The following is a 243793-nucleotide window of genomic DNA, read 5'->3' as shown; positions in this document are numbered from 1 at the left end:
GAATGGAGGCAACACCCGCCGCATGAGAGTAAAACAAATACAGAAGGCCTGCAGTTAAGGCTGCACGAATGTGTGTGTCGAGGTGTTGTCACACACCTCGTGCCGCTGCAGAGGAGTGCAGAAAAACGAGAGGAGGCTTCGTAATGAGAAAACCGATCTGGGATTTGGTTAAAGAGTGCGTACAACATTTTAACGGGCCCACCCTTGTGTGAGCAGCGCTGATGTCAGAGTGATGGGGGCTGCATCCAGTACCTGCCTGTCTTTCCTGATACATCTCCCAGTTTCCCCCATTCTCAGGCACAATGTGCTGCGCTGTCAAACAGCCCGCTCCCTGCTTGCTCAGCATCTTCCGCCTCATCCCTATTGCATACTCCCCAAGCACACATATATGCATATTCCTTGTTTGTGTTAGCAGATTTAATAAGCTCCCCATCACCCAGCACAACACTGAGCCTGCTGTGAGCCATGGCTGGACAAAAAAACAAAACAGAGAGGGGGAATCATGTGTTTGTGGATTGTAATTGCCTCCATGACAACTCTCATTTTCCCATAGTCCTCCCTCTGTTCACGACAGTGGCGCCCTTTAACATCCCCTGCCCCGATGACCCCACGTTCACCCTTCAAGAAGTGCAGAGACAGCTGAAGATGAGAAGCAGAAGCACCAGCAGAGCTCGTGTAATCGCTCCAAGGCAGCCACTTTTAGCAGATAGGTGCATGTAAACAGATCATGTATGTTTACTGATATTTGTGTGTTTTGAAGTGAGTGTACGGGCAGTAAAGATAGGACCGCTGACAGCGTGCACAGAGGTAAGAGCTGCTCGCATCCTAAACGGCGAGGCCCGTGTCTCTGCCCCGGTGTGTTTGCACCGAGTCGTCACACTGACAGCTCCAGCACGCACACACACACAGAGTATGTGAGTACAGAAAGGTCTTCGGTGACGAGCGTTTAACCCCCCCCCCATCACACACACCTCTTCAGTATGCAAATACACACAAACAGGCGCTCTCTCCTCCTCCCAGCAGTCTTGGGGGGAAAAAAACAGACTGCTTGCCATCAAATTTCTGTTCATCTCGAGAGAATGACACAAAAAAGTCTCATCAAAGTTGAGAAAAAAATGAGACAAAATGTTCCGTGAGAGGGAATCATCAGCATTATTTAAATGTGATACATGTGAATTTACTGAATATCTTTTATTTCCAGGATGTCTCAGTCCAGGTGAGGCTGATGGGTACAATTACACAGCATCAGACGTTTCTATCACGACGAGAGCTGTCAGCATCAAATGTGTCCGAGTAAACAGCAAGAACACATAACCGTTCATCCAATTTGCAAAGTACTGAAGTGCAGTCACCCGAGGCCGTGTTTTGTCTCTCTCATGATGAATTCCATCACAGCCTCGGCGTCATACTTTCAACTTTTCCTTCTTTAAAAGCTATAAAACACAAGCCCCCACCTCCCCTGTGGCTGTGCACATTAAAATTCATGCTGGAACTTAAAAGAACAGAAAGCTAAAACCTGAAGAGCTTTGCTTATACCTGTATGCTGCAAGTACAGGCACTGCTGATGTGGCCTTGAGCAAATCTCCTCACCAACATCCAGCTCCGGTGCTGCTCTAACTGCACGCACACTTCCCCGTGGCGCAGTGGGACAGCTGTATGACCTTGCTCTTTTGCGGCGAGCCCAAGTTCCTGGGTGAGGGGAACTTTGGACGCCTCCCAGTCTAGGAGTGTCTGCTGGCCCTGATAACGGGAAGCCGGGCGGGCAGTGGCTTCTTGAAAGCAGAGGAAAAGTTATGCACACTCCCACAGAGCTGAGTAATTACTGTGGCTGCAGACTGTGAGCCGAGATAGGGGATTCCTCTCCTGCATAACTAGGTGGATGGGAGATAGATGGCTCTGTCTCTTGCTCTGACTCCATCTCTGGTGCTCATGAATTTGTGCGAGTGGTCACACCAGCAGAGACGCTCTGTCTCTCTACATCTGGCACAGGCTGCACAGTGAGTGAATATGATATCTGGGTATCTGGCCATGGCAGATAAAGGCTCATTTTTAGTCTGGAGGCTTTAGGAGGCCTAATCAATAGCTTTAATCAATTAAGAATGCAGCAACTGAGAAGCTGCAGAAATCAGCCAAGTCTCACACTAAAAAGACCTCATTCCATTTATCACAACACGTCTGTATTGATCCCAAAACGGTATGGAATGAGTTCATTTCAAGGACCTGGCACAATGAAGGTCCTGTATGGATCAGTGGTTTCCTTCGCCCGTATCCTTACACCAAGGTTACTGTTGTTTCAAAGGAGGGGGATTTATGTGGAGATATTTTGCCACGGTGCTGTTGAGATGGTGAAGAACAGAAGGTAAGAGAGGTGAGCACTGCAGATTTTGAGCCGTCACACTCAAAGAATCCGGTCTGCACTGAGCACAGTAAGGCCGGCGCACTGACAAGTGCTGCAGCACCACACTGACCCCAAATGGCCAGACGGAGTAATGGCACTGCTATAATACTAAGGCAGCAGGAGCACCATAGCGGTTGTGAAAATGGACCTCCAGTGTATCGCGTAATTGCTGAGAAATCCTCTTTATAGAACAAATTAGGGCTTGAAGTTTAGCCATTATTAGGCTAGGAAATGTTTATGATTCTCCCACAAAACAGTAAAAAGCCTTTTACAAGCCAAAAGCTAGCACTGTGTCTAATTAACTTCCTCACAGCAGGGAACTTCTGTGTATCTGACCTGCAGTCAAAACCACACATTAGCCCTTCCGCCACGGTACAAACTGGAAATGTACCATTATTCCATGCCATTACAGTTTTGGTGCCCATGCTGGGCTAAAAGGTAAAGGTCAGGCCCAGCATTTATATGCAGTATGAAGTGTGCATGGGTTGGCACAGTAAACGGCATTGGACTCAGATCGGAGGCAGGTGGGACGGTGTGCAGAGAAAGGAAAGCTCACACAGGCTAGTATCCTAAATCATACCCGGGACCTATTTGAAAGCTGCAGTTCCTAAATAAATCCCACTACAGTTGTGGCATGCCCTTTACCCAGCCATAGACATATAACTGAAGCTGCTGGACCTCCGTCCAGCGAATATTTATTTTTATTGTTGTGAATGGAAGACCTAGCCAACTGTTGTGTACATGTGTGTCTGTGTGAGTACAGATAGTCATTGATTGAAAGTTCCAGGCTGTCAAATCTTTCTTTCGGGAGGTCAGCAGGAAGATGGACCTGGCTGACTGCCCGGGCCTTTGGGAGGCAGGTGGGAGCTAGAACTTTATGGACTGAGTCATAGACACACAACTGGATATTCTTACCAGAAATCAGGTCTCTACATGCTCAGCACTGCATGAAATCTATTTTGTTGACTATTGTTTGGACTAAGAGACAAAGCTTAAGTGGAGGTAGAGACATTAAGCAGCACACTGCACTGCTCTTGTCCACCATTTCTCTATAACAATGAAAAGTGCTGAGATGGTGCCAGGAGACACGATGATGGAGGCGATTGTTTTAATGAATCCTCCAGCTCGTGTTTTTTCGGACACCAGTGAGGCCATAAATGAGCGCACAGAGGAGCTGGGTGCTAGTGCGTGCTGAGTAAGCACATCGACCAGATGCAGCAGCCAGCTCTCCAGCAGGGTGGGGGTATTTTAGCCAGCTTTCTTTATTCGTTTCCTTTTGTTGTGTGGATTTTTTAAATTATAAAAAATATAAAGGGCAGCAGGTCTCGTGTGGCGTCTGCATGGATGTCTGTGTTGCAGTGTGGAATTCACCTTTGTCCAGTCTGTCGGGTCTCAAAATGCTATTTTGGTATTTTGGTTCTCTAAACTGATTTTTGTGATAACAGCTGTGAAGAACTCAATTTATATGATTTACTCGGTTTAAACGACTAACACGCATGAAACTATTCGTCTTTGCTTCATGCACGTGTTGGATCCATCACGGGTTGTGGTCATGTGACCAAACCCAGGTGAGTTCCTACTGTTACTGTTTGATGAAGAGCGGGTGGGTGGTGCTTGAAATGTTACAGACTATTGAGATGCAATCCAATCCCGTGAATCGGACTTCTATTAATCCCAAAATAATGATTCTGGTCAGCCTGAATGGGAATTCATGACAGTAAGGAGTGAAAGTCTGATGCACCTTGAACTTTTATTCAACATCACAACTCCTGTAGTAGACATTTGGTCTGAGAGAACAGCAGACTATGGATATCTAGAGGTATGTCTCAACAGAAAACCACTACAGGTATGAAATGAACAAGAGAAGACAGGAAGGTTAAAACATGGCTACAGGCCTGCATGCACAGAACGATGGAGGATATATTGTTCTCTAGGTAGGCGCTGCACAAACGGCGCAGCCACCGTTCAAACTGTAGGTCAGTCAATTCTGTGCAGGGAGCGTTCTTTTCAGTGAGCTGTCTAAAGCAGAGTTGCACACACAGTCTGATGTACATCGCACAGTAGTGTTGGATAGCATCGTGAACGACAAATCCAGTCAAAAAGGCACAATCCCATCCTCAACAGTCACCCAGCAAAAAGCTTAGGGAAACATACAGGCTGAAGTCCTCAGACTAAAAAAACTACAAGTCCCACGGTTGCATCCAACAAAGTGCTCTGTGGATGGATGGTATAGCAGCAACTTGAGTTACAAGAACATCAAATCGACCGAAGTGACAGCACACAGTGTGTGTGTGTGTGTGCGCGCACGAGTCTGTAAAGCATTTTCCACTGGTCCTGGGTCAGAAAACAGTCCTAAAGCAAGTGTTTTAAACAGACAAAGCATGTTTATTTCAAACTAAAACAATATGCAGCCGACATCAGAACATCCCTCTGCTCCTTTTTCTTTTTCTTCCCCCGGGCATGTAATGTTCTGTTTGTGTTCACTGGATAATTAGAAACAAATTACAGACATTTATTTTGGGGATACAACATTTTCATGTTTTCTATTTAAAATGCTCATTTTTTTCCCAATTATAAGCAGCTGTTCTGGTTTTAATGTATGGAGGCCATTTGTTCTGCTCAGGAGAAAAAAAAAAGAAGAAGAAAAAAAAAAAAGCATTGCAAGACACCACAAAAGCATTCATTGAAAACTTTGCAGTAGCATTTTAAAAGAAGAGGAGACAGAAATTGGGCCAACAGCTGCCATTTTCAAGTATATCGAACAGCCAGGATTTCTTACTCTCTTCCATAGGAAGGTCAAAGCTAAATTTCCCCATATACAATTGAAACATTTTGGCAGGCAATTTGATAAAATTCACCAAGCTCATAATTAAAATGGGTGGTGTGGCATTACAACTTAAAAAAAGGAAAAAACGAAATAAAATACAAACAAAAGTCTCTATCCATAAATCAGCTAATGAGCCTTCTATTTAAGTACACTGGTTTCTGTGAGGATAAAATCATTTGTTATCAGACAGTGTGAGTCAGTATTCGTCATGTCCCGTGTGGTGGTGGTGGTGGTAGTTTGCTGACATGAGTACAGAGAAGAAGAGACAACTTTACAAAATGATCTTTTACCTACTGAGTGATGATTATGTCCCCTCAGTGTCTGTGACAGTGTCTACCACTGGCAGACTTGCAGCATCCTCCACGGGCTCACTCTGATCATTGTCCAGCTCAGGTCCACTGACCCCCTGCGGTTGGGGAGAGGAGGGTCTCTCTTGTGACTCCTCCTCATCCTTCTGTCCACTTTTCTGCTCCTCCGCAGAGTGAGTCGTATCTTCGGGGGGGCTGGCAGCTTGTGTGAAGGCCATGGATGAGTCCTGGGACGATGCCTCAGCAGGTGGTGAGGCATGGCTAGGGGTTTCACTGTCAGAAGAACCAGTGGTCTGAGAGGCGGACTGGGCTATAGGCTGGGATGGTGAATCTGTGCGTGGAGAAGTCTCTGGTTGTGGCGGCGACTCTGACTTTGGAGGCGCCTCAGTCAATGTGCTCTGACCTTCGCCGTCAGATGACGGGTCGTGCGAAAGCGTCGAGGGTGTCGGCTGTGCCTGGGGGGCCTCGGATGGAGTTGGGATTTCTGACTCAGGCTCGGGCACGGCTGCTTGGTTCTGTGATGGAGGAGGAGACCTGATCTGAAGTTGAGGCGCTGCCTGATTGAGACCCAGCAGAGGGAGCTTGCCCTGAGCTTGAGGCAAAAGCGGGGGCTGGAATCGTGGCTGAATCTGAGGGTTCAGTTTAAGCGGAGCAAGCACTTTGCCTTGGTTCAGTGTCAGGTTGGGATTAAGAGGTGGAGTTGGTAGAAGAGGTGTGGGCAGAGGGAGAAGGGGTGCTGAGCCTCCACGTTCGCGGTCCCTCTCTTTGTCGTGGTCTCGCTCACGTTCGTGTTCTCTGGTGCGGTCGCGGCCCCTGTCTCTCTCGCGCTCCCTCTCGCGGCTGCGGCGGTTACCATTCATCTCCCTCCTGAAGTCAAAATCTCTTTCATCTCTATCTCTTTGCCTGTCCCATGGGCGTCTTCTTTCATCTAGGTCTTGATGGAGCTCGCTCTCAAAGGGAGCTGCGGCATTACCACTACGGTTCCAAGCCTGTGGCCCCCCAACAGCTCCAGCATTTACAGAAACACCGGCTGCTGTCCCGGGACGGTTATCAAAGCGGTTGGGGAAGTTCTGCCCAGGTGTGGGACCAGCCTCCGGGAAGCCCTTTGGACCACCTGGGGCCTGGGGGCCTCCTCGCATGCCATCACGTTCATCAAAGTCCCCTCTGGCTTGGTTCCAGCGGTTATCGGGTGTAAACCCTGCAAGAGCCTGCAGACGGCCTACGAGGCTAGATCTGGCTGGCTGAGTACCTGGGGTCTGGAGCAAAGGTGGTCTCACGCCTGCTCCTGATCCTGCAAGGGGCTCCCTATGCTCTGGGGGAGGGGTCCGCAGCAGACCCGTGCTCTGCTTTTCCATCGGAGGAAAGCGGTAGTCCTGGTCTTTGCCCTCGTCAGCTCCAGAGGACGACTCATCTTCTGTTTTGGATACATTTTCACTGGCTATGCTGGGGGGCCGGTGGAAGGGGTCCAGCTGAGGGAAGGGAGCCCTGGGGCGGGATTGAGCTTGGATTGGACTGTCTAGGAGGCCAGGGGTTTGCTGGGCATGGGCCTGCTGCATGAGCAGCGGGAAGCGAGCAGCGGCTCCAGGTTGGAGCAGGTTGGGGCGCACATCCAAAGGCAGCAGGCCGGGCATCCTCTGCCCACTCAGTCCAGACTGATGCAGGGGATGGGTGAGGGAAGCTGTAGGGTGCATGCCCAGCAGACCCATTCCACTGCGGACAGCATTCTGCATGCCTGGAGATGAACACAAGTGCAGACAGAATTGTTAAAAAAAGGAGACATAAAAATGAATACTAGAAATAAAACTATTCAAACACATTAACGATGTGTCACCTTGCAGTGTGAGCTCTGCAGTAGCATCCATACCCTCTGCAGACTGTGTTTTCTCATTAGCGGCCTGCTGAGTTTGCACTCCCACTGGGTTGAACACGCCAGCTCCTGGGATAGCCGAGGGCATGAAGCTACCCGGGATGGTGCTTGTTGGAGGAATCATAGCACCGAATGGTGAATCCTTGACAGCATCTTGGCTGGAACCCACTGAAGGCTGAACCAGAGCTACAGGTAAAAAAAACAAAACAAAAACATATTTAAACCTGACGGTCTAATAGGGAGCTCCACTTTCAAACTCACATCCAGGTACTGGTCATAGGTGAAGCATACAGATACTCACAGGCAGATGCTGAGGCCATTCCTGCTGTCTGAGCAGCCTGCATGAAACCTGGACAAGAGAGAATCATTTGAGTAAGCTGGTCAATTTTTCTTGGCCTCATCTTTTTACAACATGTGCATCATTTACCTGGCGGAGGTTGTGAGGCATTGAAGCTGGCCCTTATGAAGGGTGGCGGCGGCCCATAACCTGGCGGAGGTATGCCCATGGTGACAGGGAAGGCAGGAGGCACCAAACCGACCGCACTGGGAACTGCCTGTGCAACCGGAAGCTGAATATGAGGGATATAAGACTGTGTAAACAAAACGCTGTTAAAAGAAAAATAGTGTAACCTCCAAGTTTTATGATACACAAATCCCTTAACACATTTCAGCGACTCAAAGTTTCTTAATGTATGTATGTGTACCGTAACTAATCAGAATAAAATCACGGTGGTGTACTCCTTTTACAGTTTACAGGCAGACTGTACCTGCACTGGCATCATGGTAACCTGCTGGTTGAAGGTCTCGGTTTGGGTATTAGATGCTGCTGTAGTCTCAGTGCTTACTGGCTGACTTGCAGCTTCCTTGGCTTGTTCAGTATTCTTGGCAGCTTCCCACTCTGCAGACACAGACCAAAAAAAATAAAATGTTAACAAATACTGTTCAATTATTTGTTTGGATTAAGGAGTTCAGTTCTTTCTTTCCAACTCAATCTTATTCCTCACCGAGTTTTCCAGTGGATAATAAATAAAGGGAATGGGGCAGAGAGTAAATTCACTTAGATGATGAAATGCCAAGATTTGTCTGCCTGGATAACTGTTTTGTTTTCATCATTTGTGCACAAACTCGCCTGTTTGTCCTGCTTTTATTTCAACAAACACCGCCACAGAATTAACAGAGCCTGAGTCTGTGCCAAAGAAAGGCTCCTTTCCTCTTACCGTCATTGACAGTCTCCTGGTCGATGATTCCTCCTTCGGCAAAGCCATCCAGGTCATCCAGCTTTACCTTCTCCCAAGGTATGTACGTGACACCCAGGTCCACATCCCAAAACTGCTTGTACTCCTGCTTTACACCTTTGTTCAGAGCCCACGCAATCTGGATCAAAGGCGCACAAAAGGTCACGATAACAGATTATTATTATTGTTTTTTAATAGTAGCTTCTTGTAATATACAACCATGTGCACCTAAATCTAAAGCTTCACCGTGTAGAACAAACAAAGAACGCAATGGAATAAACTGTATAGGTAATGTGGACCTTGATGATTTTGGAGCCAATCTTAAACGTGCCAGTGCTGAGCTTCTGACGGGCACGGTATGCATCCTGCCTGTGGACCATACAGATGTAGGCACAACCTCTGGGAGGGATCATCTGCAGAGCGACATGAGGACAGGGGGAGGTTAAAGAGAGCAAACGAGCGTAGCGGAGAATACTGGCAGATTTGTGTGTCTGGTGAAAGAAAGATAGTAAGACAGTCATTTAAAAAACACACAGGACAGATCATTAGGAACAGCTGCAGTAATGACAGGCTGGGGCACCGTCATTACGTTTCTTTTTAAGAGATCAAAACTACACACTGCAACCAAATTAGAGGGTAAAGGAGGGAGAGGTCTGCTTACATTGATGGACTCAATCTGGCCAAACTCTTCAAACAGATTGGTGAGGTCTTGCTGAGTGGCCTTTTTATCCACCTGGCCCACCCACAGAGTTGTGCTGCACACTAGGTAACGAGATGGGGAAAAAAATAATGGGACTTTTACTCATCAGGGGAAAAAAAGGTTTGCAGGTGGTATACTTAAAATATTTAACAGAACAGAACAATGACTTCCTCTTACCACTGAGAGTCTTGGACCGTATGGGAGGAAGTCCTTTCTTTTGCCGCTCCTTCTCTCGTTCTCGGGCGCGTCTCTCACTAGAATAAGACCGCGAGGACTTCCTCTTGCGATCTCTAGAGCGTGACCGCGACCGTTTTCGATGCTTGCGTTTCCGTGAGCCGGAGCGCGACCTAGACCTTCTCCTCTTTGGAGACCTGAGGAGAGACAACGCCAAACCTTTTGGGAATTCTCTCCAGACTGACTTTTTGTCATGCTAATATTAAACCCTGAGCCTGTTCCTTTTAAACATCAAACCCAGGTATCAAAAGTCAAACCAACCTGGAGCGTGACCTTGACCTTGTTCTAGACCGTGTATTCAAGGTCTTCTTCTCTTCAGCCTCAAAGATCTCCTCTTCCATCCCATCCGGGCCTTCATCTAGATCCATGTCCTAGAAAACCCATGGGTAATTTCAGGTAAAGCCCATCTCTAGAGCTAACTAATCATTTAATGTAGTCCTGCTTTTAGACATGCATTTCTTTCCAAATATTAAGTGTATACACCAACCTCTAAGTTAGTGTAAAGTTGCAGTAATGGCCCGCAGGCATACCTGCTGCTGGTTGTCTATGGAGTCGTCGATCTTATTCTCTGGCTCTGGAAGCTGAGGCTGGCTGCTGCTCTGAGCATTCGAAACTGAGTTCTCTTGCCCAAAGATCGAGTCCTGCCCTTCTATGCTCATTGCCTGTAAAAAAATGCAGAATGCAAGTTGTAGCAAATCATAAATCTAGAACAAACATAATGTTGAACAAAAAGGCCGCTCTCTGTGTGCGTGCTCTACCTTCTGCTGATGCTCCAGCAGCTGCTTCTGAAACTGCTCCAGGTTTTGCTGTTGAAGTTGCTCAGCCAACTGATGGAAGAGGGAGCTGTTAATGGGCTCCGACACCATGGGCCTGGAAGCAGTCAGCAGCGTGATTAGACACAAACTCTCAGGTGGAAGCAGCAGAATCACTATTAATGAAGGACTAAAACAAACGTCAAACACACTGAACTCACAGTTGAGATGTTGAGCTGTCCTTTTTAGATTCTTCATTACGCTCTGAATCGTTCCCAAAGTCAAAAGGACCCAAAAGTTTCTGCAACAGAAACAAAATGTGAGTAGAAATAAAGAGAATTCAAATGAAGCAAGGATGCATGCCTTCAACAAAATCCATGCACACAAGACCTTTGACTGTTTACATACAAAATTTCACTAACTTTGTGTTTTAACTCTTTTATAGATTTCTGTTTAATTTCTTCCTCACTGGCCAATGAATTCGAGTTCTTACAAAAAAAAAAGTGTTTTTTGTTTCAATGAATGCAAATGTTTTTGCAAATACGAAAGAACAAAACTCCAATAAAACCGGTGCTGCTTTTAGATGTGCATATATACATGGACCCAACTCAAAAACATAACGCCTCCAGCTCAGGCTGCCACAGAAGCATAAAAATAAACTCACAGCTGCTGACTGCAGCGTTACCTTATTAAAAGAGGAGACCCTCTGCTCCAGGGGGTTGAGGCTGTTGGCAGTAGCTGCCGCAGTGAGCTGAGCTGTCAGAGCTTGCAACTGCACCACTAGGCCAGCATCCAAGGCCTGCAGTAGGGATGGTTGGGGCTTCTGCTGCTGCATCTGCAGACTCTGCACCAGCTGCTGGAGCTGTAACAGGCGACAACAAAGTAAGATAAACACCTTCTTACTCCGACAGCTACACAAACTGCACATGCTGCTCTGATGTAAACACTTTTTGGGAGGATGTGTTCATTTACCTGTTGCCCCTGGGGACTCTGCAAGATCTGGGCCACAGCAGCCACAGTGTCGGTGTTGGTAATCTGCGAAGCCCAGTCAGGCAGACCCTGCACTATGTTGGCTGGAGTGGCCGGTGTAGCCGGGGTACCTGGATACACAGAGAGAACCACGAGGTTGCCGTGTTCAGATATGTTAAATACCACAGTAGCAGTGATTAAAGTTCAGATTTGCTCTTCTAATGTGCTTCTACTGACCGGGTGTAGTGTTATTGACCGGGGCAGCACTGCTGGGCATGACAGGTGTGACACTGGGAGGAGGAATCCCCGCTGCCATATCCAACAGAGGCTGAATGATGTCACTCTTGAAAACCGCATTCTTTTGCCACAGATTCAGGACTCTCACAATCTTACTCTGGAATTTGGATGACACAAAAACAATAAGACAAATTATTTACTCAAAAACCTTCTCTCAGACGCATGATCTTTAAATATTTCTGTGACAAATCACACACGAGACATGCATACTTCGAACGCCCCGTATGTCACAATAATGTCCTGGGAAACCGAGAAATGAGAAGCCACAGAGAGGAACAGAAAACCTATTAAAAACGGTCTAACCTTATCATCTGAAGGGCAGCGATAGAGGTGCTGGAACGTCGAGATGATATTCTTGCTGAAGCGCGGGGCAAATACGTCCTTCTCTGTGCCAAACTGGTGTCGGGACTGTCTGACAATCGAGTCGATGACATACAGCCCTGGGACTTTGTATTCTGGCTTGCACTGTCGAAGAAAGACAGCTGGTGTTGAGATATATGAACAGCAGAGCAACATACGAATATCTCTGCACCTGACTGGATGTGGCTCATGGTTCTAATTAAAGCATTAACTCACCTTCTGTATGAACTTCTCTACACTCTGGACAACATGCTTGTAGAACTGAAAGTAAAGCAAAGAGAAAAAAATATTTTGAGTGACTTGAGCAACAACATCGCAGAGCACAGTAACAAAAGGGGAACAGCACTGAGGGTTAAAAAAATAAAAGAGACTGGATGGAGGCTCTTAAGTAAATCGTCTTATTTCCCCGTTCCTCAGATTTACAAATTAATGACATGCACAAAAAAGAAAAAAAAATTGCTTTTTTAAAGCTTAGTTCTGTTAAAGGAGGATACAACAGACATGACAGATGGAGACAGCATCATCACTTTCTTGTGGATTTAAACAAGAATTCAAAAACTAAAAGGGCCAAATAATAAAAAAAACAATTATTTTACTATCTGCAACAGTGTGGCTGTTATTATTCATGTCTGTGAACAAACATCGCAATTACTGCACGATATAAAGTCATGAAATTTAACAGCTTTGCAGACAAGATCAAAATTACGGCTGAGGACGGGAGTGAGTCAACTCATGAATACAGATTAAACACTGTAATGATCACACCAGCCTGCAGGACACTCTGGAGTTAGACAACTAGTAGCACTACTAGTATAACCCCGGTAGAGTAGATATTCTTCTATAATTAAAATACAGCCAAAGTGACAAATTAAAGGAAAATCCTAAAGACTAAAAGAGCAGAGAAACAACAAATGTAGATGCTTTCACACAGTCCACCGTATGGAACAATTAGGCACTAACACACTGAGCAGGAAGACTGATTTTTTGTCACGATTTCAGAGGTTCATCTTCTTCCAGCACAGACATAAACAGGTCCACGTTCTATGACCTTGATGACTGTGCATTAGTGTGATATGCAAGAAAAAGCAGAAGAGCAACGCTTCCTCAGGGGAGAGTGTCAGTGCAGGACAAAATAAGACTGTGTCAGCAAAAACACTCCATCAACACCCACACAGAGGAATATCGCTCGTTTCCCACAGATTTCAATTCTATTTCTGGCGGTGCCGGTGTTGGGGCAGGGACACACTGGTAGGGAAACGCAGGATGGGAAGAGCCGGTTGTAGCTGGTTAAAAACAGCCAAACCTTTCAAATAAGACTCAGGGGGCTATCCACTAGCAATCGATCACAACTGCTGCTGTTGTCTTCGTCTCAAACACATGAAAAAAAATAAAAACACTTGGACTGACTGCCCAAGCAGATCCTGTGTGGGAAACACCGATTTATAGCAGAGCTATATATAGACTGTGTAGACAGGTGTGTTAAAAAGTTTAAGTGTAGCTATAAATTTATACAAATGTGTTCTTAGTGAGTCCCCTCCTCATCATACGTTGGAACATTTAAATCCTGAGTTGAAGGGTCTCTTCTTAGATGATGATGGGTCACGCTTTCATCAGTGGAAAAACAACATGAACTGAAGAATGATGTCCTACTTTGGAAAATATGTGTCATTATACACTGAAGAGTTTCTGATGGCTTAGTGAGATTTTTCTTTCGATTTATCTCCCATCTTTATTTTAACTCTATAGTAGTTTACACTGCCACCCATGGATGGCATAGTGGATTATCTATGCTCGGACAAAAGTCCCACATACATTTCTGTAAATTAACATAAATCAAGAGCTAGAAGTAACTTAGATTACTTAAACTAATCCAAACACCAGAATGTCAAATACTTGTACTACTCTGAAACTGAAAGGTTCTTCCTTATTAACAACTTACACCACTTAGCAACTCTTAGATATTTTGGCCTGCACAGCTGACATCTATAAAGATGTGCCAGTGTCAGGTCATTCCTGTTATATATGCAGGCCAGAGTGGGGTTTTTACTGCACATAAACAAATATTTGTCAAACAAAAAAAGATTTCTGGGTTTACTCTTAAGAAAAAAAGTAACAATGACCAAAAAAGTAACATTTTTTTAAAGTGCTATTTAGTTTATCCAGGTCAGAAATATCAGCAAAATCCAGAGTTTTCTGTTGAATAAGGTAAAGCACACTCCTTGCATTAAATGTATGCAGACCAGTCCTGCAGGTATACAGCACAGGTATAACAACAAGAACAGCAACAGTCCTGACTTGTATGGCCAGTACTGCTTTTGTATGACATGTCCCAGGTTTGTGCCCCTGTGAGCCAAACTGTTTAAAATCCATTAATGTTTATGTACTTGCATACAATTCCCCCAAAACTCAGACCAAAAGAGCAACAACTCAAGCTACAGGACCTTATCTGAGTAAGCAGTAAACCACCCTGGTAACTACTCGGGATGAGGACAAGCCTGTCCTGGCTTCAGTAAAAGGATTCAGATCATGTTTTTTAAAGGACAGTTTGCCAGTCTTGTTTATAGTCTAAATACAGGCTAACAGTCTGTTTTGGTCTGTTGATGGAATGTCTTCCTGCCTTACCAGCACTAAATTCTTTGCCTCCCCCCAAATTAACCTGGACATTGTGAGTGTTAAGCCCCTTTTCCCTGAAGTACCTACTCCGATTAACTCGCCACGACTCGACTTGGATCGACTGCTTTTCCATTACAATAGAGTACAGCTTAAATGTGAGTGGTCGCCGTCATAGCAACGCTGCTGAGCGTCCTGTGACGTATTTAGTATGCGATACGAACGCTACAACAAAGGTGGACGTCGATCGCTGCTCGGTCTGTGGCTTTTCGTCAGACTCGGGGACCACAGCGTTGTTTCAAAAATGGCGGTTTTGATTTTCGGGAACGAGAGACTCATGACTCATCAAGTGACACCACTGACCAGCCAATCGGTGGCATGCAGTCTGATGACGTCACATTTTAGTATCGGATCACCTGGTACATCGTCCGAGCAGTACTATTTTAGTACCTGGTACTAGGTACTATGACCTAATGGAAAACCCCGAAAACTGTGGCGAGTTAAGCAGAGTAGGTACTAATGGAAAAGGTGCTTTCATCTCACAGAGGAAAAAAACTCATGGCATGCACAGAAAAACAATTTCATAAATAAATCAGAAATGTCAGAAATATGCTTAATATTGAGAGAAGAGAGATGGGTATTACAGTGTTAGCTTTAGTTCGTTTAAATCATTATGATTGTGATTAAATCATTGTACTTGCTTTAAAGGACATTTTTTGGCTGAGCACTTTACACTTGAAAGTAACAGCCTCACAGGCTTTTCTCATTTAAACAGGCAGCATTTCAGCGCTTTGACAGTAAGAATATTTGCCAGTTAGGCACCTTCAGATGTACTTTTGAAACTCTGTGCAGCACTAAAAATGACTTCGTTTCATACAGAACTTTCTGGTAGACATTACTTTTGTGTACCCATTTGCAGCAAAATCTCTTCATATCATTGACATCTAGTTTAACTAGACAGCTGCTAATGCTAATATTTTACTCATGAAAGTGCATTGACGAAGATTAAACTTGAAGATTTTTTTGAAGCTTTCTTGTGAAGTTTAGATACACAAGTGCCATGTTAAAAAACAAAATCCCATCAGGAAGCTCTTTGCTGGGGCTCAAAGATTTACTACTGAGTCAGTCTTTTGTATATTTGTACAACTGCACAACAGCAACGCAGTTGTGGTTAAGCAAATGAAAGGGAGCCCTTCACCACAAATATTTACACAGCCTGCTAAGAAAAGTCAGAATTTCTAGTTAATGATGCAATTCTGCAAACAGCCAGCAGATGGAGTCAAAGTACAGCAGAGGAGCTGGTCTGATGATGTTTCTTTATCACAGAGATGACTGTGGAGGAGTGATTTCAATTACATAAGTTCAGCTGCAGTCAAAGTTAAACTTATCTAAGGTAACACACCATGCAGAGCTTTTTCTAAAACTGCCAGCAATTTTTTTAAAAAAGTCATTAGATGTGATACAAGTAAAGCTAAACAAACAAGCTGGTAGTTTTGAAATTTTGCCAACACACAAAGCTGCAAACTACAATATTCAATATATACACATTATACATATGCAAGGGAAAGTGAAGCTGAAATAAGTCCACTAGAAATTTTCAAGACAAGAAATTTACAGCAGAAACTGTAAAGTATGAAGACTTAACATGGTGTGACTGTGAGAACTGCAGTACGCCATTTGCAGACTCAAACTTGCAAACAAACTTTAGTAAAAAGCAATCGCCAGACTATTAAATAATTAAAGTAACTGCACCCTGGAAACAAAAGCATGTCACCTTTGTTGTTTATCTTAGATTAATAAATGTGCACACTGAGTGACAACTTTGACTTACGGCAAGTACACGTAAAACTACGAGTACTGTAACTCAACTACTATTGCCATTCTAACACTGGGCATACAGGATCAGCTTTCGGGGGATAACAGAGGGCTTCAAGCCCTGTTTGAAATGATGCCATTGTTAGATCAGCCCTGCAGAAAGACCAACTATTTCCTCCTTAAGAGTTCTGTCTCTTGCGATTATCTACTACAAGAATTAAAACCTACATAAAATAAGCTCCTCCAATGATCCAGCAACCTGCTAGCGATGGTTCTTCCCTGTGATCACTAGGATCATAAGCTGTGATGCTGTGTTCAGCTCTGTCTGTCAGGAATTGTTGGCTCTTGAGCGGACCATTTAAACTGTTTAGAGGTGACTTGTTTGGTGATGCGACGCCGTAGGGAGACTGAATGGAAAATTACACATAACGAACTGAAACAACACTGAATCCTGGCACCAGGACACATAAACAGTCCTTTAAAAGATTCCATTAGAAAGGAAAACTTGGCTTGGTGAATACATTAACGGGGTGTTTCATCTTTATTCCATTAGTCTGCTGACGATGTATCTATATTTTCTTTTGATGTACTTGTATTCTCCCCGTGCTGTGATTTAGCTTTAACAACAACAGCGTAAGCAACTTAACTAAAGAGTTAAGTTGGGTCTGGGTATTTGGGTATGAAAAACAAAGACAACTGTTGTGAACATTTAGCAGAGTCAAAACAGTCTTCTTCACAGAGATTCTCCAACCTTTCCAGAAACCCTACTGAGCGCATACTTTCACACCAAAGAATAAAAAAAACAACAACAACACATGCTCGTACATAACCTGCTGCAGTGTGGACCAGTCTCCAGGCAACTGATCACACACTGCACAGGCTGCGTGTGTGTGTGAAAGATATGCACAACTATACCTGCAACTGTTACCGAACTGCACTCACCCTTGTACTTCTACACAGAAGACATGAGCAGCACAGTAGCATCACTATGATTATGGTGGTTTGTGTCCGTCTATAGACATTTAGATAGTACTGAGTAAGTAAAACACACGTGCATGTTTCTGATCAACAGATTATGAATCTAGGCAAGTATGCAAACACTGTAGATAATTATGTACTATTGTCATAATACTGTGACACCCCCCCGCCATTTTGAAAATGCTCGATGGAATAGATAGAACCTGAAACGAGCAAATTACAGACCAGCGTGCAATCAGACTACACCCATCTTAACAATTATTACAGCAACTACTTTAACAGCTTTTCTTTGACAGCACATGATGATGTGAGAGTGAGAAGGACTGATGAGACAAAGCCAGAGACTTAAAGTCCCACTGTGCAGCTCATCCCTGCCATTCATGTTCAACCTTGTCCACATATCACATAACCTAGTCTACCAGCATCCATAATTAGTGGACATAAGTGGATAGATATTAGCTGAACAGGTTGTGAAATAAGTTAAAGCCTGCCTCGTTCTTTCTTCACTTTTTTAAACCTCTAGTTCTTCCTGAGCCGTTTTATGTTTGTAAAGCTTGATAAATAATTGTGAAGCACTTTGTAACTCTGCTAGAATAAAGGTATTATCATTTATTAGTAACTTTGGTAACCTGCGGATGTCATAATGATGACAAAGTGTTTTTGCCCAATGTAAATGATTAGGTTATATTTAATCTGGCAAATTTCTTCATGAGACAAAGTGATAAGGTGGTGCGACAGAGGGATCATTTAAACAAAGCTGCACTCTTCACCACTTTTAACAGAGATGCCGTTCTTCACTCGAGGCACCAAACAAGCATCGGCCACATGCTACCACGGGTGGCATTTCACTGCAGATATAGAAACCAGGACATAACCAATTCATACTTCCTGAATGAAACGTCTCTCTCAAACCGACGACTCAGCAGAGAGCTTTGTGATTTTCCATGTCAGTCAGGATTTACAGCACTGAAATGTAGCAGCGGAAAAAAACAAACTGAATTTGTTTATTTTGTTAATGTGTAATTATATTACACCAGCAGCCACTACATGCAGTGCTCACAGAAACACCACCTTAACTTCTGCAGACTTTTCTGCCACTGCAGGGTCTCAAATATTATCTGTGATGCAAAGTGTCGCACTTGTCAGCAAGATTTAAAACATAATTCATTTAACATGGAATGTGATGAATGCTTTCATGTAGCTCTTAAAATAAACACTAAATATTTGCTTGGCCAATTTTTTGCTTCATTCGTGTAACATGTGTTCAGATTTAAAGCGTTTCTGTCAGACTACTTAACCAGTCTAATTATTTTCTCTCATTGAAACAACCTTCAAATATTTGCCAGCAACATAATCCAAATTCTACTTCTTTTTTTTTTTTTACTTCTTCCAACATATAAAGAGTAACTTCATCTCTTTGTATTTAGCAGTCACAGACTCAAACAGACTTTAAATAAAGAAACAAGATAAAACCCATTTAAAAATAAGTTACATATCTGGTATTTTCTAACTGGACTCTGGACTTTTCAGATTAATATCTTTAAATTTCCACACTAACCCGAGATGATACGTAAGGGACATTAAAATCCACTGTTAGAAACGACCATCATTGCCACATTTATAAGTATAAGGTAAGGAATTTTCCTCTGCTCCTTTACCGTCTAACAGAATTATTTTTAAAAGCCATAACTGATCCTAGATCAGTGGATCTATTACACATTTATTCAATGAGGCTCTCTGCTGTGTAGAAAACATCTGGTTCGAGCCTATTAGGAGACACAAATCCCTTTGAGGTTCGTGTCAGGGAGGGCATCCGGTGCAAAAATCTGCCAAATCAGACGTGCACAACTACCTGCTGTGGTGGCCCCTGAATAAGGGAAGAGTTTCTATAACTGGTCCTCTATTAGCTCTCATAAAAGTATCCATGCTGGGTACAGCTCACTGAGCCGTACAGCTTAAGGGTTTGAATCTGTCCCTGTTTGTTTACTGGGTCTCTCCCAGCTTTCCTGTCCACTCTCAAACTGTCCTGGCATTTTACAAATATTCTAAAAATAAAAAATATTCTAAGAAAGTATCCAAGTCACTGTGTGTGACTCTAGCAGCTAATGGCATCAGCTTCATGAAGTAGATGTTAAATTTCTTGTTTGATATTGCAGCAAATGCAAAAAACCTAAACGAAGCAGCACGTTTAAGTTTAAAACATCCATTAAAAAAAGGAGAAAATAAAAACAGCATCGAAAGAGTTGCCAATTATTCCCAATACAAGTTTTAAATACAAATTCACGTTTAATAATTAATCTTACAGCTTTCATAGCTATATACATCTGAAGTATCCTGTAGAGTAAATCTGTTACACACCGAACGCGATGTGGGGAAAAAACGGCACGAAATTCAGAAATTTCCAAATCCAAACTTGTCGTGTAACATATATACACCGAACGGTCGGATTTTTGCTAAAATTGGTCAAAAAATAAACAAAAAACAAATAAATAAATAAAGGAGTAGACATGAAGCAATCATAAGCTGGTCTTGATGTTTCCAAAAGGAAAAGGAGGAAACAGATTCTGTCTGCAGCCAGTTCTCAGGAGCAGGCAGCAGCAGGGAGAATTTCAACATTTTAAATCAGGGGCCTCGAGGGCCGGTGTCCTGCAGGTTTTAGATGTGTCCTTGATCCAACACAGCTGGTTTAAATGGCTAAACTACCTCCTCAACATGTCTTGAAGTTCTCCAGAGGCCTGGTAATGAACTAATCATCTGAGTTGGGACCATATCTGAAAATGGAGAGGAATCATTTAAGAGAGAGCCGACTGACCTGGAGCAGCATCTAACCGTGCGTCTGAGGTTAAATAGGACTATTTTACCATTTCCAGCTCATTGTGTATTCAGTAACAGTGCGCGATTTGAGTTACGAGCACACCTGTTGCGAAATGCAGTGATCCAATTGGTCAGATCTGTTTTTTTGGAACCGAAAAATCTAAAAGATGAAGCCTGATTCGAAAATAAATGCAGCAAATTCCTCCAGTGAAATTGCAAGGCTGGAAGTCAGTGGCGGCAAAATGACTTAAGATTGGGTCATTTTAGGTCAGTCTAAAAATATTTTAAACTCACGAAATATTTGCATGGATTTTATCGGTTGTATCCTGTAGTAACTAATCAACTACCCTATAGCAACACTTGTGTGTGTTGTTTCGTCAGACTACAGAGGTTCCTAATTACTCCTGATCATTCATTACCTGACACACACTGTTATAGGTGCTGTCAGGTTAGGTTACTTTTAATATTTATTTTCTTTTTGGTTCAAATAATGGTAGTTTGGTGACAACTGTAATTTTTGCACCAACTTATAGTTTAAACCAGCCTAAAGGTTGCTGTTACAGTTCTTGTATTGCTACCTTGCTGCATTTTAGTACAAACTGAACTGTGAATGAAAGAAATATAGTTTATGTTGCAAAAGAAAGCCACCACTTGCCTGTGGGCCACACAGACGCTTGGAATTAAAATAATCCACTGAGACCAATTCATTTCACAATAATCTTCACAGGTAATTTTAGGTCTTAACGGATTCTGTGCAGACGGGGATCAGCATCACTTATTGCATGGTTTAAAGGGGAATGTTTCAGAGATTTTTTGTGTTGAAAGCTGTCCTTTTCCTGGTGGAAGTACAGACAGACTGATACACACAAACAACACAAAGAAAAGAGCGAGGCATCTACAGCTGCTGGTGGGCAATGCCAAGTGGGTCAACACGGGTAAAATATAGGCAACCTACAAGCGTACACAGACTGTCTGTGTAAGTGGAACCCGGCTGGTTCAAAACCATGTATTTCTCTCCAACTTGTTGCTAGTCACAGGCGAAATGCAGAATGTGGCAAAAACGCAGCATTCGCTGGTTTGCAGCAAGTCGCCGGTAGCTGTGCACCTTACAGGCGTTAACGGTTTTACATTAATGCTACGCTTTCATCAATTTTTAAAAAACTTGGCTGTGAAAACAATTGTCTGAACATGTGTGAGTCTGTCAGGCTGGTTCAAGAGAACATTTTCGAGCACAGCTGACGATCACGAGTTAAGGTAACTTTTCCTCCCTTTTCCTTTTTTAAAGTGCAGGACTGTCTCTTCTTATCAAAATTCAAGATACGCTGAAAGACAAACTAAAATCCTGTCTTTAAGCATTCATCCAATTTCAATATATGGAGAATAGTAACAATCCAGTAAGGTTAAGTGCTCTTCAGATGCAACCTTACTCTGATTAACAGCTCAGGCTGTACTGCCCATTAAACCAAATTAAAGATTCGGTGCTGTGTCCACAGGAACAGTTTTCTGTGCTGGAAGTTTCTATTTTACGGTGAAGTCCTTTGTGCAAAAACACTTAAAGTGCACTGGGTTGGAAGATGCTAAGTGTCTGTAGCACTGCTGTTCTAGTTAGTGTCATTCCTCTTATAGATATCTACACTAAATAATAGCAGAGGGGAACGTAACTCTGGCAGTGACTAAAAAGACCATTTCTAATCTGGCTATGAATGAAGATTACTTTTAGAATCTTCATTCATTTTGAATGGCAGCATAAAAACTGCTGCCTGTGGACATCAGTCTCTTAGAAATTTGTGCTGAATGGGTAACATGATAACAAAGCATCTGAGATGTAATATCAGATGCTTTGTTGCACCATCCCAGCTGGTCACATATGCATCGTTTTCCATTTATTATTTTTGTTTATCACATACAAACGGGTGTTGGCCGATTTGAAATGACCAAGTAAAGCAACAGTACAGCGAAACTTCTAATATCATGTGCCGTCCTATCCTACGGATCAGCTCCAGCACTGAAGTACCATCATCAATCTAGTTCAAGCTCTCTAAGCTCTCCTCCATCTGAACATGACTCAACAAGAAGCAACAGCCCCAACCTTTCATTCAAATCACCATCTGAAATATGTAGATTCAACTGAATTTCTCAGTTAATTAACACGGTATCATGAAAAAGGCAAACTTCCTGTGAGTACAAAAGACATAAATTACGACTGCTTTGCCAATACATGGATTTACAGTTTTTAAACTGTGAACCAGACAAACCTCAAGCTTCAATGAAATAAATATAAGTTTCTAATATAAACTTAGTCTTGACATGCAAATCTGAGTATTGCTGGAGATAAAAGCACTGAACGTCTATATTTAATGTTAAAGGACTCATGCAGTTTAACTGTCCATGAAGCTAAAGATCAACATTTAATAAGTCACTGATGGCATCTTAAACCCAAAGCTAACGAATTTCTGCTCCAGCTCCATCCAACATGAAGCAACACAGAAGACTGACTTTAATTAACTGCACCAAACACAAATATCTTCAAATAACTCATGAAGAAAATCAACAAGACCGCAACTTCAATTTGAAAAACAAGAGTTCAAAGCCAACATCGACCAACGCAAGACAACCAGAACAGCAAAAGCTGTGCATCTCTGGGTGTGTGGGAACAAATTCAGTTTAAATTATTTTAGTCTTCTTCCATCTTCCTTGTGAAACAACCCATACTCCTACCTAAGCTGGTTAGGGATTCTCTTATCTCTTTGTAACTCTCTCCACCCCATCCTCCTGCTTCACTTTCAGTGCTTTGGGGGAGCTGGGAGAGCTGCTGAGGGAAGGGGAAACGGGTGTTATTCACAGGTGACACAAGGCATAGAAACACCACAAGAAGAGCAGTTCCTTTAGAGTGCAAACAGGACAAAGAAATATATCATGAGAGGACTTTTGTTAAAGGCTGGTGTCCTGAACTCAAAGTGGCAGGCCCCAAATTCAATTGACTAAAAAATAACTGTCATTTTGTAAAGAAGGAAACTATGTTTTGGTCCTTGAGTATTTCATAATAAGATCAACTTTAAGCAATGAAGTCTAAAGAGAATTTGTTAGTGACTAATGATCATCGATGCAAAAGACCCCCCGAATTATAGGCACAGTGTGCAGGATACCAGCCAAGCATGCAAATTATAATTATATATTATATCCGGGAAAACACTTTTTGCCCACTTTGAAAAGTAAAAATGACCTTCACCTCTTATAAATCATCTATATATAAAATTAAGTAATAAAAATTAAAAAAAAAAAAAAAAACAGCAGCATTTCTTTGGGTTTCAACTGATTTTTTTTTTACTACTAAGATTTCTCCAGATGTAGAGTCTCATTTTCTGCTTGGGTTTTTAAGACAAACAGATTTTGTTGTGTATTGGCTACACGCCATGTGTTAAGGCCCATTTATCTCCATGAATCATCATGTGTTTATGAAGCACTGACAGACCTGTAAACAGGAACCAACATGCCAAACTACTAAAATATAACAGTCCACCTGCAACATGAGGACGGACAGTTACTGTTGAGTAAGCAGAGTGAGACTTTTATTGCTATTTGTTCATTTTGTGACGTTAGAACTAGTTACAAATTCAGCTAAACTAATAACAGTCAAGTGTAATACAAGTACAAGAGTTTAAAGCATTTAACAGCACGCAAGAACAGAAATGACGCCAACTACTTTCAACACTATAACAGCTAACAACTATACAGCTACGTATGTGTCTGCACTTTATTTTCAAAATCAGAAAAAAACTACAAAACAAAAGCGGAGGTTGGAACTCACAGTCCACTGTAAGATTTTATTTTTCCTCCATCAAAGTCATTCTAGGAAGTTGTCCATAGATTCAAAATCAGATAGCAGTAAGATATATTTAAAAAGCTAATTTGGTTGCATCCCGCAGTGTAACTTACTATTTCCATGACAACATTACACTCTGTTTCCCACACATGAAAAAGTATTCAAGCTCAGTCTCAGTGGGCAGAAAAGCCACCCAAAACAAATTCACTGCCATGTATCCTTTAATTTAGCCAGATTAATAACCAGCTCTATCTTTATCAAATTTAATTTCAGCCTAATTAAAACACTCGGCTCTTGTTATTATGAGATGTGAATATTGCAAACAAAAATAAAAAAACAAGTACTGCAGCTTTTACACGTGTACCAATGAACATAATTAGGTCGGAATAACAATTGGTTGTGTATCACTTTTAATCAGAGGATTTGCAGTTATGGTGTTACATCATAGGAAAATAATGATCAAAACCAAACTAATTAGGCAGATGATGTGAAGCTGTATTCTTTTTTAAATCTTCCACACCTTATTTGATGCTCACGCAACACAAACTGCTGACTGAAGATTGTTCTGTTTGTTTTAATTGTGTAAAATACACAAAAGACTCCAATAGGACTGGCTTATACTGGGATCGGTCTACATCAAGTTTTTATCTGTCACAGTGGTCAGATTAGGCATTTGTAGAGCCTTGACCGAGTGATGCATTAGACCACAGATCAATCAAAGCCAGCAGAAGGGACGAATTTGCCCCAGAATATTTAGCACAGTCAGTAAAATCTGGAGATTATACGACACAACCAGGGTATACTAAACTTGTGATTGGCAAGTTGTTAGCCAATGAGAATGTTCACAGGTTCACAGTCAGGTCCTGCTCTCCTCATTCGTCATATCTGGTTTTAAACCCCTAAGATAACAAAGGCTAAAACGCTCATTTTAAATGATGTAACAGTGGCAAGCTGCTGTAGTCTGAATGTGGTTTAATACACTGTTGGCACCTAATACATTTACCTTAATGTTTTATGTCTAATATGTGTTTTATTTAGAATTATAACCGATTTACTCAAGGCATCCCATCTATATTTTCCAGACCACAAGAAGTGCTAAAGCCGCTGTGCACTGCTGTTGGCTGCTGATGTGTTAATATACGTAAAAACTGATCAATTGCAGCCTTTTAAAAACTTTGTATTCACAGTAACGTATGTAGAATTTCCAATATATAAAAGAAATCTGTTATCAGTTTGTGAATTCAGCCATGATTTCAAATAACAGCAATAAAACAGTTATCGCATATGTTAAAATAACTTCGATGAGTTACAAAGCACACTTATATAAATAAAAATAATGACTGCTGGATTTAACTTTAATTTCTGGCACTGTGCACGCTGGCTCACTGCTTACTGCACAGGAATGAAGCTACTGTTATACTTGTTACTAACATCTTTGCCTTTTACACAATAAAAAAGTCAGTTTTATTCAAAAACCTCTATAACTAAAACTAAGAGACTTATAAATATAGATGGTGAAAAATGTCTCTTCAAGCTTAAAAATGTTATTTACTAACAGCCTAGCACATAAATGAACTTTGTGCAGTAACAGACAAAGTTAATATGCAGACATTAACTGAAGCAGGCAAAAAAACCTTACATGACCTGTTTTTGAAAACAGAATAACTCAACATCACTGGGTTCAGTTACCTTTCATACACTCAAAATGTTAACTGGTACTTTACTATATTCAACACATAACAAACAAATGTCTGATTAGAAACATATTATAAGAAAACTACATAAATTGATAAAAACCTATAGATTTGATTGGTGTTCGACTTTGCTGAAACTCCCTGTTAAACTGGGATGTTTGGCTAGCGAGGTACTTCAGTCTCACTGCACCCCTCTAATCGTCATATTTCCCACACATATAAATCAATAAAGTCATTTCTATTGCATGAAAAAAAAATCAATTAAAAAATCGCTTACTGCCTGAAGGCTGATGAGAAACCATAAAAGGTAGCAGAAGAGCAACACCTCATATATTTTTTAATTCTTAGGTAATTCAGCTTTCCTAGGCTTTTATTAAACTGTTCTATTATTAAAAGTTATGCAAACACCACGCAGTTTTACAGCAGAGCAGATGAGTTGTACACACTGTTGATGAGTTTATATAACCCTACATTTCTTTGTAGTTTATCCAGTAAACAGCATAAGATTTTTTTTTAAAAAGCAGCTTCTTTTGGCTGCTCCCTTATTCACACGTGGTTGTTACAGCATATTTGATTTGGCATATTTTTACTCTACATGCTGTTCCTACGCAAAAATGTATGTTTCCCTTTGTCTAGAATTGGAGGTCTTACGTGTGTTAAGCCAAAGGGCATACAACCACCTGCACTGCTATTGTAGTAACGGTCAACATTTATATTTTCATCTTTATTCCTTTAAATACCAATCACCACATACTGTTTTGGATGCTTCAATTTGCATTAAGACACAGTTTTGCATCATTTAAAGACCAAACCCGAATGTGACTGAAGATGAGCTGAGAGTAAAAATTTAATTTTGGTCCCACATTTTCTTTACCATCTTCATACTGGATAACATTAACATACCACAACTTTAGTGGGCTGTGCCCTAAATTGAGATAGATTTAAAAATTACTTGAGGTCTATTCTACTGTAGGAGCAATTCAACAAAACTAGAATAATGTTGGTTGCTAGACCATGCATATGTTTATATTTATTGGGAGCCAAGGAACAGTTCTCTTTAATAATCATGTCTTTATTCCTCTATTACCTGCCTCATCCTATAACACTGCATACTTACTTTTATAGCCTTTATTCCAGACTTGGTGATCTGAGTCATCTTGGCCTTGGAGATGGGGGGCTTGTACTCATTCAATGAGTACAGCTGAAATATGAAAAGAAGAAGACAGAGAACAGCTTGTTTAAATACTGAAGTGATCCTATAAGAACCGTAAACTGCCACTCAACAGCTTTCTAAATGAGTACCCCCCTTCATCAACTAGAAACTTCTACTAACAATTTGAAGAACCTTAGCTTTCGCTATCATGAGGCTCAGAGACACCAAGTTCACAATAAAGCAATGTCGGGGGCTTGCCTCTGACTCAGGTATTTGCGTTAGTATCGTCATTAAAACAAAAACTCGCAATTCGATTGCGGTGGACAGCGGAATTGATTTTTTACTAGGATTAAATGCAGGTGTTATTTACAATGATCATCATGCTAAAGCAAAGACTTCGTGTTATGTAGACAAATGACGGCTGCGGTCTCCGCTTGTAGGCTTCAGATAGCTAAGGCTAAACTTAACAGTGTGGATATGCGCTGCTACTTTACATTGTTTATGTTGCATACACGGGGAAGCTAACTGTAATTTGGAAAGAACTGATTCACAATCATTTGTTGTTTCTTTCCAAGGTGAATGAGCGCTACTCTGTCCATGTTCACATCAGATGGTTGGCTCACAGTTATAACGCAGCTCAAGCGGTTTTGCTAATTTGGAGCTAGCTAGCTAGCTAGCTATTTAGCGCTACCAGCAGCCGCTGGGTAATATTTGTTCACAGAATTTAACCCTGATTAGGGCTGTACTAACAAATTCACTCTCTTCTTGCATGATGTGTGGCCAGTTTATACGAAGTACACACTCACTGACTTTACGTTACCGCTGCACTGCTGTGCAGAAACAGCGGCCTTGCCAAACACTACCCTCTTCTTTACTAAGATGCTAACGTTAGCCGACTAGCTACCGCGACTGTGAATTAGACACCATATCCTCAATAAACTCAGATCTTTTAGCGAGAATCTCTTACAAACCTCATTGTTAAAGGCTTTGACCGCCTCCATAGTGTTGTATTTCGACTGGCAGACCACAGTAAATATTTACAAATGTCTCCTCGATAACCGGTTAGAGGCGTGCATGCCCGACGCTTGCTGAGATGGAGGAGACTGCCAATATGGCGCATAACCTCAGCGGGGAATGTGGAGAGAAACCGGCGACTCCTAGCGTCAACGAGTCGTATCAGACGGAATGTTGGTGTATAATGAGACCTGATATGATGTGTGGTAACGGTGGCACTGATAGAAAGACAGGAGGCTGAGCTGGAGGTGGCAGAGCTGAAGGTTTTAAGATTTTCATTGTGACTGACCACAGTGGAGAAGAGGAGAGAAAGTGGTCAAGTTGGACAAAGGATGCCGAGGATGGAGCTGTCAGGCAGGAGGAGAAGAGGAAGACCACAGAGAAAATATATGGATGAAGCAGGACATGTTTAGTATGACAGATTACATTATAAAACCTCTGGAACCCATGGGTATCGGTGGTGACACTCACTACAGGAATCATACAAAGAGGCTGGGAATGTTCACTTTTCTGACTTTATTTCCCTGTATACAAACAAACACTTTCATTCCAGAATTAAGAACAAACATCACACATCCCTTCACAATTATTTACATTTTTTTACTTATACAACAGATGAAACATAAGGGGGAAATACCTCTGTATTCTGGTAGGTCCTGTCATATATTAAAATCCTGTTCGACCTGAGGTGTCCAAACCTACTGTGCAGTCACATAATGTCTGAATTTATTTAAAACCATCCAATTATCTAACTTGTACCAGGTCTTTCAGACTTGTTTGTATGATTCCAGGAGAGTTTTCCTGAGAGTTATCCTTAATACTGTCTGATCCCCACTTTACTTCAATATACTGTATGTACAGAAGTTATCAGTTATAAAGTCTGTCACATTTTAGACAAGATTTTGTCTCATAATGTCAATGTTCATGGGCAGAAATGACAAAAAATAATCAGTGTAGCTGAAACAATTTAAAAAGTTTGTTTTGTTTTAGAAGATTAAAAAAAATCTTCCACAAAAAATGAGGCGATCGCTACATTTCAGCAGTAAATTACATTACAGTCACATGAATTTGACACTTTTGAGTATTAAAGAAGAAGAAATTCTGATTTGAGACCAACATTTATTCTGTTAGTGCAGGCCCTAGTGTTCAGTCAGCAAAGTCTTCCTAATAAGCATGAATATAGTATTTCTAGGGCAACGACATACACACATTATTGAAAAAGCTTCTGTAACACATGTGTAACAGGCACTGAAGGTGCATGGCACCAATAACTGACTGCGAATAGTTTAAAAACAATAAAATTCACTACAGATAAATTCAAAGTGTTTCCATGCAGAGAACAACAGAGACATTATTTCCATGCACTCCGTTCCAAATATACAGTTTATGCATAGGTTCATAAAATCATAAAAACAAACAGCTGTAAAAATTGCTAAACCTACAAATTAAACAATAAAAATAATACTACGACACATTTCACATTTTAATGTGTGCTGCTTATCATACACCGTCTCCACATGGAACTAAAAACAACAGTTCATTCATCCAGCTACTAGTTGAAAAGAACTTGAATATAAACAGAGTTCTCAAGTGAATAACCAACACCAGTGTGTGTGTGTGTGTGTGTGTGTGTGTGTGTGTGTGTATGTGTGTGTGTGTGTGTGAGAGTGTGTGTGTATTTGAAGTATGTGACTGTGAGGTCCTCAGAGTCCGAACACCATAAAAAGTCATGAAGAGTCTTTATAAACTGGTCTCTACCACAGGAGCGGCTATGACCGACGCTTCAGCCTTTGCGGCCTCTGACGCCACCTGCTGGATGTGTGTGACACAGATCTCCTGCACCAAAGGTCCGTTGGCCTCCTTCCACTCTCTGAACTTGTCTGAGGTAAGCTCCGGGTTCGACAGGATCTGTTCTATTGCCTGCAAGTCCGCCTCTTTTGCCTGGGCAAAAAAGTGAAAAATTGAATAAGCATAAATTATTTAACTGTATTTTTTTGCTATTCGCAAACTAAAAAACCTTCAATTTTTTATAACATGTACTGTGATGGAATAAAGAGTCAGATCCTTTTTAAAGGAGGGAGGTGAGAAATGTACCTTTAATGTGCTGTTGAGTGTCCTGATAAGGTGCAGCTTGTCATTGACAGCCTGGTTTTTGCAGCGTCTTACAAAGGAGGTCCTAAATTCCTTTTTCGTGGATGGTTTACGTTCTCCTATCGGCGACAGACTGGCCTCCTTCAGATGAATATACAGCTTCTCCATCTCATCGGAGCTGTTCTCATGATTGCCTGCAACAAGACAACACACTTCATCATCATCATCATCCTACATGCAGTGGTTGCATTGAGTAAATGCCTGCTAAATTAATTCAAATGGCATGCAGGCGAGTTAATTAGATTAGTCACAGATAGAAAGCTCAGAAAAGGAATAAGAATATTAATAGTCGTACATTCTGTTGATCACTGATGCTAATCAAAGTTCTGAGAAACAGGAAATGTGCTCTGCTTCTTAGAGCTGGAAGTGGGCCACCAGAAAAAACTGCCTACATGAAATATTCACCTTTATTTTGCGTCCTTAAAACTTCCCTCTGATCTTCCCCCTCAGCTGAAGGCGTTTCCTCATTAGATTCAGTGTCCGAGGAGTCCCGGGTGGCCAAGTTCTCTAGCCTTGTTTCCTCTGCCGTCTCCTTTTGTGGAGGCTGATGCGAGTGGACCTGGGCTGAGCACACCACTGCTGTTTCCACAGCAGCAGGAGATGCCTGCGAGACGAGGTCCAACCAGGACTGTCTTTGCTTGGTGAGCGAAGAGGCGGAGCTCTGAGACGTCATCGTACTGACAGGTGAGGAGAGCGAACCGTTAGCTTCGCTGGGGACTGCAGAGGAGTAAGGGGGAGGAAGGGTACCCTGAAATACAAATACATTAAAGTTAAGAGTTTTTTCTATTAATTAATCCCATTTGGTTCCACTTGGTTTTATTTACTTGTAATAAAACATGTAGTGTCCCTTAAAGACACAGCTGCCTTTGCAAAAGTTGTGACCGTGTGTTTAATCTAAACAGAATGTAAATCTTTGCTGAATATAAACAATTAAACTACAGTTATATGCTCATTTTGAATTTGATGGCAGCAACATGTTCCAAAAATGTGCATGTTTACCACTTTGTTGGATCACCATTTTTCACTCTCTGAGCTCATGTTAAATCAAAGGTTTTAGTACTGAAAGCAAATTACTTTGCTGTTCTTGCTTAGCAGCAAAGGTGTGCCTAAATCCTGGACTGCATTCAGGCTGTTTAGTAATAGAAATAAGAAATAAGAAAGCATCCAGCAACATGCTTGATGGTAGCATATGTTTCTCCAGAACCTGTACAGGTTTGCCGATGCTGTCACAGATGTGCATCAAATTCAAAATGAGCTTATATTAAATGAAAAGATAAATGTTGGCTCTTATGGATGGATGTGTGTCCAGCTAGAACCGTTACTGACCTGATGTGTGCTACCAGGTGGACCGGAGGCATTCGAGGAGTCCCGCAGGGTCTGTTCAGAGTACGGTGGAGGGGGTATCTCTGTGGTTTCAGCTTCTTCGTGATCACTGGCTTCACTATAACACTCTGAACATGAAACATGGAGACACACAAGAAACAAAAACTTGAAACATGTAACCAGCAAATGTAACCCAGGAAAAATGCCTGTGGGGCCCCACAGTGGGTAGTTGTTGGTGAACTGTGGGGCTGTAAACCCACACTTACCCCAAGGGGGCGTGCCCACATAGATTCTACAGCAGTTTTGCCCTTTGGGGACCTTACATGGGTTTTCTGTGGGTAAGCCCATGTAGGGCTTACAGGAGTTTTGCTCTTTTTGGGCCCCCGAGAGGGAACTTTGTGGGCAACCAACAGTTGTCTTATAGGGGCCCCGAACGGCAAAACTGCAGCAGGATCTAGGTGGGATTAGTTTGGGCTTGCCTTGCCCACACAGCTCCACATTTAGACACTGTGGGCCCACACGGGCATGTTTGCTGACACGTTATTTATGATAAGGAAGCATCAAAAAAGGAAATATGACTATTGTGGAGAAGATACAACCATAGAACATGTTTTATTACACTGTCAGAAATATGAGGCTGAGAGAAAGTGGCTGGTTCAAAACCTCAGTACAACGGAAGTTAAACTGGGGTTACACTGCAAAAGAAGTCAATGAGTGAAAGCTATAACAGGCCATATTTGCTTCTATAAGACAGACTAACATGTTTGATAGGATTTTAGTGTTTTGTTTTTCTCCTCTGAGAGCAAGTGGATCCACAGTGTAGTACAGTTTATATGATCTAAGGATCAAGTGGAAGATTCCTGGTTTGAGAGTGAGAGATACAGATCCCCTGAGGGTTGTGCCAGGACGAGCATCTGCTGTAAAAATCTGCCAAATTAACTACGTGGTGATCTCTCGTGAACTGGAACTGAGCATTTGTTTTTTAAATGAACATTCTTGTCCACACTCCTTACCAATTGGTGGTGGTAATGTACCATGGAGCAGATGTGGGCAGCCCACTGTGGGCTCTGGTACTGGCATGAAATGTGAGGCATGTCTGGGTACTGCAGTATGGGGCCTGGGTGGGGTCTCAGAGGGCAACTAACATTCAGAATGAGGGCGTACTGTGGGTACACTGCGGAGCCCACAACTAGCCCCACTGTGGGGCCCAGGTGTGCCATACATTTCATATTGGTCTGCCCATAGTAACCCCACACGGGGCTGAAGTGGGCGTGTTTGCTTGGAAAGTACTGAAGAGCTATATGACAATTAAAAACGAAAGATTCTGTCACTGATTAAAAACTTAAATAGTAAATTTCTTAAACTAAAACCCAAACAAAGTGAGATGTTGGAAAGCTTCAGTGAACGACAGAGGCGGGGAACTGAAACAGGTGCTCACCAGCTGAAGCGTTTACTTCTGTTTGTTCATACTGAATGGAGGCTAGCCCAAGCTTATTCACCCACCTAAAACAAAGAAATGATCCAACTTAATTGCAATTCTGATAAAATATTATAATGCACATAAAATGTATACATTTCCAAACACTGTTTTAGTTTACATCACTCACAAGTTCATGTCCTCGTAGCTCTCGGCAGCAAAATAAAACATCATAACTTGCGGGTGACAAGCTTTGAATGCACTAATAGGGAAAGAGACGAACAGCAGTTTAGTGTTTCGAGGGTAAAAAAAAAAAGACAGTTTTACTGTTATAATAACTGTGATTTCATAGATCACACCCAGCACTGTTTGTGAGGACTCACTATTTCTTCTTGCACTCGATGGCTCTGTCGATGATGAAGTTTGTGAGGTCGATGTAGCCTTCAGCTTTTTCTGCCTGCAACGCACATATTGAACAACAGTGAGTATTAGAACACAACTTTCAAACCACTTCCCCACACGGACGAGTGCGTCTGAATTGCAACAGGCAACTTCTTTAATTTCCTCGTACTGAGTGGTGGTGACGTACAGCAGGTCTGACTGAAGTTATCGTGCCAGTAAGTCAAACAGATGTAGATTACACATATATGTAGCAGCGGGCTATTAGTGACACGGTCACATTCAGGAAGCGCAGTGACACCAGCGCTCACTGGTTCCTGCAGTGACAGACTGGCGAGGAGACAGCTGTGGAGGAAACCAGTATGACTAACCTGCAGCCCTGACTGCCTAGTGCACATCTGTGACTCACCCAGTGTTAATTTTGCGGTCTGTTACTTAAGCTGTAATAAAATTTAGTCATGTTTCATCTTTTGCTATTGTTAGCATGAGACAAAAAAAGCATAAAAGCAAATAAAAACACATGAAGCCACATCAATCACCGGATTACATGTTCAGTCTTTGTGATACACGATAAAAACTACAGTACACATTGTGTATGTGCCACCATCCTGCTGCTGTAAATAGTGATTACAGCACTTAATCCTCAGCTGATAACAGTTCTCAAGAACTACGCCGATTATTTTTAACTATTTTTTGATGATTAAAAAAAAAAAAAAGAGCGTCAGACAGTTTTAAGATTCTTTTAAGGCGTTTTTTTGATGACTTGATAGGCCTGGGTGTAACACCCTTGTACTTTGTAACTTTTCCTGAAATTAACAAAAATAAAGAAGATACGCAAGATACTCTTTAAAAAGGGCAACACAGATAGGATGACACACAAAATACTCCAAAGAGTCGTGGAAAACCAAAAGAAAGAGGTATAACTTTAATAGCTTCCTTATTTTTTCCTCTCTCTTTTGATATAATTCTCATCATTACATTATATCTTATAATCTTGCAAGATAAATTGAAGAAGTTGAAAAGCATGCAACTGATATAGAGAAGCAGACTTATCTGTGTTAAATATTTTTGTTATCGGGGATTGTGCAATTGTACACTCTCTGTGTGCAATCTCTGAATAGCAACCAGCTAGGAAATGCTCAAGTCTAAAACCCACATTAGTCTTCTAGTCAGAGGGTGTTTTACTCACCAGCTGGTTGGTATACCAGTAAAGAGCAGTCTTCTTCAGCACAAACCAGTACTTCTTCCATTTCATACCCAGAAAGCCTTTGCTTTCTTTCTTCCTGTACAGCCAGCCCTGGTGGTCTGGCTGGCCGAGCTCTTTGACCGAGATCCGTCTTCTGCTCATCGTACCATTGCCTTAACCAGACAACAGCGCATTTAGTCACAGCATCAGAGGAAGCAGAACGTTACAGATTTAAACATCCAAACACAAACAACCAAAACGTTTCCATTTCAGTCTAAAGAGCTCCCGGAGTTTGGTCGATAACCAAATGGACCTCTAAAAATAAGAAGCGCGTGAAGCATCCTGGAAGAGTCAAATCAAAAGTGCTATTCTACCTTCATCCTACCCTACCCTACCTGTTGCTGATATGAGTCAGTCAGCAAGAACAGTATATATACACAAATTAGTTAGCGTCTCAGAAGAACCCGAAGGCACGGCTAAACAGAGCCAAGAAATAAAAGAAGTGAAGTGAAAGTAACTGAACTCGTCTAAAATCCCTCTGCACACACCAAGTGCACCGCTGCTTCGCATCCACCCACTACACTTTCAAATTGCAGCTGTAGGCTGAGATAAGTGACAAGGTGATAAGGCAGGACTCACCTCCTCGGCTCTTCTTCTTGGATTTGTGTCGGAGGGAGACCTTTGAGAGGAGTGCAGAGGAGGGGTTGGGGGAAGTCAAAAAGAAAAAGAGGCAAGGGGGTGAGCAGCAGTTTCAGACCACACAACTGAGAAGAAGAGGCTGTCTGAAACATCCTGTTTTCACACTGAGTGTCACATGCATTTTCTCTATCTTTCTACATGCAGTTTAACACCTCCATTTGCATCTGTGACTTGTTTCTTATTGGTCTCCTTTTATTTGTAACTCTCTTTGCTCCCCAGTGAATCAAACAAAAACTCCACCTGGTGGTGTATAAACTCTGGGTGTATACTGCTTACATTCAAATTAGTTACTGGTAAATAGGGAAGCAGAAGTTTCTAATCCATTAAAGAGAGAGTGACTAAATGTTAGAAAAAGACAAAAAAGAGCTACTTACAGGGTTGTAGTCATCGGCAGCCATTGAAGGAGTCACGGATATGGGGAAGGCAGCCTGTTGAAAGAAACCCGAAGAACACCTTATTCAAAGATGTGTAGGTTGAAAAAAAACCCAGAGAAATGAGCAGAAAGGAGAAAAAAATGTCTTCAGTGTGACAAAAGGATGTGGCGTCACGGGTACAGCAAAGACAATGTTTCCCAATCAGCTTTTTTTCTCTCTTTCTTATTGTTGTTTTGTTTTTCAGAGGATGGAAAAAACTAAATCGAACATGCTCAGAAACAGCAGAAGTTCTGTGGAAGCAGAAGGGCTCAGAGAAAGGTTAAAAACCTAAAAAGTTAATGCTCATGATCAGCACTGAGTCACAGCACAAGTGTCACAATGATCAGTGTCAGCAGATTTGTTTAATATGTGACACGCACAGCAAGTTGTCTCACAGCAAAATTAAAAGGACTCTTCTGCAAAACGACATCGTGCAAAAATGTATTTTTTCCCAAACAAAGAATCTGAAAGGTTTTTTCACTTTGCAGTTCAAGCTCATAAATGGACAGTAACATTGTGAAATCTAAGTTGCCTTTGTTGACCAACTTCCTCTAGGTTAAGTTCCTTTTTTTTGAAATGCCAGAACTGTTAGAGAGAAAGAACATCAGGGACAAAACTAAGCACCATGCTGCCCCACTGGGTGTGAAGTTAGAGAAAATGAGAATCTACACTGTGGGTTACACGTTTCAAAGTACTTTGAAACGTGTAACCCACAGGCATTTTTAGACTCGGTGGCAAAACCAGGTGGCGAGTTGTTCACAGGGTCCTGAGCCCTGCTGCAGCTGTCCAAGTTTAGCCACTTACCACAGCTCGCCAAAGTCCCCAGCTAGAACAATGAAGAGAGAAAGACTCATACCTGGTTCTTTAAAAGGTTCGTCCAAACAGCTAAGTATCCTCTGTGCCTCTGACAGTGACAATAAACCATCACTAGAAGCTCTCATCAATACTTCTGTACATTTGTGCCTTGCACAACACAAATGTATCATCACTTTGCTTTCCGGGTGTCAGAGCTGAGAGGCTGAGTGTAGGAGGTAGATGCCTATCACCACACAAACCACTGCCCAAACCTGACTGAGAGTGACTGCCTGTGTTTAGTAACTAACTTCCTCTTGGAGTTTTCTCTTTTGCACATGTTAAGAACCATGTGTAATTTTGGTGGCAAGATCCAGACTGAACAAACCTATCTGCAGATTTACGCAAGTATTCTTTGAGGTTAGATGCAACAAGAGATGAAAAATGAAATATTCTCTCTGTATGTAAGATGCCCTTTTATATCACCATTAAAGGAGAAAGTTTACACTTCACCTGAAAATAAGATTTTGCTTCTTAAAGTAAGCTTTCGGGAGAAAAAGAATGACGCAATTTCTCGATCACTACCAGAAATAAACACTTAAAATGGTTTCAAAAGAGTGAAAAAAATCTGCTTCTTACGATGAAATGACATTCACAGAGAATAGAGGGGAAAGTGACGTGTTTACAACCAAATACATTTTATACTATCGGGACTTACGCTCCCAAAGTATAGGCAAGAAAGACAAATTTGGTTAAATGTTAAATAACGATTTTCTGACTGTAACTACTTAGTGTTAGTTCAGCAGCAGTCAGGACAATAGTAGCCTGACTGCTTGTTGTCCAGTAGCTTAGATGGCGAAATAAGTCAAAGAAGCCTGCGGACAAATGAATTAGTCCGAGCTGCCAGTAAAACAAACACTGTACCTTCCACCATAACCTCAGAGAAAGTAGTCTGTCTCGAAACCTTTGCTCAAAGGTTGACCAAACTTTGGCAAACATGTCAGGAACATACGCAGAAAGCCAAAGAGCACATTCAAAGAGACGTCGGCTGGTTTCAGGTGAGTTCAGGTCCTGTCTGGGCGTTACCCTCCAAAGAGGGCACCACCCAAACTGAAACTGACAAAGTGACAAATATTTTTGACTCCCCCCCCCCCCCCCCGATATAATTCAGATATAACTACGGGGCTAATTTTTCTCATTTCATGTTTTTCCCCACTTTCCCCACGCATCTTTCATTCATTAAATTCAGTAAAATCCATACGTTTTCGCAGTTACCCCACCTGACCGCAGGGTGTCGCTAAAACCCATCTGTGTAACAGCCTTGGGAACCTCAGTGAGAGCGTCATAAAAACATAATTTTTACCCAACACACACATTTGTCTTTACAGCTGTTGTTGTACTTGACGCGTAAAATGTAAACTGGACTGTTCCACAGACTTGCCTGCGTAATTCAAAACACATCATTGTATCATTGTTTCAAACAGCTGTGCCATTCACAGTAACTCACACTGAGAATGAAAAGCAGCATTTCACATGTGGCGAATGCAGAGGAAGTCCACACTGATGCTTACAAAGCACTTTTTAAAAAAAATTTTTTTTATTACTTTAAGAGAAGTTGATAAAAATCACCAACAACCGCCTGCAAGAAAAATGAGAAATATAAACGGTTCATGTTACATCCATCCACTCGTTGCTTAGTGAAGCTGTTTCATGGCTATCAACACCCTTCGCTGCCTCAGTGGGGAGCGAGTTTTTAGCCATAACATCACTGCCTGAGCTGTATCTGTGCAGAAGCTCGGATGTTCTGGGCCACGTTTGGCGGTAAACCAGCAGGCACATTCCTGAGTCCTGCGTTATTATAGTCTCCATTTTTACTAAGCCTAAATAGACAGGGGCCTCGTATTTCTTTCCACTTGCCATTGTACAGTAGAAAGTGGTGTGAAGTGACGAGGAGGCCTTCTTTCTTTATCTCGCTCACATTCGCGCAGGCTGTGGCTTCCTCTTTGCTTCGCTGTCACCCTATCTTTCTCATCTGTATCAAGTGACTTCCTCGATTTGCCCCCAAACCTCGCAGAAGCCTTTAATATTTCAATTAAACGTGCTGAACTAAACGAAATAGCTCATGATAATTCACGCCCTTCTCATTTCTGTGCATTTTACTGGAGCTATGTGTTGGTGGAAGTGAGATAATCTGGCCTGCGACTCATGTCAAAGGATTCAAGGGAGTGCTGATTGGTCACACCATTCTAGCACTCAATCTCCCATCATGATCCGTGCAGAGAATTGTCATGGCACTTACTTACCCCCACCCAGAAACTGTGTGTGTGAGACAGAAAGGGGGGGGGGGGGGGGGTGTCAAACAGAGTGGCTATTATTTACCAGGGGACTCGCACACAGTGTAAAGGGGGAAGGGTGCAGTGGATGGAGATGATATCAGATTCTCACTCGCTCAGTTTGATGGCGCTGCATGCCCCTCGCCGGCTGTTGGTGACTGTGCAGTTGCCGCTGATCATGTCCTGAATTTTGATTTTGGTGCACAAAGCTCTGAATTCAAGACTGAAAGAACTTAAATCAGAAGTTGGTCTGCAACAGATAAACCTATATAGACACAAATAGTCTAAAAGGAAGGCGGTGATGGCATCCCATATACCACGCCTGCATCAGCGCTGACAGCAAGGCTGAGGTTGTGCAGCAACAACTTGTAGTCAGAACATAAACGTGCACAAATGTGATTCGTCCACTTGCCACTACTCCCTGTGTCCAGCCATCTTACCCCTGTGGAGGATTGACAGTGACCCGTGGTACTGGGGTGTGTGGTTTCACTGTGTGCGTCCTCAGTTAACCCCTGCAGTCATCTCATTTCCACATATGCTAAAGCTAGAAGGTGCACGATCAACTTTCTACTAACAGCACATTCAACAGAGAACGAAGAGATGCAGTCTTCTGCAAAGTGATACTGCTAACACATAAAGATGATCTCTACCACGTTAGTTTAGAGATTTAGCACAAATTTTAATTTAGGATTTTGTAGTTTAATAAAAAAAATTAACCTGTTAAGGATACGATTTATCCCCAATATAAATGTCTTCACCAAGTTTTACGTAAAAGACACTTTTTGAATTTCATTTCATATCCCAAATGTCAAATTTAAGATGCAGGAAAAATCGGGGCGGGACACTTAGAAAGATTCATCCATATTCATAAAAAAACAAAGAGTTTCGCAGTGCAGACTAAGCTTTGTGTGCAGTGTAATGGGTCAATCATTGAAGCTCTCGATTTTCACCGCCTCTTTGTCCAGGCCATTCCTCACATTGCACAGTAGACGAAGCAAACACACATCATTCAGGTGCATGCACTTCATTTTTTCAGTGAGAGGAGCTGATTGTTATTTACTTACTGCTTGAGAAAAGGACCACGATCGTAAATGTGGATGATTATACCTGTAAGAACAAGCGAGAGACACGAAAGCCAACACATTAATAACTGAAAACACACCACATGCACTGATGTCGAGCAGTGCTTTCCAGCAGACTTATATCATACACCAAAGAGATTCATCTCACATTACCGCAGTGTATTTTGAACATTTCCAACACATACTTATTGCTTCCCAGCTAACTGCTCATTATCTTTATCTGTGTTCCAATCTGACTCTCTCTGATTTGGCAAAGCAAAGGCAGACACTTACGGGTTGGGATTTATTTGTGAGTGCTTCTGATAATACATTTGGAGACCAGTCACAGGAGCATGCTAGACAAGAAGGTCGCTCCCAATGTTCTGACTGTTCTGAATATTGAATTCCCCTCTGCTGGGCCTAAGCCAGCGTGTTTTGTAGGCTGTGAAATGGATTAAGGCTTGCTGTCCTTCCCCTTTAATTGCATTTTGTTTTCCTCCCTCTCAGATTATTAAAAAAAGATGATGATTAAGATTGTTTTTAAAAAAATGGTTTTAATAGATGACAAAGAGAAATCTGATGCACCGTTACATTCCTCGCTTCACCGTGAGAAAAACCCCCTCGTTTTTACAGATTGACCAGCCTAAAATTAATATGACACACGATTAAATCCGCTGTCAATCAAATTCCTTTCCCTGCATCAGTGGCACATGTTCATAACCGCCACCAGCGATGAGTCAACTACTTATCTATGAGATTTACAATAGCATCTGTCTATATATCCTAATTGTGAGTAATGTTTTTGATCAAGCGTGCAATAGACCGGATGCAGTGTGCTTGTGTGCGGCTCTTAGAATAGAACCACCGGGCTGGGGGTGGGGTGCAAGGCGTTTAGTCATCTATTGGGGTGTTAATGTGGGGAGTCACACTTCCCCAGGCCCTGCGTCCAAGACAAGAAGAGATCTATGGGCAACGCATGAGGAGAGGGAACAGCAGTCCTCATATGTCATCATATTTCGTAGTGGGATGGAGTTATTTATAGTTGGAAGCGGATTTAGGATTCGTCATAACAGTGACATTTCTAAAGATCTCTGGGGGATCTTGGGGGTGGATGGACACATTGCTGTGTAGGACATGTTGGATGCTGAGGTGCTGAGACAGAACTATGTTAAAACAAAATAGGCCACAAATACTCTTTCAGTTTAATTATAAGCTCTAAATTAATTAAGGAACTTCAATAATGGATAAAGTCACGTTGTATCAATAAAAATGACTAATGCTCTGCAGAGGATGTTTATCAATCTCTGTAATTAACATTCTATTTTACCAACTACCCATCAGCCACTTCCACCTAATGATAATTGAATCCGGCCACCCACAGTAGTAACCTTCACTTTGGAGGTAGTTCTCTACCGGGGAGCCAGTTTGCACAATCGTTCTCCAGGTTGTATATATAGACACCTTCAGTCTGGCTTTACGTTGCCTCCTGTGCAGAAGTGGCATTTCTCTGATACCTCACCCTCCCTGTGCAGGGTTCTCGTGACTACAGTTCCCGACTTGGTTAAGTCTGTGAGGCTTGTTCTGCACTCTGTGGTTCTTGATAATACTTTACACTCCAGTTGTCCACACTTGGAAAATCTGTGATATCTTTGTATATCCATCTCCTGCTTTGTGAGCATCTAAACTAAACGGATTTCGCTGGTTTTTGGCACGATGCTTTCTCATGACAAAGATCAAATCCTTACTGAAGTTTTATACTGTGTGTAAATTAGAAAATAATTATAATCAGTGCTCAGCAGTGGTTGGTTTGTTTGTGATGCCCAATTAAAAAGTCAGTTTTACAGGATGCTAAGAGGCTACCTATGCTTTCTAAAGTAAACTAGTATGTTTAGAAATGCTGTGTTGAAAATCCCTTACTGTGTTGGACAAAAACTTTAGATTTCATTGGAAGGCTATTAATTTGGCCCTTATTTGTAAATGACAATAATTTCCGGGGTATATTCATATAGACATAGTATGAAGAGGTCCCTTTTTCAGTAACCATCTCTCCTCCAAATAACTAATTTGGCTAGTTGAAAATCTGGAGCATTAGCTGTTGTGTGCTTGCTTTTTGTCTTAAAATAGCCAGATGATTCAAGGTTTGAGAAACTAAGGCTATTCTATGGGGTGCAACAGTGTTACACAAAAGTGCACGTAAAACAGAAGTGAGAGTGCCCAGTGAACAACTGAGCAACAGAAATAGTGTGTCAAAGTTTCAGATTTGGGAAACTGTCTGCTCACAGGGCAACAGTGAAGAAACAACTTCCAGGAAGATTTGCAAAGAAAAGAATTTTCAGAGACGGACAAAAAAGGAAAATATTAAGATGGGCAAAAGACCCCAAAAGTGAGGGTTTGGGGGTATTTGGAGAGTCGTTTAGTAGTGACAATATAGGAAATTTGTTCACTGTCCTACCACATGTTATAAATATTTAGAGAGCAGTCAGCTGGTATACTGCCTGCAGACAACACAGCCTCTGGATCTGAGTCCTGCTGTTGTTGTGGTGGGAAAAATGTTGTATGTAAGAAGTGCCCATCAAACCATTCCCCATTGTGGGCTGCACTTTATAAAGCACGGGCTAACATTTATCCAAGACTGCTTTAAGAAAGTGACAGTAACAATGTAAGAAGTAAGGTCTGTAAAACTGTGATGGCTATGATTGGAAGAGTCTCTGCAGCCGTTTATTTCTAAATCACTTTTTCAATTCAGAGCTGGACAGTAGCTGAAGCCTGCCACGGCTGACACTGGGGGAGAGAAAGGGACACGCTGGACAGGTGTGACTGCTACATGATTGTTAGGTAGCTCAGGGGAGCAGGTCATCTACTAATCAGAAGGTTGGTAAAAAAGTATCCTCGGCAGGATACGCAGCTCCAAGTTGCTCTCCGATGTATCATCAATGTGAAAGGCGGAGATAAAAGTGCTTCTATGATAATGTGTGAATGACATATGGTGTATGAAATGCAAAGCCGGTTCTATTACAGCTGTAGCAGCACATACGCTGCATCATCGTGCAGGACAACATGTCCACCACAAGGGAGCCGCACAAAACGATCATTTCAACTAAAACGGAAGTATTTTACTCTCACTTTGCAACTAATTTATTTAAGATGTCACAGACCTTTGACCAGCAGCGTGGGCGTGCGTGCGTGCGTGCGTGCGTGTGTGTAGGAGGAAGAGGGAAGGGAACTCACCGGTTGAGGAAGTCACTGCTAGAGTGCCAGCTGGATCCCTGTGATAAATAAAGATTTTTAAGTTAACGCGCATGTTCTCAAAGCCTCAGTCTGAATGTTGAGACGCTCTATGTTGATTAATATTCCTTTAATGATTTTCTTTAAAGTTATTGTGAAGATTTGTGTGCTGCTTTCTTGCAGGGCACTAAATTATGCATGGATTAAGGAAAATGTGATACCTCTACAATATTTGCTTGGTAAGCTTTGCAGTAAAATAAATGATTCTGGCAAGAATAGGAAAAACAAACGGAGAACAAAAAACAAGTCACTGTGATTTTAGAGTTAATAAAAAGAATGCAATTATATAACAAAGGCAGAATTTTTATTTTTGTTTTGTGACATGCACAAACTAGAAATACTTCAGCACATCGTTCCCTTGTAACCATTTGTGATGTGTAGGCATAAAATGTTAGTGGTTAGCAAACTTATGCAGTGGGATAAACAGAGCGCAGGTAGTACTTAGGCAGACCACAGCGTCTCAGAAAGTGCAAATTAGTGAGGACCGCAGGCGACTACAGCTCAGCAAGCTTGGGCAGAGCAAGATTTTAGGAGGAAGAAGTGAAAGAGAGATAAGAAGACAGGCTCCTCTCAATCAGTAAATGCATGCATGGTGAAAACATGGGCAAAGAAGAGAGAGGTCAGAGAGGCGGGCGTTCTTCGTGGCTGTCAGAGCTTCACCTTCACGACGAAAGCTGATGATCAGTCCCAGGAAAACGCTTTAAAATCAATGAAAGTGGCAAAGCCATCAAGTAAGGTAATCCTAACCTGCCGTTTTAATGTTTAAAAGGCAACATATGTGCCAGAAAAGAGATGCCCTGGTGGAAAAACCTGCTTTGACCATATGGCCTCCCAGCTGGAATCAAAAGTTCAAAGAGGGAAGTGGTTACATAACCATCGCCATCTGACACCAACAAAAGGTAACTTCACGTTAGCTATCCTGTTGCACTGAGGCCAGGTTCACCTCAAAGGTCAAAGCAGGTTAGAAAGACAGCTGGCCCTACAGTTTGGTCCTGGCGTGGAAATTAATATATATATATATTTTTTTACAACCAAACAATCCATTTAAAGTGTATAAACTGAGGCTGAACAGAGCTTAGCAGGGTTGCAGGGGAAGATGCATTTTACAGTAAGACGTTTAGCAGCCACTCCACACGCACCAGTAAAATAAAGACAATACAAAAATTGACTGAAATGAACTGCAGTTTTTAATAAATCGCTATTCAAATCTTACAAAAGGCAGATAAAGCAACAACAGACACTCATTCCCTGTAGCTTCTTAAATAATGCCGTCATTCTGTCTTTTGTGATCTGTGGTTTTTCTAATTAAAGGCCATTTGACCTGTGTGTCCCAAAGTCTTGGTTCAAAAACACTGGCATAAAAGACCAGTTTACTGTCAACCAGCTGTATGTATAGGCCCTTTAGATGGGTGCTTGCAGAGCGAGCTGAAACACAGGTTATAAAGGTTTACTGAGTTGAGTGCATAGCCTTAAATCATGCACAAATGTTTGCTAGTGACAAGATAAACACCTTTAACAACCAATGCAGCATTTTTCCACTAAAGTGACAGTAAAAATCGTATGCATAGCTTTACAAGAGGCAACCATTGGCAGAAGTTAATGTAAGCAATCACAAAAATGAATTTGTTTTAAAAAAGAAAAAAAGCAACATGAAAAGAAAAACAGCCTCGCTAACAGACATGTGCTGCTTGTCTAACTTATTCTTTTTTAATAACTTATTTATGCAAATGAAAAGCAAATAAACAGAGAACCGAGCTGGTCGAGAGCTTCAGTGTATTAAATAAGCGACGTGAAGAACATCTTAGCCGAAACATTACATGATATGTACAGAGATGTCCATGTACAGCAAACGAGGCCAAAAAAAGCCTAAATCTGAACACAACTGTGTCCTCTTGATGCTGAGGCTTGTGTCAGAGATGAGGGTTGTGTTAAAGGAGCGATGACTTAATGTAGTGAGTACTACAAAAGCAGGTTTGGTTGAGGAGTAGCAGTTGTAGTTGGTAGTAGTAGTAACACCAGGGAGGTATGGGAGAGAGGAGTGTGAGAAAGCCCGAGGACGTTAAATGTCAAAGGCACTGAGGAAGACAAGACAGGAACAGGAAGCCCCGGACAGGAAGCGCATCATCAGTGAGTCAATAGCTTAAGCCGCGTGATCCAACTGACCAGTAGTGAGCGTTCTGCCGTCGTGCGCTTGGAGACGGGAGCTACCGGAGCCTTTTTCATGTCTTCCTGGTAGGGGATGGTGGCACTGTTGTGGAGGTCTGAGTTGGAGTAGTAGCGGCTGCCCCGGATGTGGTCCACTCGGATGAGATGCCGTTCCCCTGCAGGCCTGTAGGGTGGAGACACCGAGGGGACCTCCTCAGCAATGGTGGGGATCCTCTCGTTACTCAGGTATCTGTACAGGTCCTCACCTAAAGCAAAGACACAATGACAGGTTATTCTAAAGTCTCTAAAAATGCTTTGCAAATCGTTTTTAAATATTTGACTTGTTTTCTTATTGAAATTAACTAAGCAGCAACTTAATGGGCTGAAAAAAATGATGTGCGATAAAGTGTAGTTCCACTAGTGGCCACTTGAGGCTGTCTCCAAATGTGAGTCAACAAATTTAAATGATAAGTTGTACACACCTTTCCGTCCCTGCGCCCAGGGCTTTGCGTAAGGATCAACCACTGACAGACAGGTGTCTGCAGGCATGGACAGCGGCCGGGGCTTACCTTGAGACAAAAGTTTCATGCTTGTTAATTGTTCTGAAAACACATTTCCTGGAATATTTATAAACCACTGCGATGAGAAAGTACTGACCACGCGAGGGCTTATGCTCCCTCATTCTGGGCTGGACCACCTTGGCTTCGATGGGACAGCCAGCGCTTTGCTTGTCAAAATCGGTGCAGTGTCCTCTGCTCCCCTTGTCCAGGAAGGAGTTAGGTGACTCAGAGCCCTTCGGTCTTTTACTGATGCTGGAGAAGGAGTCTGTTCTCGCCTCTCTGGACGGAGGAACAAATGTTCATTAATTTATCTCCACAGCAGGACACTGCAAAGCAGCACGATTTCACCATGAGGTGTTTTGCAAGCAAACAGTGTTATATTACTGCCTTCAGCGTTTTAGTGAAGTTTCTCGACTCTTTAATCTTCCCGGAGGTGGAGGATAAAACAGTCGTAGTATACGGACGGGTGGGAGCTGAGTGGGCTGAAGACCAGCAGAAGAGAAAGTGCAGCAGGAGGGGGTACGGGTAAAGCGATCACGAGCCGGGACCACACTCATTATTCATCAGCTTTAAAGCTCTGAGTTAGGCTGTAGCAAAGGTTGACTGGGGGTGTCTGAATCCCTCACAGCGGGGGGAGCAGGTGGCCTCCAGCCTTCTTGTTTTAGTACTTTACTACTTTTAGAGCTGAAGTTGCCAGTAAATTAATAATCGGTGCACATGAAACAGGATGGCTTACCGTGGCGTGTACGGCATTAGAGGAGGAGGCGGGATGTACAAGTCCAGGATAGCCGGCTTCTCCTTTTTGGTTGATCCATTAGCTGAACTGGAAGGAGACTGGGTTCTAATGAGGGACGAATTATTCTGAAAGAATACAGCACAAGTATGAGTGCCTGATCTAATCTGGAGAATAAAGTCTTCTCATTCCACCTTATCTGACTGCATGTACAGATCAGTTTGTGTCTAAAAACAAATGAAGTCATTACTGTTTCTGCTCATAGTTTTTTTCTCAGCCTTAAATTAAGACTTAATCTGACTTGCTGGCTAATGGGAGGAGTTCCCCAGATGTGGTGAGACATTTAAGTTCCTGTATGTCGGGCCTTCTTGTTTGAGGTATGGAAAGATTCTGAGTGTAGTCCAAAATAGCCTGAGACATTTACCACAGTTATGTTTCCCCAACATCGTCCTTGAGTGTTACTCTGCTATTCTCATCAGGGCAAAATTACACATCTGCTGATACAGCATTGTAAATGTGATATATGGCAAACTAAACATCCGACCGGGGATCTCGTGAAACATTGCTCTCTGCGCTTCTCCAAATAGCTCAAATAGTACAAATTATATACTATTACAAAACCAGTGTCATTCATTCTCGAGTCACACCGTATGATTTGTCTCTGTTTTGCTCTTCGGAGCCCTGCTATCACAAATAAACTGAGATGCCTGGCTCTGATAGGCCTGACCGTGTTAAAAGAAGATGCTGGTGGATGTGTAGACATTGGTCACCTTTGTGCACAGAGCCTCTTTTGTTGATTTGAGAAACCCACTCCTAACTGATATAATCTCATCCTGTCTTCGCCGGCTATAAAAGAGGCTGCGCACACGATGACGCGGTGCCAGAGCTTCAGTCTTGGTAGTCTACGTTTATGACAGGCTTGCAGCCTCCCCCTCTGTCAGTGGGGACTAGCCTAATTTAGTGTAATGTGTTCATTTGATTATGAATCAGCTCACACATTCCCCTCACAGGCTCGATATTTATCCCATTTCCCTTTAAGCTTTCTTTAACACAAACAAATGATTGTGTGTCTGTTGTTTGCTTTAAACCGTGACGTTGGGCCATCTAATAAACTCCTTCCACACTAACCATTCTGAAACACTAAAGCTCGGAAGCTTTATCTCATAGACTGAATAACATCCTGGGACTTTGTTTGCCTCTTTTGTTGTGCAAGAAAAGCTGAATGCTATATTCAATTGAGCCAGCAGCACTCTTTCAGGGTGGCCCTGTCTGGACTTGCCACTTTGGAACCAACTCCCTAAAAAGCTGGTAATTGTTTGACAATGATTAGACGAGACAATGATGAAAGGAAGCGTGCATGCATGTGTGCGTGTACCTGAGGTACTGGGGGCTTCCAGCGCATGTTCTTCAGTGGGGCGGGGGTGAAACCTGTTGTGCCCGTGGGCCTCTTCTTCAGGAGTAGAACCACACCTTTAGGGTCCTCCCTCAGTTTAAAAACCAGGTTTTTCAGCTGCCAGCCCACCTGGTTAACAGGAAGCGAACGCACATGACGCTCGTGCATTTGATTAAAGATTTACAGTATGTATTTAACTTCCCACACAATCTGGGATTCTTACCACAGTCTGATGGTTAACCTGGATCACCTCGTCCCCAGCGTGGATCTTCCTCGTCAGGTCTGCGGGCGACTAAACATAATACATAAACAGCCAAGGTCAAAACCAGATAGATCGCTTTTATTGAACAGAGCACGCAATTTACTATTCTCAAAATGCTGTGGAAAGTGGGCGGCGCTCTGGTACCACTCGTGCCTGATTTCTGCACCAGATGAACACTCAAAGATCAGAATCGTGAGAAAAAGCCTCTCAGTGTGTATGAATATCGGCAGAATTGTTTTTCACGTCACAAAGATGCCAAACGAGATAAACTGGTCATTATAAGTGATGATTCAGGTCGTGATTCAGGAGTGGGGACTGGAGGCGTGAGGATCCAACGGTGGCTGTGATGCACGTGTGTTAGTCACTGACTGAGTGTCTAAGTGTGGTGAAAAGGTAAAACTTGTTTGTGTGGAGTGCAGAAAGAAACTATCCCCTTTGCACATGAGCAGCTCTGAACTCCCTCACATGATGTTACTCAGAGAGGAGGATGGAGAGGAGGAGGAGGAGGAGGATGAAACTTACAAAAGCTTGTTTTTTAAGAGTACTGGCAGCAAATGAATGAATTTCAGCACTGAAACTGTCTAAAATTGGCTCCTGTCCTACTTACATGTTCTGTGGTTCCAGTGATGACATGCAACCCATCATAAGTAGACTTGATGTACATTCCCTGGGTTTAAAAAGAAAAGAAAAATGGTGGATAACAGCACATTCCCAGTTCACACATCGAATACATTCCCAGACAGACAACCCAAGAAGCCGACCACAAGTTCAAGGTTCAAAAAAAAGAGGAAAACAAAAAAATGTTCAAGAATCATTCCTCACCAGACCCTCGCCTGGATTGATATTGGTCAACTGGACTTCTTCCAAACAAGCCGACTGGCTCATCAGGGGGTCAGAGGTGGTTCTCACGGTCTGATCACAGATGGTGTTCAAAATCTTTGACTGCAGAAGAGAACGCCAAACAAAATGCCTCAGTGGTCAAAATAATAAGCACAAGACTTTAATAAACTTCTCGCTGTGATCACAAGTGCTGCACTTAATCATCCAAAGATCAAGTTATTGTGTGTTTTACAGGTTAGAACTGGCGGTTAGGTTACATTCCTCCTATTCATACTATATGCAAAGACCAGTGTGCCTGACATGAACTTTATCGTATTTACTGCGAGGTTTAATGGTCTGCGAGGGGCCATTAGTGTGCTTTTAAGTGGAGCGACCTCAACGCATAGGACTGAAATCAGTCCTTTAAACACACCTCTTCTATGTTCCTTTCTTGCTTAATGGCAAATACTATAATTTCTCATCATTAGAGGGTTTTTATCGTATATGCTTTATGTAAGGTTGATCTTGAGGAGTATAAAGGCAAGACATAAAAATAAATCGGACACGTGCAAAATAAAGAATAGAAAAAAAGGGAGGTGACAAAGAGGAGGAATGAAAGAAAAGTGAAGAAAAAAGCTTTTAAACAAAGAAACCCACACAGACGTCTGTAATATGAATTTCAAAGAAAGATAGAAAATGGTAGAGGAAGCCCAGTGTTAGCCCACAGAGTCTGGAGAGTGTCAACAACAGGAAACACTGATTGATGGCAGGGCCATAATAGACCCACCTCCTCCTCCTCTGGTCTTCTTGTATACCCGCCTGCTCTATTCACTCAAAAATCTGACCTTGCTGCTGAAAGCAAGTCTCACACAATGCCCAATTAAAAAGACTTAAAGGCCCATTCCCCACAATACAGGAACTTCCAGGTCAGTTCTTTGTTTGCATTAGAGGAGACAAAGAGATGCAGAGTACTTACAACTTCCAGGATCCTTTCTTCCATCTCATAAACACTGCAGTCCTGTTGCAGAGAACAGAAACAGGGAAGAGGAAGAAGTTATTCGATGGCTCGAGAGCGAAAAAGCAAAAGCATGAAGCAGGGTTTGGGTAAATGGGATATAATCAGAATCCTACATATAGAACTGAGAAAAATGAAAAAAGCCACAAATAAACAGCTTTTAGCTTTAAATGACCGCTTTGCTTAAATTATGTGGATGCTTTAATTACACAACACCCTTTGTGGTTCAGTTTACTTATACTGGAATGTAAATACCATAAGAACAGTCATACAGTAACTATGTGCAGATGACATGGTGAGAAACAGTCGGGAAAACATGTCATCGTGCTCAGAAAGCCCTCTTCCAAATCGTCTGCTGGCAGAGAGCAAATATTTGGACGCACGGCCGCTTTCTTCGTTGCGACTGGGTGGGCTAGTGGAGGAGGGGAGGTGCTCTGAAAGTCACACAAGACAAAGCTGCGATCTTTGCAGATTTTATCAGCAGCTCCTTCACCCAGTCAGCCCAGTCAGCTGGGAAACTGTCCACTGGCCCTCTCCAAGTGTCAGCTAGACAGGACACAGCTGTGGCAACAGCCCCACTGACAACTGTGTCGCTGGCGGTGACAGAGGGGGGGTCAGTCTAGAGAATGCCCCGAGGGATAACATCCAACAAATCACAGGTGACATGCTTCTGTCAAAACCACAGAGCACAAAGGTATCAGGCTCGTTCCCCCAGAACGCTCACAAGCTACAAACCTGTGGATGGAAAATAAAGGAAAACTGTTGTGATGTGCACAAAGCCAGCTCTGTTGCTCTTTGTAAATGCATTGTACAGACAGCAACTAGGGGGTCAGCCATGTTTTTCCATATTTCCATAGCTTGCACATTCCACTGGGATAAAGTGGAGCGTTTGTTTTCAAAACCGTTGGCTCGTTTGCACTAACGAGATTTGCGCGACCGTCTGTGGCCGTGAGCGATGGCTTCGCATCAAAGCAGAATGCATGCAGTGCTCCCTAAATATTCCCTTCGATCTGCGTTTTACCGTCTGTTTGAAGGACGAAACTCATTCGGTGAAGGTTTATACATGCGACTGCCATGTTTCCCTTACTTTGGGGAGGAAAATGAAAAACCAGTATAAACACGAGGTAGGAATAAATGTAATTATAATACATTTCCTGTGACATATATTGGTCCCCAAAAAATCATGTTTCCAAACAATCTAATTCCAGCCAGGAATATATGGCGGTTTCAGCAAGAATTTAGCTGCTCTTCCATAAACAAACAGCTGCATATTTCTTTTACAGACATGTTTGGATTGCTGCTCTCTTAACTGAGCCAAGAAGGATGAACTAAAAATACATATTTCAACGTTTAGAGGTCGTGAAACAAAACAGCATGTCATTATGAGCTGGCACGCCTCCCATCAAGCTTTAACATTTACAGAACTTCTGCTACTTCCATAGTATCAGATCATGAGAAAACAATATCATAGACTTAGGCTCCTGGCTTTATTTCTCATTTCTGAGAACTGTTTGTGCTTCCAAAGTAATCCCACATCTTTGTCAGGACCAAAGTAGTCACAGTAGACGAGGGCGAGATGAGAAAGAAAGCACTGCGGCTGAGGACAATTCCCTGGGTGTACTGATCCCTGACATTACGGACTTGATCTCACAACCAGTGTGGATCAGATGACTCTCTGGGTGCAGCTCTCTGGGCCTTTGATCAGCCACCAGAGAAGATTTGCATGGACGGGCAATGAAGTGGCTGAGAGTGGAGCGCTGGCACAGTGCCGAACCTGGACTGACTTCACACCTGCAGGAAATCAAGGCCACGGACTGCAGCATGTCACACCTGGTCTTCTCACGTGATGACAACGATGGACTTTATCGTTTGCACAGAGTTGAACTTCCTTCTTCATCCAGCGGGAGCGTGAACTAAAGACACGCGGGATTGATGAAAAATGCATACTTTGACAGAGAGTGACCTCCACGCTGACGGGTCTGCCAAGAAGGGCGATGCATCCAGTGTTTTATGGCCTTGTCCCATTGTGTGTGCACACACAGGCTTCATTCAGGCAGAACACATAAAGTGTGATCTCAAAAGCCCCGATTCCTGGGCAAACCTCACGCCGTCCTCCCCCATCATAAAACTAATCACTGTGGCAGACTCCTGTGCAACTCATTTTATTAACCAGCGCTTTCTATGCTAGCCCACTTGCTCTAAAGGAACAAGGAATCCAAACGATTCAGACAAATCAGAAATGAAACGAGGATTTTTCTGAGCCTGTGTGCTTTTTTAGAAACTCGAATCACGGGATTAGTTGGAAATCGCCCATCCTCATCAGCTGCTGCGAGCTGGCTTAAAACTAGCAAGTCAAACGGCATGTCTCTCCAGCTGTGAGAGGAAGCTAATCTCGCAAGCCTTACAAGAACCTTTCAGCAACTATCAGAAGTTTATTCTCCACCATAACCTCTCCACTTCACATGGCAGTGTGAGAAATGGATACCCCCACTCCTCCTGGATGACCATGACCGATACACCCACAGTAAATCACCAGAGGCGCTGAAATCCCAGACTCTGGCGAGGAAATAGGCACTCTGGGAAAGGAATTTATTTTGATGCAATAACCCTCTGAAAAAATGACACCTGCACTCTCAGGAGCCACTTTTGCTGGCAGCGTAAAATGAGTTTCTTATCGGGATAACCCTTGAGGGATAAAAGACCGTACATACAAGTGGATGAATTGATAGGAAAGAAAACCCAGTCAAATAAAGTGTTCCCCATATGCATGAGCAATCACTACTGGTTTCATGTAACTGGCAGAAGCAGGAATAACTATACTATGATGCAATTCAAGAGCAACCCTCTGCAGAAATATAAAAGGGTGGTTGCCGATGCTCTGCCTTATCTGTTAGCCATCTTTCCGGCAGTTTGAAGGACCACCTCCTCAATCCTTCCACTAAACCTACACACAGGAAATGCTTTCACGGTTTGGTCTCCCACTGTGAGCATCTCGGAGAAGCAAAAACAGGAACCACATGGCCGAAGGAGTACAGCAGCCCGGGGAATGTTGGCAGCCACCTCTAAAAGAGCGCTAGTGGGTTTTATGAAACTGGAAGCACAAAAGCAACGTTTACCATTAAACGTCCCCACACCGAGGGGGTCTCCTCATTAGCCAGCGCGTGGAGGAAAAGATCCCAAGAAAAACAGCAGCATTTGCAATAATGTGCTCAGACTGCTGGCTTCAGGCTCATGTCATGGCTGCCAGACCACATTTCCCATAACACTCTTCTCCTACACATTATCCTGCACGTCTGTGCCCCTGAGCTGGTATGTGCTCAGTGGAAAAAAGCTATTGTGTGTGTGTGTGTGTGTTTCTGCAGGGAATGATCCACATGTTCTGCTGAACTAACTAGCATGCAGACCTGCTGAACTGTGGTGGTGAGCTCCAGGCACAGCTGAATGATCTTGTTCTTGGTGGCTGTGAAGTCACTGATCCCTGTAAGAGGCGTCCTGCGAGCAGACAAAGGAGGAAAGAGAGAACATTGGAAACAAGTGATGGACTGCAGAGATGAGCTCAAGTTTATTGTACTCGCTCAGATTGCTGTGTTTGGCCACCGACAGGCTTGTTACTTGTTTCTAGCTTATACTTTTCTGTCTTTTTTTCACCTCACTCTATCTGAAACATATGCTTATAACTCCAAAAACCAGTTTGTAGTCCTTGGAATATGTCTGACTATATTACAAATCTTGAAACAAATAGCACTCACTGGCCAGTAGCACAAAAAAATAAGGATTACTTTATTTGTGTGCCAGAAACTTGATGCAAAATCATTAAACTGCAGTCTGACCAGAAACAGATCTAATACCAAATGTGCAAAGACTTGTTTGCTGAGCTAATGTGCTGTACAAATACATTATTATTAGATCGTAAGAAACCAAGTCAGAGAAGCCTAATGACCTACAAACCTGAACCATAAATTTTCTTTGGCTCTGCCTGCACTTCAGCATCACAACAACCATTTAAACAATGACATCAATGCACCACTTTAGCCAAGCCTGTCATAAAAAAGGAGAAGCTTAATTTGAGCCAGCTAACACTTAATCCTGGCAACCTGCTTAATATGCTCGGCTTTTATGGCGTAATGTGTTTTGGAGCAGGTCAACAGGAGCGCACAGGACACTCTGCCAGCTGGATATAACGTTAAGCTGACATGCAAAAGGTCTTTATAATGCTGAAAATGAACTCTTATGTCTGATTACAAACAGCCTCGTTTTCTGTTTTTAGGATTTAAAAAGCGATTTTTTGAATATCAAATTGCATCTTTATTTCAAACTAGTGTGATCGAACGTGACACTTCCACCTCTCATTAGGCCATGACAAAGTGTTACCTGTCGAGCCACGCCAGGAGGCTCTTTGCAGCACCGATCAGCTCCACCACGGAGGTAAGAAAATCGTTAGGTGGCTTCCGCGAGGCGCTTCCATCGTAGGCAGGGCTTTTCCTGCGGTCGGCCGTGGCCATGTGCAGACTGTTGGTGGCAGCTCTCATCCTCACTACCAGATTCTTCAAGTTGTCTGACTCCACTCCGTAGTTCTGAAACAGCAAATTAAACATAACAGAACGGTTTAAGAGCACACTCGTGCCAATCAAACTCAACATAAAAGCATCAATCCTACACAGTCTACCTGCGAGGCTTATGGTCCCACCCTGTCAAAACAAGTTGTTTCCCGTCCACTGAAAGGCTGTAATCATTGATTTGACAGATATGATTTAAGTTCACTTGTCTGTGAACATCGTGAACAAGACATTACCCCACCCAGCTCTAGATTTGTTCTGGGGTGTGAGAGAGGGTGTACTTGTGCCATCACCTGATTCTTATCAAGCGGTGTGAAGTTTTCATTCTTAAGTCTAAGCTGTTTCCTGCATACATTCCTCTTATTTAGAAGAGGAATGTATGCCGGTCTCAAAGATCAGGGAGTACACTATAAAGCAGCTGTGAAGTGAGCTGCTGCAGGAAACTGGGCAGCAACAAAATTCACCTTTTATCAGAGTCGACAGTGTTTAAACTTTTGCATTCTTGCAGCTGAAAAATTGGAATAATGTGTTTTTTCCATATGTACGCAGTGGAAGGGCAGCCTGGCTCTTGTCCTGGTAAATATCAGCTTACAGGATGTCACATCGCTGCCAGCAAACGCTGCACTCTGAGTGACATGCCAATAGCTAAATATGCTTTGCAAGGAGTAACACGGCACGTGTTTGGCAACCAACAAACGAGATCTGCAAGTGGTTAGCGTCTCCTTTTATTCCACCGCCCCTCGCCAACATGGGCTCAAAAACATACATTTGACCAGTTTTAGTCTCCGGGGACACATTGGAATAATCAGACTAGTCAAACAGTAGCTGTAGGCAGCATTATTCACGCCACACTTGGCATGAAATGGTTTGTTGAAACATCATTAAGGAAATGCAAACATGATCAAGGAATATGTGAAAAAAGAGAGAAAAGTCACTTGACGGTTTTATTTCTCATTCGGTGTAACTTTAGCACAGAGGCCGCGTGAGCTCCTTCCAGATCAAACACCTCTCCTGGCTTTTTCATTAGCAGGCTAATCACACCGTTGCAGCGGCTCTGACTGGCCCACAGATGTCCGCTGAGCTTTTGTCCCACGCTGCCAGCTGAGCTAAAAACCACGTCTGAGAAAAATCTGCATTTTCACTCAACCCATTTTTCATCCTCACAACATTTCAAGTCAAATTTACATTCTTGCAGTGTCCTTTTTAGACACACCAAGCTAATCAAAAACCAAGATGGCAGATTTTATTTTTAAAGTAAGGCCTTGGGGCTCTTTGAAGAGGTTATTCGCTGACTTTAGGCTCCTCAGGAGAAATCAAGAACGGTTATCACAACACGGTGCTTCCTCCCCTCAGACTTGACTATAAAGGACATATCTTTAAGCAATAGTACAAACATTTGCAGCAGCGCTGTGGCCCATGATGAAGCCGTGTTCAATGGCTGCAGCTAATGCTTGTGTGATGAAAGAAGTGTTGAGTTTCAGCACCGACTCTGCAGAAAGCATCAAGGCTCGTGAGAAGACCAGTAAAATGAATTGATGTGTTCTTTCTTTGTCTCTAGACAGCAGTTTGGTCTTGATCTCCTTTGCACGGATGGAGGAGGACGAGTACGATGCTTCCTAAAGGTTTGCAGCGCTGTATGTTAGCTCATCTTTCATCATGATTTAGGTTTGTGACTATTAACGAGACAAAGATGTGCACACATGCATAAACATTTAAAAAACGAGAGCAAAGCCTTGCAGCAAAGGGCCTCTACGTCAACAGGAAGTGTCTGACCTCCCAGTAAATTTTTAAAAAAGAGGGAGAAAGTGGGTGAAAGTGTGAGAGCGTGTGGGGGTTTCGGGTGCTGCTGGGCTGCGTTCCTGTGAGTAGCAGTGACCTTGAGTAAAAGCTAATTGAATCGGGGGCCTCACTTCCTCCCATGAGCCCAGTGGAAGGTTGAGGCCGCTTCTTAATAGGGAAACCCCAAACAGACAAAAAACATTATGCTGCAAGGCTTCAATCAGGGGTGAAAGGTTAAGGACAGTGCACCAACTACCAAAGCACAAACTGGCAGCATGTTTTACCGTAAATCTTAGAGCAAAAGCACTTGAGATTCCACTTTGTCAATGCAAAAGATTCCAGGGATGAATCCAAATCTGGGCCTGGTTACTGGGATAGTCCAACACATGGTGCAAATTTTATGATAAATAAATCCAATAAAAAAAACCCCAATGAATACGTGCTGAATGCTTCCATCTGTTCAGTGCGGTGACTACAGGTCGAGCACTGATAGGAGGCAGGAGCTTATCGTGCATTGATGGAAAAACTGTCAAAAACTGTGTCAAAGGGAAGAGATTAACATATTTTGCATATCACTCTCAATTAAACTGATATATAGACAGGTAGGACTTTTGTCATGAGATTAGATACTTCAGTGTCCTTCCTGTAGATTGTGTATATAAATAGCTCAGTTCATGTGACTCTATTCCAATGCAAAGAAGCCAAGGAACGATAATAAGATCCAAGCTAAGCGCACGTACACTTGCTTTATTAAGAATGCACGAGAACTCAAATGTGGCTTTTGTGCGCTAAGAAAAAAAAAAGTAAAAGTAGCTCCAAATCTATTCTACCCACAATTTTCCATTCTGCCTCATGCAGGAGAAGAAAGATTTAACATTTAAATAGCTTTGAGCAAAAATAACCATGCCACAAATGATTAATGTAAAGTGTTTTAAGAGAGCACAGAAATGCTGACACTGATCAAAACGCGGGGACCACAAGCTTGGACTTTTATGGCACAGGAAGTGATAAAACTCCAAATCGATCCCATCTGCTGGAGAACCTGTTTCTCTTTCAGTTGGAGCGCGGAGGGTTTCATCACTCTTTACTCGCCTGCAGGTCTCAGGCAGACACATTTTAGCTGGAAGCTGTTCTGGGATCTGTGGTGATGGACAGCAGATCAGCGTGACTCAAAGTGAGCAAGAGGAGCCAAACATGGGATTTTGATACTGAACCGGGAGAGGTTCAGCCTGGAATTAGGAGTGAAGATGATTGCAGGAGTAAGCACGAAACCAACTTTTCATTTCCTTTGAGACTGATGAACAAACAGCTTAAGTATGTATGTATTTGGTGCACATATAGCGAGAAAGGAGGAGGAGCTTCTTATCTTATCTGTCAAACACATCTAACTGCCACTGCTAGCTACATGTTACCCATTAGGATCAGCTTCTGTTATCTCCCACATCTACAAACTGCCACACAGCTGTGGCACCTGTGACCTGCTCTGAGTGATACTGCTCTTCTCCAGTGTCCTCAGGCTGCTTCATGTGTCGCGATGCCTCCACACCCTGCTGAGATGTGTGGGAAATGATGAGCTCTTCTGCATCGCTAGTTCCTTTAGCTGCCAGACCAGAAACTACCAGTTGAGGTTTTAGTGAATGAGAGCGAGGGGGGAGGGTCGGGACCAACAGAGCCTTCCTGAGGTACAGCCTATAAAATCCTCACATAGATTCAACCAGAAACAGATCTACTGACCAGAGCACATAGCAGGTCGACAGCCTCCAGCACCAGCTCCTGGTGGCCAATCCTGGCAACGCCGAGCTCTTCCAGGTCCTGATGTGTGATCTTCAGCAGCTGCTCGCCACTGATCTTCTCCCGCTCAAAGTTGCTAACGTACTGCTGCAAGCTGTCATCCAAACCTACAAGACACACAAGAAGGAAAAGGGAAAAAAAACAGCGAATGAGGGTAATCTAACCAAAGTATGTTGATGTCATTCACCAACCTGTTTGTCACCATGCAAAACAAAACTACAAAAATCAGGTGATGTCAGGTTTTTTAGCACGTTCCAAGTGTGCGTGTGCACCGTCCAGATAAGGAGCAGGTGGGATGGCTATCTTTGCTAGATAAACAAACCATAAACAGAGTAACGGTTGAGAGCTCTCAGTCTGTTAGACTGGTTAAACAATGGGTGGCTGTATTTGTGTGTATGCATGTTAGGTCTATGTGGGTGTGGGTGTTTGCAATAAGTGCGTCAGTATCATGGGTGTCCCCTTGCTTCTATTCCGAGCTCCACTAACAAATGACTTGGACTGTCACACCAACTGCTACAGTCACTGAACTTACAAGGATGCAGCTCACACATGAACTGCAGAGACCTGAAACAGCCTCATCTCACACTGCATATGATTTCAAATCTGTGCATTATAATAAACAAATGCACAAAACATGCCCTCCCTATGCATGCAATGCACCCCTCAGGGGACCAGAAAGTAAAGTTCAAACAACAGAGGAGAAAATGAGCCTTTGTATATTTTGTGAGTGTGTGTAGCTGTGGGTGTGGAAGTAAACGCCATCGCCTCTCGCCATCAAAGAGCGTACACAGAGGCGGCAGCTGCAGCTACATGGCCCTGCGCCCCGTTTCCCTCTGAAAGACCCGTCAGCTGCAAGACTCTCCCACTCTTTCAGACCTCAGCACATGCACGAAGCACAACTGACATTGCTTAGTGCGGCGCATGATTAGGCGATATATTTTAAGTGGGGCATCCAAGTTCAAAAGCGACTTGACAATTTTAGCCTGGCCACGTGCGACATCTCCAGATGGGTCCTTATCAAACGTAGAGGTATGAGTGAAGCCCTGTGAGTTTATTCTGTGGTTGCTTTTGTCTTTAAATGGGACCTCATCTGTTTATGTCCCTGTGGGGCTCAGTTTGTGCACCTGTTGCAGAGATTTTGCATAAAGCAAAGACAAAGGTGTGCATGTGACAGTCACTCCTGACCAAACAATACTGAATTGCATGCAAATACTTGTAGCATTAAAACGCATTAAAGCATGAATACAAGCACAACAGTTTAAAAAAGCCATAAAACATATTTTCTGAGTTATGGACTCGGACTGAAATTAAACCATTTTGGTGTTGTGGGCAGGGCTCAGTTTAAAAAGTTCCATCCACCAATCAGAATACAAATCAGACGACTGTCGCCAGGTGACTCAGCGAGCTCTGCAGCCACAGAGTTCCCATGAGGTAAATACTCTGAGTCTTTGAGCGTCAAGAGACCTCAGGACATTTTTACCATCACTTCTCATGATTTTTTTAAAGTTATGTCAAACTCTTTAACACCTGTTGCATGTTTTATGGTAGCAATCGACTTTAGAGCGAATCTTTCTGTTCACATGGCTGTAGTGCCTATAAAAGAGCACCTTTCAGACACATTAAAACCTCATTATGGTATCAAAGTTCACTCTGACAGCAATTTTAATCCTTCAGAAAATATAAATATATGTGAGAGCTCAGGTCATCTCCACTGAATCACAGAGAAAATCCATCACGACTCGTTAACCATTAGCCTCCATACAAGTCAGGTCCAGTTAGGCTCATTACATTTTTCTCATTCCTCGGCATGCTAATCTTAGGCAAGACTTCAGAGAATTTTTAGGCTTAACCCTCGACTGGCCGGTGTTCTGCGAAGGAATCCACTTCGCATTGTAGGAAAGGGGCTGAGCACTGGCCTGAGCCCACACTGACATGAACACAAGCCAAGCACAAACACAGGGCCAGTCACTTAATGCGATTAGATGAAAACAAAGACGTGGCTCTGGACGGGGCAAAGTCTCCCTTTCCTGCTGTGTTAAAAAGGCATTTCCTGTGGAATGGTGCCACCGTCCTTCCACCAACAAGGGAAAGTTGTGGTTTAGGCTACAAAAAGAGTTGAAGGTGCTCCAATTGCAGGATCTTAACTGTTAGAAAAACACAGATATCAGAAAACACTGTGGAATTAATTGATTGGAGGACTAACTGATGAGGGGCTATCCTCTCCTTTAGCTTGTTTTCACTTTCATTCTTTGGCAAGAATTTTCCTAGAAGTCAGAGCCGTAGGCATCAGGAAAATCACTCCGTGATGTTCTGGCTTAGGTTTAAAATGTTTTTATTTGTGCCAAATACAGAAAGGGGACATTTACTCCCTCTGACACTTAAAAAAAGCCTCCTAACAGTGAGGCTTATAAAACATTTATTGTGCCTCAATCAATGGCTGTTAGGGCGTGTGTATGTGTGTGCGAGACTATCAATTTTCATTAAAGGGCAGAGAAACCAGTAAAAGAGATAGAGTGTCACGTTATTGTGAATTGAGTAAAGGGGGAAGCAGAGGGGAGGAGTGTGTGAATGCTTTTGAAAAGCCTGCACAGGATGAAATGCTTTGGAGGTTTATGGCCTCTGAGAACCGCTTGGCAAATGTCCTCAAACCAGAGCGAGTGCATGCAAAGCACCAAAACACCAGACAATCACTTACCTCCTTCTATTTTCATCATCAAAAAGTCTAAATTACTGTGTGCATTTTGACAGCTGGTTCGTGCTTCATCATTCTTTAGCTCAAAGTTGTCCAGTGTGAGATGTGACAATCTGCTGTTTTCCACTTCATATCAGTGTAAATGCATTTTGCAGGCTAACTTAGCATTCTGAAGACTTTACGTTAAGCTGTGAAATAATAAATCTCACTTTTCTAAAAATAAAGTTCTCACATTTCAAAATCTGAACCAAAATCTTGCAGCACAAAGAACTCCTTCATCCTGAGTCTGCAAATAAGTACTTCATTCCCAGCCCACAGAGGCTCGATCATCCAGGTAAGGAAATCCCAAAAAGTTGATTCTGTTCATCCGGGAACAATCAGAGAGAAGGTGTGAGAGTACCAGTGTCACAAAGAGTTTAAAAAGGAAGAATGGAGAAGACAGACTGTAATCACTGACAGTGCAGAAGATGACTGACAAATGCCAGGGTTAGAGGTTAAAGGTTAGGGGATCTGGCTGTGTCTAATGTGGCACCTGCTGTTCAATGTGGGGTCTCACCACCACACACTGTTTCAGTAAACAGTGATTATGTGCAAACCAGGTTAGCAGCAAAAGTTTAGCAGTACAATGGATAAACTTTCAGGACAGCAGCACAAGAGCTGGACAATCTGGACAACATAAATGGAACTAGACCCGCCTAGTGGCCTTTAAGCTCTGCAGCCTACTTAAAGCCTGTGTAAGCACACAGTTTAGGCAATATAAACAGAGCACATCCTTTTGCAAAAGGTTAGTTTATTCTTATCCTAATCTCAACAGTTGGCTGTTTTTTTGTCTAAAGCACGTAAGAGCCCAGGACTCTGTATTTGTGATGAACAACATTAAACAACAGCAAACAGGATTGAACAGGATTTCTGAAACAAGTTCACATCTTTGTCCCAAGGGAAAAAAACTGATCGGTTCAGATCCATAATGCTCTTCAGTGCAGCTTTTGGTTGCCAACTTTTCGTTCTCAGGGGTTTGATTACATTAGTAAAAGAGCACGCAGTCTTTCTCCCCCAACAGAAAGAAACAAACAATCTCCCTCCCCCATCTTTCAACCCCTCCCTGTGCTCCCAGTGGGAGCACTTGCCACCATGTAACAGACACACACACACACACACACACACACACACACACACACACACACACACACACACACACACACACACACACATAAACCAGTATCCCCACAGGGGTGGCCACTGGGAAAGCTACTGGGTGTAGAATAGCTAAGCCACTGTAACTCCGCTGTCTTTATTTGTCAGCCCGGCCTCTGAACCTGTGGGGAACGGTCAGGAATTTGATTCATTGTTCTCTGCTGAGCAGCTCCATTGTGGGAACTCGCAGCGCTTTGGCACAATGGTCTCTGGCTGGACCAGGCTGTGCAGTAATTAAAAAGAAAGAAAAAGCTCCTCTCGACTATACTGCTAAGCTATCCTGTAATGCATGACTTCACAGGACAACAACAAAGCCTGTACACACACTGGGAGCTGGGGATAGAAGTTACACAATGATGATCTCCGTCTCTATTGCGCCTGTTGTCTCTTCTTCTGCAGACAGTACAAAATGTTAATATTAATATAAATAATAATATTAATCAGAATATATATTAGATGCACATTTTCCTTCAGTGCTAAAACCTCACAGGCTAATTCATTCCTGGCATTTCCTATCTGCTGAGCCGGCTACGAGCCGGTATAATCCATGCTTTAATCTTATCATCACTTCCTCCAGCTAACAGAGTGTTTCACTTTATGTACCCTAATCTTAAAGACAGACAACTACAAACTGGCAGCTACACGTCCCAAGTGTGCTTCCTAAGGGAGAAAAGCAGCTGAGGCTGGCCCCTCCACAGAAGACAAAAGCAGCCCTGTCTCTTACCGGGTGATGGACGATGACTGATGAGAGCTGAAGGGTCAGAGTTCAGGGGGCTGTTGTGGCTGAAGCACATTCAGCAAGTACGAGTGGCAGCCCCCTTAGGTTCAGTTAATCCTCACCTCTAGCACAGCAGACCAAGTCATGTGACTGCTACCTTTTTAGATTTCTAAGTTTGAATGAGCTGGAAGGGATGGAGGACGTTGGACAGCTCAGTTAATATCGACTAAGGGGAGAGGTCAGGTCTGGAGGTGATGGAGGTCTGGGCGGAGGAGAAGAGGAGGTTAGGAGAGGTATTTTTGGTCGGGCTGTTATGTGATGACTTCTGGTCACAATGACATCAGAAGACAGAAGAGAACAATAAACAGGGCAAAGAGATAAGCACACTGCTGCGGGCGCATGAGTACGAGTGTCTTTGTAAACCTGCAGCAACAAAAACACTTGTTGCCTAATTTCGAGGCGTGGGATAAGACTCTGAAACTGGTTGACTGGGTCACCGAGTTCAAACCTAAAAATTCCTTCCTTGTATACAGTTACTCAACACCACACGTGGAACCTCTAACAGCTCCATACAGTAGGCCTATATGCAGATAATATTAGGGATTCTTGGGCAGTTTGAGTGAGCTACACCTGCACCTGTGTTGAATATCATTTTGGGGTTTGGATTAGACATCTTAGATCTGAAGCTTTGAGAGGTGACAGGGACTATCCAGTTAATCCTGATTATTCCGATTAAGCTCAGGCAATTGGATGAATAGACTGGCTATCTGTGAATGGCCAGGTTCACTATCTGTTGGTGATTTACTTTGCAATATTTAAGTGATTAAGAAAGGACAGTAAGCAGTTACTGGATGGTGGATTTTTCCCATCAGTCATTATTATGTACACGTAAGACAGGCAGCAACATGGAAGTCTCCATTCTTGTGTTCAACAACTTTCTGAGTCAATAATTTACCCTGTATTATTGCAGAGTGTGAGCATTTTCAGCTGTATTACACTGTTTTAATTTTCAGTGCATGCAAGACATCTTTAATCGTGCTCGTGTCAAAAATGTTAGTTAATCAAATGTTTGCCAGATGCACTTTTGCAGTGCAACACATGAGACAGAATTTAGTAGATGATAAATCAGGAAAGAGTTTTCTATAATTTTAATAAGGCTCAGGTCTGTGTGCATGAAAAGGACGTTGTGTGGCTGTGCCACAGACGCATGCGTTTTTAATTTTTTTGTCGTTGCAATAATCTCATAAATATTTTCTTGCTTTGTAAGAGACGATCCGACTGTAACTCCACCGTACATGGAAAACGTGTTCATATCCGTCAGCCTATCCTCATGCTGGGATCAGTTTTTGCCCAGCCTGCTGTTTGTTTGCTGGGTTTGCAACAAAAACCATTTGGAGCAATAAAATCTGCGTCTTGTTCCCGTGAGTAATCAGCTACATGTGTTTCTGTCCTGGGTGATTTCTTTTGGAGCTATGCTAATGAACAAAGGTGCAAAATGAATAAATAAATAAATATGGGTGCATGGCAGAGGGTTCACCAGGCTTATAAAAGCAGATATAAACTGCTTGTCTCTTGAGAAAAAGATACGAGGCACCACGAGGTAATAGTTTACGCAGGTAAGCGAAGGAGTTGGAGCAATAACCTCTCAGGCCAACATAAATACCCATCGCTCTCCAGTCGGCCGCCTGGCCACGCTGCAGCTTGTTACCACAGGATAAACACGTTCTAAAGAAAGCAACAAAGACCTCAGAAATGTCTCAAGCCGCCCCCACCTCTCTCCTGTTCCTGCCTCTCCACCCACCACAATATTTTGTCTTCCTGGCCCCACCAAGGCTCATATTGTTGTGCTTAACCTGTTGACAAACATCAAAACATAGTCACAAAGCTTTAAAGCGCACAACACAATTGCTGATTTTATCATTTAAGAGCGGAGTGTTATAGTTTTGATCGCAGTAGGTGATCAATCAGACAGAAACGAGGACGCTCACTCCGTGAAGCGCTGTTTTCGTGTCAGCACGACTTCAAAAGCACTCACTTTGTTACAACCTAAGCATCACTGTCCCAAGAAAAAAACTATAATTAAAGACTGTTGTGTTCTGCAAAGAGACAGTGATGGAGAGAAAGAGGCAAAAGTGAGGGAACAAATGTCAGAGACAGAAGCTGAAAATGAACACTTTTAAAACACTGCATCCAGAGCAGGCCTGAAACACGGGTTCAAAGCCAAATCCACTAAGACACACACAGGCAAAAAACAGGGAACTCGGTTTAGTATTTTCCCATTACATGTACGGTGTATGACCAGGGTGGCCCTCCATGCTGATTACAGACCAATTTACCAGCACCATAATAGCTGCCTATGGAAACCACAATAAAGATGAGCCATGTTTGGGGGGAGGAAATGAGTCCCACTGATTTAGTTTGCCATGGGAATACTGTGCTAGACGTCCTCCTAACGCTGCATGTGGGCATATTTTCTAGTAGACAAATTTAACTTTGCATCCATTGTGCTGTTCTGTTGCATGACAATGCTTTCTGAAACAGACAGACAGACAGAAAGAGGCCTTTAATTAAACTAAAGATGTCTTCATATTGCTCCAGTGGCTCATGTGGTTGAATGTAGTGCAATCCTAATTTGGATCGACGAAAGCATCTTTGGATAAGAACCTGCTAATTGACATAAATCTACCACAGGGCAAATCTTGTTACAGAGCGTGGCTGGAAAAGCAGTAAAAAGATCGACTTTGCTGCAAAGCCGAGCCGAGCTGAGCGTTTACTCGATCTAAGCCGACAGGAGGTTCATCTCTGGCCCCGACACACTGGAGGTCCACAACCCTCCACAGCACAGCGTTTTACTGCGGCAGTGCAAAGTGCTGCTGGTGGTCAGCCCCCTCAGCCACAACGGCCGTCAACCAGACTGGCCGAGGCTGTAAATAAAGTTAAGGTTACTATAGTGACGGGAAGTGGGAAGAGGTCGGCGACAGTGGAGGGTGGGAGATTTGGGGGTTTTTGAGGGAGGGAGAAACCTGGCTTGTGGCCAGGTCAGGGGAAGAGGACACGAAAAGACTGAGAGCATCATTTGCCTGTCAAACAGAAGTCTGACGTTACAGCCAGGCACACGTTTTAAATAGAAACAGAAACATAAGCATGACTAGAAGCGATCGGCTTTCCCATAAATCAATTAAGAATAAAGGATTAATCGTGACTAATATTCTCTTTATGACAGAAAGGAGAACTTCAACAAATTATGCAACGCAAGACATCACTAGGCAGCCTACAGGCAGTGGGCAGCTGATCCTGTTCTCCCTGCTGCAAGGGGTGAGGGAGAGGGAGGGTGAGTCATCTTCAATGAAAAGATAGCACTAAATGACAGTGTGTCACCCACAGGCCAGGACAGGGCACCCGTGACGCACGAACACACAGCATGTGATCTGTGCTGTCCTGGCTTTGGTGTCCTTACATTCTGTTTTCTTGCTGTATGAAATAAATGATAGCTTCTTCATAAACACACACACACACACACACACTGACCATTTACCGGTGAGCTTTGTTTCTAGTCTTGCCAGCACCTGCCGTGTGTCTTCCTCACAGAAAGAGTTGTTCTTACAAATAATAAATGTGCTGTTGACTGGAAACAGCTGGAATAGGTTGTCATTTACAAACAGAGAGGAAGGTCACGTGACAGAGTTTTCCCAGGTAGGCTGCACCACTGGAAACAAAAGGGAGGATCAACAGAATCTCCCCTGATTGTTTCTTCGGGTCCACAAATCTCTCAAAGAGGAGCCGCCACTCCCTGTCCAAACAGTCGAAGCCAACATTTGCTCTAAAATCTTTTGTACAACGCGCCGAGTTTGTGTCTCAGACAAAAAACAATGGTTAGTTCAGTATGTGGATTGGACACAAGAGGATGAGTTAGAAGTATGATATATAGGTTAAAAGCGATGACTGTTGGGTGACAAAAATAGTTGTTTTTTCTTCATTCTGGGATGGGGAAGCCCGGGGAAAATGTGCAGCGTCAAGTGAAACTAAAGTCCTCGTCAGCTGGTGCAACATGTATGACTTCACTGGCATATGTTTGTGGAATTTTTTGAAGACTCCTGAGGTGACTTTCAGCCATGATAAAATGAAAACAGAGGTTTGACACCTGATTATGAGCTTTTATTAATAGAACAATAGAAATCTGACCTGGAAAACTACGTATAAACAAACACAAAGACTTTAGGTGTTTTCGAGGAACCTTTTATTCATCCACCCATTCAGAGCTCATGAAGCCACGCAGATAGTGGGGCTCATTAATGCTTTAAAAACACAGACTGGCCCATTAATGCTGCCTCATCTATCGCCGCTCTCTTGCGTAACCAGTGAATGAGAGCTGACAAATTCAAAAAACCATCACAGGCGAGTGAAAACACAAACACGAGCACGGAGACCTAAAAAATGTGCGTGGTGATACTAGCACCTCTGTTGTGCATATATAAACAACAGTGGATTAGAAAAAAGATAGTAAGCAAATTAAAGCTTAGTCACAAGAATGTATTTCCCACAGGAATGACAATTTTATCCTGTGGGAACAGCTAGACAGGAATTCAGTCAGCCTCCACGGAGGACTAGTCTGAACATGCACTGATCTGGCGCTCGCCCAAGTGCCCGGCTAAACCCCAAAGTAGGCGACAGTTCATAAAACTACAGATCACTTTATAATCATAATGACATTACACTCCATTAGAGTGTAAGCAGGTGGCAGGATGAAAGAGCTTTGTGTGTATTTGGTCAGCGAGGGGGACCGACCTGACAGGCTGCGGCATTTTTAAATCCGTTAAAAGCAACTGGTGGCCCCAAATGCAACAAAGGACATGTGTGACCTGTTTGGACTGCTCATTCACAGAGCTGCTGGTTTGGTTTAGCAGGAGGGAGAGAAAAAAATCACAGCACTTACATTCCTCTCATGTTCAGTGTTTATTTGAGCATAAACGCATTAGCGGTGCTTTGATAACAATATCAACCCAGGCACACACTTCCTTTTCCCTTCTGTACCAGCGCACACAGGTCCGGTAGCATTTACAGACATCACCGGGAACAATCGTGACACATACCAGCGAGTGCACGGGAGCATTTGACATCCCTGCACGAGAGGTAGGTCAACATGTGACTCGTAAATACACACTCGCCTGCTGCGTCACCTCAGGTTGTTGCTTTCAGTCCCGTGACTTAAGCATGGCACTTCACAGGCCAATGCTCTTAGGGCAGACTGAGGCCAAACGGCTTGCAGGTCCGACTAAGCTGAGCTCATCAGGGAGATTTGCAATGCACATTTTAGATTTGAATGAAAAGCAAACTGGTGTAGCTTCGGGTTAGCTTGTACGTGGGGTTAAACTCGGGCTCCTCTCTGCTGACATTGTGAGAATTAGTTATAATGTGCTCTACATGCAAATGCAAACTGATATCAGTGCGCTGATAACAATCATTTGACCTATAAAGCGCCATACGCAAGAAAGTATACTGTGTAAACACAATGTGCCGGCTGCTGGTGAAGCTGCGGAGGAAAGTCATTTTTAACCTATCAAGGTTTTATTTATGCAGCTGCCTTTTATTCCAAATCAGAGTGTGAAAACCCCAATGTTGACTGTGTTTGTCACGTAACAATTAAGTCCCCCCATGTTGGAGCTCCTGATGCTGTCAGGCTGGGATGCATGTGACAAAAAGGCCACAGAGGCCGTGACAGCAACAAAACCACAGCAGTGCCTTTGAGTAACCTCTCCCCAGGGGGAATCCTCTTACAGCACTTCCCCTAAACTCTTTTCTAAAGAAACATTGTTATGCGCGCATCACTGGAACTCAACAGGTTAAACTTAAAGATACAGAAAGTGTTAAAAAACAAAGGCTGGACTTTACGGGAATTAAACAGTTTCACTTGAATACATCATCCCATCCTGTTACTTCCTTTCCTGAGTGAGGTCGTTAGAAGGAGCAGACAGATTTCTGCAGCTTACAGAATATGTTTGGATTAATCTGACACTTGTTCTCCTGATGCATATACACACAGTTGCTCCAGCGTAAGGCTTGCTAAAAATGGATTAATGATGCTTGTGGTGGCTATCCAAACATAGACTCTACTTTCCTGATAGAGCCGGCACTAAAACAGGGGTAAAGGATGCCTTAATAAGGGTGAGGTGTCTGGACAATGTCTGTTCTTGCTCCCATTTAGGAACTCTGTTTCAGCCAGATAAGGATCACGAGCCATCATTGCCCTCACCTTCCTATCCTCTCCAGAGATAAGGTTGCTGAAGGCACCCGTCAGTGAAGTTACTCAACAATCCTTTTATTTTTCCCAGGTTCGAATTTGGTGAAAGACAAAAGCACATTGAGCACGTTTGTCACCTTTCTGACAAGATAACCGCCATCTCAGCCCTTTGGTGGGAGACAGAACCGTGCTTGCACATGCTTGTCATTAAGGACGTGTTGATCTGATATTTGGATAAGATATCCAAGTATTAGGTTGGTGGTGTTTCACTGCAGCTACACCCACTGTGGTCAAAGTGAGCGGACACACCTGAAAAGCTCCCACAGCGACGATGCTTTCACTGTCATGGTCTCGCTTTGTTTGTGTTCGGTTCACCACTTCTTTGGAAGCTTTTGCTGGACTTGATTTCACTTCAGCTGTCTCCTGTCTGCTCCAATCCACACTCGATGAGTGTGTGAGGAACAGGTAAAGGATGCGCACTCAGACTGAGAGGATGTAAAGGACAAACCAGCGTGAACGCAGTTAACAGCAACCTAATGACGCTCACGCTGAGCTGAAATGAGACTAATGAAATTTAGGTGAATGAAGTTAAGGAAGTGATGTTTAAGCTGAGCTCAGGCATAAAAGAATTGGTCTCGGTCTGTTCCACACAGTGAGGATTTACATTTTACTAATTTAACCAGATTATCAGATTTTAGGGTTCTGGATCGGATTGGAAGTGGAAAAAAATTGGATCAACACACACTTGCTGCTACTCTTCTACCCACTATTGAGTAGATGAGCAAAGCTAATTATGGTACCTTGGTAAAAAAAAGCCCATCACTGAAGTTTACATGTCCAACCTGCTTTACAGACACAGAGCTTTGAAATTTGATAAGCCAGGATACATTTATGGAAAATGCTGCAGGACATTTAGGCTGTATTGCAAAAGCAAAAAAGCAAAAAGCCACACAGTCAGACTGTATTTACAGATACACTGTTTCCTCCCAGCAGCTGCAAGATGGAAAAGTCAGGCGTAAGAAAAATCTGAATTACATCCTATTCAGGTGTTTGTATTTATTGAATGCCACCTTCACTCAAACACTACTGTTGTGTGTTCAAGACTATATTTGGAAAATGACTAGCAGCATGTCTAAGCCGTATTTCATTTCAAAAGCATCACAATGAGCTAAAAATGCATTTACTGAAAACGTGGTGTGTTCTCAGGAAAGTGCGGTCAGTTCCCCCGGGGGACGTAATCCCACACATGACATATGGCATACCAGTCACAGAGCACTGCAGGTCCAGCTGGAAGATCTTGTGGTGAAGCAAATGTGCTTCAGGACATTTCCAGTCCCCACATAAAGAAAACAACAACAACAATGTTTGAATTGAAAGGGATCAACAGTGACAATAAACATCCACCAGCGACCACTTGATCCGCTGCAACAATGGAGGTGTTTAACAACAGCTTCAATAGACAAGAGCAGTCCCCGTCCAGCTCGGGGAAACAGCCCGAGGCAAACGGGAGAAAAGGTCTGCACAGAGTGCTTCCTGAGACTTTCATTTGGCTTCTGTCACACGCACAGCAACTCTGCAAACAGCCGTGTTCGGTGTTGGTGCGAATGGTCAACAAGCGGCCGTGACCCTGCTCCGGGCGTGCGCTTTCCTTCAGTTTGACCCCGTTTGGCTTTGGTATGAAAAGATTACACAAGGTTTCCTTCAGTCAAACAACACAAGTGGTTACATGCTGTGTTATGGCTGTGGACTGTGCAGCGGTCACTGAGGACAGAACGAGGCCTTTTCTTCTCTGTGAAAACTGGTGGTAGCTTTTGGCCCTCCTTTAAAAAGGCTCTTTGCTTTTCTTTAACAAAGAAAATGTTGGCGCATGAGCACAGCCAACCCAGGAAGAGGTTTAAATGACCAAAGGAAGAAGTGCAACATCGCAGCGCTTCATTTTTTTGCAGCTCTGACTGCTTAAATGCAGATGCACCTGCTTGCAAAGTTATTGTCGTCTACACCGATGACAGCATTTAGCAAAGCCAGACCGGTGACCCTGGAAGCCTCTCAAGTATGAAAACAAAACTTCATCAACTGTTTTTCATGCACCAGCTTCAGCAGGGAGCACTTCCCTGAGTGTGTCAGTGCATTTCAGTCAGTTCTTCCCTTCTGATGTGTTTGCAGGAGTCTGCAAATCCAGTAGTTGGGACCTACAGAGACAACTGCTGAGTCAGATTTTCAGGTCACTGACAGTAGTGGGGCCCATATAGACGACTAATCCTCCATCCACAAATGCCCAGTCAGGCTCTTTTCACAGCACACATGGAATCTAACCCCTGACAATCCCCTTTAACCCCCAACTATAGATGCGCACTGGCAGGCACGCCTCATTCAGCAGTTAATACACCACCGCCTACTAACTGTTACACTTCCATAAAAATACAGAAGTTAGCTTAAACCCGGAGTTACAAATCAGTATATGAAAAACGTTTCCAAATGTCCTTCAGGACAAAGACAAACGCTTTGATCCCATCACGAAGAGCCTGCGCTTCTTTTTCCTGGCTGATGAACACAAACTTCAGTTTCTGAGTTTGGAACGGCATCTCTGCAACTACTCCATCCACTACGTAGCTTCTTGCGCCGCACGCCATGCATACCTATGCTGTGACTAAAGTCCGGTTCAGAGAATATTTATGCCACTAGCATACCTCTCATTCCTCTCGGAAAATTAGAAATAGAATTTATTTTTTTAATGGAGAAAAAAAGATCAGTGCAAATTTACAGACAAATTATTCGGACTTTCTTTAGAGATTTTAAAGCTCTGAAAGTCCAGAGTACAGTGACTGTTACACATCAATATCACTTTCTTTAAATAAATTAAAAAAAGCAGCAGCAAATATAATGAGAGACACTTGGATCCTGTTTGTTTCTGACTTCGGGATTTGTGACACTAAACTTAGGTCAGTCAGTGTATTTAAGAGCCAATCAAATACATTTCCTTTGTTAGCACAGTGACAAAATAAATCTCATTATCAGGTGTTATCAGTAGTACGAGCGGCATGTCAGGGGACTGCTTACACAGCCAAGTGTCATTTCTTTGTCCTTCTTGTGTAAGTGAGAGTCAAAGAAATGTAGTCCCATTGTTATGCGCCTCAGTGAAGGTATGCTGTCACGCAGTTTCTACGAAACTAAGAGGAGATAACCGAGGAGCGACTCTGCGCTGGGGCACAGAAGCCTCTCAACAGCTTCTCTTTTAATGAAGTCAATTAGATTTTTTTTTCAGACTAAAATCTAATTTTTTCAAAGTGCCTCACTTACCTTTCATCCAGTCGACAACTTGCTTTGGCGTCCACTTGGTGATCGGCTCCATGGTGTCTTCAGAATAAAATCAGAGAGAGAGAAATGAGCCGAAATGTGGCGGCGCTGATGAAGAACTCAGAGAACTGTTTTCTGTCACATTCTTCGCTCCAGCTTCGCTCTCAGCGTCTGTTTGTGTTCACCAAATGAACAACTGTGCGCACACTCGACCGGGAGGCTGGACTGAAATCCCCCTCAGGTCCTCACCGCTCGGGTTGGGATTAATGCTGCATTCACGTACTGCCGGGAATACTCGGAAAAATCACAATTATTTCTTAAATGCCCATTAATAAAACACTGATACACTTAACAAATATCACAGTTTATTTTCACATAGTGCAGATGCCTTCATAATAGTGCTTACGTATCAAAAACTAATACCGAGATATGAATCTCGTTACCATTACATCATGTTTTTCTTTCTTTCTTTCTTTCTTTCTTTCTTTCTTTCTTTATTGTAATAAACCAATTTTACAATGTTCTAACCAAAAACCACCAGAACGCCTGAGAGGTGATATGAATTTACGGAGAGTACCTGAACGCACCGTATGATGTAGGTAGTTTCCGTGTGTTCGCCGCCCTCATTTGAAAGTGGAGGCGTGTATATGAAACAGTGCTGACCGGTTTGTGTTGTGTTGCTTCAGGAGAAAAAGGGAAATACAGAACAATGTGAATAATCATAATTAAAATAGAACATTTTCGTCCGTTTGTGTTGAGCACTTGAAAGGCCTCATAGATATGATTAAGCTATTGACCTAATGTGACACTAGCTGAATTTGTTCCCTTATATTTGAATGAGCAGTCATCAAAATACAACATCGTGAGACAAACAGGAGCAGCAGAGCTTTGCTTGTGCTTTCCTGGAACCTGAACATGACTCGGCACTGCTCTCTGCTGGTGTCTTGCTTCTTTGCAGCTTACACTCTGCACACATCTCTTTATGCACATGCAATAATATAAATAACATTCCACATTAGCTCATTTAGAATGGACACACTTGTGCAGTGCAGAGAAAATGAAGTGCAGGCTACGTTGGGTCTGATTAGGGAATCAGTTACTTGCGATATTGTTCTTTTTCTCTCAAAACTTAGTTTAAGAGCAGAAAATGACTTTTCAAAAGGAGAATTTCAATGCAGAAAAATATTATCAGGACTATGCTGAAGGTCTTCCTTTAAAAATCTTTATTTGTGATTTTTTTTTCTTGCATGACAGAACTGGGACATATAATATGTAACATGATGCAGACTGGGATTGGACAAAGAAGCTGGTTCAGTGGGTTTACAGTGCTGCAACAGGTGGACACTGCACAACAGCACAGAAAGCGTAAAGGTCACGTTATGGGGAATGTGTATATTTAAAAGTATGAGCCAGGGGATATATAAAATTTGACCTTTCCTGGGAAAAAAGGTGCAGCATCGTGGTGGCTGCAGTACAGTGTTGCTTCTTTGTTGTGAAGTTGTGTAACCCTTTTGAGAATTTTTTTTTTTTTTTAGAAATTTATAAAACCTCTCAGTCAAACTCCAGCGAGCGACCTTACAAAGAAAACAGCGCTGCTCGCTTCTTTGTTTTCTAACAGTTTCAAACACACCTAGAAAGAGTTCGGGCCCTACCCATCAATCCACTATTGTGCAGCTGCACACTCTGCTCTCTAATCAGCTCAGATTAAAGCTCTGCTGTTATTAAACTGGGGCATTCATCAATTTGCTGTCACACATACACTGGATGCCACAATACACTGTTATACAACTGCCTGGCCTTCTGTTCTTTGTTCAGATGTGCTGCTTTCCAAAATATAGTTTGAATCCAACCCCTCTCTTTGGTTCACATATAACTAAACCTCTTCATCATCTCTGCATCATAAATATTTCTGCCTCCAGCAAACAAAAACCTCCTCCATTAACATGCAAGTGGATTGGACTGAGGAGGATTTAGATGGTGTGGAATTTGGGGGAGGGCCTCTCCATAGGATTAGGGGAAAGACTGGTGAAGCCGAGGAATCAAAAAAGAGGGTTTGGTCTCAGTGACTTGGAAAGATGTTGGACTGGAAGGAGAGTCAACTTTTCTTTGTTGCAGGTCAGAAATGCAGAGAAAGTTCACACATCCTTTTGTAAGAGTCTCCCGTAGATCATCCTCACAAGGGCCAGGCTTTAGAGCAGGAGCTGCAGTACGTACAGTAGTCTGGATCTCCTTAAACACGTCAACAAAGTTGTGAAATGATTTTAAAAAAACCAACTCTCTCCTTTGTTTTCTGAATCAACATTTATTTCAGTCTCCAAATACAGGAAGTCCAGTTTTGGCAGAGTATATTATTCTGGCATTTACATTAAAACCAAGCTAATAACGTCATATAAACAAAGACAGGCACATGAAACATCAGCACAGGAAGTCATCCACTTCACCTAAGATGAGAGGATATAAAAGGCTAAAGATGTTGTTTTAGTACAAATTAACCACACTTCCTGCTACTGACAGGTTTGTTCTCTAAACACCGAACAGGTTTAATATAGCAGGGGAAACTTCACACAGTGTGGCATGTGTGTTGCCATATACTCAATATGTTTGGTAGCAGCTGTGTGGGTGGTCTAACTATATTTCTCACACAGCGTGCCCGACTGGGGATTCTGCATGTCATCAAATGACTATAAGCAAGTGTTTGAGGGCATTCCAAAAGCAATCCATAATGAAATTATCTCCAATTTAGATCTTAGCGGCTTCATTTACTTCATTGTTACTGAGAAAGTGTGTAAAATAAAAACTGTTTTTAACACGGCGCTGCTCTTATTTCGACTTTTTGAGGCGTGGTAAAGATCCTCGATGTTAGTGTTGGCGCTGAGATGAATCCTCGCGGTATAAGGAAGGCCTTTGACTGATACAAAGAGAGCAGTGTTGCAGAAACACACTGATGGTCCTTTGTGCTCGGATTGTTGCTGGAGGCTTGAAATGAAGAAGCTATGAAGCCTTAGTCTCTCTGATGAGCCTCATCTTTCATTTTACACGCATACAACTTTCAGACTTTCAAAATAAAAATGCAGGTTAGATCCATATTCCTAAAGATCATCTATGGAAAATGTTCTCTACAACAAGCACTCGTCTGATGCACATAGTTTAACCCTTTTATCTCAGTCATTAAGTTAAGCAGTACATATGCGTCTCAGTATATAAATAGGGGTTAATGCAGTGTATGCTCTGTGTCTTTAAAGTGGCAGCTGAGGCTCTTTACTACAGTGAGACATGAAAGGATGAAGAGTTTACAGGGAGCTTTAGGGGGCATTCTGTGGATTTGAAGGAACGGTGGGTCTGGCACTGAGGTACTCCAAAACAAAAACCTGCAGGATCTTATTGAGGTTCTCAATAGTGGAACGGTCCAGGTTTTGCTCGTTGTCATCAAACGTGTGCCACACAGAGGGAAAGGGGGAGGGGATAAGGTGAAGGACCCGAACGCCTGGCAGAGAGGCACATTATGAGGATCACCAAAGAGAACAACACAGTAAGGGCAACTGCTGATTTAGTTGTTGTGTTTCTTGAGGGTCATACCTCTGTTTAGGAAAGGTATATGGTCATCCAGCACATGGCCCACATGGTGATTTGGCCAGAAATACTGCACGCTGTTAGGATGGTCCACCAGCTGGCTCATGGAGTGAAGACGCTTTTCTAAGTTTAGAAAAGGCAGAGCAGAAAATAAAGAGTTCAAAGGTTAATGAAAACACCTCACATGTTAATTATTAATAGTTAAAAAAAACCACAACAACAATTTGCTGTATTTTCTTCTTTCAGCTACTCATCTGCCTCCGTTTCATCCTCTATCACACCAACCCTCTGCATCTCCTCCTTCGATACCTCCTCTCAGGTCTTCCTCTTTTCCTCCTGCATCATATTTAGCATCCTTTGTCCTTTATCTCTCCTCTGCACATGCCCAAACCATCTCAGTCTTGTCTCTCTAATTTTGTCTCTCCCTGCACCAATCAACATGGCTGTATCTGTCAAGGTACGGCTGTGTGGTGGCAGGATGTAGGACCCAAACACAGGATTTACAACATGGGAAGTTAACTGAAAACGGCGGCTTTATTGCTGGAAATAATTCTACACATTTACAGAAACCAACCCAAAAACAAGGAACTAGAGATAAGAAACTCAAACCAAAAAACTAAGGAACTGGAAACCAGAGAAGTAGGAATTTACTAGGAGCACAGAGGTAACACGCAGAAAAAAGGATGTATGACACGACAAAGACAGAAGAAAACACAGGGCTTAAATACACACGGGAGTAATGAGGGAATGGGAAACAGGAGGGAAACACAGCTGGGACTAATCAGACACAACAAACGGGGAGGGAGCAAAACTGAATACACAGGACAAGGAACTATCAAAATAAAACAGGAAACATGAGACCTTCACTGTGACAAGGAGACATGACTGACAAGGGGAATCAGACATGAAACATGGAGACAAGAGTAACTAAACGTGGAACACAGGACAGGCATAGTGACGGAAAACTAGAGACTAGAAACTGAGCATATAACACACAGAGACACAGACTTAAGGAGACACGGCTGACAGGGAAGACAGATGACTAAACATGGAGACAGAAGAAAACCTAAACTGTAGACGTGACACACAAAACATGGAAGGCAAAGGAACAAAACCTAAGAACTTGGAATCACAAAGAACTTTGGAAGCTAGAAACACAAAAGACTAAACCCCGGAAAGCTCTAAATCTAAACACTGGGTCACCAGGCCCAGGACCGTAACAGGATCCATGCAGGTTAACTAGTTTCCATTAACAACCCAAGGCCCTTTAAGCCACAAACCCATGACTGTTATCACATTCATTTATCCATAATCTCATTGAAATGTTGCAATTAAAGGATAATGTGTTACAAAGGTGAATAGCTTCTATATGGTGATGACTAATAAGACTCATGTAGCTGCTAATGATTGGCGATCACTCAAACTCGCTACACCAAAGACAGTGTATTATACATAAAGCATTAGTGAATGATTATTCACCGATGTGCTGAAGTCTGGAGAGCCAGGCTGTTGTGCTTGGAAACTGGTTGCCAAAGCGAGGACTGGGAGCGCCGATCAGATCCAACAACACAAACAGATCCTGGAGGAGCAGAGACAGGACGGGATGAATGATGCCCATCTCTCATGAGAAACTCTGTCTACACACCCCGGCGGTAATTCCCCGTTAAGCAGCTCATTCCCATAATAATCACACCTCAGCGGTGCTGCTTTGAGGTGATTACATCACGTGCTCCATGGTGCTGCATAAAACACACCTATCTGTCCTTCTGTCTGTCTACACGCATGCACACACACGCTCACACACCAGCAATGTTGGGAAACTTTATCTCCCCAGTTTTTGGATAACAGTTATCTCTTTATAGCGTGGATACGGACATCTATACCGGGTACAGTGACATCATACTTTTATAGAGCGTGTAATAACTTCTGCTCCGTATAAAGCCCTTCGAGCCTCCCTGGTGAGGAAATAAGTGGCTGCGTAATTCTTTCAAATACAAAACTATTTAAGAAATGCACTTCAGTTGTTCGAGTGTGTAAGAGGAGATCAGAGCTAAGCAGATTGTACTGAAATTGATGTTGGCTAACAAAAGGATGATCTTGAGTGTGATTAAGTGATTATCCTAATCCTCCGTGATTTGGACAGAGAAGAATTAGGAGAAGTGATGTTTACAATGCCGTGCAGTTGGTTGGTGTCTGCGGCTCCTGGAGGATGCGCGGTGGCCTCCATCTTCTGGGCAAGGTGGCGAGAGCCATACAGGGAGTCTGTGGCGGTCCACTGAAAAAGAGCCTCCTCCCCATCAAAGAAGAGTAACTGCAGGGTCAGGTTGGAATTTAAGCTCTAAACAGAGTAAAAACAAAAACCAGTAGAATTACTTTTTATCCAAGAGTTTTGCTGCCATCTAGTGTTGTTTCATAATACTTGACAGAAAACTAACAAAAATGTTTTTCAAGGGAAATATTCATTTTATTCTTTTGCTTCATTGCTCTTTTCTAGAACATATTTTAAAAACACATGATTTATCAGCTCTCATATTGATTATGTGTCCTCTCATCCACAGAATGCATTTGAATTCAGTGTGCTTCCTATTTCCACCGTGACCTCTGTGACAGACAGTTGAGTGTGGAAAACACGTCCCCTGGCTGATCTCTCTGTCACAGACAATGTCACTGTCCACCCAGCAGACAGGAGGCTGAGCTCAGCTGTGGAACAGGAAAAGGGCAGAGGAGCTAGCTGCATGAATGCTAATGTTTTTTTTCTTTTCCAATGCATTAATACTGAGCAGAACAATTAAAACGTGTATGTACTAATTAATTTAAAACATCCAGAATGTAACTTGAAATGTTGCTCTTATCCCGATCTCGAGTTGTAGTGTAGATGCCTGCAGGTTCACAAATGAATATAAAAAATATTTAGTGTTTGAAATGTGTAGGCTACATTTGAGCAACATTTAAATGCCTTTTTACATCAGGCATAGGAAGCCAGCAGTGCTGGAGCAGTACCAGTAGCTCTGGACTCGGCTAAATGGATTACAGCCTTCATCAATGCTCGTTAACTCAATGTGAAGTTTTTCTGCTTTGACGTGTCGTATCTCTGCTGTGAAAAGGCTCTGCATCCTCTTATTCCCTGACTCTGTGAAAGCTCTTAGCAGATGGCACTGGGCAAATTCTTATATTTTCATCATGTAAGGATCAATACGAGCAGTGAATTGATCTTAATAAGTGTAAAACATAGAGCTAAAGTCTCATATTTTCCTTTTTGCAAGAGATCCTAACTGGTGTTTAAAATGCACTGGTGTACTGGTGGGAGCTGTATTACCACACAATGATGGGCAGCTACGTGAAGTCCTGTGAAACACTGAGTATTTGACAGGTTGTAGCACCACCTGTGGCAGCAATAACATGAAGTAATCACTTTCTGTACTGTCATTGAGGTCTGTGGACATTTATTTATGCACAACTCACCGATGGTCCCACCGGAGCATTTCAGTCAGGCTGGGGTCTGGACTTTGACTCGGCCATTGCACAACCTTGATTGTTTTCAGCTGTTCTGTTATAGATTTGCTGCTGTTCTTGGGATCATTGTCCTGATGTATGCCCTAGTTTTGGCTGAACTTTAACATTTTACATGCTAACTGAGGCCTGTAGAGTCTGAGATAAAGCTCTGAGGTCTCTCTGAGCATTACACAGTCTGACCCCGGTTTGGATTTGGTGGGATGCTCCCTACTGGGAGGACCGGCAGCTGTTTTGAATGTTTTCCGCTTGTCACTAATGTTTTTCTCTGGAGAATGATGGACTTCCAATTGTTTGGAAATGACCTTGTAACCCTTCCCAGATTGATGAGCAGCAACAGTTGCTTCTCAAAGCTCATCGCTGATGCCGTTCATTCCTGGCATTGTGTTAATGCACACCTGAGTCGCTCACCCTGATGATGATCAGTCAATCAAGTGTGACTGATTAGCAGCGCCTGAGCACTTGTCTCTTAATTCCTATACGAGGACGTAGTTCAAATTGTCTTTTCTTCCTAATAACTACAGAGCCCAGGTGTTTAAGATAAAAATACATTATATCAAAGTGCTGCGGGTAGGAAAATTGAATGCTCTTGGTGTTTTGTTACCTCTGGCCAGGTTTTCTTTCAGCTTTCATTTGTGTTGTAGTTGTGTGATGTTGTGTTGTTCATCGTGATTCATGACCACAGTCAAGTCAGTGCTGATTACAACCTCTAAAACACCAAACACATTACAGGCCAGCACCAAAAGGCTTGGGTTTCAATGACACGCCTGTTACTAATAATGTATAATGTACCATTTTAGCTTACTGTGCCCTGCAGCTGTAAATCATGACTTAGAATTATACCTTGTGAGCTTTCAGATCCAGATCCAGGGCTCTTGCCAGCTCCAACATCATGGCACAGGGAACGGCAGAATCAGTGGCTCCTTGGAACTCTCTTCCGTGCCATTGTGGTGGGTAGTACTTGGAGTCGTAGTGACAGGCTAGGACCAGGCGGCGTTTGGCTGATGGGTTCAGGGTGGCAATTAGGTTGGTGAAGGGCAGAGGTCCATATGGTGTTTGTGACACAAACTTGTCCTCTGTAACGTCCCACTGTGCTCCGAGCGAACCGAGGGTTGTTTTGATGTGCTGCGGACACACACGCAAAGGTTTTTATGTAATTTAGCCTCTCCTTCATCTTATCATCTCCTTACTACTTAGCTTAACCACTGAATATACTGACCTGATTCCTGTTTTGCAGAATTAAACAGCATTTTATTATTACCTGTTGAATTGTATTTACTACAAATGTGGAAAGTGTCCTCCCAGGTGTAAAACATAGTGGTTTTTTTGAGGAAATATAACATTATTTTTACATTTTTCCTGCCATCCTTTTTCCAGACGTGTGCATGATAACACATGATGATAGTAAAGATGACTGTTCCTCTAATTAAAGACACAGATCTGGTATCAGATCAACTTACGTCCTGCACAGCCTGGCTGCCAGCAGACCCTGGATACCTGGTAACGAGCAGTGGTCTCAGGTCCCTCTGCCACATTTGCTCTACATCAGTGTGCGACAGGGCAGCGCGGATCTCATCCTGTGTTAGCGTGACAGCTGTGTGGTACAACTGGACAGGACCAAAGAGGCAAGAGACAAAATTAAGGGATTCAACTGATACTTAAAATAAGTGGTTGTCAGAAAAAACAACAAAAAAGTATTGCTCAGCAGTCCTACGGCTTGTTTTTGTTCATCACTGCAGAGCATAGAACATAACAAGCAATTCATAAACATCTGTTTTCACACAGCGCGTGCAATGGTCCACTTTTTTCATCAGCAGCTGTTTAATAGTAGCAGAGAAGGGTGTGATGGATTCAAGTTAAGTAACTTTGTGGGTGACACATAGACTGCTGTTGTGTCATAATGATACGTTCATCCTGTCATGTTACAGGAAACAGCGCTACGATTACAAACATGGGGAATTTGGATGTTTCATATATGCAGGAACTTTGGGGGAGGAAAGAATAAATGTCACTTTTTTAACAGAAAAAATAAAGAAAATATGAGCTATGAGTAACTTGATCATATGGTAAAGCTGTTAAATAAAAGACAGCGTCCTTAATAAGCTGTGAAAAAAGCCTGTCGGGACACAAGAGCTAATTAGAGCTTTGAGAAGAGACACAAGTTTACAGAGTGGCTCCTTTAAAAAAGCAAACATCTAATGAATAGACAGGAGGCAAAGACAAGCATAGTTGTTAACATGGAATTACTCTTCTTTAGTAAAATGCCAGTTTGCTGTTTTGTGCAAACTATAAGAGTCAGTTCAATGACTGCTGATTCACAGTCGTGGCCTAAAAAACGCATTGATCTTCCAATCAGTCCTGTTTCATTTGGTCACAAAGTTCACCTGCTGAGAAACACTGTCGTCCTGGTAACAAACAGGGAATCGGAGGGAAACAGCTGAGAGTAAATATCAGAGACCAATCAAAGCCCGCGTCTGTGTGCGGCTCCATTTTTTCTATTAGGCCCTCAGCTAGTACTTAATTGGGAATGTGGTGGAAACGAGCAGCACTCCAAGGTTATAAAATCTTAATATAGATTCAGAGTTTAAAGGAATATTATTAAGGTTATTGTCAGTTGATGTGGTCATTACTCACTTAATCAATTAGTCATTTATATTTATGTTATGTTTGTTGGAGTTGGAATAAATGGCCGAAGCAACAAACTGACAGATTAACTGACTCTTTGCTTCCGCACTGCTACATCTGCAGAATGAACAACAACATTTGCTCTTCCTTGCAGACAACAACGGAAGATACGTTCCCCAGGTCTGTTTATTTCAGCGGAGGCACAAATATTCACTTACAAAACCTGCTCCCAGTACGTCTTAAGCCCATAGTGGCTGACTCATACATCAGGCCTGTGTTTGCAGAGGGAAAACTATAATTATGTGGTCACACAGACTGAATACAGCCCTTCAAAGAGCTGGGGCTCACTGAGCTCATAGAGGGTTATAAGGGGGTCCACTTAAGGTCTATAAATACCAAGACCCACAATTGGAGGATCAATGATGATGGCTGTGCTGCCATAGCAACCAAGCACAGGGGAGAGGAGAAGAAGAATATAGATGGAGAAGATTTATGTCCAGGGATACCCTGGTGTACCTCAGGAGAATTACACAACAGTGTTAAAAGCACAGGGGATTGTTCTAACGTCATGAACACATATTTCACTTAATTATAAAAATGTATCCGATTACTTGAGACCCTCTCTTTTTCTCTTATGGATTAATGTAACAGCAGTAACGGTGCAGGTAACCACAAGCAATATAATCACAATATAAAGACATTAACAAGCTAAAATTACCATTATTAATAGTATGTAATTACTATTACATGGTTAATTATTAGTCCCAAAACGATCAAATCATTCAGCACAGATGCTTTTAAAGGATAAAAGCATCACAAAGACAGGAAATAATGACAGTAAGCAGTCATGCTCGTGTCGAAAGCAGGTTACTGATGGTCAGAGTAAACACAGCACGTGGTAAGTTCTTATTTTAATGGTTTCATATTTGGAGCAGATTTCTCTCAGCGTTTAAACACATGACTGTGAGGCAGTACCACGGTGCATTCAGGCCCAGAACGTGAGCAGATCCTTTGAATATATTTACCTTTTCTTCCGTCCATGGGACTCCGCTGGTGTAGTGGATGAGGGTCACGCAGACAGCCACAGTGTGAAATAAAGACATTGTGGAGGCAGCGTGGCTTCGATCAGCCACTGATGTAGTCGCTCCTTTGCACATTCCTGTCTCTCCTCTGTGAAAGCTTTCAGATCATGTGAAGAGCAGGAGGGAGGACTCTAAACCGCAGCGCGTCACCGTCTCTCTCTCTCTCTCTGTGTGTATGTGTGTTTTTCCACTCCCAGGAACCGCATGGGTGCCTGACACAGTGACCCCAGAGTCATTTGATAGGTGCTCATTTTGAGCAGCAAACCGCACATTCTGTATGTTCATAAGCTGCAGGTCACAGCGCAAAGCCCAGCCACGTGAACATGAGCGTTACTCTGGTGCCCCCCTCCTTATTGTTTTATGCACACAATTGATCTTAAACACATAAAAATGAAGTATGTTTATGATGCTTAATGATGTTTTAGTTTTCATATTTTTTAATGCATTATTTTGTTGCTCTCTTTTTTTGATGGGATTATGAAAGCGTTGCCATTTAGAGATGCAGCTGCATTGTTCCAGTGCAACTCCTGCTCTGTGTTTATGGAGTCACGAGCTCTGTGTGCATTAAAATCGTTAAACTCACGTGCTTGTGTTTGGGTTTTCTCTCTTATAGATAGGATTTTCTGGTTTCCTACGAGCCCCTCTATAAACCCCCCAATAGCACCCCAGTGAAAACCAACTCCGTGTCCCGGTATGTTCAGGGACATATAGGAAATGACTTATCAGCCACTTGTCACCGCACACTGGTACAGGGGTGTGTAGGATTAGCGTTGTGAGCTCTCATAGCAACTTTACATTTTATTTTTCGAGCTGACCTTCGCTTTCGAGAGGACACGTGAACCCAAACCATGACGGTAAATTGTCACGCACTGCATTAACAGATCCTTAGGATCCCCCCCCCCCCCCCCCCCCAATAGGTTTCTATTTACTTTAATTAAATAAATGCATAATTTTTCACCTATAATGTTTTTAAGAATAAGCCCTGGCAAAAATAAATAAACACAAAAATATTTGACGAATTTTCCCGTTTAAATTATATTAGTATTATTATTTCTTAATCTAATTAAATTTTTCTATTATTTAGCTACTTTTTGATATTTGTTTTTTCCTGACCGGCGCTCCAGACGTCATCTACCACGTGGTGTCTTCACCACGTGACCAACCCGGAAGCCTGCACCGTGTGTTTGGCATGTCAACATGTCTGAGAGGAGTCTCCTGCTTTAGTGCTTCATTTTTCTAACCGTGGGGTTTTTTCTTTGCACCATGGCGCAGGAGGTGTGCGGCCTGAAGGCGCAGCTGCGGGAGAAAGAGGAGGAGATCGCAGCTCTGAAGAACAAACTGGCGCAACTGGAAAAGGTGCGAAAGTGAATTCACGTCTGTGTATCGGTGTGTTTCATGTGCCTGATTTCTTGTGAGGCATTAACGGTGCAGTTATAACGTGAGCATAATCGGAGCTTAGTTTAGTGACGATATCGGGGAAGGACGTTACGTTACTCCAACACCTCAGAGTAACGTTACGTTACTCCAACACCTCAGAGTTTATCCGGCTATCACAAGGTGTCGGCACAGCAACCAGCTGCATAATTAATATTAAATGCATAATTGATACAAGAGTTCATATTCACCTAATCCTTACAATCTCAGAGTTTAAGATGAAAAGTTTGCATTAATTCTTATAAAATAAGATTCCCCATTGTAAGCGTCTAATTATTATATTATTACCTGACGTTTTTAAACCTTATTTTAAATAAAAAAAAAAATCCCTAATATATTCATATATGTGAGCCTACAATTAGTTTTCTCCATCTAACCATGTTTATTGATCGTTTATCTTATCTTCTAAATATGTCACCCATTTGTGCTTTACTTTAGCCTGCTGGTTATTAATTATTATCTCTTTCTAACATGTAATCTTTGACCTTTGCTGGGTGATCAAACCTTTTTCTTTCCTTCTGTTTTCACATATTTTGAGTTAATACAATTCAATCCAAAATCATCCATTTTTAAAGAACATTTTCTGTTCGCCCAGATGATCCAAAGTTTGGACATGATTTCTTTGACATTCCAGCTTCATAAATCAAATACTTTCCTGGATTTTTTAAAGACTCATCCAACTCACTTTCTGACCTTTTTTCATAGACTGAAATCTCTTTGAACATGAATAGCTTGAAAGCTGTCATGAAGAAGCGTGAAATGTTCAAACGAACCAGGATCTGTAATTTAGTATAAATGCATAAAACATGTCTGAGTACTGGCTATTTAACATAAGGGAAAATCAAAGTAAAAATTCAATGAGAGTGGTCACATGGTGCAGCTCTAATCTGAGTGCAGCGATACATTCGTACTTCAGACTTTTATGGCAACAAATTGAGTTTATCGAAAAACACAAAATACTTCAAATATCAAAACCTTAAAAAACACATCTGGATTGATTTTAGAGGGAAACTGTTGAAGACTTTGGTGACACATGAATAAAAACTATGCAAATGTATTTGGTGTGACATCAGAGCCGAGCTGCATCAGTGGAGCTACATCAGAGAGTGACGCCCCTAACTCCGCTCACAGGCAAAGCGGCTCTCAGCAACGAGGACATCATGCGGTACAGTCGACAGCTCCTCCTGCCCGAGCTTGGTGTGCAAGGTACGGATGGCTGCAGATTACACTCGTCTGATGTTCAGAGCATTGTACCAAGTGAGGACTGATTATCTGCAGGTCAGCTGAATCTGTCCAAGACATCCGTGCTGATTGTGGGCTGTGGAGGACTGGGCTGCCCCCTGGCGCAGTATCTTGCAGCAGCAGGTGTTGGTAGGTACGCTTGTTGATTAGAGGACATCACGACCAAAGTAATCAGCTCATTAAAAGTGGCATTTACTTAAAATAATGTTGAGCCATAAAAAGTTAATTTTTGGTGAATAAAATGATTAAAGCTGAAGAGACAAGAAAACGTACGGTATAACATTTAAGATTTAACATGTAGTGAATTTAAATAAGAGTGAGAGTTATACTACCTGTTTCCTCAGGTGGGGTGTCAGGCAAACTTTGGATGCATAATTTAAAAGTTTGTACCTTATGAGTATACTCATTGGTATCAGTGTTTGATGAGTTTTAAAGCCTTTCTGATTGCCTCCCCAGGTCGCCTCGGCCTGCTAGACTACGATGAAGTGGAGCTGAGTAACCTGCACAGACAGGTGCTTCATGGGGAGGAGAACCAGGGCCAGGCCAAGGCGCTCTCTGCTGCCAGTGCAGTTCAGAGGTACAGAGTTGGTACTGTTTTATTGCTACAATCAAGTGTCTGCATGTGAACAACTGCCAATATCTATGCAAGAAACCAGAGACTGGGTATTTCTTTGTTTAGTCCTGGTCACTTTAAGGAAGCCTTGGCTGCATGCAGGTAAGCATGAAGGACTAAAACATAGTGCAGTGGCCAAAATGCAATCACAAAACCACCGTCCTTCATCCCAGCACAGTTTAAACTCTTATTTTCTATTTAGTTTCTACATTCAACAACAGTAACGACATCTTACTTTGACATTTGCTGTCCGCCCTGCAGGCTCAGTCTGACACGATAGGCGACGGGTTCCCAGATTGCTCTCTGTGTACGCTGCGTATGCAAATGTTTAGAGAATACCAAAATCATCTAGAACTTCAAATATGAAAGATTTTTTGAGTATACTGTTACTAATCTGTCTAAAAATGCCCTCTCCCCCGAATAAGAAACAGAGACCTTTCTATTTGGATATTATTATTAGATGTTCAGTAACTGTGATAATTAGTGTATTTTATGCTTTGTGCAAACATTGGGCTGCGTTATAATGCACACCGGCGCTTTCCAGTCTCACCACAGGTTATATTTGGTTTTGTATTTCACCCCAGTCTACAAATATTTTGTAAACATGTTATTTTAGAGACAGCTGTTTTTTGTGCCTTTTTGCCACACAGTAGGCCTTCTGTGGTTTCGCGCACACGTCTTTAACCTACGGCCACACGAGGGCGTCAGTTCGCTGACTAGCAAAGAACTGAAACATCAGTTTAATGCTGTGCAGCACTTGTTCCCCAGTTTTATTAAGCCTTGTTGTTAATAATTGCTCTTTAATGATCGTTTCTTGCATGCACGATGCAAATGACGTGTGACTGTAATCTTTGTCAGAGTGTTTTTCCTCTGCGTTGGAAGTCGAGATGGCAAAGATTAGGAGGGAGAAGGAAGGAAGCACGAGCAGGTTCCGACAGGTCTGCTGCCACAGTCGGGACTCACATGTTGCTTTTTTGTTGCTTTCTTGGCTCTCGTGCTGCTGCAGGACAGTTAAGGTGTTTGTATTAAATGTGCTGTTTATGCAGGACACAGACTTTTTAGGAAATTACTTGCTGAATGTGCATCTATCTCTGCAGGTTAAATTCCACTGTGGAGTGCATTCCCTACCATCTGCAGCTCTCGCCGGAAAACGCCTTACAGCTTATTCAACAGTATCCTCTATTGCACAGACCTCTGCTTGTAAAATCATGAATATGTCACATAACTGCTATCTGCCAAGTCTCATTCTGTGATTACTTATCAGCGCACATGAAGAGAAATTCAGAAGAAGCTGTAAGTAATGTGTGTCTGATAAACCGCGAGGACGCCTTGACTTCACTGACCTCATATATGACATTGTGGCTGATTGCTCAGACAACGTCCCCACTCGTTATCTGGTGAACGACGCCTGCGTGCTCAGCGGCAAACCTCTCGTGTCAGCGAGCGCCTTACGGATGGAAGGGCAGGTAAGGTAGAAGGCAGACCCCCGTTTTCCTCATCGGTGCAGTGGGTACAGTTTGCGGTATCTTTTGTGTGTCTGCAGTTGACGGTGTATAACTACCGTGGAGGCCCCTGCTACAGATGTCTGTATCCAGTGCCTCCACCTCCAGAGACGGTGACCAACTGCTCTGATGGAGGAGTGTTAGGAGTGGGTGAGTCTTGTTCCCTCGCCTTCACAGAGGCCACAGTCGGTGTAAATGATCGTTCTTTATAATATTTCCCGCTTGTATTGAAGTTCCAGGGATAATGGGCTGCTTCCAAGCTTTGGAAGTCCTCAAGATTGCCTCTGGACAGGGCTGTATCCTTTTTTTCTTCACCTTCTTGTTATATATAGTTTAGTTATTATGCTTCTTTGCATCTGAGCTTTTTTGCTTAGTCACCAGATTGATTAACAATGAGCTGCTGAATGATAAGGAGGGGAAGGGAGATTTTTGTCTGCGTTCTCTGAGTTGAATATTTATTTGCCATTGTCGTGTTCTCCTGCTGGTACTGAGAGTCACGGGAGAGAATAGACGTGCCCCGTCCTGCCTTCTGTATTGCATTGTTGTACTGATGCTAACGCCTCCCGTGATGTGTCAGCCGGGAAAATGTTGCACCATATTCCCAGCAAAATCCCCGAATGTTGCTATGGCTTTTAATGTACCAGTGGGAGACGTGCCAGACTCTGAACCTCTGAATCGAGCGACACGGTGCTTCTCAGAAGTAAGTAGCCTTTCCCTTGACCGGGCGTGCCAGCTTCCTGCGGCCAGCAGCTGGTGATGTTTGACGCCCAAGATGCCAGGTTCAGGTCGATCAGGCTGCGGCCGAAGCAGGCCGGCTGTGCAGTATGTGGAGAAAACCCCAGCGTGACCCGGCTGGTGGACTATGAGGCTTTCTGTGGATCTGCTGCCACAGACAAGGTTGGTCATAAGAGAAACTCACGGGGTTCCTCATTTTCTGCGGTCACGCCCATTTACAGAGGAATGTTGGCTTTTGAAGGTTTCAAACGTGTTTCTTAAATCAACTTGATTTACATTAAAATGACATTTTTAAAAGTGCAAATAATTATCCCTAATTCTCGGAAAATTCTCTTTTCAGTGCCGCAAACTAAACCTGCTGTCCAAAGAGCAGAGGATCACAGTGCAGGTGGGGATTATATAGTGCAGAGCGCTCGGTCATTGCGTGACTCCCTGTATTTAGTGCTGTTTATTATATGATTACTCACAATTTTCTCAGTTTTCATGCGCATTCATAAACTGATTACATCTCGGTGCTGACCCAGCCCCAAATGGGAAATGACTTAAAATGTGCCTGTAAATTTTCTATGGGAAAGAATAACACGTTCTCTTTGGCACCGAGCGCAGGAGTGTGGATTGCATCTGTTTATGTTTCTGCAGAACTGGTGCTTTGAAACCCACTGAGTCATTTAGCACAGAGATGGGGATCATGATTGATTGGGGTGCAGCTGAGATTGTGCAAGGGGCTGCGGTTAGAAACAGTTTTGCTTCCTGTGAATTAAGGAAAAACAGTTAAAACGTTCATATTACTCTACAATTACGAGTCCAGGCACGTGAGTAATTTTGGTTTCCCTGCTTACGTAGAAATCCACGCCTTTCCCCAAAAAGTGAAGCCACACCTCTGTAATTGTAGCAGCTGGTAGTTTAAGTGTATTAAGGGCTGTTTTATGTGATTCCAGGATTATAAATCGATAATGGACAGTGAAGAGCCCCATCTCCTGTTGGATGTACGCCCTCTGGTGGAGGTGGATATATGCCACTTACCCTCCTCTCTCAGTATCCTTTAAGACACAAATCGTTCTGGCTGCACCATAATCGTGTATTTTCTCTTCGTGCGAGCCTCGTGTCTGTGTGGCTGTTCGCCTTACATTGCTGCCAGATATTCCACTCTCAAGTCTGGAGGAGAGGAAGAGGGAACATCTCCAGTTACTCCGGGAGGGAATCAGCCAGCTGAAGCACCAGATGGCAGGTGACTGCCAGCCGCCAGGTAACACAGCAAAAACACCATTTAGGGTGTGTTGTTTGAAATGAACGGGCACGTACAGTCACTTGTGCATATTCAGAGGCCACTGTGTAGTCTCACACTGCTGGGCCAGAGGCTTATTTTGGACAGCTAGAAACAGGTTGTAATGGGGTTGCTATGTGAGGCCTTTTCCAAAACAAGTACGGTCAGCCTGTGCAGCTGGCCCGCTTTACAGAAATTAACATTCAAAACATTATTTTGGTGACGTTCTTTAATCAGTGAGATAAATTTAGCCTGGACTTTACTCTGTCTGGATTTTAAATATTCACCTGTTTGTACCTGATGTGTTTCAACCAATCAAACGTAATGAGTTCACCAGTCTCTCTTGACTTCTCTCCCCAGTTTACGTGATCTGCAAGCAGGGTAACGATTCTCAGAAGGCTGTGCAGATTCTGGAGAAGATGAGTGGATCAGAAGTGGACCGTGTCACCGTAAAAGACATCTGTGGGGGCCTCACGGCTTGGGCAAGGGGAATAGACCGGACGTTTCCGCAGTATTAATGCATTTATTATGTTTTTACTGTTAATAAAGGCTGCTTTCTGTTTGTTTCTCTGCTGTTCTTGGCTTTCTTTAAACTGAGCATCCTGATTAGAGAGAGGCTGTTTGTAATGTTCTCAAATGAAAAATCTCACAACGCAGTGGAATTGTTGGACAATTTCCTGAAAGTTGTTCTGTAATATTCCGAGTATTAGTTAGATAACATATTAGCCTCATTGTAAAATTAGGCCTGTCTTCCAAAACAAGCCCTTCAAAGTTAATCTATTCATAGACAACGTCCCCTTTATCTTAAGACGAGCACACTTGAGCTAATAAACCTCGACTTGTATGAACTCCTTCAGTGTCCCCTTGCGACTCTTGCTTCCTACTTGGGAGAGCCATTTATTACAATTCGATCCGGGTCATGTGGAGTAAAGTTTTTTTTCTTTTTTTTCTTTTGGCATGACCAAGTTGAAATAACGGAAAAGAAAAGGCACATGCGCACTGGTTCGAGCTCGAGCGGAGGCGCCATTGCTTCACATGGTGTGTAGTTCAAGTTTTCCTCCCCACACATGGAAAGTCAGTTATGCGGACATAATAAAAAGACTCCAAGCCCCAGCGACGGTCGCTGCTCTTTTTCTCGTCGAGCAGGGGGAGTAGTCACAGCTGGAAGGATAATAAGATGCGCATGAATTTACAATCTGGAATAAAAGATAAGAGAAAATTAATGCACGGAGCGGCTCGTCTCAGCGAGACTCACTGCAAAACTAAAGTTAGTATGTGTGAGCTGTGGGCTGTGTCGGAGTGCTTTCTGTGTGACTTGTAACAAAGTGCAGAAGAATAAAGTTCCGACTGCGCGTTCCTCACTTGATGGAGTTGAAAAGTTTCTTCAGCCCTCTCACAATGGATCGAAAAGCGCCCTGCGCCCAGAGCGAAGGTAAAGTATCCTGTAAGAAACGTTTAACTCGACGTTTGGCTTTAACCCGACTGTACCGGGAGAGAGCGTTCAGCGGCCAGGCTCAGAAAGCGCAGATTCGGGGCTTGTATAACTTGTTTTGCTGGCATTCTCGGCTCGGGTTGTGTTCTGCCAGCGAGCCAATCGAAAGTGGGAGGGGAGCAGATGTTCAGAAGCCTCGGTTCCAGATGTTTATGGGGTTTGAATCCGTACAAACACACAAGTGATACCCTTTATCGACGTTTGCGCGTCTTGTGGCCTGCAGTTTTGGCGTTTTACGCGCTCGCGTACAATCGCCTACTTGCAACTTTCTCACAGTTAGCACAAGTCGAGAAATGTAGCGAGAAAATTTAAAATAATTGAATTTATAGACAAGCCCCAAACTTTGGGGGCGTGCTTTGCTCCGAACCTTGCAGATAATAATAAATGATTTTATATTTGATTTTGATTTGTGACAAACGTAAAATGAAACGTCCTCTTAGTGAATCCAGCTCAGCGTCTTTACACTGTAAGAACAGCAGCTGATTCATTCATACACCCTGAATGCTTTTCACAACTGTTTTCAGATATGAGAATGCTTCTCGTTAAAAAGTAGTGTGTGTGTGTGTGTCTGCGTGTGTGTGGTGACAGGCTTCCTGTGGTCAGAATGGATTACTGACTTCACTAAGGAGAAGGAACAAAACTCCAGGATATGAAGTGTGTTGCTGTGATTTCACTGCAGAGGCCTGCGTATTGTTCAGACACTTTTCCTCCATCACCTGTCAGTTTGGTGACAGTGCTCGGGCCGTTTGCGCTCCAGCGGGTGGATAGGCTGTTAGTTTGAAAAGGACAGTATCATTTTGATAATAAACTGACTGTTACTGATGAAGACCAAAGATTCCCCCTATCAGGAGTTCATCCACAGAAACCCAGCTGTGCTTTTTTCTGCCAGCCCTCACTGATTCCTCCACTGTTCAGACGTTTACGTTGCAACTGGAAGAAACCCAATGTCTGCCTCCTCTCCCCCATCCTTACCTCGAGCCTTCCTCCACTCTGTCCATCTGCACCACCCGTCCTTGCCATCCACCCCGTTGTCCAGCCCGTCTGGACCCATCTACACACGGCTGTCCAACGGCAGTCACAGCGCCCCCAGCCCCACCAACTCCCGCAGCTCTTTCCATGGGGTGTCCTTCCTGCTGCAGATCGGACTGACCAGAGAGACGGTGAACCTGGAGGCCAGTGACCTGTCGCTGTCTGCTGTGAAGGACCTGGTGTGCTCCATAGTGGATCAGAAGGTAGGGATGTCTTCATACTTCCCCTTTATTATAGTTAACAGTCTATTTTCTGTCATAAAGGATGTGCTTCGCCATCATTGTTTTCTTTAATCTCTTCTGAAATGAAGTGTATTACTCAAAAACAAGCTCGCTATCTGCAGTGAGCTTGTTTTTCACAGTGCAGCCGTAATATCAGAGGCTCAAGAGGACCAACGTGATGAAGCACCAGCATGTGTTTTCCCATCTCCTACCATATTCATCTGTTTTGTTTTTGTTTTCCAAAGCAGACATCTGCGCCATGTGGCTCCCAATGAGTCAAACACCGCAGAAGCATGCACACAACAGCATCGATGCTCCTCCAGTTACGGTCTACTAGCGCCTGTTATTTATGCTGCTGTGTAATGTCACTGGACACGATGCAAGTGCAAGAACAAACACATATGCACGCACATATATGAAGTGGTTTTGTGCCTGCTGTGTATCTCGAAGCATTTTTTTCAGATGGTATTGGTGAAGGAGTTCAGCCTCAGCAGAAGAACCAACTTTAAGCACAAGTATAGGTTGCATCTTTCAACAAGCCATCGCTGTGGCGTATTTACCTCGCCTTACTTTCTGTGTTCTTGTTGTTTTTTGTGGTGAAACTGGTCAGAAATTTATAGTCATACTGCATGTGCGTGTGTGGGCTCTTTTTATAATGTGTGAAGTAAGAATGAGGGTTAAACATTTTAATTTCCTTCATCTGAAACAACCTCATATTATAAGCACAGCAAAGCCGCAGTACCCCAGATGTTATGGCCGTCATATGAAGTGGTTTTCTTGTCCATAATCATATAATAATTACAAAAAGGACAAAAATAGTATTTGGTATAAATTGGAAAGTTAAACACTGTATTTGCACAGTGAAAAAAATCGTAGTTCCTATCTATCTGCTAAATATGTGGTGTTTCTAACCATTTATAGGTGCTCTTATAGGTGCTGTACTTCACAGTTGTGAGGGATTAATAGTATGCAAAGCCTATTGGAATAATGAAATGGCTTCTGTGTGCATGCACATGTTTAACCTCTTGCAAATAATGATGATTACTGCATTTGTGTGTGTAATTATCATTGAGTGCATAAAAAGAGAGGGTGATTAAACAAAGCACTTTCATCAGCCACTAGAATCTGAACATTTATGTAGGTCAGAGCTGCGCTGGTCTTTGAAGTCATGATAATTACAATTAAAAAGGAAAAAAAAAGGAATTAGGAGCAAATTTGTGTTGAACAAATGGGAGACGGTGCGGGAGCTGTGTGTGCCGAGCCCGCGTCCTTTGCTTCGTGTTGTCCAAGTTGACATTCCAGAGGAGCAGGGTAATGTTGTTGTTCTTTACGAGGTCTGCTGATTCTCACTAGCTAGCTGGTTATGAACAGTTCTGGTTCACAGAGCAGAAAATCTCATCGCTGCACAAATTTGCATGGATCTCGTAACATATTGGGGTAGAATGTGCAACAGGAAAAGGTGAGGAAACACGATGCTTTAGAAACACCCCTTAAAGAAAATCAGTGCAGCGCCTGCATTTTGAGTTGAGATCCAACCGAGATAAGGTCCGGCTTTGTCTCTGTATCACATGCGTTCATTCAAAGATGGCGGGCAGTCTGATAAGATGTGCCAGGTGATTATAAAACTTATGGCCAGCAGTCATGCGAGTCTACAATAGCCTATAAACATCTGACCACGCTGTATATCTTTTCATCATAATATACTGTACATCACCACCACAGAACACATCCAGCCTGTTCATCCACATTAGTGTGCAGTGCTTCTATTAAACACTGCCAGAAGCAGTGCACTGCTTCAACTATTTCATGAAATCCAGCCATATGGCTTTGATATCAGTGGAAAATATGACTGTAGGCCTTGTGTGCTTTCAGTCCATCCCTGCCTTCTTTTCTAGAATATGCATGACAGCGGTGAGCGTTACAGAGTCCGCTCATCCCGGCCAACTTTCCCAGCTGAGGATCTCTGACCTTAGCCGGTCTAGCCGTTGACAGCAGTCCCAGGATGTCTCCAGTCAGCAGAACTTCAGGTGTCTGTCAGCGCGGCCGAGGCAGGAAAAAGCGTTCGACTTTATGTTGTAATATCTGCGCGGAGATGGAGTTTGGATGGAAGCGTATTCCCCCTCTGTGGTGCCGTTTCCTCCGCTGAGAGCTGGCCTGCTTCACCAAGTGACTCACCGCTCAGCCATGCAACAAACAGGGATGCTTATCCCAACTCAGATCTGTGCAGTTCAGTGTCAGCCTTTCTGCTGTGTCAGCTGTTGTGAGCTTTCAGTGTAGAATCTGCTTGCTTACAAACCACAGCGGATATCGCACTGACGTCTTGTTAGTCGATACATTTGTATTCGAACGGCTGCACAGTCTGTCCACCTTTGTGCTGATCACCCAGGTCTGGCCGCTGTGCCAGCAGGGCGGGACGGCAGCTTGGATCCACTTTTCTTTCTCAGCGGTGTCCTTGAGCTCTTTTGTTTAGATAGCATAAAGAAGTCGATGCCCTCCCTACTGTCTGCTGTCTGAGCCAGGGTTTTTTTTCCCTTTAGACAGCCAGCTCCTATCTCCCACTGACCGGCTTGATTAGTAAACCAGGACTTAATGAGTCCCACTAACAGAATATCTTTTGAATTATTGCTGTTATTTCAGGTTGTTGTGAAGGTTTTATGTGATCTGCCTCTTTAGACACACATATTGTCTCTAATCGGTACGTTATGTGCTTTAATATTTGAGATAGAAAAATGTTTGCAGCGCATCACTCTGCACAAACACTCTTCTGCTGCAGTTGCTCTAGGAGGGTATCGTGAAATCTGCAGTCACATTCCTTTGGTATCTTCTTAAAGCTTGTGATCATAGCTTAAGGATGAAAAGCTTGTTTTCTGATCAGCAGAGTGCTTTACTTTGCTATAGTTTTCCTTTTGAGCTCACTCTTATCTTGAATATACTGTATTTCTAGTCCAGCTGTGGTTGAACGGTTGTCAGATTTCCAGCTGTTTGCATGCGCTGAATCATGCCTCAAAGGTTAATATTTAGTAAACTATCCCTATAGTATTGAATGAGTCTCTCTGTTTCACATGGGGTCGTGCAACCTTTTATAATAGCTGTGCATTGTATAGTTTTTCTACGGCTCATTCTTCTTCCTGCTAAACACCCGACCAACCACATGACTTGGCTTCATCTACAGAATAGATTTTCTTTCTGTTCTCTGTGTTGATGTGAAGTTGATTTTGATAGTAGCGGTTTGGCTCGTAATTACCAACTTATAGTGGTTAGGTCAACCTTATTCTGGCGCACCCTGACGCTGATAAGTTCAGTCTCTTAGAGCAGCTTTTGTGGTCACTGCTCTTGCAATCTGCTGAATGCTTAAAAGTGTAACTTTTTTATTGTCACCACTTGGCACAAGAGCATCAACCCTAAGCCAGGCTCCTTGAAGACTGTGAGAAAGGAGGAGGGGAGCCAGCCGTAGGGTGGAGGCGACCAACCCCTGTCAGGGTACGAAGAAACCCAGATCTAACCCCGCAATGGCTCCCTGATCACAGCCTTGTTTCACCAGCCGGGTCCCGACTCCTCTGGTTTTGGGGGTTTGATGAATGGCGTGAGATAAACATCCAAAGCGTCCACTTGTTGAATGCTTCCTGTTTGGTGTCGCCCAAGTCCTCTCTAGCAGCCAGCAAAGGGAGCAGCGGCGGGACAAAAGTTCACGACTCCCAGTTAGCCAGCTGGTCAGCCTGGTGAGCCAGTCAGCTACAGAGCATTCTTCTTTGCCCAGGCATTTTTGGAGGATGATGTGATGTTCCTGGGTATGGGTGGGATTCGAATGTTATGAAACTCAGACGCGTGAGGCTAAATTCTTGCTGTGGTCGGAGGGAATATTTGACAAGTTGTAAGGAGCGCTGTAATGCCGATTTCACGGTTAACACAGATTAGTTTTCATTCCTGTTCAACTGTATTTACTGCAACAATAGAATTTTCTGATGAATGTTGGCAGCAACACGTTTGATATGTTTGAATTTACTTGGCATCAGTTAAAAGTTTCTCTATCAAAGGCGACGATAAAGTTTAGCAGGAGGAAGGAAATTTGATTTTATTTGGCACTGGAGATGGAAAGAGAGCATGTTAGCTTTATGAATACTTTAATTTAGCCCTTAGGATGTTGATGCATTTTCACTACAGCTGAAAATGCAATGAAAGGCAGTGGCCTCAGCCGCAGGTTCCCCCATTGGTTTTGTCAGCACTGTAACTCCCAGTCTCTGGTTCAGAGCTCTGCAGCTGCCTCTGTAATTAGCCAGACAAAGACCTTTTTGAGTCAGAAATGGGCTGTGTTGGACAACACACAGGAAAAAAGCAAAGTATTATAAAAACAGAAGGGTTTGGATCGCTCTAAACCTTTGAGTAATATCACTTACATGATGCAAGGTAACAGCTGGCAGAGAAAACAAGATCAGCTCAGAATTCTCCTCCAAGATTAATTAGACTGAGTTGCAACAGTGCAGAAGATTTTTGTTGGTCTGCATTCGTACGTGTACGGGATAGCGAGGCCTGGGAATGGACCCATTTTAATACCCGTGGGCTCCGCGAGATATAGAATCTGTCCTGTGCTGAGCGCACAGGAGGGCCCTGTAGGAAGCACGGGCACGCTATAAAAATGCTGTGCAGCAAAAGCTTTTGAATAATGACTAAAACTGCTGTCAGCAAACTGAGCTGGAGCTTTACAAACAATAAACTGAGCTGTTGAACGTAACATGAAGTACTCTTGACAGTGACAAAACACTGAACAGGTTCAAGCCTTGCACTTCCTGTCAGCACTGCCCAGATCTACAAACAGCTGTCTATGTAGCTCCCCCTGTTAATACTGAACTTGTTCTTTGACTGCCATTAATAATTAAGACATTTTTTAAATAAATCATGCTTTGATAATTGTTTTTTTGGTCATTTTTGTTTTAAAAACACCTTTTCCAAAGGAGCTGTTTTTTTTCTTGACCAAAAAATATATATTTGTGCCTTACGGTGAAAGTGAAACAGATGATTACGTGTAAATTGGTGTGTCACCTTTTGCAGTTCAAACCTTTTAGCACCTGTGACAGTCGACTGAGTATGTTATTTAGAACTTTTTTGAACATGCCATGCTTTTAGAGCCCAGCTGATGCAGCATTTTTGATTTGTTGATTTCAAAATCCGATATACCGACCAGTAGTTTTTTTCTTTCAGACAGATGGAACATAAACATGTTTTTCACTTAACTCATTTACACTCGAATCAGCTGCTTTGGAGTGTTTCAAACACGTGTGTTGCTAACAGAGAAGTTATGGTGTGCCTCTGAGTGACTCGAGTCACACTGATCGATCACCAAATAGCTAACGTTGGCTGATGACACTGAAACAGAATCACCATAAAGCGCTACCAGTGTTTGTGCATATGACTTTTACTGAAGCGTACCCAGCTAACAGATCAATGAAAAAGACTATAAGGCACATGTGAAAACATTTTAAATTAAGCTCGGCATTTTTTTATTTAAAAAAAACACAACGTTGGTTATTTCTATATTCACATTCACATAACTGGTGGAAAAAGATGCTGAAAATGGGTAAAGAGCTGCATGTGGCTGACCCCTGTGACCCCGGCCTAGCTGCAGTACAAACCATGCCCAGTGAACTTTACTGCAGGTCTGGTGACAACAGCAGCAGGTCAGCGGTCCCCAACCCCGGGCCACGGTCCGGTACCACTCCGTGAGTCGTTTGGTACCGGGCCACGAGAGTTGAGGCACGGGTGTGAAATTTATGGTTTTCCAGCGTTTTTATCAGTTTTTAACGTTAACTCTGATTCCCTGGGTCTTTTCCCATGTTATGAATAAATCTTTTTTTTGGTACTGGTTTTATTTTGTTGAATTTTTCCGCGACACCTTAAATGCCGGTCCGTGAAAATATCTTGGACATAAACCGGTCCGTTGTGCAAAAAAGGTTGGGGACTGCTGGTTTAGACAGAAGCTACAAAACGATCGTATTAATCTGCAGTTTTTACTTCCTTGTTTGTTACATATTTAAAAACTTTCAAATTAAAAGAAAAAAACACTTTCTTTCTGTATCTTTCTGTCTTCGATACATTTAGGATTACAGCTACAGTAATAAAGTACAAATGTAAGACCTATTTATTTTATTTGCTTGTATCACTAACTCATAAATACCCCTTCTGGAAGAAAAGTATTGATAGAAAGGCACAGGAGACATAAACAGGTTATAAGGGGAAGGAAATAAGAGGTGAAAACAGCATCAAAGAAGTGCACAGATGGAAAATGGAGGCTGCAGTTCACATCGACCAGCGCTAACCGAAACACATGGGAAATAAATCACCACCGTCTCCCTCGCTGCTTTTCTTCGACGCTATACGGCCACATGTAAATGTTCCTATGAAGCTAGCTGACATGTTTCACCCCAGAGGACGTCTCGACATCACACGTGTGATCTGCATGGGGCCAGACGTTCCCTGGAAAGCAAATTGAGCTTCTTCTCAAGGAAAAACGAGTCTCTCCAGTGTAAAGCAAACTTTTGGCTTTTAGCCTTTCCCCCAACATTTTGGTGTTCGTTTGAAGGCACGCTAACGTATTCCAAAGCCATAGAGCCAGCTAAATGGATATCAGGATGGGATTGCCGAAGAAAAAAAGTCTTCCATGTACAAATCAAAAGCCAACGTGCACAAGGAATCTATCAATTTCCCCAGTCTTGGAGTAATTTGTGGAAAAGGGAGAGAGAGAAGAAAAAGGAAAAAAAATATCTCTGAAGTTAAGTGAGCTAAGTAATTTCTACCATCTGCAGTGCACATTTCTACCGCCTTGCTCTCCTTTAAATGTAAAGTGGCAAGGCAGAGCACGGGGCCTGGCCGCAAAAGTCAGTGAATGACAGAGTGGAGAAGCGTGGTCCTCTCTGGGGAGAGGGGGCAGGGGAGGCTGGGACAGCCCTTGGCAGTCCCTGCATGGGGTGCAGAGGGGGTTGTGGGCACTGCGTGGCTGATGTCCTGTGCCAAAACCATCAGTAGAAGCCACTTCTGCCACCAATCATAGCTTCACCTTGGGTTGTCTGTGCTTCTTGGTTGCTCAAATGTCCTTCATCGTACTTTAGCCAGTGGTGGGAGATAACGTGGCATCGCTCCAAGCCCCGCTAATACGGACTCAAAGAGCTCCATCGCAATTATATTAATGTGGCATGCAGGAACACCGCAGAGCTATTTAATGCTCGCACATGCTGGTGACTTTGTCTTTGCAAAGCCAACCACATTAAGTGATTTAGGAGCACTTCCCGAGAGATTCCTCGAGTTTCCATTCATAAATTTGTTACCGTGGCATAACGGATGTCTTACTTCACCTATTCATGTATTCATTAACAGGCCTTCCTCTGTTGACCAGCTTCTAACTTGACTGCACTTGCTGACAATGTCAGCATACTTAAAGGACTTCAAGCATGACAAATGCTGAAGAGAAACAGTTAAAGCCGGTGTAGTGACAAGGACTCTGCGCTACACCACATTTGTCTGCTTGACGTAGTTAACCACTAATGTCACTTCTCTGACTCGAGGAGCTCGTAAACTGAAAATGCACAAAGTTGCTTGTTTGTGACCTTAGCAGTTAACATGCAGAACCGTGTGCATGTCACTGACTGACACGCATGGTGTGGTCTGACAGTGGCCGTACAGTCGTATCACTTTGGCATTATTATCGATCCCTGCAGCACGAGCACGTCAGAGAGTGTCTCGTTCTCTGCTGTTTTCTCAGCGCTCTTTGCCTTTCCTGTCTCAGTGCAGAGAGTGATCTGTCAAACTGATAGGAAGGTGGCAGAGGAAGTGAAATTACAAGTTGATACAACAAGAATACAACAACAAGCTCTCCGACTTACAAATGGAAAACGTCTCAAGAAATGCACATCTATGAAAAAGCAGCACCCCAGGCAAAAGGGAAAGAAAAGTTTGGTTTGTTTGAACATTTCTGAATGCAAGGGGAGCAGTCAGCCACTTAATTTGGGCTCCTTTTGTCACTCTGTCTCGTTCTTCAGCCGTGCTTGCTGGTTAGTTCCCCTCAGAGCCGCTCCCTGTTTCCATATTCTCTCTGCTCCTGCTCTCCAATCTGCTGTGGTCGGCAGAGCAGCACAGCCCGTTCACTTTGTGTGCCTGCGTTCAAATGGCTTTTCTCTACCCTGCACTTGCTATTATTCTTGTCTGCGTGTTTAAACATTTAGAGAAATTGCCTCTCGGTGGCTGTTTTGAAGGAGGTGACAGCTAGAGTGTTGGAATTCGGCCGGACTGCTTATTTAGCTTTTGTTTTTTCTTTTCAGAGGTACATCTACGTGAAACTGTGTGAAACAAAGGCATGTCTGTAAAAGCAATTCCTCACTATTAGTCGGGAATAAAGTAAAGCTCATGCAGCTAGTCCTGAGCTACTTTCTGCTGCAGAGCCCACAGCAGTTATTAATGCTTTTGTTGAGCAACAGCAGCCTGTTTCTACATCCTGCCATTATTGCACACCTTCTGACCTTTTGCTCTAGCGGAACAAGAGAAAGTGCAGTTGCCATCAATCTCACAAAACTTCCCCCCAGGTTCACCTGTTTATTTGCCCCGTGTGGAGGTGAATCTGGCGGCCCTCTCTCGCTACTCCAGGCCAGAGAGAGGAGATGGAGTATGTGCTGCAGTATATCTTTGGGGTGGAGGTGCTGGCTGAGGATCGCAACGGAGCAATAACTCATCAGTGGTGTGCGGGGGCCTGGCCAAGCATGTCTTAGATCACACTGCTGTCTTCCTGCGAGGCCTTAGATCCTGTGACTCAGCCTTCCTCTCCTATGCCTGGCCTCTGGACGCTGTTGCATATAAAACTTGCACACAGAGATGCTTGCTGGCGCACACCCACACGTGTTGGAGATGCGTCACTGAAGAGGGATGAGGCAGGTTCTGTCATGCATGTATAAAAAACTTGGTGTTGTTCGGCTGGAAGCCACATGGCTCTCGTCGAGGATACAGTGGCTAATAACCAAGCAGTGACCTCACCACCATTATCTCGACTTCATTTCAGCGCTTTTGTTCTTAAGGCCAAATTACGACAGAAGGGCATTGTTCCTCCACATCCAGAAAATCAAGAGCCTGCTGAAATTACTGTAGGATTTTCTTTGGAGTGCTTCACGGCTACGTTTTATAAAAGCAGGAGGACGTTCTGCTTTTGTGGTTGATGTAAATTGGGTAAGGGGTATAGCTTTCCCAGAGTCTCTTGGTGATTGAAAGAGGTCTAAGAATTACAGGTGTAGAGTCTTCTACTGTGCTGTGGTCTGGACCTAAACTCAGTGGTTAGAGTTGCAATTCCTCCTTGTCCGGACCAGAAATGTAGATGCACACATGTTCACATAGATACACAGATATACGCACACAGCCCTCCACCTACAAAAACAAGAAAAGCAGCAGTGAATTAATTGCATCTGTACGTTTGGCACCAATTCAGACCCGTGCATTCATCATCTTGCAGAGCATGTCAGCTACACCTAAACCAGGCACAGATTTATGTGAAACGTACACGGGGTGAAAAGCTGTTTAGTGTCCAGAGACGCTGGTCAAACTGCGTCCGCACAAAGAAGCAGCGTGAGTCTGTCTTCTGTGCAAAGTGGGGGCCGCGAAAGCTTTGAAGGAGCTTTGTTTCTGTGTCATGCATGCTGAAATTTGTCAGATATATTTAAACAAAATCAGGCATGTTTCTATTAATATGAAGAACTTGCTGCTGTGTTCCGTGATGACACAGCCTCATGCAGTAAAAGCTATGAATGAACCATGAGCCGTATACGACCACATGGAAGAAAACGCGTTAGTCAGCCTCTAGAGTGAGAAAGTCACAGCTTCTCTCGCTGCTAATTCACCACGTGAGTTTCCTTTCCGTTGCATGCGGCTGCTTCAGTCGATTACCCCCAGTGAAGTCTTCCTTTTGCAGTGGAAAAGGAGCAGACGTCGCCAACACATCGTGAACATGTTATGGAGAGTGGTGGGATCCATTTGCTTAATCTGAAAAAATGTGCAAAGATTCCTTCTTGAGTGTAAACCATTTGAGGGGAGTGCTTCTTCAGTCAGCTGCACGTACCTTTCAAATCCCTTCCAACCCACTTTTACTTCTGCCTCCAGCTGCAGCCTGTTGTTCTTGGCCTGTGCATGCAAACGGAGGAGCAAACACTTTTGCTATAGAAATCAAGCATGCACTTGGACTGTTTCATGCACCGGCTGCAGAGCAGAAACGAAGCACTTTCTGTGCATTCGCCTGATTCATCGTGGACCGTTTATTCAAGCTCCGTCGAATCATGCTGGTTCTGTACAGATGACAGAGTCTCTGAAACATGTAGAAATAATTTTATATGAAGGTGAAAATGTTTTGCCTTATTAAATCGGTTGACTTTATACTCGGTAGTCTCCAGCTTTATTTTGAAGTTGCCTGAAAATCAGTGACGTTACAGCTTTAAGAGATGAAGCTCAGCTGGACAGATCCAGGCTAGTTTTTTCCACCTGATTCCGGTATTGAAAGCGCCGTCTTGTATCGGGATGGGATGTCGATCTGTTCCTTTAATACCGTGATATCAAAAGCGTCACGCCTCCTTTCTTCCAGCCATGTGGTTTGGATTCCACTGCACTTGCTCCTTGTGTGTGACATCACTCAGAGGTGCAATGCAACATGTGTCGTTCAGCATGTGAATTTCATTCATGTGTTTGTTTGTTTATGTATTGGTGGTTATGGTAACGCTTGAATTGACTCGTAAGATCTTTTCTTACTTCTTGCATTTAGTGGGATAGACTTTCTCTACTGCATAAACCTGGTAAGAAGCACGTTACTTAATTAGCTTGATACTGTGAGGACATCTCCACCATCAAAGTGAATCCATTCAGCTAAAGTGAATGGAAACTGTTACTGGAGGAGCCAAAACACATAATGTTATAGAAGACAGTGGAAAACCAGAGTGTTTCCAACATGCCCTCTTCTGACGCATCCGTCCAAGTGACAAATTCATTATTTGGCTGCCGTTGTTGCCCACATCTAGTGCTCTTGTAATTTGCAGTGCATGAGTGACTTGCGCCATGCTGTGTGGAAAAAATTTGCCTGGTATTACATTAATAATGTGCAATGAAAACAAATACAATTCCACTGTTGACTTTAATAAATTAACAAAGTTTCCACATGGCGTTTGATGTGACTCGAAGAAAGTAATTACACAGCTTTCCTCCAAGATTCGTGTGAGCACATAATTGGATTTTCCAATGCAGCCGTTGGACTAGTTGAAGTATTGAAGTGTATTTTCCTCTGTTGTGGGAGTTAAAAAGCACGTCAAAGTCAAACAATGGTTTGCCCATTGTTTTGACATGAAAACACTGTTGTCCTATTTGTGAAATCCTCACTACGGCTCAGCGGAGCTAATGGTTTCACAACAGACTGCGGAGCTCGTCGGCACAGCGCACGCTGCCTTTTAAATCTGCAACGCATCAGAATTAATCAAGTCACGATTGTAGCTGTTAACCCAGTTTGAGCAGATGCCGTCTTTTCTTATTGGCCTCTTTTTAAGATCTTCCCGATGCTCGCTCAGATACAGAGCAACCGAACTGAAAACATCGTCTTGTGTCTTCTGGTTCGGTGTCTCTGGGGCACAGCGATCTGTGCCTTAGCACTATTAAATAATTACAAGGTTATCGGTCAATAGATTTATTTATCTGCTGAATAAAAGCACCTTGTATCATGCCGATCTTGTGACAGTGTTTATCTTGCCACCTCGAGCAAAATAAACAAGAGTCTTTTACCTCCTGACTCTGGTTAAATGTTTCACAAGGATCCCGATGAAAAGTTTTAGGTTGTGTTGGAGGTTAGATAATCTTTTACCCTTTGCTTTTGTAATGTTTTTACATACCTCTGGTTCAGTATAAGAAAATCCATTAGTTTACACATTTACACCTGAGAACACTGCCCTGGCCTTTAAGTACATATCTGCTCAAGGACATTGCAGAGGAAACATCTACAGTTTCCAAGCTGGATGTAAAGTTTTCCATGCGCTCTAGCATTTTGTTTCTCTTAAGGGGACCGTTTGATTGAAATGCTAAATAATAGTAACCGACTTCAGTCTCATATCTTATGTAGGGAGGTGAAGTTTGACTTTTAGAAAAGCAGAAAGAATCTGGACACCTGGAAGTCCTGGGCTCCGTTTGCTTTTTCTAAACGATCCTGCTTCTGGCCATATCTGATTTAGTTATTTGCAGTGTTATAAGGAAAAATGGCACAATCTTTTGAGTCAGAGTATCCGGAAATATGCACATGACCATGGGATGCCAGATGTAACAGGACCTTTTTTTAAATTTTGGCATTTTATAATCCTTTTGCCAGGAAGAGTGTTTCTGAAAGCTTCTGGTGTCGGTGCCCTGAAACGCTGGAATCTGGAATGAGAATGAATGAAATTGGCTATAATAATTATAATGTCAGCTATTCAGTATTTTACAGTTCTACAGTTTTCCTGAGTATCCGTACATTTTGCAGCGTCGATGAGACAAATATGCTGTTTAACGTCAGCGTTATCAAACTTTAGCCACACTTTTCTTACTTTTCATAAACCGAAGCATCAAAGGATTAATCAAGAAAATGACAGCTAGATGAAAATAACTGTGGTTCGCAGTTCTGCATTCTTGTGCAGGGCTGCGTGTTTCACACGAGCAGCATTGTTTCCATCGTCCAACTTTTATCTCCGGCGCTGCGATGATGAGCTGGACGTTTAACTGTCGCTGTCCTCCACATCTGTCTGGCCCGCTGCCACGCCAATAAAGGTGTTAGACAGCCCGAGGTCAAGCTGCATGCTTTTCCTTACTGCGAGCACACGGCCATCTGTCAGAGCCTGCGCGCTGCTCTTAGCGCCGCTTCACCCTCACCTCTGCCACACATCGCACATGCAGCGAAACACAAATGTTTAACCACATAATCAGGTGCACGCCATCCTGTTTCACAACAAACTCTCATTGTCCTCTGTGACTGAGGCCCTCGTGCAGGAATTGTACAGCAGCCGCACAGAATACATGAGCTATGACTTGTGATTAATTTCACTCATTTATCATTTTGTGTCTGAGAGTAATAAGCATCAATATTCCTCAAAGCTACATACTTTTTTTTTCCAGCCAGATCATTTTTTCTTGGCCGTCTTGAGATAATTTGTTTTTGGCTTCCAATAAAATAGGACCATATTTCAAATCTGTCCCGCTTTTTCCTTCATCTCCTGCCTCTTACTCTCTTTCCTTACAGCAGGATTTAGCATATCAATGGCGGATTAGTTCGTTTAACAAAAGCTTACTACTGCAAAGCCCCTTTCCACTTGTCTTTCCAGCCTGACTTGTGGACCTCACACACAGCTTCTCTTCGCCGGGGTCTTTGGTGTACGTGTGTGGTCGCGGCTGCTCAGCTGAATGGACTCTCGTTCGAAGATGACAAAAGACGCGCTTAGTCACTACGGGCTTCGGAAATGTATGCAGCAGCATGTGTGGGTGATGGTGTGTAAGGATGTATATGTGCACAGGCGCACGCTGGAGGTGAATGGTTTATTTTTGCATGCGGGAAGGAGAAAATGTATAAATGCAGTGCTTTATACGTCCATCCACCCGCAGGTCGGCCTTCGGCTATCCCTCTACGCCTGCGATCAGAACAACAAACTGTTAAAACGTTGTCCTAAACCTGCCAGTCTATTGTTCTTGTACCATAGGCTTCCTCTTACTTTAGTAGGGCATGGAAAAAAGTAATGTCCTCTGCCCTCGGAGCTGCTATGTTCTTGCCTGCAGATGCAGATGCTCTGGAATGGGACTCATTCTGTACAGTGGAAAGTGCTGCACGAGGAGCCAAGAGGAGGTGACTCAAGCTGGCTAGATATGGGCATCAACTTCAGCTTTTGTGTGTGCGTGTGTTTGTGTGTCCAAGTGCAGGCGTGTCAGGCGGGTGGAGGAAAACCCTACCGTGACACTGCAGCCGCCTCAGGAAGGATGCCCCCCTTCTCCCGCCTTTGGTGCTGATGGTTTGAGCCATACAGCATTAATCACCTGAAAGCGTGACAGGATTAGGATGTAGATATGTCAGCTGAGGCATCGAGCTGGAAAGGTTTCGTTCTACAGTCGCGTGCCTTGTTTTTACACTCTGAGCAAAATCAGCTTCTCATGCAGTTTGGATATAACTGAAATAGTCTTCATATATGGATTATGTTGCCATGCAGTTGTTGTTGTGAGATCAGTGCACAGGTTTACATCATGACTGAGCAGGAGTAGGGATACAAATAGAAATACATTTGTCATTCATGGAGTCGTGGGGAAAATTACCCCAGCGTGCTATAAGGAGGGAGGCGTCTGTCCTGACAGGTAATCAGCCTATGAGAGTGTTAACGTGTGAGCAACAAGCATTTTGTGCAAAAGTGGAACATCTGGAGAACAGGAAGAGAACATCCAGGCTGTCGCTGCACATGCCACAACTTCTTTTGTTCTGATGATTCCCAGTTTGATCAGACAGGTTCCAGATGGTGCTGCATGCTGGATCAAAATCTAATGGTGCTTTTCTACGCTGATAAGCCCACCTCCAACACCACGGGATGAAATGCAGCCAGAAACCATGACAGTGCCTCCACCGTGTTTTACAGAAACTGACTGTTGTAGCTCTCTCCTAACCTCCCCTTCCACTGAGACGTTTCCGATGAAAGTCTCATCTCTCAGGTCCCGTGTCTGGTCTATACTGGGCTTTATTTTTATTTATTCATAAGCACATGACCTTCAGATACTGTTGACCTGCTGTAGGTAGGTTTTTAAGCCTGCTGTTTCATCTTTTGTCCTCCACTTGTTGTTTCCTTTCATGTTTTTAAGGACACATTTCACACCATCCTGAGATACTCCAGGTTTTCAGCAATTAGCTCTTTGGGAATCCCCCTGTTGGTGCAAAAACTATTTGTTTGACTTAAGTTGTGTTATCTTTATCATTTTCCATAGATTCAGATGAAGACATGAGAACAAATGATGCGTACCTAAAAATACAAATGAAAACTGGTTCTTTACTAAGTCCATTTCTTGATTTAGGCGCTCTTTTTATGCTCGAATGATTGTGTGGTGGTTTAACAAGGAAACCATAACGTTCCTGTGAAGATGGACTAAAAATGGGTGAAAAAGCAGCCAATGTCATAAGAAAGTGAAAGGGAATGAGGGGTGGCTCAAGACTTTTGCACACTACCATATTTTAGTATTTTTTGTTATTAGAAGACATTTAATTTATTCTTGGAATGAGCCTGTTGAAAGTGCATGAATGCTTTTGTAAGCACCCCACAACTGTTGAGCCTTTCAGTGGAAAAAACCATTGCCGTGTGATTTTCCCCGTTGCCGTATAATTTTCCCCTGGGGGAGACTGTTCCCCTCCACAGTGGGAGTTCCGAGTGCAGGTTGGGGGCAGGGGTCCAGCTCCTTTATTACAATGCATCTGTATTCCACTGCTGACTGAAGCACCACTACAAGCCTGTGCAGTTATCGGTTGCTTTGCAGAATTTAAATTTTTACCTTTAGGCATTTCATCCTTCTGGCTTAGTTGACACAAGTCATGTGATACACTCGTGTTTTCCCCCGGCCATCAATCTGTCTCGCTTTCTCTCTCTCTCTGTGTTTCTTGGCAGTTATAAGCCACCAGGTGTCTTATGTGTCCTGTGCCTAGACACTGTACCAACCCCTGGTACTCCCAGGACACAGTGGCATTGTTCTGTGTGGCCCATTGAATGTGACCCTGGTTCAGGGGGAAACAGCTGGTGGATTCTTCAGTACCAACCTACTTGGCATCAAGGCTAGGCTCTTGCCTTGGCGTTAAACTACAGCGTCACAGTTCCCAATCTGTGTCGGGACAGCTTTGAAAATTCATTGAGGGTCGCTGGACTTTTTCCGCAGTGTCAGGTGTGCAGATGTGTTGTTATGCTGCGCAGGTTCCTGGTATTCAAAGCGCATTTCTCCTTTGAGCTTTGAAAAGTCTGAGCAAAGAGGAGAGATCCTTGCCAAGTAGATGTTCAGTAAGTTTCACTTTGATTTGACCTTTTGATGGCGTTTCCTCCTTTTAAACATGACAGACGTGCTGCGGAGCCACAGCGCAACAACACTGGGCAAACTCTGCCGTTTCGCCGCATGGACAGTGGATATAGTACACGCACATAATTTCATTATAGGCCTATCCCTGTGACAAGAACATGGCTTTCTAAGAGGTTATGGGCTGCCCTCACCACAGGAAGTGACTCAGTATTGACTGGCGCTGCACTTCCTGTATGCTGATTCTTCTGAACTCCTCTCAGGATGTTTACCTCCTCCTTCTCCCCGTCTACCTCTCCCACCCTCTTCCCCGCCCCTTTCCTTGGTCATGTGACTTTATGTCGCACACTCAGCTGCCGTTCACGACCAGCTTGTCAAGGTTTGTTTTGGTCAACACGCTGTGAGCGGTGATAGCTGCTGTTGGGCGTTTTAGACACGCTTGAATAAAGGTGATTCATCTTTTTGTAGAAAGCTGCTCAAATCCAGCGGAAACACTTCAACAACTAAAGCACACACATCATCGAATCGTCTTAATAGATGACTCAGAAAACTCAAAGTGCACAATGCAGAACACACGGGTTTAAATGCAAGCCACTCGTTTTGATCACAGTGGGGAAAACGTGAATTAGTCTGTGCTGAATTTATTCCAAGTATATAGTGTCGATTCCTGCGAGGGAGGAAAGGGGCTCTCTTCCTGAGCCATTGGGTTCACAATACTGCACACAAGCGGTGATGTAAGCTGCTGGAAATGACATAATGTGAGTGTGCGTGTGCGTGCTTGAAAAAGAATCAAGACAACTGGCTGGATCCATATCTTTTTAAATGCTCTGTATTAGATCCACTGCAGTGCATAACCATAAATGTCCACGTATTGGGCATCGCGTCTCGGGACATTTAACTTTATCAGTATTCGTTATGCCTAAAATTAAACTTGCTTATTTATTTTTGTTGTATCTCCCTTTCTCTCCAGTTCCCGGAGTGCGGCTTCTTTGGCATGTACGACAAGATCCTGCTATTCCGCCACGACTTAAACGATGAGAACATCCTGCAGAGGCTGACTGCAGCTGAAGACATCCATGAAGGAGACCTCATTGAGGTGGTGCTTTCTGGTATGTAAAGCAGTCTGATGTCATTTCTCACCTTACCGTAAATGTGTTTGTACAGCGTATGCACATTTTCCATCCTCTAATTTAAGAGGTCAAAATAGCATTAACTGAAATGTTAGTTGGCATATTTATAAAAAGGAAAAAAGACATTCTTGAGCTGCGCTGTTGAAGAGTAGAAAATAAAACTTCCCAGTTCAGATTAGTTATCCAGATAGTTTAGCTTACGGCCACATTCAGGTGAGGACTGATTTTAACTAAATGCAGCTGCAGACACAAAGACTGTTACATTTTGAGCCACTGATGATGAGAGACTTTATGCAAACGCAGTTTTTTCCTGCAAAAGCACAGATCAGTTATTCGATGATTGGACTGTCTTCTTTCCACAACATGTCTTCTGCCTTCAAACATAATTATTTTACTGCACTTCTTCTGTTAGGTGTCTATGCAGAATTAATGTATAATTATTGAGCTTGTGCCTGATTTGCATATTTAGTGATCGTATTTAGCCTTAATGTGATGATGCTATCTGTTACTTACATTTTTTTTAACCTTAAATACTGCTTTTTAGAAAAAATGTGTGTAATTTTACAGCTCATAACTCTAAATACCGAGGCTCATTATCCAAGGCAGATATCTCCACATGAGCAGCACCGCATCCATCCAAGCTCCGCAGCGTTATTTCTGTTTATATTCTCGGGATTTTGACCGAAGGGTTTGTAGACCTTTTATTCAGAGACTGATTCATAGAACATTCTGTTCCTAAAAACATGGTGGAAACTATTTTTCCTGGCTTTTGATATTATTTTTTATTTAGGAGTGTCAAAATGAGATTTTAAAAATCTTATTTCAACAAAGGAAACAAAAAATTTTGAGCTTGGCTTCATCCAGTGTTCATATTTCTGTTCTGGGAAAATATCTAAACGTGACAGTTTGTTTGCAGTTTAGACATCAGCGTATAGAGTGGTTTTAATAGAAAGGATGATTGTCTTAGCATACGTGATAAACTGCTTTACTTGTGGTATATGTTGGAAGTTGTGACCCATTTACCTGCAGTGACTCCCCTAATATAAACCCAGCAGCAGACTTGTTCATGTATTTAGAGGATTATACTATAAACCAAATTCTTCTAAATCTGGCAGCGCACTTCCTCCAATTTGCCCAGTTTTTGTTCAGTCTTTTCTTATATACAAACTGTGATACAGTGCAGTGTGTTTGCTGGCACAGCGTTGCTGCTGTTTTAGACTTCTAGACTTCCAAAACAGGAGAAAAATGAATATAAAACTCCTCCAAGCAGTATAAACCACGTGTTTGCAAAGTCTAAACAGTGGTCTGAAAGTAATACGCTTCAAGTATTCGAGTCAGCTTATTTTTTTAAATTTTGGGCCCAGTCGTCGTTGCCACACCTTCATAAACACGGTCTTTTGTGTCTTGTTCGGGGGTCCCGTTGGGGCTGAGATGCTTGTTGTGAGCGTCCTCTGTGCTCTCCCAAAATAAATATTAGTCTTGAGCAATTTTCTGTCATTAGTGAACGAATACAAGCAGACAGTCCTCTCAAACACTTGCTTCTTGTGTGACGTTTGAGTTTTTTCTTTCCATAATTTTCCACCTTTGTAAAACTACACAGGTGCTCGGTTTTTCTTTGTTATTTCCTGCGATGAATGAGCCGGCTTCCTCTGCGGTGCTGAGACCAACAAATGGCTTAGGATATCTGTTCTGCTCCAATCTGTGCTGCTGCTCCATCTGCCTCCACTGGGAAGCACCTGACACCACCTGTGCTGAGTTCCCCCCTCTCTCCTGGGCTGACAGTATTGTTTGCAGGGATTTAGTCAGGGGATGATTGTATAGTTTCAGGATCTGAGGATACTTCAGGCTGAGGAATGTAGACTAAAGACTGGAGAACTTCCTTCTTTTTGTTTCTGTCTGTGTTTGTCTTGTGCTCTCTTTTGTGTCAGTCTCTGCGGCTCGCGATTCCCTCCCCGCTTTCTCTCGTTCTAATCCCCCCCCTACCTGAACAAATCCGTCTGCAGGTGTTAGCGCCAACAGTGGAGCCAGGCGATTTATAACCTGAGATATACCTGCTGAAAACGGCTGTAGAAGATCTCAGATTTGCTACACATGGACACATGCTTCATCTCACAATCTGTGAACGCGACCTTCTTTTTGAGAGGGGCTTTGCATGTCGGACGCTTGATCTTTGTGTGTGAAACACGAGCTGAGAGACGAACCTTTTTCCACCGTGCAGTTTCTCTCTCGTCCTCGTCTCCATTCAGTTTTTCCTCAGCGAGCTTGTTTTTGGATTGTGCGGCTGTGGGAGAAGGACAGTCTGAATATCTCCCTCTCTGCAAGAAGCAGGCAGAAGTGGCTTTTTCTTGGCTGCGAGCTCAAAGAAAAAGGCTTGTTTTTCCTGCAGTAAGTGATTGTAGTAGACCCGCGGAGTGTAAACACGCTCTGATGTGCGGGGCGGCCCTAGACGCAGCGGACGCTGCGCAGGCCATCTCGGCCCATGAGGTTTGAGGTTTGGCCTGACCGAGTGTCCCTTTGTTCTGTTTCTCACTCCTCCTAAATTCCCACCCACTTTCACAAGCCCCTTATTCACCGCCACGGGCAGCGTGAAATTGATATTTTACAACACCTTCTGCTTGTCATAAATATAACTAACTTGTTTTTGTGAGATGGAAACTTTTGACTCCGAATGGAAACTCGGTGCCTCCGAGCGAACAGATAGCACATTCATGCGAGCCCCGCCGCTCGTGAGAAGCGCTCCGAAAAACAACGTGTCGAGTTTATGTTTGGAGTTGTTTGATACTTATTAGCACGATAACCATTACGTAACACTGTTGCTGCTAAGAAGTGGCCAGTTGTTTTGCAGACGTGTGTGCAGAAAGCTCATGAATGCTGCCTTTCATGTGTCTGTGCGAGAAAGCTGTGCGCGCCTCTCGACATGTGACCTCGCTGAGCTCTTTCTCCTCTTCTTCCCAAACTGCCAACATCACCCCACCAGCCACTGTAGTTCTCAACAGCGGCCCCGAATTGTCTCAGATCTTTAATATTCCTGCAAATGTCTGTAAATATTTTCCATTCCAGGGATTATGAGCAGTGACATCAAAATGTTTGCTTTCCCATTTGACCTGTCCTGCATTCTTTGCTCAAATTAAGAGATCGGATTCATTTAACCAACTGCCTTTTTGTTTCCTCCCATCTTTACTCATATCAGATGCTGCTTTTAAGCAAAGGACGTTTCACATTTGTTTTTTAAGCTGAAAATGCCTTCATCGTCAAACACAATGAAATGGCGTTAGCACATTTGCTGCTTAACCCAAGAGTAAATATTAACTGTCCCCTCGTTGGTCACTGCTGCCACAGAAGTGACTGCATAGGAACAGAGAAGGCACAGTCACACACTCAGGGATATTTGGCAGCATGAGCCTTATCTTACTCATCTTCACATCTTTGATGATTCACAGCCGTGATTGCCAAGTCTTGTTGCCAACGACAAACTCACTGTGTCTCATTTGACACAGAAATGTGGAAAAGATGAAGACAAATAAGAGAGAAACAGGAAGAGAGACATATTCATGGCTCTGCTCATTTGATATTCGGTTCTTAATAACAAACAGGAATAAAATGCATGTCTCTGGTGTCTTATGGGCGTGCCCTATCACTCGACTGAAACAAACGATCACGCTCATGTGGTGCAGATGTGATGCCCTCTACTGCAGCAGTGAGACATAGCATCCGTGTTTATGTGCAGTAAGTGGAGCGTGTAGAGTAGATCTTCCCTGTGCAAGCTCACGTGCACCTACTTACTGCAGTATTTGTGTGACATTAAAAACTGTATTCAAAAATATTTATTCTTCATCTGTAATGATTTTCTTTAGATTAGAAGTTTCTTTGTGAACTTTTCTATTTTCTATCTTTAGTCAAACAACCTCTTTTTCTATATGTGTTTGGCTTTTTGTTTCTAGCTCAAGCCACAGTTGAAGATTTCCAGATCCGACCCCATGCCCTTTACGTCCACTCCTACAAGGCCCCCACCTTCTGCGACTACTGTGGCGAGATGCTATGGGGTCTCGTTCGGCAGGGGCTTAAATGTGAAGGTTAGACGCTCGCGCACACAGTGGCACTCACATTGGGATGAATTCTACCAAATTCCCAAGAACTTGTCCTTTATCTGCACCTTCCTTTTTACCGTATCCGCACTCAAACACAGATCCAAAAACACACCACATATCTGACCTTGGAAATGTATCAGGGAGATATAGAGGCAAACAAGAACAATGTGGCGCAGGCACAGTAGCCGTTGAAATGCTTGACATTCAGATCCCAGTGGACTTATGTCACGCTCGCTTTCCTTCCATTTTTTCACATTGTTGAATCACACTTGAAATATGCTCTTGTGTTTTCGTGTCATTAGGCGGGATTTGAAGTTCTCCGCTGACAGCAAATAAAGTTTAAAGAGAGAAGATTTATTCACCAGTGAAACATTCCTAGCCATAAATTCTCGTACTAAGCCTGTTTATCAGCAGGACCATCTTGTGGCTGATTTGCAAAATGAGACGTTTCTTCACCGCATTTCTTATGATGATGTCATCTTTCCATGATTTCGGTAACTAATGTGATCTGTTTTTTTGCTTTGTTAAGGATGTGGGCTAAACTACCACAAGCGCTGTGCCTTCAAGATCCCAAATAACTGTAGTGGTGTGAGGAAGAGGCGACTGTCCAATGTTTCACTGCCTGGACCATCTCTCTCTGTCCCCCGACCTTTACCTGCTGAAAATGCAGTGGTTGTCCTGGATGAGGTAAGCTCGGATTGCTGTGAGTGTGACTGGATGAAGGTGCTCGGATAGAAAAAGAGCAGCGTAGAGGAATTTTAGTAGCTGCGTATTCTCTGAACAGAAGGGAAAATGTGAGGATTACTGTTTTATCCATATGTAAAATGAACTCGCTGAAGCTTTGTCTTAAATGGAAAAAATGAAGAAAAATGAGAGAGAAGCAGGAAGCATATTCGGAGCAGGCGACTGGCCAAGTATGTGCAGCAGGCAATCCACATGCAGCTCACAGGCTCTGTCTCCACTGTTAAATGTTTCTAAACTTATCAAATGTGGCTCTTTTCCACGAGTGAACCTCCTGGGCCCTGTTGTAGAATACCACTGATGCAGAAAATTGAATTGTGCTGCACAGAGCTCTGTGGAGAGATCCTCAGCGAGGTCTTACGAAACCATTTTTGCATAAGCCCACACTGAGATATTCCCCTCTTGTCTTTGTCTCTCCAAAAGGTCACCAGGAAATGTAATTATGCTAATGACATTAAAAGTCCATAGAAGTCCAAGTTTATGTATCTGCTCACTTGTTGGCAAAAAGTGAAGAAAGCTCCATTCCTGACAGATTCCAGACTGCTCCATTTATCCACCAAAAAATCACAACTAAACTCTAATGTGTGGCAAGAGTGACAAATCTGATCGTCTTGTTTGGACCAATAGAAGCGCAGACACTACTCACTTTTTTCTTTGATTTCTTTTACTCACATGTCATTACTCACTCTCTTTGTCTGTCACTCACATACTCCCTCTGAGGCTCTTCTACCTCTGTTTTTTATCTTATTTATTTATCTTTCCTCTTTCGCTTCCTTCCTGCATATGGTTTTTAATTCTTCCAAATACCCCCCGTCTTCCCCTTTTCCCATCTAACCCCAGCAGCAGAGGTCCCATCAGGAGGCAGGGAAGCGCATCCCGTCCTGGAGCGGCCGGCCTATTTGGATGGATAAGATGGAAAAGACACGGGTTAAGGTGCCACACACGTTCGCCATTCACACCTACACTCGTCCTACTATCTGCCAGTACTGCAAGCGTCTGCTCAAAGGTCTCTTCCGCCAGGGCATGCAGTGTAAAGGTAGGCTGACCAATGAAGACTCTGTTACAGAGGATGTGGAATAGCAGCGCTTTACCATAACTCACATGTATTCGAGTCATTTGCACATTTTGTTTCCTAGACTGCAGATTCAACTGCCATAAGCGCTGTGCTTCAAAGGTACCAAGAGACTGTTTAGGTGAGGTGGACTTCAATGGAGGTAAGTTCTACATCATCTTTCAAACTGACAGTTGTTTATTTCTCATATTTGTAATTCTAATAAAAGTTCTTGTGCAGAGCCAGCGAGCCCTGGGCCGGACTCAGACACTACCATGGATACAATGGAGGTAGACAGTAATTATATGGATTGTGGCAGAGGGATGGATGATCCAGATGAACCATCCACTCCGGATGAGAGGATGTTTGAAATGGACTCACCGTTGCTGGACAGGGAGAAGGATGAAGAGCCCATCAAGACTATTAGGTATGAACATACTGGTTAATCCAGGCCAGCTGTAGCCCAAACTGCAGTCATTTACATTTGATGTTCCATGGAGACTAAGAGGCACCAGTGACACCAGGGACAAGGACGACTGCTTAACTCTTTCCTTCATAAAGACCACATCTGGCGACCTCAGCTGTACGCTGACCATTTTGCCACCTGAGTTCATATCAGTAAAGTTGTTGTTTGGGGACCGTTAGGATAGTTTGTGGGTTTTTTCAAGGGTAGCTGCAGGGATAGATCAGCCTCACTAACTTCTTTGTTCTCTAGGCAGTCCTTAAATATAACAGACACCACTCAGTTCAGAAAAGAGCTTCAAGGATTATTCCTAGAAGACAAGTCAGACACGGGATTAAAAAGAAGAGCTAGGGTGAATTGGCCAATCAGGTGGCTAATCTATCAGCTGATGTGGGATGAATGTCAGAGGTCATGCAAACAACCCAGTCCTGGTTTCTGATGTTATTTTTGTATTTTTGTTCTACTCTACTGTAATCGAACAGTTGAGTAAAAAAGGGATCAGAAACAAGAAGAGGAGGGGAAGACATTCAAGGTTGCTGCTCTGATTCAAACTGGGGAATTTGCGGTTATTTTTTAACTACTAGTTCTAACGCTCCAACTCCTCTGTTTATTCTCCAGCTGCAGCAGCAGAGTCTGATGTTTCCAACAGTGTTACGTAAAACATAAAAAAAGCGCTTCACTTCGTATGAGGGATGTCTCAGGAAGTACCTGCTGTGCTCTGAATGGTGTTTCGTTAATGAAATCGTAACTCTAAGACAGTTCCGATTATTGTGATAATCATCACTAAATAAAAAAACTCCTTTTATGTTTGCAGCCCCTCCACTAGCACCAACATCCCTCTGATGCGGGTGGTCCAGTCCATCAAACACACCAAGAGGCGGAGCTCCACGGTGGTGAAGGAGGGCTGGATGGTTCATTACACGAGCAGGGACAACCTGGTAAGACTGATAACCCCAAAGCCCAACAGAGGAGCTTAGCCTGAAACGGCTCTGCCCTAAATGTATGCTGGGGAAACTGTTCACATGTGCTGAAATCAGCACACGAGGTATTTTCCTTGTGAAATAAAATTTTGAACTTCCATAATATCGGTAGGTGGTCCATGTTTTGCCACTAGGACTAACTCGGGGTTTCCATTTAACAGCGGAAGAGGCATTACTGGAGGCTGGACAGCAAAAGCCTGAGTCTCTTCCAGAACGACACCGGAGCCAAGTTCTACAAAGTAAGATTAAAACTATTATTTGTGCCGTGTTCTTGGAAAACCACGGCTTCAGCTTGATGCGTCGCATTATTATTCATAAGAATATCAGAAAAGCAGATGCAGCGTCCAGTCTGTGCAGAGTTATGTCATGAAAATCCCCACAGTGCTTTGTCAGAATTTACCACCGCTCTACTGTCTTATGATTCAAACGTGTCATTTAGGAAAGATCTGTTTTCATATTCAGGTATAAAGGCTGTCTGTCATGCTTATGAGTGATATGTAAATAAAATCTACCCAGTGGCAGCCGCGTGACTCAGCTGAAGGCTGCCGCTTCACAACTGTAAACTACCCTGTGGTCACTTCGTCCCACTGAAATTCCCCCTGTGGTTTTTCACAATGCTGCCTGGTCTCTTCACTGCGTGAAGTGAAAGGGTCGCAGTCTCGCAGTCTCGGAGTTTCTACGTTTCATCTTCCTCAGTATCACTAACAGCAGAGATGGGACATTTAAATGGGGTTTTGAAGAAAATGTCAGCATTCAGACTGCGTCTGTCACACAAAAGAGTTTTGATTAGCTCTTATTTTAGGGAAGGGAAAACATTTCTAAAAAGTCACACTGTGAGCTGTTAAATGCTGGCTTTGATTCTTTTTCTAATCCTCAGTGTTTGCTTTGAGTGAAATGTGAAGATTTAAACGTGTAAATGGAGTTGAGGAGAATATGTGTGACACTTCCCTCTCGGTGGCAGCGCCGTAGTCAGTCATTACGCCGCCACAGGGGCTTAATAGCACAGTAATTACACAGTGAGGCCTGGGGGAGGGAAGTACAGGCTGCAAGGTAAAGACTTCCACATGTGTGTCGTGTGTGCTGTGTAGGATGGAACGTGTAATTATCTTATTGTTCTTCTCGCTTTGTGCGTTTTGAGACTTTAACACCTCTTCGAATTGTGGTCAGAGGTATGTTGCAACAGGGCGCTGAGTAGGATGCGGCAGAGTTTCCACTTCGGTTGAGCGAGTCTCAAACAGGTGGTCTCGCTCACAGCTCTGCTTATTGTCCTGCCTGCCTTCTTTTTGTTTTTTCTCCGTCCACATTTGTTGTGAAGCAAGTTTTGGAAAAACTGTATTCCTTCCCCTTTCTCTCCCAATTATTCGTCACACCCTGCGTCCCCTGCCACTAAATCCTCGGAGAGGAAACCTCAGTGGGGACCGGCTCCTCGGGGTGTGTTTACAGGGCAGCTTTATGTGGTTCTTTATTATCAACTTGGCACTCAGCTATGTTTAAAAGCTTCAGGAGGCTAATTGAAGGCTTGCTGTAAATCTCCTTTTTATGCTCCAAAGTTTGGTCTTTGCCTCCTGCTTCAGAGCAGAGGATTTTTATCTGGGACAGATAACATGAAATTATTTCCTGTAGTATTTTGGGGGGAGGGGGTCTTCTACCGAAACCACTGCTTCTCCATAAGCTCCGCTGGTATCCGGAAAGCCGTCTGCCTCGAGCTCTTTCCTTTCATTCCTCCCCAGTTTCTAGCCTGCTGCTCATCAGTGTGTGGCCGCTGTCCTCCCCACTCCCCTTTTCTTTATACCTCCAATCTGATTAGTGGTGGTCGCGTGGTGGCTCGCTTGCCAGGCATGGCAGCCATTTTCACCATTTGGAAGCCATAACAGCTACTCGTTTGAAGATGAGACCCCTGTACTTGTGGCTTTCTCTGAAGAAGCTTTCATGGGGTGAGGGGGCTTCTCCCTGTCACAGTATCACACACGCCCACTCACAAACGACCCCATGGAGGAACGGTAGTTGCTTGGTCTTTTGTCTTGGTGGCTAGTGGTAGCGCCAGCGCCTCGTGCTCAGATGGGGCCTCTTGCTGGCCCTGCCTTGTAATCAGGGAACCGCTCGAGCCGCCGCAGAGCGCGCTCACGTGACCAGGCCCTGCTAACCACAAGCACTTCATCTGATACTGTGTGGTGAGCCACGCAGAGCAGACGGCGTGCGCCTCTTTGAGCCCCCATTGGTTGAAAATTGTCTGTATTTTTAATTTCGGCCCTCCCTCCCACCTTTGATTTGACAGTGAGTTAGACAGGCAAGGGGGGGACTTTTAAAGTGTAGTGCGGCTCCGCTTTCTGTTTGTGCTCACAAGTCAAGCGAAGAGGAAGGCAGAAAGTTAGAGCGGGGACGACTGAGTGCGGCGTGTGTGTGAGTGTTACTTCCTCTGTCATTACCTTTTGTGTATCATTGCTTAATTGTGGATTTGCTCATTTAGTAGCATGGTATGTTTTTGATCTAAGAAAGCATTTTTTCATATTCTTCTAGTTTATAGCCAGCATCGGCTATAGGAGATTTTAATTTCTCCACCATTCCATTTCAGCACTTTATATGTGCATGCACTGTGTGGAGGGGAAGTGTATCTGTTTGTTTTGGTTCCTTCAAAAGTTGCATTCATGTGCTTTTGGACTTGCATAAATTGTTTATTGGCTGAAACATTAAGAAAGACAGAAAAGAAGACTCTGATTCTTTCATTGAGAAATGCAGAATGTGATCTTTTATGTTTCATCTGCTTTTCTTATCAGTTCTCCCTCACTGCTTCCACAGGAAATCCCTCTGTCTGAGATCCTCCAGGTAGAGCAGTGCAGAGACTACAGCAATCTGGCTCAGGGCAGCAACCCTCACTGCTTTGAGATCATCACAGCCACCATGGTCTACTATGTAGGGGAGAACAACGGCAGTCACTACCACAGCCCTGCTCTGGCCGCCTCTGGAGTCGGCATGGAGGTGGCTCAAGGCTGGGAGAAGGCCATCAGACAGGCCCTGATGCCCGTCACTCCTCAGCCCAGTGTAGCCAGTGCTGCCGGCCAAGGCAAAGATCACAGTAAGTAGAATTTATCAGAACTTTCTTGTGCTAAAAATGCTGCTGATATGTCTCCGGATGAAAAACTCGTTTGTTTTTTATCTTGTGTTTGTAGGAATGAAATCAGCTTGCATGTGTCTTTGGTTAGCGAATGAAGCAGGCTTGTTACCTGTCGCGGCCGTGACAAACGAGAACTGTTTGCTCATATAGAAAGAAAAAGGCTCTCTGTGCCCTGTCGTAGGCGATTTTTAAACTGCTTTGATGACCTTAAAGTTGATGTCCTCGGTTAACTTTTGCTAGCCTGGGAAAGCCCTGACTCAGGGTCTGTAGGCCAAAGGAAGTGGGGCTGTGAAGTCACTGTTTGGGGATGACAGTAGTGTAAGTAGTGAAGTGACATGACTGTATGGAAACTGAGCTTTTGATGGTCAGGGCAGCGATAATATCTCCCAGTCTTCGAAAAAAGAGAGAGAAATGAGAAATGTGCACAGTCTGAGGTTAACTGATAACGAGCGTGACATGAGAAAACCTGAGAAAAGACGCTAGAAGCCAACCTGATAAAATAAGTCAAACTCACTACATTGATCTGAATTCATTTACTAATGAACTAAGCCGTACTTTACTATCAGTAGATGAAACGTTTAATCTGCAGATGACAGCGTGATGAATGTGTTTGTCTCTGTTAATTGAAAAATCAAAGCATTGTCTAAGAGTGAAATTCCATCTTTGTGTCGAGCATTACCTCACAGAAAGTTTTCTGCTGGCTTTTATCTCCGGCTTTCTGTCCAATGCCTAGTATGCAGAATTAGTTTCTGCGGCTGTCTGAATCCCCAGTTTTGAAATGCATTGCATACTTTCAGCATTCAGTCACAGATAGCTTTCCAGATCAATTTTATAGCCAATTTATTGTGTAATAAAATGCTTCATTATGTGGGGCTGTGAGTTATTGCGTGCAGCTGTGATAAGATTGCAGGTTGTGGAAAAGTAGAAATACTGGTATCTGAGCAAGCTCTGATTACAGTTGCTTAAGAATTTAGTGTCTGCTTTGTGCATTGGCAGAGTGATGTTGTGTTACTTGTTGAATGTGGAAATATCATGTGTTTCCCTCTGCAGAAGAGCTGTCTATTAGCATATCTGTGTCCAACTGCCAGGTCCAGGAGAATGTGGTAAGTGGAGCTTCTTTTTTCTCTTAGATGCTGTTGCACAATTTCCCAGCACAGCTTGCAAATTTATGCATTCATATGCTATTAAAATAGTTGCTGTGGTTAGATCAGAAACGGTATCCTAGTGTGCCCGTCGCCGAAACATCCAGTGGAAGCTTTTACGCTGCAGAAATGGGGAAGCTGCAGACTCATTTTTTGGTCACGGAGTTTTCGTCTCAGTTCCACTTCTGCATTTAGTGAAAGTTGCATATTTGGCAATACCTGAAAAACATTTTGGAATGGCAGCAGTTTTGCCAAAACCAAAGATGATGTAACTGTTTCAGCATGGAAAGTTAACTTGAATGTTTCCACAAGCAGAGGAAAATTAACGGTATAAATTACGCCCGTGTAGGATATTGCCTCGGTGTACCAAATATTCTCCGATGAAGTGCTGGGATCGGGCCAGTTTGGCATTGTGTATGGAGGTATGTTTGTGCTTTAATTAAAAGGAACATTTTGTATTCAGTGTCTGTGCTGTGAATTGATGTTTTTTTCTGTTTGTCAAACACAGGCAAACACAGAAAGAGCGGCAGAGATGTGGCCATCAAGGTTATTGACAAGATGAGATTCCCTACCAAGCAGGAGAGTCAGCTGCGGAATGAGGTCGCCATATTACAGGTAATCACTGATAACAGTTAAGAGTAAAATCCACTCATTACATTTGTCACTGGTTTACATTTACTCTTAGCGTATTCCTCGTTTGAAGCCTTTGATCTGTTTTTCTGTAGAATCTGCATCACCCGGGTATCGTTAACTTGGAGTGCATGTTTGAGACGCCTGAGCGGGTGTTTGTCGTCATGGAGAAGCTGCACGGCGACATGCTGGAGATGATCCTTTCGAGCGAGAAGAGCAAACTGCCTGAACGAATCACCAAGTTCCTCGTGACGCAGGTCTGCATCACTGAAACACGGCTCTCTGCCCTTTCACGCGGCCTTCTTCACCCCTCAGTTCTCAGATCAAGATTCTATCCTAACACTGAAATAGTCAGATAACGACAGTCACTGAGAATCGAGCAGCTTTGCTGCTTGTTTCATCGGGTTTCTACATTTCATATGAGTCCTCTTAGTGCTGTGTCTTCCTTCCCTTCTCTCTCTGTGCCCTATTTTGGGGGTGTAATGGGTCTGTGCTCCAGCTCTGGGGCCTGTTTATTCTTGTGGTGAGCTGATTGGAGGGAATTGTTTACGGGATTTGGTCTGTATGGCATCACGGCCTCCTCCCTGGCTGTGGATTACAGCCTTCAGTATACTGGTGGCTCTGTGGCCTGATTAGAGGAGCAGCAGGCTCCGTGGATCTCGGGTACCAAACGGGAGCGGGGCCATTAACAACAACCCCATTAGCTGCGGCAGGCTCGGCTCAGATGTGGCCAGGAGGGCCTCTGTTAAAGCCAGGGTCAGGATCGGCGAGCCAGGGCCTCTGTGGTCTTGGGGCAGGGCCACGGGTAGACATGCGTGCAGGCCTTGTGAATATAGATGAGATGATGAGATGAGATCATGTGTCCCTTATATGGCAGTGCTGGTAAAGATCCAAGTATTTAAGGGCATTAGTATGTTTATATTGCTACTATTTTTCCACATGGCAGCACCATAGATTCTCCTCCATACATTACACAAACAGCACTCTGTTCATAGCGTACAGTTTACAGACTTTACAGTGTTTTGATCTGGATTCTTTTTAGCTGAATCTGTGCTTATGGGACTTGTGTGTTTGCAACAGATCCTTGTGGCCTTGAGACATCTGCACTTCAAAAACATTGTTCACTGTGACTTGAAGCCTGAGAATGTACTGCTGGCCTCTGCAGAGCCTTTCCCTCAGGTGAGAGCATATATATTTATGTGTTTTGCATGTGTGGAGCTGTGTGTCCGCATGCGTGTGTACGTTAACCACGCTGCTTTTCTTCTCCAGGTGAAGCTGTGTGATTTTGGCTTTGCCCGTATCATCGGGGAGAAGTCCTTCCGGCGGTCGGTGGTAGGAACTCCGGCTTACCTCGCTCCAGAAGTGCTGCGCAGCAAAGGCTACAACCGCTCCTTAGACATGTGGTCAGTGGGAGTGATTGTGTACGTCAGCTTGAGCGGCACGTTCCCGTTTAACGAGGACGAGGACATTAATGATCAGATCCAGAATGCGGCCTTCATGTACCCTCCTACGCCCTGGAAGGACATCTCTGCAGAGGGTAGGAAGACAAAGAGCTACTTGTTTGTTTGCTTTCAGAAATCACCAGTGTTTGATCTGATCTGACCTTCTCGTCTGTGAGCCGTTGGCGGCCTGCTGCACCTGTAACTTAAATGATATTCACACATGTAGCTCCTCCCCACCCACACGTCTGGGTCATCTGAACTTTATATCAGCTTTTTTATGTCTGTGGTTGAAATGAATCACTTTCAAATCTCCCCAACTGCCCAAGTTGCACCTCCTCCCACTCACTGTATATAGTATCATACACGGTAAAAACACTGAATATATATTGATAGATATATTTTTTTGCAGGTCTTGCTCCCTTTAACTCAAAACCGCCTATGACTTATCTTGTTCACTTTAGTTTGTTGACACTGTACTCTTAATTCCTCCACAGCCACAGATCTGATCAACAATCTCCTCCAAGTCAAAATGAGAAAGAGGTACAGCGTGGACAAGTGTCTCAGCCATCCCTGGTTACAGGTATGACACATTTGCTTTTTCCTCTCTTTAAATTGCAATTCGAGCTAATTCTCTGAGTCATAATTCTGTCAAGTCATCAATTTTCTTCATCGAAAATAATCTACAGATGAGTTGTGTGAACATTAATAGTCAGAACATGGAAAACATGAAATAGAGTTAAAGGTTCCGCCCACTTGTGGTTATGTCACCATTAAACTTCCTGGCGGTGAACTAGAAGTCAAACAACCACAACAACGAGAGTGTGAGAAATCTTACTATTAGCTCTGTACAACCGGGAGCTCTGTCCCTGCATTATAAGTACACTCGTGTCTATTCTGAGTGACCCAGTTTATTTTGACAATAACAGCATTTGGCTTATGTGGCCAAGACTTGGACCGGGAAGCCCGAAAAGTAAAGGGAGTGAAAACTGTGTATAAACGCTGTGAGCTGAATGCAAATTTACCTCCAAATCACTTCATGTGAGGGCCGCTTCTCCACAATGAGCCAAATTTACTGACAGGACTTTCATGTCTGTTTTGGTCAGGACTACCAGACGTGGTTGGACCTGAGGGAGTTTGAGACGCGGCGAGGCGAGCGCTACATCACCCACGAGAGCGACGACGCGCGCTGGGAGGAGTATGCGGACGAGCACAGTCTTGTTTACCCTAAACATTTTATCATGGCTCCCAACCTGGACGACATGGAAGAGGACCCCTAGTGGAGCAGGAGACTTGCTACACCACATGTATCTCACAGAGTTTTTCATGAAGCTTTGAAAGTGGCAGGTTTTCCCTCCAGAACTCTCGAAACAGAGATAAGCCAGTCGGGTGGAGAGGCACTCTCCTGAGGCTGGAAAAGTGGGAAAAACCAGCAGAGGTTGTAGTGTGAAGCACCGCTACAAGCAGGTGGAGATGCGTGTCACAGAAACGCATTAAGACACTGTCACAGGAGGCGAGTGCTCCCTCTTCCTTTGTGTATAATAATACGAAAACATTCCATGAATTTGTTCAATCTTGGTTCATTTTTTAAGGACTAGCAGAACAATGTTTATGAACACGCAAAGTTCTGGATGAAGGCCGCGCTCGTGATGTAAGAGAGGAGTTGCGTGGAGCGCTTACGCCAGGATTAAAGGGCACTTTTCGCAAGGGATTTACAGCCTGAGAATTAAACACACGAGTTTGTTCTCATTTCTAAAACTGTTTGTGAGACTGTCCTGTGGCATGAAACTGGAACTATCACGCAGATTTGTATGGGTTTTTTAATGTATTTAGTAATTGTGGTAGGTTTTTGCACTATATTACCAATTTCCATAGCAACTGAATAGAAAACACTATTCGCTGCTACAGAACGCAAACTGTTTTTACATTTCCCATCAACATTCAAAGTTAGAAAAGGTGTCACGCAGTATTAGCTCCTTTGTCTCAGATCCCAGCAGGTGTTTTTAACCTACGTGTGTTCAGAGTGTGATCTGTTCATGGCAGCTAGTAGTGTGCAAGTTTTATCGGCTTGCTCTCGGAGAGAGAAACCAACAAACCCTGACCAAATATGTTACAACATTTCATTTCGCTGTTTCCTTTCAACTGTTTTCCTTTTTTGACTTTGTGAATCTTTTGTGAAGGCCGTAACCCTGAAGTGTAGTTGAATGCAATACAACAAGGAACGGACTCTTTTGTTCGGCATCACATTTTTGTATTTTCACTGTTTTCTTGAATGTGACCGTTGAAGCGCTCCAGTGCTGGGACGTGTTCTTTGATGTTCTCCGGGGTTGCGGTCGAATAGTCAAAAAAGTCATGTCCTGCGTTCTTGTTTTTCTCTAAGAAAACATCACAAGGTGAAGGAAAGGTGTGCACGAGAATTCACAGAGAACCTGCTGCATCCACACAAGGCTGTGTAGCACTCGATGATGAATAATGTTGATTAAGATCAAGTTCACCCTTTGCTTTTATGCTGGCTGTATAAGCAATCTTTCCATCCATCCTCCCACTGGCTGCTCCTGTTCTGAGTTTGGGTTGTGGGGAGCAGTCTAAGGAGAGCCCAGACCTCTCTGTCACCAGCAAGCTCCTGTAAGGGCTGAGACGTGCCAAAGCCAGCTGAGAGATACATTTCCTCCAGTGTGCCCAAAACACCTCTTCTAGTAGGCACCAAGAAAACATCTTAGTTAGAAGCACAAACCACCTCAACTAGCTCCTGAATGACCAAACTCCTCACCCATCTCAGGGAGAGTACAGCCTCCCTTTGGAGGAAGCTCATTTCTGCCATTTGTATCTGCGATCTCATTCTTACCCAGCTCGTGGCCATGGGTGAGCGTAGGAAAAGTAATCAACAGCTTCACTTTTACACTCAGATTTCTCTTCATTACAGCAGATTGGTACAGCGTCCTCATCATTGCTGCTACCACACCAGTCTGCCGTTTCAGCAACCAGAGACTGACCCTGTGGCGCCTCCTTCGGGCGGTAGGCTCACAGGGCGGCAAGTACACGGCCAGACCCCTGAGCTCTTGTCCCATGATGGGTTTTTTCATAGGGGTAATGTGAATCTGCGCTCTTACCAAGAACCTATTTGCCTTGGGAGACCCTACCAGGGTCAAATGCCCCTGACAACACAGCTCCTGAAATCACATTTGATGAATAATATTTAAAATAAAGGATGTTACCCATTGCAGTTAAACATAGCAGTGAAAAACACGTTTGTCACGTTGAGAATGGTTTCTCGTCCTGTTCTCCTTTTTTATTTGTTCTTCAAACTAAACAGATGTTCCAGTTTACCTGAGCTGTCTTCAGCTGTGAAAGCAGTAAAGCTCAGTCTGATGATACACAAGATAAGATACACAGTTAATAATTTTAGTCTATTCTTTATTTTCAACAAACGTTTCAAACTCACGTTAAAAAGCGCTTTACCTCTCAGCTTTAGCTTTAATATATTCTTAAAGATTCAAAACATATAAACATATTAGGAAGTTATGGCATAAGATGATTTTTGATCTAATGATCCAACGCTTTGAATTATGGGAAGCCGCTGTGTCCTCACATTTCTTAAATGAAGGTCAGCGTGTCCTAAACGTCAACTTTCCTCAGCAGAGAATTCAACCAACACTTTTCACACCCTCCTTGAAAAAATGACTATTCGACCTCAACCCAGCTATCTGAAATGTTTCATCACCAACGTGGGCGAAACTGGCTTTTAAACAGAACAAAATATCGGGAGTTCCACATTCATTATGTTGTCCGATCATTTCACACGGCAGCGAGTTTATATTTGCTCCGTTGGTGTGTTTGGGAGTATGTTCCAGTTTCCTTTCTCTGTCTTTGTTGCCGCTGGATTGGCAGGTGTCAGTGTTTTGTATATTTCAGTACATACCAATGAAATAAAGAAAACCTAAATGAAACATTTCATAAATTTCTGAAATCCTCTCTGTTCACACTGCTTTCTTTAGCGGTGTATTATGTTATATACCTGCTGTCTGGAGAACACGGCTCCAGGTGCAATAAAAGATAAAGACGGGCTTTGGATTTGTGCGCAGAGGCAGCAGTGGCTTGTAGTTTTCTGTGTGATTTGTCAAGATGTGCGAGTGTGCGCGTGCGTGCATGTCGTGGTTTCACATGTCAGATCCCATTCACAGCAGCTGGATGTGATTGTTGCACCACACCGAGCAGTTTACTGAGCCAGCCACTCGCCACAAGAGAGTAATGACATAGTTAAAGAGGGCGGTAGCGAGGAAGGGGGTTGTGGAAAACTCTGAAAACACTCGGGATGAAAGCTATCACAGATCCCTTCGAGTATCAGCTCCAGTGTAATGGATGGGCCTATTGTAAGGTAGGCCCACAATAAACTGCTACAGGGAACAGACAGCTGTCAATGATTTAGAAAAGTGTTTGAAGTTTCCTTCACTTGATATAGACTGTGAAGTAATCACAACTATCCCTGCTGCAGCTCTTTTTTCCTCTCTCTCTAAGGATACATGATACTGCTCACCTCTATCTATTAGCATGAATGCTTTCAAGATGTGGACTTCCTTTGCAGTCCTTATGACCCCATTAACCTCTGAGGGGGGGGACACAGAGGCTCTGATACGCTGAACAGGCCCGAATACAACAGGACTGTTTAAATATATTCACTTTCAAACCACATACCGTACCTCATAATAAAGTGTAGCTCGTCTTCGTTAAATTAGAGGATACAGCGTAAGAAGAATCAGGCAAAAAACAGGCAATGTCTCCCTCCTCTGGTTGCCCAGAGGTGTAAAGGTTTCAGTCATTCATGCGTTCCTTTAACCTGTCATGGCCCCATGCAGCACCAGCAAACCTTTGTTCTTATCTAAACACATTTTTACTTTTTCAACCCTAACATTTAACTGTGTTACTCCTTTTTCTGAGCTCAACTTCATTATTTTGTAGAAGCCATTCATGGCCCTGTGTGTAGCTTACAGAGGTGTAATAAGGAAAGTACATTAAACTTTTTACAGAAAAGATTTTTTGGAAGTTTTACACTGTGCTTTTGAATTTTTGTTGGAAAAATCAAACCAGAAACAAATCATCAAAAGTGGTGTGCTTATAAAGTGTCTTTAAACACTTGCTGTCATATTTATTGTGAAACTGTAAGATGACTTTAGCATCAGTTGCACAGTTCTGATGGGATTTCTCCAGGACACAGAAGTTACGTGGATGACATTACTGAATATAGAGTGCTAATCATACAGGGCGGTGTTATGAGACATTATCAGAATGGAAGAACAAGACTGTTAGATAGTCTTAAGCAGTGTCAGTATTTTTACTTTGTCTGTATCCAAAGAGAAAACTGTTCTCTTTGCTGCCAGGAGGTGTCACTCTCTGTTGGTTTATCCACTGAAATTTGAAAGGAAGGCTGGTTGTGGCTATTACTGAAAACAGATTATCCTAGAACCGGCAGATTATTATTTCTTTACAAATGAGAAAAATATATAATCAATGTATTACAGTCTATAACATTAAGAATTTGCCTTTGCATATACTGAAAACCACGATGTTATCAGTCACATATCACGGCTGAATAGAAGCTTCTTTTGGAGACTATGACACACATCTGAAAGGCTGATATAAAATTTACACATGAAGCTACAAGATCCCTCTCAGAAATAACATCTGCTGAAGGATCAGAGACAGCGATCTGTCTTTGTTGCCCTGATCCTGGCGTCTGTGTGTATTTGTTGAGCAGCTTTGCCTGGTAGCTTCTCGGCAGGTCTCTCGTCACCTCGAGGGGAGGTCCGCGTGTCACGCACCCTCGCAACCCCCATCCACGGCCGCTTCTTCTCGCTTCTGCTCCGTGTCATCCGTTCCTCCGCTTCTCCTCTCCGCTCCATGCTGGGTATCCATGAGCTTCAGACCAAACAAGCAAACAAACAGAACAACAGAAAAACCCATCACCCGGACGAGGTCGGGCTGGGCTTGGGGGAGGGATGGGGATAGCTCTTGTTTGCTCTCTGGGCCAGTTCTATTTCACTGTGATGGCAGAAAGGGCCTCCCAGGACACTACTACCCACACTTGTGTTTGACTTCCAACGGGGATCAAGGTGGTCTTCACTCTGCACTGACACATCATCTTCTGATCCAATACACAGCTGGCTGCAGCCACAGGCCTGTAGCCTTTACCTAGGCTGGTCCTGTACTCGTTAGCTGTGGTCTTGGCCTTTATCTGAGGGACTTGTTGGTGTGGGATTCAGCTGGTGGCCTTTCGTCCTCACAGAGCTGTTTTTCAGCCATGGCCAGCAAATAATGAACTTTAAGTAAATGTTGACTGCGATAAATAATCTAAAACACAAATGCCAAAGAAATGATCCGATAGGTGTTTAATATTAAACTGATTAAAGCGAAATCTTTTCCTGTTTCTGCATTATGTTCTTTGTCGTATTATCAGTCAAGTGCACTCTGCCTGGAAGAGGCTGCAACCCACACGTTAGCCAGGCCCCTCCGGTTTTTCTTCCCGTGTCCTCTGTAAAGGGTATCACTCCCAAAAAGCACTCTTCCCTCTTCTTTTCACATTAAGACCCGGGTGGTAAATGAATGCCTCCGCAGAGAGCTTTTTACCTTGAGGCCGGTGTGCATTGGAGACGCAGGTGGGGAGTGCTTCACAAGATCAACTGCATGTTTAACGTTTGACTAATAATCGAAATTTACAGAAAGGTTGTATAATACGTTAATGAAATGCTTTGGCATCACTTTAGACTGTATATTGGAGAAAAAAGGAGGTGAAAGCCGTGTGTGTGGTGGCTTGTAAGGACATCCAGTCATCCTTTTGTTGTAAAAGCTGTGGAGAGAGGAAATGAAAGCCGGGAATGGTTTCCTCGTCTGGGAAAATGCAGATGAGCTATATAGGTATGTTTGATTTGCTGACTCCAGCTGTGCCTGGAGAATTCCCCTGACCCATCCTGAGATCTGGTTGTTGTGTGAGGCAAAATGTAGGCTGCCCCTGTTGCAAAGCAGGCAGGCGCAATACGCAACCCCCCTGAAAGGGATGGTCATTGAACTCTCAGGCAAGTGGCAATATTTGCTCACCTGAAATACTCACATCATGGCAATTGGGGTAGGGGCAGGGCCTCCTCGATGCAGCTGTGGCCAGAAAAAAGGCCAGACCGGGAAGTTTTGTGGCTGGAGAGGGGAAGGGGCTTTCTTGTTGGGGGGTTGTTCAGATGTGGCCGCCTTATTGTGTCCTTAAGGAGGCAGGCACCATATTTGTTCGAAGCTGCAGGAGGCTGATGAGGTGCTAATCTGTTGAGTGGCTGTGTCATTGGGCCCCTGTTCCCAATGGCCTGTTAGCTGTCAGAGCCTGTAAAAAAGGCAAAATTTATTGGCCCCAGGCCAGGGCTCAGCCATCGGTGTCCACGGGTAAGCAAACACAGATTGGACACTTATGCTGTTGCTCTGGTAGAGCTGGCTTTAACACCAGGCTCCTGGGGTGACACGAAGGCAGCTCTTTCAGCCCTCTTCATGAGTTGTCAGCCCCCTCTATGCTCCTCTGTAAACACTACAAATTAGCCATCTGCATATGGATGGGCCCTTAGTCCATACAGGAAGCAGACAACTGCCTGGAAGAAGGCTGAAGATATCGACTCTCCTCTAACAAATAACCCCCCGGCCCCCCAACGCCAGCTTTTAATTTCTCATGTATGCAAAACAAAGCGTGCACAGTCAGTGCTTTAGATATGCTGGTAACGATTTCTTGCTTGAGAGAAAGATTTTGTTGTACGGAGCCTTGGAGCGTGAAGATAATGAAAGCGCTCAGCTGGCCGGTTGCTTGTGATGGGTTTGGGTCAGCAGTCAGAGGTAATCCCAAACTTGAATTTCCCCATCAGCCTGGAATACAGATAAGACTGCAGCAGATATGAACCTCACTCTGACTGACTGAGTGATTGATGGAAAAAGGAAATGGACCACTCAGATTTAGAGATGTGTTTTCTCGAGAGGTCTCTCAGCAACGGCTGCAGTGCTGCAGGTTTGAACATCATTCACAAATCAAAGCAAGATTAAAATAGTTGATGAATTCATTTAACTGTCATGGAAAGGACGATACCAGAGGTCTGTCCCCTGTGAGACGCTGAGGGCACTTAGGATGAAAAAGACCATTACTGATACGCAACTTTTTAATCACGAGGCCAGGTTTGCCCTCTTGTCCACACTGACAGGGATCTGACAGCATGGCGGCCGCGTGTGAACAGCAAGCTCGTCGTGGATTATTGCATGGGCTTGATTGTAGTGATATTTAGACACAGTGCTTCCCGTGGGAGCCTGGCACTTTAATTAACATAGCACCAGTGGCTCTCCTCCTGTTCTAATTGCCTTCAGTCTGTGATTAAATGTGTATTGACTCTGCAGTTGGTCCACTAATGAATAACAATGTGCTGATTTGCTGATATTAAATCTTCTGGCTCTAATACACAACCCATCCACGTTTTGTAGAAAGTTCAGAAAGCACAAGGAGTCGTGGCATCTGATCTATGTCAGAGAGTGGGTATATATCCCCCCCCCTCAAAAAAAAGTATTTTAGCCTTTAACCTGTAGCTTTATATCCAGCAACCCTGTAAAGCCTGAGCAATTACATAATTGCCAAAAAATTCAAATTTATTTTGAAAATTAAGTTTTTATTGAACCTTCTGACAAATTCAATATCTATTTGCATATATGGGTTTGAACTTATATTATATTTGCTTCATCTGGCACTTTTTGTTTCTCAATTTATTACTTAAAATAATTTGATCAATTTATTTCGGTTGGGGGAAAAAATAAAATAAAAATCACACCCATTATGTAGAAGTCTGAAAAGCTCTGAAAAGACACACTTGGTGTTACAGGGTTAAGCATGTACTTCTTTCAGTTGAGATTAAATTGGGTTCATTTAAATAACATAATTTAAGCCCACGTGTGTCTCAGTCTTATATGACCCACTAAGTGTGCGGCTATAAGTACTAAAAACACTTAATATAGCAGTAAGTTTGTATTATTTTGTTGCTCTCACAACCTGAAAACCAAATATAATCTAGAAGGTTTTTGCAAATCATGTATTAATTATGAATAAAGCAGCTTTTTTTTCTCAGTCAAAATTAATTTCCAAACCTGTCAAAAGAATAAACTGCAACAACATAAACACTCAAAATTCTAACTCAGTGCATTGGATCCTTCCATCTCTCAGGATTTCATCTTCCTCATTCTACTCCTGTGGTCCAATAGATAAACTGTCACCTTGTTTGACAGATGAAGGCCGGCGGTAAACATAGGTTCTTTTTTTAACATGACAAGAGGAAAGTATTGCATCTACAATGCCTTGGATACAGTCAACATAAAACATATCGAATGGCATTCCTCGCTGCATTCCTCTCAATATCAAAAGGTGCGTGTTTGAGGATAGCCTTACTGCGTTTACGCCTGTGTTTGCGCCCTGACCCACTGGGGCCAGTGCAATAACTTTGGACTGCCTCCCACTGCATCTCGTTGCAATGACCACTCTCAGTTTTTATTTAGCTAGGTTGTGTGCCTTCCCAGTCCGGCCGCTTTTCAGATTCATTTCCAGGTAAACACAGTGTGGCCAGCCACAAACCTGCAGCCAACAGGCGTTGTCACAGCTGTGGCAGATAATGGCAGGTCCAAACTCCAGCCCGGCTCTGGAATGTTTACTGTCACCACAGGCAAGTTGGCCGCAAACATTTTTTTTCCAGCACTTTCCAAGAGGAAGACTCTCTTGTTATTAATTTTATTTTGATGAATCACATGCTTAACCCTTTGCCCTGTGCTGTTTTGTGTGGCTCGGTGTACTCAGGAGGGTAGAAAGGCACAAAAAGGTGCATTCTTCAGCAGAGCTTTTAATTTCAGTTGAGAAAAAAATCCTTACTTTGAAAGCTGAAACTTAAAGCTAGCACATAACTGCCAACAGCTCCTGGGTGTTTGAAGGAATGTTCCACCTTCCTCTCACCGAGCAGAGATCTATCCGTTTCCATCCCCCTGCCCTGCACCCAAGAAAACTTCCTGGTGTCATTTTGGGGCCACGTGTGTGCTTTGCTTTCACCTCTTTAACTCAGTCATTACATTTTCACCACTTAGTGGATTCCCTTATCATAACCAGTAAAGGAATAACACCTAAATGTGTGAAATGTAACACCCATCATTCTAAAGGCTAATTAATCAAGAGTGTGGCAAATCTAACTGGAGGAGAAAGAGGGCCACACTGCTGCTTCAGGTGCCACAAGTGAATTTTCACTGGAAATATATACATTTTATAATAACACACTGAGCTGTGTTCTGACTCAATCTCATGAGTACAAGTCAATGCAGTCCTGACCTCATTTTCAGTGCACGCCGGATTGTGAAAGCTTCAGCTGGGAACAGAAAAACTGCCAAGAAACGCGGCAGCGGTTTGTACATATTGCAGCAATGACCGTCAGGCCATTAGATTCCCTACTCAGTGTGTTGAAGTGAACTATTAAAATGCATATTTTAAAGCTGGTGTCAATGGAATAAACCAGAGGTTAAATAGAAGGGAACACACTGCCTGTATTCTACCCAAAGGTTTACATGGTCTGAACCTCAGTCATAAGCAAAATGCATTACAATATTACTTTAATTTGAGTGTGAAACAACACAAAGACTCTGAAATCTTTGGATAAAGATTTTCATTTTATATTGCTGCTTTTTTTTTAGTCCAGTTTTACATAATTACGGTAGAAGAATGGATACTTGGCATATTTTTTATTCACTAACAGACCAGCTTACAAGTATATACATGCATGTGTAATTAACCTTCTGAATTTAAGCCGAGTGTAACGCAACGCAAGATTTTCAGTCTTTGGTGATTCAATCATCTTTTCTGTACCAACCATAAAGAGGCAGTGATTAACTACTCTGGCTTTTAAAATTCAAATTAAAGCTACCACGGGAGGAACTTGTTCTGATTCTGTGAAACATTTAAACTGTGTTTTGGAGCTCACATTTCTAAAATTCTCCACATTTTGTCACACTTTTTCTTTACTTGTTTGTTTTTTTGTTCTGTTTCCAAAAACTGAAGTCAGCCACCATATATTAAATTTACCGTGTGATTTCTTTGGCTACCTCATTCCACTGACACAGTCAGAGCGGGTCATAAATAAAAATGTTACAGTTGTACAGCGTGTGAGATAGAGTCAGAGTGATATGTAGGGTCTGCTGTGGAGAGGAGGTAACATTTTTTTTGTGAAAAGGCCAGTTATTGTTCTGGAGTGAGGATGCAAACACTACACCAAAGAATAATGAAGAAAAGCAAAATACACTGACTAGAAAATACATCTGCATAAAGCCCTGCATGAGTTTTTTGTTTTTCCAAAATGTGACCTTCACTCATGTCAGAGGACTCTGGAAAGTTGATGATTAACCATGGATTTAGCTTCATGTCTCATTCAGGAACATAATGTTACACAGGTCAAGGACCCTTTTAAAATGCTCACGGTTTTTTGTTTCTGTAATTTTAAAATAAGCACTTCATGAAATAATAATTTTGACTCATATATAATGGATTTAGCGGTACCAGAACCATTCCAGGTTCTTTTTGAATCCGTTTTCATACTTTTTTAAAGAAAATATGCGACATTTTTCACATTCAGCGTGACCACATCGTTGCGTAACACACACAAACATACCTGCTGGCCATGCAAGCATTCACGATCAGATTTTTTTAGCACATTTATGCAACAGAAATGCGTCAGAATATCTGTAAAACTCTTTTAAAAATTGTATTTTAAAATCTATGAAAAATGTCTTCTCTGAAATCCAGTTACTCCATAATGAGCTCACACCGAAAATATTCAACGCGCCTAATCTTCCGCCCTCAACACTTTATAAAGGCTCTATTAAATACAAATATTACATGGCTGTTTGTTTGAAGCGTTTTGTGATTTTGCAGCGACTGTCCCTTTCAAAAATAACATTTCACAAAACTTATTGTTGTTGACTCAGTCGAGCCGGGAGAGCGCAGATTTGACCATCTCCAGCTTTCTCCATTTCCACCTCTCCGCCGGTGCAATCCCAAATCCTCAAACACACAGAGCTTTTTCTCATGATCTCATTTCCAAGTTAAGCAGACTGTGTTAGTCCCTCGTCAACACGACAGGTTTACTCGCCTTTACTAATGGGGCTCTATACTGATAGTTATGCTCTTGCGTAAATATGCAGTCAAATAGATGTACAACTACTGACACGTGGCTGGCATCGCTCTGCAGCCTCACCTTGATGTTTGTGTCATACAAATACTGTACGGGTTGCGAAAATGAGAGGCCCTCAACACACAGGCCTGCACGTCTGATGAAAAACAGGAGTTTCGTGCTTTAAAGGTCTCCAACAAACAAACTCAAAAAAGCTGTCTGCCTATACAACCACGCGCACTCTCAAACGACCTATTTAAATAAAAGAATGTGGGCTGTAACGTCATCACTTCCGTGTTTTTCTTGATTTCGGTTATTTTTCATCTCTTTTTTGAGTCAACATAAAGAAAAAACGCCCAACTTTCTTTGATTTTAAAATATTTAACGGGCGTTTGAGTTCAAAGAATGACTTTACGTGCCACAGACAGTAGAGCCAGTCGGAGGTGGCATCCGAGAGAGGGCGCTCTGAAGCTGTGCCTGGCGTATTCGACACTAATTAAAACATTTAGAAACAGTAATTCAGTCTCCCAGGTTAAGAAATCAGGTTAAACTGTGCCTTTGTGCAAATATCACCTACATTAGTTGGGAAAGAGGTAAGGACTTTAGTACTGACAAAATGTAAACTTTAGCTTGTAGGAAGTTTTGATATTGTTTAAAATGACCAATTATACCAAACATGCTGCGGTCATTTACACGGATCTCGCTGCTTTTTCTGTGGACTAAGCAAAGCTGAAAGAGAAATCGTCTTCAGGTGAACATCAGAAAGGTTTAAAAACTGTGTCTTATCATTTATGTAAGCCATAAACATGTGTTGTTGGATTTATATAGCAACAGAGCTATGGCAGAATAATATTTAATCCTGTTAATGGTTTAATCTGCCTTAAATACTCCTCTGTGGAGATTTTTGCTGAAACGAGATTTTACTTCATTTCTAAACGTTTTCGTGTTCTTTGGTGTTCTCGGTGTAAAATAGTTAAAATTTATATGTAGGCTTAGGCAATAAATTCCTTGAATGCAACGCAATAAAATGGATTATGATTTGAGCTCAGCTGAAGTGGAATAAGCACTTTGGAGGATGTGCGTAATGAAAAGCGCACCAAGGAAGAGCGCCAAACATTCCTTTTATAGTTCCCCCCCCCCCCCTTTTTTCTGCCCCAACCAAAATACAATAAGATTAGTTTATAATGAAGCTTTTCATATGAAACTGTTCTTTTCAGTTAGCGCAGGTGTACAATTGGGGTGGGGGGATGCTCGAGGAGTCTCACGCCTAGGTGCGAGGAGATTATTCAAATAGGGCCCAAGGCGTAGAAGTAGGGATTGGAGGCTTGCCTAGAGCACAGAGCTATATCACAGCGTTAACAAGCAGCACGGAGCGTCATTTGAACTCCAGTCACTGACAGACGCATTTCACGGCTGGCTCCATAAGACACACATGCTCCAGTCTTCGACGAAGGGACACACCGACGACCTAAATACATTCAGTGGTCCCCAGTTACCTGCTATTAGAGAGACTTTTGGCTTTCCCTCTGCTGGGAGACGCTTTGTAAAAGTCCTCCATGATGCTTGGAGCAGTTAAAATGGAAGGACACGAACACACCGACTGGAGCACCTACTACGGAGAGCCCGAGGTGGGTACCTTAAATATATATTTTTTTCCGTCTAAAGCCGATCCCATTTTATACAACTCAATATTAGCCCTGAGATAATATTAACTTTGTGATCAAATATTGACTTGAGGCGCCTCCAAATCCTCCCCCATCTCCACGCAGCGCACTATCCTAACAAAGTTGCTTGACATGTAGGGGAAGAAACTTTTCGCTCGGATTATAATTTCATAAGTCTCTACGTGTTTCTACTAAATCGGGCTATTGTTGGTCAGGTTTCCACCCAATAAACACGTGTGCTGTTTGATTTTGGGGAGATTTTTCAGTGGACACACGCACACCGAGTAGTATTTTCATCTAGGTTGCACATTTTAAGAGGAATAGTCACCTCGATTTTATTTATTTATTTATGTTTTGTTGTAATACTGGCGTTAAATATATTGTGAAATATACACACCCCTGTTTTTCATTTTTAGGAAATACTTCGCGCGAGAGCAAACGCCTACAATGCCACTTCACATTTACGAAACCGGGAAGCTTTAACATATTCAGTATTATTTATGGAGATGAATAAGGCAAATTTTTTTCAGGCTCAAATAATAACGATTCGCCGTGTTTAGAAATCACTGTGCCGCTTTATTCCTCGCTGCAATGCCAGATGAAACTCACGAATGCCTCTTTCCCTCACTGACAGTGTTACACCTCGGTTGGCAACATGAACGCGGGCCTGGGAATGAACTCTATGAATACCTACATGAGCATGTCCGGCATGAGCACCACTGCCAACATGACGGCCAACTCCATGAATATGTCATACGTCAACACGGGCATGAGCCCCTCCATGACCGGCATGTCACCGGGAACCGGCGCCATGAACGGCATGGGCGCAGGGATGACGGCAATGAGCGCAGCCCTGAGCCCCAGCATGAGTCCCATGACCGCACAGCCCGCGTCTATGAACGCCCTCACGTCGTACTCAAACATGAACGCCATGAGCCCGATATACGGACAGTCTAACATCAACAGGTCCAGAGACCCTAAGACCTACCGCAGGAGCTACACGCACGCCAAACCCCCGTACTCCTACATTTCTCTTATCACCATGGCCATCCAGCAGTCCCCGAGCAAGATGCTGACACTAGCCGAGATCTACCAGTGGATAATGGACCTCTTCCCGTTTTACCGACAGAACCAGCAGCGCTGGCAGAACTCCATTCGCCACTCTTTGTCTTTCAATGACTGTTTCGTCAAAGTGCCCAGGTCGCCGGATAAACCGGGGAAAGGCTCGTTTTGGACTCTGCACCCGGACTCCGGGAACATGTTCGAGAACGGCTGCTACCTGAGGAGGCAGAAACGCTTTAAGTGCGACAAGAAGATGAAGGAACCGGGCCGCAAGTCAGGGGACGGCGGCTCCTCCAACAGCAGCTCGGAGAGCTGCAACGGCAACGAGTCCCCGCTCTCCAACTCCTCCTCCAGCGACCACAAAAGGTCCCTGTCGGACATGAAGACGAGCCAGGCCCTGAGCCCGGAGCACACCGCTGCTAGCCCGGTGACGCAGGGGCAGCACCTCATGTCTCAGCATCACTCGGTTCTTGCGCACGAAGCCCACCTGAAGCCGGAGCACCACTACTCCTTCAACCACCCTTTCTCCATAAATAACCTCATGTCCTCGGAGCAGCAGCATCACAAAATGGACTTAAAGACTTACGAGCAGGTGATGCATTACTCCGGCTATGGCTCCCCCATGGCGGGACCTCTTTCCATGGGCTCCATGGCGGGGAAAGCCGGTCTGGATTCTTCATCCATACCTGACACAACTTACTACCAAGGTGTCTATTCCAGACCAATTATGAACTCCTCATAAACTCTTTTATTCCCTCATGTAATGTGGACTTTCTTCCCATTCACTTTGTACATTTGTAAAAGAAAAAAAGTATAGACTTTGTGTACAATATGTATTTCAGATATTTTTGACGTTTCCCACAGTTTTAGTTGTCGAGTTTGTTAGTAGCCTAATTATTTTGAGAGGATGCTGATATTAATGATTACAAACACTGATAATGTGACGGAAATCTGCTCAGAAGTTGGTTTCAGGACTGGACCCAAAGACAACCAACAACAACTTGCTGTAAAATAGCCTGCGTCCGCATAACTGGACTCGTAAATGACTCGAAATGCCTCGCTGGATTTGTTCAATCATTTGTGTAATTCCTATTTATGGCTTGTATATGTGTATTCTTGTAGTGACAAGAACAGAATCTATATTAAAGTGTTATTGGTTTTGTTTTCTGAATGTCACGGTGTTGGACCATTTATTATTACTATTATTATTACTACTACCATTATTATTATTATTATTATTATTATTATTATATTAGGGAAAAATTAGATTTTATCCAAAAAACGAACTTCAAACGGAGAATTTGCAGGAGAAAGATACAACTTGAGGCGGCATTAATTTAGTCCACTTTTGGTTTATATTATCATAACAAAAACGAATCCATTCATCCATGTTTGGGATCATAAAATACGTTTCTCACGATGTATTTATTTATTTAATTCAAATTCTGGAATTTATTCTTACCCACGTAAGGCGCACAGTCAGCTTGGATTAATAGCTTTGCTGGATAAAACCGGGAACAATGCTCCCAATTTGTCATTCAGGAAATGTAAACAACACACATATATGCTCATTAATCCCAACCACAAATTCAAATATTTATATGAAAAAAGGAGATGTAGCCAGTGCGCCACATTCTATAATATAATATTTTTAAACTAAAGTGAGGAAAAAGGAGGTTTGAAAGAAAAAAAGCGGCAGGATAATTTAAAAATATATATATTAAAATTGTTTTTTTTTTTTTTTTTTAGCAAAATTGACCCCACACAGTCGATCCAAAGGCAGAAATACACACGTTCCCATTTAACCTCGCAATCTTCAACTGCAGTTGGTGAGATTATATGCAGCCTACATGCATGCATTATGCCAGCCATTAAATTCCCACACATACACATACTCTCTCTCTCCCTCTCACACACATACACTGGCGCGCGCACGCACACGCACGCGCACAGTGCAAAGTTTGGATTACTGAATAAGATTAGTGTCATTGTCACATAAAACAGCCTCCCGTGGCGCAGCAGAATAGTTGCAAAAGGGGTCTGATTTGGGAACAGAGCCGGCTCAATGCGATGCTCTAACTTTTCTCCCCACAATCTGGGGGACCATTGTCTTCTGCCTATTTTTAAAGTAGTGGGACCCTCCCCACTTGTTAGATAAGATAGGCTAGTTGTCATCCAAATGACTCCAAGTCCCCTCCTGAGCTCAAATCCAAGGCCAGGGAGTTTGGGAGCATTTCTGCTCCTCTTATAACCAAATGACACCCCTTCGACTTCTGAACACGTAGGGCCTAAAGTGTGCGTTTATTCTCCAGACCCTCTTTACAGATCGTACTTTAAACAGCGTGATCTGCGAATAAACAAAGCCAGTAAACAATAGAGTGTAGGCTATGCTCACATATAGGAAGAGTACACACACAAACCAAATTGCACAAGTGTAAACTTTGAATAGGACGCCGCAGCTCTGTAAATTTACACAGACATTAAATTTCGTTCTATTCATTTTAGACATATAATGCTAAGCTGATTTTTTATAGCACACTGATCGATATCTCTGTAAAATAATCATTTTTTTTAACTAGCGGGGCAGTGAAATCTTTGCTTTGTGCTAAAGTCAACAGTGACAGAGTTTGAGCTCAAATAAATGCCGTGATGTCTGGAGCCCTTTGCAGAAGGCAGAAGGCGAGCTTCTACAATGGGCTCCTGTGTGGCCTGCCAACAACAAGCAGCGGCTATTTTGCGCAGGTATGAAGCTTTTATTTTTATAAATCTGTCTTCTTACATCGTTTTTTTTCCTTTTACTTGGAGGGATAGACTGTTTGACAGCCGTTCCCGGGGGTGCATGGGGTGGAGGGGGGCAGAGGCTGATTTCCTAAATTCAGTCGAAACGAGACGTATTTGATTTCACGACAGGGTGGTGCAAAGCTGAGAGGATCTGCAGGTTGTGTGATTGCTGCAAGTTTCCCTGTCTCTGAGTTGCATGTTGGAGAGACCTTAGCGCACTGCAAAAAACTGCCACGGACACGACACTAGGTTGGCTTTACTCTTTCAACTGCGTAATTTTTGTTTTTAATTAAAAGTTTTCAGTAGATTAGATAATTTCTCTCGCCTCAATTGGTGGTTATTTCGCAAAAGTAAATCATCCAAATATATGAACTCTGTCCAAAATTGTAACTTGTAGCACATTAAAGAAAAGCGACTGTTTAAACTGGAGGAAACACACGAAACCAGAGGATCTTTTTCCTTGTTCAGAGACATGTGAGACTGAGTGCGGATATTTTTTGCAGTGTGCGGCTGATTGGTATCAGTGTGGCTGCTCTTACGTCCTGAAAGCGAGCTTTCCTGCAACACTGACTCTACTGCTTTTATTTGGTACCGGTATATAAATACACTGAATCGATTTTATTTTCCAGCACCAGTTTAAATCAAATGTAAAGTAATATATGAAAATAAAACGCGTTTAATAAAATATTTTAACAAAATTAGGATAATACGTACTATATCTTATTTCCCCCTTTTTTTTTCTTTTTTCCTGGATTCATAAACCGGAAGTCTTAATTTTAAAGCTAGAATCTTTACCGTTTTATTAAACACAAACATGTAATAATAATAATAATAATAATAATAATAATAATAATAATGATGTTCAAGACACTGCATCCAAAATACTGGTTCTTTAAAATCTGAAGTAGATGGAGAGCCCTTCAAATTGTTCCTCGGCCAATATATAACAGTTATATTCCAACGCTGCTCTCCTCCGACCCTCAGAAGGCGGGGTAACCCCAGTCAAGCCCCCTCTCGCGCGCACTGAGCCGGGAATGGCCTTGTGGAGCTTTGCCGGTTCAAAGGTAACCAACCTCAATCTGTACCGGCAGACAAAAGTGCGCCGGGGCTCATGCATCTCCTAACTTTATTCAGGTTTTTCCGTCGGGGAGGATACCTCTGGAGCTCCTGGCCGCGCCATCATAGACGAGCACATCTGTTGTTATAGCAACTGAATAAAGGATGGCCCGGCCTGTTGATCCTTTTTTTTTTCTTAGCCCGCTAACCTGATTTCTCTGCATTTTTTGTGAGCGTATTTGCATATTTCTTGATTAGGGCCTGAAAACAGGACCCCCTTTTTCTCAGAGGCAATAATATCTGGCAGGCAGTCTGATTCTCACTGCAGGTCGTCGATGGGAAATCTCATATATATCTATCTATATATATATATATATAATATATATATATATATTTGTGCTACAAGTTACAATTTTGGACAGAGTTCATATATTTGGATGATTTACTTTTGCGAAATAACCACCAATTGAGGCGAGAGAAATTATCTAATATTTACTGCAACAATAGACGATTTACCTCCTTTTCTTTTTATCACTTTAAATAGCGTCTAATACCAGACCTCCAAAGTGAGACATTTTCCCTACAGCGACGTATTTTAATGCCTAGGCGAGTTTGGGCCTCTGTCTTCGATGAATGACTCAGTACCCTATAAGCCATATGCGCATCCACCCATGGGCGTCAACTGAATAGGCTATATCAGCCTGATGGGACTCCATTTACACCATCGGTTTACGCATAAAAGAATTGAAATAATATCAACAAATTATTCAAATTATCGTATGAACACTGGCCTCGGAAGGGAAGAACAATAAGAAGTGTGTGTGCGAGAGTGGGTAGTTTTGTAATCAATCCTCCAATCGGCCTTCTAATACAGCCTCTTCGATTCTTGCCCAGTTCATCAGCCTGTGTCTGTAGGCTATATTAAATCTGGAGCAGTGTTCTTTCAAGAGTCAGATGTGTTATATACACAGAAAGGTGTCTGGCGCACCTATAGGCTCTCCATGCGCTGCAGCCCGCGGACTGGAACACCCAAGTAGATCTGTCTCCATGACGACGGCGGGACACCGGTCCAACAAGCTGTAATTCTGTCTCAGCCTTTTGCAGGGGAGGGACCGTCCACACTAGCCCGACTTAACTCCTCTTTCACCAGAAATACTCCTAATCCCATATCTTAGCAAGGCAAACTGCCGTCCCTCAGTATATTAAAGAGACCACAAAGTCAAAACTTAAAGCCACCCATGGTTTCCCAGCAGGCGGCCCATCCCGGTGTGAGCGTTGCTGCCCCGTCCCGTCCCGTCCGGCCAGCCACTGTACGTGTCTCCAGTTTTCTCAGCGCTTATTTACAGAAAATTAATACTTGTAATCATAACTTTTTATTATGTGATTTCGACAAATTTGCGCAAATAAATCCAGAAGATTTAAATATTAATTCAACTTTAAATAAAAGAATAAATAAATAAATTGTAGAAAATAAATTATGTTATGTTGATAAATTAATAAACATTTTACGGCTTATTTTTCAGAGGCGGCACTGCGGTTCGGTTTGCGTTATTGTCATTTCTGAACGTCTGCTATTTTCTATCGTTGTTAAACATTTGGTTTAACAGGAATTTAAAATGAGCTCATAACCAAAATATACATTTAGAGTGTCCGAAATTTGAAATATTAACATGTATCGAAATCAAATCTATCAGTTAACCAGCTAATTTGCAAATGAAAATGCATTCCTTCTGTTGCCGTTTCATAGGCTGTCTGTCCCACACGTTTGTATTTAAAAGGATATTTGCACATAAATACGCACTTCTGCAAACATATTACGGATTGCCAGCACAAAAAGGTAGAAATGAAAACAGGATTACTGCAGGGACAAATGATTTATTAATAAATTACATTTTAATTCCACATACGTTTGCGTTGCAGCTGTTGAAAACATTGTTTTATTGTGTGTTTGGCTTTCTAAAATGACTTTTGAGCTTCGTTCTTTCCTGTGGCATATTTGTTTTTAATAAGACAAACTTGAAATATTAAAAAGTAAAATCATAAAATGAATCTCAGGCAGACCTTCAAGCAATTAATTAACTATTTGGCTTTTATAAATAATTTTCCTATCAAAACAGTGCAGTTAAAGTAAATGGAGTTTCAATAATTGCAAATGTTCCTTATTTTTTTTAAAAAAATATATCAGCAAAAAAAATTTGGCTTTTCTAAAATGTTTCTTTATTTAATTTGGGGGGTTGTGGATAATTCATACAAACTGCATGAGACAGCCAGCAGAAACTATTTCATAGAAAAGCCTGTTTTTCTCCTCCTGACCTGGAATATAATAATATAATGAGGAATTTACAAGATGTGCATGTAAGTAAAACCTCAACTTTTATAATTTCTGACTAAAATTTGGCTTTAATTTTGCTCTGTCCCTTTTTAAAAAAATCTTTACATATACAGATTATTTGATAAGGCAAAGCAGATTTATTCTATATTTACAAATCACTTTATTGTCATTTGTAATGCTGACATGTTTCATCTTAATATTTTGCAAAGTCTCAGAGTTACAGATGCAGATATTATTTGGTGACTCTAGATGAACGCAGATTTGTTATGAAGATGATGAAGAGCTGGGTGTGTGAGAGCGAGCGAGAGGCAGAAAGAGAGAGGGAGGGATGGAGGCTGAGAATGCGGACGCTAACTGTGATGTGTCCGCACTTTCCTGACAAGACTGCGTGACATTCCAGCGCAGGACTCCATCATGTTCTCAGAAAGAAGGGGAGAGAGAGAGAGAGGGGTCCGTCAACAATGCCCATTGAGCACTGTGAGGCAGCAGCTGGTGGGACATGCAGTGACCTAAAGGCAATCTATTCAGTCCAGAACGGGGTGCCTCTCACTACCCTCTTGCTTTTATAAGGCTGGAAGTGGATGGATGGTCAGTGTTTATCCTTAAATAGTATCGCAGCACAGGTCTGTCATCATGAAAATGGAAGAGAAGCAGTCCCCACCTCACCAAACCAATCAAGTTCTCGTATGGGAACCGCTAAATATCAAGGGTGTGGAAGATGATGTAAATTTCTGAAGAGGAGCTTTCCGTCTTATGTCGAGAATTGAGATAAAATTGAGATGACCATCAAAGCTTTTGTTTCTCTTGAGCGCTGACGTGAGGCTCAGCCCAGCAGCGGAGGGGAAGATTAGGTTTTCAAAGAGAAACAGAAAAAAGAAACAGCAACCCTCCACATAAGATAATAGAAGTGTGATCATCCAAGCAGAAAAAACTCATATTGGTTGGAGATTAGAGATGCTTACAATGTGAAGTTAGATATCAGTCAGGCTGACTGCTGATGTATTTGTGTACATGCACACAGTCGTGCTTTTAGCCCTTGTTGGTAATTCCTCAGACATTTCCCAGCAGATCTTTTAGCTCAAACCTTGTTGGCAAAGCTGCCATGGGCGATGTGTCGGTCAGCAGCGGTAAAGGGATGCTTGCTTGGCTGTGATTGATCTGGCGTGGAGTCTTTATTCCCCTTGAGACCATGCACCTCAATATTTTAGACCCAGCTCTTGCAGTGTTGATGGGAGGTATCGCATATAGTGCCATGTTACATCCCCTTTTCTGAACCACTTCCACACACTGTGGCATATTTAGCCATCGCATGGCCATAACATGGAAGCCAGGATGCTGCAATATCTCCTCACTTCCCCCTGAGCTCCAGTTCCAGGAAGTGAAGGCAGAGCTTTGCCAGCCAATCGCAACGAAGGACACCTAACTCATTAAAAGTTAATGAAACCTATAAACGTGGTGCGCCAGCGATTCATTTAAACCCCCAATCCAATCTCCTCTCCCAGCAAAGGCAAACAAGCCTGTGTGCCCCCAGCGCTGTCCTCGGAATAACAAACTATGGAATATTTTGTCCTGCATATGTTCTCCTATGCAGACATGTGCACATTGATAGGCCATCTTACAATGGGACTTGTCCAATTTAGAGACTGCCAGGATGGTGTTCTGCAGGGGCGAATTCTGTAATGGGCGTCCGAGTTGAATTTAATGCCTTTACTTTACACTGCATAGCTTGTCGGGAATGGCTGTTATAGATATGCCATTTCAACATTCATGAGAATCACTGACATTCAAATAATGTGCTCATTTTAATACCATGTGAGTGAGAGCCAAGTCTGTGTGAGAAAACCTCTATATTCTTCTTCACGGTCAAGCGAGTGTCAAAAACTACTCTTGATCCACGCAGACAGACAAGGTGAAATGTGAGGGTAAGCCTTTTCCTCCAGATAAACCCGTCTCTTGCTGTCCAGCATGCTCTGTTTCAGTGCCATCTCAGCTAACAGCAGTGCTGCTCTCAATTTGATAACAAACCATCAACAGCAATAAAGTGCCACCTTACAAGTGTCCAAATCTAAAGAACAATATCCCCCCTTGTCTTTCAGACCTCCATTTCAACACAGCTCCAGCGCCTCACAGTGCTTCCCTTGGGAGATTCAAATTAAATTCTCCCCATGTATAGTGCCACTGTCAGCCCGTTAATGAATTCCCATACCCTGACTTGAATCAAATTAATCCCCAATTTAATCCCATATAAATGGCTGTGTTATTTATAATGGAAAGACGGATGCTCCGTTGAAGGATTGAGGAAAGCTGGGAAGTGTCTATAGGGCTGTTGAGCAGATTATTGTGAAGGATGAGGCCTGTATGTTTCCCCCACTGCAGAGTAGTCCCCTGATACACACTATTTAACCCTCGCCTGCTTGATGCTGACAGCAACATCATGGTGTTTGTCACTTAATATCCTTTTAGATTAAGGAGTCAACTGGCAGATTTATTGGTCAGAGCCGGGTTATTATGGTGGAGTCTCCAGCAGAAAGAGGTGTCGTAAAGCATTTGTGACAGGCCATGGTTACAGTTAAATTTGCTGTGGGTTCAGACTTGTTACAAGCAACCACTGTTTGAGGTCACTGAGTCAGAGACAGCTGTATGTATGCGCTGATGCAAATTTCCCACTGAGATCCCGTCATATGCAAATGTTTTTTTTGGGAACAGCTCCCTATCAACATGTAGATCAGACGATGCAATCCTTGATTTACTGTAGACAGTGAGAGACAGATGACAGGTAATTTGTCAAAGGGCTTATTTATACAAATAGTTTAATATCATGCAGCAAAGTGAAAAATGACTAATGCCCTTTTTGGACCAAATACAGTGGTTGACGACCGGTAAAAAGAAAAACAACACGCACACAGTGGATCCAGGTTCAGTTATTGGTATGTAACTCCAAGGACTGGAAGTGTCGGATTTCCCGTTGCTGTGTTGCTTTTGGCCCCAAAAAGTGAAAACGCAACATCCAGATATGCCAACATTGTGTGTTCATAAATACCACAGCATTTTTTTTAATTCCAAAAATTATGCATAGAATAATTGGGATAATTGAGATAGATACACCAGATTTAAAACAGTGAACGGAGCCAAATGTATCAACTGTATCAAGTGTTAGCTACGAATGCATTCATTGCAGGGAAAATTAATTTTAAAAAGCGGTTCTTTGAAACGAGTAGTTTCTACATGCCGCTCCGTTGGATATACGGCTTGTGGTCATTCATAGGAGTTTTTCACCTCCAAATCTATGATATACAGTGTACAGTTATTTAGCTAGCAGTATCATGGGATGGATATGAGGATGACAGACGGTTCCGAAGTCAGTTTGGCAGTTCACGGGACAGTTTGGAGCCTTTAAAGCTCGGTCCACCAAATGTCTGAGCAGCTATGTTTTATTGAGGCATCTGTAAGCTTACTAATTTTACTGCCAAGCTTGGCTCGTGCACCTACCGTCATGGAGAGGGAGAAAATACACACACGCACACACACACACACACACACACACACACACACACACACACACGCACACACACACACACACAAAAGTTTGCTGTTTGCCTTCATTCCACCAAATCCTTGACAGCCGTGCTATAGCCCATCACTATTCACACCATTGTGCTGTCACAACAACTAAACACATCATTTGTGTTGCAGAAACTCATCCTGTATGTATCCAATACCAAATGTTTGGCGACTGAGCGAGGACACGGTGGGGAGGGGGCCGCATAATTTGCTAGGAAACATTTTACCGAACATTTGGTGATAAAAACGCCGGCGTCGGCCCCAAGGCTTAAAGCAATTAATTCAGGATCCTGACATAAACTCTCCAATCCTTTGACAGCTTGGAGCTGAAATAAAAATGCTAGTTCTCCTGGGAACGGCAGGAGATAGCTGGCTCTTTTCTGGACTGTTTGCTCACTGGCCCTGAGAGCAATCTTCCCCAGTCAGAATGAAATGCAAGGACACAAACAATGTACCAGCGAGAGAATGGGAGATGGGGAATGAACAGTTTGGACTATTTGCTCAGCAGAAGGGCAGCCACAATGGCTGGCCCATGGCTTTCCCATGCATCAAGCCTCTTAGTCTTAGGCCTCCCTTTGTTGCCTGGTTTCTTCTACCACGGTCAGATAAGAGCACAGCTGCCCTATACTTTTAATTCCCATTGTACACCATACTGTATGGTCATTTATCTGTACGCATTCTGCCTGCCTTAATGGTGTTGTCTAATTGAATGAGGTATCACTTGTGTATCTCTGTTCACCTTAGCATGTGTACTCGTTTTGGCCTCGATTTGCTCTCTCTTTACCATAAAAGGCAGCTGAGGCCTGTGGGAGGGGGATAACGGGTGACCCCTCTTCTCGTATTAGAGAAGGAAGCACAAGTCAAGCACCGACTGTGATAACGGCGCTTAGATGGTTTTAGCAGGAGGCCTAGTTTAAATAATTTTTGGGGATCTAGATTTATGGTGCAAGGAAAGCTCTAAGACAGGAGTCGTGCTTGTAGCGCCCAACAAAAAGTCCTTTTCCAGTCAAAGGCAGGAAGCTGCTGAGGGCACTTGATGCTGCCATTATATGACCTAATGGCGACTCCAACCAGAAAAGAGGGCAAATAGAGCAAGTGTAGGGGGCTCTGGCAGAGAGAAGCATATTGTGCTCCTTTGTTTTGGTGTGTCGGTTGGTGTTTGCATTTACATTGACCAGTTCTCTCCTGAATGTGTATTCGCACACACTCGGCCCATGTAATGCTGCCGGGGTGGCAGGAAATGGAAGTAGCGTGCTTCCCCGCGGAATTCTGCAGGGAATAAAGTAACAATGGTAAATGAATCTGAAACACACACAAACAAACAAACAGAAAAGAGCAGGAGTGGGATGTCACCGGAGGATCAATACACATAAGATGAAGCAGCATATTCATGCATGTGAGCAGACACTTGCCTAAACACAAACACACACACACACTGAGCCCCTCCCCCTCTGTAAAGGTTGTGATGTCAGGGACCCCCTGGGTGGTCAGACGTAGGATAATTTCAACACAATTTGACTTTGTGAAGGAAACGTTTAAGAAAGCTTTTCACTGGCTGTGTTTGTAAGGGCACTTTTATACAAGTGTGTGCATCTTTCTATACAGTCTGCACCCAAAGATACGGCATGAAAACTGTTCTTTTCCTCAGCCGAGTGAAAACCCAGCCCACGACGATTCCACAATGGTTTATTCTAATGGATAAGCTCTTAATCTATCAGATCAGATTTCAAAGTGCCAGTAGCTGTGCCAAGACAGGCCCCAGGAAGGAAAACCCTTTTGTTTAGGCCAGAAATTTTAAATTCAAGACCTGACTTTATTCACAACAATAAAAAGGGTATCACCTGTTACGGAAGCAATACCTCAAAGAGCAACACCATTAAGAAACAGTAAGTGCTTGTTTTCACATCCACCTTTGGTGCACCACCAGCGTTTTGCCAGCATGTCAGACCTCAGGTATGGCAAGATAAATAGCTGTCTTATTTGTGGTTGTGAGAGCCAGGCTCCTTGTGGGGTGGTGCTCTCAGCTTCACGCTCCAGCAACGCTGAAATAAAGCTCTGTTCGAGGCATTTCAACACTGCTTAAGGTTGTCCGTTACCGTGTAATTTATGAGTTGAGAGGACTTCGTTTTTAAGTTAACTACGACCTACAATCTTCCAGCATTCATGGGTGGAGAAAAGAGCCTTGTGAGTCATAGGAAACTTACAACACTCCTCCAATTACCTTAAACAATGCCAGTCTGAGTGAAGTCTGCAGCTTTCTCGTGTGTGGTTCAGTCACTAGACGTGGACGCGATGTGACCTAAAGTAACTGGGTGTACAGGCACTTTAACAGGTTAGCCGTTTTGTCACCTGTGGGTCAGTGTGGCGAGCTGGTAGGACACGGTTAAACTCATTCGCTTCATGCCCCAAAGCACTCGGTGGGTGGTCACACGGACAGACAGAGAGGACTTACCGAGAGTGTTTGCTCATGGGCACATCTTTGACGTTTGTATTTGAAACAGAGTAAAAGATGTATTCCGAATTTAGTATTTTCAAAAAGACGTCAGACAAAAATACGAAACATTGTACAAAGAATAAAAAAAAGTCAATTTTCTATTATTTTCAAAATAAACTCTGTTCTTCATTCAGTCTCCATTTATCTGTTATAAATAAAAGTGTTAACGACCCATATCTCACCAACACGTTTATTAAAAGAGCTGGTGTTAAAATATAAATAGCATTTTTTTAAACTGTGGAAATATGATTCATAATCACACAGTTTTAAATCACTAAACATTTAGATTCACATATCTTGTGTTTGCCCTGTGTTACAGCAGCTGGATATATGACTGCATAATTGTGTTTTATTGCCGGGGAATCAAATAAGGGGAAATTAAACCACATATTATCAAGTTCGTTTTATTAGCAGATCAACATGTTACTTAATCATGAAATTTACTACTAGAGTAATTATACCTTGTTCATATTTTAACCACACACATATTAAAAAAAAGCAAACAAAAACATAATTTAAATGGATAACACCCCCCCCCGCCGCCCCCCACTTTTGAAAAGACAAATTTAAAAATAATAAGAACATAAATTAAACAAAATTAAAATTAATATGCCATGACTTTGGAATAAAACGATTATGCTTAATTATGATTATGTAGAATAGAACAACTAATATAAATATAAGTTAAAAAAAAAAGAATCGTTTCATCATCTTTGGCTGCACGAAAAATCTGTAATTTTAAACAAATATATTTAAAGCTACTTAATCTATAATTAAAAAAATGACACGAGAAATATTCAAATATGTTTTTGTGTCACTGCATCACTGAGTTAAAAATGTATCCAGCGTGGGGTCAGTGCGATCCAATACTGGGTGAACCAGTACCGAGCAGCTGCGGTGACACAGTGCTGATGATATTTACATGCTGGATTAATGTTGGACTGGTGGATCAAAACAATCTTTTGCGCCGACCATTTTTTACCTTTGAGAACGGGGTCAAATTTTTGTGCTTCTGCCTTATCGAGTCAGTGCTGTGTCAGTTTTTATTTACTGAATTTTAGTGTTAATTCAAATATATCTGAAAGAATAAATGAATTAAATATCAGGATAGAATTTTGAGCAAAAATAAATATAAAAATATTACATTATATATATGTAATTTATTATTTAATCTCATGATTTTTTTTAAATGAAATGAATAATTTGTATTTAAGGTTTTTTTGGTGAAAAGGCTGCTGTGCCAACGATTGCAGTTCCTTTGCATTTGTATTTCATTTTATTAAAAATAATTGTGTAAGTATTTTCACTCTTAATTCATATGCAGCTGTTTGTTTTGGGAACATTTTTCCTCCAGATCTCTTTTATTACTTCTGTTAAAAATTCAGTTCAGCCACACACGGCTGTTTCACTGACAACACTTCTCTTCCAGTGTGTGAATGTCAGCACCCTGTAAACACCTTTGACACACATGCTTGAATGCGACGGGTGAGTTAACTAAACATTCCTGGGTGTTCCCCGTAAAGGTTCACCACTCATCCACCAGACTGCACTGACCCATTTCCAATGCTCCAAATTGCACTCATGGAAAAAGGATTTGGAATATTTTTTCCCCCTTTTCCTTTTATTTATTTACTTTTTTTTTTTGGCCTTTTTCACATTTTCCCATCACACACACTAACACACTAAATTACAGAAAACAGCAGTTGCAGTCATTCACGATCCTATACCATATGGCAGTTTTTCTTTCTATGTAAGTGCTTTAAAATGCGATGGAACAATGCTCTGTAAGGATTTGGGAATTTGGGAGTATAATTCCAGCCCCGTGCTTATCTGCGCACCCAGACTATTTGAGTGTTTTGAGATGCGGGCTCCCTGAGGACGGATCGAAGGCGTCCTAGTAGAACTGCACATCAAATAAATAGGAGGATGGGATTTATATGGAGGCTGAGTCTCTGTCAAACAGGGCTCTGCTGACTGAAGTGATCCCCACGGCCTGAGAGGAGGAGAGGAGGGAGAGGAAGCCTCAGAGGGAAGAGGGATGGCTGTAGAAGAGCTACACTGATGCGCTCACACACTCAAACACTCGCACAATGTCCCTCTCAGTCCTGGGTTTTGACCGGCCCATGGCATTGGCCAGGTATGTCAACTATGTTTGCCAAGCCATCTATCAGCCGTGCACCTTCCCTCCTAAAACAGGAACTTTTGTTTGAAACATGCACTTGTTAAGCCAATCCTTTGACTGTAGTCAACCTGATTTATTTCCTTATAGCTGAGACAGAGGATTTATTAGCGCCTCTGTGTTTTTCCTTATTGTGTGTTGCGCCGTGCAAATGAGTTAAAAACATGGGTGTGTTGTTACTGTGTTTGTAACAGAGATTGCGAGCTACAGTTTGGGGACATCAGTACCTCTTATCGCCGGTGACCAGGGTTTGCAAATAAACACGCTGTAGTGAGGTCAAGCTGCACCCAAGGAAGGGAACAATTTATGGCTGCGTGACGCTCACACATGCCAAAGGAATTGTTTTTACTTTCTGCTGGCGTCTCTGCATCATGCTGCAGTCATAGTAGTTCCATACACCTGAGTTCAAAGAGTTTTTGTGTACACGGAGAACTGTTTCAGGCAGGTCATTAATAACAGAACAGGGAAGTTTAAACTGCATGATAATGGAAAGGCTGAGAGGTTTCCATTAGAGATTTCAGGAAGTGTTTTAGTGATATTAACACGAACATAAACCTGAGTCATTTCGCTTTTGGTGGCCAGCTATGGAACATATTATCTAAGAGAGGCATGAAAACCATCCACAAACATCTCAAAAGAAACCAGTGTGTAGGCTGCTATGTTTGCCAAAGAACCCAAGTTGGTACGCTGGAGCCTTACATCATTCCCTGAAACACCACCTCCATTTATCTTTTGACTTCTACTTTGTGCGAGAGAGCAGATATCGCTAAAAGTGCCACGTTAATGATTGACTCTCGGCACACCAAGCATCCTGCATTGAGTGGCCACTTTGCCTGCTCTTGTGCTGCATTTTCAGCCGTAAATGTTTGTGGTCCCACTATGCTCTCCAAGTCCCATACAGTATTATTAGCACCGGGGGGGTTAAGGTGGGGTAGGCTCTAACTTTCAATAAAGGACCATTGGCATGCTGAGGTAAATGGAAGATAAGAGTTTGTCTCTGACCCTTTTAGGGCTTTATAAGAACGTGGGTGTGCAAACCTAATCTCTCCTCAAGATAAATTTGGCCTTGCTTTGTGAAAGCAAGTTCACGCATTGCGTTTTTCTTCTATTCTAAAGCCCACTTTGACAGGCATGAAATGAGCCCAGGACTTTTCATTGACAGTTCAAGATGGAGAGCAAACTGAGATTAGGGCATGTTAATTAATTGTGGGGTTGGTAAAACAGCCTTCAGTTCTATGAAAGACCCGTTCTATTAATTGCATTCCTGACGATCACCGACAGAGCCGTAATCATGAAGCTTGTGGCCCTTACTTGATTTTTTTGTTGGCAGTACTCACTAATTGAGCTCAATAGCATTTGCTAAGCTGCTTTACAATTACTGTGCGGTTAATTAAATAGTAAAAAAATCCTACAGTGTTATATAAAACTGACTTATATGTTCTCCTTGTCCTTTACAGATCCTTTTTCTTTTTAAGGAAACTCTTCCCGTCATCAAGCGGCCTGAAAGCGCTTTCCTGTCCATGTACTTGGCGATATCTACGACTGACCTGTCTGCTATATGTAATATCAAAGCCTCTGTCAGCGTGGAACTGAATGGGGACAAAAGAGAGGCCTCCATTAATGATTAACTGTTCTAAAAGCCCTGGCTTTTGTATTCCCATGGTGCCCAGGCTATCTGGCCACCATGTGACATGCTCACAGCATTTTTCGAGCAGATTGGGGGAAAGCTAGTGAGCAAACACAGGTGCTTTGGAGCAGCGTTGCCGACGCTGTCAGGGACAACCACAAACAAGAGCAGCTATGCCTGGCTAAATGAATCCCCACTCCTCCCTGCACCATCACCACCCCCCTCTGTTCTGTCGCTAGCTTGTTTGCTAGCTCCCTATAGCTTTCTCCCTGCAAAGCCTTCCTTTTGGACGGTCACCACACCCCCCTGCACAAGTCCAATGTCTGCTACAGCTGGGCTCCACAACTTCTGACACCCTCCAAAGAAACAAACAAATAAAAGTGAGGACGGCCGACCACTTCTTTGAGGTGATGGCATTTGCTGCGGTCATGACTAGTGGGAGAGCAAACAAATTAACGGTGTCCGAGTTTTCACTTTCCAAACCAAACTAAATGTCTTTTAGTTCAAGTGGGGCAATTCCACTGACCCTGGTGTCAAACGCTGCATAAGGGTTGCACACTCTTGCACTTGAAATCTTGAGAGGAGGCTGTAAGAAATTAAACAGGCTTTGAGTATTGGCCTACACGAGCCTGATGTGGTGAGGTACCTGAAAGCGGGAGAGAAAAGCAACAAAAAGCATCTTGAATAAGTTGTGTTTTTAAATGTTTTTCTATCCAAGTATTGTGGCCTTTTTAACAAGATGTGTCTACAGAACTTAACCTTTTCGTCCAGCTCGACTGATTGTTCAGAGTGTCTGGAGGTGCTGTGTCGCTCAACTTTGATAAGACAATCAGATGATAGGATGGCGTTATCTTAACACAGCTTTCCGGCCGGGAGACAAATGAACAGTGTGTGATAACAGGAACAAAAGCTTGGCTCTTATTGGCCGGCTCCTCCAAAGAAAGGAAAAATTATCAGAGTGGAAAATTTGCAACAGGCGCAGTTTATTTCATTTTCAATTTTCTGCAGAGGCCGGGTCACAGGAACCGCTCTGTTTTTAATCACTCAAATATTTATATTGTCTCTTATGGGCATTTTGGTTTGACAGTCTGCAATTACCTGAGCCCGTAAAGCAGTTATCACTGGAAAGATGATAAAAATATTTTAAAACAAACACTTTAAATCAGCAGGAGAGGAAATTAAGTTGTAAAAGTGAGAAGCTCAGACAGGAAAAAAAGGGTCAGACAGGAGGTGCGAAAAAAATACAGAGAAATTGGAGAAAGCGTGGTGCTAATGTCTGTGTGAGGAGGGAAATAATGGGTAAAGTAAAAAAAAAAAAAAAAAAAGGTCAAAAGTAGTTTTCTACTGATCCATAAAACGCCAGTTCTGTCAGTATTTTCTGACTTTTGCAGCCCAATTCTCAGAGCCAGAGAGGGGCGTGTATACTCAAGGATTCACTCAAGGCTTTGTTTGCTCTGTTCCTCAAAAAAAATGATTGGAAAAAATATTGGTGCCCTGCTATGACATTTTTGTTAGAAGTAAAAAAAAAATGTTGGAGCTCTGAAGAAACCACATGAATAAAATATTTTTAAGGAAAGGTGTCGTGCTTTATTACAAATATAATTGTCTATTAAAGGATTTTCATTCTGACAGTGCTTTGGATATTTAAGTCTGCTAAAACTTGCATATTTAAAAAGTTACATTTAACCTCTTTAAGCCATTTTTCCAGACATTATCACAAAGGGGTTTAAAATGAAATGGGCAGGGGATGTATTGGGAGAAGCTCGTCTCATCTTCTTCTCCGACACTGGTACCCTGCGGGGATTTAGCCTCTACTGGTCGTGAGCGGAGTTTGATCAGAGGAGTTACAAATCCTTATTTTTAGGGATCTTACTGTAATTCACCGGCTTTTTGGCCATGGTAAAGCGTGGAGGCCCAGCATCTCAAGAGGGATTTGAGACAACATCTTTGTTGCCTCCTCATTGTATTATGGTGAAAGTCGTCCAGGCCCATTGTCTGGCCAAACTCAGCTCAGACCTCGGCTCAATCAAAGAAAAGTTTTCCAGTAATGAGGTAAGACATGAAAGCTCACTGAACACAGCAACATGTTGAAAGGGCCGCTTTGATCTCGCCGGGCACAATGACTAAATTTGAAAAGAGCAAAGTGTGCTTTAAGCAGCAGTGCACTGCATTAACCTCCTGCCTTTTGACAGGCCCACACCTAGAAAGACGTAATATCCAACTCTATGGAGCATGTACTTGATGAGTAATGACCTCCTAATTCTACCTGCTGCCTTAGTGATAGGCAGAAAAAGAAGAAAAATTAGACTTGGCTTTTTTTGGCAATATAGCAACATTTCTGTCTGTTCTTTAAGTTTTATATATTTAACTCTTTTCTGTAAATATTTCTTAGGTCTGATAATAAATGTGATGGCCACAAAGCATCATAGAAATGAAGGCAGCCTTTAATAATGACTTCACAGTACTTCAGTTTTGTTTTGTAAAAAGTGACATAAAAATTAACAGCAGTCAGGGCAATGCAGGGCCACGATGGCACAAACGCTGCCCATCAGCCAGCCTGACTCCTTAAAGTAAAAAAAGAAAGAAAAACAATATATACATATATAAATGTAATGGCTCTGTTCTACTGAGTGGGAATCTATTGACATCTGTCTGTTTATAAAACACTGTAATCCACCAAAGTTTAGAAATCTTTGGTGGGTTGACGATTTTCAGGTAGTTCCCTCATGAAACATATCTCTGATAGGATCAGAAACCACAGAGCAGGTGTTTGTTGGATTTAAAAGGATAAAATTAAAAACATTCTCAGCTTTTAGCCCTCCCAAACGCACACATACAAACAATGCTCGCGATGCCTGGTGACCTGAACCGTTTCAGCTTGTATTCATTTTCCACATGGAGCTATAAGACAAAGGAGGCTCACTCAGGTAATGGAGCGACTCAGAACAAAATGCTGCTCAGGTGGAAGACCTGTCCTGCCGTGGTCATGCCTGAACTGCAGTCAATGACAGACATACAACCTGACGCTTCTCTCAAAGCAAAAAAGCGTGTCGATCGCGCTGTCAGGAGCTTCTCACGACCATTCGGATAACCCGGATTCACCGAAAAGTCTCTCTGCTTCTTTTATGAATACAGACCGTGTCCCTCGTGTTCAATTACCTGAGTCAATACGAAAGTATTGAACCCCAACATATGAGTCAAATCATAAAGTGTATATACAAGCGCAGGGATGTTATGGCCATCTCAGTGGGGAAGTGGAAATTACACTGGTGATTTGCAGCCCAGGAAGTAAACAAAGCACTCATATATGAGGGTAATAATGCACAAATATGGATCCAGAAGGGAGAGCATCTGGCCAGTCGTTGCTTTTCACCGGCTTGACGAGATGTGTCGAGGTTCTTTGCACCATCCTCTAAACGGCTGTTGTGAATCAAAAGTGCAATAAAATAAAAATCTATATGCCACAATAATGCCGGAGTGAAAGGGTTCACATGAGAGTGAGTCCGTGAGTGCATTGCGTGTATGAGACAGCTGCTGCTTTTTGGCACACTCACACACACACACAGAGACACACAAATACGCGCACGCAGACACGCACGCACACAAACAGATGCACTCAGGTAGCAGCTGGGCAGGCTCACCTGTCATATTAATAAAACTAGACAATCCCTTCCATCAGCAGTGCAGCAGCGGCAGAGGCCGAAGCAGAAAGAGAGACAGAACAAAAGAGCAGAGAGGCGGAGAGCTGCGAGGGAGAAAATGAGCAGGATGAGAGGAGGAGTTTACATTTTCTGTGAAGCCTATCTTTAAAACGCCGTCTATGTAACCATTAAAAGAGCTGCTTTAATATCAACAAAAACAACACAATGTTATGTCTAATAGTTAATTATGGGGAGGGGGGTGAATATTTAGGTTTTTTTTCCAACAGTGGCCTCTCATGTTATCAAAGCAGTATGTTTGTATACGGTTGATACACCTGGAATTTGCTTGGATTTTAAATCCATGGCATCTGCTTTAATTATGAATGCAATAATATGGGGATATCAATAAGAGAAATTTGTGCAAAATGAACATTTGTCTTATTATTACCACTGAGTATATTGCTCACACATGTGATAACTTAGTAGTGGAGGGAACCCACAGGCCTCACAGCATTACACAAATGAATAAACTTATATTTTTACATATTGTATCATTTGTAAGGACTTGGGGAGTTCTTCTTCTTCAATTAAACATTTAAAAATAAGAACGGACAAAATTCTGTAATTTATCTATAAAGAAACACAGTAATAACATTTTTATGGTTTATTTAGGTGTATCTGTGTACAAGATTAAGGTACAACTACACATATATCAAACAGGACATCTGGTGGAACGATGTGCCAAATCAAATACGCAGAGCTACCCGCTGCGGTGACCTCTCAGCCAAACGTAGAGCAAAAATAAAACTCGCGCATTAGAATAAGTGTAAACACTCCTGTAGATTTGTTCTTTCCTAAACAACTTAAAGGCCTTTTTGTGTGCCTGCTTTGATTACAAATGGTGACTTCTGAATTTTTGAAAAAAAGCCTCCAAACAAACAAAAAAAAATGTTTTCTTCGTTTCTGCAAACTAATCTTTGATTTAGTGAAATTTCAAAGGTTTGGCTTATTTCAAACCTTCTAAGTATAAATTGCATCCGTTGTTTGGGAATCACTAGGCAATGAGACAAAAGGACCGGCTGTGGATGATAGAGCGATGACACTACTGATAAGATAAGAAGGCCATTTATTGACTTTCTGATTGTGTGAGTCTTCTGTGTCTTGGACTGCTTCTGTCTCTGTCTTTATGAGAGTGTGTCAGTGTGAGGGTGCATGTTGCTGCTTGCTTGTGTGTGTTTTCTTGGCATCAGAAAAGGCCTTGGACAGAGTGAAGAGAGGGCCCAGGGGAGAAAGAAAAAGAGAGAGAGAGTCGGAGACGGAGACGGGGGTGGAACAATGAGGGGTGGTGGAAAATGACAAGCCTGGTAAAGGAGGTCTTCCTGAAAGCACCACATCTAACACAGGCGGCTATGCCATACAGACAAGACTGTCCGCCTCCACTTCCATTAACCCATAGAGTGCCTGGTTGCACAGGTAGAGCTGATTCATTGAAGCCACTGACAGCTGCTCCATGGGTGGGATCCTGTGTGTTTGCTTTTACCTGTAGGCTCAGAGGACTGATCCTAAAGCCAATGATAGCTCCAATGTGTCATAACTGACAGCAAAATGAAAACACTCTCACGGGTCTGCACGATCATCTGGCAGCCAGGTGAGATTAATTAAGTTTGATTAATCGAAATATATTCCCGCCATCAAAAATAAAAAGGCATTTCTATTCTTTCCCCTGTTATTGCAATAAAAGAAATGCACGGAGCATCCGCCGTGCACCGTCCTAGGAACTTGAGCTTCACGATCACCTACAAAACGCATCCAAGGGAAGAAGTAGGAAATGCCCCATAAAGAATCTTTTGAGACAGACTGACAGGGCCCAGTGAGTTAGCAGCGATTTATGGATGAAGGCACAATAAAGAAAGTTCCCACTGTTCATCGGAGGCCAGTGAATCCAAAATGAACTCTTTTTATGAGGCTGACTTTGCCTCCGTGATGGTGCTTGCACAAAGCAGCCAACAAAGGATGGCAGTAAAGGGGGAGTTGTGACAAGATAGGCGCACAATGAGAGAATCAACTTTCACGTGGCTGAATGCAGGCAGAAGCCCAGCCCAGCTGTTTTTAATGGCGATACATTGACAGGAGGGCAGGCTATTTTTAATTGTATGCACTTCTTTCAGACATGCTCACAAAACGCCCCTTTCACCAAGCTTTGTCAGTAACCTGCAGTGACCTGCATTCAAGGCTACGTCGGGGTCCCCAGAACAAAAGGCACTGGGAGACAGGGGAGTCTGCAGCTGGATGTCCAGTCCTCAGTCTGGAATTCCTCATTAGACCCTCACAGACCTCTGGGATGGACAATACATTGAAATCAAGGAAATATTGCAGTAAAAATAAATAGGTGACATAAGATTATGCAAAGCAGCACTAACTTTGTTACATTTAACGCTAAATGATTGTCTGTTACCTCTCTGCAAACATGCACTTACACTACCGTTCACGTGCGCGCACAAGCGTGCGCAAAGAATGTACAAACAAGTCAGAAAACAAAGGGCTCTTGTAACAGGGCTTGGGATCTTGATGAAAAATTCAAACAATATTAAATGGGGAGAGTCAACAGCAGACACACTTCTGCTGAGGGCCCTTCAAACAGACAGAGTAACTCGGCACACACATTATGCCACCACAGTTCAGCCTCTTAGTGTAATGATGATGGCAGCTTTAGCTGGGGCACAGCTTTTAAAACACCTCTCTTGCAAACACTCGCCTGGACCGGGGTGGGGGTGGGGGGGGGGGGAGTAAAAGGAGCGAGGAGTCAAGGCATGCCATTTCCTTCAGATTTACCTGCTGGTGAGCGTCACGGGCCACCTGGATTCCCTGCACCTCCTCCCTCCCACTTTAGTGACCACTTCATCAGGAGTCGCACTTCTGAAAGACATAGATTAAGATATCAGTGTTGAAGGATTCCAACTGTCCTCCTGCACAACACGGAGCAGTAATGCCTCCTGACAGGAGAGCTTTAGCGCCGGGCTTCAGATTCTCACATCCATCGGTGATCCTTCACCAAACAGCTCACCTAAATATGTGAGGAAAAATTTCATGACGGATTGGGAAACTAATATTCTCACAGATGCAGGCTGTAAAAAGCAAACTGGGGAATACTTAAAAAAACAAATCCATTCATTTTATTCCACTTATCCAGTTCAGTTTAGCTTTCTTTCTTACATCCATTTTATTTTTCTGCAGTTACTTTATTGCATTTTATATTTAGTTTTTTTGGGCAAAATGCGTAGAAAATGCAACTACTTTAGAGCACCATTTAAGAAAACAAGACAAGTTCATCGTACTCTTCAGGGTTATTTTCCAGAGCATGAAGTCTGGCATTACTTAACTGTTCTCACAGGCTGAGTTCCCCTTTAAGGCAGTAAATGGAATCGGTTCCTTATTCTTGGATTGGAAGGGGAATAGAAACAGTTAATCCTGAGTAAAGAACATGGCCATTATGAGAGCTGTTGGTAATTGTGTGTATCCGGCACCACTGCAGGGTCAGCAGCTCCACTACCACCTGTAGGCAGACAACTGTGCTGACTAGGAGTGGCTTGCCTTGCTGTGGTCAGACACAGGAAGCAGAGACAGCAGGTGCACTGTTATCACCTCCATAGAAAGGTAATGAAACCACACCACAATCAGCAGGAAATGAAGGGCACAGCTGAGCTTGATTGCCTACTCTGCTGCGCCGAACAATATTTTAGTCATGTACACGGGTCTACATACGATGGGGCGATCGATAGCGCACAAGACGACTCCCACGTCGAACTGTTTGAAGCCAACGCTAGGCACTTAACTTTCTCGATAAGGGAAATTTTCCTAACCCCTGTTCCCTGGCAGTAGTATCCCTTTTGTTTATGAGCTCTCCCTAGACTCAAAGTGGTGTGACATTTACGGGTGCCTGCTTTGAAGAGAGGCCAACTGCTCTCCGTGCTGTAAAGGAGCCACCTGCCTCCCCTCACCTGCCCTTCTGTGAGAGCTTAGAGAATAAAAACGCCAGAGTTGCAGTGACAGCTAGACCCTGCCTAGTAGCTACTGTACAGCGCAGCAAACCCCCACCCCCAATTTTGGCTCTTGCAGGAGACAGAAAAGAAGATATAAAGAAGGAGAGCTGTTTTCTTTTCAGTATCTCCCCTCGGCTAAGTCTGGGGTAAGCCCGCTAATCCTTCTTGGTGTGATGACTCACAACGGGTGTGTCCAATGTGTTCCCAAAGATATCTTTTCCACAGTGTGAATATCAATAGGAATGTTTATGTTGGCTTTGTGAATCATGTTGTGTGGCATTTAATAGTTTCTAATGGTGGATGAACACCTTCTCTCATGTGTATATTTATGTACCTGACCCACAGAAAACAACATTTGAAGAAGTGATATGATTTTTATTTTATTTATCCATTTCTTTTCTCTTTTTTTGTGCTGTACGAGTGTGCTTGTGTGTGTGAGTGAGAGAATTGGCCCAGTGTCCAACCTAATTGTTATTGCGTCTGTGTTTGGCCTGGAGACAGTCGATAGGAATCAGCAGTGAGCCTGGTGGTGGGGTTATGGAGAGCTGTGTCTCCCACTTCCCAGTGTCTTAGTTGTAATGCATCCCTCCACTAACAGGGATCAAGGTATTAGGGATTCAGGTTATTTGTATTGATTTTATGTGCTGTCATGCCGGGCTCGAGGACGCCCTCATATTTGTGGAAATTGCAAATTCCACCTCGGAAATGTCACCAGCGTTTAATCTTTTCTTGAGTGGTCAATATCGGACCCTCGCTCCTCGTCCGACCACGTTTATTAAACAGAGACCAAGCGTTCCCACGGTTGCCATGACACCGAGCAGCACAGAGTGGGATTTGTCCAGACTAGATGGTAACTTGGGAGTGAGGAAGCACAACTTCAACATGAATACTTTTTGATAAGATTTGTGTCGATGGAGAGCCGACTCTGGATTAGCGCAGAGAGGACTGTTCATAGATGGGTTCTGAGGGTGTAATCAGAGGTAAAGCTGGAAACTTACTGCACTGAAAGTCAGGGTTATTCACAGTATTCTGCATTACCAGGCCTTGGATGTCTGGAAAATTTGAAAAAATAAAATTGCACAACTGCAGATTACCAGGAGCGCTAAGGTCAGTGTCAATATTCTATGAGGGCTCTTCAAGGTCCATAAAAGCAAACTGCTTTGTTACATCTGCCAACATTTGCATGCTATTATCATCTTTGCTTTATCCGTGTCATAGCAAATGTTTCTCTTTCTCCTGTGTTTACAGGAATGGCCGAAATCACCCCTCCTCTCTCCAGTCGCCACAATCAAATTTACTCTGGCTTGAGTACACGTTTAGTGGGGACCATTTGTTTGAGGCAAACACTTAGGGCCCTCGTATGTCATTGACCAGTGTCCACAAATATAATCCTATCAAGTTCAATCTTAGGATGTCCTGCGCCATTGTTTCCCTAATGCAATAAATGAAAATAATCCCATCTGTCTTGTTTTAATGTACAGCTAACTCCTTTTTTTGAGTGCATTATGAACTTTGGGAAGTCTTTTTCCCTACTTGTTTGAGCCGGTATAGCAAAACACGTCAATGACATTGTGATTGTTTCACAGAAATACTGCTGTTGGCATCCACGGCACTCCAAGTATTTATAGTAGAAGTAAGGGAACGGCACAGCTAACAAACACGAACCTGTCGGGGTGGACGGCATGCGTGAAAGCACCCTTTCTTGCTTGTTGATAAACCCCTGCTTCTTCCAGAAGCCCTCGGTTGACATGTACCTACAGAGAAAGCCTTAACAAAACAAGCTGGACCCTAGTAAATATGCAGTGCCCAACAGTGGCACACGCAGTGTTGGCTTACATACTGCTAGCGGTGTTTTTCTTTTTACCTCCAAATTTGCTCGGAAAACTAATCATGGTCTGATAAAGCCCACGGTAAATATGGGAGAGATTGACACCCACATGTCAAAGTTTACATAGCCAGACCAAGTGTACATATAGGGCAGGGGAACTGTGGGGCTGACTGGGACTGAACTAGGCTGACCTCCGTGAGTCTGGACTGGGGAAAAAGACACTTTGTGACCGAAGCCACAGAAGAGGAAGATTGCTTAAAAACTTGGGTCAAAAAGGAAGGGTGGCTGACTATAAATATAATACTTGCATGATGTGGAAAGTGTATGCACAGCATCTGTGGCACTTATAGTGTAGGGTGATTTTTTTTTACAAAAAAGTATTTTGACATCTCTTTTAATATGCTGATAGTGCTTGTGCCATTTCCCTTCACCTCTCGCTTGAAACGCGTTAAAACAAAGAAGAGGGATCGCTTCCTTCCTGCAAGCTGCTGTCAGCTTTCCAAATGCTTTATAATCCACAGCAAAGACAGTGCAGGAAACAGAAAAGGTTAACCCCTGACTGATGTGTCTGATGTTAATCTATAGATCAATTAGGTAGAGGCACACTGGGTCAAGCTACAGATATTGCAGTGGCTATTAGTTCCTCTATCTAGCCATTATTACACAGTCACATGCTCAAACATTGCGCTGGGTTGGTATGCTAGGCACAGATGCCTAGGGTAAACAGACAGGCCTACAAGGCTTGCACAAAATATTGATCTGACAGCAGATGGGAACCTTGATATCAGCCATTCACTTTTCCTGTGTCTGTACTCTTAGAGCTGGAACTCTTGTGTTTAGGAAAATATTTAAAACCATATTTTGTGTGTTTGTTTTGCCTGAAGTTAATCCAGAATATCTCACATCCAATTTCAGTTTTTCCATACAGTCTTTGTCCTTCCATCAGCAGTGCAGATGAATGCAGATGGGCTGACAGTTTACAACATTTCATTTGAAATAAAATGATTTGCAAGCTTTGGTGGAAACTTCCTTTTTGTCAGTGCTGAGATTGAATCGCTAATAATATTATAGTCATGGAATATTTTCTGCTCTCTGCTGCAACTTGCAGAGTACAAGTTTGATTTATTATTAATTTATTTTTGCAGCCTTGTAACCCTAAAAAGCTCCTATAGTTAGATAAAATGACATTCTTGGACTGAGACTGAATTTGAACTTTGGCTCTCATAGTAATCCAAACCTGGAGGCATTTTGTCTTCTGAAAAATACCAAACAAAGCATGAAACACATGCATGAGCTTCTTTTGTTGCATTAAGCTGCATTTAAAGGAGGGAAGGGTTGCCAGCGAGAAAAGATGGATTGAAATTTTCCATTACTTCATTCAAAGCTTCTCTTTCAGTTTCAGTGAATTACCTGACGGCAAAATGACGGGAGATGAAATGATCAGCAGAATGAAAGAAAATTTTCCTAAATCCCCTTTCTTGGGAACTGAAATATTTTGGGTGATCAAAATGGCTCACGCTGGGAAAAATGTCAACAGGGCTGACCCGTTTATTGGCAAGGGATGGTTCTTTCTTTTCTAAAGCTGGCAGTAAGATTGAAGCATCACGTCATAATGAAGAAATGCAAGTGCTCTCAGTGGTTATGAATAGCCAATCCCCGTATATGAAATATTGATTTCTCGATAGGGTTAGGCTGGGTCACATATTTTTTCGGACTATCCCTGTGCACCACAATGCAGCCAACTTGTCCAAATAGTGCCGATGGGTAATCCAACATTCCTCAATCCTAAAATCTCAGGATCATCACAGCAGGGGTATGGAGGCATATTCATGACTAATTATGTTTCTATATCTTTCTTCTCCGCCTCTCTGTGTTCGCAGCTCCGTGGGGATCAATCACTCTGAGCTGCCTAGCCAAACACCGTTGACAAGGCAGACGCAACGCAAAGCTGGTCCAGCGCCTCCATGGCATGCCACCATTCAATTAGTCTTGGTCAGTAGGAGGCATGATTATTCCAAAATTAGTGATTATTTCCCTGAGTAAACAGGCCAGATTGGGGTGTGTCATCCCTTGTGATCCTTGCTGGTCACTGGGCTTCCACAAAGGGGGCTGGGGCCTGGAAGAGAGGCCAGGGTACAGAAGACCGCTTCCCCTGAAAGAGCAACCTACTCCCCCTTTCTCATTGCTAGAGCCTGCAGCTCGACACAGCCCTCCCTGATAAAGTGGTATTTCCCGCATACAAAGGAGGCATCGGGCTTAATCCTCAAGCAACCCACACCCCCTTCTTTCTTCCCAGCATGAGAGCACAATGAGCACGGACCTTTTCTTAATCCAAAGGTGGGTTATCACAGTAATCTGATAATACATGCAGATCAAAGTCCATTCAATGCTAATCAGGACAACAGATCAGCTTTATGATCTAATTAGGGGACGCCTATGTGCCACTGAAGTGACATGGGAGACCATTGTAAACACTAAAGGTTGGCACTGAAATCAAACCGAAAAAGGCTAAACGTGATGAAGGGGCGTCTTGGTTTGACCCTACAAAAAATACCAGGAAATACCAGTGTGTTTGAAGCCCGTTAAACATTGTAGATCAAGCAATATTTTACAAGCAGTTTTACAAATGAAAAACCGTTTATTGATACTGGTTGCATTTTATTTGCATGTAGTTTTGTGCAAAGGCGGTGAAAAGGCAAGGACTGAACTAACGGCCCTCTTGACAGTTTTCAGCATTCTGTACTTGATTTTGCCACTCATGGTATGCTTAATTAGTCATGAGCTATTAACAAAGCACCAAATCAATTACCCACTTGCCCTTCGGAAGTTGTTGTTCTCCTCTGGGAGGCGCATCAGTCACGCCTTGCCTACAAAGTCATCCCCTGAAACTCCAGAAATCTGGGTGGCCACGGTGCTTTCAAAACAGCACAATACAGCTCCTACATTTGGATAAACTAAGTCTACTACAACAAGGCTCCTAGCAATGGTTAATCCTATCAAAATGGACTCCTTTTAGAAAAACAATAAAAGCAAGTGCCCACTAACAACAGTGATATGTTACGCATGGAATGCAGGAAAGACAGAAATCAGCGTGCAATGAAAATTCCTCTTTGCGGCAACCAACATCCCTTCCACCTGGGACTAAAACAACAAAGCCGTTTTCGGATTCAGACCTGTTTAGATACTCCTTAGCTACGAAAATAAAAGCCAGATGTGCAGGCAGGAGCCTCGTGTGGCTACATGCAGGATACTTGTGTGTGACGACGCAAAGGCAGCCTTGTCGACAGCCACTGCTTTGCGAGCCGACTTTCCCTTTCACTGTACAAAGAAAGGTTTAAACCAACAGTCCTAACAAAATGTACAAACATCGCTGACAGTGTGGGAGCTGAACCTGGCAGAACTTCAGATAGACGCTGTGTTTATGTGTTTGATAATAAACAATATCTATTACATTTTTCAAAACATCAAATTTGCAGCTTGGTATTTTGGGATGGCATGTCTAGACAACAAAGTAGATTAACTGGATTAGCCATTGTAAAATCTAAATGAGTAAAAAAGAAAAAGTGTCATGACGACTAAGAGACGGCCCAGCATTTCAGTTTAACCCCTAAGCAGCTTCTTGAAGTTTAAATTTTGTCCTGTGCGGGTCAGCTCAAAGCACTGCCCCCACCCCCAGCTGTAGCTCAACTCCCACACACAGACAGGAACAAAAAGACCCACCTCAGTGTGGCCCTATCAATGTCACAGCTTTGTGTAGCAGTCTTTCAGGGTACATGAAGTGTCTTTAGCCACAATGAGATCAATAGCGCGGCCAACTGTGCAGCAGCTAGTGGCAGCAGCAGCCGCTCAGGAGCTGCAAGACAGAGAAGATCGGTCACATTGTCTGATCTGTATCTTTGATCTACTTGCACGCACTTTAGCCTTCACACGGAACTTTTTTCATCGCATTTGTTTCACTGAATATGAAACACTGCAGTCGAGGCGCAGTATCGACGCATCATAACGCCATTTAGACGGAAGTGTCCCAGAGGACCTTCTGAAGTTTTCTGTGTACTTTGCTGAGCCAGATCTTTCCTAACAGTGACCTCCGTCAGCTTATAGGTACACTGGCTTGGACAGGTCAGTGCCATTGATTTCCCATTGCCTCTTGGCACAATAAAGACTGTCAACGAACCACCGAGACGTGTCCTTGACTAAAGTGTAACCCACGCGGTTATATAATGTCTGCTTTGATGCTTTTAACTCAATAAAGGCCCGTTGGCGGTGCAATAACGTATAGAGTGAAACGCAGCCTTAACTGTCCGTGGCTTTTGCTTTGATCGTTCCACTTCTGTAATCACGTAAACTGTAGGTGAATATATCATTATGAATAAATGGAGACCACCAAGTTAGACTTTAGAAGTTTCTCCTCTTTTCCCCCAACAGAAAGCCTGAGCCTAATTTGCCATCATCAGCTTCTTTTGTTCAAACAGGGGCTGGTATTTGAGAATAATCCTCCTTCCATAGATGAAATAGTGTCTCGACAGGCAGCGGCAAGACTCTGTCAAAACCTTTTTGAGGGGTGAATCTTTGGAGGATCTGCAATGTTGGAGGCTGAAAAATGTCTCTTTAATGACAAAACAAGTGATGTAAATGTGCCACCTGGCTTTGAACACAGGAAATGTGAAATTAAGCAGAATTGTAGGCAATCTTTGCTCTACTGCGAAAACCTAGTTTGCATTTGTCTAAATGACTAATGTATATAATTGCTTTTGTTTTTTTTGGTTGCCTTTATTTTATATTCAGTGTATAGTTATCCTTGCAAAATGCCATGTGTAATGTCATGCAATATCTGACAAAATGACCTTAATTTAAAGGGCTGCCATTGATGTCAACAGCAGGTAAATACCAAGTTGCAAATGTGCATTGATTGTTTAGATGCTCTAGGTGACACCGTGCCAGCAGAGAGAACTTTTGTTTACTTCTCAAATTTCACAGAATGTTGAAATGGCACTAAAAAATTATTGACATATTGCTAAAGTGTCTGCGCTGATAAATAAAAATTAGAGTCAAGCGCACTTGATGTATCAATTTTAATGTTTAAATAAATGATATACTTGAAATAAAAATATCTATCTGTGCATCTCTTGCTTTACGTATCACCGATGTCTAAACTGGCCCGAGTGTACAGAGTTTACGGTGCGATTCAATGAGGAAATTAGATGCAAATTACTCCATACATCTACAGCATATTTTAGGACTGTTATTCAGTGGTTTGATCTAGACTATCCCTTTGTTAGTTAAAATGTGCAAACTATTCAAAAGATTTCTTTTGTTCTTAACCTTTGTAAGAAAGTGGAGGAAATATTTGGAATGCATTAAGTTCTGAAAACCGCCTGTCATGGCTGACAATAAAGGGTGGCCTAATAGATGTTAGCATTGGTGGTAAAGAGGACAAAAAGAAGCGTCTCTCTGTTGTGCACAAACTGCCTGGTGCAACTAAAAATGAATCCATTTACTTCACTCTGTTTACTTTGTACTTTTGGCAAAGAAAAAAAACAATTCATGAGGTGCAGGAGCCAAGGCTTCAACTTCTCTTTCACGGGCCACGTTTTTTCAGCTTTTTAAAACCTCACACGCCAAGCGCCCTGGCAGCTAGCTCTGACAAGATGCGGGGGAGAGGGAAAAGACGGAGCGAGGAGACAAAACCAAACACAAAAACAGTAACATCTGCAGCCGCTTCCAGCCAGACAGTTTGATGTGAATAACTCAGCACTTTGTGCCCTGACCTTGGCGAACAAAGGGGGGGGGAGATGCCTCAGGAGTGAAGTGCGACGCCCTGGGAGGCAAGCGTCCAGTGAGCACCCCTGCTCGTTTCGCTGAGTTGGACTTATTGTCCTTCGGCGGGGCAGAGAGGTGCCACTGGGGCACCCAGGCACTGCATGCCACTTGGACTGTCATAGTTTCAGCACAGAGGTGGCTGCTTGACAAATGAAGCTGAGCAGTGCCTGAATAAAATGTAATTTTCAGAGTGGTTCACCACTGAGGTCCCCATGCCATATGAATGCAGATCAGGGTCAGGCAAATAACTACAGAAGTGCCTTTAAAGCGACTGGTAAATGTAGAGATAAATCAGTCCAAGGGGGACTAGATGAATATTTATCAATCCTAGCAGAGGATGCTAATATCCACACAGATTTATTTCACCTCAGTCCAAAGTTAGAAAAGGCAAATTCCTCCCCATCGAATCAAAGAGAAACACAACAAAGCAACTGTGTACTTCAAGACTTAAATCTTACAAGTTCCTAATCCTACTGAAGTCCACACGGGACCTGTGGTCTCCATGGCAATGGCAGGGCATTCAACCAAGTGATTGCCTCCAATGAATTTCAGATAAGACAAAATGGAAGTGAATTGATGTGATTTTAATGCAGAAGTGAGCGCTGAAGGGGAGGTCCACTCGGTTCATATTTGAATAAAGCAAACAGAGCAGACAAAAGGCTGACAGCCGTAAATGACATTGTCAGAACAAAAATTATCAGCCAGTTTACAATCTGTTTGCTCATGTAGAACAAACAGAATGTGTGTGGCATCCCTGGCTTTGTGAACGGCAGGGCCGGCAGCCGGCGGCAAGAGAAAAGCAGATATCAGCTCCCCCTGCAGCCCTGCAACAATTAGATAGCAATTTGACAGGCACACTCAAAATGTGAGGTTTGTTGTTCACTTCCAAGGGCACCTCATCTTTTCTTTTTAAATCGAAAAGGAAATACATAATTGAGGCATTGAAAACAAAGATAAATTGTGTGACCTATGGCCAGTGGACTCGCAGGGTGGCGTATCACACGCACAGGGGGACACATTCCAAACACGAGACCCTCAGTTACCTAGCAAGGACTCGAACCAAGGTCTGCTTTTCTACCCTGCCTTCCTTTGGTGGTAGGGGACCAACAGGGAGCTCCTCCTTACAGACAGCCCTGTTCACTCCTTGGTGCTCTTTGTTGCATCTTGTCACTTGTTTTTGGTGGGAGATTGTTAGCTTCTCTATAGCCACACGGACAAGCGGCAGCTGGTGATCTTGCAGTGGCTGCGAGACATCAATTTTACCCGCGGGACAAAGCCAGAAAACAAGCCAGGCAGGACCTTGAACCTCCTCCCTGCAATACTATCTGTCAGATTTCTATGCAGCGATAAGTCCAGCTTACATTTGTGACCAGAGAGTTGTGCAAAGGTGCCACACGACCACAACAAGTGTCACCGGCCTGGGCAACTTTATATACTGACATTTATTTGCACTAAACCTTGCATGCTGATAACGGTTCACTGGAAGGTTCGGACCAATCCGACTCAGTGTGGAAAAATGCAAAGGAAAACACGACAGCAGCGTGGTCCTCGAAGCACCAGGCTGAATTCAACTGCAGCCAATAAAGCAGTTCTGGAAGACGTCATTTGAGCCGAAAAGTCAAATCCGGCTAAGCTGAATGTTTTCTTGCTGATGAGCAGTAAGCAGCCCAATTTGAAGAGGCTGTGGCCCTGTGAGTCACAGCTTGCTTGACAGATCTGAAAGCAGCAAACAAAGTCAGCTGACTGCTCTTGATACTGTGTCAAACTTTTCAGTGCAGAAAAACAGCATGTCAGAGTGTTAATTGATATTCATCCCGAGATTCTCCTCGCTGTTCTGTGAAGCCCCGCTCTGTTCTCCGGCTGCGGAGATGCCGTTTGGTCTTATTAAAAAGTTGTTTGATTAGCCGGCCCTGGAATGGAGGCAGTGGAAAGGTCTGGCAGCAGCAGATAAAAGGGGAATGATAAATAGGCGAAAAGCCAGCCGATTGCCAGTCAGCCACTAGAGCATCAAAACACATCCATTTCTCTGCAAAGTTGATCCAATTATTGTCAGCCACTCACAGATAGCTACTATGCTTTACTCCTTTCATTCCGGGCTAAATTGCTCTTCCCCTTTTTTGCCGATACGGCAATCGGTCATAAAGGGCCAGCCATCATTAGTGCTGTTTGAATTGGAGCCCTGTAGTGTTTGGTTAAGAGGGTAAATGCAAATTTGATGAAAGAATAAGGCTGCATTTACATATCAGCCTCAGCTCACATGGGGAGGGTAAACATTCTGTTTATCTCAAGTGTCATTTTATGATTTCGCTCGAATATAAAACCGACCTTGGCCCAGTCGGAGCAAAAGACCAAGGAAATTTACTGTTGTTTAAACACAATTTATTCAAGTAGAACTTGTCAACAAATCTTCTTCAACTCAGCAAATACGAGAAGAATATCAGGACGTTTCAGTCAAAAAGCAGCAGAGATTACCTCATCAAGTACACTAGGTGATTTTATTATTTAAGTAGTAATTTAACAGTAAAAAAATAAAAAATGATTAGGCAATATTCCCATAAAAGGGAAAATTAAAAACTCGGAGCCTCTAGACAGACAGCTGAGTTTTAAAATGTGTTTTCCTTTTTTCTGTTTATGTACAGTAAATAAGAAAACGGTTGCAGTCATTTTTGAAAGTACGTTAGAAAATGGAAACAAAAAAAGAAACAAAAATATGGGGAAAGCTTTAGGCAAAATGCAAATTTTAAAGGTGATTGTAACAATATACCACCTGGAATTTTATATCATAAAGGATTTGCTTAATTCTAGAGATTCATCTCCAGTTCAGGAACAGATCAGCCAAAAGTATTCTGTGTATACATAAATGTATTATATATACTGCCACCAGGAAGCATATTACACAGAAACAAAATTTAATTTCTGCATAGCCACAGAACTCAGTGGGCTGTTAAAAATAAGGCAAAACACTGCCATCTATGGCTATGTTCCTAGGACTGCTGAGGTCCTGTGCACCCAGCACAAAGGCAGTCATGTATTGCTAGGAGAAAAAAAAAAGTATGGCTTGTTATTTGTAAATAAGATTAATAAAATATAATTGTAATCATAAAATTGCAAACAAATGTCTGACAATTCTCAATCTAGTAAAGTAAAGAAGTGCTCTGGAACAGTGTTAACAGCAAAGTTTCTTGCATTGCTCATGAAGCTGACACGTTTTTGGCTTCTGAAATTGACAGATTAGACTGAAACCTAGATTTTCATCCAAATGGGCATCTGGTGGCCATATCCTTTAAGCAACACAATTCTGCACAAATCAGGGGTTCTGTCAGAGCTTTTCGTACCACCTGCTGTGTATCTTCCCTTCAAAATGATTGAGCCTGCCTTTATTGTCTCATCATAATTTTATCTTTACAGTTTGTTGGCCAAAATGCAACACACATTGCACATTTGTACATAAATGGGCAGCATAAAGATACTGCCAATGTCATATACTGCATGCTGTTGTAACTCACCATATATCTTATGGTAGATACTTCATATAAAGTAGATTTCTATTGGCAATAAAGACACATATCAGGACTAAATTTTGACTGTGATTCAAGAGTGCATTAAGGCACAATAATGAAGTGCATATAGCTGCCAGACTGGGGTAGCAGGTTGGCGGTGAAACATAGAAGAAAGCCAGATGTCAGGGGTTCTATAGCTTAGGCCTTGACCAGGCCTTCGTCTGCGGCGGCCCTTTATGTAGCTCTCTGTGTGATGCACCGGTCCCCTATGGGAGCCCCGAGGCTTTACTGGTGATGAGACGCGATCTGTCCCGTCTGTCACCTCTCTCCAACTTATTCATACACCATCCATACAGTCAGTCCTCCAAGGCCTCTAATCCCCGTCTCCCGAGGTGGCGTACAGACAGGGAAGCAGACAGGCGGGCAGGTTGCAAGTCTGTTCATAAGATGTTTAACACGCTGAGCATGACAACGCGTTTCACATTTACAAAATTTCAGAAATGTTATCAGCATGAGGATGCAAAACAGTGGGTTATTTCTGCAAGCAGAATTTGTGATTCATACAAAAATGTGGAAATGCATCAGTTAGAGAATGGCACAGAGAGCACCACCTGCCCGATTTTACAGATGCTGTGAAACAAGTTAGGACTAGGTCGTTACTTCACATTTGGACTCAACGACCAAATTTTCTTTGAGCCGTTTGTCACCCTTTTTGAAAAAAGTACAGTTCTATATTTACAATTTCAATCCCTCCAGAAAAGTTGGATTTTATTTCGTTGAAAATGTGCTGATCCATATAGTTTTTTCATATCTTCAGTTTATGAAAACTGAGATTTAGGGAAATCTGGAAATGGTAATATTCCAAAAAGTGGCGGGCTGTTGGGTGGCATTATGAATTGGAGCTACTTCAGCACCCCTGTGACCACACACGAGAGTAAATTTGCTCAGCACGTCATCTCCTGATGTTTACAAACAAATACAGAAAGAGTTTATGTAATGCATTTATTTAAACAAGACCTAAGAAATGAGCAAATAGATCATTCTTAGGGATTCTTTGCTTTGCAAACACGCCTATTATAGATTAAAGTTTGACAGTATGCCAAAGTTATCAAGGTAAACTAGAGCTGTGACTGACAACTGAAAGTGGTTTCTCTTTGTTCTCGTATGTGAGCGAGCGAGAGAGAGACACACACACACACACACACACACACACACAGACACACACACACACACACACACACACAGAGTATAAAGAGATTCAGCAAGTCTTTCTATGTGGCACTTGTTTCACCTTCCTCCTTTCGGGAAGCACCATCAATTTGCCACAACTTGACCACTCCCTTCAAGGATCAGCACAAAAAGACTGATCTGGGACAGCCTCGCAGGGTTCAGCTCGGAGCCCATTAATCAAGTGTCGTGCTTGTGTGTGGATGAGGTCAGATCCTGGCATGTCGTGTCGCAACTGCTAGGTCATGTACGGGGCACTGGATAAGACGCACAATATCTTAATGATGCGAAAACCCCCCAGAAAGTATGATTTGTGTTCCTGTTTTCCAGTTGGATATTGATTCACTATGTGTGATCAGGAATGTTTGTCAAACTCAAATAGTATTGTTTTTCCTGCAGAGATTAACCTGTTTAATGCAGAGAGCAATCATCCATTGAGGTTGCACTGCAGTGCGTTTGTGCATTTAGAGTGGCTGAGTGTGTTGTGGCGTGCGTGCGTGTGCACGCGTAAGACAAAGACCACCTGTGCAGTGGAGGGAGCCAGTGAATCTGGAGCCAGAGCGCGCTCTGTCAATTGGCATTTGATTTGTCACTCAGCAGACCGGCTGACTCACTTAGCAGGCCACACCCGCTGTTCTCCATCTTTCTCTCTGCCTTTCCCTTTTCTTCCCCCTTCACACAAGGTGTATCTAAGAGTTCACCTCCAGGCCAGCGCTGTTGACACACATACCTTATTGCGCGTGGCTCACACCCATGTCTTTCAGTGGCTGGTGTTAAGCAGCAGTGAGAAAAAAAATCATCATGTAAACTGTTGACTATCGCGATTTGATGTTGATGATTTCTTTGGATAATTTGAGGAAATAGCGTTGTGAGTGTAGGAATATATCTGAGAAACTTTGAACTGCCTTCAACCAGATCACAAAGGTGTATGTTGCTGTGTGCCGCCATCTCATCACCTGTACTCTGAAATGTGCTGAGACTAAAATATTTATATTGTGTACAAATCACGAGAGATTGCATGGTCCAAAGCGGGCTTTTAGTTTTAATGCACACCTACCAACGTAATGCACGTCTGAGTCTGAAATGAGAGGACCATAGCACAGGTATTAGGAAAAGCCACATCTGAGTGGCACCACAGGGAAGCAGGTGGCAGACAGTAGCATGCTCAAAAAGAGAGCTGAATGGATAGCACCGCCAAAAAAAGATCACAGATGCACATGGAAGCCTTCTTATTGTCCACACTGTGCCTCTGAGATCATGTCTCACTCTCTAAATAATCTGAAGGCAGAGGTAGATAACCTAGTGTATGTTACTTGAACTAATAAAACACATTTGTCCCTTTATGAACAATGAAACACTTTTTCTTGTTGTAACAATGAATCCTGTCCATATTAGCCTTTAAAAAGGTCCTAAAAGATTCCTAGTCTGCCTTAATCGAAAAAAAAAAATGCACAGAGCTTGCATAAGAGTATTGGCATTTTAAATATGAAATATTCTTGTTGTTTTGTGTTAAAAAGCTGGGAACTTTCATCTAGTTTAAGGAAAGAACTGTGAATTTTGTTCACTTTCATTTCAATGCACTAGAAAGGATCATATGATAGCCAGTTTGAACTATGAGTGCTGTTTAAAAAAAAGCAACAAACACATGTGCTTTTCCATATTTTATGACATCACAGCTAAAACAGCAGTGCAAATATATTAATCTTTGCAAAGACAACAGAACGGATTTCAGAAAATTCTTGACTGAAGCTACATTTTCAATTCGCTTCAACAGGTTCATTCATGAAGCCTCTGAGAGGGTGTGGAGCATAGCATGAGGCCAACCACATCAAACACCTGATTAACTGACAGTGTGATGCCAGAGGGTGTGCAACAATTGTTACTGTGAAACTTCTCGCTCGGTGACTCCTCTTCTCCTGAATTCTGTCTGAAAACCTTCATCCCACACAGGGATGCATTAAAACCTAATTCCAGCTCACAGTACAACACTAACAAATAGCCCACCACTCCCTGTGGTAACAAAGCATATCTGTCTACAGAGCTGTGTGACAAAAGGGACAAAGCTGCTCGGCACTGTAGTGATGGAAGTCAGAGGCGATTGCTGAAAGAACTGAAACCTCCCAAGTCAGGTGAGTTTAGTTTCCCATGACAGAGAAGTCTTTGAAGACAAGTTTGGAAGCTTTAGACAAAAGTGTGAGAATTTTTTGCTTGTTGCATGATTCTCTTACTTTTGGGTCTAGGAACTCGAAAAGCACAAGATGCAAGACAGAAAATCTTTTGCATGCAAAGCTCTGGAGGAAAAAGCAGGTCATTTTCCATTTGTGGAGCGATACGTGCGGAAAGGTGTCCAATGCGATAAGCAGCTAATTGATACGCTGGCCCAGACAATAGGAGGGTGCCACCCGGTCACATTCCTCACATGCCAGTCAGTCTGTCAGTGACCCTGAAACTGAGCCCACTTTCCCAATTAGGGTCATTAGTGTGAGCCACTAAGTGCCCCAGTCACACATGGCTGCAAACCAGGCCCACTTTGGCACCAGTGAAACACCACAAGCAAAACAGCACGAAAAAAAGGCCGTCTCAGGACATCTTAGACAAGCAAGTGTTGCCTAAGATGTCCATCAAGGCCATTAGATGTTTTTAATGTAAATGCTAAATTTGATCTGCAATTCAAGGGAATCCACACAGTTCTGAGCGGCTTAAAAAAGTAAGTGGCTGTGGCTATTCCTTCAGAAAGGAAGGAATAATTCAGTCGAATCTAATCGAGCTTGTAAAGAATGAAAATGAAATAGATGCTGGCAGTTGTAAAGCTGCTTAACAGCTGACTTAAAGGCAATAGACTGGCAGTTGTGGCAGTTGCTTAATTTCTCAGTGATGTAGAAAATAGCAGACCACATGATTCACTTATGTGTTTTTATGGACGTGAACAAGTGAAACACCTCCTAACCACCTTTTCTTTTTTGGACTATCTGTATGAGCTTGTTGGCCTATTATCATTCTCATGTCATATGGAAATAGATATTGATTCCGTGAATGATATTTTCCTATTCCTCACAATAGTCTTTCTAATGTCGGACCCATTTTAAATCCCAGAACTGAAAAGAAAAGGGAGGCATTTGAATCTGCGGTCACGTCTTTTTTTGTGTTGTCTCTGGAAAATGTTTCGACGTTAACGTATAGCAGATGTTGTTGCTCATTTGACTTCTAATTTGGCTAAACAGTTTAGATGATGCTTCGAAATATCCGTTTATGGATATGAGAACAACGACGTTAATGGGCCAGCATCATCACATGTGACTGACTGTAAGACAGCTGCGGTGCCTCTTCTTTGGCCTTCTGACAGCTACAATTGGTGCTCGTTTTGAAATAAATAAATACAGAACACTGCACCCTGGAAGAAAGTGTTTTAATGATAATAGTGGAGCATCATATTATTTGTCTGGCAGTCAGGACTGCTTTTCCCTTTGCTTTGAACTCTGTAGTGGCAGTTTTCATAGAGCATTTCACATATTGGCTGCTCAGGCTGATTTAGTTGTAATTAGCAGATTGTCCCATGTTAAAAAACACATTTTATTTTGTTAGGCAGCATTTCTTTAAAGTGCACAACAGGGTTCGGCTCAATATCTCCTTGGTTGTAAGGATTTAGCATACACGCTTCGCTTCTCTCTGCTATAATTTGAGCACTAAGTGCACCTGCATTCAATTCAACCATTTACAGGCACTGGGGTTTTATCTTGAGATAAGGCACGCTGAGAGATTTGAAAGGTGGCAGAACAGTAAAAAAATCAGTCATCAACTTTCACATTCAAGAAACAATAAAGCAAAATGAAAGAGAAAACAGAGAGCGAGAGAGATTAGTGCTAAAGCTGTTGCTAGGCTGGAGAAAAGAAGCCTCTCAGCTGTGCAGCAGGGAGTTGTGCAGATTCATCAGGTGAGCCTGCTAGCAAGGTGCTGAAAGGTGCTAAAGCTCACGCAGAAAAGATGGTACCTTTCAGTGTGCTGTATAAACACTAAATGTTTCTTAATGCCACGAGTGCGAAGAAAGGAATAAAGGCGGCAACTTAGATCTTCTGTCATAACTGAGGAGATGATGCTGAATGTATGTTAGCACCAAACAGCAGGGTGGTGAAATGCAGGCAGGTTTCAGAAAACACAAAAATATCGCTTTAAGGTGAAGATTATGTGCACCACAACACACAAAGCAACTACATCAGCACTGTATTTATTTGTGCCAAGCTGTAATATTATATTAATGTCAATAAATTCTCTAATAACACAAACGAGATGGTACACAGTGAGTGTACTCAGTGCCTCTAGTGTGTTTGTTTGATGAGTTGTCTGGCTTGTAGTGTCTGAAGCCGCTCACCTTGCTCTCTGTCATAAAGAGGCTGTTTGCACAGCGATCCTCAGACTTACTGCACATCACACTGAAAAGTAGAGCACTCAAAAAGCTGGCTGTTGATCTGCTGATCTCAATGGCATGTTGGTAAAGCAAAGCAAAAATAATCAGCCAGCCCTGTTTGTACAATTGCTAAGCCAACCACCCTGTGCAAGTGGCTGAGTGTTGTCCACAGCTCCAGCTGTGGTACCATTCAGATAATCTTGCAAAACAAAAAGAAAAAAAAGTGAGCCATATTTGTTTATTGCAACCAGCATGTGCTGAAAGTAAGAAGCTGTTCTTTGCAGTTCAGAGCTCCTTTGTTTAAATAGTACCTTTAAAATGTGTCTGTTCGTTTGAAAAAACTAAAATAAACGTGGAAAATATTAAAAATAGAAATCAAACCAGTTTTTAAGTATGTAAAAAGGGTTTGCTGTTATAGTGAGCGCCATTGCCCTCCAGTGGACAGCTTTGGCCTCAGCACAGACAGAAGGTCTTGCAAGGTTCAAGAAATACTCAATGTATCTCTCTCTCTCTCACCCACACGCACAAAAACACACACTGCACTAAACCAACATGGCCATGGCCACGGTCATCAAAATATTGCACTTTACTATTATCACAGCCAAAGCCAGAGCCTGGCAGGCTATCGCTGCATACAATCCCTCTTATTGTCTTATCGTTGTTCCGACAGGTGGTCTTACCTGGCCGCGGCTGGGAAGTACACAGATATGAAGGGGATGTGTGGGGCAATAAAACCATAACTGCTTGGTTGTACTGAGGGGACGTTACGTACAGAGCACCACCTGCTAGATGTGAGTGCTCTTTATCACCAGCTGGCCAGTGTTTTATAGCACTTGTTTTTACAGTGGCTGTGATTAGCAGAAAAGGTCAGGAGGAAAATGGAGAAGCTGTCTTTTCATCTGGACGTGTGAAACAGAGTTCATATCTGTTAAACCATGTTTTAATCTACGTGAGATAAGAAAGTCGATAAATTCTCCTTTTGTTTTCCAGCACGTCTTCCATTGACTAAATGAAACAGGGCAGCATCAAATCTTATTCTGCAGCTCCACCTTGTGTGTGATGTTGTGCACTGCAGGAGTCCCCCTTAGGATCTGAGTCTTATTACAAGCTCAACCAGAGAGAAATATATGCACATATATGTTTTTATGTACCAGACTGCAGTTAAATGACAGCAGATAACCTGTGGAGATAACGGATCCAGTTTAAAGTAATAGAGTAGTAAACCTACTTAGATCAGAGCAACTGCCAGAATTAAAGTGCACATGAAACACTAAATGTGAAAAGGCTAATTTACACCATTAAGCTCTGCTCTTAAAGACTGACATAGAGTAACCAGGGGAGGATCTGCTGTGGTGGCATAAAAACTCTAGTGCCACCCTAGTTTTGCATATGACAATGTTGTTTATTAAAATGAGCTAGCATTAACTCTGAATATAAATTCTAAAACTAAATATACTGCGTAGCGTTAAACCCCAACCCCCAAATCAAAAAACAGTTCAGCTCATAGCACTGGCGGCTTTATTTCTTGCTGTCACCAGCAACCGATGCCTATGAATGTGCCAGAGCACATTTTGAATCAACCCAATGGGCATTTCAACACAGGTGAGTGTTATTAACCCAAAGAAATCAGGTTTAAAATTTTAGTGAAACATTTGTTCATGACAGCGCAGATTTCTAACATTTTCTTTAAATTTAAGCACGTAACAATTTGATTATTTCTAATAAAAAGGGTTTGAAACTTAAGTTAGACTTGTGTTTCAAACTGATACCCTCATGTTGTGTAGTTTTCTGGATTTTATACATGCTACATGCTTATCCATTATAAAGGCTATACACTACAAAAAATCAAAATTCACATTTTTCTTACGTAACTGAACTGTTTAGTTATTTGGGTTAAAACCGATAAGAAAGTTACAGACTATGTTTATATAAAACATGTGTACGCTTACGGCATTTGATCTATTTGAACCATATATAACACATATTACAGAATGCAACACCTGCATATGTGTGAAATAAAGTGGCTTTAATTTTGCCACCATATTTGATTACTTTAAAGCCACCCTAAGAACATTTCTCTAGATCCGCCCCTGGATGTAACTGGGGTTATGAAATGAACGCTTAAAGCTCTAAGAACATGTTTAGCGCCATCTTCTGGCAGCACAGAACGTTACGTCACTGGGTTAATTAAATAGACTTACATTAGTTTACCTTAGCCAGCTAGTACCAGAACCAACAACTCGGGAAAATAAGAAGGCTAAAAGTAAAAATCAGTTTGGGGGGGGGTCACTTTTGTGCTGTCCCTGGCTGTAACAACGAGTTTTATGTTAAAACCGAAGGTATACTGTCCACTTTCACTGTCTGTCTGTAGCAGTCAGTGGTTCTTTGTTGTTTGGCTAGCTGCACTGACTGGGGAAGCTGCAATGTTCTGGTTTGAAAAGCACTTTATGAATGAAAACTGTGCGAGTCTGAAACTCCAGCCTTCCCGCGACAGGCCAACCAGCTGACAAAGCACATGTTTGTAAAATGGCATCAGCGCTATTTAATGCAATAAATAAAATATTCCTGAGTGCAAACAAACAGCCTACAACATCACAGGTTACTACATGCCAATCACACCACAAATATAACAAAAAGAAAATCACTTACATTTGGGCTTCGCTTTTCCTCACTTCTAAACCAAGTAATCCATCACTGAGGTGACGTGAGAGGGAAAAGTTTGCCATCTCTTCCGCGGTGTCTTTCTTTTCCCTTCGCACACATTGACCTAGTTTCCCTGCAGGCGTGCTCCGGTAAGGAACACGGTTCCCGTCTATGGTGTGATGTGAAAGTGGACACAACATCCTAAGTTTTAACATAAAAGTCATTGTTATAGCGAGGAGCAACACAAAAGTGAAGCCCTTAAACTCATTTTTACTTTTAGTGACATTATTTCCCCGAGTTATTGGTAATTTCTTTATCAAATTAAGCTAATTGTTTACAAATTAATTTCACGGTAACATAATGACATGCCAGTATGACACACTGTAATTCTTATATAAACTGAAAGAGAAACAAAAATGACCTAAAATGAGAACAGACTCGAGAACTTATTAAAACATAACCATTTAATCATGATTCTAATCCAGGGTCAATGTGAGCCTCTCCCAGTTTGCCAAATGTTAGATTTGGTGTATACCAAAGACAGGTGACCTGGACCTGTCCATCACAGAGAGACTAAATAGAATCAACAGTTAACCAAGCACGGGACCTTCTCTGCGTGAGGTGACAGTGCAACATGCTGCAAAATATTTCAGTATAAAGAAAGAATCCCAAAAAAGTCCAAATGTTGTAGTCAATGATTTTGGGGAGCTACTGTAGATCAGATCATGAAAGTAATTTTAAATAATTTTGAGAAGTTTCTGTATTCCATTAGAACATGGATCAGTCTGCAATCATTATTGAATGGAATTGTTTTGCAGGCCCTCTTGTAGCACTACAGTACGACTGGTCACAGTTAGGTTGTGGAAATCACTGCAGGGAGTTATGAACTTTCTGAGACCCCATGTTAGGGAGCATAGTTGGTGGATCCATGAATGCAAGTTAAATTATTCACCTTATTTCATCAAATCATGCAGGAGAGGGATGATCTGGAGTGTTATCGGCACACAAAGTCAGCATCTGTACTGAGGTGCATTAGTGAACATGACAAACAGTGCTCACTTAAAACAATGCAGTAATTCTTGCAGTGCAGTAAATGGCTCCACAGCCACATTTTTGGCCCCACTAGTTCCCATGCAGCTCAGCTACACCCTTGCAAAGTTTTGTGACTATTTTTTTCACAGGTACAACACCATCACACTGTCAAAATCTGTACACATATGAAAGATAAACACCACTGTGGTACCTCTGCAGATGGCTCTAGGATGACATTTTCAGATGACACATGGACTCACAAGGGGACACAAGAGAATATTAAATATTTTTTGCTTCTTCGACAGGTGTTTTCAGTTTGATGAATTAGATCTTCTCCAGAGTTGACTAGCTCCAACTCTACAGAGGATTTGTTAATGCAAACAAAAAGAACCACTTAAATCAAACACGGTTGTGCACTGAAAAATACGTCTGAACAAATGTGAGCAAGAAACAGTAACATAATCCCAGTTAGCTGTTATAGTCTGTGTTATAGGCTGTACTTATATTAGCCGGGCCTTTGCTCAGCTGTCTGTCTCCCCCTGCTACAGCTTTATCCTTTCTGCGTAGGTCTGTGTGTTTGTTTACTTTACATCAAACATTCTTTTTCACTCCTTAGTATGAAGCAGGGTTAAGGAGCGTGAGAGCCAGATCAAGCTTAAAGCCAGAGTTGTCACCGTCACAAAGGTGGCTCTCTTTTTACCTAGCTATATCACCATGGAAACATATGCTGAAAACATAACCTGGTCGGGAGCAGGTTATTTTCAGGTTTTCAGTTTAAAGTCATGTTTTCACACTTTATTTAAAACACGTTTTAAGCGTGACATAGAGTCTTTGGTGAGTGAATATGTTTTATTTGTGCAATTTGTGAAGCTATACCTTACTAACGTCATGAATGAAGTCAACTGCAACAATGCAATGCACTGGTAAAATTTTGCACCACTTTAGGATTGCTGAAAGTTATTTAAAAAGACCAGAGGACAAATATTATATTGAGTGGATTTACTGGCTTGATGTTATCACTGCAAAGCATAAAGTTTCTGGTGCTTTTCACTCTGAGAGTCAAGGAGCAGTAGAGTGAGTCCACCAAACCTTGAAATGTATGCTACACACGTACTGTCGTAAGTGGTTTATTCAAATTGGTGTTTTGGCACATAGTTAGGGTTCCTTATTGTTGGGCTGAGTGAATGCAGATGCTCCACCTACTGTTGATGTGCTTGAGTATGTGAGCCATTTGAATCAGCTGTGTTGGATCAAGGACACATCTAAAACCTGCAGGACACCAGCCCTCGAGGCCTGGAGATGCTTAACCCTGGGCCATGGTGATCTCCCAGGATCACAGCAGCACTCTGAGGTCCTGAGCACATCCACTTAATTTATTTACTTTATAGTAAACAGTTTTTTCGATGAAAGTTTCACTCTGGTGTTGTGTCCACTGAACCAACCGTATCGTAATCTGCTCAGGTGAAACAAGCCCGGCAAACAAACATGCCAAATTTAGATCCAGAAGAGATGTGGGTTACTTGTGAAAGCAAAGCTATCCAAACCTACTTAGCTCTGCCAAAAAGTAATTGCTGATGATCTGAAACATTTAATTGTGACAAATTTACAAAAAAATTAAATAAATACAAAAGTATTAGTAATTAGTAATTAGTAGTACAGCTTTAATGGCTTTACTTGCAACAAATTTTTTAACAAACACTGTTAAGTATATGATTTAGTTCTGGTCTAAAATAAGAAACTTTTGGTTTTTAAAAATTGTAGAAATTTAAACGCATGATTGTTGTTTTCACTCTTAAACAGGGATTAAAAAGGGATTTTGCAGGTGGGAGAACTCTGAGATCAGGTGTAGTTGTTTCCAACAGCTTGTTTTGTGAGCTCCAGCAGATTTTTCTTTGTGATCAGCTGACCTGTGCTGATAATCTAATATTCACTGTTCTTTGTGGAGTTAGTCAACTGAATTCAGTAAGAAATAAGTATGTTTGGCAAGCTATATAACTGATTTCCAGCCCCTAGACACTATAAAGCAGGTATCAGAGGTAGCACTCAGGGAGTGAATCTAATTAGCATCAGCTTGAATATAAATTGATGTATGTGTCACAGCTGTATGACTAGGATGGACCCTAAAGCAGAACCAGAAGAGACAACACTTAAAAGTTTCACTTATACACAAATAGGAAAAGGTGAATTATCAAGGGTTGGTTTGTGGGGTTATCATTCAGGTTTGAGGGGGAAGGGGTTCCACTGAAGAGAGAAGACAAGTGTTACATCAGAATGACAGGTGACTCCTGATGGTGAGCATGAATTGACTGGTGATTCTGAGCTTTGAGTCCACGAGGAAACTTTCCAGAGGGGAGTAGCGGGGCATGGGTTGACATCCAGGTGAGTGTTTCTGTTGGAGCGTGAACAGTCAGGTGGGAAGATGCAGGTAAGTGATCCAAGTAGGTTAACTTGGCAAACCAGCTTGTTTATCTTGACGGTGTGAACTGATGGCATGAGACTCTTCAGATGGAAACAAGGAGAAACATGTAAGAGCAGGAGTACAGTGTAGTTGCCACTGTCTGTTACCACTAGTAGGAGGCAGAGGCAGTGGCGATGACGCAGCTGCTCCTCTTATACTGGCCCTGAAGAAGCAGATGACAGTGGCTGTGTCCCAATTAGGGGGCTGCATCCTTCGGAGGCCGCATTTGAAGACCGATGACGTCACAGCGACGTGATGAAGGCTGCTCCAAACGCGGCCAACAAATGCCTCCCTCATTTTGCCGAATTTTTTGGGTCAGGTGTATCCTTCGCGGCCCAACCTATCCCAGAATTCATAACGCGGCGGTGGGTGTGGATCTTTTTTTTTTTTTTTTTTTAAGAAACCCCCCCCCCCCCCCCCCCAAAAAAAAAAAAAAAAAACCAACAAGAAACGGCGGATGGTTGAAGCGCGGCAGCCGAAGAGTAAACTTTTAAAAGTAAGTACTGAATATTATGTCACTTATTTATATGCCAATGTTTAATAATGAAGAACATGAAAACATTACTGTTGGCCACATGTCGGCAAAGTTATGTGACAGTAGTGATGTTTGTACTTTCAGCGTTGACTTGGTTTTAAAGCCTTTACTTTAAAATATACGCCGTTCAAAGTTGACCTCAATCTTACAGAGAATGTGATGATTTTATGGATAATTAAAGTCAGTCATGTATCCACAAACACAACCAGCTGAAAGTCAGTGATGCTGCTCGGTTTGCAGTCCTGAATATCACGGCACAAGCAGGATTCACTGCACTGTTAATGTTAGCTATGTTATATTGCTGCCTCTGTTCGGTGGTGTCGAGCCAAACGGACTTTAACGTGTGTTTGAAGGAGCTGACGGTTCACTCGTTAAGCTGAAAGAAAGATGCTTTAATCACAGGAGTCACACATGTGTCCACTGTACCATCTTGTTTAGCACTCGTAATAACGCAAAGCCAGAATACTCCTACTCTTGTGCTGTGTGGGGTGTGTGGGTTTTTTTTTTTTTTTTTTTTTTTTTGTAGCAGTGTACACATGAGACTGCTCGCTCTCTCTCGCTCTCTCTCTCTCTCTCTCTCTCTCTCTCTCTCTCTCTCTCTCTCTCTCTCTCTCTCTTATATTTTTATATATATAGTGTAATTAAGGTATGAACATGTATGTATAAGTTACGTTTGAAGCCTGCAGCTTATCACATTTGATTTCCATGTGTGACAACTGTCCAGAGTGAGGACAGACTGAGGGACCCACTGCTGCGCATCATCTGTGAGGCTTTGCACCCCTGATGATCCACCAGGACAAACTCAGAAATGTGTGAGGGGGAGGAAGAGCCAGCAGCAGCTGACAGATGGAGAGAATAGACCAGGGGTGGGCAACTCCCAGACCTTGAGTACCCGGGTCCTGCAGGTTTTAGATCTCACCCTGGGTCAACACACCTGAATCAGATGATTAGTTCATTCGCAGACCTCTGGAGAACTTCAAGACATGTTGAGGAGGTAATTTAGCCATTTGAATCAGCTGTGTTGGATTAAGGACGCATCTAAAACCTGCAGGACACCGGCCCCTGAGGCCTGGAGTTGCCTACCCCTGGAATAGACAGACTGTTTACTCTGTGAAGGACTGCTAGAAAAGTTTAAAATAACTAATTACCTGTTGTTAATCAGTCTTATTAGGTAATGTTAAAATAATTTTATCATTAAAGTGTTTTCAGTACTCAGGGCCTTCAAGTCAAACACTATGAAAGGTGGTAACAAGTTTCATATTCAGAAACTTTAAGTATGTATCAGCAGCACAATGGACCTAAAATAAATGTCCATGGGTCTCCCCCCCCTGTTATATGAAGCTTTGAGTATTTTAGAATAGTAGTACTGAAGTATGAACCTTCCAGATCCCTCAGGTCATCTGGATCCGGTTTTTTATCAGTTCCCAGAGTCAGAACCAAACACGGAGAAGCTGCATTCAGCTTTTATGCTCCATATATCTGGAACAAACTCCCAGAAAGCCTCAGATCAGCTGAAACACTCAGTTTATTTAAATCCAGGTTGAAGACTCACCTGTTCTCAGCTGCTTTTGAATAAAGCACCAAATCCACACTTTTAAGCTTAAATTTCAAAACTTACATTTTAACTACTGACTTTATCTACTGTTCTGATTTTATCTATTGTTCTGATTTTATCTACTGTTTTGATTTTTGATTTTAAATACTGTTTTGTTTGTTTGTTTGTTTGTTTGTTTGTTTGCTTGTCTTAATCAATTTTAAATCGTGCTTTTTATTTGTTTTTGTTTTTAATGTCTCTGTAAAGCACTTTGAATCACCTTGTTGTTGAATTGTGCTATATAAATAAACTTGCCTTGCCTTGCCTTGCCTTACTGCAGTGTTTGTATCATATTGCCATAATGGTTTATATGCTTTATATATTCTGAGGTAAGTTGATCTATAGTGTTACATCATATTCTATAAGGATGTTATGTGTTTGTATACTTTCTGCCCAGTTTGACCCATTTAGTAGAAGTCAGCCTGTTTAAGGCTCTGATATCTATTCTGTATGACTTAAAGCAGTTATGACATGGTCTGATTTTCTCACCCAATAAAGGAATATTTAATATATCAGTCTACTCTTCATTTTATCATAAACCGCTATCACAGCTCATACGTTGTCTTTGTACACATGTAAGCATTGAGCCAAATTTGGTACTGCCAACATAATAAAATAACAATATTCGTCTCTTTCATAGATATACTGTAAAAGATACTTGTCTTTGAGTGAAGATTTAAGGTGATAGGAAATATAAACAACTGCAGTTCAGGATTTGACAGAGTTCACGCTCACTGCTGTAATAACTAATAATGATAAATATAATGCTAACTTTAATATTGGCCATATTCAGTGTTGGGAAGGTTACTTTTAAAATGTATTCCACTACAGAATACTGAATACATGCCCCAAAATGTATTCTGTAACGTATTCCGTTACGTTACTCAATGAGAGTAACGTATTCTGAATACTTTGGAATACTTAATATATTATCATGCTGTTTACAACTACGTGAATGTACTATTGCTGTGATTTATTACTGTTACTGAAGGTCCGAAACGTAGTAAAGGGACCTCTGGCTAATACGTCGGGTTAGTGTCGGGCTGGTAGCCGAAAACTAGCTTTACTTTGCTGTCTGGGTCAACTTTGCTTGCGGGAGACAGAGAGAGGCGTTGAAAGGCTGCTCCAACGGAACTTATTGTTTCCGGAGGAAAACACGAACACAGTGTACAGTTGAGTCTTAATAGCTTACTTACAAATGGGCTCCTCAGGCACTCTTCTTGGCTGCAGTGGTTATTATTATATTTACATGCTTCCAGCTCCCGTTTTTGCTCCGTGACAGCTCGGACTTTTCCTTTCTCTTCCTCCCTCGCTCACAGACACATAACGTGTATGACAGTCCATTCTCGCTGCAGCACGGACTACACTGCCCATCAGGCTACATTCTTTAGAGCTATGCCTGTAGCATTCTGCCTTTTAGCTTAGCACAACAACAACAACAAAAAAGCGCTCTCTCACCCAGGAAACAGGCAGAGAGAGAGCGTCACCCTGTAACCATGGCAACCGTAACACTGCCGCCTGGAACAACAAAACGTAGCTGTCAAACAAACCCAAACAATCCTGACCCGCGACAATATGAAACAAGGAAGTACCGCCGTGTAATCCATTTATTTCACCAAAGTAACTGTATTCTGAATACCACCTTTTTAAACGGTAACTGTAACGGAATACAGTTACTCATATTTTGTATTCTGAATACGTAACGGCGGTACATGTATTCCGTTACTCCCCAACACTGGCCATATTATATTTACATGACCAAAGTGAAAAGCGGGGCAGCCGAGTAAAAACAGATGAACAAAAAAAATGACTCCTTCATTTCTGTCAAACAAAGCTGTATGAAACGTTTCCAGCGGTTAGTATCATGGTTGCTAGGCAACCTGAGCAGCGCGACGGAGGCTAGACTGTCTCATTTCGCAAGCCTCGTACTTCCGGCCTTCTCGGTTTTCGGAGGACGCGGCCATGTAGACTGCGAAGGCAGAGTCCTCCGAAGGATGCAGACCCTGAATTGGGATACAGCCAATGAGATGTGCACACGTGAAGGGTGAAAAACCCAGGCAGAGAAAAATGACCCCAAATCACGCCCCTTATGACAGGATGGTACCTTTTGATGTGACTCAGCATTGACTGTGAACATCACAGCCAACTTTACTACCAGTCATGGTCCATGGGTTTCTGTTTTCTTTTGGATTTTATGATTATTTGGAGCTCTTGGGGTTTTTTTTTTTTTTTTTTTTTTTTGGTCTTTTTGTTTGTTTGTTTAAAAAAAAAAAAAAAAAAAGAGTTTTTGTATAAGTTTCCCAGGTTTTCCCAATATTCCCACTAGTGTAAAATTGTTGTGTATGTGTTTGTCTTAGCTTTGTATTTGCTAGTTACTTCCTGTTTTATTTTCACACTCATTTGTTTCCTGTGTCTTGCGTATAGTTATAATTTCCTTGTGTGTTAGTCTTAATGGTTTCATCTCCATCTCGCTACCCTCCTTCGTCCAATTCCCCTGATGGCCCTCGTGTATATAAATAATGGTGGTGTCCCTGAAGTCCTTGCCTCAGAGCCTGTTTACCTCCTCAGTGTGTCACCTGTCTGCCTTAGTTTGCCTCTTTGTCTGCAGGCTCTTTGTTTTTGTTGAATTCTTGAATCAGCCAAAATAAAGGCTCACCTTTTGTTACCTTTTGCATTTGAATCCACTTACTGCAGTCCACAATCACAGTACAAATTACAACAAATTAAACAGTTTAACCTGTGGTATCTATACCTACCTGCCAAGTATAGTATTTTCATGCAATATTTGCATAACATTAAAAAAAAATTAAATTGTAAAAATTTAAGTTTCTCACTGACCACTATTTCACTGAGTCACGACCTTCCAGTCAAACTAACCTTCATCAACCGGGTACAAAACATTGCTGTGTATAGCTGAAGGATAGTTGTACCAAACATTGTTTTGTACCCGGTCAAACTGACCTTCAACAGGTACAAAACAATTTTTATATGACTGACCTTTCTGTACAATGGAAGGTCAGTCGGAAGATCAGTAGTCTACCATCCCCCCAACCTGTTGCTGAGCCTGGTTCTGCTGGCGGTTTGCCCTCTTTATTAAAGGGAGTTTTTCCTTCCCACTTTCACCAAGGGCTTGCCTGTTTGGAACTATGGGATTGTTGGGCTTTCTTTGTAATACTGTAGAGTCTTTACCTTATAATATGTTGTTTTTGTGCTTTCTGAGAAATATACCAGCTGTAGACAAAGAAAGAGTTTTTTTTTTTTTTTGCAGTGTTTGAAATGTTGTTCTACAATACACTTAAAATGCAGTAAAGTGTGGTGACTTTAAGAGAAAGGAAAGGAATAAGAATAAGAACAACTTTATTTATCCCGAGGGAAATTCTTTTGTCATGTACATGCTCAAAGCAGCAGGGGAGAGAGAGGAACAGATGAAATAGATATAAGATATACAATAAGAATAGTGTACAGTAATATACAGTAGGATAGTGCAAGACATAGTATCAGATAACTCTAACAAAGTAATATACATAACTATATCCTGGTGAATAAATAACTATCAGTGCAGGCGGTTCTAGAAAGTGACAAAGTATTGTGCAATAGAATAAAGGGAGTAGCAGCGTATGATGGGGGAATGAAACAAATGTTCAATAAGTACTCTTGGGTAATATTGCACGGTCCGGGAGGGAACAGAATAACATAGATAATCGTCTCAGGAGAATCACCTACAGAGTGAGGAAGAGTTAAACAGTCTTATTGCCACCGGTACAAAGGATTTCCTGTGGCGGTCAGTTCTGCATTTCGGGGCAATGAGTCTTTTGCTGCGTTTGCTCCGATGGTCCATCATGGGGGCGTGCATGGGGTGGGAGGGGTTGTCCATGATAGAAAGAAGCTTTTTTAGCATTCTCCTCTCAGACACCTCCTCCAGATTCTCCAGTCTGACACCCAGGACAGAACCAGCCTTTCTAATCAGCTTGTTCAGCCTGTTGGCATCGGCTGTCTTCACCCCACTTCCCCAGCACACAGCTGCAAAGAACACGACGCTCTCCAACACCCAGTGATAGAACATGGTCAGCATTTTCCTACCAACATTGAAGGACCTGAGTCGCCTCAGTAGGAAAAGCCGACTCTGCCCTTTTTTTGAAGATAGCATTGGTGTTCTTGGTCCAGTCCAGTTTACAGTCCAAGTGTACCCCCAGGTACCGGTAGTCCTCAACGATCTCCACATCAGCCCCTCTGATGGTGACAGGGGTAGGAGGAGGAGCCTGCTTCCTAAAGTCCATAATCAGTTCCTTTGTCTTTGTGATGTTAAGTTGTAGGTGGTTTAGCTTACACCACTCGACAAAGCTGTCCACCACACTCCTGTACTCCTCCTCCTGTCCATCCCTGATACAGCCCACGATGGCAGAGTCATCTGAGAATTTCTGCAGATGGCATGACTGAGACTTGTACCTGAAGTCAGACGTGTAGAGAGTGAAGAGGAAGGGTGATAGGACCGTCCCCTGCAGCGCCCCTGTGCTGCTCAGGATGTTATCTGAGCGGCAGCTCTTCAGTCGGACATGCTGTGGTCGACTTGTTAAATAGTCCGTAATCCAACCTACCAGTGGGGCGTCCACCTGCATTTCCATGAGCTTATTCCCCAGCAGTGATGGTCTGATCGTGTTAAAAGCACTGGAGAAGTCAAAGAACATGACCCTCACAGTGCTCCCAACAATGTCCAGATGAGAATAAGCCTGGTCCAGCAGGTAGATGAGGTCATCCTCCACGCCGATACGAGGTTGATAAGCAAACTGCAGGGGGTCCAGCCAAGGGTCCACCAGCAGACGCAGATGTTTCAGGATGAGTCTCTCCAGCGTCTTCATGACATGTGAGGTCAGAGCCACTGGCCTGTAGTCACTGGTGGTCGACGGGTTGATCTTTTTAGGGACAGGAACCAGGCAGGATTGCTTCCAGAGTGATGGGACTCTCTGCATCTCCAGGCTCATGTTGAAGATCCGTTGTAGAACTCCAGACAGCTGGGAAGCACAGCACCTGAGGGCCCTGGGACTGACACCATCAGGACCAGCGGCTTTGCCAGAGTGGAGTTTGCCCAATTCTTTTTTGATGTCATCTGCTGAGAGGGACAGGGTGAGACAGTCTGAGGGGGCAGGAGAGGGGGGAGGCGAAAGGAGAAGATGGGAAGAGCTGGGTGTGGAGACAGGAGACGCAGGGCAGTCGAACCTATTGAAGTGTAGATTTAGGTTGTTAGCACTTTCGACGTCCCCATCCATCCCAACACCTCTCTTTTGTCTCAGGCCAGGTAGGGAGAGATTCTCCCTACCCATACACACAGAAACAAAAAAGATCTTCCTCCACTATTTAGCAATAATTGGACAAAAATTGGATCAGATTAAAAATTTTCCGTGCTGCCCCAAAATCTTCTATAATACCATATTTTATTTGCAATAAAAAAGTAATAAAACATTACAAAAACACGTCATCAGACATAAAACTGTATGATTTGAAAATTGAGCATAAAGAATCGAATTAAACTGATTATTCTGCAAAAAAATGCTCCCCATCAGCGTCAAATGTATTAATATTACTGCTGCATATGCTCCACCATTTTCCGCTTTGCTAAACATCTTCTCTACATCACAAATGTTCGCCAAGATGTTTTGCAAGATGAAACTCATTGGCCATGATGATAAATCACTGAAGCTCATTTATTTGCTAATGCTAGCTGTGTTTCCATATGAAGCACACTTCCTAACTTGTCTCAGAGCATTGAAAGCAGAGCCAGTGGCAGCTTGCTTTACATGCTGGTCTCCCATCAGTTTGCTGTGAATCCAGAGGTTTATCCACATGCAGAAATCCTCCCCCCTAAAAGCTGCTGGCCTCTCAACAGTGACTGGAGATGAGCAAGCTAACTCATATGACAGAGAGAGCTACGGTTTCCTGTGATTGTGAAGCAAGCGTATCTTTCAGTGAAAATAGCTGACTGTGGCCACAAGATGGCAGTAATATCGAGGATGGATTACAAGCTTTATGGTGGATGTCTGAGATGAAATGAGAGAGACCAATTTACGGTGGTACCACTGATTTTATGTCTATTTTTAGATTTGCAGGCACTGCTTGCCTTGCTTGTCTTAATGGAACACCGCTATTAAAATGTTATTGCTTCCTGTTTATGCTTGCTTCTCCTCTGTTGTGCCAGCTATATGCTGGAGTACTGCAACCGCAGCTTTATTTACAATTGTACCATGAACACACTAGTATGTTGAGGATGTAAGCAGCGCGTGGGACATTTTCTCATTACCAAGCAAATATCTCCATGCTCTCACTGACAGAGAAAAGCCAGGCTACTGCACGCGAAAAATCAATTCATTCCACAATACTAGCTATTAACCAGCCCATCGGATTTAATGTCTAATTAATTGAAGGTGCTAATACAACACGGGTCCACTTAAACAGTAGCAAAGAAATGCACATAACGTTCAAAGGAAGCTCTTACAAAGTCACATTACTCCCATGCAGGTGCTTTCAGATTGGACCTATCATTTGGGCCCCTCCCATACGTACCTTCCAGTCCTGAGATGATGTGTTTAACCAGACAGTCTGTTCATTTTCCCTTCCCAGTCACATTTACTACATATTTTTTTCATCAACAAAAATATGAAGCACCCCAAAAACCCTTGCTTCCTAAAAAGTCCCCATATCATATTTTTCTTTCTTTTTTTTAGATTTTCAAGACCACATTATTCGCTAAAACCTGTCAGCTGAAGTGTGAATACAATCGTTTGTTAAGGAGCATCTGTGAATTACAATCAGTAGGATGCAATTAAAAAGCTCTTTAGCTCTCCTCCCATCATTTTTCCAACAGCCATGTTCTGCTAATAGCTTTGGATCATGGCTAAGCCTTACTGCAAATGGCTCCTAATCCAGTGGGCCTGTGTTTGGTTACCTGAGGGAAATACTATCCAGGCTTGCTGCTACCCCCACTGCAAGCTTCCAGATTAGTCCAATATATATTAATCCCTCCATTTATCTTTGTCAACTAAGGACCAAAAATAATTTAAGAGTGAGTAAATAAAAGCCACTGCAATAAAAGAGGCATGCCTCAGACAGAAGGCAGGTGCTTGCCACCTCATGCACCTCGTCCCTGCCACTGACTCTCTAATGAGCTTCTCCGTATGGTAAATATGGCTCTGCTCATTTTCCTCATCAACATTTCATGAGTTAGGTGATTATCCTTTTCAAGCAAACAGGGGATGTTTCAGAGTTTCTAAAATGGAAAAATAGTCATCAAAAACACATGACGCCTCACAGCCTTCGTGTTTGTTTAGGAGATGAAAAGAATGAAGAATTTTAGAGAAAAAAATCTTATTTAGAATAATCTAGAAACTTGTTTTAAAAGAAAATGGAGGCGACACTTAATGACCTGTTTAAAAATAGAAGTAACATCACACATTTTAGTTAAACCTTTAGGTTGCCTAAATTCTTCTCATGTGCTTGTAGACACTGATCAGCTGAACCCTGCAGGACACGTCCAAAGTTTGACATTTACTGTCAGGTGGGCGACTAATAAATACAAGAGCAAGGGTGTACCACAGAAGGAATGTGTCTGAAGTTTTGCCAGAAGGTCCAAACATGATTTCAGCCTGATTTCAGGAGGCTACTAGCCCCAAATACTTTTTAAAAGAAGCAGTAAACTTTGGAAATAGGAGGTACAGTCATCATGACATTTGTTTTTTACAAGAGATCGGCAGAAATGAAAGTCTGAGTCAATCTGTAGATTGTCCTTATGTCCTGCTAGTGGAACTCATTACAAGTGGCACAGACCAACAGGCATGCTGTGCAGCCCCACCGTTTCATAATAGGGTGCAGATACACCATCAAAGGTAGGGTTACCTGTGTAAAAGACCTCATGAGGATCATGAATGGCGGTGGAGTCTGCTTTTAACGTTTCATGGGCTTCAAATTTTTTTTAATGGAAAAAAATTGAAATGTTTTTTTTTTATTTAGCAGGTGTTGCTTAATGGTTAAAACAAATATAACTGATATACAGGAAAGAAAGAAAAAGACCGAGCTTGTAGGACTTGATTACAGGAGGATGCAGACTGAAAGAGACTAACAGTGATATATCAGTGAAAGTGTGTGGTTACTGGGCTGATCTGCTGGTAACTTTGAAGTGCTGTGAATATCAGTGGGAAAGTTGTCTGTGCACACACCGTATATAAAAGGCAGCTGGGATGAGACCCATTTGTTTGTCGAGTTTAAAGCTTTGAGGTTAATATTTCAGCCGATGCTTTTTTAAAAGTAGCCTTGGTGACTCTTCTCATCATGGGGGTGTCAACACAAATATAGACAAAAATGTCATCTGTACACAATGACACACTCGGTTTGCAATAGTAAAAGAGATCTGGCTCTTCCGACTTGGCACTTGTCAGTGGTTACGATTGTGAAGGGGAGTGTTTTACCCCCAAATCATGATCTTTTTCTAAACCCAACCAGGCGAAAGTAAAAACTGAGTGAAAAAATCTAAACTGAGTAAAAATTTGATTTGACTGATAGAGTGGCATTGACCTCTTTTAGATCAATGCGTCGGTCACTAAGTGTTTACGTATATAGGTGGTATAACTAAATAAATTAATAAATAAATGATCACATTTTCATTCTTTTCATGAATTCAGACTACCACTGAATTTTTTTTCCTCACATTACCAAAAAGTAAACATTACACCACTGTGGCAAATAAATCCCAAAAAGCTATTTTTTGTTTGCTTGCTTCAAAAACTATTTATTTTTTGATCCAGGATTTATAATCTACCATCTGGAAAGCTCAACTGGATTATTTACCCAAAGAAAATATGCTGGTGAAAAATTCATGTCTGTGTGTCAGTCTGACCCTTGGTCGTCTTCTGTCTCTCCCAGAAAAGCCTCTCGGTGCTGTTGAGTGACAGATTTTGGAGAGGAGGGTGGCCATGCTGTCATCTCTCCGCAGCCTGTGCCTCTCCTCTCCTCCCACTCCCCTCTTTTTCTCCACATGAGAAAGAAGGACAGCTGCTGACAGCTAAACTTGTAGCCTCTGTAACATACAGCAGCTCAAATGACCTTTAGTGGCAATATTTAATTAGGGTTAATATGTATAACTATTTCGCTCCGTCTGTACATCCATCCATGGAGCCTAGCAGCTCCCATATTGTGAAAGTAGCTATGTAATTTAAAATAATTAGATATAAAAACAATTGATGGAAAAAAATCTTTGTTTTTGAACACGATGAGTAGTTGAATTTCAATTCTGAATTGTAACACCTGTCAAACATCAAGTGACTACCCCATGTTATTGATCTCATCCCAGGAGGAAGGCTCTATTTTAGGTTCTTTGACATCAGTTGATCATAAAAAGATGCTTTTCTTCATAGAACAATAAACGGCATTCATGTGCATCCACCGTTTTTCTCTATGGTGGAGACAGATGACATGCAGAAAACCTTGGGACCTCCAACTAGCAATAACTGTCAAGTTCATAAGGAAGTCAAATATTCAGTGTGAGGATTGAAACGTAGCCTTATCCATCTGCCTAGCTGAAGGGGACATTTCAACCTGCCAACAGATTTAAGTGGTCACTGAAGCCCGCATGAGGTGCTCTGTGTGTTACATATGACAGCAGTATTTCCATAATCCTACATCTCTGTTAAACACTTGTCTAAATAGTTATAAATCACCACAGGATTCCAGGCTTTATTTGGAAGGATGTAGATTTCCACTCTAGGCCAGAAACAGTTCACCAAAAGATCTGCTTTGAAGCAAAAACCTTTCAATCAAGTAAACAACAAATCACCACAATATGACTTTAATAATTACAAAGTCCATCTGTCTTGTTTATCACTATGTAATGTCTTGGTACACATCAAACATGTGCATGTGCATACAAAGACAGAGAGCAGAGGATTCTGTAAGAGAACTTACAGTTCTAGAGTAACTGTTAATTTCCTTTGGGGAGGAAATCGGCCACCGGTTAGAAAAGAGGACTTAGTGAGTGATCCATTTTCCCTCCCACAGATGAGAAAGTTAATAGGTTATATCCTCATCCTCAGCTGGGATTGTCATTTCCTCTGCTGTTGACCTGTACATCAGATGGTAGACTCTTACAGGAATCAAGGTGAAGAAGAACAAACATGAACGCTGGAATCTGGAAGGCTAGGGCTTGCCTGAGGTCTGGGGCTGTGTGCTCTGCTCCACTCTGCCTGCCAGCCTGTGAGGAAAGATTGGAAAAGTCATCAGCACGCCGGGGCCCTGCTTAAACACGGGTGGCCACCACACAAAGTCTCCAAACAAATGGCTTTACATGATGGGATCGGTGTCTTATGCGCTGCAAGGGGGGAGGAACGCAACATAAATGGCACTTTCCTGTTGAAAGAAAAGTTATGGATGATGTAAAAACGCCGTGTTTGAGGGTGGCCGAAGAAACAGATGAACAGGGCTCTATTTGTCTGCTGCTCGGCCTGGGTAGCTTTTCTATGTCCACAAAGTCAGCCATAAAAATCTGAGCGAGGTGAAAGAAGTGACTTTGGTGCTTTCTTCATGCATACTGACTAAAAGGGTCAGCTAGTGTAAGGGGGTGCAGGGCACATCTGTCAAACTAAACTAACTGCAGCATGCTGCAGAATAAATATGAAGCCCATCCACTATGCATTATGTCATTCTGCCATTTGGAACAAAGAAAGCACAATTAACAAACTAATTTATGCAATTGGATCATTTGTCATCTGCATGAATGATGCCAAGGAAACAAGGAGCAGCTTGAATATGACTGCTATAAATATAATGTGTACTACTGGCTCCAGCTCACTCCCTTTCAATATGACCCCCGCTACAAGCTTGGCACAATTCCCTACAAAATCTAACAGTGACGTTGGCTTTGTGCTACAAACTTTGACATAGCACGATTTGTAAGCAGGGGTTGCCACGACTCGTGCACAGCATGCCCAGTATCATGTGGTGCTGCATATTCAACCACTGGTGTAAACCAGTTCCATATGGCAATGTAGTATGAATAGCGACCACTAGAGGTCGCCATAGTCACACCACTGATCACATGATGCGTGAGCAGCAGACGGGCCTGCACAGTGTGCTCCGTTTTTATCCAAGCGCAGTGTATTCACCATGTGAACAAAACACACACAGACACACAAACGTTTATTTCAATGAGTATTGATGTAGATTAAAACATTTAAAATTAAATAAAAATATCTGTGGTTTTCCCTCCTCTGGGAGGAACCCACATCTTTCACCTTCATAGACATGTTACCCCCTCCCCGACAGCTCAATCCCTCTATAAAGTCACAGCCTGCTCTTTGTGGTTCACATCCTTGACTTTGGGTCCACAGGTCAGACCACCAGTCCCTCAGGAGGAGTGTCCTAACCTCTTTCCCTTTAAAATAACAGCAGTGACTGGGTCAAGCCCACGTCTTCTTCTTCTTCTTCTTCTTTTTCTTTTGAGTAATATTTCCTCAAGATGGCCACCAGCAGAAACAGCTGCAGGTAGAGAATTAACCACAGCTGGCGAAATGTTAACACCATCACGTTCTTAAACATTTGTAAAAGTATATTTTATCCCTTTATCCCCTCTTAACATCTAAAAAGGCTTAACTAAGCCCACACGTTACAGCCTGTATGGTCAATATAAAAGCTTAATGCGAGGGCTGGATGACTTGACTCCAATTTGTATGTTCTGGTAAGTTGGCGAGTTGGTTTACAATGAAAGGCTCATTTGTATTTTTAGTTATTAGTGTTACTGAACTAATACGGCTTGCTGTATCTGTCTGACCCACACACACACACACGGACAAATATGCTCACCCTGTTCTTTCTTATTTTTGGAGGCCCAGTGAGGTCTTTAGCCAAATACAGCTTCATACTGCCTGGTCTCCAGTCCAAATGGCTCAGTAACAGTTAAGAAACCTCCTGGGCCCACACAGACCAAAAAGAAACAGAGGAAAAAGTGGAATTGGCAGCCAACCCCACACATTCACTGAGCTCATCCCACCAGGCAGCAGTAAATCATTATGAAAGCAAAAGACATTGTGGTTGATGCTATCATCTAAGACCAATAAAGCAAGCATTTGTAGGAACAACCTCCTCACAAATGACGGTCAATGTTATGTCAGTAGCATTTCACTCTGTGGCTTTTCACTGGATAACAGAGTTTCAGAAAATGTCTCAAAGGTGCAAAAGGGTTAGAACAATCCTCATGTACATGATGGGGAAAAAAGATTCTGGTTTGTCTCTTTAGTCTGTCTAAGCTTTGTGGCACTGATTGACAGGAACTGGCCTGGAGGACAGTTTCAGTGTTCCCACAAAGAGATGATTCATTTTTCCTAACAAATCGGGAACGGGACTCCTAATAGTGGTAATAATCAGCCTTACAGTTTCACAGAGTGAAAATACTGAGCTGCTGTTGGTAGAACACAAATGTGGTTTTCAAAGACCTCCTGTAAGAGGCCAATTGGCTTGCTCTTTTCCATGCTCCTGGGATATTATTCCCCCTTGAAAGGTTTGATGTCCAAATAGCCCAAATAAACAAAAAGAGAGGATATGATTAAGGAGCTCTGGTATGTAGGACACAAGAGATTTGCTTGTTAGTTTACTTGTTTCGATTCAGTATTTTTACGCAGCTTCTCTCAGACTACTTGAGAAGGAATCACTTGATTCAGAAAGGATTATCTGAACATGTGGTACTCTCCCAGGATGAACTCTGCCTGATGTCCTGCATGAAAGGGAAGAAAACCAAGGGCGTCATCCTGTGACAGGAGCATCTGTTGGCACCTCATTCCTTCTGGGCCTTGCTTTGTGTTTGGCTCCATAGTGGCATAAGTCTTGTCTTGAAAAACGTGGTGCTCTGCCAAGTTCAACCCAGTCCGTAGACATTGACTACTATTAGCTGGCTTCCTGAGCGGGACAGGGAGGGCAGATAGTGGGGGATTCACAGCAAGACTAGAGGCTGGTGTGATTGCTTTGAATGTCTTCAGCCTCTGCCCTATAATCTGGAGACAAGCTGAGATAGCAGAGCCATGCCATTTGACCACAGTTTATTCTATGAGGGAGGGGAACGTGGCCGTGCAACAGTATTTACTTCATCACTGACTTCATGTGGGTGGTCCCCCCCCTTGCTGGAATACAATAGCTGAACCAGACACTGCTCACTCACATACTGTCCTGCCTCATTGGAAAAGCCATAAAACACGAGTCATCCAAGGCTCCCAGGCTGAGTTTTTTTCCTCACAGGTTACCATACATGTCTTGGCTTTCTAACATTTTATCGCTATCTTTTTTAACAGTAAGTATTTTTTTCTACAAGCGTGGTCTGAAAAAACAGCTCAATATCGCAGTTCATAAGTAGATGTCTATCATTTAAAAAGCACTAATTGGACATTTTAGCAGCAGCTTGTCATTACTCCAGTTGACTGCCACATTAACCTAAATGATGATGAGACACAGAGGATGATACTGAGAGTGTGTCTGATGTGATTAGAACAGAGAAACTTTGTTGAGCGGTCTATCTATGATCTTGCTACATGACCTGCGGCCCTGGAAATGAAGCAGGCCGACTTTGTAATTCATTTAAATTGACATCTGACCAGAGAGGAAATCTGGTGAAGTATGGCTTAAATTATTTCATTTCCATTTTTTATGCCTCACTGGAGATAGGAAGCAGCAAAATAAACCAAGGACAAATGATTAAAGTGTTTGCTCATAAATGTTAAACATGTCTGAGTGACTTGCTGTCACTTGCATGTTAGATAAGCAATAAAAAAAAGGCAGTGCACACGTAACAAATTACACTACTGATTATAATGTTGATGGATGCTCAACAAGATTCTTTATTCAACAAACGTCAACATAAAATCAAATTTTTTACAGGCTTCTACCTCCTTTATTCTTCAACTTCACAAGTCAAACATAGAAGCATGTGCATGTAGTCATTGCGCACACACAGACACACACGCAGTAATAGAGATATAACTGGAAGAGTTCTAGCGGCATATGGATGCCATTTGCAAGCTGCACTGAGAATGTATAGGTCAGTCTTACCCTTTGGTATCTCTCTATCCATCTGTTTTCACATTACTTGCAAATTATAGTGTCCTCCAGACCCAAATGAACATAAATCAGGCCGGTGAAAGTGCAGAAGTTTTCCCATCTGTCATAAAACAATGATTTAAAGTACGGGTTGTCAAAATATGGCGCTGTGAATTCGCCCCGCTCCCCAGCAGTAGGAACACAAAGGACCATCTCATCGGAGTAATTTATGGCCTCTGAGGGAACAGTGGGTGATTAGGGCTTAGGCCACCAACAGCCAGAAAAACAGTAGGAGCTCCAGTAAGGATGGTTGGAAAACCTAGACCAAATTTATCAAACAATTCAGCAAAATCTATTTCTGTTTGGAGAAGAGAGCAAGATATATGGCCTGTTTAGTATACTGGTACATCTTTGGAACATTTGGTTGCACTGCATTTGTGAGTTTTGGAGATTCTACATTAAATAGTTGTAGACCAGGACGTGATGTATTGGTCAGCTGAGGGGCCTGAGGCCAAATCAAATATACAAAAGACCTTGTTGGATTTTGAACAACGTATTCGTGTAAATGATGTCACTGCGTTGCTATAAAATTGTTTCGTCTTGAAGGTGGAGTTTTAGGGTGAACGCGGCTCTGTTCAACAGCGGGTGCGGGTGCTGGCATCCGACAACAAATGGACTAGTTTAAAAATGCTTGTGTGAACTGCCTTTACCTTAAATGGCCTTTAAAACCTGAAAGACATACATGGTAACTAAAACTGCACAGAGGGAAATGGCTTCCTGTATGGTCAGTTAATATATTATGATTAGCTCCCTACCCCAGTCAGGTTGAGGAAATGCAGGGGTATGGCGGCTGGAATAACAGAGTAACTGTTGAGGTGAGGCTCGTTGGCTCCCAGTTAATACTTAGGGTTATTATAGGCTTATTGGTACTCACATCTGCCTGTAAATAAATACAGATTTCCTGTGAACCTTAAATGGGAGCAATAAAATCAGCCTAGGTGGTCATGCTGGTCTTAGGTAGCTTCATATCAATACAGTCTTTTTTTCATCTCAGAGATGTGAGAAAAGACATTTAGGCTTCAGCAGCTGCAGTTTGATTGCTTGATCTTTTGCAGATATTTAGAATTTCATATTTATCCACTCAACTAAAAAACTAGTTCATCTGCAAGGATCCATTCAGCCCACGTCACATCGATTCATTTTCACCTGTTTTTTCTTCATGTGTGAGGGAGACTTCTTTCATTTCTGGGCAGGTATTTTGTTTTCATCTGTATTTACAACTGTTGTTTTTGGTCCCTGGTCAGTCGTTGGCTCTGTGTGGGAAGATTCATGCTTCTGGCCCCCACACGGTGAACAAAGTTCAGGGCTTGTCTTTCTGGGTCTACAGGTGTTTGCTTGAACCTGGTTCAGAAATGAAACTGTTGTCATTATATTCCCACTACGTGCAGCAGCCAGGAGGATTTTTGTAGCACTTGTAGCATCTATCATTCATATCACGTTGATATGAAATACTGTAAATATTGTTTGTGGTATTGAAGAGACTGTGAAAGTGAGGCTGTAGGGAGTTGGGGGCGGGACACTAATGTACATCTCTTGTGAACTGCTGCAACAGTAGATGTTCTCTGTAGTTTGTATACTCAGCAAGGGCCTGACACACATTAAGTAATTCTCCACAAAGCTTATTTGAGTTAATTGCGCGGCTGCCTGGCAATCTCCTGAACCACCCAAGCATCCGCTCCCTGGAGAATGTTCTGCATGTCTGCTAACCAATCAGCAAAAGGGTTCTGCATCGCCGCTGGCGGTCCACCCCGGGATCCAAAGGCTGTTCTGGCCAGATAGTTGGTTATTTCTCAGGAGAACTGCCAAAGCCCTCACTGGGACTTTTAAACATCAGAAGTGGAGCGAAGTTCAGGGGCCTTTCCAGCCTCGGCCACACAGGCCCCGCTATCTGTTTAAACAGCAGGTAGTCCCCAACTCTCCTCTGTTTGTGTCCGTGGCTTCCTCCACCAGTTAGGGGGGATTTTCCCATGCAGTCCAGGGCCCTTGAAGTATATCTCTTTTCCAGGATGGAGCTTGATGGAAAGAAAAACACAATTTACAAATTGCACAAGAATATAATTTTCACTTATACCCTCCCCCATCGCCTTTTTCCTTTTAGCAGAAATAGTTCACAGAAATTCCGTGTTTCGTTAAAAAAAACAAAAAAAACCACACAAAACCCAAATACCCTCCTTATGTCTTTTCCCATTTAAAGTCCACTCAAGCCAAGCCAACCCTATTGATTTTCCATTGCTTAGGTCCTTTTTGCCAGTGGAGTAAACAAAATAAGACTGTAGTACTGTAACACTGTAGGAAATGCTGGGAGACAGCAGCTGGCTGGTTTAGCAGGAATGTCTCTCAGAAGCTTTATTTGACCAGCAGACACACATGACTTTTACTGGAGATTAACTTGCAATCTAACATATTTGAAGGTAAAACGTTTTGCATTTGATAACAAGTCTTGCAGGATATCTTTTAGCACAGTAGTGCACTGAGCTAACTAGCAAGTCAACCCATAAAAGGAGCGACTTTGAGGTCTGTCTCCAAAAGGCAGCTGGTGGTATTAGAAGATTAAACATTAAAGAAAACAAGATGAATTTTGGCTTCAACTTTGGAGATTAAAAATGCAGCGACAAAGGCTCCTCATGCCACCTTTGTACTATAATCTATACAGAAAGATGGAATAATTAAATAAGTTTGTGCTCTAGCACCTTGATGGACTGCTAGTGGCTATAACGGATAATGAGCTGTTTTATTTGCTCTTGGTCTTAATCTAAGTTTAGGCACAAACATGAGATAATGGTTAGGGTTGCACTGAATCTGTTTACAATCCTGCATATAGAAAAAAATGGTACTGACTGTGTTTAAATGCAAGGTGTCCAGCCTATTTGTTCTTATATGAGGAGTGTAGAGTGACACCAGGCTCTAGTATTGAGTGGGATGTGTAAAAGATGGGGGCTAATAATAAGTCATTCATTTAAAACAGATTTGGTCACAGAACTGCAATTATTTACTGCAGGCATGCAATTGATGTAGGAGTCTGACAATATTTGGGTCTATATTGATAATTCTGTTACATGACAGTAAAATGAGGAAGAGATGGAGAAGAAAAAAACAGAGTGAAAGACATGAGTGGGAGTCGCTGTGCACACTTTAAAAAATAATCTGAATGAATGCACCATATTTCCATCTAAAAACTTAAATAAAATACATTAACCAAACTTAAGTTCTATGAACATGACACACATTTGTCAGTTAAATTTCAATCAATTAGCTTTTTTGTAGCTTTAATTTATTAGCCTTTATTAACCTTTCATTCCAAATATTTGGATTTAGTAAATCAAACAAAATGTATGTTCATCTACTCAGCATAAATCAAACACGTCAGAGCAACAAAATGTTGCCTTGTTATATAAAACTATTATGTACTTTGTGTAACTAGTGTGTGTTGTTGAATGAACTAATACATGCTTAGAAAACATTATGAATATTAAGCTTATTGTTTCAATTCAAATTCATTTATTTAGATAACAAAGTTTACCACAGATAAATTACATTATTAACACATCCAAAGAAATGTAACTTTTTTCTGTAACTGGCAGCACTTAACTACAGTTCTTCCTCCTTCTTTCAACCCATTTCTTTTTTTATGCTAAGCTTTCTTTAGGTCTGTGTACATCCCCACAAACATGTGACACATGGCTTCATCGATGTTGTCTTCATCATGCCTTTAGCCATGTGTGTATTCTCTGTGATTAAAAACATAAATCTACTGTTAAAAGAAGAAGCACATTATAAGAGTAAAGACATTTCAACAAACACTTGAAGGCAAGACAAAGTTTTCCTATGAATTCTCTATGAATCCCACAAATGAAAATAGTCATAAAAATTGAAAAATATAGTTTTAACATCATAAGCAATATAATCAATTAAAAATATTGCACTGCAAGAACACCATTCCCTTATGAACACACACACACACGCGCACACACACGCACACAAACACTTAACCATTTCATCCAGTTTGGTTACTAATCTTGATCTAACCAGACTAATACACCCACCAATTTGAACCAAATGAAATGCTCTATTCATATTTTTGATTGGTTTACTCAAGCTATACCGTTACATTGGTATATCATGTAAATGCATAGTAATTATGTATGAGTTATTGCATATGTCATTGTCACCATGCACTGCGTACAATGTCCATCCAGGAATAATAATAAGAAGCTTACTCTAAGCCTTAATACATACATGTGCATCTTCTTAGAAATGTGTAAAAACTTACTGTGGATTAAAGAAGATGAGCCCACGAGCAGATGAAGGGGACTCTTTTATTTTGTGATGTGCTTCTAGTAAAGACAAGAATATTACAACACATTCTACTTACATTTCCACTGTAAAACACACACAAAGAACTCTAATTTTAAACTGGTTGCATCAGTTGTTTAGTTATTAACCAGTCAGAGGAGAGAAAATCAGAATATTTTCATGAATATAAAACATTTAGGGCAAGATATCAACTAGCATTAAAGGTAGTTAATAATGGTAAAATGCCTACAGCAAAACTAATGTGCTAATGCAAGGCTGAATACCCCCAAAACAAAACAAAACAAAACCACTACTGCCTTCTAAAGTTTTCAATATAAGAGTAAAAATGTGCAAATGTGCAAACAGACATGTTCTAATATTTTCTAGTTGTGTTTGCATTGTTAGGTAAGAAGTGTAAATTTGTGTCAGTGTGGCAGAAAACTTGGACAGAAATGACAGAACTCGCTGCCTTCTGACACCTGAAATTGACTATTTTATATTGATGGAAAGAAGCAGTCAGAAATACATATAATCAGGTCAACTTTTTGCATCTGTTCTGCAACTGTTAGCTCTGAAGATGTGTTAGTTTAACAGCCTTCCGACATTTTTTCCCACTTGCTTTGATTTGAGCGTTTACCGAGTGTGGAGTATGCGCTTAGTTAGCACTGAAATTGTCACTGTTTTGAAGTAATTAATTGTCATTGGATGAACACATATAGATATAGTTGATCTGAGTTTTCTTCAGATACAACCAACAAGAAGGAATCATTTAATAACCATGAACATAATATATTTATATTCATTAAGCATTTTTATATCTAGGCAATCAAACAAGTGCCTTAGTTGACTTTTCTGAGTGTAGACGGCAAAGCCAAGCAGGTCTCCCACATCAAGGTGGCCTTAGCTGGGTTTCTATTGCATCCCACGTCAACACCACTGACAGCAAAACGCACTCAGGGGCCGGCAGATCACTTTACCATTCCTGCAGCAGGAAGAGGAGCATGGAGGCAGGTGGTGGGGGGTTGAGAAAAGGGCAGGAGGACTGCAGGGGTGTACACTAATAAGCATTGGCCAGTAGGTGGGAGTATTGATGCTGGTTTTGCAGTCCCAACAGGGGGGAGGATAGAGGAACATTAGCAGTTAGAGGAAGGAAGTCATTGACCTTTATTGATTTATTCCCACTGCTGAAAACCTTCTGCTGAATATGATAATTATGATTGTGTGAAATGCTTCTTTCTGATCGATGACAGTGTGTGTGGTACACACTTAATTTCAGCTTTTTAAAAGTACGTTGCACTTTTGTTCATCTACCAGCATTTCTTTTCTTCTGGCATCTTCCAAGTGAACAATTTAATTTCTAAAATTATGGGTTATTATAGGACACAAGTGGAAGATATTATTTAATTTTAATGCTTAATTTGCTACAAGATAAATACAAAAACAGCAATTAAAATATTTCCAGGCATGTAAAAATTTGGGTTCACGATAGAGTTCGAGTTTCCTAGAATGGGACATTAAATTTGCCAGGAAAAAAGTTTGTTTGCACATATGCACATGTATCTTTAGACAAAAAGGTTCTGAATGACAATTTGTTCAGTTGCAGTTCTCCTAAACTGATTATTAAAAGCCAAAAATATAGTGTACCAAAATGTAATAAAGTTTGGATATTACTGCACTGCTAAATACACACTGTAGTGCAATAAAGCAGCATTCTTGCCAGAGCAAGTAAATTAAACCAAATCAAGCTAAGAATTTCCTGAACTTTAAATATTTATTGGATTATTTGGATCCTGCCCTTGTACCAAATCCTATTTGTGTGTTTGCCTTCAGCAAGCAGGGTCACCCTCAGTTGATCTGACCAAGCTGTATAATTCTAACAACAGCTGGCCAAAGTCAGTGGCCCGCAGCCCACCACTCCCTCCTTTTGTGGGTTAGCAATGGCAAGCATACTCCCTGTGGTAGGGCACATATACTGTACATGCACAACTACAATACAGAGTACAGTATATATTACCCCTACAATCAAAATACTGCATGGAAAATATGGAACATGCAAATTGTTAACTTATATTATTGATGCCTATACACTGAATTATAAATTAGAATCAGACTTATGAGTGGATTATACTGGCAACTTTAAATTTAACACAAATAACACAGGGTGTTGAGGGACTTTGGCACTGAGCAAACTGCTGAGCTGATGGAAAATATTTCCTGATGCTCAAATATACAGTAATTGTGTGTATTTAGCTACAGAGATTGCTGGCCTGACGCTGGTGAGGTTATGCACTCAGGTGAAGCCAGGCGCCAGTCGAAGTGACACAGTCTCACCTCTGAAGACGTCTTTTAACGTGGGGAAATGTGGCCATTCATGGCCAGCCGAGCGTTTCAATGAGCCACATTAGCTGTTGCACCATTGTTTTTCAAAAAGGCAGCTCTGAACTTGCTTTGATGGCGGGGTAGCGGGCCCGTGTTTCACTTTGTCATTCTGATGAGTGTCTCGTCATTCGGATCTGCTGAGTCTTGCAACCTTCATGATATTGTAAGATGAACCAGGACAGGATGTGATTACTCAGTTTTAGTGAAGGTGTTTTAATTGGCTTAAGCTGAAGGCTGCTGTAAATGATCTTTAAGCTTATAAGAATCAGTTGCAAAGAAAACACATGATTAATGTATAAAACTGAGTTTTTAAAAACATACTCCAGTGGTAGGGTATGCCAGTGCATGTGCTTTTATCTCCCTTTGAGCAACGTTTATACTCCACAAAGAGACTGTTGGACTTCTCTCATGTCCTCCGTCACTCATTCACAGCAAGCCATTTGTAAGTCACACTTTGGCTTTGAAGGGAGTCAGGCACACACCAGAGAGGAATTCCCTCTGAGGGTAAAATCCTCTGGAAGAGACCTGTGATTATATCTATATTAATGGTTCAGCAAGTCTAGAAAGTCTGCTAGAAGCAGCAAATTGTGTTTTTCACAAAGAAGAGGGTCATCTTAAACTGATTAGGCTGCAGAAATATTATGTTCTTCTTGAAAGTTTGTGCTGTGCCTTTGGTCTTGTTGCACAGACCCTGATGCCAGATGCAGTAAATTATTAGTCTAAATCAGAACAGAATGCCAGCTTTACATCAGGATTGTGATCCATGTCAAGGAAAAGAAACGTTATGTTTGAAGCAAAGCAGCGCCCCAGTGTCAGGGTCTATCCCAGCTAAGTCCAAAGCTATTATTCACTATTTTATATCTCACATGGATTTGGGCTGTTCCTGAAAGAGCATTGTACGACTGAGCTTTGTGGGGACTCGTGCGATTTAGCGTGCTTTATGCCTTAGCAAAAACACAGGACGGGCCAAGCAACTCCTGAAATAAATACACTAGTGGTTAATAAATCACACAGTCAAGTTTGTGTGTGTGTGTGTGTGTGTGTGTGTGTGTGTGTGTGTGTGTGTGTGTGTGTGTGTGAAATGAAAAAAAAACTGGTAAGCTGCATTGTAAGATGAAAACACTGAAAAGTCTCAGAAGGAAACATTTAAGTTATTCTCACAAAGATTACAAATAAATGTCACTGTTTGATTATATTATTTGGACAAAGATGAAGCGCTTCACTGCCAAGATATCTTATATTTACTATAATCATATGGGATTCCAGGGCCTTATCTAAAGCCCTGTCATCATCAATACATCTGCAGAGCATTTTCCACAGCTGGAGTGGGAAGACCCTTTGTAAGAGTCACATTCTGCTTTCCTCACAAAATCTATTAAAAACCTTTTGTTTGCTTACAAGTTGCTTTGCAGTTTTTTATTAAGCTTGTAAGATTATATTTTTCAATCTAAACACTCCTCGTGTACCTGCTGATCAAACCTTTAAAAGTACTCTAACCCAAATAACTAATTTCATCACAGTGCTAAACCATACTGTGTGTGCATGTATTGTACATATTGAGACTGACGTGTCTGCTTAATGTGTGTTAGTGTGTAATGTGTGTCTAACATTACTGCTACGCCAGCTTGTCTTTGTAACAAAATACAGTCGTGCTGGCTCGTGTCTCGGGCACCACGCCTCTTTCATTACCGAGTCAAACAGCTCATTACAGTTCAGTGACAAGACACCACCACCTCCTTCTCTGGAAGCACGAGTGACTAAAGAGGAGGCCTATACAAACTCACTTCAAACTGGGTGTCATCTTAACGAGCAGCATGCGAAACACAGCAGCTTAGTGCTTCCTGGATGTACCCATGAGCCCCATGGGAGCTGTCAGAGGTCAGTGAGGACCAGGCAGGGAATATATGAACAAGATTTCCAATAAAATAAGGTAACCCCGACCGGCATTCAAGCTGCAAAATCAAAACCAGGTGGGCTGCCTATGTTCAAAACTATCAAATGAACACCAGATCATGATGTCATTAGGGTGTTTTTCTTCCTCTCGCTGTGCTACTAAAAAGACACAGAAGTGATGGGCTGTATTAAACAAACACTCTGCCTTGTAAGGATATGTGAACATGGGATAGGACCAGGCACAGTGTCCTCTCTCTCAAGCAAAGCAGTGAAAATGCTCACAGAATGCCAGCTACGCTACACTTATTATTTATTCTAAAACAATATATCATGTTAAGCTTCTGGCCTTCAGACATTTCTGGACATTTGAGTTGTGCGGGTATCACTTGTCCCTGTCAGGAAAAATGTGATTTGAGTAAAGTGAGGTGAACAGTTTAAGTGATCGTGCATTTGCCATGAAATATGTCCTCATTAAGGATGAAAGATTGGGTTACCATTTTGTGTCGAGAAAACAGTCGGCTTTCAAACCTTTTTCTGCCAGGACTGTAATGCAATTTTCTGCACCGAGAAGGGCACGCTGAGAAACAAGCCTGAAGACATGCAGAAAGGTACACGCATAAAGTCTTTGCTCCCGGTCAGGAAGGAAGTACCTTGCCACTGAAACGTAGGTTTGGAGTAACAGAAAATACAAAAACACTAAAAAGAAATCTATCCTACGTGAGAGAAGCAGGGAACTGTGGGAGGCTCGAACACTGTGAGACTGTTTTTTATAAACCACACTTATTTGGAGACAAGGTATTTAAGAAAGTGAAACTATCATCAGTTTGAAGTAATGATGACATCTTCTGAAGTACTAAGAGAGAAGGAGAAGCTGAAAGAGTAGCGTTCGTGGCAATGGCAGCGGTGCTGACAGCTTTTAATAATCTTGCCAGCTAGAAAATTATTTAGTTAAAGAAAAAATATCCTGGGAGTATCCTGGGAGAGGCAACAACCTCTGCAGCATAAACGGAGGGTTTTATGGAAGGTTATTGTTACCGAGTAATCGGCGGGCTAACTTGTGTAAGGAATTATAATTGGTTTATGGCAGGAAGTGGTCTGTGGTGCAAAAAAAGAATAAAAAAGAGATGACTGACAGACTCAAACGTGGGACACACTTAGCTACTGTGTGTCATCGCACTTCTAACAAACTCACACTGAATTAGCTCTACTGCAAATTTTAGCCACATCCAGTGAATATTTACAACCTTGGTTACATGTACTTCACATTTACTACTCTTTTCAACTTTTTGATTTTCTTTCATTGTACCTTTGTGTTTAAATAGTGAGTACACTGTAATACTAAAAAAAACAGACAGTTACTTCCTGCTACGGCTAAAAGAAGAGTAAACATTGATCCCACAATCATCAGTGTGCTATATGTGAAGTATATATATCTATGTTTGCTTTCACATGTTTGCTTACTTTGTTTTTTTCCTTTAGATACTCATATTACACGCCATTTCAAAAACCGTTTTTGCTGAACGGTTGATTCACCGTTGTAAGATTTTATGTAGTAGTTAGCATGTCAAAAACAACAGAACTAGCACCCTTGTTTAAGTTGGAATATAGCCTGTGTAAAGATCACTCACACAATTTACTGACTGATCGAGGCATCACCTAGTGTAACCTAACCTGTGTGTGCATTGTGTAGTAGGAATGTATTTGTATATTGAATTGCTTTCTTACAGGATGTAGGAGAGATGCCCTAGAGCAAGGTGAAAAAAGAACAATCAAATTAGGATGTGGTGACATCATCACAAAAACCGCTTTCTCATGGTTATTACCACGCTGAGCGACACAAAGCGTTTGAGTCAAGGACATGAAAGGCCTGCGACAGCATTTTCTCATTTGAAGTAACTTAAGCTAAACTTTCACCTCTCGCTTGTGCTATCGCCTCTTCACAAATACCTGTTGTGAGAAGTCTGGCACGGTCTGTTAGTGTTTAAGTCGGCCATGAGTCCCCCTGAGGCATTTTCATGTACTTCCCTCACACTTCTGTCAAAGCTCATAATATGTGACAGATTATACCTCCAAAGAAGGGCAGGAAGTACAACTGAACCACATGTTGCAGTGTGTATGTGTACTCCCTACCACCATTATTAGTATCAGTCATGTACAGTTTGTCACTAACCCGGTAAGATCATTGCTGAGAAAGTAGGTTCAAAAATAATAAATACATGAGTTAATAAATAAATAAATAGAAAGTGAAAGCTCCTGCCTGGATTTTTAACACCTTAACAAGCTACACCTTCTCCTTTCCATTCAGACTTTGTTTTAGATTTTTTTAATCAATGACAGTTTCAGATTTTAGTAAAGTATTGGTTAAACTAAACAAATCACCGAAATAAATGACACAATAATTATGTCGACTACTATTAATGCTCTGACCCACATGTTGGCTCCAAACTAAAATATGCAAGCAACTGGGTAGTTTATATAAACACAGCGAAATGGCTGATTATCCCAGTAGCAGCAGCAATCCCCCTAAGTACTGGAGCCCTCGATTAACTTTGCAATAATAATCTTCAGCTTCTGGTTGTCCGAATTTTTTTTCCTAGATCTGAGGTATTCCTTTCAAAAGTCGCCTTTTAGGTTCTCTACTTAAGTATGATCGCTGCATTTAATGTCCTGAAGCTTTTGCCAGCTATTCATAGTCAGGATATAGGAGATAATGATTGGATAAAACTTGTGCTAATGGTCAAGCTGTTTGTTAACAAGTCAGAAGATGTTGTGGTTCTTGGTCCGGTTTGCGTTCTACTTTCAACTAGAAAAGGTTTCCCTTTGCACTTGAAGTCAAAAGACATTAAATTGCAGCAGCTGCTATAGACACTTTAGCATAAATAACGCTGTCGATGAAACCATTCACAGGTGTTCCCAGTGCAAAGAAGAGTAAAAACACAGCATGACTACAACTGACCTGCACACGTAAATGTCCACTTTATCATTTCAAGCAGCTGCTCACCATCGGAATAATAATTAGTCCTATTGAGATAGATCCACCTCAGCATTTTTTGTTGATTTAAGATAGCAAATTGGCTGCAGTGTTTGTTTGCTCCAGTAGTGTCTAACTACTGAAGAAATAGCTGCTGTCCCAGTCCAGAGCAATCAGGGTGTATTCTGTTTGGCATGCTTGAGTGCTCCTGAAGTCCACTGGGTGAAGGGGAACTACACTGGATGTCAGCCCAGCTGGAAAACTGTCCTGTGAACAGCTCTTCAGCTGTGAAATGGACAGCGTGCTTTTGATACAAGAAAATGTACGAGGGCGGTGAAAAATGACGAGAAAACTTAAACTTCTAAAACCCTCACAAATGCAGAATAAAGCAACAAAGCTTTGTTCCACTGATATCGTTTTTGTTTACAGAGTGATCAATTGGTTGCAAGAGTAGAGTCAACTATAAATTATGTGCGAGCACGAGTGCTTACCACTCACACTCAGCTGGTTTTAATGCAGGGATGGGATCATGGGACAACTCTTGGACGGCTGTGAAAGGGCTGTGGACTCTGGCGGTCTGTTGCAATGCGCTGTGGGTGGGAACACATGTCAGTGTCCTCAGCAACCCAAAAGCAGCACTACGGTACTGGAATAAGTAGGCCCGACCCCATGGCCCACAACCCAGTGGGCCAACGGCGCCTGTCGGCCGAGCCCAAAACACCATTTCTACACCAGATGTATTCCTAAGATTTGGTAGTGCAACAACTTCAAAGTCCGACTTGATTGTTTTTGATTGTATGATTATTCAATACTCTCGACTTTTTCTTTATTTCTGGGGGGAAAAGATATTATCATTCAACCACACTTATTTAATTGCAGCAATTGGAGCCACTCTAATTGGGCCTTGCCTTTCATCTGTAATGGTAATGATTATGAGATTGTGTTTGTGCTGAGCAGTCCAGTCTGATGAGTAAGAGTGGGATGATATAACATTTTTAGCTGAGAATTCTTGTTTTTTGAATAACGTCTTTTAGCCTCCTGTCCAGTAAACCCCTCTGTGATTTAAGTGATTTCTTCTCCGTGTTTGTAAAAACATGAAACAAATCCTACGTGCTCTCACATTGTTTTTCATCTTGATGTTTGTAGCTGATTTGATCTTTGTAATGGAGGCCTTGAATAAGTAAACAGTGAATGCCTGTTCAAAATGTCAGCATGCTTTGTCAGAGCTACGCAGACATTTAAAGAGCATCTTATCATGTTGATTTAAGCAATTAAACATGAAGTTGCCCTCTGCAAGCTCCTAGTGACTGTATCATCTTAATTATTATCTACAGAACCTCAAAGCATTTTCTTTGGCTTGATAAAGGGGACTTATCACGGTCATTACGTGGTTAAATGTCTGGCTACTTGAAAAAAGTTTGAGTTTGTGGAAATGTGAGGTGCAGTACAACCTAGCCCTTAATGTGTTTAGGTATATAGTGGTTTCGAAATGCTTTCAGGCTGCACGCATGTTAAACAAAGTAATTAATCCTTAAACGATCCCTTGTTCTCGAAATCCTTCGTGTGACAAGCATCCCTCGATTAAAGCGGTGTAAACAGACTTTGCTTTGACCCAGGGAATTGTTAGTAGGGTCTGAAACGCTATTAAATAGGCAGATTACTTTTATCTTTTGGAAACCCGGCCTGAGAGTTCACATGAAATACACTACTAACACCAAGTCAGAGACTTAAAAGGTTTCCCGGTTCAGTTTTATTCGTCTGCAATCAGAATATTTGTTTTCAGTCTTAAGACTAAAGACCAAACTCTATGCATTTTCTTACTAGTATACATCCCATGTAACTGCATTCTTTTGCTCCTAAGTCAACCACAAACAGATCGTGATCTAATCAAGTGTGACAAAGCTTTGCAGGGAGAGATGGGCAGCGATCTGGACTCTGCCCATGCCAGTATAGGAGATGTTTTGACAAGGATTATCACTTTCATCACCAGGTAATTTATAACAACCCCCAGCTTCCACAGACCTCATATCTCTCGTAAAGAACTGTGCTTACAAATATGAGAGCAATGCTGGTAGCTCGGTTTCTCACCTTCTGCTGAAGTAGGAGAGGGAAAAAACAAAACATTCAAACATCATGTTATCTTTGGCCCATATTGCAGGCTGACTCTTGCACAGAAGCCCTCGCCGTGAGTGTCTTGGCAGAACAATCACCTGCATAGTGATGCAAAAGCCAAGGAATTTATCCAGAAGTCTTCATAAATCATCCACTTTATGTTAAAATAAACATGTGGTGCACTGATAGGAAGCAGATCGATTGTACGAAATTACACAACCCTGATCTTGTCTAATTGTGTTTGTGGAAGTCAGTTTGTGACATGTTCGCAAAATTAGTCACACATCTTTACTGCTGAGTCTTGACAGTGAAATACAGCAGACAGCACTAGCTATTTTAACTGAAAAAAGCAGAGTCCTTTAAATTTCGTAGTAGAAGCTGAATAATACCGTCTGTGATGGCAGTCACAACAGGTTTTGTTTACAGCCTTTGGCCTCCGTTCATGCAAGAATCAGCATTGTACCAGTGGATTAAAACTAGCTGTAAACCCAGACTTGGATATGAAGAATGTTTATGATGTAAGAATGCCATCTATTCAATCTGTGCATGGCAAATGTTTTTAGAGTGCAGCGCTGTAAAAACAGCACCTGAATCTGGCACCACCAAACTTTCTCTCACACAGGTAAGCACAAGCACCCAAGATCTGAAAAGCTGAATAGCTTAAAATACTTGTTTTACTGAACAAAGAACTCCAAACGCGACTATTTATATCATTTATCCTTTAAAAAGTTGAGTATGCACACAAGTCAGTGCATAGATTGAAATTAGATAGACATGGACTCGTATTAATTGTTGTTTTCTATTTCTTAATAGATGACTGTAACATTTGTAAGTAGGAATGCAAGTTAGCATGTCATACACCAAAATTAGAGACAGGAAGACAACCAGAGTAACCATCCACAAATGCTCTACCAATGCCCTTGTCAGTCTGCCTGCTTTGATGAAACATCACTGGAGAGATATTGTGCTCATAAGGGATATCACACACACATTTGTTATGCATCAAATAGAAGTTTGCCACACAGAATTTGCAAAGAGAGAAAGAGAGAATGAAAGCAAGAGGAACGAAAGCCAAAAATGTGGCAGCACAACATTTTCCTCATTGCCTTTTTATGAACTATAGTTCCACAGAGCCACCCACACCTCACCACTTTGGGAGAAACTCGTCTCAAACTGGCACCTATTTATGGATTGGCTCCTGCCAGAGAGAAATTCCTCTTACAGGAAAAAAAGGAAAGAAAAGAAATCCCACTGAATGTGTGCTCATCCATCATTCCAAAGCCATTGGCTTTAAAACAGAAGCAGTAAGGCTATGATTTGGTAACACACTGTGCTTTGATTGGTTTCCCCACTTATGCTTTTGACTTCCCTTTTAAGTGTTTTTCTTCAAATAAAATCCTTCCCCACTGCAGTATATGAACATTTTCATTAGGAGAAGCACAGTCTGCATCTCTGCTGCCTCCCTCTATGTCCGAGTTTATGACCTTTAAAAATGTGCAGTATGCGCATGCTGAGGTTCGTCTTATGTTGTGTGCAGTCCTGACTGGTGTGACAGGCTGACGTCATGAACTCCATTTCAACTCCGCTGCCCACTGCTCTCACAAAGAATAATGTGGTGGGCCCTGCCATACCTGCTTTGATGCCAATTAACTAATCTTCCCACCGGTTTCTTCAAGTATGCAAACACTGTCACACTATCTGTGTGAAAATCAGTACAATAGTCAAAATGACGTCTATTCAGCACGCTCAAAACCAAAACACACGAAACATTCCTCTCTGTGTCAGTGTGGGCCTTGAATGCCAGTGTGAGATCCATTAATGTTGTTATTCACAACCTATTGAACCAGTCATGGTAGCTAGAGTTGCGTGGTGTGAATAACCACCGTTTTACTTTGGCAGCTGTGTTGTTGTTATAGTCATTTATCCAATTGCAATCAAACTTGTGCCGCTAAAGTTGTACTGGAAGCATTTGTTGTTTATTAGAGTCATAAAAAGGATAATGGCAGTCTGAACTGAACATGATTGTTTAAATATAACATCCGAGGGTTTTTAAAACAGGCCTGCTGGCTGTTGCTCTGAAAGGCGTTTCTCTGAGGGGTTGCGTGTCATGTTCTCATTTTTGCTAACGACAACAATGGCTAGGCCTTGATGCAAACCTTGGTGTGCAGGAAATAATGTACACGAATGAAAAGATTTAACACCTGTGGGTTCTGCAAGGGCTCTTTGCATTGTTGTATATCCCAGAGATCACGTCAGTCAAACAAGGTGGCCAGTGTGCTCTCAACTGCAGAGATGGCAAGAGACAAAGCAACTAGTAGTTATTCATGTCATAGTGTCTCTGAGAGATAAGGTGCAACAGATGGCGGAGATGCTGCTGATATGGAAACAAAAGAAAGTTGAGCACAGTTTAGAGCTGAAGGTGCAGCAGTGCACTGTTTGTTCCCAATGCTTTGGAAATAAATTCCCACCTATAGATCACGATGTTGCGAAATTAACAGCAGAAGAAAGTTTCTGTGCATGTCCTCCAGTGAAAGTATTTTCATGCTTTATGATTTTAGTAGTTGCTTTTTTAAAAAATTCATTTTATATTTTGTCTGCTTGTTATTCAGTTTCTTTTTTGTGCATTGGGAAAACTGCTGTTTTGAATGCTAATGCTAAAGGTTTTTTAACAGCTCCCTTAGTGTATTCAGTAAGCTACACCTGCTACACCCGAGAGCTGGCAGAACAGATAACATACTGGGAAAGACCGAGGCTGTAGTGTCTGGCAGAGCTGAGCACCCAGTAGGGTTATGGTAAGGAGACCAATGGACCTATACAGCAGTTGGACCTATACAGTTGGTGGTCTGGATTTTGTAGAGTTCCTCCAGTCTTTATCTACCTGCCAAAAATATGAATATTTTGTTACTTATGTAGGGCACAGATACTATTTCAAAGGTGCATCTACAAATAAAAGGTACTTGCGGCTGCTCTCTTATTTCCCAAGAGATCATCACGGTGGATGGATCATAATATTTGATTTGGCACATATTTTTACATCATATATCTTTTTTGGCACAACCCTGCCATCCATCTGGTCTTGGGACCGGCACTATTAGCACACTAGCTTGTCGGGATTTTGTTTGCTCCCTGTCTCAAACTGGGATCTTTCATATTTAAGGCAAATGTGTTAACCACAGTACCATGGGTTTTGAGTTGTTTTACATTTTATATTGTCATCCTTTGTACTTTATTTGGAAACGTGCAACCTCTAACAGTTGCACATTTCCAGATAAAAATGCCCTGAAGTGACAGCAGTTACAAAACATTTTTTCCTTATTGTTCTTTACTGGTGCTGTATATTGTTCAGGAAACAGTCAATTTAAAATCAAAATGTGATAGAATATCCATACGCATGGCTGACCTGTACAAACATTTATAATATGAAACTGGGTTAAAAAAATCAATCAGAATTTGCTGCCTTTATCATCAAGTCTACATCAATACTTATAATGCATGTCTGTACAAAAATCATTATATCTATATATATCTATATCTACCTACCTTGCATTTTCTATATGTGTGTGTGCGTGTGTGTGTGTGTGTGTGTGCGTGTGTGCATGTGTGTGCGTGTATGTGTGTGTGTGTGTGTAATTAAATATGTGACGAAATGTGAAATATGGTCACATTCTCCCCTTTTTTTCCTGAATTGTTGAATAATGTACAGAAAGGCACCTGCACAGTGAAGTTGACCTTTGACCTTTTGGATATAAAATATGTCAACACTTTGTTCTAAGTAATTTCTGTGAAATTTAGTCACAACATATTTGTGAAGACACAGGTTATCCTTGAGACCCAGATGTTTGTGCCAGATGTAAGGATGATTCACCGACTCGTCGCTGAAATATTAAGTTTACACAAGAATGGGATGAACATAGAAGTCAACGTGCAAGATCACTTTGTCCTAATCTATTCTTCCTTCAGTCAAATACACTTTTGTGCCTAATAAAGACCCCTGGCCTTCATCACAGGAACAAAGAGGCAATCAACTCCTATATCGCAACAGGGAAAAAATGACACAAATGAAACAGTTGGGCATTTTAGATTGAGAAAGCAAGAGTATTATCAGCCAGGGTCAGTAAGCGTGGTGAGGCTGGAGCCTGTTGAAACAGCAGGGTTTCTTTCCTCCAGTTTGCTGCTTTAACAAGTCTGATTTTGAGTGACCTGGGGAAACAGTTTAATGACTGTTTCTTGACTGTGTTTCAACACTGTGTGGGTGGGTGGTCTTGAACGGCTGGGCAGGGACGGTACTCTGATGTACAGTACAGTAAATGGATGTTTCAGCAGAACAACAAACACTTTTCTTTTCACCAGCCCAGGAAAGCGCCAGATTAGGTCCTGTTGTGTATTTATACAATAGTCCTAAATAGTTTGTTTTCTGAAAGCATTTAGTTCGGTGATTTCCCACAGATAATATTTTGGGTTACCAGACATCTGTGAGATTTTTGATACCTGTATTTTTATGTGGCAGCTTTGAAGTAACAACATTTCTTTCATTTCTGACGATAGCGACCCGGCGATGTAAGGAAACCCACTCCGTATCACATTAGCTGACTTTCCCTTGATTTTTGCCAATCTGCAGGATGTCCTCTAAAACTAATGTAAAACCGTCACTGACCTTGTCTTAATAACCACCGCAGACTTTTATAGGAGGCTAGGCGCCACATCCTCTCATCAGCTGTTCCCTTTGAGAACGTTTCCTCGAAGCCCATCGTTCAAGTGTCATTTCTTTCATCTGCAATTAATCAGCCATCATGTTTGTAAGGTTTTACCCTCCTATGCCTCCCCACACAACTCCTGCTAGGTTTATGGTCAACACAGAGCCGACGCCAGGATTTAAGAGCGTTCTGCATGCTTTTCAAGTTTTTATGCCCGTGTAACACTCTATAAATAGATGACTGAGTAAAACAACATGCAATTTTTGTACATTAATGTTGAGTCAAATTAATTTCCAGTAAATAGTTGCAATCAGTCCGTAAATATATATAACATGTACCCATCCATCTATTAAGAAAATAACACTTTTCTTTAGATGTATAATTTTAAAATGTATACCAATCGATGTAAAGTAACAATACTGATACAGTTGTGTAATGTCACTTCTGTAGCGAGTCTTTGCTCCATCTATAGTTTCAGTTTATTTGTCAGTATTTTGTAACAGAGGGTGGTACGATACCATACAGACTTTTACCATTATATTAAATCCACTATTGGACAGAAATCTGACTCAGAACGCAGAATTTTGACAGCAAACTTTACGAGTATGTACTCCACATCCACTTAAATGAAAGAAAAATGTTGTCTTCAGTTTGTTGCAGGGCCAAGACACAGTTTAGGTTTCAGGTTTGAGCTTAAAGTACTGATTCTGCAGCTTCACGATTAGCTTCGTGCTTTTTAAGGTATTATGCGCTTTAATCCCCACCTGATTTTTTTTTTCCAAGGAGGAAAAAACATGTGTAGTTACACGTCAGCTTCTCAAGTAAAGCCATGTTAATTTATTTTTACTTCCCTAATGGAAAAATATTCCCCTAATTACAGTAAACAGAAAGTTGCTATTTCATATGGAATCATTCATGTTTGATGCCTGGCTCTGATAAGACACTTTTGAAGTTCCATTGTATATGTTGTAAATTGTTTCTTTGAGCTTGCTCAAGTACTAAAATCACCCCTTCTTTACCCATGGGAGTTGAGAGCAGAGTGGGTACCACTCCAGCACTTGGAATCTGGGCCAAAAGTTTCCAAACATCTCTTCCTGGTGCCTAAAATTAGCAGCATAATGAGGTAGTGGCTTCCTTTTCTCTGAACTAATACCCCATCCCAGTGGGACAGCATGATCTGGACTAACACTCAAGATCAACAGAAAAATCTCGCACCAACACTTAAGGGCCCAGAACAGAACATTTAAAATTGCAAAGAAAGAATTTAACTGTACCGCCTTTGATTTACAGAGTGCTGTAGTTCAAATTTTTATCTGTGCTTCTGTAATTCACGGTCGCAAACAGAATCTAGAGCAGTCAAAATATCCTCTGCAGTCTCCTTTTCCACTGTTTCACTTGTAACCTTTCTTAAAAAGAGCTTTTATTAGGACCCCACGATGGCAGGGGAAAATAGAAAAGACATGCTTAGGTAGACTCCACTGCATTATTAAACCTATAGGTCACATTTAATTGCACTTGCATTAATCTGTTTTATTTCAGCTAATGAGTGCTGCCATAAATTTAACTGAAGGTGAGGAATTTTTAAGACCTTCAGCAAACTTTTGATCAGGGGAAAAAGAGTTGGCAAATCTTTACTGTGTACAGTACAGTGTCCAGTTACACACCAGAATGATTTTCAGCTCTCATTAAGAATTCACACTCACACTTAATGATCTCTTTGAGGGTCAGTTTTAGCAGGGACAGGTAATCCGGACAGATTTGTACCAGAATACCTTTAAAATGTTCACTAATCAGGCCGAGGGTTGCACGTTTATTTGCACATGCTTGATTTACTGCAAAGATTCGGACATTGAAGGCACCGTGAAGCCCCAAAGAAATAAGAAACACAAGGATAGACTAACATAACAATCTGCTCTTTTTAAATGAATGATGATTTCATCGAGTAGTCACGTTTTTATATTTATTTTCAGGAAAGCAGAGATGCATTTACGGCGCGTACATTATTAAAAATGATAGCATCTGTGTCATACCTCATGGGGGCTCATGTACTGTTTGTTTGTTTTATTCTTTAGACACTTGGCACGGCTTCTGGTGCAAAAACGTGTACATACATACTGTATGTCTCTGTGTAAACAGAAGTAAACATTGTTTTTCTGGAAACTGATAAGCATCTTTAAACCTGCACTAACTGGAAATTAACACAACGCTGACACATCATCACCTCACCTTAAAATTATTGTGGAAAATAAGTGAGTAACAAGTTGTTCCACATGTACAGATTAACACTGATTTATTTAAGTATCTGGTGACATGGTGAATGTACCGTAAATCTCCTTTTTTCCTCACTTTTAGTTTTCACCAGTTCTTGGGAAGCAAAATTTGGTTCCACTTTGGTGTGGTACTTAAATAATTGATTGCACCTGTATAAAAGGAGAAGCTTTGGTATTTTGCTGGTCTTGAGCATTCAGGTCATGGTTAACATAAGGCCATAGAATTTCCAGCAAGTTGATGCACTCTTGGATCCGTAGTGCTCAAATCCATATCCATAAGTCAGGTTTGCAAAACTGCATCTGAACAAACCACAAGACTTTGGTAGATGTGACTAAATTGAGATGTTTGTCCAAAATGCACAGCAGCACATTTGGAGAAAACCAAACCCAGCACATCAGCACAAACACCTCATACCAACTGCCAGCATGGTGGTGGAGGGCTGGTGATTTGGACTTGTTTTGCAGCTATAGAACTGGGCGCCTTGCAGTCACTGACCTAAACACTGAGTCCTCTCTATAGCAAAGTATTTTAGAGTCAAATGTGAGGCCATCTGTCCAACAGGACAATGATCCCAAGCACAGCAGTAAATGTACAAAAGGCTGAAAAGGAAAAGAATCAAGGTGCTGCAATGATCCAGCCAAAGTCCAGACCTCAGCCCGACTGAAATGCCCTGGTGAACCATAAGAAAGCTGTAAATAGACAAACCCCGCAAACCTCACCCTGCAAGCCACAAAGAAGGCTGGGCCAAAATTCCTCCCCAGCGATGTGAAGAACTGATAAAGTCATACAGAAAACGATTACTTGAAGTTACTGCGAATAAAGGTGATTCTACAAGCCACGGAATCATTGGGTGTACTTATTTTTCCACAAACTGCACAGAGTCGTGTGAAAACTTTCTTTCCACATGACTGGAAGTCTAATTTGCTGCTGCTGAGGTTGCATCCAATAAATCTGTCAGACATTTTTGGTACAATCAGCCGCTTGTAGCTGCTAGAAGCTGCCACTGTTGAAGTGCACCTAACATATTGTTCATTTAAAAAATACTGTTAAAGCAACTTTAAGCTTTGGATTTAAATCTGCTGTGTTACATAATTCCTGAAGTCTTTCTGTTCCATGAACCTGTAAACCTAGCTCAGATAAAAGCAGTTGCCTTTGCCATTAACAGAGAAGACAAAATGTCAAGAACAAATAAATGGCAGCAAAAGTACAAATATTTTGCATGTCTGCTCCATGAATTTATCATCTTATCAGCCATGCTACTAACTAATGCCCAGACACACGGGAACCTAGACTTCCTCCAGCCCGCTGACTCCAGGACGCCTTTACAAGAACCAAGCATGTTCTCAAAAACAAACAGAACAACCTGTACAGGAGTCCAGACCCAGACCTAAAGAGCCAGACACTGGGATTGCTTCTGACAGCTGTTTCCTGTTATGTAACTACACACAGCTGCTATTTCTAAGAGAGGGCATCTTGGTGTTGTAGACATTTCCAAGGGTCAGGAGGAAGAAAAATAATGCAGCTTTAATAGTGACCAACAATGGACCACCAAGGTTTCCTCCTCCTGCGTGCGACGTTCTGAGTCACCAGACATGTCAAGCATCTTCCCAAAATACCGGTTTATTTTTATTATTATTATTATTATTTTATCAGGCTGTGGTTCGTTGTAGTTGTGATATGGAAACATGATTTTTTTTTCTTTACATTGTTGAAAAAATTCCCGGTAACTATTCCTACAGCTGCTAAAGCCACAACATGTGGAATTACATCCATATTATTTTCTTTCTTAGATTAAAGGCACAACTATAACGTCTCACAGATATGACATTAAAGGCATCATATAGTATTTATACATGGCTCTGCATTCTGGTATGGTTAGGCTTTAAAGGAGTTTAACATAATCTTCAGCTTATTCCTCTTTATCTTCTTATTAGCAGTAGCAGTGAAGTGGTATTAACTCTTGCAGAGCATCCACGTAACTGTATACATAATGTATGCTCAGAGAGGCCAATGCATCAGGGAAACTATTTTTTAAGTGACTATGTGAACTCCTTAAAAATAATACAGAGAAAATATTATAGTGTCCTTAAGGCTTCAGATGCATTAGTCTTCTTGTCTACGATTTGCTCAAGAGAGTAGAAGATAAATGAGGGAGCAGTAACGTCTGGGAAAAAAGGCAGAATATTTGGCTGCTATTCTCTCTGTAAATATTGGTTCAGTTTGTTTGAGGTCCCTTCGCAAAATAAACATTTTACATATTGAACAGATTATCCTACTTATCCAACCTGGACACTTTACGATAGCATGTGAACATGTCTTTAACCTCTATGCATGGCCGACAAAGACGGACCACCCTTAGAAGGAGAGGGGTGGAAGTCACTTAACGTGGAAGTTTGTGTCCTTTGAAATGCACCATTTGTGATTATCAGATGGAGCTCAGTGAACATCGGAATCCATCCTTTATTAAGGATGTCCCATTTACTTTATCGTACGTGTAGATACCTGATGCTTAAATCATTCCTAAGGACCCTAATGTAATAATAATTTAGTGCCATGATTTACCCCAACACTAGAGCAAGTGAGCAAGTTCATGCAAAATCCAGCCTCACGTTGACAGCAGACAAAAGAGCATCATCTGAGTCAGACACCGACATGGAAACGACACATTTCATAGGAGCAGCCCCACATTCAAAGCCAATGGAAAACTGAAGACGTGTTGCAATAAATCACAAGAGGACATGTAAATCTCGCCTTACAGATGTTTGTGGAAAGATTAGAATGGCAAGGCGATAGGTCATAACTTAGGAGCAGACCTTGTAACAAGAGGCAGATTGTAGCAACTCTCACACAGCTCCCACGGGAGCTGGCAGTGTGTGCAAGCTAAGCTGTTACGGTACCCGGTGAGTTTTTAAAGCATTGTTGTTTCTCCAGTGATCACTCGAATGCAGGCTTTATATATCTATGCTGTAAACCTTTAGGTTTGGTCAGGTGTTGGCCAGCTAGACAAGCCAGTCTAGCATGCTGCAAAAAAGGCCTCAGTCACACGCTGGAATGTCTCCATGGGTCATGGATATTTATTGATGGCATCTGTTCCAGGTTAAAGGGCTACAGAAGGTACAAGTACATATGGAAGTCTCTTTTCTCTTTAGAGAGGCCTTTCCCTCAATCAGTGCGGATGTCCAGAGAATATGTCCCTTCTCCAGCCTTTGACTGTACACATGTAAACTGACAGCCATCCGCTGAGATTTATCAGGACAAGATTTATGTTTGTAGCAGCCAGTTCTCACTTCTTAGTAGCCGCGCTCACTGCGGGCAGTGTTTTTCTTCCTGCACATTCTTATTAGTTTAGTTTATTACAGCAGCACGTCTGGTGAGGTCATTTATGGCCAACCATGGTGGTAAGACAAACTCATTTATAACGATGAGCCTTCAACACCTTGGATGAGCTCACTTGTACCTTCCTCTCGCTATCCCTTGTCGCCCAGACATCAAGCTCCAGAGCTAATGAAATCATCTGTTTGTCTGTATATTTGTGCGGGGATATGACGGACCAGGGATCACTGTTGTTCGTGTTGAATTGCTAGCTCGGGGTACATTTCACGTGCTGGTGAATTTCTTCTCCCACAGTTATTAAACACTATTGAGATCATGTGATAGAGGCAGCAGGCTGGGGCCACATGCCGCCAGTGCAGTCCTCAAAAAAACAAGACTGGAAAATATTTCTTTTTTTGAGCTCCTGTACTAAAAAATTGGTGACACGTGCTTGCATCACATTTTCTTTTTGCTTCATTGTTTTACCTTTAAGCAGCAAACTAACAAATGGCAGATGTTTTTACTTCAAACTTATATCACAACAATTTTTCATTCACATGCAACTGATTTTTTTGTTCATCTCTCATATCTAAAAGTAAAAAAATAATCACATATTTGTTAGAAAAGGGCTGAAAAGATGTTGAAAGACAATTAGCAGCTAAATGCCATGTGTTTGTACTAGCACAGGTTCCCCGCTGGTATTGAACTTATGACCCTGATCCCTGAGGGAGATGTTCGGACAAAGATAGAGGGCAGTAGAGAGATTTAGACATGCTTATGGATCCTGTGTGGTCTCCAGATATGCAATGTGCAGTCCAACACACACATTCAAGCCTTGGCTGAAACTTAGCCTTGATTCATACTGAGTATCCATCTGGTAGAATACCCAGCAGTGTTGTACCCAGCCCTCTGCAGTTCCCATTTCAGAAGAGAAAGCACACTGACAGAAAGAAGCACAAAGGAATAAAGATTAACATGCCACATTGAAAAGAAAGCGCTTGAACAATAAATGTGTGTATAAATACACTTTCAAAATGAAAAATTACAGTAAAGCGGTTACATAAAAAGACTGGATTTTTCTGTTTTTTAGATTATTAGAAATAAATTTGTTCGGCTGAAAATAAAACTCAGATTGTGTCCCTGTCATATATGTGCAGTAGATAAATATTTTTCATTCATTCAAATTGTTTGTGCTAAAAATATGATAATTGGCTAATTATATTTTTGAAGCTGTCACATTTCATCTGGAATGAATTCCCTGTCTCAAAATGCAACACATCATACACGTGTGTTAGAAACAACTTTAATATTTTTTTAACAAGAGAGGGATATTACATTGCACTCTGTGCGTGCATTTTGAAGGACACTGGAAATTTTGCTATTGTAAAAGTGGAGATGATGAGTTTTTCCCCAGGAGGACTGCACAGCCAACGCTGCTCTCCTTTGGTCACACAATAACGAGAGTCACATCTGTGGCAACAACTTCTCACAGTGCAGCATGGAGTGCAAGCGACAAAAAGGAAATGTTACTCATCATTTCATAAAGGCAGATCATACCCAGACTCTTAACAGATATTTATGTTTTATGAAAACCAGTCTTGCAATTTCACCAACAGAGTGAGAGCCGGAGCTTCTTTTACCCACTCTGAATGAAGGCAGCTGAAGTGGATTAGGCTAAATGTCCTTGGAAAAAGGGGCTCACCACAAGAGTAAAGGAAAAAATTTACAGCACAACACTGACCGCTCGGTGTGTTCCAACAAATATAAGTACTAAGTCTGTTCATTGCATCCAGCACTACAGAATGAAAACTTTCTTTATAAGAGTTTGAAGGTGTAAGCAAAGCTGTATAAGTTGATGTTAATTGAAGATTAACTCAGGACGAGTTGCAATTATACTGTAATTCTGACAATATTGCAGTGTCCTGGCAGATTGGTGCCATCTACCTGAAAACACTTTCACTGACTCTATTATATATAAGCTTGCATGTAATGAGGTATTCTGCAAGTGACCTGGTGCACTGGCGCGTCTTCCTCTTTCAAAATTGCTGACTTTTTTTATTTGCAACACGTAAAACTGGCCCAATCACGATTTATCAGGATATGATTCTTAAAAATAATCATTGGATTGAGTAGAGATGAGGATATCGGGTAAAGAGATGTGCAAAAAAGCCTCCTCAATCAGCTGTGGCAGCCAGCTGTTAGAATCATACACTTCAGCCTGGTTGCAGGGCAGTGGATGATAACAGACAAACTTTGTGCTTCTCCATGGAGACAGTTGGCAAAGACAGTATTAATGTCTAGTTGAGTTCAACTTAGGCAGCAACAGTGCTTGGTAGATTAAAAGAATAAAAGAAAATGTTAAGATACAGCCTTTAAAAACATTAACTGCATCTTAGAATGCAAACTTATCCCATCTATTTCATGCTTCCTCTCCATTTTCTTCCTTATCATGTCAACAAGTCCTGCGATAGTGACCACACCGGCAGAGAACATTTGTCTGTGGCTCATGACATCTTTATCAGAGATTTCTGCTGAAGTCTATCGGCCTACCCTCCATGTTGAAAAATCATGCCAAGGGTGCCCAGTGATGCAGTGGGTCCTGCCTGAGATTCAGTGACAAGTTGGGAGTGAGACCCCCTCCGTTGACTTGTAACTTTACTTTTGTTTGCCTTTAGGCATACAAAGCAAACTTGGATACCATTTCCATCTCTCTTTACCACCCATGTGGATGTCTCCAAGATTAGGATCCCTCCACTGCACACGTTCAATGTGCCCTCATGTAGGACAAACCATGCACGATCAGTTGGACCGCAGCCTATTGTGATTTCTTGAGATAGGAGAAAGCACATTTTGGCAGTTTTTCACTGACTGAGTAAAAGAACGATGCTGACGTTAATTACGATAAAATGCATGTTTGCTCTTGCATGAGTGGCATTTACCTGCTGCCGTTTTTAATTGGTATGTGAAGCACAGCGTTCTGTTTTGAACCACGGCATAGAATTGTTGATGGACCTTGAAAAGATTAGAAATCGAAGTGTGATAGCTGTAGCTACACGAATCAACTGAAGAGACTGTGTTGTAAATGTTTCTCAGCAAGTGTGAAGGAATTTTAGAAAATCATCAGCAATCATCTTAGTCTCATCCATCTCAGCCAGTGGAAAATAAATGTGTGAAGACGTGCTGACATGTACAAGTTCACTCTAATTCTCATATTGGCTCATGCTCCGCTGCTTTAGCCACAGAGGAGGATCTTCGCGCCCATCTGGCTCACTGTGCAGGACTGAAGTGGAAGCCAGCTCAGTTGGGTCACTGCAGAACTAAATCCACAACATAGTAATTGCTGAATGGATAATATTGGAGTGAAGCCTTTAACTGGATTCTGGGCCCTGACTCGATTCAGCTGTGCGAGGATTTAAATGAAGTTACTGAAATTGTCAAAGCGGTACATTATTTGAAACAACTTTGAGACTGGTTAACATACACAATACAATATTAAAAACAATCTTGGCGTTATTCATGATAAAAGAAAGTACGTTTTTCTCAGTCTCTCATGATTTTTCTGACTCTACCTGAGCAGTGCCATGCATGTAAGGTTGATCTTCTAATCCCTTGGATCTAAAGGTAAACAGAAGGACTCCTGGATATAAAGAAAGACACTCACAATATTTAGTTAAGAGATTTGGGGCTGGAGTAGGGTTACTTACCTGAGAACTGGGAATGGCTTTTGTGTGGCTGGACAGGTCAACAACATATCCATTTTCACTAGTGGATGGGAATGTGTTTGCTTAGGTTTATCTCCAGTCTCCTGGAAGCCAAAGGTGTTTTATCGTGAATGAATAATCTATCTCTGATTGTATCTTGTATTGCCATTTTAGAGTCATCAGCTTGGAAGGAATCGATTTTTTTCTTTCCCCAGTTAATAAAGTCTCTATTGCATTCATTACTTTATTGCAAATCATTTTATCCGCCCACACTTGCAGAAATTAGGTGTTAAGTTAAGGTGAGAAAACTATTCCTTACCTCTGAGGCACGTCAGCACTTGTCACACCCAGTAAAGCTCTCCTCTCAGCCATGTCTTAACTCTTGCTTCATCTTCTCTTTAATCAGCTATGCCATTCTTATAATCATACACGAGAAACCTAATATTGCTGTGATATCTGGTGAGATGAGAAGAAAAGCACTGAGCAATGCTGACATGAAGAGGGAACAGTAATCTATTACCTTTATGTTTCACTTGGCTAGCTAAAAGCGCAGTCTTTGCTTTTTCTTCAGTCCTAGCTAGAAATCTATCCTCCTGATTTTAGAGCAAGTGCTGAAATATCTCCACAACTACTGGGTAAATGGGCATGAAATTTGATACAGATATCCAGGATCCCCAGAGGAGGAATCCTAGTGACCCTGACGGATGTCTGACTTTTTGTCTTCCCAACAATTATTACAAGGATTTCTGTGAAAGTGGGAAAGGATATACATTAACGTGTAGCTCATTCCATGTCCTCCCATTCTTCAAGAAACTTGGTGGCCAGTATCCACGGATACACTTAAAAAAACAACTAGTAAAAGCAACAGAATGCTCCAAACTTCAGTGCAAGAAACACATAAATAAAAGACTAAATGGCTTGAGTTAAAATTGCCTTTAATCTCAGTCTCACACTCCAGTTTGTAACATATCAGAACGTTTCAAATGTAAGTAAAAACACAGTATCCCTCAATCTAATCTTTTAATGTTACTTGCTCCGACATCAGCGCAAATATGTGCTCGTAAAATTATAGCAGCTTAAGGCAGATTTGCTGCTAAGATTAATTGCTGTGTTGACAGCATCAGCCATGATTACTATAATAAGTCTCAATTCATTACATCCTTTTTCAGTGTAGGCTGAGGCAGAAATTAGCAAACAGTGTCGTGGGTGTTACAAAACACGGTATTATGGTTGACAGCTTGTCGGCGTGATTGTTGACTAATTACAGTGCTCGTCTACCCTGGGGGACGAAGAAAGCACAGAGCGGCGTGCTTGTGCTGTTGGTTGCTTTGACATGACAGGATGAGTAATCCCACGGCTATCAGTCAGCTATGACAGCAGACACCCACTGACTGATGCCTTCACTCTTTTTTTTTCTCCTCTTGTGTTTTTTTTTTCCACAAGAAAATGTCTCTGCTACTAGCTATCAAAGCCAAGAAACCTACAGAACATTATGAAGCTTAACTAGGCTCCAACAGCTATTAAACCTCATTTGCAGTATCAGCATAGTATTTTGCAAATTATACACAGTCTGCTCTGGATCTCGCTCTGGATCTTGCAGGCGATAAGAACTCTCCCTGGAGATTGGGGAAATGGCTCAATTTGGGCCTTTCAGACGCACTCACAGGGAGCTGTGCTTGTGCCTCCATTCGCCAGGCTTGTCATCCTACCTTTTATTAGGCGCTTAGCTGTGTAGTATCTCCTCCTGAGATCAGAACTCACCAACAAAGAGTCAGCATTCACATCGCCAGATAGATCCTGGAGCTGGGAGGGGGTCTGGGGTGTTCAGACTTGGAATTGTTGAGTTGGGCAAGAATGCCCAACCCGTTCTCATACCCAGCCAAGTTTTATTTTGGTGTAGGTCTATTGCAAGAGCAATCTCTGAGTGTGTGGCATTATGGAGGACATCCAAATGGTTAAGATGGAATTCCCTGATTGTTATTGAGACCTGAACCCCACCGTTCCTGAAATGATCTCTATCAGCCAACACTCCTTGAAGCACATAGCTATTCATTAAAGATGGTTATCGCTGAGTCTGAGGTGAGAGCAGGGTTTTCAGGGGCATTCAACAAGGCGAGATCATTGGGTAGCATCTAAGATTAGCCCAACTCGACGTTTTTCTATGTGCTCCTTCACAATTAAGACTACTTCAAAGAGTCTCGCAGGTATCCGTTTAGCTCTTTAGATGTTGCAACATGAAATGAAAGCGCTTATGAGTTTGAACTCATAAAGAATACTCACAAGCACATAAAATTGCCTAGTATCCCATAACAAATAAACATAAAATACCTTGCAGATGCAACAAAAGATCAAGGCAGTCATGCTAGGAATTAGCTGTGCTCAGTTCCCTTTGGACTCAGTGTTGCATAAAGCTGCTGTTATCGCTTTGAATGTCATATCTAGACCATATATTTTCCATTACTGAGTAGTGTGCCTGTCTTGCAAATGTGGAAGATTTGTACAGATGGCAACCCAAGCAAAAGCATCTTTTTTTAATATATATAGATATATATGTTCAGGGGTGACTGATTGCATGCTTATGCTAGGAAGCAGGGCCATCTGCTGATAGACCATCATTACTGGTCTGTCAAGCACATGTCTCTTTCTAAAACTTTCACTACTGTTTTATGATGCAATGTGTAAAAACATTGTTTTACAGCAGCTTTTGGCTCTTTTTAATAACACTGCAAACACCTCTGGTTCAGGGAAAAGCAGTTTGAAGGCAGATTCAGCAGCAGAGGGCTCCCTTTTCCCCACGAGCCTCCCAACTTGAAGCTGCAAAACTGAAATCTGACAAATCCTCAAACTTTCATTTACCAGGTCGGTTTGCTTGGGTTTTATATGAAGTATATACATATTATCCAGAGAAATGTTGTGTTTTATGACTTTATTTTTTTCAACCTGAACACTGTACAAATGAGTTACTAGTGTGACACAGCCTGTTTTTGAAGTCTATTTTTTCCTGTATTTACTCTACGTATTCCCCTGATATTCCTCCTGCAAAGTAAAGCAGCAATTTGCGCTTTAACTCTGCATTTCAGAACTATTACTCAAAGCAAGTTATCTGTTTTGATTGAGCGGGATGTTTGCCAGACAGGAGTTCCCCTGCCATTAATCTTGCTGTGGGTCTGAGTGACAGACTGGATTATCAACTAAAACTTTCAGCCACTTGAGACTGCTACCAGTGTTTTGCTTTCAAGAAGAAGAAAGAGTGGGAAGCCATTCTTCTGTTGGAAAAGAACAGAGGCTGGTGTAACTTAAGCAATGTGGAAACCCTCAGCAGTCTGTAGCATTATCTGGACAAACTAATATTTACTCCATGGCAGTGCAAACACACTCATTTACTCTGGCTTTATTCAACACTTTGGCATTGTTGATGGATTAACTCTAATGATGAAATCCAACCTATCTTCTCAGTTTGATCAAAAGGCTTGAGAGCGCTTCGCATCGATCGCTTGCAAGTGAAACTACTACGAGAAATGCACAGGGATCAAGATTCAAAGCAAAACACTTACTGGTTACTGGTTAGCTAATATCAAGGAACTGTGATGACATATTTGCTTACAAATTACTGATCAGCTGCTATGCCATCAATGTGCACATTATTAAGGAGCCAGTCTCCCACAAAGATGGAAGTCAAATCAACAACAGTCAGTTTCTTTTTTTCTGCTGTGTTCAGAAGGACTGGAGATTTGCAGCAGTCTGTACATGAAAAAAGGCAAATAATGACTTGGTTTGAAGTCTGACCACAGTGCGGTGAATCTCTGTTTGAGTCAGGTCTGCTTCAAATAAAAACTGATTTGCCTCTCCCCCTAAATTTAGTCTCCAAAATTACACAGTCTTCAGAGCATCGTCGGAATGCACGAAACTTAAAGGTCCTCTTTTCTCACCAGAGCGTAATGAGAAACTGCTTGCAGAGGACGCTGGTCATAAAGGCAAACACCTGCAATGATGACACTGAAGGAATCAATCTTCCTTTATCCCACCCCATCAACAACAAATAGAGAAACTAGATTCCCCTGACCTGTTAGCCTTATGCGATGAAAGCAAAGATGAGGGCTTTGCTGTTAGAGCCAGACGGACGGATGGATGTGGGAAGAAGCTGAGACATGAATATCTTTTTATCATAAACACTGGAGATAAATGCATAGTATCACATGCAAAATTCAAGGATGATACAAAGACCTTGACTCAGACAACTGCTTACAGTTTTAGAAAATTTCCTCTAGCCAAATTAATTCAGCTGGATAAGCCAGCGGGGAATCATAAAAGTACTTCTAGTACTAATAGTTTTGGCTGCTGTTTTATTTATTTATTGCTATTTTCAAAGTCGCCTTTATTTGGCATTCCACTGCTTTCTACTGCAGCTCAGTGATGAGCGCAGTGACCTCATGGCAATAAGGTCTTGAGCTGGAACCCATGGCAGGACAAAGGACCAGACCCAGAGCTTTTCTTTGGGAATTTTAAGGGTGCACTCCCTGGGTGATCCCTAGTTCTGTTTGTTTGACTTCTGTGATCACTGTGTGCCATGCCGGTTTCAGCTAAGCATATTGTGCCCTGGCCTGGTCAAAGAGGTGCCCAGGCTCAGACGAGCTGGACTCAGGCACTGCATACGTGTCGTGTCATTGCTCTGCAAGAGCAAGCTGAGGTTAGTGTGAGCACAAGCCAGCTGGGGAGGGGGGGCAATAGGGTTTGAGCATTTAAGTACACTTTAAAGGTTTTCCCCATGATTGACCGTGAACGAAGCTCTCGCTCAGAGCTGGAGGTGTCTCTGCAGTATATCGACTCACTTTTATACTTTGACATACTGTTACTTAAAATTGGTTAAATTCAATGAACAAATATTCCTGTCTTCATCCCTTACTTGCAAAGATTTGTGAGTAATTCTGGGAATCCTCTTTTTATGGTATTGTGAACAATAGATAATGACTCAGCTAATTAAAACTCAGCCTCCCCGGTATGTGCTGTTTTTATCCAATCATGTTATCAGTATGTTGCCAAGCTGGCTCTGAGATCTTCAACCATGTTATTTCTTCTTTTGTTGGCCTTGTCACACCTTTTTTTAAAGTTTGGAAAAGTGGCACCTTTTAAAAAGGTCACAAGGTAAAAAAAAAAAAGGAAGAAAAAAGTTGGACTTACTTTTCTCAAATAATGTGCGTGGGAGTGCGCATGTGTTTGTGTGTACCTGTCTGTGCATGCATGCATGCGTGTGTGTGTGTGTGTGTGTGTGTGTGTGACATTTGAATGATGCTTTCTGAGAAGTATCGAGGGAATTGTAAGTCAACACATTGTTCATGTATTGCATTATATGTATGTAAAAAAAAAAAAAAAAAAAAAAGTAATACAAATCTGAAAATTACATTTCATAAAACTTCAGTGTCACGTAGCTTGGAATGTGAAGAATAATTATGATAAAACTAGTGTAACTTATATAAAATGCAGTTTGATGCTTTCTGTGCAAGAAAACCTCAACATGCTATTTTTTCTAAAATTATTTTTAATCTGTTTCACTCAAATTGAAATGATAACGTCTGTGGGAGTTGGGACTAATTCAACCTGCTGCACAGTGAGAGTAGCCGAGCAGCATGGGGCTCCTTCACCTTACTTTTCTCCATGTTTTCACTGGGTCAGCCAGCCAGTCTAGCAGAAACAAACTTTTCTTTGGGGGAAATCTAAGCCTTCCTCCAAGAATTCCCCTATTTGCATTTGCAGGTGGACTGAAGATGGCATGATGCCGTATCCATACGGTGTCCTGTTTTTAATGGACAAAGACTCAGCATTCTTTGGCACGTAGCGACCCCTGAGTAGAACCTCGTCAAATTCACATGTGTGTTTATTTGTTTTTTTTTCCATGTGACAGACAGACAGACAGCCTTGGATTTCAATTATAGAATAGCAGAGAACTTGTTAACTCAGTAACAGATAGCCTTAGCGTGCACAGGGACACCTTCATCATTCTTGAGTGGTTGAGAGCAGGAAGAGCTGAAGCATTTCCTCTAACACGCTGACACTCACCTTTTGTGTCAGTTAGCTGCATACAGCTGTTTTCATCGCCTTTTCCCATGAAGAAGCTGATAACGGAAATACTTTTATGCATTATGAGATGTAAATGTGGGATAAACAAAACCACACTGACAAGTCGCACAACCTAAAATACAATATTTAATATATCAAACATCTGTAAATTAACACTATGTGATGTGTAAAAACTCTATTTTCTGATTCTATAGAACCATATTGCAAAAACAATTACTGTTTCTATTTTGACCACCTCTTACTACGTTAGCAGGGATCCATTATATTCAATTTCCAAAGTAGCAGTTAATGTTAAATTTTGCTTGTATTTTAATTGCTTGGATAAGATTCAGTCAACACAGTTTCACCATAAACAAGTACTTTAGCTGCATTCACCGCCGTTTGCCAAAACATACAAGGTTTCTTTAATAAGCTACTAAAAAGCTTCTCAACCAGGGAATAAAAACCGATTGTGTTTCTCATTACGATTTCACACCATGACAGAGAGAGTTTGGGAGCTGAAAGACAGAGGGTTCACCAGACAATTGAATGCAGTTTAAGCATTTCTACAGAGGCCCACCTTGTTATTGTGGCTTGGAAGTGCGACTTGTGGTTGTCTCAGTCTACAACAGAGAGCGATGAATGAGAGGACAGCCCGTAGCCACCCACATAGGTTCGTATCATGTGCTCTGTGGAGTCTAATGTGTGTGTGTTTTTTAATATATTATTCTGTAGAGAAATTATATGTACACAGTTTGACATTAAACTTGCACTGCTTTCTGCCTTAACTGAATTTTGCAATTGTATATTCTCTCTAGTATGAGAATATAAATGCTACCTATACTACTCTGTTTTGGTTATTAAGTATCCTTCAGTATCACTTCACCACATTTCATTGCCAAAACAGAGATATTTTCTAAATGTCTATTTTCTTTCAGTGCACACCATGTCGTGTGGGTTATTTCCATATTAGTTTTGTGTCTTTTGGTCTGGCTCGTAGAGCTACTCGCGCTTACCGGTGGAGTGGCTACTTCAGACCCTTCTTTCAGTTTAAACCCATGTTTTCGCCATGCCAAATTAACAGCCACCCTTTGGGTCATTGCTGCGTGTGAGTGCTGAGATGGGAGAGGCGTATCTAAGTGAAAAGCACCAATAACAGCAACACGCATGGTTCTCCACAACTGGTTGCACTCCGTGTTCTTCAAAGGTCCCTCTGTCTTTCGCTCTCTCACTTATTGTGCGCCGGTTCAGAGCGGCAGTTGACTGCGTGACACAGAGTTTCCTGGGTCTCGCTGCTCGCAAACACACAAACCGAAATACTGGTTGTTTAAACCTGACGATACTGTCAATATGGGAAAGGTCAGACAGTTATGTATATGTTTTAGTCCTTCCCGGATGTTTCTAAAGTCAATAGGTCAGTGTAAATTTGCGTTGATATAGACATGTGCCTGTCTTGGTTATTGGCCAACAAGTTCCTTAAAATCTGACAACTGATAGGGGTTGGCAGCTCTTACTGGCGCCTTCGCTGCAAACGCTTCTGGGAGTGGCAGTTGCTAGGCAAGGTCAAAAGTTTGATTAATGACATTCATTGCTGTTTACCTTTCACCTTTGGTTGCATTATCTCGTGAACTCACGATGTGATGACAGCATTCGTTCCTGGTCCTACGGCACATGTGCAGCATTCAGCAGAACAACAGGTTCTGCATGATTCAGAGCTGTGCTTACAACTTCCTGTTATCTCATGAATAATGGGGTGATCAGCATGTGCTGTAGGACAGACATACAGGAAGAAAAGGCAGGTGGGTGACAAAAAAAACAATCCCAGAGTGATATCAAAGAGCAAATTTCATAAAGTATGAGTGTCTTCGTTCACTAATTGTAAAAATATTTTATTATTAGCTTATTTAGGCCTAATCTGATAGACTAATTACACAGTCCTTTCTCTTTTACTGCCTTTAAATAAAGTAGTTGGTGTGTTTTTACGTCTACGTGAAGTCAAATGTCTGCAAACAAGCTATGATTTGACTTTTTGACCTCTGAAGTGAAGAAGTGAACTGTAACCAGAATCCTGATCTTCATGGGGAACATATACAGCTGCCATTTTACGGTAAAAATAAAAGAGGAACTTTACGTACCTAGACTACACTGACGCCCTAATGTGGTTGGAGAGGTTTTTATTCTGAGGGATAAGCCTGGTGCTTTCTGTCTTTTTCCTTGTGTTATCATCTGGTGTCTCGATAATCATATATCAACATAAAATACTTGCGTCATCTAAATAATGCCAATTCAATGACATAAATAATATAGTTTTATGACTGTGACAAATGAAAATCTGATATCTTAAAACCCTAGTGACAAAAAATGAAAATGGTCTTGTGATTCTGATACTACATATAAAAAAGTCCATGTCGAACTGGTTTGCACATTTCTTTAACTAGGAACACTCTGTAGTTTATTTTGATTCCTCATATACTACTGACATAACCACCAGGGCAAAAAGCATGTATTCATTTGCAGCTGAAAATAGTCCCCGGTCCTTTTTGGAATAGCATTTGCTTAAAGACACAGCACAAGACAGTTTGAATTCATTTGAAAGAGTTCTGTATTCGGCTGGAATGAATGAACTTGGGGACGAGAGCCATGGAGAGGGTCAGAAAGTCACACACTGATAGATTTAAGCTTTTTCTTCTTCTTCTTCTTAAAAATTGTTGAGGGTAGCAAAGCTCTTATTATTTAAAAAGACAGGAAAAAGCCATATTCTGTAAGAATTCCTTTGAATGACATACAATGTACAGTAATAACGCTGCTTTTGAATCTTCTCTCCAAACACAATAACGCCCATTCACCCGTTTAAAGGATCCAGCTGAGTTTCATGCAGGATTTTCCTCCTCAAACCAACAGACAGTACCGTGGTTTACCACTTGCATTTTTGGGGAGAAGAGTCATCATCTTATTATCACCTAATAAGAATTTGAGCCAAAAATTAACTATTTTATTTGGTGGTAGCATTTTGCATGTGTGTGGCGTGGTATATGTTTCAGCACACTTTAAATAAGTCACAGATGGGCGTTCTGGTAGAACATTAATTCTATAGTTTCCACAAATTAGAGAGGATTCTCTTCTTCTCATGACTGTCTTTCTCTTTGGCAAGATCTAGACTAAAATAGACATGCGAAACTGCTGACAAATTTCCATGAAGGTCTGTGTTATGACTTTCCACTAAAGGAGTGGATTTTGCTATAGGCACTGATATTTACAGACAATATGCACAAATTATGACAAATTACAAGCATTCTTCTAGTTTAAAAAAACAGGTCTGCTTTCATGGCATTGTTTTCAAAGAGTGCATTTTAATTGTGTTTGCAAATATAATTTCATGGTCTTTTAGTCATCTGTGTATAATAATCAAATCTGGCCTCTGCAATTTGATGTGATCCTGTGGTTATTCTCTTTATTGCTGTATTGCTGTATCCTCAAAGGCAGAAAAAAAACAGCAGCGGAGTCTCCTGAGAGAAAAAGTGAAATGATACGTTTTCATTTAGAAAGCCAAATGTCATCATCATGTCTCTGTCCCTTTTACTTTTAGAGCATCTGGTTGATGTGGTGAGCTGGCAGAGCAAGTAAGAACATGGGAGGGAGACATTTATCATCCCCTAGACTACAGAGCTGTAACTCTGCCTGCTTGGAAATCCTGTGGACATTCAGTGGAAAAATAGCCAGTAGTGACTGCATTACAAGAATGATACAAGAATTTTTACAGACCCACTGCTTTGATCTTTACATTCTTGGTGAAAAAAGGTTTAATTCTAAATTAATCTAATAATAATATTTAGAATATTGATAACTTTTGGATGTGTTATGAAGGATGCACATCTTTTTGCATGTATAACTTACACTACAACGCCCTTTTCCCCCCCTTTTCTACATGTCTCATCTAATTTAGTCTAATTCTTTCAAGAAAATATTAACATCACGCTGACGGCTATGACAGTTTTAATTCATGAGCGTTTCTCACACGCCTGTCAAAAAATAATGTTCTGCTCGTCAAGGACGAGGATACGCACATGTTCCAGCATTGTACATGCTTGCATGCACCATGTTTCCACGGCAAGGCAATTCATTTGAAATTTCAGACATGACTAGAAGTGCTGACACTGGCCTCCTTTCTAAAACTGAGACTTTGCCAACTTGCCACTCTCTTTCTAAAAGGTTTCTCGTGTATCTTTCTTTGCTTTTTCCAAGACCTGCCATGTCGCCTGTCCTGAGATGCTCTCTTGTTGACTTTGACTCGTGCAAAGGCAGCGGAGTGAGTGAATGAGTGAGTGAGTGAATGAGTGAGTGACTCCTGGCGAGCCTAGGGTAGTTTTCCCCCTTAAAGCGAAAAGAGGACACAATGTAAAATGCCTCAAACCAAGCAAAGTGTCAAATTCATAAACTGAACTTTGGTCTGTGAAGAACTCTCCCTCCCTCCTGTACACATGGCAGACACTGATGGATTGTTACAGTTGAAGACAGGAGCGCCTGTTCTAGCTTTTTAAGGAACCTCTGTCACTGTTTCATTTCTGCTTGGATTATTAATAGTACTTAATATCATATCCATTAGGCTCAAGGAGGCCAAGTTCCTATCCATCTCTCCAAGTATCTGTTTGAGTTTTTGGTATTTAAGAATCCTTTCAAGTCTAAGTTTTAGAGGTAAGACCCTTAAGACCAACAAGCTCGGTGCCCAGAAGTATTAAAGCCTGGGCATCTGCATACTTTTGTGGTATTACTTGCGTTTAAAGTGTATCACATTACGTGGCAAATGCATTTATCAATTTAAAGCGAGGAATCCAAGTTTTTTAAAATAAATAAATAAATGCTCATGCGTATCATTTTACATTACAGTTCAAGTAGAACTAATGCAAGTAGGAATTTCTGTATGCAGCTACTGGATTCATCTGACCCGAGGCATCTGCAGAGAGATCATCTGCAGAGAGATCAGATTGTAAATCTTTAAAAAATACAAATTCTTTTTGACTGTTGTTTCTTTTCAATAAAAAACAACATCTGAGACTAGCCCACCTGCTGCCCTTCGAGCACAGAGGGTCTGCTGAAGACGCAGTGGGGGGTATCACTTGCTGCCCTGATTGATGACCATAGGTCCCGCAGGAAGTAACCCCACCACCATGAAGGAGTATTTTGCGAACCCCAAGTGGTATCCGGGAAAACATGAACGACTCCAGTCAGGGAGCGTGTGTACTCAAAGGCCATCTTAATGTTTGGACATACTGAGTCACTTGGGATTTTGCTGCAAAAGGGGAAAAGAATCAACAGCTGCAAAATAGAGCTTATGACACCCAGATTCCAGCATGTATACCAAAACCAGCCAGTAAAAGACATTAAAGTGCTTTGTATTAAGTAATCCTGGCCTTTTACAGTCGATCATTGCCAGACATTTAATATTTAGCTGCTTTTGTAACGGCCAGCAGTCAGTGGCAGGGACAACTGCTGTGTCTACGCTTGATTTTGAGATTGTTGTGATTCAGAAACCGTTTTGAAAGCCCACAACAGGATCAAGCTGCATACGCTGTACCCAGCAAAAATCAGCAACACCACTATGGCAATCGAGCTGCATTCCAGTTATGCATTTCTGCCCTCAAACCTTCCAACAACAAAATTAGAATAAAAGAATCATAACTCGATATGAATAACAAAAAGCTATACTTATTGAAGTTCATGATAAGTATTGAACTGATCCTCCCTCCAGTCGACACACTTTGAGTTAATGTGGCTGATTTTGCTCAGTTTTATCACTTTAGAATAAACAGATACAATCAATAATCCCAAAAGGTGACTGTCACCTCAGCTCAGTCAAAACACTGTCAAGTCATTCCTGACCAACCTGAAAAGTTAACAGCTCGGAGCACTGGGAACTATAAAGCCACAGTTATTAATTTTTAAGACATGTTGACGTCAAAAAGGGGGAAGAAACACATTTAGACTATATGACAACTCTTTCTAGCTGGATGTGCTGTTAAAAACCACAGAAATGCTCATTGTTACTCAGCCAAACTAAACTGGGTCTGTCACCGAAACAACAGCAGTGCTCACATTCCCCCTGACCACACATCCTTCATCAGTTCCACTGGAAGTGATGCGGGTTTTACACGGGAGCAACAAAGCAAATTCAAATTGTATTCATTGTTTTTTTAATGAAATTTATTTATTTGTTGATTTATTTTATATTACAAGTATGTATAAATTTAACATTTAAAAGAATTTTAATTTTTGAAATATTTGTTGCCCAGAAAATAATTGGGGGGATTTTTTTTTTAACATTTTGGATTTGTAATTAAATGAAAGTAAAAACAAACAAGTAAGCAAATAAATAAAAACAGTGTTAATCCACTTTTACTGGTGAAATATGCAAAGGTGCGAAAATATTAACGAAAATATTTATTTCTGACCCAAAGTACAGTTAGACGTTTTGCATTGAGACAAACTAGTGCATTCATATACAACGATAAGTACCATGATAACATGTAAGACCCTGCTTCACATACCAGTGGGCTGGATTTGTTCAAACGCACCATAAATAGGGTCGATTGACCCCCACACATAGAGGCCAAACATATAAGTGAAATCATACATGACAAACGTGGTCACAAAAACCTTCAGTGGCGCACAGTGAAGTCTATTAAGCTGTGAGAAGTCTTTTCGTTAGGGCTGGTACAGTACAGCCAAACAGGTCACAGGAATAAACAGTTTACACAGAGAGAGCAGAGCCTATAGGCCTGTATGGGAAAATTCTCGTAATTTCTATGCGGGACAACAGATCCCACAGGCGGCATGTGGGTGGATTGGACTGTCAGCTGCTCTCCTGCACACACCGTTCATTAACGTGTATGATCAGCCCTCAGATTTTTATCACGCTATCAATTACAGGCCCGATAGCATCAGCCGAGGCGCCCAGCCAGTGGAGAGCTCTTTGGAAGTGTAGGCAGGTTATGCCTGTGTAAACACAGTAATTACCTTTCCCGGTAAGTAGTAGTACTAATCATTCTACCAATATAAAGAGTATAAATCCAATCAAAAATTTTTCTCATAAAAGGCAGGCTCAAACTTAATCTCTTTGCCATCGATTCAAACAGGTTACAGGTCATTAAAAGCCTCACAAAAGGCCAAACGACGCTTTCACAGCCCTTTATTTCACCACCGCCTGGAAAACGGACAACAGTAATATCTAGCAGTATCTTAAAGGCCTGTGCTATCACCAATATAGCCAAAGTTAGATTTCAGGGCCGTAATGGTAGGTTAAATTTCTGGTAATCAAAAGCATAATGATCAAAAAACTGGCACGAACTGGGGTGAGCCGACCATGGCACTGTCACGGGCTGAATTAAAAGAAAACTTTACTTCCTCATCACCTAGTCCCATAAATTAGGTATGAACCAGCTGGTGTCCTCTCATTGATCAAAAGTGAAATGATATCAGCGGCAACAACATGTGGCATTTAAGAAAAAGGCTTTATTTTTGAATATTTACAATGAAATTATAAAAATATATAATTAAAGCTTTGGCAAATATTTTACATTTAGACAATTTATATAATTTGTTCACATCGTTGAGTCACTGTAGAGTCATGGCCACAAATTAAAGATAAGATAATGATAAAAATGGCGGATTACAGACTAGCTCTGGTTTTAGGAATAAAACATCCATGGCAGAGGAGACTTACACAGTGTTTTTTGATTTTTTTTTTTTAATCCTGCAATCTCAATTGGAGAATATACTGTCCAGCAACATGGGTTTCAAATGAAAAACAAAGAAAACTATCAGCCAGTGCGGGGAAACACTGATACATCCATGCAAGCTTACATTCATATGGCCGCAGAGACCGGTAAAGCTATACTGCACTCATAATGCACGTGATCTGGCCCGTGTTTGACCGTCAGCTGCAAACAAGCCGTTAGTGCTCAGACTTACTGTCGCAGTTGTTGAAATGAGTTCATTTAAATGGTTGTGGTGACTAAGGCGTTATAATTCCCGGTTATGATGATGAGGTAGGGAGACTGAGTCCGTGCACACTGTTCAAGTCTTCATGTTGCTGCTGCTGCTGCGGCTTGCTCAGGGGACTGGGTGGTTTTCTGTCTCCTGCAAAAAACAGAAGAAATATACAGTGTGCAAATTCCCATCAGGTGATTATTTGCTTCTGTAGAATGGGTCTAAAGAGAACTGTTTTACTTAAGTTTAAAATCGACTTGCTTTCCTCAAACTAGGAACATTTTCAGAAGTATTTCCTTAAAAAGTAAGTTTCCAATGGCTAAAATGGTCTCGGGCAACTTGGCTGGCGTGAAGTTGTCCAAGTCTGAAAGGTCAATATTTGATCATTGTCATACAGTTAGACTTTCTCTGGGAATTGGGTACGTGTTTACATCCGTTACGGTCATTGCTTATTGCAAAGTGTGGGTGCGTGACAAGAGAAAGGCAGGGAGAGAACCGCATGGCCTTATGCGGCCACCAGCTGAATACATTTCAAAAAGTAAAAAATAAAACAAAAACCCAACAACAACATTTAATAAAAAAAATTAAAAGTAATAGTACTACTACTAATAATAATAATAATGATATGCCTGCCTGTCCTGTACCTTCTCGGGCCTGGTGTTTAAAGGTCATCGGGGAGTGGATTTCTCCTGCGTGCATGCTCATCCCGCTGCTTGGGTGAGACAGAGCCGGGCTCTGCGCCTGCCAGTGGTGGTGGCCCGGGGCCACGTATCCGCCTGCTGGCCCACTGTACACCCCGTACTGATTGGTTGGGGAGTAAGCACACGCCGGTACATAACTAGACAATGTCGAGGAAGGCTGTGGACAGGCAGATAAGACATGCGGAAAATAAGCACAAACACACAAAATTGACAGAACTTCTAATTGCAGGCTGTGTGACAGCGGCATGTGGCCTTCGGCAGTGGTTCTGAGAAACGGTGCTTGGTGTTTGAGTGGTTTCGAATACATGTGTTTCACTATAATTTAATTTACCATGAATACGCTAAATTAGAATATATACGCGCTACTAGATTTCCTCCATCTACCATCCACTTCAAAACTCAAAAG

At 42.2% G+C, this 243793-nt stretch overlaps 8 protein-coding genes across 11 annotated transcripts in view; 3 read left to right on the top strand and 5 right to left on the bottom strand.

The window, feature by feature from the left end:
* Nucleotides 1–4135: 4135 nt before the first annotated feature.
* On the bottom strand, nt 4136–27938 carry scaf8 (SR-related CTD-associated factor 8). Of its 3 annotated transcripts, XM_063497331.1 has the most exons (21): nt 27806–27938; nt 26799–26882; nt 12164–12208; nt 11891–12052; nt 11528–11684; nt 11294–11421; nt 11007–11183; nt 10543–10622; nt 10328–10439; nt 10100–10231; nt 9831–9940; nt 9513–9706; nt 9297–9397; nt 8935–9048; nt 8618–8774; nt 8168–8298; nt 7828–7990; nt 7702–7749; nt 7365–7586; nt 5516–7265; nt 4136–4881 (listed from the first exon to the last, which is right to left on the bottom strand). In XM_063497331.1, exons 1-20 carry the CDS (start codon nt 27833–27835, stop codon nt 5530–5532), a joined length of 4083 nt encoding a protein of 1360 aa, XP_063353401.1. In that variant the 5' UTR covers nt 27836–27938; the 3' UTR covers nt 4136–4881; nt 5516–5529. The 3 variants fall into 3 exon arrangements, with proteins under 3 accessions (XP_063353401.1, XP_063353400.1, XP_063353402.1); XM_063497330.1 differs by having other exon boundaries at nt 4136–7265; XM_063497332.1 differs by having other exon boundaries at nt 4136–7265; nt 7828–7969.
* Nucleotides 27939–28357: 419 nt separating this feature from the next.
* On the bottom strand, nt 28358–36530 carry LOC134645103 (interactor protein for cytohesin exchange factors 1). Its single transcript, XM_063498389.1, has 11 exons — nt 36293–36530; nt 35398–35451; nt 34964–35003; nt 34328–34497; nt 33123–33196; nt 32930–33001; nt 32761–32825; nt 31326–31450; nt 30405–30747; nt 29943–30133; nt 28358–29789 (listed from the first exon to the last, which is right to left on the bottom strand). The coding sequence occupies exons 1-11, from the start codon at nt 36359–36361 to the stop codon at nt 29589–29591; spliced, it is 1404 nt and encodes a 467-aa protein (XP_063354459.1). The 5' UTR covers nt 36362–36530; the 3' UTR covers nt 28358–29588.
* A 7562-nt stretch (nt 36531–44092) lies between these two features.
* Nucleotides 44093–72306, bottom strand: LOC134645102 (connector enhancer of kinase suppressor of ras 3-like). The gene is made up of 13 exons (XM_063498388.1): nt 72100–72306; nt 57904–58067; nt 54206–54408; nt 53239–53326; nt 49796–49837; nt 48823–48942; nt 48608–48667; nt 47962–48030; nt 47721–47867; nt 46349–46473; nt 45710–45891; nt 45535–45621; nt 44093–45318 (listed from the first exon to the last, which is right to left on the bottom strand). The coding sequence occupies exons 1-13, from the start codon at nt 72149–72151 to the stop codon at nt 45032–45034; spliced, it is 1626 nt and encodes a 541-aa protein (XP_063354458.1). The 5' UTR covers nt 72152–72306; the 3' UTR covers nt 44093–45031.
* Nucleotides 72307–74421: 2115 nt separating this feature from the next.
* qpct (glutaminyl-peptide cyclotransferase) lies at nt 74422–82985 on the bottom strand. Its single transcript, XM_063498519.1, has 7 exons — nt 82827–82985; nt 80637–80783; nt 80020–80301; nt 77837–78004; nt 77146–77245; nt 75673–75789; nt 74422–75580 (listed from the first exon to the last, which is right to left on the bottom strand). Exons 1-7 carry the CDS (start codon nt 82956–82958, stop codon nt 75399–75401), a joined length of 1128 nt encoding a protein of 375 aa, XP_063354589.1. The 5' UTR covers nt 82959–82985; the 3' UTR covers nt 74422–75398.
* Nucleotides 82986–84053: 1068 nt separating this feature from the next.
* On the top strand, nt 84054–90329 carry mocs3 (molybdenum cofactor synthesis 3). Its single transcript, XM_063498469.1, has 13 exons — nt 84054–84239; nt 85391–85523; nt 85596–85688; nt 86016–86136; nt 87270–87344; nt 87521–87638; nt 87716–87824; nt 87908–87970; nt 88408–88571; nt 88750–88797; nt 89348–89444; nt 89548–89655; nt 90034–90329. The coding sequence occupies exons 1-13, from the start codon at nt 84147–84149 to the stop codon at nt 90189–90191; spliced, it is 1380 nt and encodes a 459-aa protein (XP_063354539.1). The 5' UTR covers nt 84054–84146; the 3' UTR covers nt 90192–90329.
* Nucleotides 90330–90821: 492 nt separating this feature from the next.
* On the top strand, nt 90822–127194 carry prkd3 (protein kinase D3). 2 transcript variants are annotated; one of them, XM_063498895.1, is made up of 19 exons: nt 90822–91105; nt 91754–92397; nt 109430–109568; nt 113531–113662; nt 114207–114364; nt 115262–115454; nt 115555–115632; nt 115710–115896; nt 116747–116870; nt 117074–117151; nt 119709–119985; nt 121075–121127; nt 121516–121588; nt 121675–121781; nt 121892–122053; nt 122877–122975; nt 123066–123333; nt 123733–123818; nt 124342–127194. In XM_063498895.1, exons 2-19 carry the CDS (start codon nt 92110–92112, stop codon nt 124513–124515), a joined length of 2676 nt encoding a protein of 891 aa, XP_063354965.1. In that variant the 5' UTR covers nt 90822–91105; nt 91754–92109; the 3' UTR covers nt 124516–127194. The 2 variants fall into 2 exon arrangements, with proteins under 2 accessions (XP_063354965.1, XP_063354964.1); XM_063498894.1 differs by having other exon boundaries at nt 90823–91105; nt 115259–115454.
* A 9791-nt stretch (nt 127195–136985) lies between these two features.
* foxa2 (forkhead box A2) lies at nt 136986–138897 on the top strand. Its single transcript, XM_063499472.2, has 2 exons — nt 136986–137057; nt 137728–138897. The coding sequence occupies exons 1-2, from the start codon at nt 136986–136988 to the stop codon at nt 138895–138897; spliced, it is 1242 nt and encodes a 413-aa protein (XP_063355542.1).
* A 103835-nt stretch (nt 138898–242732) lies between these two features.
* Nucleotides 242733–243793, bottom strand: part of pax1a (paired box 1a) — a 3750-nt gene continuing 2689 nt past the window's right edge. The window contains exons 4-5 of the mRNA XM_063497770.1: nt 243331–243544; nt 242733–242836 (exon numbers count right to left, since the gene is read on the bottom strand). Of these exons, the coding sequence (XP_063353840.1) occupies nt 242733–242836; nt 243331–243544 (318 nt within the window). The remainder of the gene's footprint in view (nt 242837–243330; nt 243545–243793) is intronic.

The sequence above is a fragment of the Pelmatolapia mariae genome, linkage group LG16_19 (genome assembly GCF_036321145.2).
Source record: "Pelmatolapia mariae isolate MD_Pm_ZW linkage group LG16_19, Pm_UMD_F_2, whole genome shotgun sequence".
NCBI lineage: Eukaryota > Metazoa > Chordata > Actinopteri > Cichliformes > Cichlidae > Pelmatolapia > Pelmatolapia mariae.
The sequence above is the reverse complement of the archived record's forward strand: the minus strand, read 5'-3'. Positions and strand labels throughout refer to the sequence as shown.

Bases quoted from the DNA above. Each gene is read 5' to 3' on its own strand.
- LOC134645102 (XM_063498388.1), bottom strand. From the start codon at position 72,151: ATGGAGCCGATCACCAAGTGGACGCCAAAGCAAGTTGTCGACTGGATG. The intron at 48,031-48,607 runs GTAAGTAGGACA...TATTATGTTTAG, and splicing joins TCACTGGAACCACAGAACAT to TCGCCCGCAGACCTGACGAG. The intron at 45,892-46,348 runs GTAAGCCATCCT...TCCTCCGTCCAG, and splicing joins CTAATGCCGTACACGCCACG to AGAGGCGAGAACAGACTCCT.
- qpct (XM_063498519.1), bottom strand. From the start codon at position 82,958: ATGTGCAAAGGAGCGACTACATCAGTGGCTGATCGAAGCCACGCTGCC. The intron at 80,302-80,636 runs GTAAGTTGATCT...GTGTGTCCGCAG, and splicing joins GCAGCCAGGCTGTGCAGGAC to CACATCAAAACAACCCTCGG. The intron at 77,246-77,836 runs GTAAACATCACT...CTGCTCCTCCAG, and splicing joins CCAACCAACTGCACGGCATT to GATCTGTTTGTGTTGTTGGA.
- prkd3 (XM_063498894.1), top strand. From the start codon at position 92,110: ATGTCTGCCTCCTCTCCCCCATCCTTACCTCGAGCCTTCCTCCACTCT. The intron at 121,782-121,891 runs GTAATCACTGAT...GTTTTTCTGTAG, and splicing joins ATGAGGTCGCCATATTACAG to AATCTGCATCACCCGGGTAT. The intron at 122,976-123,065 runs GTGAGAGCATAT...TTTCTTCTCCAG, and splicing joins CTGCAGAGCCTTTCCCTCAG to GTGAAGCTGTGTGATTTTGG.
- scaf8 (XM_063497330.1), bottom strand. From the start codon at position 27,835: ATGGAGGCGGTCAAAGCCTTTAACAATGAG. The intron at 12,209-26,798 runs GTAAGTATGCAG...CTTTACTTTCAG, and splicing joins CTGGAATAAAGGCTATAAAA to TTCTACAAGCATGTTGTCCA. The intron at 9,049-9,296 runs GTAAGCAGACCT...GTCGCTCTGCAG, and splicing joins GCCAGATTGAGTCCATCAAT to ATGATCCCTCCCAGAGGTTG.
- foxa2 (XM_063499472.2), top strand. From the start codon at position 136,986: ATGATGCTTGGAGCAGTTAAAATGGAAGGACACGAACACACCGACTGG. The intron at 137,058-137,727 runs GTGGGTACCTTA...CCTCACTGACAG, and splicing joins CCTACTACGGAGAGCCCGAG to TGTTACACCTCGGTTGGCAA.
- mocs3 (XM_063498469.1), top strand. From the start codon at position 84,147: ATGGCGCAGGAGGTGTGCGGCCTGAAGGCGCAGCTGCGGGAGAAAGAG. The intron at 84,240-85,390 runs GTGCGAAAGTGA...GTGTGACATCAG, and splicing joins AACTGGCGCAACTGGAAAAG to AGCCGAGCTGCATCAGTGGA. The intron at 88,572-88,749 runs GTTGGTCATAAG...TTCTCTTTTCAG, and splicing joins GATCTGCTGCCACAGACAAG to TGCCGCAAACTAAACCTGCT.
- LOC134645103 (XM_063498389.1), bottom strand. From the start codon at position 36,361: ATGGTTTATTGTCACTGTCAGAGGCACAGAGGATACTTAGCTGTTTGG. The intron at 33,197-34,327 runs GTGAGTAAAACA...TGTGCGTTGCAG, and splicing joins ACTGGTATACCAACCAGCTG to GCAGAAAAAGCTGAAGGCTA. The intron at 31,451-32,760 runs GTGAGCACCTGT...TTTCATGTTCAG, and splicing joins AGAAGTAAACGCTTCAGCTG to AGTGTTATAGTGAAGCCAGT.